Source organism: Zalophus californianus, chromosome 10 (assembly GCF_009762305.2).
Source record: "Zalophus californianus isolate mZalCal1 chromosome 10, mZalCal1.pri.v2, whole genome shotgun sequence".
NCBI classification, from domain to species: Eukaryota; Metazoa; Chordata; class Mammalia; order Carnivora; family Otariidae; genus Zalophus; species Zalophus californianus.
In genome coordinates, this window is record NC_045604.1 from 13,135,787 (window position 1) to 13,424,144 (window position 288,358).

The window sequence follows — 288,358 nt, forward strand, 5'->3', positions numbered from 1 at the left end:
ATTTGATGAAAACTATAAACCCACAATCTAAAAAGCAGAAACTCAACAAACACCTGGCATAAGAAAAATGGAGAAAACAACACCAAAGCACATCATAATATCAAACTGCTTAAAACTAAAGATAGAGAAAATTGTAAGCACAGTCAGAGGAAGAAAAAAAAAAAAAGATTAGAAAAGCAGCAGAAAAAAATGCAAACTAGAAGACAGTAGTGTAAGATCTTAAAAGTAATGAAAGGAAAAAAAATACCCTGGCAACCTAGAATTCTATGTATCTTTTAAAAATGAAGGCAAAATAAGACTTTTTCAGACATACGAAAGTTGAAAGAATTTAAGAGCGGCAGACCCGCACTATCATAAATGTGAAAGTATTTCAGGCAGAAGGAAAATGATATCATGTGGAAATCTGAAACTACATTAAGGAATGAAGAGCACTGGAAAAACTAGATATAAAAGAATTAAAAAAATTAAACTTCAAAGGATAACTTAGTGTAGCTTCCAGCCATTGAGGTAATAAGGAAATGAATTTATTCTTTCATCTGAAACAACAACAAAGAAGGCAAAATCCTGGAAACAGAGTTTTTCAAAGTACTGGACATCAGGCAATAAAGGTCAGTGGTCTCTGACAGAAGGGGAAGGAAACAAGGTGAGCCTTATGACCGCCCCAGCTTATTGCCATTTCGAGAACTCCCCGGCCACAGAGCTGAGAGGAGCACTTCATGCAGAGCTTGGAGAACTCCTGTGTCGGGAAGCAGAGCTAAGAATCCGAGTAGATGGGGTGGCTACAGTTTGTAGGATGGCGTACCAGAGAAGAACGAGCTGCACAGAAGGAGAGCTCCAGACACCAGACATGGTCGACCTGGATTATTCAGCAGAGTCCCTATGCCACACGTGTGCGAGTAGACTACCCGAAACCCGAGGAAGAACCACCCAAGATGAGTGGAAACCACAAGGATAAGAAACATGAATCCCCAGACCAATATGTATCATAATCAAATTGCTCAAAATCAGTGATAAACTCTTAAAAACATCAAGAGTAAAAACAAAACAAAACAAAATACATTAGATACAGAAAAACAAAGATAATAACAACAGATATACTGTATGAAATAAAGTTAGCAAGAAGAGAGTGGAATGCCATGTTTAAAATACTCAAGAGGGGGCGCCTGGGTGGCTCAGTCGTTAAGCGTCTGCCTTCGGCTCAGGTCATGGTCCCAGGGTCCTGGGATCGAGCCCCGCATCGGGCTCCCTGCTCCGCGGGAAGCCTGCTTCTCCCTCTCCCTCTCCCCCTGCTTGTGTTCCCTCTCTCGCTGTGTCTCTCTCTGTCAAAAAATAAAATGTTTAAAAAAAAAATACTGAAGAAAAAAATGTTAATCCAGAATTTTATACTCAGTGAAAAGTACCTTTTCAAAACAAATGTAAAACACAGGCTTCCTCAGACATATAAGCTGAATGAAGTCATTAACAGCACATTTACAGTGGAATTATTTAAATGATGTCCCTCAGGCAGAATGAAAAGGATACCAGAAACATATCAGCACAAAAATAACTGAAGAGCACAGCAGGTGGTAACCACACGGGTAGATGTATAAGATGTTTTCCTCATTATTTAAGTTGATTTAAAGGAAAACGGACTTGAAATAAAATAGTGGTAATATGTTGTGAGATTTATGGTACATGCTATTTATAGCATATTTACAAGTGGGAAAAAAAGCATTAAGACCAGGAAGGGAGAAATGGAAGGTCCTTATACTAAGTGTGAGGTGGTATAATGAACTTGAAGGTCGAATGTGATGAGCTAAAAGGGTACAGTATACAGAAATCTCCAGGCCCACATGGTTTCACTAGAGAATTCCAATAAACATTTAAAGAAAAAATTAATACCAATTTTATACAATTTCTTCCAGGAAACAGAAGAGAAGAAAACACCTCCCAATTCATTTTATGGGGTCAAAAAAACTACAGACCAACATCCTTCATGAACACAGACAAAATAGTAACACAGAGTATGCTCTCTGACCACAATGGATTTAAATTAGAAATTGGTAACAAACATACCTAAAATATTCCCAAATATTTGGGAACAAAATAGGACACTTAAATAAAATGCCATATTAAGCCTCTTCATGTCTTCTCACTGCCCTTACTTAAACTCACTTTACATTATTTTTTAAATTTAAATATTTAATTACTCAAAAGATCTCCAATTATTTACAAATGTATCTGAAAAACAATCCACAGATGGTTGTCTAAATTAATATTTACCATTAATAAGAATGATGCTACTTCTGTGGTATTAAGCATTTCAATAACTACTAAATAAATCAGTATACTTCACATTTATTAATATTTCAATTATCATTTATCAAATTGTAATTTGGCAGTAAAAACCACTTTTCGCAGAGGCATGACATGCAGATTAACAAATCAATCTTGATTCATTCACTTTGCCTTTCCATTTCTCCTGGAAGCTTTGTAAGAATCCATGACTTCAGTTTTTCTAGCTCAGGTTTGCTTAGCTCATGGTAAATATCCGGGAAACTATGAAACTTTGTGCTCACTCCTAGGGATTTTAACATTGAGTTTGTCTCTTCACCCCAAGAATGAAGAACTAACTCATCTGCAGCACCATGGCACTGAAATAATTCAGGGAGCACACCATCACTTTCCCGAACAGCCTAGAGAACAGGATATAGAAATGGGAATGTTTAAGAAATTAGTTTAAGAACATCATTCTGGGAAATCACACAGGGCAGAAAAATTGCAATTTTACCCAAGCTTCAATATTCCAAGGGAGAAAATAGGCAGTCGTGGTGCAGTCTAAGGTATAACCTGGTGGTCCTGGCTGGGGGCTCAGCTGGTTGCAGCACCACGTGAGCTACAGTTAGTTGTATGTGACCAGCAGTGACTCCATAGAGGACTGTCTCAAACATGGTCAGAGGGCTTCCTGAAGAGACTGTGAGACTCGGTCAGACAGACTTCTTCACGCAGGGTGGAAGGACGGAGGAAGGCAGGGACAATCAAGGGAAAAATTACATTCTAGTTTTCATTTCTGTACCTGCTGCTTCTACTTCAGGTATGAAGTTACAAAGCTATAAGGTACCGTATTCATATATTAGCATGTTGCTATGAAACAGGTACCGGGAATGTGAGTCTTTGTTTTGATCACATTTGTGACATAATAAACAAACCTTACTATAATCACCCATATTTTTATTATGTGTAAGGGATACATATGTATCTTAGATTCTTTTTATCCTTTCCCCTTTGACACTGTGCTTAACAATACTCTTTGTATGGCATTTCCTGAACATTAATGACCAGCTGGAATTAATATTTAACATTAACTCATTGGGGATGGATCTCCAGCAGTGCTCTGTGCACCAATTGTTATTGCTTAATTACCAATTTTTAGTTTCAATGTGTGAATATATCATGCCTGCTTCTTCTGTTTTGTTTTTAAAAACTTACCTGGTAAACAGCAGATGTTTTATTCAGAAAACTAGAAAGAGCAAATACTCCTGCCACATCTTGATGATTTCGATATGCTAAATGCATTGCCATGCACCCTCCCATAGAAAATCCTCCTAAAAGAAGCAAAAATTCACTTATCAGAAAAAGCAGAATATATGGGACAATAATTTAGAACAAGATACATCTGTGTCAGGCTTCCACGCATGTTTTAAAATATTTGGAGACCTTTAGAGAGATACAGTGCTAAAAAGCAACTTAGTCTACTTTCCAGCTCATTAAAAAAATACTTGCAATGAGTAAGTAACACCTGTTCATCTATGTCATCACTGGTAAAGAGACTTGTTATAAAAACAGCTGGGAATTAAACAAAGAAATCATACTTACTGACTAAAATATTTATCATAATTCCAAAATATAAGTCATAGCACGTTAAACTTCTAATGTCTACTTATATCTTGCTTATACTTGTATTATAGGAATCCTCACACTGCCACCAGAATTAATAACATGCATCTTTTTTGTCTTACTTGCCAAGCTCCAAGACCCATGAGGAGTTACATTTCTAGGGCCTGCCATAAAATAGATGTTTAGTGATCTTTTAGGGAAGATGATCAAAAATTTGATGAGCTAGTTAAAATATCTCTGAATTACAATATTGTTTTGGAAACCGACTTACGATGGTGTAATTAAAACATAATAAAACATACCTTTACAAACTTTTTCAGAGGAGCCAAAAAATAATTTACTCATTTAACAAATTTTTATTGTCTTTTATGTGCCTGAACACTGTACTAGCCACTGGAGATATGCAGACTAAAATGCATGGTCCCCATGCTCCCTTCAGCAGCACATATACATGGGCCTTTGTCCTCGAGGGGAGCACCAGAGACATCACAGAATATGGAGATAGGTATATGATGCGGTGGCCCAGCTGCAGGCTAGAGACCTGGAATGCTATTCCTCCGCTGGAGTGAGAGTTAAAAGGTGTCCTATTTACATTTTGTGAGAAATCAGTATAGAAAGTAAATCACACAGCCACACACTTGTGGAAATATAAAAATATACATTGGTGTAGAATCCAGATCTCATTTCCAGATTCCTGTTTTATTTCACTTAACAAAGTGTAAAGCTGAGTCCTTAGAGATGATAAATTTGAATTTACTACAATCTCCTTTTACGGATGAAGTGAACCAAGGCCCAAGATTAGGTGATCTCCTTAAGGATGCGCCCCTAATTGTAGCTGTAAAGCTAGGACTTTTGGAATCCAGATTGCTTGCAACAGACCTTAATGTACTCTCTACTATCCTCCAGTATTTATTAAAATAGAACTGCTTTTAAATTTTTTTATTTTTTTTATTTTTAGGGGAGAGGAACCATGAGAGACGATGGACTCTGAAAAACAAACTGAGGGTTCTAGAGGGGAGGAGGGTAGGGGGATGGGTTAGCCTGGTGATGGGTATTAAAGAGGGCACGTTCTGCATGGAGCACTGGGTGTTATGCACAAACAATGAATCATGGAACACTACATCGAAAACTAATGATGTAATATATGGTGATTAACACAATAAAAAAATTAAAAAATTTTTTATTTTTATATTTTATTTATTTATTTAATAATGTCTAATAATATTACTGGGCAGGCCGATATTATTTTGGACCCAGGATACAATGTATGAATGAAGATTACTAGGCTTGTGAAGTTTAGATTTTTAAGAAGTACATAAGATGTAAATAATGACAGTACATGATAAATATTACATCTGTGGTTTTCAACACACTAGAAAGAAATAATAGGGTCTCATCAGTAGCAGAAGTTCACCATGGATGAGAACCACTTGAAAGTCTCTTTCAAAATAACCCCCCACACGAGCCACAGACACAGATATGTCTGATGAGAGATCATGAATGTGCTTGGCAGGGGAGGAGGCAGCATACACATCTTAAAATTGAGTGTGTGAAAGTTGCATATGTGCATCAGATTCCCAAAAAGTTTAAAACCACTGGACTACATTACCTGTTAATGTGTACACTGATCAACAGGACATGCCCCATTAGGATACGCAGAGCTTGCTGCAGATGATGAGTGTTTCTGGTAAACTCTCATTGTAAGTAAACAGAATGAGAAACTTACTGGGTTTTGCTACAGTTCTAGTTATAGACTCCTCTTTTTCTTCTCAAGTTTTTCTATGTGATACGGTACGTGGGTTATAAAGCAAACACTCTGAAACAGAATTCCTATCAAGTTTTAATTTAGCAACTGTAAGTTAGTTCTCTAGATTTTGAAATCCTTGAGGGTAAGAAACAGTTCTTTCTTCCATCAGCACACTGTGGTTGCAGGCTTATGAGGAGCTCAGCAAAGTGTCCCCACTCTCTGGTGCGCATGTGCTGAGGAGTTGGCTTCCTCATCTTCTGTGCCCAGTGGTGAGTACACTTGCTAGTACACGGTGGCAATTCAATAAAAGTCTGTTTAGCTGAATTCTTAGAAACCATGTATTATAGGATGAAAGTAATACAAAGTTTTACATCATCTCCTAAATTTATCATATTTAAAGGCACACAAAACATTTTCTAATTTAAAGTCTGGTGGAAAGAGGACCACAGTGAAATAAAGGGAAACTGAGTTTTAATCCTACCAGTGATACTCTAGCGGTTGCCTTGAGGTAAATTATTTAAAACCCAGGATCTCATTTCCTGTAAGATTAGATAGTTGGACTAGACGATCTTTAGGGTTTCCACCAAGTTGTTGTTAAGATTTTGAGAGAGAAAGAGAGAAAGAGGGAGAGGGAGCATAAGCAGGGGGAGCGGCAGAGGGAGAGGGAGAAACAGACTCCCCATTGAGCAGGGAGGTGGTGTGGGGCTTGATCCAGGACCCGGGGATCATGACCTGAGCCGAAGGCAGACACTTAACCAAATGAGCCACCCAGATGCCCCAGGGTTTCCACCAAGTTTTTAAATCTATTATATACAAATGCTTTAATAATCACTTGTAAAAGTCAAAGAGCAAGGACTTTCAAAGTTTACGGAGTTACTGTAAATACAGAAGCCTACTTTCAGTTTAAGAATAAGAATCCCTATCTCCCAGAATACAATTGCAGCCTTCCTTCAAGTTCACAGAACCAATCTTAGCAAATGCTTACTTCCTTCATCGCTTTAGATCTCCCCTCTTTTTCCAATTTACTCACAAAATGAATTCTAGGTTGCTTATATCCAAACACACTGTTCACAATAAAACTACATCTCTAAAATGAGGGGAAAATGTGAGGGAGGGAGAGATGGGGTTGCTGGAAGAACGAGAGATCAGGAACGAAAGAGAGACACAGACCATAATATGAGGCGGCAGCAGCAATTAGGGGTGCGGCTGGTCTTCTAACTGCTTCCCTGTAGCAAGACAACATTCTTTAACAGAAGGAATCAGGCCAAATCCTACTAGAAGCTTCTACCAGCATTGAATTCCTGGGTGGAATTTATCAAGGAGATCTTTATTAAACATAAAACTCAAAACCAGACATTTTTACATACAGCATCTTCTGTTCTTGACTCTTTTATGTAAGTCTGGGACAGAAAGACAACGTTCAGTAGTCTATAAGGTTCATGCAAACAGGAATTTTTGTCTGTTTTATTCACTGAGGTACCGTCCCCATGCTTAGAACAGTGCCTGGCATATAGCAGGCACTTAGTAAGTATTTTATCGAATAAATGAATAAACATTGGTTGTGGTTCTGTAAGAATATTTCTGCAAGGGGACAAATTTATATCATCAGGGAACGTGGCTCTTTGGTGATCTGACTGGATATAACAGTAAAGTTTAGAAAAAGCAGGAGTGAATGGTTAGTGTGCCCCAGGCTAATGATTCCTAAATCGGGCTCCTTAAAAAAAAAAAAAGAAAAAGAAAAAGAAAAAAGAAAACAAAAAATAAGGTCAGCCCCAGACCCTTTAACACAATCTCAAAGTATATGTCTAATTTTTAAAAGCTCTTCTACCTATAAATCAAATGTATGAGAATCATAGTCTTAGAAAAGTATCAATAGCTGCAAGGCAGACAATTCAGGATTAGGTAAAATGGGTAAGAACAGAAAGTGAAAATATGGTCATGATTTAAAAGAAATCCATGTGTTATAGATACCAAGGCTGTAGGAACAATGTTTTTATTTTTTGGAGAAATTCAAGAGCTTGAATTATATTTTTGCCAAATGTACCTAAGGAATATATTAAATATGACCAGTGTGACTAAGGAACTAAATGTTTAATTTTATTTAATTTTAGCTAGTTTAAATTTAAGTTTAAATAGTCACATGTGCTAAGGACTATCATATTGGACAATGAAGTTCTAGGTAATCTAAGCTGCACCAATAATTGAAAAAAGCTTCACAATTCATAAATGGAGCAAAATGAAAACATTTCATAAAGAGATGTTGAGGCGAGGATCATTAAATGTGATCTTTTAATATGATAGAGATTTAAAGATCACAAGATAAAAGGTGAACGAAACAGATTAGCAAGCACAAATAACTTAAAAAATTATTTTAAAACCATCCATATTGAGAAAATTTTACAGATTAAATCTTCCCCTTCAACATTTCATTTTTATTGACCAGGGTAACCTAATAACTTGGTGTGGTTTCAGAGCCCCCTGAATGAAACCAGCCTAACAAGAACAAAACCAAAAGTAAGAAAGAAAACATTTTCCCACATCTGAGATGTCATTACGAACAAACATAAATGCATCCTGCAGACATTGACCCTCATGTTCAATACTCATAATTTACAGTGAAAATAAATGTACTCATTGAAATCTTATTATTTGAAGATTAAATATAAGTCCCTTACCCAATTATAATCTTGTGAGGTAATGCAACTTCTCACCAGTCAACTTTGATAATACAATCACCTTTAGCATCACAACTTACTATGAAAAGGGACTTTGTATAATTTTTTTCTAATAGAAGGAAATTTAACACAAAAGACTAGTTATTTGAATTCAATTTCCATCTAAATGTCTAAAATGCAATATAAAATATACTGTTCAGTAAGTAAATACCAAAGAGTAAACTCATTGTAGGTAATGGTTATAATGTATATTTATAGTTGCTGGCAAAGTATTAAAACGTCAAGAGTTAACATTTCAACATATATTTAAGATTAACAAGCTGAATAAAACATGTTAAAAAAATAATAAACCTAGCTTTTATGAACTCTTTAAATAAAATAAAACAGAAACAATGTATAAAAAAACTATGTACTGGGAAAACTAATCTATCTGAAAGCAAAATCCAGAGGAAAAAAATACTTACAAATTCAAGTCTACATCAGGATTTTTAGAATGTAATAAAATCTACCCTCCCTTCAAATTTCAACAGTTCTTCCATTTAACTTATGTTTTATAGTTATTGAGACTGAACTGTGATAAAGTCTCAAAAGGTTTGGGAATATATCTTTATTTGTCTATTTTCTCTGATATTTACAGGGTAAACAAAATACTTATCATATTCCAGAAAAAGCTGTTGGAACAGGAGTTCCAAGCCTTTAAAGTTCTAATTGCTGTTGAAGAAACACAAGTTGTTTAATGAAGGCGTACATATGTGAAAAGAAAGTAGGAATCTGCTATCATTCTCAAGTTTTAGGCCAAGAAAGAGCTTCAGAAGAAACTTGTATAAGGTCAGGACAAAGGGAGCCTGGAAATTTTGGTGCTAATCTTCATCTTGGTCATTCCAATTATCTCTTCATTTTTATTTTAAATATAAAATTAATACACTGATATATATCCAGTGTATTAAGTGTTTTCACCATAGACAGAAATAAAACGAGTCATCCAAAATTTCACTACTCATACATAATTCTGACATGTTTTTAAATGTTCATTTTAATAGTTAAACACTCAACATGTATAATTTTTGTACCTTACTTTTTCTTCAATATCATACTGAATAAAGTCTTTCAACAGAATTACAAAATCCATAATTTTATTCATCGAACACACACTCACAAAGTTCCTTATATGTGTACATACAGTATTTGATCGTTACATAACATTCAATTGTATTAATAGACCATAATAATTCCCTTAACTATCTCTCTCATGATGGGTATTTAGAACATCAGGTGTAATTCCAGGAGTACTTGATTCTTCCTGCTTCAAAATTCTGACAAAATGCTCATATTATCAAAATTCTTATAATCTGGTTATATCATTTGTCAGGTTCTATACGTCCTAGATCAAAGTTAAACCCTAAATTTTATCAGTTTTGTCTTAACAAATTGTCACCATCTAGTGGCCGAAAAAGGAATCCCATCCTGGTAGAAAGGTGACTAAGTCAAAGGATCTGGGTTCTAGTCCCAACTCGATTTTATGGTAGCTAGAATCTCTTTGAATTTTAGTTTTGTTTTTTTTTAATATCTGAAATGAGAATAATAATTTCTTCTTTTACCTATTACAAGGCTCAAAAGAGATATTGTGCATGAAAACAACCTTATAATTTAAACACTATCTGAAAATAAAACATTATGATGTATTAATAATGGCAATTTTTAAAAACTGTCAAGTGTAATATAAATGCCAACTATTTTAGTAGTATTACTACTCTATGTACTTTTGAAGCACAACAGTACAAATGGGAAAAATTATATCTTTCTCCATTATGATTTCTCACATTATACAGAAATATACCAGAAGGAAATGAGTTTCAAGACTGACATTAACAGAGAAACAGAATGTAGTACTATGAATTTGCTTACATTCTGCATGATAGACACTCCCCACGTGTTAATAAAACAAGAAGACAGGATAATCTAGCATTATTAATAATGTTTTCAGGATACAAGATTTGAACCAACGGTTTATTACAGTAACTATATTGTCAACAATCAGAAACTGATTTAAAGTTACTATTTTACTGCCCACATTTCCCCTAACTTTTCTCATACACTCTGTAGAATCATGTGTGGTATAAATACATAAAATTAAATAAGGAAACTTTCTTATGCCTGAGAGTCTTACTGTACAGAGTGAGGATTCACAGATGTCCCCAAGGCCACCCCACTGTATCTGACCCCAACAGTAGGATGGGTAGTGAACTTTTTGTCTAGTCCTTCCTATCCAACCAAAGTTAATTTATTTTTTCCATGAAGAAGGCAATCTATTTCCACTGATGCCTGGAAAACCAACAATTTGTTTTCACAGCTAACGCTTGCAGTTGATTATCATGTCCTTCAGTATAAACTTTATTCATCTTTGTGTTCCCTAAATCTGGAAACAGTGTGTGTGTCAATCGCCATCATTCTCTTGGATCTATTTAGCCACCTTGTGTTCTCCTGGCCTTCAGACTGGCCTGCCCTCCACCGCGTTATCAGCATAAGCTTTCTGAAATGCACATTCGATCATGTTATTCTCTGTATCTAATTCAATAATCCTCGGGAATTGTAGTGCATACTAAACTAGTATATCCTGAGAGATTCTGATGTGCCCTTCCTTTCTTCCATGAATGTGTTTATCAGTCATATTTTTACTCATTCTTTAAAACTCGGTTGGAGAGGGGCGCCTGGGTGCCTCAGCCATTAAGCGCCTGCCTTCGGCTCAGGTCATGATCTCAGGGTCCTGGGATCGAGCCCCACATCGGGCTCCTTGCTCCATGAGAAACCTGCTTCTCCCTCTCCCTCTGTCCCTGCTTGTGTTCCTCTCTTGCTGTCTCTCTATCAAATAAATACAAAATCTTAAAAAAAAAAAACCTCAGTTGGAGAGTTCTCTCTTCTAAGAAGCAGTCCCTAACTCCCCCAAAGATTTACTTGTCTTTCCTCACTGCTCACATTGTACCTTGTATACACTTCCACAATACATTGTATTAGAGCACCTTATTTCTGTATCTCCCTCATTAGGCTGTAAAATTTTTGATAGTTTTCTTGATACTCCAAGATTTAACATTTTTATTAATAATTTGGAGATCAGATTTGGTATGAGAAGTACCATCTTTGACTTGATCAAGCTAGGTACACTATCCAAAAACAGTCTGGAAAACATATATTATTAAAACAATTGTTTTTTAAAACTAAGTTTAATAAAATAAAATACCACTCATCAAAATAAAACCACAATGAATAGCTTCCCACCTACCCAAATATAGAGAATAGTGTTGTTTTACAAAGCTATGCTGGTTGCATATAACCTCAGAGATAAGGGTTCCATCAACATATATTGTATGATATTAAATCAGAAATTTTATCACATATTAAACAAAATCAATAAGGATTAACAATTTTTGTACCTATTATCTCCATGTTTTTCCTTTCTGATCCTAAAATTATCTAGTTTTTCCTTTTACAATTATTTTTTTAAAAATAACCCAACCTCACTGTGGTGCATATGTGTGTATGTAATAAAAATTGTTCAGAATCTTAAATGCATTTTTCTTTGACTTCCCACTGAATCCCTCCTTCTTTAAAATGTTAGGAATAGCACTTAAATCTTACTTCACCTCAAATGTACTATATATATATAGAGAGAGAGAGAGAGAGAAAGAGAGAGACACACACAAAAGTACAAAAACCAGTAGAAAAACATTAAGCAGTATGTTTAATGTTAAGTTTAAATAATCTATGAAAAAGAAAGAGGAAAACACAGCATGTCCACCACTGAGCAAAAAATGAAGACAGCTGGTAGGGAAGAAGCAGTGAGCTACCTGAGTCTCCCAGGGGCAGGCCTGGCCCAGTAGGGCCTTTCTGCTGTTTGGAGTGACCATGGCGTAAGGAGTATAAAGACTATTTAATAACAGCAAGAAACCTGTCTTATGCCAGACACACTTCTAAGTACTTCATATGAATTGACTAATTCAATCATCACAACTCTGTAAGACAGGTACTATTATTATCATCAAGCACAGAGGCTAAGGGGATTCTATACCTACAAAGTAGTGAGTCTAAGGTTGGAAATCTGCAGGCCGAGTCCAGAGCCCTGGTTCTTGCCTGTGTTCTACTGCCATCAGCTGCATCAGCGCATTTGCAATTATGATATGCATAATGCAGGGAATTCATGTACACGTATTTGAACACAGTGACACTGCTTCTTGTGCCACAATTTTCAAATAAATGGGTGGTTCAGTTAGGTCAGTAAGATGAGCAAATAACAACCACAACAAAAAAAATCCCCACAGGACAGGAATGCTACTTCCTCTCTGCATTAAGAGTTAACCTATGTAAAGAATCCCATACACAAAAAAGGAGGTAATATTGGGCGCCTGGGTGGCTCAGTTGGTTAAGCGACTGCCTTTGGCTCAGGTCATGATCCTGGAGTCCCAGGATTGAGTCCTGCATTGGGCTCCCTGCTCAGCAGGGAGTCTGCTTCTCCCTCTGACCCTCTTCCCTCTCGTGCTATCTCTATCTCATTCTCTCTCTCTCTCAAATAAATAAATAAAATCTTAAAAAAAAAAAAGGAGGTAATATAACTAATGTTTTGTCATAGTATAAGAGGTCAAGGATCATGTGTAGTTTGGGGTACATGTTTAATGCTACAGAACTGTTCCTGAAGATTTATGTTCATTGACTAGTTAAATAACTAACAATACAGGTAACAAGAACAAACTACCTTGCATCTGCACTTTCTTTCACATCTCAAATGAGGAAAGAGGCTTTCTTATAGAAGTTAGCTCAACTCACAAATTCTAAAAAAATACCTTCTTTCCTAGCTTTTTATATTCATAAAATAATATAATATGTAAATATTTTAATATTTTAACATGGCTTTGTCATAAATTTCAAGTTTTATCATTTTATAATGTAATCATCTACAAAGCTACTAAAAAGAAATTTTGTTGTTATAAATTCAATGGAGTTTTGATAAAATACTGAGTATATTACTGAATGCTTTATAAATAAGACGATGTTTTAACAAGGTTCTCTTGGTACTTCAGAAAATAATACTTCCATGACATGGTAAAAAGAAAGCAAAATAAATTCCAGATGAACCAAAAATTACATGTAAAAAAAAAATAAATCACATTATAGAAAACCAGTAGAAAATCTATTTGAATATTTACCCAAGTTTTAGAGACTTTCTTAAACTGAGACCTTATTTGGAAAAGAAAAATTCTAAGAAGAAAGACCAATAGACAACTAAGAAAAGCTTTCCTGTGTTAAAATATAACAAAATTAGAAGGAAAATAACAAATTAAGTACAAATTATTTACTTTATTTTTAGCAAATTTTTTTTCAAGACAATATTATTCAGTGAGGATTTAATAAGATGGACAGTGTAATAGGGGTGGTAGAAGTATCAATAGGTACAATTTTTTCGTGAAAGGAATCTGACAATATGTATTAGAAGTCTTAAAATTGTTTGGTTAACTGAATGGGACAATCATGGGCTTTGAAATCCAGAATGAGCCATGTATTTCACAAACATCGCCTCCCAGTAAAACAGACTTTGTACTGTTATTCCTACTTTTTTTTGTTGTTGTTGTTCTCCATTTAATGTTGAAACAGAGGACCGGAAAGGGGATGTTGCTGGGCTTGAGTGCACACTGCTTTTAACTAACAAAAGTAGAAGTTGAAGGCAAGGCAGAAGAGAATGGATTTTATTCAATGTATTATTATACTGCCTCTCAACTGAATGACTAGTTCAGTACTTCAATAAACACAAAGGAAGCTTATTAATTTACCCAAATCTTGTCTATACGAGATCTCAATGTGCATTTTAATGTTATTTAGAGTATGATAGAGATAGCTAATTTGCTTTATAATTTCATCATTAAATACAACTCATTATAAATTGAATAGTTGTATTTGAAAATAAAACTCCTTCACCAAAATATGTCCTGTACCATTCACATCCTACCCAGCCAATCTCATTTTCCTATGTATTATAGAAATAGAGATTTTAATAGTTTATGTATTTAATGATTACAGAGAAAGAAAAGGGCATTAAGTAGAATAAACAGCTTATCTAAGGTACTTTATATTTTCTTGGAAACAGGAATTGCTGAAGGTATGTTTAAAAGGAGTTTATAAATGCCCTACTCCTGTGATACTAAGTCTGAAGAGTTTACTTTTCATGGATTTTATATTACATTTTGACTGCGTATACTACCATAATCATGGCAATAGTTTAAACATATTTATAAAACTTAAGCTAACTAAAATAAAGTATTTTAAAAACTGAAGTGAAAAATCTCTTAATTGAAATTTGAGCATGGAATTCTCAAATTATGTTACTATCAGAAAGAAAATAAATTAAGGTTTCATGAGCTGTTGTTTAACATTTTTGAAACCCTTATTATGTAAACTCTTATTTGAAACTATGAACACGTCAAGTGATATACAAGTGTTTCTAAATAATATTCCAAGTAAAGTTCAATGTATTGAAATAGACGAAATTGAAAGAAACTTAAATTACCAACATTTAAAGGTCTTACCTACTAATATTCTATTCTTCTTGATCCCACTTTTTACTTCATCATCAATCAAATCGGTAAGCACCTGACACATTACATTGATTGATTCAAGGTGTTCTGGGCAGTCATTAGATATTTTAAGTCGGTCAAACCATACACTGGAGATTCCTCCTTTCATAGGAGTATATGGCCTGTTCAAAACCAAAACAAACAAACAAAACCAAAAAGAAAACAAAGGAAAAGGGAATGTTATTAAAATGGATGTTTCAATTTCTAAAACACTACTGTGTTGAATAATCTCAATTTCCTCCAAGTTTTATAAATTAAAGAGTTCATATTGAAAGCAGCCTCATGCATATTGCATTAACTTACTTGCCTATACTTACACTGATCCCATTAACATTTCCTAATGCCAACTCATCTTTCCCTATTCTCTCCATCTTTTCAGATTCATAAATTCTCCAGAGAATTCCCATGAAAAAGGAATTATATATGTATAACATATAATTATATAATTAATATACATAGTGTACACGTGTTTATTTTTTTCTGCTCAATTTAAATGACTGATCAGGTCTACCATTTTTTTTTCAATTTCTGTTTTGATTTACGTTAGTCCCTTCCCCCCCTTAATGTAGGATCAATATTTTAGTATTCATAACCAACTGAATAATGTTTGTTCCCGCAAAAAGTTTAATATCTCAAGAGTGGAAAAAAATGATTCACCAAAATGCTTTTAAAAGGTGGTTAATTTGTAGCACTTAAGTATGAAAAGATGAGTTAATATTTTAAGAGCTTTCTTAATCACATCCAGATGATCCTTAGAATGAGGGCTCAATTTTTTTTTTTAATCAAGAGTTAGAACTTCTATTTTTTTTTTTTTTGTTTGTTTTTGGTCTTCTCAGGGACCTTGAAATGAGAATTTAATGGGGTACAAATAATCTTTGGAAGCACTCATCAAACAGCTATCCATACTGTTTGCATCATTTCGGTCTCAAACTGGGTGCCTCGTTGGACTTACGTTTTATGTGATAAGATGCTCTGAACTGGGTGCTCTGTTGAACAAAACTGATCTTACAAGATGCTTTATATTTACATATGAGGTGAGATGGTTATAGTATTAGTGAATCTTCACCCATTCACTGTATAGTCCTACTCTGGAATGCTCTGTTAAAGTGAGTGAGTGTGTGTATATGGCAAGGTATTCCAAATGTTCTGTTTTAACCAATTACAATGGGGTTAAGGGTTCCTGTGTTCATGTCCGATGTTGGTAAAGGTTAATGAAGGGGAATGAAAACAACCTTAGACATTCCTGTAAACAAACATAGAGGTATAGCAGGATACAGAAGATAAACATAGAGAAGGTTTCCCAAAGATGAGGGATAAGAGGGTTCAATCAAAAAAACTGTTTTCCACGTGGCAAAGTATGCTTTCCCTTTACATGACAGTGAAAACAGGATTTATGTCCTGTGTAAGAAAGCCCTGGAAAACACAACCAGTGCTAAAAGTACCCATCATAATTTCAAAGAAATCTAAACCAGGGATGATCACAGATGCAGAATTCCTCCTATATTTACCACTTGGACCATCTCAGAGTTAGTTGTATACTCTCACCCTCCAGAGTCAGTGAAATAAAAGTATAAAATGTACAGGTAGAAGGGAAAAAAAAGAGGGCTGAACGACACCAACTGAGACCTGACAGTGCCTTCCTATATGTGCTCTAGGGAAAACCAAATGTTCTCCACCTGGAACAACCAACTGGAACTTCAGCACACCCCAAGAGCTAGAAATATTCAATTCTTATTCTCTCATGCACTGTTATCAAAAGACTCCACAATCTGTGCAGATCTGCCCTTGAGTAGCATCCACTCTATGGGACCAAAGGAGTGATACTGGAGAGAGCAGAACTAATCTTTCTGCATTGATCATACCACTCCAACATAAATGGACATCCACTTTTGGTGCCTGGAAATCAAGAGGACTGTATTTGGAAAGTTTCTTAGAGAAACTGAAAGCAATCTGAAAATAAGAGCTCATCTACAGAGGATCTTGTTTATTTACTAAAATAGAAGAATGTTATAAACATTACTTTGCAACATCTTTCTAAAATTTGAATGTATATTTTGAATATCCCCTGTAAGACAGGACATAAAAACCTAACTTTTCTTCTGGTTTATGAAGATATATGATATTCTGCAAAGATGGGAAATTATATGTGTGTTGTTTTGATGTTTTTCAGATAAATCGTATTCTGTGCACCACTCCTCCTCTCCATTGCTCCTCTCTTCTCCCACTCCCCCATCCTGCCTTTCACACTAGGTAAGCTGTGTTTAGGATCTGGAATATATCCTTGAATTTTTTTGTTTTTTTGTGTTTTTTTTGCACATACATTAAAACATGCATCTTTATAGGATTTTTTTTAGAGCACTATTTCCTTTTAAAAACCGAAATAGCCTATTTGCTTTCCTTATATGCCTCATGTTTTTCTCCCTTAACAGTAACTTATGGATATTCTTCCTGATACAGATTGAACCCATCCTTTTAAATGGTTATATAATACCATATGATAAATATGTCCCACAGTTTTATCAGCCATTCCCCTACTAATGGACATTTATTTGGTACACAGGTTTTAGCCACTAAGAATGGTGCTGCATTAAACATATTTGCATACATGTTTTTATGTACTGGGACTTTTATTCCTATGGAACAGTCTAAGAAACAGGACTACTGGACAGAAAGATATTAATTTTTATCTTATTAGATGTTTCAAAGTTGCTACCATTAAGGCTATAAAAATTCACTTTTGTGCAAGAAAAGAGAACATCCTTTTGTCCACAGCCCTAACAGCAATAGGTGCTAACATCCTTTTAAAATATTAGCATTTAAGGGTATCAACTATAGTTTTAAATCAACTTTCTTGAAGCATACATACATAAAAGTACACATTTAAATATATAGGTCCAAGACCTGCCAATATAATGATCTCCACAATGACACAGAACATTCCCTTTACTTCAGAAAATTCCACCCTGCCCCTTTGCAGGCAATTCCCATTCACTATCCTAGGCAACCATGGAGTGATTTTTATCACTATAGAAAGTGTTTCCTGTTCTAGAGCTCTACATGAACAGAATTACCTACTTGTATCATTTTCTATTTTTTTCTATTGTGGTTTTGTTTTCCCATTAGTTTAGAAGAGCACGTGGTCTATAATTGACACTTAAATAGTTGTCATTTGTATTTCAAGTATTCTTTAACATCTATTTTTACATATTGACATTATGTATTTATGGTGTCTTTTCAAAAAATTAGAGAAAAGACATTGCATTTGATATAATTTGTCCTTAAAAGAAAAAGCAACTAAAATTTCTAGGTCTACTGATTTAAGATGCTCTTCCTAATCCATACATTTTTACATGTGGAACTCAAAAATTTCTAAGATTTTTGCTTTCATTTTTAGATTTAAGTCATGAAATTTCCTGGAATTTTTTCCATACATGAAGTGCCATAAGGGTTCAAGTTCATCTTCTCCCATATGGATAATCAATTGTGTTCATACTATTATTACTAAAAGAAAAAAAAATCTTTCACAAAGGTGAAATTCCATCTTCACCCTATATTTAATTTTATAGTTCTGAGTTAATCTAGTCTCTCTCAACCTAGATTCTGTGAAAGAATGAAGCCCTAATGCCTAACACATACACTATATACAATAAATGGACTTCTCTCCAATGCATCTAGAATGGTACTAGTTCTATATTATCCTTGGGGAAATCAAGAAAACAACGAAATCATTTCCTGAGCTCCCTGAGCTCTGTGATTCAGGTGAAGAACTCTGGCTGACAAAGGTTCTATTTTGTTCTACTTAGGTATTTATCTATCCTTATGTTAGGATGATACTGATGATACTGAAGTGGCTTTAAAGTGTGTTCTAAAGTTGAGTAATGTTAGTTACTCTCTAACATCATCAAAACCAATCTATTTTTCAGACTCGTCCTCCCTATTCTCAGGCATCCATTAGTTTTTATCTAAGAAATTAATTGCATATTTAGTAATTTAAAAATAATTTCAAAGAATTCTCCTTAAAAGTCCTTGTGGAATTTTAACTAATATTGCATTATTGTTTGGGAATTAACATTTTATGACATAAAACTGAGAGGAAGGAAGATTTTTGCAGACTGAGCTCTTCCTAGGATCTGCCACATTCATATGGGGCCTCTCTTGCATTGTTTTCCAGGCTTTCAAAGGGTACAGAGGAGATAAAATTCTGCATCAGATTTCTACTAGGACTCCACAGAACCTACTTTCTCCCTCATTCCTGAGGGCCTTCTGACCTCAGAAGCTGCTTGGCTCAAGAGAGGTAAATAAATTGGAATCAGAAGGGGAGAGAACACAGAAAGCATTCAAGCCTCCCATCTCCCAGAATCCCTTTCTCAGGATTAACTTTCTTAAAGTACTCTGAAAATGAAAGCAGGTGCTTTCTACTGGTATTAATGTCAGTGTCAGACAAAATGAAATCCCAAACTGCATTTGTCAACGAAATCTCAATGTTCTGAATGAAAACTGAATATACAGCATTCACTTTAAAGCCTGAATTAGACTGTTACTCTTTTGAGTTATTTCTACTTCCCTCTTGATTTTATTCTGCTATTTCTGTAAGTATTTATTTGCCTGTCTAAACACTTAAATAAGGATGATATCATAGGCTAAAATCTGAATCATTCTGGGAACTCAGCCATTAATAGAAAAAAATGACACTCACTTAACTTTTTGTCTTTGACAGTGCCTTACTTAATCAGACATAGATGCTCCATGGAGGTGGATTCCCGAAGTAAATTTCACAAATATAGATAGATAGAGGAGTTTTTTGTTCTCTCAATTCTCTAAGAGAATTACAATTTGTTCAAAAGAGATAACTGGGAAAATTTAATGAGACAAAGAATAATTTAGAACTTGCTAAGAAAACATAATCAAGAATGCATAATTCTCTTAGTATGTTAGAATAACCTTTAAAGAAAGCATAAAAATAAGACTTTTCTAAAACAGCTAAACAAACTGGCACACATGTTATACTCATTCACCTTTTCCCTCAAATAAATCACTTTATTAGCTAGTATAAAACAGCTCAGACATTACCACAATAAATAAATATGCTTGGTAAAGAACATCTGTGTGGCTCCTAAGTCAATCAATCAATCAAACACACTGGTAAAATATTAAGCTGGAATAAAATGTCCAAGGCTAAAAAACAAAAGAGTTGACATTCAGCTTGATACCAAGTTCTGTTTTGATCTGTGTTCTCTGAAAGTCATAAAATCAAAAGGTCATTCATAACCTTTAAGATAACATCACGTGGCTCCAGTCTACCTCTGTGTCATTTCATAGAACCTCCCCAGCAATCACCAGGTCCAGGCACATTTCCCTCTTGTTTTTCTTCAAACAGGACAGCCTCATTATTGATGTAGGGGCTTTGCATCTGATATTCTCTCTACCTGGAATGCTCTGTGTCACACTTCTGCATGGTGGGGCTTCCATCGATCATTTAGGTCTCAGCTCAAATGTTCCCTCCTTAGGGAGGTCTTCTTTGACCCTACAATTTAAAGTGTATCTCCCCTCCACCCTAAAACACACACACACACACACACACACACACTCTCTCTCTCTCTTTCTATTCCATTATTCTACTTACCTGTCTTAACAGAATGTATCACTATTTGAAATGAATATATTTAGTTGCTCTTATATTTTCCATTGATTCTTTTCCACAGCAATACCCTCAGTGCCAAGAACAAGTATTTGTTGAATGATGAATGTCAATAATCATTTGTCTCACTGGGAATAATTTGGGTCAGCTGGAAATAAGAGAATTATCTAATATTGGTCTATTTTGCTCTGAATATCTTTTGACTTTAATTTGTGTAAAATCCATATCGCAATTTCTAGGAAAAGGTCAAATTTTTTTGTTGCTTAAAAAAAATGTTTCTAAGAAAAGTTTTTACATACAAATAGGTATTTAACTGTGCTATTTAAAATAATTACCAAATAAGTAAAACTATTTCTTCAAAATAGCTGTTTTTAGTACGTTCCTTACCAGTGAAGCGTACTTGAAGTACAGATCTATTGGTATCAGGAGAGTGATCTCCTAATATTGTGCTTCAGATAGGAATCGAATTTCAAGTGACAGAGTAAAAATGAATCTATTATTATCTACACCTAAATCTAAAATACCTAACCCTGTTCTGGAATACATTTAATAAAAAATATAAACATACACTTCCCTGGAAAAACAGTAATCAAAAAGTAGAGGCACTATGCAAATCTTATGACTGCTAGAATTTTTCAAAACAATGAGAGCAATTTATATCATCATATAAGTTATTAATTGGCTTGTTAAAAAATTGCTATTATTTTTAAAATGGAAATTCTAATAGTAAGCCCAAACCAAGAAAACCTCTAATTACAAATACAACTAAAGTATGCTTTAGAAACAAAAATCTTTATTGAGCACTTCAATTAAATAGAGTTCAAATTAATAATGAAAAAAATGAAGCAATATTTTCCATTTAAATCAACACAGCAAGTTAACTGCCGACTTTTACTTAATATACCCCTAACTTAGCTGATTAAAAACATCTATTAAATAGGGTTGAGGAAAAGGAATACCTTATAGTCAAAATGGCAATTTACAATTTAATCAAAACATACTGACATGCCGTAATAGACCACAACTTGGTAAATATAACAGACTATTGTTCTCTTCTTAAGCTCTTCAAAATATGTATGACTATTGAAAACAAAAATTGTAACTGTGTTTTGACAGGGTTTTCAATATATGTAAATGAAATACATATGACAAGCATAACGGGGGGGGAGATAAAGGTAACTATATGGTTGTGTGCTTCCTACATTTCATGTCAAGTAAAAATCTAACTAGGTGGAAGGTTTGATATATATCTTGTAATTCCTAGAACAATTGGGAAAAAATAAAAATACACAGTTGAAATGGAATATTAACAAAATTCAAATTATCCATAAAGAAGACAGCACAGGGAGAAAGAGGAAGAAAAAGCTGTAGACTTAAAGTCAAACATTATCACTGACTACATTAAATGTAAATGGTCTAAACAAATCATTTAAAAGAAACCACCACATTGGTTAAAGAGAAAAAACAAAGCTCAAATACATGATGTCTTTAAGAAACCCACTTTAAATATAATGATATAGATTGGCTAAAAGCAAAAAGATGAAAAAAAGACATACTATACTATTATTTGTTGTAAGTACATAAAAATGCATTTTAGCATCTTGTTCTTGCATCCTGTTGTCTTCCTAAATTCACTATTTCTAGTAGTTATTTAGTAGATTCCTTATGATCTTTGTGTAAACAGTCATATCATCTGGGAATAAAGGCACTGTTACATTCTCCTCTTCAACCTTTATTCTTTTTATTTCATCATCTTGCCTTATTGTGCTTGTTTGAACTTCCATACATTGTTGAACAGAATCAAGGACCTCCTCTGGCCCAGCGTCAGGGCTCCCAGCTCAGCAGGGAATCTGCTTCTCCCTCTGCCCCTCACCCCACTCGCGCTTTCTCTCTCTCAAATAAAAAAAAACCTTAAAAAAAAGGACCTCCTTCTCTGTAATCTTTGAGGGGAAGTATTCAGTATTTCACCATTTAAATATGATGTTATACAAGTTTTTATCTATGCACCTTTTATTATGTTGAGAAAATTTCATTCTTTACCTAATTAGTGGAGAGTTTTCTTTATGAACTGGTTAAATACTTTTTCTGTATCCTTTGAAATAAACATGTTTTTTAATCTTTCGTTTTGTTAACACAGTGATTACATTGATGGATTTTCAAATGTTAAGCTAACTTTTCATTCCTGGGATAAACTCCATCTGGTCATAATGTATTATCCATTTTATATGTAGCTGAATTTGATTTGCTAGTGTTCTGTGAAGGAATTTTACATGTATGTTTATGAGGGTATTGATTTGTAGTTTTCTTGAATGTCTTTGTAAAGTTTTGTTATCAGGGTTATACTGGTCTCTTAATATGTGTTAGGAAATGCTCCTATTTCCTGAGTTTGTGTTGTTTCTTACTTCAATGTTCAATAAAATTTACTAGTGGAATTAACTGGACCTGAAGGTTGCTTGTGTGAAGGTTCTGATAATGAATTCAATTTCTTTTATAATGAGGGTATTCTGATTTTTATTGTATTTTTATGTCAGTTTTGGTCATTTGTGTTTCTCACGGAATTTGTATCTTTTCTCTAATTGTTCAACTTTATTAGCATAAAGTTGTTCATGATAGTTCCCTTTACTGCCTTTAGGATTTGTGCTGATATTCTTTAATTTCATATTTAGAAATATGTTGTTAATTTCCAAATTATTTGGGAGTATTCTAGATATCTTATTGCCATTGATTTCTAATTTCATTCCATTCTTGTCACAGAAAATATTCTGTACAATCTCAGTCTTTTGATACTCACTGGTACTTATAGTATGGTCTTCCTTCTATATAATCTCTTGGTGACTGTCCTACAAGCTTTTTTTGTATAGAGTTCTATAAATATCAATGTTCAAGACACTAATCAAATTTTATATCTGCTTAGCCATTCTTTTTCTAAATTGTCCTATGAGATCCTGAAGAATGAGTATTAAAATCTTCAACTATGATTGTAGATCAGTCTACTTCTCCCTCTAGTTCTGTCAGTTTTCTCTGCATGTGCTTATAAGCAGTATTATAAAGTCTTCTTCTTTAATATCTACTTTTAGCTTATAACTGTTCATTTTTATCTCTGGTAATACCCTGAAGTATACTTTATTTAATAATAATATAGTATGTCAGCTTTCCTATGTTTACTGTTTATATAGGATATCTTTTCCCCTCCTTTTGCTTTTTGATTAGTATCTTTTTCCAAACTTAAAATTACTATCTCTAATAATCTAAAGCATGTAAATAATAAAGACATTTAAAAAGTTATCTCCAATAATACATTATGTTAACTGAATTTAAATAAAAATTAAAAAAAATTAAAATAGAAAGTTACCTCCTGCAAAAATGTTTTTATATATAAAACCCCATTTCAAATTAACCTATATTTTCCAAAGTAAGAGCTCTCAAATTTTGATGCAGAAAATGCAAGGAGCCAGATCACATCCAAAATCTGCTTCCATTTTCAGAGGTGGGAAGGAAGATTCTGTAATTTTTTTAATATAAATATGCTGGTATACTTGAGTACAAATGGTTGACAGATACTTTAATCTACCTACATGAGAAGTGGTGCTCCTTAAATTGCAAATTATGAGCTCTATCTCATACTTACTCAATCAGAATCTAAGAGATTGTAACCTAAAAATCCACATTTTAATTATATCCCAGATGATTCTTATTGGGAACAGTGTATTTTAAAAACAATTATCTTCCAGTTTAAAATTCCAATTTTCCAATTAACTGTAAAGCTAAAAAAAAAAAAAAAAAAAAATCCTTCCAATTGGGTGCTGACTCATGAACATTGGGCCAGTATATTAAATTTAAAATGCCCCAAACAAAACACATTGCATGTTCAATCACTGCATGTACAATATTGTCATAGATTCCCTACCTTAACATCACCACCTTTTCCTTTCCTCTAATTTTCAATTCTTCCCAGTCTCTGCTGTGTGAATCTCTCTTGAATTGAATGCTTGTATTACATTTCCACCACAGTGACCTAGTTCAGACTTTTATGATTGCTAGACCAGTGGATCTCACCTCTGGCTGCCTATGAGAATCAGAAATGAAGCTTTTAAAAATCTTTCTGCCTTGGCCACATCCCAAGCCAATTAAATCAAACTCTCTGGGGGTAACAACCAGATGCAGTTGCAGATAAAATACAGGACACCGGTTAAATTTTAATTTCAGATAAACAATAAATACTTTTTTTTAGTATAAATATGTTCCAGATATTGTTTCTTTACTTGCTAAATAAAGCTGGCAACCCTATACTCTAGCATCGGTAATACTTTAATCACTGAAATGTATGTACAGGATCAGCAAGTAAAATATATAGCCCATTGTGAGCTGGAGTTTAAAAATTCTGAAAGCTACTGCGTTAGACCAGGGGTCAGCAAACGTTTTCTGTAAAAGCCACAGAGTAAATATTTTAGGCTCTGTGGACCATATAGTCTCTTTGGCAACTACTGAACTCCGTTTTGTAGCACAAAAGCAACCACAGATAATATGTAAATGATAGAGTGTGGCTGTATTCCAATAAAACTTTATTTGTAAGAATAGGTGGTTGGCCATATTTAACCCACAGGCTGTAGTTTGCTGACCCTACTCTAGATGATCAGATCATTTCAGACTTCCATTTTGTTATTCAATATATTCATTATTTTTCCCAGCTTTACATCGTCTGGAAATTTGAACAGTGTGAAAATAAAACTCATGTATATGAAAATAAAACTGCTAGCCCAAATATTCCTTGGAAATACAACCCACACACATAGGTCTGGGAAATTTCTTCAAGGATTATCAGCAATTAATTCTCTGGATAGTATTCCTACATCTGCCCACAAGGATATCACAGATTACTATTAATAACTAACAGTTATTCAGTGCTTATTTTATGTCAGTCATCATGCTGAGGAATTTACATATATATTCAATAACATCATATATTCTCATGACAACTCTTTGAAGTAGATACAATTATTACTTCCAGTTTGCACTTCAGGAAATTGGGACACCAATAGAGAGGGGAAATACCTTGCTCAAGATCTTACAGCACTTAAGCAGAGAAATCTAGATTCAAACCCAGGCCTGCCTAATCCAAAGATATTCTTAACCACTGTACCACAATAATTCTATCTATCTTCAATAGCCTACTGAACAATATGATATCTTGGATATTTCCCTGACCTATTGGTCCAACAGTGTGGCAAAAAAAGAAGAGTATTACATTACTGGTTCTTATTTATACTCCATAAAATCTGAAGGGACCTAAAATTCAAAAAGTTAATGACTAAAGGATTTTGGAAATCTAGTCCCATCTGTTCATTTTAGACATGTGAAAATTAAGACCCAGAACTGATAAAGTCTTCATTAATGGCCTTCACAATTTTATTTTAAATAAGAATTAGATGACATACTTCTAAAAGTCTTCACTTTTCCTCCTTAACTGAAGTACTGGTTTCTCAAAGATTGCACATTGTATAGCACATATCAGATTGCTGATTCAAAGTAATCAGAAGGAATAACAAGTGAATTTATTGCTTATATATTACTATATTTGTCACTCTGGATACGTATCACATAACTTTTACTTTTATTAACATATAATACACTTAAATATAAATGGCACGAAAATGAATAAAACATAAATGTAACTATACATATTTCCAAAGCTTATATCCATTAACTAAACTTAGAAATAATCCAACAAATTAGTACTCTGTTCCTGTTTTGATACTTTGTATTTTTCTTCTCAGTCTGTTATCTTTTAGAGGCTGTTAAATTATAAAGTAGATCTCATTGTAAAGGCAACGATTTTGTGATGAAGAAAAAATATTTAAAGAATTCTGAGTGTACAAGGAAAAAAATCATCTATCTATGTTTACCTAAACACATTAGATTAGTAAACTGCTAGGGTGAATTAGTTATACTGAAAACATTGTTTGTTTGATAACTGATAGATAACCCTTAGAGAGCCTCAGGAATAAAATGAGAAACTTTTAAAAATAAATTAATGCTAGTAAGTGTTCAGTGAAATGGGTATCCTGATACACTGCTAGTAATAATGCAAACTGTCCATTCTTAGAAAACAATTTACAAGAGCTAATCCCCTAAACAAAAAGGAACTGACTACAAGGCCTCTGAGTACTTTCTAGGAATTTTTCCTGAAGGAAAATCAGAAATAGGGTAAATAGATAGATATATAGGGATAAACTGAGGATAAAAACTAAAACAGTCTACAAGAGAATAAATTTTAGAAGAATATTCTATAGCTATTAAAAGTTTTCTATATTTCAATGAGAAATTGTTATAGAAAGAAATCATCAAATACAGTATTAAGTGAAAAAAAGGCAGAATTTATAATTGTATGTTTAGTATGAACTCACATTTGCAAAACTAAATAAACAAATAAGATATTAAAGATAGGATGATAGTTTTAACAGTGGCCATCTACTTTTTATGATACTTGTGGTTTACTCAAGTTTTTACTTTTAGTTAGAAAAATGCAAAAGATTTCCAAAATGTTGTTCCTCTAGGACAAATTTTTATTAACTATATTTATATAAAATCACCACTAATAGTTCTAAAATCTGAGGGCATTAGGGCTGGATAGTCTGATTGAATAGTCTGGAAAAGGCATACTGAAGAGGCCAGAGGGTGAACAAGAGTCATAATACATAACTACCAAACATAATTTAATGGGAAAAAACTAAGAAATGATCATTTGTGGGACAGAAAATTAGGTCTAAAAATATGAAAACCCTTAAAATGTATCACATTTAATTTGCCACGAAATTAAGGAAGTATCATCACCAATTTCAATAGGACAAGAGAATAAAATTTTTTTTTCAAAGATTTTATTTATTTATTTGACAGAGATAGAGATAGGGAGAACAGGAACATAAGCAGCGGGAGTGGGAGAGGGAGAAGCAGGCCTACCCCTGAGAAGGGAGCCCGATGTGGGACTCGATCCCAGGATCCTGGGATCATGACCTGAGCCGAAGGCAGACGCTCAACGACTGAGCCACCCAGGCACCCGAGAATAAAATATTATTGAATTGTAAACACTATCTAGTGTCTTCAATTCAATGCCTTGAATGCCCATGTGCTTAAGTAAAAATAATCTGGAAATACATTAAAACAGAAAGGAAAGAGCATATACCAAAACTACAATGAGATGTAAGATGAACTAAGACGGAAAAAATCCTCAGTCAATAGAGATATGGTTCATATTTGAATGAAAATAGTTCAGATCTTGTAATTTTAAATTACATATTAAATACAGTTTCTAATTGTTCTGAAGAGTCAAAGACATCTGGAAGTAAGACTTGCTGATTTCTGCACTATTCATGGAACAAAAGAAAAATGATTTCACAGTAATGTTGAAATAGATTTTCTAATATAATAAAACGCTGAACCAGTTCTTGCTTGTTATACTTGCCTGTTATAAGATCCCTTCTGACATTTAGAAGATCATAAAATCCAAAGGTCTGGAGCCATTGGTAATCCTTGGTCAGTGACATTTGATTTCCAATGTGCAAAAGGACCAATGAAATACAGCAGAGCTACAGAATGTACAACTTGCTGCATAAGTGACACAAAATAACTTTGCTAGGTCAGTTGAGGGCTCTGGTACTTATGTTTGAAAACAATAAACATTTTACAAACTTACTTGAATTGTTATGTTGACAGAAAATTAACTGGCATTATTATCCTTAATTACATGCATTTCATTTCACTCTCTTATTTGATGCCTCTAATCAAAGATAGAGGTCTGAGATGTAATATCCCATGACGCAGATCTGTAGATCTTACTTATAGTAAAAACACATGTATACACCGTTTCTGAAAATTTTTGAAAAGCCCTTGAGTTCTTGAATGGGAAACTGCAAAGTTTATTCAATTGTGAGGTTTTTATTTCTTCATTTTAGGAATCTTAGAACCAGTGAAAACTGGGAAGCAAAGCTTCACAATCCCATGCTCTCAAGAGTAAATTCTGAAGGAAAGTGGACTTTTGTATTTAATGTTTCTGACCTAGAGTAATTAAATCTAAAAATAAAGAAAGCCTAGTACATAAAGACCTGTTCTTAGGTGCAATCTCAACTTCTTTTTGTATCGATTCAAAGACAATGATGCTATTCATACTTTAATTACCTCAGATATTTGTTTTTCTAAAATATAAACAGCTGACCACACTGTAACATTTTTTTTTCCTAACAGAGAACCAAGATACTAATCATCTGGTATGTGTGGGAATAGAGGTGTAATTTTAAAGCAGGGTTTCCCAGCCTAGGCACCACTGTGCTTTGGGGCTGGATAACGGTCTGTTGTGGGGGCTGTCCTGAGCAGTGTAGGATGCTGAGCAGCATCCCAGGCTTCTACCCACTAGCTGCTGGGAGCCTCTTATGCTGCTTCCCCAGCCCGCTGTGACAAACAAAAATGTCTCCCAACATTGCAAATGTTCTCAGAGGAAGAATCATCCTTGCTTGAGAACTAACCATTTAAATCGTCTCATCATTTAAAAAAAAATCTTACAAGTTCAAGCACTAAAACCCATGTGAAATCTAAGTAAAAATGATTTGATCTAGGATAATCATCCCTGACATACTATAAATGTATGGGACCTCCTTTTAAAAGTCTAAAATTACACAGCCCAAAATGGTAACTCCTAGCCACGTGGAGCTATAGAGCATTTTAAAAATGTACCTAGTTTAACCAGGTACTTAACTTTTACTTTTATTTAATGTCATTTTTTTATTGAAGTATAAGTAACATACAGTGTTATATTAGTTTCGGGTATACAACATGCTTCAACAATTCTATACATTACCCAGTGCTCACCACTGATAAATGTAGTCACCATCTGTCAAATGTTGTTAACATTATTGACTATATTCCTTATGCTCTACTCTTCATCTCTGTGGCTTATTTTATTACTGTAAATTTGTACCTCTTAATCCCATTTATCTGCTTCACCCATCCCCCACCCACCTCCCCTCTGGCAACCATCAGTTTGTTCTTTGTATTTTAGAATCTGTTTTTTGGTTTCTTTGTTTGTTCGTTGTTTTACATTCCACATATAAGTGAGATCACGTGGTATTTGTCTTTCTCTGACTTACTTCACTTAGCATAATACCTCTAGGTCCATCCACCTTGTTGCACATGGCAAGATCTCATTCTTTTTTATGGCTGAGTAATACTCCTGTGTGTGTGTGTGTGTGTGTGTGTGTGTGTACACACACACACACACGCGTGCACCACATCTTTATCTGTTCATTTATTGATGGCACTTCGGTTGCTTCCATATTTTGGTTATTGTGAATAACACTGCAATAATAAACAGAGGAGTGCATCTATCTTTTCAAATTAGTGTTTTTGTTTTCTTTGAGGAAATAATTATTTATTTAATATAAATTTAATTGATCAATCAGCATCCAAATGGAGATATGCTGCACATGTGAAATATATACCAGATTTCAAATTCAGAATGAATAAAAGAATGTAATTATCACTTTAATAATTTTATATTGATTTTATACTGATTCAACATTACATGTTGAAATGATAATATTTTGGATATAATGGGTTAAATAAAATATATTATTAAAATTAATTTACTTGTTTGTTTTTCCTTTTTTTTTAATGTGGTGTCAAGAACACTTAACTTTACATATGTGGCTCATATTATATTCATTGGTTAGCATGGTCTAAAATGTTTGATGGTGTGTTCAAATAGGTATTGATGATGAAAATATATAATACCAAAAAGTTACCATGAATTCAGTGAAATATTTCAGTGATTTTATATTTTACTTAAACACAACAGCACCCACAAATAATACTGAGTGCACATGGAGATTTTTGGATTCTCAGGGCCTAAAGTTTGAGATTCACTGGTCTGGAACACATATCAAAACTGGCAATGTACTGAATGGAGCACTGGGTGTTATATGCAAACAATCATGGAGCACTACATCAAAAACTAATGATGTAATGTATGGTGATTAACATAATTAAAAAAACCGGCGATGATATAAAATTCATAAGCTGAAAGCATTAATTCTAGAATCTATTTCCAATGATCTTCCATTCAATTTAGTCAGACAATTATGATTATATTTAGGCTGAAATGAACTTATCTTTCCCATCTCCATAGGAATACCACTGTCTTTCTCCTTCCAAACTTCACTTACCCTAAAAACCAACAGCGATGACAAGCTCTTTTGACATTTCAAAGACATTCAACTTACAACACAAAATTAACCCCTTGGTCAGTAGGTCTTTTATTTGCACTACCAAACTACTAAACTCCTCTAAAATTATGTAAAAATAATAACTTTTTTGAATCTTAAATTTTACAACAAAATTATCATTTTATTGTTCTACCTCTTTCAATTCTATCAATTGCAGTAAGTAAAATCTTAATTATACATAAAAAGGTCCTTGAAGTTCTGGTTCTGATTCTCCTTAACACTAAGTTAATAGAAAAATAAAAACAAAATGCCTTTGCATAAGCACACAGTATAATTAATAAGAATAAATCAAGAACAGATCATGGGAAATCAGAGTGGGATGCATAGCTCAGAACATAATTTTGGTTACCCAAAAAAGTATTTGCAAACCCCAGTTTAAGCATGTGCTCAGGATAAAAGCCTATGCAGATGCTAACTAAATAATTACAAAAAGCAGTATGACTTCAAAACTATACCAATCTCATGATTGTGCATTTTGTTAAACACATCTACCGGTTGTATAATCTAAATATTTATTAAGTAGCCAATTCCATATTCCTATTATGGTTTACTGATTCAAAAAGCTTAACATTGTTTCTAAATCTTTTTAAGTGTAGAAAGCATGCCACAAAATCCTTTGCCAGAGATTTTGAACTCTGGCATAACTAAATTAGAAAGCTTATACTTGTTGAGAGCTATTAGTTTCTTTTTGGGGTAAACAAAGGGAAAAGAGAATTTGAAAGATGAGCAATCTGCAGGGCCACAGGAAGCAGAGTTCTGTAGGTGTGCTTAGGACAAAGTTTAAGTTAAGAGCTTCAGGGAATGCTTTACAAAGAGGGAAGAAATTATCTGCCTCGCAAAACTTGGCCCAATTGCGGAATTGGGGGAAAAAAAAGGTTCTAGAAGAAAAGGTACCCCAATTCAAAATACTTTAAATACAGAATTAAGTTTAAAGAACATTTAGCTAGTACATCTATTTATATAATTTTATGCCACAGTTATACTGAGCAGTGAGATAAATTATTACCGCATACCTGGGAGGAGCTGTTGGATAAATAATTTTTATGTGTTGGAATGTTAACTCTTGATTTAAAACCTGCTTGATCCATGTTCTCAATCCTTGTCCAGAATCACCTGATGGATCACAAAATGTAGATTAAGATAAAACATTTTGACAACACAGTGTATTTAAAAGCAAGTCTGTAACTTCCATTATCATACAGAGGCTGGAACAAGGAATACAAAAAAAATCTCCATATATAAAAATAACTGCATAGAAACCAATTTATCAACATGAATTAATTGATCAGGCATCAATAACTAAAAACAATTTAGATAGTTTTACTCCTAACTTCACCACTGATCACTTTAAAGACCTTGTTTGAGTTTTAAGTTTCCTTGTTTGTTTAAAGGGTATAACAGGCACAAATACATGAAGTAAATTATTTTTTCCGAAAAAAATTCTTTCTGTATCTGATTTTAAACTGTCATTTCTGATCTTACTCTTAAAAATAGTAAATTTCTGAAGTGAATATAAACTTTTGTAGTTGGAACAACCTAAAACAATTTTTTTGGTTAAAATAACAAGATCTTTCAAAAGGGGTATTTAGCAAACCTTATTTTTAACTTGAAGAAATCTAAATTTAATTTTGATAACAGGTTTACATGATGTAAAATAATGATTATACATTCCAAGGCTGAAAAATAATCAAAATCCATGCAAGAATTAATGTATGGATATTTCCATTAAAAAAATGGAAGGAAATATAGGTCCATGTTATGTAGTTATGAAGAGGAAATTTTAAAGGTAACAACTTTTAATTGTTTAAATCAGCTCATTAAGACATCAACTCAAAGTCTATCTACTGAATACCTATTACTGTGTCACGCACTGTGCTCACTGCTAGAGGCAGTGATGGCAAGATGAGGAAGAGTCCTACGCTCACTGAGGATACAGTTTATTGTGAGGAACACACATAAGTCAAACAGTCATACATAAACATGAAAGACAAATGTAACCACTGCAGAGATGAGACACTTGGTGCTGCCAGGGTTTATTATATTCAGAACGAACCCAGCTAAGGAGGTCAGGGGTAACATTACTAGAATATAAGCTCTACAAAGCGAAGTTCATTTTGTATTTTATCCAGTGTCATTTTTTTATTTAATGCCTAGATCACAAATGACACAAACTGACAGCTTTCAGATCTACAGGATGGTGAAAAGTGAAGCGCACAAGGAAAGAGCAACTCGGACAGAATATGGCAAATGCTGAGATCCTGTGAAGGAGGAGGAGGACATCTAGGAATGAGAGAGAGAGCAGTGAGTGCAAGATGAGGCCAGAGAAACTATAGGGATGTGGCAAATCCTAAGAGCACGGAGCTACTTTTTGGCAGAAAGGTGGCCATCTTCTAAGGGTCACTCTGGCAGCTGTGTGAAGGAAGACAGGAGCGGGGAACAAAAGTAGGTGTGGGGAGATCAATTAGGACGCTACTGTTCAGGTGACAGATGCTTAAATTAGGGGTCTAGCAATGGCATGTACGGGAATAGGTACAAGGATACTTAGGAGATAAAATAAATAGGGATTGGTAAAGGATTAGTTATGGGGGGTCAATGGTGGAAGGTTTCAAAGATGACGGTGAGGTTTCTGGCCAGGATAACGGAGTGAACAATGGAACTACCCACTGAGACAGGAAACACCTGAAATCAGCGGGGCTACACTCGCTACACTGCCTACAAGGTCCTCTACCTCTATAACCAGCCGCAAGACAAACGCTGTAAGCTATGAATGGTGCTTACATTTTTTTAAGAGTTGCTAAAAAAAAAAAAAAATAAAGAAAAAGGAGAAAAGGGAAGAGAGGCAGAAAAGAAAAATGTCCAAGAAACCATATCTGGCTCACAAAACCTGAAATGGTTGCTGAATGCTGTTCCCATGAATGTCGGGGAACCTACCTCAGGGCCTCTGTCCCAGGTTCTCCCTTGTCCGCAACATTCTAACCCAACCTCCACATAATTCACTCACTCGAGGCCAGCTGCCTAAGGACCACATTCATAGTGAGGCCTACTCTGAACACCTTATCTAAAACTATCACCCCGACACCTTCCATCCTCCTTGCCTTGCTCTTTCCCTTTTTTCCACAGAACTTACTACTACCCACTATATAATATCTCCTCCACTGGAATGTAAGTTCCACAAGAAGAGGGATTTTTGGGGCACCTGGGTGGCTTAGTCGTTAAGCGTCTGCCTTCCGCTCAGGTCCTGACTCCAGGGTCCTGGGATCGAGCCCCGCGTCGGGCTCCCTGCTCCGCGGGAAGCCTGCTGCTCCCTCTCCCACTCCCCCTGCTTGTGTTCCCTCTCTCACTGTGTCTCTCTCTGTCAAATAAATAAATAAATACAAGAACAGGGATTTTTGTTTGTTTCGTTCATCAATATATGCCTGGAGCCTAGAACAGTGCCTTGCACAGTGGCCATATAATAGATATTTCTTGAATGGATTAATAAATGAACACTTATTAGGCAGTGGGAAAAACTTGTCCAGAACTTGAAGGAAAATTAAAATAGAGACACAAATTTATGTCACCACATAGAGGAAAAGACAGAATACTCAGGCATATATGCACATTAGCCTGGAGAGAAAAATGCAAAATGAAAAAAGAGGTCATAGGACCAAATTCTGAGGAGCCCCAACATTAATGGACAGATAGAACAGGATGAGTGTGCAAAAATCAATGAAAAGGAGTAAACAGGTAGAAAGAACCAAGAAAGTGTTTCGAGAACACTGAATGTTGTGGACAGTTCAAATAAGAGGATGACTGAAAAATGTTCCCCACATTTAGCAACACAGAAGTTACTAGTAACTTTATTAAGAGCCAACTCAGTTTGCTGAGACTTACTGCATGAAGAGAAAGCAAGATATGCATGATTTGGATCTGTGTGAACCTTACAGCACAGTGTGGAATACAGACATTAAATCTGGTAATTACAAATATGAGTACCATTAAAAGAAGTACCACAGTGTTCTAAAGGAGCATACAACAGAGTGAATTAATCTAAGCTGGGAAGCTGAACAAAGCTAATTAAACTATTGTTTGTTTTTAGCATCCTGAAAAAAGGTACTTCTTTGGTATTTTAGCAGTAGGAAAGGCTCAAGTTAAGTTGGCTATATCTTACATTCCCGTATGTCCTTCTACGGCTCCATATTCTAGAAGAGAACTTCAGCCCTTTAAGATTAAAAACAAAACAAAACAAAAAAATTGCCTCTAAATACACTTTTCCAACCTTGAATAGCAAAACTAAATGCTACAAAGTAACATCCGTTCAGCCATTCACAAGGCCCACTTTTTAAAAAGCCAGCACTTTATTCTAAGAGCGTGGTAAAACTATTAAAATTGGTTTGGCCGTATTTGGATTAACCAGAACCCAAACACCTATAACATAACCACATATAATAAAGTCTAATGTAAAACCATACTTCCAGTAAGGGTTTTAATTTACTACAACAGAGCTCTAATTATATGGGAATTGCATTTCATTTGCATAATTAGCAGAATTCTTTGGATGAATTCTTTGTTCCAAAGTTCAAAGGGAAAAATATATATTTTGGGTTTACAATTTATAAAAATATCAGTAATTTGGAATTGAAAAAAGTAAGGATGGTACTTTAAGCAAAGTGGCCCAAGGAAAAAAGAAAAGTCTAGGAGTATTTCCTAAAGATATTATGAAAAAATTAAATTATTTATTACAAAGACTATGGTATCCAGGAATTTCTGGATGCTTATAAATGAGCATCCTTGGAGCCCCAAATAGTGCCAGGAAGTCTCTTAATTGTAAAGCTTTGGTGTCCTCTTCGACACCTCACTTCACCATTCTAAATATATTAGCCAAGTCTTTCCCTTTAAACATCTTTGGCCCATTTCTTCCCTATTTCCAAAATGATACAGCCTAGTTCAGAGTTTTTCCACCTTACCCCTTCTGGAGTCGGAGAGATCTGGGTGCGAATCCTAATTCCACTACCACTCATGGCAACAGCCACGTGACCTTGGGCAAGCTGTTCAGCTTATCAGGGCTCATTTTTTAAAATGAGAATACTTCCCACAACTGCCCATTTCCAGGTCTCCACCTTGTACCTTTCCAATTCCCTCCATTATCCAACCACCATCCTCTTTAAGCCTACAAAAGTCTCAGCTCAAAGCCCACGTTCTCGGTCAAATTGGTAAAATCTGACAAACTCTTCGTCTTACAAATGCCTTAATATGCCTAACCACAGTTTTTTCCTTACAATTCTCTTGGCAGTAAATCATGTACCATCTTGTGATCTCCCATCCACTGCTGACTCAAACTAATTGAACTGTTTTTGTTTTTAACTTTAGGTAGGCGCCCTGAGGACACCGGCTGCATCTCATTTCTTTAAAAAATATTTCCCAAGAACTTACCCTAGGCCAAGCACTAGGGATGAAAAGAATAAAACAAGGGTCCTTAATCTTGAGGAAGGGAAAGTGAAGTGGGAAAGACAGGTTTACGTAATTACAGATGAGTGTAAGGAATGCTATACAAAATTAAGCACACACACCACTAAGGGCGAGAAGTGGAAGGAGAGTAATCTGCCCTTGGGATTGACAGTGGACCCTGTGCTGTAACTCGGGGGCTTAAGGATAAGAAGGGGAAAGAGAAAAAAGAAGGAAGTAGCAGGAAAGGGAGGAAAGGGAGAAAGTACTCCAGCCCTGGCACAGTGCCTCCTTTTATAAATATTAACTGTCTCAATAGTCTACAGCAGTACGAGAGACTGGAAAAAGAAAATGGCAAATAATCCAAGGCGGTTGAAAGCCCCAATCACTAACAGCTGACCCGGGAAAGTACTAAATGATTTGTCTCTAGCAGAAAACTTACCTTACTAACTTGCTCTGTTTAAACTTGAGGGAGAACAATGAGGGGGTCGGGGTGGTAGCAAGGGTTGCAATGGATGGAGAGAATGGTGTGGATGGAGGGATGGCCCAGTGGTGGGACACAAGGGCCATCACCGAGGACGATGGGTCAATGATCGAAAAAGAGAAGACACGGTGGGGAAGGCCGTGTGTCCACAGCCGCGGGGTTAGAAAGGGGAGGGTCGTCCTCTCCGAGACCACTGAGCCCCACCGAGGCCCAGCGACTCCTCCACTAGGGCAACACTAGGGGACCGAAGGGGAGGACGATTCCCAAGCAGAAAACTAGGACGTAAAACTGTAATCCACCTGAGCCGTGCAGGAAGATCAGAGAGGCGCTGTGCCTCCCAGCCGGCGACACTACGCAACGCTGCAACCGAACTGAACCCGACGTAGCCGCCATCGCTGCCGCCCGAGGAGTTCCGTGGGTCCCGCCCCTCCGCCGCCCCGCGGGCCCGCGCACGTAGGCACGCAGGGGCGGGGGCGCGCGCCTGGAGACGCGCATGCGCGGTGGGGCCGGTGCGGTCCTGACTCGGGGTCAAGTCTGAGGCAGTTCTTGTTGCCTTGAGAGTTTGGTTTTGCAGAGGGTGGTTTTGTGCAGGTGACAGCTTCGGTAAGCCTAATGGGTATATTTATTTGCTGTATGATTTTTAACTGCAACCCTGAAATTAAGGATTGCCTTTTTATTTCGAGTAATATTGGTGTTATTATGTTCAAAATTTAGCAGGTATAATCATATTTTACCTTCCACTTTGGGCCTTGAACCGGATGTTTGTAGCTTTTTATATACAAAATAAGACAACTATATAATAACTCTGTAGTTTTAAAAAATAGTTTACACAGCAGATCTAAGGAGGTGCCATTTCCCACCCATTAAGATGGTTATTATTTGAAAAACAAAATAAATGTTGGTGATAATGTGGAGAAATTGGAACCCTTGTGCACTGCCAATGAGAATGTAAAATGGCGCAGCAGCTGTGGAAGCAGTTTAGTTGTTCCTCAAAAAGTTAAATGATTACCATATGATGTAGCGATTCTACTTTTAGTTAGTTATATATGAAGAAATGAAAGCAGGAACTCGAACAGATATTTGTACACCAGTGTTCATTATTCACAACAGCCAAAAGGTAGAAGCAGCCCAACCGGCTGTCAGTGGATGGATGGAAAACAAGTATGTGTGCGTACAATGGAGTATTATTCAGCCTTAAAAAGGAATGAAATTCTGATACATGCTACAGCATATATGAACACTGAAGACAGTATGCCAAGTGGAATACGCCAGACACGGAAGGATAAATATTGTATGATTTCACTTAGATGAGTTACGTAGGATAGGCAAATTCCTAAGGACATAACGTAAGGTAGCAATTACCAAAAGCAAAGGGGAAGGGGGAATGAGGAGATGGTGTTTAATGGGCATAGGGTTTCTGTTTGGGATGATGAAATATTTCTGGAAATAGTGATGATGATGGTCATACAGCATTGCAAATATACGTATTGTTACTGAACTCACACTTAAAACTGGTTAAAATGGTACATTTTATGTTATGTACATTTTATCACAATTTTTAAATTACTAAAAACAAATGGAATCACCTTCTATATAAAGACCTAGCCATAGACATCTTTTAATGCTGAGGGCTGGAGACCCAAAAAATGGCTCTTTCCTTATGTAAAATTCATCAAACAACCGAGTAGAACTTTAAGTGCCATTAAACACCAGTCTTCCATTCATTGTAGTTTGCATCATGTTTAAGCAATTCCAACTTATCTTTTATTTGTTCATGGTACTCACCCTACTCCCAAGTGACTAAGTTGCTTAACATCATGGGTTAGTTGCCAAGATAAGCTCTATGCTATCACAGTGTTGGACCAATGCTGTCCATGGGAATGGGCCTACATGCCTTTGGTTCACTAGATCCAAAAGGAACTCTGAGTCATTTCACTAAAGCCTCTAGATCTTCAGCTGAGAGTCCTGAGAATGAAGTCATTTGAGAGGACAGAGTGGGGTGGACTGACCTCTGATAACCAATTCTTAATACTTCTATCTTTAGGCCTGCCTTCCACACATGAATTCTTGATAACTTTCCAGAGCCAGGTGAAAAGAGGCCAATGTTATACTAGGCGAAACCACTTGGAGATATGCCAGGTAAGTCTTCAAGTTCTGCTCTTAGAACTCCATTACTGCCAGACAACCTGGCTGCACATCATCCCATGCTTTGAGATAGCAGAAAATCAGAAACATAATTATTTGCTAATGTATTGTAGCTAATATATATTATTAATAGGGATACTACACAGCTGAAATTCATTGGGACTTAGTAAGTGCCAAGTGTTGTCATAAGTAAATTCCCATAAAACTCTGTACTATTGCTTTCTGTTTTTGCCAGTTTAGCTCAAAGAGGTAAGGAACTTGGCCGAAGAGCATCCTGCCAGTCGTTTGTAGAGCCTGGGCTCACATATTGGGCCTGACTCCAAAGTCCAGGTCCTTAACTCTTACACATTTACACATGAGCTCACAAAAATAAGACAGGGCATGCCCCAACTATTTCATTTCAAAAGCAAAACAAAACAAAAACCCCCAAACTCCGAAATACTTCTGGGATTTGGACTGTAGCCCTTTAGAGTCTCTACTGATTAGGAGTTCTTACTAATCAGTTACTTCAGATTTCCCCAAGTCTCCTGGTATTAGCTCCTGGTTTGTTTCTCTACCTGAATGAAAACCATTTTAAGCAGATAGAAGAGCAGTGCCGGAAGGTTGGGATTCTGAGTTTCACCTAGAACTTGAGTCTTCCCAGATTCAGGATCCTTATTAGAATAAACCCAGATTTTCCCGAACCTAATCAAAGTGCTCTTTTATTTCCAGTGATTTAAGTGCTTAGCTATTATTGCTATTCCTTTCATCTTATTTATAGAACAAACAGAAGGTTTTAGATTACTATATTTAGAAGTGCCATCTGGTAGGCAAACTATTGAACAAAAATGTTTTGTTCCTTTCATGTAACTACATTACTTTGAAATGTAATTAAGTCTCAGAATGGTTGTTTGCTTCTTTTATGGTGGATCTTTTGCCCTATTGAACTGGGGGAAAAATTCTTCCTGGTAGATTTTATTCATGCATTCTTTTACTCTTTGTGTCTCTTAATTTTTTTGTTGTTACTCATTTGCTTTTAGACAGTCTATTTGCCCATTATTGATGTACTCCACTTTTGGTAACTTCAGTGTCTAAACTAAAAAAAAGCTAGTAGACAAAATAAAAGTAAAAAAAACACAAAACTCCATTTTTGTAGGGTTTTGATATCTACTGAAATCTAAAGATACAAAGGCAAGGTCATTATCTAGTTTGCTGTTACACTCTGTGTTTAGAAACTCTTGTTGGCTTAAAAAAATGATTGAAAGACTAGTCATTGACAGTAGTATGTTTGGTACTTTAAAATGATTTCAGTTAAGTGAAGTTTCATTCACCGTACAGACAGTGTGCAGTTATGCATCTTGTTTTCCTGGTTCTTGAGCATCAAATTGTATCCTCTCCATTGGTTTGTTTTCATCTGTTGAGTTACTTAAAAGAACAGAGAAACACATGAATGTAAATAATACATACACTTCAGACACAATGTCTCAGCATTAGGTAATTTTAAAAATATTATAAATTAACAAAGTAAAGTCCTTTATATCTTCCCCTTATACATTTATGAAAGAAAAACTAGAAAACACTTTAAGGTCCTGAATTCTTAGGAAACAGTAAAACTGAACTCCAGAAAGGAACAGTCGTTTTGAGTTTATAAACTGTAATACAGCCATTGCTTCAGTTCTAGGGAGCTTAAACTTGTGTTTGTTATTCTAGACACAGTCTTTCTAGGTACAGATGAGAGGAGTCCCCCTACTTCTACTAAATCTGCAAGGCATAGTTGGGGCCTTTTTAGAGCAGATAGGTTGGTTACCTGGGGCATTGTGAGCTGGGCTAAGGCAGTACGGGGGAGGTGGGGACATGAGACTTTCAAATAATGACTAAATACAGTTTTGGAACATGGGTACTTATCACTTCTGCTGCGCTGTTAACAAAGTGATTTCCACCAATAGAGTGTGCAGGCCCTGGATGAAGACTGCAGAAGTTCCTCCTTTGAACGTAGGCTGGGTGGTCAGCATCCATACCTGGACGCCCACCCGTGTTCTCTGTATTGTCATGGGACTCTTTAGGAAAGGGATTGTCTTCCTTTTGAGCACCTCCCATGACCGGTTCTCATATTACCAAGCTACTCTCTTATTCCATTTTCTCTAAGTCCTCGTAGTAGTCTTGGGGTCCCTCCATTGGTCTTCATATTGCTTAGGTACTTTAGAATTCATTCTTTGCTCTCCTACCACAGACCTTGATAGATCTTCAAATTCAGAGCAATAACTACTGGCAACTCCTCACGAGATCTTGTTTCCTTGAGGGAAGTGAAGGTTAAATCTTCAAACCCTCCCATTTGCTGAGGGGACTCTGTTGCATTCCATACATCTATTACAAAGAAAAGGAAGAAAAGCAAAAAGAATAATTTCCCTATCAATATAGTCTGAACGTCTGTATCCTGCTACATTCAGTTAAGAGGAGATGAAATATATATGTAATTGTAATAGTATGCAGTAAGAAGAATTTTTAAATGATAATAAGGAGTTCCTTCCTGTTCCAGCTTCAGGAATTACAAGGTGACATTAGACGGGCCATTTGTCTCTTGAACGTGTTTCTCCAACTGTGAAATAAAGGAGTAGGGCTTGATAAGCTTACAAGTTCTATGATTCTAGGATCATGAAAGTCTAAATATGGAACACTTGGTATTTTTATAAATGCACCTCTGATATTTAATTCTCCTCACAAAATTATGGCTCAACGCTCTTAATTATTCTGCACAAACTCCTGTTTGGTAGTATCAGAAAGATCAGCCATTATGATTGTCCTCCCTCATGTGACTGACTTTAGCGCCCTCCCTCTCTCTTACTTACCCTGTTGGTTAGTAAAAGCCAGTGGGCACAAAAGAGTTGAAAAGGGAATTTCAAAAAAATGACTAGATAATACAAATCAATCTTTGCAATTTAAAAAGTAAGTGTAATTTATTCCAAAGTGGATTCTTTCAGAATATATATGTGTAAATGCAAGTGTGTATATCTATCTGTCTCTTTCCCTATATCATTGACCAATAGGAAATATTTTATGTAAAGTATGACAGCAGATTTCCTATTGTCATATCTGTATTTTATTAAGAAAATAAAAGAGCTTTGTAAAATTCTCCTTAATTTACATTCTAAAAGCAAATAGCATTCCTTTGTATTATTATACTTTCAGAAAATTTACTTTCTTATAAAATGCTGGCAAAATGTCAGTCTTTAAGAGCAAATTTTCTTTATATAGGTTAAAAATGGATGCAAGTGTATATATACAAAATAACTGAAAGCAGGGTCTTGAAGAGATATTTGCACATCCCTGTTTATAGTAGTGTTACTTATAATAGCCAAGTAATAGAAGCAACCCAAATTCCATCAAGAGTTGAGTGGACAGATAGACAAGTGTGGTATATACATACAATGGAATATATCCAGCTTTAAAAAGCAAGGAAATTTTGCCACGTGCTAAAACATGAAGGAACCTTGAGAACATTATGCTAAGTAAAATAAGCTAGTCGTAAAAGGACAGATATTGCATGATTCTGCTTGTATGACATATCTAGAGTAGTCAAGTTTATAGAAAGAGAAAGTAGAAGGGTGGTTACCAGGGGAAAGGGAAGGAGTTATTTAATGGGTACAGAGTTTCAGATAGAGTTTCATATTTAAGAGATGAAAATGTTCTGTTTTACAACAATGTGACTATACTTAACACTGCCGAATGGTACACTCACAAATGGTTAAGATGGAAAATTTTGTTGTTAAATGCTTTCTATCCCAATAGGTAAATGGATGCAAGTGACAAAATAGGAGTTTCAAGGAGTGGATTATTCAGAATGTTAATTTAGCATTTTTTATACATTTTCATTTGTATACATTAGTTTCATTTGCCTTTACAGAGGTTAACAGAGTAAAAGAATGTAAGCGAAGATAAAGATCTTTATTAAACCGTGTTGAAAATCTGAAATTCCACAAACAATTCCAATCTAATTATAGACAAAATTGTCAGTCTTCTGGGGTGACAGGTGCAGTGGATAGGAAGTAGGGAACCTAAGTGTGAATACTTATTCTGCTGGCCCTGTGATCTCATAAGCTGCACTTTCTTAAGGGCAAGAACTATTTTACTTATCTTTGTATTCTCTTGAAATACCTACCAGAATTATAAATATTACTTGTTGGAATTAAAGTATGCTTTTAATTGAGTTATATTTTGAAGAAAAGGGGTGAATGAAGAGTGAAACTCTACACTCCTTTAGTCACCTGCTTGTCATTGGCCATATTGGCAGTAGCTAGAGGTGGACAGGCCAAGACTTGGAGTAAACCAGACAGGGCCAGCGTCAGGATCACAATATTAGGACTGGTTTCCACCTTCACTTGCGAGGCAGAATTCTTTGAAAAACACAAAGCCTATTCTCAAGAAATCTTGTGGTGGGAATCAGACAAAACTAGGACATGATACTGAGTGAAAAGAAGGAGTAGGTAATAAAGGACAAGGAAAAGAAACAGCCTTAATCCAGGAAGGCCAGTTGCTTAAAATGTGGCATGTGTGATTGGAGGACTGAAATCAGCCAGCGCATGAAGAGAGGATGTTGTCCTATGGCAAGTCTATTGATTTGATGGTAGTGAGGGTGGTGAGGGCATGTTCATGGTGTCCTTTAAGATTCAGCTTAAAGTTATGGACCATCTTAAAAGAAAGGGACAGACACCAACACACACACAGACACACACACACACCATTTTGAACATACTTTAGAGGTATTGTGAACCCACCAAAGGACGCCCTAGAAATGTGTGGATCGCAGGCATGACCCTGCTTCAGTCTTCTGTATTTTTGAAAGCAACAACACATACAATTACTGGCCACAGGTTCACTCCAGTTCCCAACAAGCAAGACTTTTAGTGGACCCTTTGCCTTAAACCCTCAGCCAAACCAAAGCAATGCTATTTACCTGGTCTATCTACCGTGTCATCCAGTTCAGTTGGTAGGAGAAAAATAATTAACTTCTATAGTGATTGTCTCCAAAATTTTTCCACTATATGCCCCATCAGTAAATTGTTTTTTATCAAATTTCTTATATGTGCATATTTATTTATTTGTTTTATGAATGCACTATTTAGTGATATATTCTGTACATACAAAACAAATTTAAAGTAGAAATTTAAAAGCATGGGATAAAAATAAGATATCAAGAAGTTTCAATATTTTCTTTCCACATTCCAAAAGATTGTCTTATCTTGTACACTCTTGAGGTAAAATTACCCTGTTTAGAAAATACTATTCTTTAGGATAATTCTTGCAAATCCACACATGGAAACAACACGCAAATGGGGTTATTTTTATAGTAATGCCTCATTTTAAGAAAGTATGATATTCGTGTCAAAGTCTAAATTTACAAGATAAATTAAATATGGTATAATTTATATTTCAGTGAGTGTTTATTTCTTTGACCTTCTTGAAGGCAAATTGGATTTTTTTCATCTTTATATTCCCCGTACCTAGACTATATAAAAGGATTCTTCACAGAGTTATTTTTTAAAGATTTTTTTAAATATCTAATAATAAGGTTTGATTTTACAAAACCAGCTTTCAAAAAACTCTTCAGTTCCCTGTTTATTTCCAGAGACAGCTAGTCTCCTATTCTTTTCTTTTTTGGGGGGGGGGGGGCGCTTTTTAAAATTTTTTTTCTTTTTTTATTGAAGTATAATAAACATACAATGTTAGTTTCAGGTATATGATATAATGATTCAACAATTCTATACATTTTTCAGTGCTCAAGGCAAGTGCATTCTCAATCTGTCTATTTTCCCCCATCACCCCTGGCAACCACCACCAGCCTGTTCTCTTTAAGTGTCTGTTTTTTTGTTTGTCTCTGTGTTTGTTTGTTCGTTAGTCCTATTCTATTCTTTCATCATGTTGAACTCGAAGAATTCTTCATATGTGCTGTGCTGCCCCTGTGCCTTTGGCCATTCTGATCTCTTGGCCAGGAGTAGCTCTCCGCTACCCCATCCCTTACTTGCCTACTTGTCCTTCAAAACTGAAGTCTATCTTCTCTTCCTCTGATTGTCTTCATTGAGCCCAAATGCCTTTTATACCTGCTTCTACAGTAAGCTCAGCCACCAGTAACCTAGCATTTGCACACCTGACCCTTTACTTTTCTATCTTTCCCACTTCCCATTCCTAAACTGTGGCCCTAAAAAATAGTATTAACAAAAATAAAGAGCTTCCATTTAATGTTGCCACTAGGCTACGTTGTTTGCAATTATTCTCTCACTTGAAGGCAGGCTGTAGGGCTGTGTGTGTGTGTGTGTGTGTGTGTGTGTGTGTGTGTGTGTGTTTGCAGAAAGAATTTTCACTTAATTTTTTCCCCATATTCTCCACTAGTTTATATTTACATGGTCATTATAGAATGCATAATAGACAAAGGAGGTTCAAAAATCTCATTAACTACAGCTGTGTCAATAGGGAACGTAGGAGATGAATAAGCAATCTACTTGATACTTTACATTTAAAAAAACACATTAAATATCAGCGTTTGAAACTTTTTAACTGAAAATCTCGACTGCTTGCTTCAATTTGCACCAATGATGGTCTTTGAAAAACTGTTTATCAGGGTAGTTTACTTCTCTCTTCTAACAATTTGTGTATTCTTCTTCCTAACATTGAAGTCTAAATGGAAAAATATTAATAATATTTTGTTTATGAAGACAAGTGGGTTGACTCTAATAAAAATATTGATTCATGTCTTGCTTCTCAGTGAGAAATGCCACCCATGAAGCCTGCTGGTACTTAACTTTTAATAATATAATTTCAAGAAAGCCAGAAAAAGTACATATTTCAATTGCAAAAGTGCGAATTATTTATTTTTCTTCACACAAAAGAAATGTGAAGTGCATCAGTGTTCAACGTTAGCTGAAAACAATTTAACAGCAAATTTTTACTTAGATGATGTAAAACGTTAAAAGGGCTTGCGGTATCTTAACAGACTGTAAGAACGTATCTCCCTCTCTATAAAGCATGAAAAGCTAAAAAAAAAGTAAAGCATTAAAAAATAAATAATAATCAGCTTTCATTTAGTCGGCTATTTCTTCTTTTAAAAAAATGAGTAGATTCCCGTATGCTATACAAATTTAAATCTTCCTCTTCCCCCCCCCCCCAAAAAGTATCCTATTTATGTTTATGTAGGTTTTTTACTTCGTGCAGGTGGAGCTTATAGACAAAAAAGTGTGTTTCATCGTTAGTAAAATCATTGCATAGACTAAGTTTCCCTCTCTTGCCAGTCTCATCAGAGAGGAGCTCTGTTTAGTCACATGGTTAACATCTGGAAGCCCCTCGGGGTAAAACCTACCACCAATTTGTTGCCAATTCAGAGAAGGCATACCAGGAATGGAGGTAGAGAAGGCAAATCCTATGTTTCCTTTGACACACACACATAGACTCCAATCTCATTATTGTCTGAAGTCATTCAGTAGACCAATATGAAAACTGAAGTATCAATAAATACGTTCTTTGTCTTAAACTTCCAGAAAACATAAGAATGCACAGCAAATGAAATCTCTTGATTATTTCAGTTTACACAGGACACGATTTTGATTTTGACCTGGGACCCAGCCGTAAACACAAGGTGCATGCATTTTTTTCCAAGTTGTGCTTTTTGGAAAGCACCAAGTTTCTCTCATTAAGGGGATTTGTTCAGGGGCACGTGGGTGGCTCAGTCAGTTAGGCATCTGCCTTCAGCTCATTCTCTTCCTTTTGTTCGCTCTCTCTCAAATAAATAAATAAAATCCTTAAAAAGGGGAGACTTGTTCATTTTTGAGTAAGGAGAAAAGAAGGAGAAGGAAAATACAGAGTGTAATAATAAAAGTTCAGCCGTGCTCTTTTGTACTCAACAACAACCATTTCTTAACTATGTTCTGCAGATCTCTGAGATATTTCCAATAGGGTCAACTGAAGAAACTTCTCTAAGGACTTCATTTAAAAGATTCATATGAGCTCCAAACAAACAAACAAACAAACAAACAAAAAACCTAAGAACAGAACCCAAAAAACAGCACAGAAATACTGTAAAGAATCAAATCCTTTTTTTCTTTTAATTATATCAGCATTCTTTACATTCAAAGGTTTTGCTAATCATGGCAATTATTTTGGGATCTGAAGCTTAAAATGAAGCCCTTTGAAGAGCAAACTTTAATTTGTGGCTTTGGCAGTTCTCAGAGGTTGTCATTGTTTATAATTATTGTCTTGTTTGACCTGTGGTTGACTAAATCCTTTCCTCGAAAGATGTCCCCACATTCCACATTACTACATTCCAAGTTGTTCTGCTGAAGTTTCTTTCCCACCTCCCACGTTGTTTGAAGAAGTGTTTCTGTCAGGCCCTGCTGATTGTGGTTGACTCACTTTAAGCTCACGTAAGCCTTTTGGGTATTTTGTGCCTAGCCTGGTGACGTATCGTGATGACCATCATTTGAATTCAAGTGGATGAAAAAAATCTCATTGTAAGTGACACAAAATCGGCGATTTCTCACATATCCAGACGTTTCGTGTTCATGTAACATTGTCCAAAATTCACCACGTTCCAAATTTGAACAGTCGAATCTTAAAAAAACAAAACAAAACTATAATAATCCTCTCTTCCAGAGTGAAGTCAGGAATTAGTGCCCTTCCTAGATACGTGATGTGGAGATATGGTGAACTGCCTTCACGTTTCTAGTAGTCATCCTGAGAGTTCGACCAGATACCAAAACTTTAGTAACTATTACCTGAGGATTGGTAGTAGAAACTTTCCTTAAACTTAACCAAATTAGGTAAAATGTTAATGGCACCGATAGATTGACAAATCTGTATTCTTAAAGACCTTATGTTTTCCTTTTTGTAGCTCAGAGTATATAGCAGCAAGATAATGAGAAAAAAGATACATATTATGGCCATCTGCTTAATTGTTAGAATCTATTACAATTAACCAAAATCCTTCTTGTTCTTTCCATTTTGATGTATGTAGTTGTAAACTGAGTAGTAACTCAGTAGTAATAGTGACAGGGGAATAGATTCATTCTTGAAAACCATCTGCCGTTTGCAGAATTTGCCTTTGTTTGCAAGGAAAATACTTCAGTGATGCCTTTTATTGAATTATGGAACATAAAAATGGTAAAATGACTCGGCTCATGTAATTGTAGGCTTCAATTTATCCTATAAAATGTACTCAAATACTTTCGGGAATTTGAAGGTCACTTTTCAGTGGCTTTTTCATGTAATTACACATTTTAAAAGCTATAATCAGAATTCTCTCATTTCATCCTATTATTTATTAATCAGCATATGATTTAGACTACTCACATGGTACTTTCCCCAAATGTTAGGCATGCTTTTTAGTTTTCTCAGTTAGTACTTTTTGTCTTTACTTACGACTACAATAAGTATCATTTGATGCTATAGTATTTAATTATATAGAATATAATGACATACATAAGACATTACGACAGATACATAAGACGTCCTACCCTTAAGAAGTTTACATTTAGTAGAGAGACAGAAGGTGTACATATTTATAAGGTAAATACTAATGACTGCAATAAAAAGGTTGTAGGTAAAATTTTAGCAAGCTCAGAGGAGAAAGAATGTGTTTCTAGGTGTGGAAAATCAGGAAAGCATAGGTAGAATAGAAAACCATAGTTCTCTAGATATAATCAGAAATTCCCAGCCACTGGACTCTTAACAACACGTAGAAGCCTGAGGATAGGGCCTTGAGGTGCCCTCTCCTCCCTTTTTCACTGAAGTTCAATATATGTTTCTGCAAGGAAGGAATGTTCCTGACAAGGTACCCTCTTGCCTCTCTTTTTTTGCTTGCCTTGTTGTTCTGGCTCTACCAGGTTGATTTCTAGTCCTTGAATAAACGGATTTCTTCTCAGGATGAGAAGGATGTCTGTTGTAATGGCAGAGTTCCCGTGATTTAGTAGGCCTATATGACTTGGAAATGGTAAATCTACAATAGATGTTTGCTGACTGAGTGCCGAATGAATGGCTAGTGAGGGACGAGTGAGTAAGTGAATGGCCATCAGCTAGGAAACAAACCACCCAAGAAAAACAACTCGATCCTGATTATATTATTTAATGTAAGTTACACAAGCGCCCTTAGCCTCACCCTCTGAACTTTATTATAGTTACTCAATAAATATTTGTTGAATGCGATGTTCCTCAGAATGCTCATTTTGTGCATTCGTATTATGGTATTTATACTGTTGGGGAAAGCTCCTTGTAGGAGGGATAATCCTGTTTCACTACTGGATAAATAGATCATTATGCAGTGTTTCCAACAGCTTTCCTAGAAATGACCCCTTTGAGGTTCAAAAAGGAACAAAAAGTGATTAGATTTTATAAATGTTATGCCACTTCTTATTACATATAGTATTCAATAAAAAGAAAATCCCACAAGACAACTCTGTTTGCCCCATGGGTCTAATACCATAAAGTCTCATTCTTAGAGCATCTACATTTTGGCATTTGTTTGTCGAAAATGGGGTGGAGGGAAAAGTAATCTTTTTGCCAGTTTATGTGATGCCATAAAGCAGCATTTTTCATTTTTCAACACTTATTAGCTCAGCTCCCCAGCTGTGTAGCACCACGCCCTGGTGTGAAATTGAGAGGGAGAACTCTGACAAGTTTATATTGGCCTAAATTTATAGCTTTTCTTTAGCATGGGGGAAGGGTGTCTTTTTTTTTTTTTTTAAAGAGAACATCATAGTTGTATGATTTTGTATCCCAAAACTTCTAGAACATGGAATAATGGCTTATGAAAATGATTATCAGTATATCATGTTTGGCTCTCTTAAATGTTGACAGCTGTGTCAGCGGACAAGTGAAACAGAAAGTTCGTTAAAAGTTAGTTAATCAATTAGTTAATGAACTGATAGAGCGTTTTTATATCCTGCAAAATATAGATAGCTAGGGCCTTGCATGACAAATATGCTCGAAATTGTGAGTCAATAGAGAAAAACACAAGCTCAAACTCTACCTAAATAGTGGGATTTTGATGTAATTATTCATATGATCACTTCAAATCTTTATTTCCCTTGTTTTCTGGGGAGCAGCTTCAAAAAGACAAAGTAAGTTGATTTCACAGAAAGTTTGGTATGACTGGCACAAATGGGTTAAAACAATTACTGGGGTATGATGTAGCACATTAAAACAAAATGATTGACTGCAAGCTAAAAATTTTAAGATCAACAACCTTAATCCTCGGCTGCTTCTTTCCTGCTCTCACACACGCCCTAACACATGACAAACCAGGGGGAGATCCTTAAGGCATTTTTTAAGATCCATCTTGAGTAAGACAGTGCAAGTAAACTCAGATAAAGCTCTTAGTATTTATGTTGTGTGAAAGGCTTAAAAGTCAACACAAAATCAGGCGTTCAGTCTTCTGCTAAGTAGGGCTTTACATTGGAAGGTTGAGTGGAAGGACAGCCTTTCCACATCTTAAGGTTTGGAAAAGAATCCTCAAATTCTCCCAGCCATGGTGGGAGGGGAGATCCATGTGTTAAGACTTGCATGATGCCCAGGCTGGCACGGACAGTGAATAAGCACCTTCCTATGCTGTCAGAGTAAACTGGAAGCAGGTTTAATTGGCTTGCTGGTTTTGTTTGCACATGTAAAATGCAAAGTAACAATTGTAAATCTTCGAAAATAAGCCTGCAAATCCAGGACCGTCTTCAGTTAGGTGAGTTCCTTTAATCCTGGTCATCCTCTTCCAGCTGGAAAGCCAGGCACTAGATTTGCAGCAGGCATTTTAATAGTGACATTAATTTTATGGCCAAGTGAAAACACTTTTCCTGTAGAAATAAATATAACATCTTTAAGAGAGCTCACGGAAGCCCAAATGCCAACCTTTGACCATGGCCATGAGATACAACCGTGCCCCCACAGCAGGCAAATGAGGCAGGTATGTAACCACTGATGAGGAGAGACCCTTTTTGGAGTAGAGGGAATTGCATCCGGAAAGAGGAAGAAATGGTTTCACAGATGGCACCTGCTACTTGGAACAACAGAAGAAAATAGGAACCATCTCTCAAATACAAAGCACGTGGGCAAACGTTATACACTGGTCTTCTCAACCAGCCTTGAGAAGACTGAAGAAAAATATTTTACCTTGGGAAGATAAAAGACAGGCTAGCTTTTAGAAACATCTCTCAGATCAAAGTTGATTTTCTTAAATAAAATGTGACATGATCATGTATGTAACAAGGTAGCTCTAGCAACACAAAAACTTTAGGGCTGGCATATTGAGTAGATTGAAAGAGGGAGGCACTCTTTTGAAGGAGGGACTCATTAGATGTCTTTTTCAATAGACGAGAGAGATTCAGGAATTACCTGAATTTAGGTTTTCAGGATGGGGGTGAGGGTGGATTGGAAAGGTAGAATGGGTTAAGACTTGGTTACCCACTGGACTTGGAGGTATGGAATAGGAAATAGTCTCAAATGACTATCTCCAAGTATTCTGGTGAAGCTATTAACAAAGATAAAGAATACAGAGGAAGGAGCAAGCGTCAAGTGCAAACAATGAGTTCACTTTCTGTAGGCTATGGAGATGTCAGGAGCAATTTGGTGACTGCTAGAAATATGGGTCTAAAGTTTAGATTGGGGATGGAAGTAAATCTTGAGAGTAGTCGGCGCATAAGAATCAGATAAAACCATAGGAATCAAAGAAATCATTTCATAGGAAGAAAGAGAACCTAGGAATAATTTTTTCAAAGACCCACATTTAAAGGCTAGGCCAAGGAAGAGAAATCAGTGAAAAACTCTCAGGAGGAATCATGAAGGTAGAAGGAAATATGGAAGTATGTCATGAAAGCGAAGATGTAGGCAAACAACTGTGGAGTGCTATATGAGGATGGAATGAGGCCATTGGATTTGGCGGGTTAGGAGGGGGGTGACTAGCAATGTTTTAAGTGTTTTTTTCTTTTAGTGTTATTGCGATATAATTGACATACAAATCTGTGTAAGTTTAAGGTGTACAGCACGATGACTTGACTTAACATATATTGTGAAATGATTGCCCCAGTAAGTTTTGTTCATCCATCATCTCATATAGGTACAACCTGCCCCCCCCCTTTTTTGTGATGAGAACTTTAAGGATTTACTCTCTTAGCAGCTTTTAAATATACCATATAGTCATCATGTTGTACATTCCATCCCTACTACTTATTTATCTTACAACTGGAAGTTTGTACCTTTTGATCACTTCATCTAATTCCCCCATCCTCCTCCTCTGGTAATCACAAAGCTAATCTCCTTTTCTATGAGTTTGTTGTTGTTAGATTCCACATGTAAGTGAGATCATGTAGTATTTGTCTTTCTCTGGCTGACTGCTTTCACTTAGCATAATGCCCTCAGGGTCCATCCATGTTGTTGCAAATAGCAGGATTTCTTTCCTTTTTTATGGCTTAATAGCACTCCATTGTGTATATATGTATGTTTTTGGGAGTCGTTTCAGTGGAATAGTGGGGTAGGAGTCAGATTGCAGTGGCTCAGGTTGGGAATCAAGAGTAAAAAAGTGAACATGGCTATTCCTTTAACAAGTTTACTTGTAAAACCAAGAAGGAGATGGGGACATTTTAAAATATGAGGATGCTGGAGTACCTGGGTGGCTCAGTTGGTTAAGAGTCTGGTTCTTGATTTCAGCTCAGGTCATGATCTCATGGGTCATGAGACTGAGCTCCATGTGAGACGCCATGCTCAGCACAGAATCTGCTTGAGTTCCTCTCTCTCCCTCTGCCCCTCCCCCCACATGCTCTCTCTCTGTCTCTCTAAAATCAGTAAATCTATCTTTAAAAAACATAAAATATGGGGATGCTTTGAGCCTGTTATAAATTGGCAAGAGAAGCCAAGGGAGAGGGTGGATCAAAACAATGGAACCCAGAGAAGATGGAAAGGGAAGGGAGTGGCAGCCGTGGAGAGTAGGGGCACTCTTCCTCGAAGACTAGGAAGAAATATAGGCAAATCTGAATGTGACAATAGTGACACTGAACAAGATTATACCTTCTGATGGCCATTTGCTAAGAATGAAAGGAAAAAGGAATAGGTTAGGCACTTAAGAAACCCTATAAAGACTTAAAAGAAAAGGAAGCTGAATAAGAGTGGGAAAGATTTGTTAAATAGACAGAAATGCATACAGAAAATTTAAAGGAGCTAATCTACATTGTCCTCAGATTTGTACTAGTAGCTACTGAAAAGAAACAGAAGAAATAAACAATTCATTAATCAGTATTGGAGATAGCAAGGCTGAAGGTCAAGGTGAGGTGGGACTATGGATCAGATTGATGAGAATGGGATACCGTATAGGCTGAACAAGGAAAGAATTAAGCCAAGAAAGGTCAGATAAACTGGAAAAATAATGAGGGGATAAAACCTACAGGTCTTCAACCAGGTGTCTGAGCATGAGGGAATGTGAGAGAGGAAGGACAGGAAGACACATATAAAAAAAAAGACAGGGGTTAATTATTTCAGAGGTGGAAAATTATTATTTAGAGTAGTGTGAGAAGACTCCCTGAGGAAGTATGACTGAGCAGGGTCTTAAAGAGTTGGTAGTTTTGATGGTGGGTAAGAGGAAGGACATTCTCTACCCAAAGTTAAAGAGGAACCTGGGACAGGCTGAAAGAGTAATCATGAGACCTGGAGAAGGAGGAGGTGCAGCTGGAAAGGAAGCAGCGTGGACACTGACCTGTCTGGAACAGTAGCTGTGTTAGAGTTTACAAGAAAAAGAAAGATGGACATACAAATTGAGCAACACTGTAGCGGGATCTGAAAACCCATTGTGAGATTAGTGCTTTTATCTAGTGGACAGTTGGGAACCAGAACAAAATATTAAGCAAGGGAATGCCATGAAGAAGGTAATGTTTTAGGCATTATTTGCCTAGAAGGAGATTGTGGGAGGGATTCCAGCAGGGAGAAGTCTGCCTGCCCAAGGTTGTCATGGAGAAGACTCAGGTGACAGGAAATAGGAGATCTGAGAGCTGGAGCCGTGACACACATGGGCACAGCTTCAGTTAAGGGATGTTTTGACGACAAATTAGATGCAGGGGACACACAGAAGGAAGCACAAAAGTGATTCTGAAGTTTTCAGGCCAGGCCACCAGAACACAGTCCTACTACTGAGGGACATGGGGAGACGGGAAGGGAGGGACAGAGTGGAGATGGGAGAGAGAGAGGTGTGTACAGAGGAGAGAAATCTACCCCAGGGCTTCCTGTTTGTGCTATGAAAATGAAATTTCTTATGGAGCCACAGGATGTCAAAAGCTTATAAATAGAGTTATTTTTATATTATTTCTTTTATTAAAACTGACATAGGTACACTGTTGAGATGTCAGTAGCAGGCATCAGCCTGGCAAGAAGAAGTCAGAAGTTGGGTGGCTCCTTTCGTCACTTGGAGCAAAGACTTCTGGTGAACAGGCTCTGTTAATGATGGCTGTGTTCCAATTAAAAAACCTTTAAGGGAGGATAATATGAAAAAGACTCTTTAATCACACCTTGATTTTTTCATTCACAGCTGCACATGGGTAGCAGGCACCGTGCTGGGAGCACTACCTTTGATTGCAAAGCATAAAATTTTTACAGGCTTTTTTTCCCCTAATAAGTGAAAATTTGGGGTCTCGTCTATGTTTCATTTGGGTAATAATCCAGGACAAAATAGTCCAAAATGCATAAATGGACCCAGTTAAAATATGTTTAAAAAAATCATCTTTGATGGTTCTTAGTTATTTAGGTTGTGGAAAAATGTGGATTAGTGAATATTTTAAATGAACTTTAGTGTGTAATAGATTTAAAACTGGGCTAGATAGATCACTTGTAACCAAAAGTAATGAAAATATGTCTTGAAATGGTTGTTTGATTGCAGAAATATGACAATATTTTATTGTATTCTTGGAATTAAGTTTTTTCTAAATTATTTCCTTTAAGTTTATTTTTCTAGGACATTTTTTTTTAAGAGTATGCTATGTGATAATTATGTAGAAGTATGCTACACAAGGGAAAAAAGTCTCTTGACTGTAAATAGATTTTGTTCTCATTATTGGACCATCAAAAGTGAAAATAAATGTTGCCAGTAATGGCTTGTGTTTTCTGTATGTGAAATATGATTAACATAATTTTTTTCCCAGGCGTAGTATGATTTACAGAATTTTTAACTGACTCCTGTATTTAGAATCTCTGATTCTTTGGTGAACTCTAAAGTCATTGAAATACCTTGTGTAATTCTCTGTAGAATAAGTAGTAGGAGTGGTACATTAATTCCTCAGGGCTGCTGTAACAAATTACCACAAACTGGGTTACTTAAAAAGATAGTTTATTCTTCAGAGATTTGAAGGCCGGAAGTCTGAAACCAAAGTGGGAGCCATCCTCCCTCCCAAGGGCCTAGGGAAGAATTCTTCCAAGATTCCTCCAGCTTCTGGTGGCTTCTGGTGGCTCCTGGCAATCCTTAGTATTTCTTGGTTTGTTCTGCATCAGTCCAATCTCTGCCTCCATCTTCCCATGGCATTCTTTCCTATATCTCTGTCTCCTCTGTACCCGGGTGTCTCTGTGCCCAAATCTCCCTGTCCTTTCTTTGATAAGGACCCGCATCATTGGGTTTCATGCCCACCCTAAATCTAGGATAATTTTATCTCAAAATTTTTAATAAATTACATCTGTACAGATCCTATTTCCAAATAAAGTAACATACTGAGAGGACAACACTTGACCCACTACAAGTGGTCATGATAATAGCTCAAGCTTGAGTTATTTCATGCCTTAAAAGTTGTCAGCCGGACCAGTTGTAGAGGGGAGGGCCTACTGGGGTGATTGGCTAAAAATGTGGAGACATCAGGATATGGCACAGGAAGTGATCTGGCATTGGAGCCATTCCTTGGACCTTGCATGACATGGCAGAATCATTGGATGGATCCACAGCAGTCTTATGGCCTTGCATGTCTTACAGCATCTCCTGACTCTTATATGCATGGGAACAGAATCAGCAAGTTCTACCTTGATATCAAAACCAAATCACCACCTGCTAGACTAGACCACAGAAGGGGTAAAGCAAGAGTGGAACAAACCAGTCTAGTTGTTAATTTGAGGCATTTGTTTCTTAACAGATACTGCAAATAGCCCATTACACCTGTACAAAATGTATTTTCTCACTGAACTTCACACAGTCATTGAGGTAGGTGGGCAAAGTGGGGTTCAGAAACATGTGAAAGAACATGCTGCTCATCAGTGAGTTGGCAAGTGTTTCATGAACGCATGTTTGGTTCTAGGTTCTGGCTAGGAGGTCCCTGAAACCAGAAACAGAGTGAAGGTTTGCTGACTACTGGTCTGGTTCTAGTAATTATATCATACGCTTTATGTAATAGTAACCATGCAGTGGGGCCTTTAGGCCTAGAATCTCACTTCCCCTATTGGCCTCTCTGAGCCTCAGACATTTGTATGCAGAATGGGAATAATAATAGCAACTCTTTCATTGGCTTGTGATAAAGATTAAATCAGGTTACACAAGTTTAGAACAGTGCCTCATGCATAGCAGGCATTTAATAATGTTGAGTTATTATTAGTACTATAACAAGATATTTCAGTTGAACAAGTGTTTATATAATCTTTAACCTCAGGAAGATGATTATTATTATTAATACTAACATACTTGCATGGTGCTTGTAATTTTTGAGACTCTTCTTACAGCCCTTTCAAAACCTCTTCAATTTAGTCAGTATAGTTACGCTAGAAAAAAAAAATGGATTTAAGAGAACTTAGGGGATTTATCTGGGTACACAGAATTAATGGCAGAGTTGTGCACTCAAATCTGGGTTACTTGACCTATAGGCTACACCTTATACATTAAAGGAGGGTGGGGGAGGTTGGTCGATAGGAGCTTTATACCAAGCTTCAGTGATTGGAAAACTGAACTGAGAAGCATCCTGTGTAATAGAAAACAGACTGATTTAAAAGTCAGAAGACCTGTGTTTTAGCCTCTTCTCTGCCATTTGAGCTGGAAAATGATGTCCATGCTTTTGCAAAGTATACTGACTCTTTTTTTTCTTTAAATTTTTTAATTATTATGTTAATCACCATACATTACATCATTAGTTTTTGATGTAGGGTTCCATGATTCATTGTTTGTGCATAACACCCAGTGCTCCACGCTGGGTGCCCTCTTTAGTACCCATCACCAGGCTAACCCATCCCCCCACGCCCCTCCCCTCTAGAACCCTCAGTTTGTTTTTCAGAGTCCATCGTCTCTCATGGTTCATCTCCCCCTCCGACTTACTCCCCTTCATTCTTCCCCTCCTGCTATCTTCTTCTTTTTTTTTTTTTCTTAACATATATTGCATTATTTGTTTCAGAGATACAGATCTGTGATTCAACAGTCTTGCACAGTTGACAGTGCTCACCATAGCACATACCCTCCCCAATGTCTATCACCGAGCCACCCCTTCTCTCCCACCCCCCACCACTCCAGCAACACTCAGTTTGTTTCCTGAGATTAAGAATTCCTCATATCAGTGAGGTCATATGATACATGTCTTTCTCTGATTGACTTATTTCACTCAGCATGACTCTTTTTTTTTTTTAAAGATTTTATTTATTTATTTGAGAGAGAGAGAATGAAAGACAGACCACAAGAGGGAAGAGGGTCAGAGGGAGAAGCAGACTCCCCGCCGAGCAGGGAGCCCGATATGGGACTCGATCCCGGGACTCCAGGATCATGACCTGAGCCGAAGGCAGTCGCTCAACCAACTGAGCCACCCAGGCGCCCCTCAGCATGACTCTTAATGAGATGAATCCTAACTCCTGAAATCCATGTGATGTATTTCAAGTGGTAGAGCGCTGAGTTGTAACATGCAAATCCCTTCTTCATTTGCTGAGTTTGTATTTTCTGGAAAACTACAGTTCTGGCTTGTGGAGCAAACGTGTTTGTATAATGTGTTGGTTGCCATGTGTTCAGGAGATGTTCCCATGTGCTGTTGTTGATGCAGCGGGAATGGGGCTTTTAAATGTTGATACTATGAAAATGGGATTGGACTTGGACAGGTGCCTGAACCAGACCACCCATCATATTTATTTTGCTGCCAAATAGGTCAAACAAATTCAGTTGGAGGGCTTCGAACTTTCTTGATAGTGAATAATTCACATTTCATTTTGAATGCATGCTGAGTTATATTGAAATATTCATGCTGAAAGCATATTTTTTCAAAGACCTTTCCCCTTTGTCAAGTTTATGTTTAGTATTTGCTTTTAAAAAATCATCCTACCTTGTTGAGGGAAAGAGAACACAACTTTTCTTCTCTCTCTTTTTTTTTAAACCTTACCATGGGACTTTAATCTGGTTAAGGGCATCCCTCAGAAGAATGATCTACTTTATGTGTCTTCCTGTGTTTGTTCACCAGATCTAGTGACCAGAATCTGGCTTATTCCCATTACTTCTTGCCCTATTAGATACTTTTCTGTGTGATTTGCGGGAAATTCTCCCACTGGAGACCAGCATTACGCCTGGCATATAGCAGGCATTCAGAAAACTTGATGACTAGAAGTGTGTGTCCATCTCAATGCCACAGGTAATTCTGGTTCTTAGTTCTCTTCTAAACCTGTTCCCCTTGACTACTAAGATCAAAGTTCCTCATATCTTATTGAAAGTAAGCAAAGCATCAGGAAGCTGCCTCAGAAGGACATATTTGACATTATATCCCTCTTGTTGATGACAATTTGGTATCACAACTAGACAGTAAAGAAAGTGAATGGATCTCAGCGCTTCCTATTCAGAGAGGACTGAAGTGTGAAGTGCCTATCAGCACCTTCTCTGGCCTAACTACCCTAAACTCAAGTCAGTGACTTTTCCCAACTCCCTGGAAACTGCATTCTGTTCAGGCTGGTGAGAATGACTTAGTCTGGAGTCGCTATTTCCATATTCCTTTCATTTTGATAAATCTCGTATAACATGGGCCAGCATCAAGGCACTCTTAAGAAGTTCCTTGCTCCCACTTTGTAATGTGTCCACAGTGAAGAATATATTATGTTTTGTTAAGATTACATTTTTATTTGTGCTCTATATGGAATCTTTAATTCCACTTAGGTGTCTTGTCTTTTGTCTAAACTTTCCTGTAACTCTTAAACTTTCCCCCTCACTAAGAACCCAGATTTCCTGGGTGACAGCTCATACTAAGGTCAGCCAGAGCCATCAACTCCAAGAATGACATTTGTGATTGGGGCGTAGTGGGTGTATGAGCAGCTGGGCAACTGCTGTTCAGGCAAAGGCTATCAAATCATATCTTCACAATGGCTTTTAATAGCTCACAGTCACCAAAGCACATCATTACTTTTTTCTCAGTGAGAAGTCTTCTTTTTATGGCAGCACAGTGATCTCTTTCTCCCTTGAACTCCTTAGAACTTTGTTCTTTCCCACCTTCTCTTGTCAGGCAGTTTAACCTAGTGGTTAAGTGTGTGTACTTTAGAACCACATTGCCTGGGTTTGAATCCGGGCTCTACCATTTACTAATTATGTGACCATGGACAAATTACTTACCCTTTTTTGTGCCTGTGTTTTCTTGAAATGGACCTACTAACAGTACTTTATAAATAGAGGTCAATATGAAGATTAAATAAATAAACCTATATAAAACATGCTTAAAACAAAGCCTGGCATGTCATAAATACTCAATCATTGTAGCCATTATTACAGTCTACTTTCAATTGGCCCCATACCCCTGCACCATTACAATAAGATGCCTACTGTCAATTTACCTCATTGACATTGCTCTTGGTCAGTGGTTCCAAATGTTGCATGCTCAGAATCTCTTGGTGAGCTTATTACTGAGGGACTCAATAGGTTTGAAGTGGAGCCCAATCAAGCACATTTACACAAGGTCTCAAAAGAGAGAATGATTCAGATGGTCCACAGATTACATTTTGGGAAAGTTCTAGATTTTGGAAAGATACTGCTCTCCTCTTGCACATTCATTCACTCATTCAGTATATGTGTTGAGTGCCTGCTCTGTGAAAAATATCATGCTTGGTGCTTTGGAGGATCCAAAGTGAATTAAACACTGACTTTTCTTTTCAAGAAATCAAAGATATAATAAGGGAAATATGTCACATATATATCTTTGAATTTTAAAAGGCAATGAGTGAAATGTACTTCATGTAATTCATAGTTGATCAGTGTAATTTAAAGAGTAGACCTTGATCAGCTGAGTGAACATAAGAACTGACTTTCTGAACTCACAAAGGATACATCCAGGAATCTCAATTTAAGAACATGAATTGTAAGAATTTAAGAAAATGGTTTTGAATAAACCATAAAGTCCAAAAAGTTCTCTACAATAGAAATATGAGGATGCAAATAATGAAGATCTAGAAGAATACTTACCAAAGCTGGCTCCAAATTTTGTTACCTATTTTCTTTCTTCATCTTTAACAGGTGAGCCTTCATTTTTTCCTGATTTATGACAATTAAGAGTTTTCCCTATGCTGTGTGCATAAGCTATGTCCATAAACTCACCACCAGGAAACTCCTGAGACAGATACTGTGTTGTATCCAACATGCAACCATCTAGTACAGTAGAATGGAGCTGTTGCTGGTGGCCTCATTATAAAGGCTAGAATAGAAGATTTTTAATTTTTTTCTACTGTTATACTCCCAGCTCTTTGATGACTGTCTTGTTCACCTCTACAATCTGTTCAGTTGCAAGTCACTCTGAGTTTCAAGTTACTGGTTCTAACAAGCATGTGTATAACACGTGACTAGCATTTTGCCAATAGGGACCTTAGGCAGTATCTAATTTAATGTTGGAATTTCACATGGAGATTTGGAGAGACCTAAGAGTTGTCCAGGGGAAAGCAGCTAAGTGGTAACAGGTCTGGACCTATGCTTCAGATCCAGAATGACCAGTCCAAGATTTGTTTTTATGTCAGTCAGCTCCAGGCATAGTTTTGATTATGCCTCCCTCTTAGTCGAACAAAACAAAACAAAGAGCATTTTGATCCTGTTCTTTCAATATCTGTGTATTTACCTGTAAAATGTATGTATGTACTACACAACTAGTGCATTCTTCATATTATACAATATATCTTAAAAGAAAGTTTTAGAAGATGGATTTAAAAATAAAATATGTATTATATATATGTGTAAACATATATGTATAATATAAATATACATATTATATTAATATATACAAAATATATTAAAATTATATAGTTTTATATATATTAAACATATTATATATATATATATATATAATATATAGTTCCAGACTAACTGGGATCTGACAGCTCTTGGAAGAATATATGATATATATAATTTATTATATATACATATATATATATAATATGTAATAGTACATATTATATATATATGTACTAGGAATTTCTTCCTCTTCCCAACTGGAAAGTGAGGCCATTCAGACTTTTTGTCTTCACAGGGCAGAATGATCTATGGAAATAGGGGAATAAAAAGTCCTTAATGATTATAGGTGATGGGCAACACATTTCCATCTAATGCCTTGTTTTCTACAATACCTTGGGCCAGAAATATTTCTAAATGAGTGGCTCAGGACCCATTTCTCCACAGTTTTCTTTCACTGTATTTTTTTTCCTGATAAGTTAAACCACTCTAGTTTGATAAACGATCAGGACCTTTGCTTATGAAATTTAGAAGGTAGATTTTATGTTCCGTGTTGAAAAGCACTCTTTTTTCTGCAAATACCACACATATCTGTTTCATCTATCTCTAATTCCAAAGTGAGCTGATGAAAGGGAGCTATTTTTCTCCTTAGGCATTTCCTTCGGATTATTCTGACTTCAGTATGCTAATCCTCTGTTTTTAAGTTTCTTCTACAGAAATTACATATATCTCATAGCCAGAGGATTTTTTTTTTTCTAATTTGCAATGAGTAGCATAAGGAAAGGAATGCCTATAGACCTAAGATCTTGTTTCCCAAAGAGTCCTTAGAAGTAACAGGGAAGGTGTGGGGTTGGGTAATGGAGTAGTGGGGGTGGGTAGAGGGAAAGTAGACATTGGTATAAGCAGATTATCTCTAATGTTTTACAGAGTGTTAAGCTCTTTATAAATACAAACCACAGGGTAACTGGGATCTGACAGCTCTTGGAGGAATGCCCATAAAGAAGGAGGAATAGGAGGTGTGGTTGCTAATTTTCAAAAAACAAGATGTCAGCCATTTCAATGAGAAAAATAAACCCCCATGGGGTGATAGACTAATGGCAGAGAGCAACTAGCCAGAATGCTGGGACTAACCATTTTTCATTAAATACTCATAGACCTTTTGTGTATGCTTTCCCAAGCTGGGAGAGAAAGGAAATTGTTGTGTCCCTATGCTTTATCAAAGATGCTGGTGTTAGTCTAGAAAACCAAGGAATAATTAGCTTGATAACAATAGTCATTAAATAGATGATTTTATACTTGTTCCCTCACATCCTGGGGAGTCAGGTAAAAATTTCTCTTTCTCTCCCTACATAAATAAACAAATTGTAGTGGGTGGATCCTGAGAGATTACAGAATTACACTGCTTGCTACTCTTAATTTTCCACCGAGAGAGAAAAAGCCTTCCTTTCTTCAGACTCCCTTCATGAGCAGGGCACTTACAGCACTTACCTAGACCTACATAAACAGACGCAGCTGATGGGGTGTCATCTGGCCCCGAACTCAAACACGTTTTGCACCATCAAAGGCTTATATTCTCTAAAATAAAAGTGACAAGAAATAGAGTTAACTATCAAAATAATTCCTCCCAGCTGCAAGATTTGGAGCAAGGCGCCGTCAAAGGCCAAGTGTGCCTGATCCTTTGAGTTAAGAACTCCCTCATTCTTTATGGAATTTGAGTATTACATGAAGCCCCAAGATTTCTGGGTTCAGATTCCAGTTGTTTACTAACTAAAATAAAAGAGCCCACAAAAACTGTTCGTGGGGCTTTGTGCTTCAAATCATTTTTACCAAACATGTTGATGAGTTAAGTATAAATGAATCAGAAACATACGGTTCACATTTCTGTGGAAATCCGCAGGGTATATTAAGGGAATTAAAGGGAAATGTGTTAGGCCAAACATATTTAAGAATTTAACAAAACCAAAATCCACCAAAAAAGTTTAACATTTTCTAGTGCGTCTGTTCCAATTTATTCTCCTTTAATAGTATATTTTCTCTGTTACTTTAAACTTACCTTTTTATGGGATGTGATAGATCCATAAATAAATGTATTACAATGAATTTACCAATCTCACTTGTTATATTAATACCAAGTAATGAAATTTATCTCAGCTAATGATACCAAAGTTAGACATAATTCAAATGTATTAAAAACTATAGGCAATTTGGTCCAATTACAAAGAAGCTTAAATTGTGACATGGTGAAGTTGAAGTTATATTGAATTTAAATCCTTTCAAGTACATGAACTCTTTTTAGTTTATTCATCAATATTTAGTATCGTTTAAAGTAGTGTCCCTAGGTGTTTGGGGGCAGGCAAATGTAAAAAAAAATAAATAAAGTGGACATGGATCATGCTCTCATGGAGTATACAAGACTTCAACTTAGCCTATGTTAAATTATCATAAACTCAGAGGTTTGGTATTCCTTACTACACAGCTTAAAGCAATTTTATAGGATTTCTTCATAAAGCGACTCTTCTAAAGTGGAGAGGAGTCTATTACCCCCCCCAAAGCATGTGCAGAAGTGACATAATTTCCTAACTCTCTCTCTCTCCCAACACGCACTTAGATATGCCTTCCTTTGCCCTCAAACCATGCTTTTCATGCAGTTTGGTCAATCTCAAAACTAATTGTCCAGTTCTGTTTATTTGGGACATCAGCTATGCACTAGAACATTAAACATTAACTCCTTTTCTTAAGAGGAATTTCTAAGGCATTTCAGGAAACCTAGTTCATTGAAAATATGATTCATTTTCTAAGAAGTAAAGAAAAAGGACCCCAGTGATTTTAAGTATGGGAGGGCTAATAGAAAAATTTTAAAAGTTAGCAGCCTAATCCATTTTAATAATACTGAGTGACTTCATTATATTGTGGTCTGTATTTGTATTCATATTTATTTCATTAAAGATTCTGTTAGAAAATAGACCATAATATGGTATTTTTTAAATGCTCAAGTAACTTAAAAACAGAGAGTATAAGAGCAGACATGCTAATGGAAACAGAGAACTGTGTTTACTAGGAAGATAGAATATTCCTAAGGCTGGCTTACACAGAGAGAACATAGAAGAAACCTGAATTTTTGAATTCTCTGTCTCTGTGCAGTTTAGACTGGTCGAACATTTTATCTTTTTGCTTTTTGGTAAAATCAAAATATTTGGAATTTGAAGTGGTTAGCCATCCTAAAGAAGTTTAATCTACCTCCAGCACACTAATCAGTTATAATCACTTAGAGTTAATATGTAAGTCTGCCTCACTTGAAGGGGATACATTTTTGGCTTCAGGTTAAGGAGAATATATTTTGAATATGAAAACTCATTTTGGAGCACATTTGCAAAAAAAAAAAATAGTGAATATACATGTTTCTGTTTGTGTACTGGTGACATTTAAGTATTTGTAATCTCCCTTTCCCCAAAATACATGCTCTCTCAGACCATGTTTGCAAGAAATGTCATTCTCCAACTTACTACCTAAGTGATTTCCTACTTGACTTTCAGACTTTCCTAACCCTGCCTCCCTCCTACCACACAGTAAGCTATGCCTTCCTTTGCCCTCATACCATGGTTTTCATACTTTTAACAGAGAGATCCCTATTTATTTGATAGCTGCATAACAGTGGGTAGGGGACCATGGACATGAGACAACCTAGATTCAAATCAAAGCTACAGGCTCTGTGATTTTGGGCAAATTAGATTCAGTCTAATCTTGGAACCTTTGTGTTCTCACTTATAAGATGGGGATGATAATAGAATTTACTTTAGAGGATTTTTGTAAGGAATAAATACGTTAATACACATGGAAAGGGTTTAGGTTTGTAAGTATTTTCCCTTATTGTATCCACAGAACTTAATATATAATATTTGTATAATATGTATTTATTTTATAATTTATTGTTGCAAATATTGCTGAAAAAATCCTGTTATATTCATAAAGCACAAAGTGGAAACTTGGCAATACATAGTTAATATTATAGAAAGATAATTTTTTTAAAGATTTTATTTATTTATTTGAATTCACTCGAATTCAAGCGAGCGAGAGAGGGAACACAAGCAGGGGGAGTGGGAGAGGGAGAAACAGGCTTCCTGCAGGGCAGGGAGCCTGATGCGGGTCTTGATCCCAGGACCCTGGGATCATGACCTGAGCCGAAGGCAGACGCTTAATGACTGAGCCACCCAGGTGCCCCTAGAAAGATAATTTTTAATAGTACAAGTTAAAAAAAAAAAAGATTTAGAGGCTATCCACGTTAAACAAATTAACCAGAAAACTGCCAGATCTTCAGTACCTGTTGCCTGGGCTCCTCTGATTTTGGATTCCCAATCTTTAGAAAAATAATGTTTACTTCTGTTTTGAATTTTTACTAATCTAACCTGGCAAAAGAGACCTAAACAGGCTTAAATCTTAACTAATTTTTTCTTCATTTCCTCTAAAACATATGGAATATGTTTGCTTTATTGTTTTAAAGAGTTGTTTTATTGATCCTTTTATATGATCCCTTTACAACAAAAGGTTTTGATATAGTGGAAGAATATGCTATCAATCTAATAATAATAATGATACATTATTAAGACCTGGTGTATATTTTGCCTTATCAGTTTCCTGCCTTTTCACTGCAGTTTTTATTTCTACTATCTCGCCTTAAAACATTTTCCCAGTAATTCCAGGAAATGGGTTCCCAGTGCTGGCCAGCTCCCCTTCTCTTGGTATTCCTTCTCAAGGAAGTAATCACTGGGGTTACTACTATTCATGTCATTTCTTCCTCCCCTGTCTTCAATTCCTCATTATATTTTGTCAGGAGAACAGCTTTTACCTTTGCTCCTTTATTCTGAAAATATACTTCAAGAGCCCATTATTTTCCACTAAAATATTTTCCCGTGGTTTGGCATATTATCTTTTCAGTCATTGCTAAAGCTAAAATCTCTGGCCTTGCTTCTACTTATTTTTACATATGGCACCTCCAAGCCCCTTGTACTAGATTTCTATATATATTTTTGAAGGCTTTCTGCATATAAAAGTTTTATATCCCTTTCCCCACTTTACTGTAGTGGCCTGTATTATTATTCTTACTCTGGTTGGTTTTAACTTGAAACATTTTCAATTGCTGGATCTTTAGCAGTTTCTTAAATATACTTCATCTCTTATAGTAAGCTTTCCAGAGCCCCAGAAAACCAGGTCAGGGTGCTTTAGTCTTTCCAGCTCCCTAATTATTCCTATTGTATTCTGAGCTGGCTATTGAACTCATAATTACTCATCTTATGTATATTTTCCTAAAAGTGGATAAAATATGTTTCTTTCCCTTTTTCTTTGTGGTTTCTTGGTCTCAAATACTTTCTACTTAATATAAAAGTGGGTCTTTGAAACCAGGAATCTTGCATTTTCTCAATCTATTTGTCACCATGGCATTCTGAACTGCTTTTTTATTAAAAAGAAATATGTGGGCTCATCTCTTATCCCAGAGGTATTTTAAAATGGAGAGAAAAAAGCACCACAAGCTAAAATAAAGCATTGTGTTCCTGTGAGGGGATTGGGAAAATAGGGACTACTGAAAATTTCCCAAATAATATGGGGGATCAGATTAAGGCTTAGAGAGAACAGAAAGCCAAGAAAGAGTATAATTAAAGCACTTAAAAATATAGAAAAGATTTTTGTACTTTGACAAAAAGATCTCTGAAGTTAAAAACAAACCAACCAACCACCAAAAAACCCCTCTGTTTCTTTATGAAAGTCGTCATCCTGATACTTCACTGGTCCTATAGGTTACTCTACCTCAGTATGTTTACTCCTGCAAAAATCACATGGCATAAATCACATAAATCACATGTTTACCCCTGCAAAAATCACATGGCATAAATCACATAAATCACGTTTACTCCTGCAAAAATCACATGGCATAAATCACATGTTTACTCCTGCAAAAATCACATGGCACAAATTCTCCCCTCCTTTTCCTTTCCTCTTTCTCCACTGCCATTTTTTTTAAAAGATTGTATTTACCTATTTGAGAGAGAGAGAGAGAGAACAGGGGGGAGGGGCAGAAGGAGAGGGAGATGCAGATTCCCCACTGAGCAGGGAGCCCTACTCCAAAGGTCTCAGTCCCAGGACCCTGATACAAAGGCAGACACTTAACCAGCTGAGCCACCCAGACACACCTCTCCACTGCCATTTTAGTATCGATTATATAGGCATCTTACGCACATCATTTCATTATAATCTTCACTATAATCTTCAAATTAGATATTCTTATCCAGTGTTACAAATGAGGAAATTGAGACTTCAAAGATTAATTTCTCAAACTGATTCAGTTACAAACTGGTTTGGGACAATTACTGAGAAATAGATATCAACACATACCCTCTATCCTCTCTTCTGCTTCAACAACCAACATTCTTAAATGGAGAATTTTTCAAAAGTCAGAGAAATGAAAGCCCTAAACTTGTTAATTTTGGCCTTTCTGACTTGCAGGTATTGGCTGTAGTTTAGTATTAAAAGGGCCTCTTAATGGTCAAGGGTTTGGTACTCAGGGAGTTACTTTTTTGAACCTGTGTGAACAAAGACACACATACTACCACCAAAAAGGATATCAAGTATGGTACGAGTCACCAAGCAATGACTCCTCAGCTATTATGAGGAACTGCACTCCAGAGATTACATTTCAACTTTGTCTTCTCCACCTTAGCATATTATCTGATGCTACCCAATAGGTCCTTGATAAAAGCTACATGAATTAATGAGTGAATACAACAAGGTGAGCAAAAAAAAAGAAGGGCTAATGATTGTCATGGAATGAAACAGACAAGGATACTGAGAACACCCAACAGCTGGCCTCGTGCCTGGCACATAAGTGCCGTTGAGTGACTCTACAGCTCTGTGGGCTTCCTTTTAGCTAGACCTTGGGATCGACATCCACACATTAACCTGTGACTTTTTTGGCCACTGGAATGGGAATTCAGCAGTTTACAATGGCTCATTAGTTCCTCCAGTGCTTTCACAGCCTTTCAGAAGAGTGGGTAGGGGAAACTTAGAGGAAGCAGGGACTCCAGCAGCATCAGCACTGGTCCTGATTCTACCCTCATGGTGCCATGGGGTGCACTTGTGACCCCCAGGCACTGGGAAGAGAGGAAATCTCCAAGTTCCCTGCATGCATTAGAGGAATGCTTATTGTACTCCTAGAGGAAAACCAGCAGAGAAAACCACTCAGTTGTTTGCCAGGCCAGGAGATGTGCATATAGCTGTAGTAGGATCTGCTGAGATGTAGTTGAGGAAGAGTAGTTACAAGCATGGAATTTGGGGTGCCTGGGTGGCTCAGTCAGTTGAGTGTCTCTGCCTTTGGCTCGGGTTGTGGTCTTGGGGTTCTGGGATTGAGCCCCCATGTGGAGAGCTCCCTGCTTGGCGGGGAGTCTACTTCTCCCTCTCCCTCTGCCCCTCCACCTGCCTGTGCTCGCTCTCTCTCTCTCTCACTCTCTTAAGAAAAAAAAGAAAAAAAAAAAAAAAAGCATGGACTTTGCAGCCAGATCATGGGGCCTTGTGTTCCTACTTGTGAGCAGCATGACCTTGGGCAAGTTACTTAATGGTACTTCTGTTCTCTTATCTATAAAAGATGGCCAATAATAGTGTCTATTGCATAGTACTTGAATGAGGATCAAATGAGCTAATATATATATAATATGTATATTGTGGCTAAAACAGTACCTGGCTCTTATTAAGCACTGATACGCTGGCTATTATACAAGGCAACTACTTATATAATGGGGAGCAGGAAACAAATGGGATTTAGGGCCTATGACCCATAAGCGATAGAAAAGAGGTATTAGAGAGAGTGTAATGTAGTCAGATGTGTAGAGGTACCATTGTTCCTGACACTGCTTTGCATTGCCTTAGTGTCTTGCCCTTGTATCTGTCCCAAAGTAGAGCCAGGTAGAGGAGTGCACAGCTTGTGCAGGGGAGGGGAAGGGGAGAAATTCAAGAGCAGGGAGAAGGGTGATTACTCACAATTGCTGCTTGGCACTGACTTTCGTAAATAGGCCTACTCAGCAGTTGAATAGGAAAAAAGGCTGGTGAGCTTCCAGATGCATGTCAGGAGGAGGAGGAAGGAAAGTAATGACCTAACAACCTGTGTTAGGATCATGACAGGGACATGAACTGTGATAAAAAGCTGAAAGAGCCCACAAAATAATAATAAACACTCCAGCACCATTTGTCCTCAACCCTGGATTGCAAACCACATTTCTGTTTAAACAAGTCATTAGGAGAAGAGCTGACAATTAAAAACTCCATGGCCAATGTAATTCCATTAGGATTTTTAAAAGCTACCTTTCTACAATTGAACTGTTATCTATACAGCACAAATAAGGGAGAAATTTTGCAATTATCCAGTTTGCTTGATCAATTTCGACAGCCAAACTGGACTACTCATTTTTGTATGATTACTTGAGCCAAAAAATCCACTTGGAAGCTTGAATTATCTAGTTTAGCTGTCTCAATTGATTGGATTAACCAAATTCCAATGAAGTTTTGGTTTGAATTTCATCCGGTTCTGATTTCTATATTCAATTATTTTCCACATCTGTAGCTGAAAATAACAGTACAATCAAAAGGAATTAAAACAATCTGATTTAATTTAGTGATAGCATAATGCATTTTAGTCTTTATTCTGCTATTACAAAAAAAAAAAGTCAATGATTATATTTGAAATATAACCAGATAGTCTGTTCTACCTAGATGCACAAAGTTTGTCAAATCGGTGTAGGCAGAAGTCTTTTTCTCCCTGCTCAACCATATTCTTGCTTGCCCTCCATCAGATGTTGGCTGCTGGGACCATGAGTGCCACTGAAAAGCGGTTGGAGCAATTGCTTGTGACACTGTTAGAATAGTGTCCCTGCTCCTCTTTCTTTTCCTCTTGAAGCTTTTCCTTCCCTTCTGTCTCCTCTTTCTATTCCTTTTCTCTGGATTTCTTCTTTGTTTTTCTCTTCAGTTCTCTCTCTTTTTACTCCTTCTCTGATTACTTTGGTAAGAACTCCTAGTGATGGACCTAATTATACTCTCCCAGAGGCATTAAGCTGGAGTTGAGAGGGAGTGCTAACTGCCAAAAATTGGGGAAAAACCCAGTGGCTTAATAGTTATTGCTGTCACACAGTCCCTAGAAAAAAACTACAAAGTGGTCAATTTCTCTCTTTTTAAAAAATTTTTAAAAGATTTTATTATTGGGCGCCTGGGTGGCTCAGATGGTTAAGCATCTTCCTTCGGCTCAGGTCATGATCCCAGGGTCCTGGGATCGAGTCCCGCATCGGGCTCCCTGCTCCTTGGGAGCCTGCTTCTCCCTCTGCCTCTCTCTCTGTCTCTCATGAATAAATAAATAAAATCTTTAAAAAAAAAAGATTTTATTATTTATTTGACAGAGAGACAGAGAGATAGAGAGAGAGAGCATGAGCAGGGAGAGGGGCAGAGGGAGGAGGAGAAGCCAAGTCCCCACTGAGCAGGGAGCCCGACATGGAGCTCCATCCCAGGACCCTGGGTTCATGACCTGAGCTGAAGGCAGATGCTTAACTGACTGAGCCACCCAGGTGCCCCTGTCAATTTCTGTTTGAAGTGCTCCTACCTTTCTGTATCCATTTTTCCCTTCTAGGTGCTCCTTTTTGTGTCTTTTAGGCAGCCTGGGATTTTTTTTGCCCTATGTCCACACATTCCTTCCTTTCAGATACTTCATAGAAAACACCCATTCCCTCAATGTAAATATTTCTTCTAAGAGGAAAACAAATAGATTAAAAAAATTCTCTGTCTACTTTCAAAATATATCCACTTCACTGCATGTCCTTTTACCTAGACAAGCATCATCTCCTTCATGGATTATTTCAGTAACCTCCTTACTGGTCTCCTTGCTCCTTATTTTGCTTCCCTGATCTATTCTCTACATGGCCACCAGAGTGATTTTCTAAAACATAAGTCATGTCATTCTTTTACTCAGAATCCTTCTTGGCTCTTCAGTTTACTCAGAATAAAAGCCAACATCCTTACCTAAAATGGCCAAGTCTCCTGCTCAGGCTCCTTGCTGACTCTTTCAACCACCCTTCTGCTTGCCCTCCTTGCTCTCTATGGACACACCAGGTCAGTCCTGGGTACTCCCTCCTTCCTTTCTGGACACTGTTCCTTGGCTCTCTAAATGACTCATCCCTCACATCTTTCAAGTCTTCTCAAACACCTTCATAGTGAGACTTTCCTGAAAACCTTAATTAAAATTGCAGCTGCCTCAACCCTTCCTCTCCCCCTCATGTTTCATTTTTCTCTGCACTCTTTACCACCACCAAGAGACCATGTTTTATACTTAAATATGTCTGGGTGCCTAGCTGGCTCAGTCGGTAGAGCATATAACTCTTGATTTCGGGCTTGTGAGTTCGAGCACCACATTGTGTGAAGAGATTACTTAAAAATAAAATCTTAAAAAAAGACATACACACGCACACATAAGCTTAGATATGTCCTTCACTTTTATCACTCCCTACTTGAATGGAAGCCCCTGACGACAGAGATTTTGTCTTTGCCTTTTTTCCTGCTTATATTCCCAGTACACAAATAGTATTTGGCATTTCTTAGGTATTTAATAAATATTTATTGAATAAGCAGTTATTTAATAAAAGTAGTTTACAGGTGCATTGTCATGTAGACAACTGTGTATATGGGAATTTTGAAAGAGGTGTTTATTACTAATTTGAGGATATATTTTCTAGACATGTTTAAAAATAAGCACCTTAAAAATAATGAATACTCATCAAATGGAAGAATGAATGGCCACTTCTCCTTCTGAATTTCATTCATCTTCTTTTTCCCCTGGCTGGGCCTGCCAGGGGAAAGGGTTGCAGTCTGCTCTCTTAGTTCTAAGTGGTTACTCATTCCACTTTTTGTCATGGGATGCAAAGTCAATCTGGTCACTATCTGTATCTTATACTTATATTCTTATATCTTGAGTCTTTTATAGACATATACCCATCATGGATGCATTCCTAGAAATATGTAAACTACCAAAACTGAAACAGGAAGAAATAGAAAACCTGAACAGACCCATAACCAGCAAAGAAATTGAAGCAGTAATCAAAACTCTCCCAACAAACAAGAGTCCAGGACCAAATGGCCTCCCAGTGGAATTCTACCAAATATTTAAAAAGAATTAATACCTATCCTTCTGAAGCTGTTTCAAAAAAATAGAAATGAAAGGAAAACTTCCAAACTCATTCTATGAGGCCAGCATTACTTTGATCCCAAAACCAGACAAAGACCCCACCAAAAAGGAGAATTGCAGACCAATATCCCTGAAGAACATGGATTCAAAAATTCTCACTAAGATACTAGCCAATAAGATACAAAAGTGATTAAAAGGTACATTATTCACCATGACCAAGTGGGATTTATTCCTGGGCTGCAAGTTTAACATCTGCAAATCAATCAGTGTGATACACCACATTAATAGAAGAAAGGACAAGAACCATATGGTCCTCTCAATAGATGCAAAAAAGCATTTGACAAAATACAGCATTCTTTCTTGATTAAAACTCTCTGTAGTGTATGGATAGAGGGAACATATGTCAATATCATAAAAGCTATATATGAAAAGCATACAGCGAGTATCATTCTCAGTGGGGAAAAACTGAGAGCTTTTCCCCTAAGGTCAGGAACAGGAAAGGAATGTCCACTGTTGTTCAACATAGTACTAGAAGTCCTAGACTCAGCAGTCAACCAAAAGACCTTATAAAAGGCATCCAAATTAGCAAAGAAGTCAAACTTTCAGTGTTCACAGATGACATGATACTCTATGTTGAAAACCCAGAAGAACTCATATAGGGATTCAGCAAAGTGACAGGATATAAAATCAATGCACAGAAATCAGTTGCATTTCTATACACTAACAATGAGACAGAAGAAAGAGAAATTAAGGAGTTGATCCCGTTTACCATTGCACCAAAAACCAGAAGATAACTAGGAATAAACCTAACCAAAGAGGTAAAGGATCTGTACTCTGAAAACTATAGAACACTTATGGAAGAAGTTGATGAAGATACAAAGAAATGGAAAAACATTCCATGCCCATTGATTGGAAGAACAAATATTCTTACAATGTCTATGCTACCCAGAGCAATCTACACAACATTTTTCACAGAGCTGGAAAAAATAATCCTAAAATTTGTGTGGAGCCAGAAAAGACCCCAAATAGACAAAGGAATGTTGACAAAGAAAACCAAAGTTGGTGGCATTACAATTCTGGACTTCAAGTTGTATTACAAAGCTGTAGTCATCAAGATAGTGTGGTACTGACAGACACATAGATCAATGGAACAGAATAGAGTACCCAGAAATAGACCATCAACTCTATGGGCAACTAATCTTTGACAAAGCAGGAAAGGATATCCAATGGAAAAAAGACAGTCTTTTCAACAAATGGTGTTGGGAAAAGTGGACAGCCACATGCAGAAGAATGAAACTAGACCATTTTCTTACACCATATACAAAAATAAACTCAAAATGGATGAAAGATCTAAATGTGTGACAGGAATCCATCAAAATCCTAGAGGAGAACGCAGGTAGTAACCTCTGTGACCTCAGCTGCAGCAATTTCTTTCTAGACACATCTTCCAAGGCAAGGGAAACAAAAGCAAAAATGAACTATTGGGACTTCATCAATAGAAAAAGCTTTTGCACAGCAAAGGAAACAGTCAAAAAAAATCAAAAGACAACCTGCTGAATGAGAGAAGATATTTGCAAATGTCTTATCAGATAATGGGCTAGTAGCCAAAATCTATAAAGAACTTAGCAAACTCCACACCCAAAAAAACAATCCAGTCAAGAAATGGGCAGAAGACATGGACAGACGTTTTTCCAAAGACAGACAAATGGCTAACGGACACATTGAACAAATGCTCAACATCACTCAGCATCAGGGAAATACAAATCAAAACCTCAGTGAGATACCACCTCACACCAGTCAGAAAGGCTAAAATTAACAAGTTAGGAAACAACAGATGTTGGTGAGGATGCGGAGAAAGGAGAACCCTCCTACGCTGCTGGTGGAAATGTAAGCTGGTACAACCCCTCTGCAAACAGTATGGAGGTTCCTTAGAAAGTTGAAAATAGAGCTACCCTATGACCCAGCAATTGCACTACTAGGGATTTACCCAAAGGATACAAACGTAGTGATCTGAAGGGGCACCTGCACCCCAATGTTTATAGCAGAAATGTCCACAATAGCCAAACTATGGAAAAAGCCCAGATATCCGTCGACAGATGAATGGATAAAGAAGATGTGGTATATTGGGATATTACTCAGCCATCAGAAAAAAAAATGAAATCTTACCATTTGCGATGACATGGTTGGAACTAGAGGGTATTATGCTAAGTGAAATAAGTCAATCAGAGAAAGACAATTATCATCTGATTTCACTCATATGTGGAATTTAAAAAACAAAGCAGAGGATCATAGGGGAAGGGAGGGAAAATAAAATAAGACAAAATCAGAGAGGGAGACAAAGAGACTCTTGACTCTGGGAAACAAGCAGGGTTGCTGGAGGGGAGGTGGGTGAGGGGATGGGGTAACTGGGTGATGGACATTAAGGAGGGTACTTGATGTAATGAGCACTGAGTGTTGTATGCAACTGATGAATCACTGAACTCTACCTCTGAAACTAATGATACACTATATGTGAATTAATTAAATTTAAATAAAAGTAAGAAAAAAATAAACTGCTACATTGTATGCATGTAACACAGTGTATTCAACCAATTTCCTATGTTTGAACATTTAGGTAGTTTCCAGTATTTTGCAATTACAAATAATGAAGTGTGAATAATCTCTTCATGTATGTTCATGTCATTTAGTGTAAATTCCAGAAAGTGGAATTACTGCATTAAAAGACAACTACATATAGAATTTTGTTAAATACTGCTAAATCCCGCCCCCCCCACATCAAGAGTTGTGACATTTTGCCTTAACATCAGCAATATGTGAGCAGGTCTTGCCAACTATGTATTATAAGCTTTTGAGGTTTTGTTGTCAGTACAATGGATGAAAGCAATTATCTCAGTGAAGTTTAATGTGCATTTCTATTCCTTTGAGTAAAATGGAGCATCTTTTCATGTATTTAAGGGTTTTGGTCAACTATATTTTATAGTTGCGCTCATTTCCCATAGCATTTATAAAAACTTTTTTTCTCAGTTTTTCAAAGCTTTTTATATATGAGGGATATTAATATTTTACTCTGATATTTGTTGCAAATAATATTTCTTCTGATATTTTTCTGTCATTTGTCTTTGATTTGGTTATGATGATACTTTGATTTGCCATTCAAAAAATTGTTTAAAATTTTTATATAGTCAAATTTATCAGTTTTATTGCATCTGAATTTGGTAGATAGAAAGTTTTCCTTTATCCCAAGGTTAATAAAGAGGAATTCACTCATGTTTTCTTCTAGTACTTGTATGGTTTCATTTATTACATTTACATTACTGATACATTTGGAGTTTATTCTTGATTATGGCATAAGGAATAAATCTAGCTTTTCCTTTTACTAAGTGACTATCCAGTTTCAGCATCATTTTTTACGAAGTTCTTTTCCCCATTGATTTGAGATGATGCCTTTCACATAGCAAATTTTCATATATATATATGAAATATTATATTTATATTATGTGAGAATCTATTTCTAGACATGATATTCCACTTAACTGGTCTGTTTATTTATGCACCAGTACCATTCTTTTTTTTTTTTAGATTTTGTTTATTTGAGAGACAGAGCATTAGCAGGGGGAGGGGCAGAGGGAGAGGGAGAAGTGGGCTCCCGCTCCCTGCCGAGCAGGGAGCCCGATGTTGGGCTCAGTCCCAGGACCCTGAGATCATGACTGAGCCCCCTAGGCATCCCACAGTACAATTCTTACTCAACTATAAAGCTATCCTTATTTAATACAGTAGTCAGCCACATATGGCTATTTAAATTTAGTATAATTAAATAAAATTAAAAATCCAGTTCTTCAATTGCATTAGCTATATTTTAAGTTCATTTAGCCCCATGTGGCTAGTGGCTACCATACTGGACAGTGTGGATATAGAAAATTTCCATTTAGTCACATATGGCTAATGACTACTATATTGGACAGTGCTGTTAAAGAGGCTTTGTAGTATGTTCTAAGGTCTGATACAGCTAGTTCTCCCTCTTCTCTCTTCCTTTTTAATGTTTTCCTGGCTATTGTGTGTTTATTTTTAAAATGAATTTTAATATCAACTAAATCACCTATTTCCTAGCTCAAGGAAAAAATTTATTGGTATTTTATTGGGATTGTATTTAATTTATGAATTAACTTTGAGATAACTGATATAATTGATGATGTTGAGATGTACTATTTAAGAACAAGGGAGATCCTTCTATTTGTTCATGTCTACTTTTGGTTTTCCAGTAGTGTTTTATAGGATTCTTCATGTTAGTTTGCACATTTCTTCTAAGTTCATTCCTGACTATTCTATTCATTTTAATGAAAATGTTGGAAGTGGAATTTTCTGTTTCATTATATCTTCTACCTGGTTGTTATTCATGTACAATAAAGCATTTTTACTTTTTACTGTTTGTGTGTTTATTTTATATTTTACTATGTACCTGGATTCTTTTATTGTTTTACCTAGTTTTATTATTCATTTTCTACATTTACTAGCTATAGTCTGTTATCTCCAAATAGTTTTTCTTTAAGTTTTATGACTCTAGTTATTTTTCTTATCTAATTGCATTGGTTAATAATTCTAGTTCAACTGTTAAATAGTAGTGGAGCTGGTGGGTATCCTCACTTTATTTCTCTCCTTAATAGTAATGCCTGTAGTCCCCCTCCACACACACACACACACATACTCCCTTTTAAGCAATATGCTGGGTTTAGGAAAGAGGCATATACATTCTTTCATATTAAGGAAGTAGACTTTAGTAGGTTTAATTAGGAATGGATATTGAATGTTATTAAATACTTTGTTAGCATTTATGTAGATAATTATATTATTTTCTCTTTATATCTATTAATGTAGTTGATTACATTATTAGATTTCTAATAATGAATAATTCTTACACTTCTGATATAAATCCCATCAATTGGTCATGTTGAATTATTTTCTTAACATGGTTTTTGAGTCTTGGTAAAAATTTCACATATTTTTATATTGATATTAATAAGTGTATTGGACTGTAATTTTCATTTTTATGCTATATTTATTAGGCTTAGGTATTGACATTACTTTTTTTGTAAAAATAACTTAGAAGTTTTCTTTCATTTTTCATGATCTGACATATTTTATATAATATTGGGACTATCTCATTGTCAACAACTATATAGGTCTGTAATTTTTCCCTATTTATAAGCCTATTCCTCTCTCATGGGTGTTAGTAGAAGACATGAAATTCTTGGGTCAGAGACAAAGAACTTTATTGGCAAAAGTAGCAGCCAGAGTTTCATTTTCCCTTTGATCCCCTATAAATCCCACAGTGTCTATGTTGGTGATCTTAGATGGTTGCCTACAATCATTACAGAGGAGGAGCACTGAAATTTGGAGAACCACTGCTTCTGTAGTAAGCAAAAACAAACCTGTTCTTTGTGTGGGAGAAGTTACTTGATCCATCAAAGCTGGTCACTGGAAACATAATCTGGAGAAATGGCTCAAGTAAAGAATGGTCAAGGTCTTGCATCCTTGGCATACCTAACAAGAATGTGCAGGAAGCTCAGGATCCTTGGCAGATACTTTCTCCCAATACTGTTCTTTCAGTGTATGGTAGAATTTACCTAGGAAGCCATCTGGTCCTGTTACATTTTTGTGGAGTCATTTTTGATCATTTTCTCTATTTCTCCTATGCAAATTGATCTTACTAAGCTTACTTTCTATCCTGGAGATAATTCTCATAAACTGTATTTTCCTAGGAAATGATCCATTTCATCTAGTTTTTCAAAATTATTTTCATAGAGATGAGAAAAATAGTTTGCCATGACTTTTAAACTTTCCTCTTTGTCAATAGTTTTTCCCAGTGTAATTTCTTACATTTTTGTGCTCTCTCCCCTTTTACTTCAATCCATTTAGCTAGTGATTTCTGTATTTTGTTGAATTGCAAAGAACCAGGATTTTGATTCATTAACTTAATCTATTTTTTCCACTTCTTTATCTCTTTAATTTCTGCTTTATCATTATCATTTCCTTCTTGAACTTTCTTTGTTTAATTTGTTTTGGCCTCCCTTTTTGAGTTAAGAGTTTATTTCACTTATTTTCATTCTTTTATTCTGTTTATAGATGTTTAAGGTGATACATTTTGCTCTCATCACTTTTTAAATTGAATCCTATAGATTCTGATACGTAGTTTTATCCTCATTGTTTTTCAGAAGCTTTCTAATTTCTGTTTGTATTTCCCCTCCTACTCAAAAGTCTTTCATAATACGTTTTAAAATTTTAAGGTGAAGGTCCTTTGATTTCGAATTTATTTCTAATTTTTTTTAATTCATTATGGTTAAAGTGTCATTAGTGATATGTTTATTTTATGAATTTATAGATGTTTTCTTTGTGATCTAATACATGTTCAATTTCTGTAAATATTCCTTATGCCATTGAGAAGGGATATTTGTATTTTTGAGGTGTAGAAGAAGATATATTCTTTATATAGCAGTAAAATCTACCTTATTAATTATGTTGTTTAAATTTCATATTTTGTGTTCATCTGACCTGTCATGTCCTAGGAGTGATGTATTAAAATCTACTATGATTTGTGTGTTTCTTTCTGTCTCTACTTGCATCTTTTGTAATTTGCTCATTGCCTTGCCTTTTGGAGTCATTTTAAGTGTTACTTTTATCTATCATAGAGTTCAGTTTTACTTGATAAGTCAAATTGAAAGCATTTTTTCTTTTAGTGAGTTTTAGTCTTGACTCCTATTGTATAGTATAATTTTACTTTAACATATATTATGCTATGTTTCTTTCTTTATGAAATGTCTCTTTTATCTCTCTTAAAAAAAATTTTTTTTAAAGGGTGCACATGTCTGGTGCCCCAAAATGAAAAGACAACCTTTGTAATGGGAGAAAATATATCTGATATAGGGTTAATACCCAAAATATATAAAGGACTCATGCAATTCCACAGCAAAAAACAAAAACAAAAACAAACAAAAAACATCAATTAAAAAATGGGTAGAGAAACTGAATGTATAAACTTTCAGCTATATGATGAATGATGTCTAAGGATCTAATGTAAAACATGTTGACTACAGTTGATAACAATTATAAATTGAAATTTGCTAAGACAGTAGAACTTAAATGTTCTCACCAAAGGGGAAAAAAAAAGATAAATATGTGAGGTGATGGATGTGTTAATTAACTAGATGAGGGGAATTCCTTCACAAGGTATAGGGATAGGTATAGGTATATCAGATCACCATGATGTACATTTTAAAAATCTTAGAATTTTATATATCAATTTTACCACAGTAAAGCTGACATTTTTAAAAAAACAAACAGAATAAATAAAAATAAAAAGGACTTATGTTTTGTTGTCCTAATGGTTCATTTTGTATCCATACCTTTTATAGTGCCTTTAATCCCCCTTTTATCATTTTCACTCTGGTTTATAGATTTTAAGTTCGATCTTTTGACTCCCACTTAGTACTTATGGAAAAATCAATGATCATGTTCTACTTTCTACTTTATTGGAACACATAACAGTTTCGTACTATTCTTGGACTCATAGACTCATCCTTGTTTTCATTCTAGATCTGCAATTACACATATTAAATGTTCACTTTCTGTCCTTTTGCCAAAGTCTCTCCAATTATCTTTTGGTTAGATGAAGTCCCTTTTCTTATAGATTTCTCAGAAAGAGTTTGTGAATATAATATTATCTTAGCTGTTACATATTTAAAACCATTTTTCTGTCTCTGTGACTAGAAGAGTTCTATTGTACATAAAAACATCCTTGGTTCATATTTTCTTTTATTTTCCTTACATAGTAAAATTTCTTTTTTTTTCTTTTTTAAAATTTTTATTTTATTATGTTATGTTAATCACCATACATCACATCATTAGTTTTTGATGTAGTGTTCCATGATTCATTGTTTGCGTATAACACCCAGTGCTCCATGCAATATGTGCCCTTTTTAGTACTAGGCAGCAACCTCTTCAACCTCCTCCGCAGCAACTTCTTCCTAGAAACAAGGCTGAAGGGAAGGGAAGCAAGGGCAAAGATGAACTATCGGGACTTCATCAAGATAAAAAGCTTTTGCATAGCAAAGGGAACAGTCAACAAAACCAAAAGACAACCGACAGAATGGGAGAAGATATTTACAAATGACCTATCAGATAAAGGGCTAGTATCCAAAATCTGTAAAGAACTTATCAAACTCAACACCCAAAGAACAAATAATCCAATCAAGAAATGGGCAGAAGACATGAACATTTTTCCAAAGAAGACATCCAAATGGCCAACAAACACATGAAAAAGTGCTCAACATCGCTCAGCATCAGGGATGCTGAACTTCAATGGTTCATATTTTCTTTTCTTGAATTTCTTAAAAATGCTGTGTCACTATTATTATGCTTTGATGTTGCTTTAGAGAAGCCTTATGCCAATCTAATTTTGTTGTCCTTGTAATTTGTTTCTGTAGCCTGAACGTCCTGAAGAATTTCTTTTTTCTTTAAAGTTGTATAGTTTTACTATATAACTATACTGTCTCAAAATTGATCATTCTAGGTCATTTTTCCTGATATGCTAATGGTTAAACCTTTCAATACATAGATTTAGGTCATCTCTTGTTTCTGGAAATTTTTCGATATTATTGCATTAATTGTTAGCTGTGTTCCATGGTTTTGTTACATGTGTGTTTAATCTTCTCTTTAATTTCAACACTTGTAAACTGAGTTATTTTTTACTTTTTACTTTATTTCATTTTCATTCTCTTGTTTTTGCTTTAGTTTTCTTCAATGCCTCTTGTTATATTTTCATTCAAATTTCATTTAGGTCTTCCTTTGTTACCTTAAAAATTATTCTAAATTTCTGAATTGGGTTTGTGTTTTAGGGTGTCAATCAATTGACACATTTCATTTTCCCTAATATTTTTGTCCATTTTGACATTAGTTTTTTTTTTAAAGATTTTATTTATTTATTTGAGAGAGAGAGAATGAGAGATAGCACGAGAGGGAAGAGGGTCAGAGGGAGAAGCAGACTCCCCGCTGAGCAGGGAGTCCCATGTGGGACCTGATCCCGTGACTCCAGGATCATGACCCGAGCTGAAGGCTGTCGCTTAACCAACTGAGCCACCCAGGTGCCTTTGACATTAGTTTTTTAAATGTCCAGTTTTTAAGTCATTAATTGTTTTCATTTATTAAATTCAGTTTGGAGTGCTTGTAATACAATAATTCATAATGTGTTTTAGAAATTTTCATTCAGCAAAATAATTTGATTCTCAACCTCTGATTTTTTTAAAATTTAACTTAATTTTATTATGTTATGTTAGTCACCATACAGTACATCATTAGTTTTTGATGTAGTGTTCCATGATTCATTGTTTACATATAACACCCAGTGCTCCATGCAATACGTGCCCTCCTTAATACCCATCACCGGGCTAACCCATTCCCCCAACCACCTCCCCTCTAAAACCCTCAGTTCCTCAGAGTCCATAGTCTCTCATGGTTTGTCTCCCCCTTTGATTTCCACCCCCTTCATGTTTTCCTTCCTTCTTCTAATGTCCTCCGTGCTATTCCTTATGTTCCACAAATAAGTGAAGCCATATGATAACTGACTTTCTCTGCTTGACTTATTTCACTTAGTATAGTCTCCCCCAGTCCCATCCATGTTGATGAAAAAGTTGGGCACTCAGCCTTTTTGATGGCTGAGTAATATTCCATTGTATATATGGACCACATCTTCTTTATCCATTCATCTGTTGAAGGGCATCTTGGCTCTTTCCACAGTTTGGCTATTACGGACATTGCTGCTATGAACATTGGGGTGCATATGGCCCTTCTTTTCACTACATCTGTGTCTTTGGGGTAAATACCCAGGAGTGCAATGGCTGGATCATAGGGTAGCTCTATTTTTTTTTTAAAGATTTTATTTATTTATTTGAGAGAGAGAGTGAGAGAGAGAGAGAGAGAACATGAGAGGGGGGAGGGTCAGAGGGAGAAGCAGACTACCCGCCGAGCAGGGAGCCCAATGCGGGACTCGATCCCGGGACTCCAGGATCATGACCTGAGCCGAAGGCAGTCACCCAACCAACTGAGCCACCCAGGCGCCCCAGGGTAGCTCTATTTTTAATTTTCTGAGGCACCTCCACACTGTTTTCCAAAGTGGCTGTACCAACTTGCATTCCCACCAACAATGTAAGAGGGTTCCCCTTTCTCCACAACCTCTCCAACATTTGATGTTTCTTGCCTTGTCCATTTTTGCCATTCTAACTGGTGTAAGATGGTATCTCAGTGTGGTTTTGTTTTGAATTTCCCTGATGGCTAATGATGATGAACATTTTTTCATGTGTCTGCTAGCCATTTGTATGTCTTCTTTTGAGAAGTATCTGTTCATGTCTTCTGCCCATTTTTTGACTTATTTGTTTTTTGGGTGTTGAGTTTGAGAAATTCTTTATAGATCTTGGATATCAGCCCTTTGTCTATAGTGTCATTTGCAAATATCTTCTCCCATTCTGTGGGTTGCCTCTTTGTTTTGTTGACTCTTTCCTTTGCTGTGCAGAAGCTTTTTATCTTGATGAAGTCCAAAATTTCATTTTTGCTTTTGTTTCACTTGCCTTTGGAGATGTGTATTGAAAGAAGCTGCTGTGGCCGATGTCAAAGAGGTTACTGCCTAAGTTCTCCTCTAGGATTTTGATGGATTCCTGTCTCACATTGAGGTCTTTCATCCATTTTGAGTTTATCTTTGTGTATGGTGTTAGAGAATGGGCGAGTTTCATTCTTCTGTATTTAGCTGCCAACCTCTGCTTTTTTCAAAAAGTAGCTTTACATGGAGTTTGACTGCCTTTTTCTACTTACAATAATATTGTAGATAGAAGTTCTAGTTTAATAGCAATCTTTCTCTCAGACCAGTGAAGCCTAATTTCTTTAATGGGTGATATTGGTGGTAGGAATGGGTAGAGGTTGGCATGTTTTGTGACTTGTTTTTGTTTTACAAGATCCTAGATTTTCCTCTTATTCTCTTCTTTTCCTCTTACTGCCACTTGTACAAAGGTAGCGACCCTCTGTCTTCGTGTCCTTATCCCCTAAAAGCCCTGCGTCTGCGGGACTGCTGCCTCTGGGTCTTGCTCGCTTTCAAGATGCCTCCCTAGAGTTGGTGCTATCCATTGCCAAATCCAGACCTGTAGTTTAATACATAGTGATCGTTATTCTTCCTATAACAATGATTTTTTTCCCCTGGATTCTAGCTTTGTCCCCAACTTCTTTCCCTCTTCTTTTCCACATTTAAAAATGAAAAACATTTTTAAAAAAATTGTTGTGATTACTCCATTCTAGATGCAGCATTGGAAGAAAAGGAAAACAACCAAATTGGCAATGAAAGAAGCAGGAAAACTTATATTCTTGTTTAATAAATACTTACTGAGTACCTACAATACACAAGGCACTGAAGATAGAGTAATCAGCTAGACAGACAAGGCCTGTGCCCTCACTGGCTTATGTTCTTCTGGGAGAATAGATACAAAATAAATATATGGTATGATGTTAAGAGATGCTGACTATGACAATGAAGCACAGTGGGGGATAAAGAGTAAAGTAGGTAGTGCAATGATATTTAGTTTAGCTAGGCTCTCTCTGATAAGATGACATTTGCCTAAGACTTGACTCGAAGTCATCTAAATATTTGATGGAAAGGATTTAAGGTAGAGAAAACAGCATATATGAAAGGCCCTGAGACTGGGACAAAACTAATGTGTCTGAGGTGTGTAAGAAGATAGAATAACTGGAGCTGAGATTATAGAAAAAAGTGCATTACAGGGTAAACTAGAGAAGCAAGCAATAGCCAGATCAAGTAGGGTTCCTGTAGCCATAACAAGTTTTGGACTTTGTTTTAGGTGTGATGGGAAGCCATTAAAGGCATTTAGCTAGGAAAGTAATGGGATCTGATTTACATTTTAAAGGGACAGCGGAGGCTTCTGTGTCTAGTATATTCTGACCAAGGAAAGAGAAAAAGATGGAAGATGAGTTTCCATGCTGCTGCCTCTATATAACACTTAATAACTGGACTTTTAACTTGCTCTTGACATGAAGTCATTATTTTGTGGCATGATTCTTATAATTGGATATTTGCCCTTCCCCCTCCCATTACTGTACACAGACATTGCTGAACTGTGCAGTTCCCCAGCCTTTCTGTATCACACCTGTGAGCTTATGGGATAATTGAAATGTACTGACTTTCCATTTTTGTTATTATGCATTAGTTGCTTTCCCAAAGATACCTCTGAAGTTCACTACCTGACTCAAATAGTAAACATTGCTGAATCAAAGGTTCTTTATTACTGTGTTCTCATCTACCAGTATCTTCTGTGATCTCAGCTCTATCTTTTGATACCAACAATTTCTTCTGGCCATGACGTCTTCTACCAGTCATCACAGTCTCTGCTCGGTGTCTCACTGGATCACTAGTCTTTGTTCTCCCCTACTTTCCCATTGTTCCTCCTCGAAAGTAAACACATCCAGTCTCTTGAGTTCCATCTGTACACATGCTGTCATTCCTCCTGTGACCAGCCACATCATACTTAAGAGATAGCAATGATTGTTGTCCATTCATTCACTCAACAAATATTTATTGAACATGAACTAAATGCCACACCCTGTACCAGATATTCTGGTATCTAGACTCACAATCCCTGTCCTAACTGTGTTTAAAGTCTAGTAAGAGTTGCAAACAAATGAAAAAGAAATGTCTTCAGTGAGAGGAGTACCATGTGCAATAAATCAAAAAGTATTCTAAGAAAAAAAAAAGGTATTTACCTGAAATCAGAAAGATGAAAATGATATAATCAGGGGAAAAAAAAAAAAACAGTAGAAGCCAGACTTTTGGAGGTGTTCATAGAAGGCTCAATAGCATGAGAAAACCATGACACATTTGAGGAACATAGATAGGTCAGTGTGAAGGGGTGGGAAGTATGAGGGATGAAGTGATGATTACAGTATTTCCATTACTAATCATACTGTGGTCTTTTTCACTGAATAAATTAATACCTGAAATGGTCTTCATTTTTACCCCATGTCACTTTGGGTTTCATCTCTGCAACCTCTAAAGCCCTTGGCTTGGCTTGAAATCGTGGGTTGTGGAGCAGATATCTTATCATCCTATTTTTTAAGACATAAATCAATAACTGTTCCTTAATGAAGGAGGAGTCTTGTTCTCTTTCATTAGGAAAAGCTTCACAGATCTCAAATATGTTGATTTATTTTGTCCAACCTCTCTGCCTGTACAAACAGGACCGATGTTAGGGTCCCCAGAGGCCAGGCTGGATACAGACTGGAGTGCTTCTGGCCAGTGGGTATAAGAGCACGTTGCTTGAGTAGATCCAAAGATGGAACCAAAATCAAAAGCCAGGAATACAGTTTAAGGGCTCAAACTTAAGGGGCAAGGCAGAGGGGCAGAATCCACCATTTATCCAAGAAGAAGGCATTTGGATATGAAGCAAGTGAGTACAAGACTAAAACAGGATTTGGACAAAAGAGTGGGAGTGTATCCTGGACATACTCCATGAAATGTTGGAGTAGCCCCAGGGACATTTTTATAGGGCACATATGGTCTCAGCTGTGAGTGAGGAAGGAGCTGTTAAGGGCTCAGCTAGTCCTTAAGGAGGTCTCAGTCTTTTTTGGGGTAAACATATGTGAGAACAAAAAAATTACAATGCAATCTGAGAAGTTCTATAATCAAGGCATATGCCAAGGGGGAGCAAGTTTTAGAGTTTTAATGAAGACTTCATAAGCATGGCATTTGAAAGATTGGTAAGTTAGTCGACTGGAAAAAGGTAAGGAAAGCCTGAGAAGAGCATGGGCCAGGACTGATGTAAAAAGAGCATCATGTTGCATTCAAGAATCAGGGGCTAGACTGTACAGCCATAACTTATATGCAATGTGCCAAAAGCATGTTGGAGCCCCTTAAGTACAAACTAGTAACGATGGAGTAATCCCAGAACAGGTAGGGCTAGGATTCAGGGAGGAAACCATACTGTTGGCTTCAGAAGGCTCATTTGGTGCTATCTGGGAAGGCAGCGATGTACTAAAGAATCTAGCCTTTTGAGCAGAACACAGCACCAAGAATCTCAAGGTGGCAGTAATAACGAAGGGTCCTGTAGGTGACCATCTAAGATGGGTCAGATCTCCAGCCAGCGGTGAAGACCCAGTCATATGGCTTTTGCCTTGGGTTTATGGGGTTCTATGGACCTATCCAAGTAAGCTGGCCTTTTGGATAAGGCTGGAGTCCTGGTGATAGAAGTGGGGGGTAAACTAGGAAATTAAAGTAGGCACAGTAATAAGAGATAAATATTGGAAGGTCAGTGAGAAGACGAATCTTGGTGGGCTTGTGCATATTGAAGGTTAAACTAGGATATACTAGTTACCAATGTTAGGGCAGCAAGATTAGTTCCTAAAGGTCTGATCCCCTGCAAAATGTATAACTGGCTCATGCAGGATTGATCCAAACCTGGTCAGGGCTGAGTCTTTGGAGTAAAAAATTCTTAGGACCTGTGGCTGAGTAGGACCTAAATAGGCTGTGATTTATATTGATCAAAGAGTTTGCTATGTCATCATAAAAAAATCTAGGCTTTATCTGTTGGGTAACTGGGAACCTTTGTAGAATTTTGAGAAGTGACCAAACATAACATTTATTTTTGAAAGATGACTCTGGAGGTGTTATGGAGGGGTTGGAAACTTAGAATTTCCTCAGGAGGCTTTTGCCTTATTATAAGCTATATAGTAATGATTTATTTGAATTAAGTCCGTGTCAATGGGAGGCAGATACAGGGAAAGGCTAATTTGTTCCTTCATTATTTATTCTTAAAAAGATGTGACTTAAAGACTTTTTAAAAAGGCAGTTGCATTACCTGTGTTCTTTTACTTACACATTCAGCTTCACATGTAAATGGAGAGATGTATTCTTTGTATATATATGATCTTTCTACTAAACCCATATTAAAATCCTTTTATGAATTGGGTGATACTCTGAACCACCATTTTTTTAAGACTTGGCTCTGTTAGTTCCTGATAAAATATTGACCCTTAAGCTGTGAATTATTTTCTTCTCAGCATGAATGAAATCAGGTAATACATTTGGAATGAGGGATAAGTAGATGTATAAAGACCTTGGTCCCATAGGCAATAGCAAAGGAGCTCGCTATGTTCCCAGATAGGGAGACTTAAGGTTACTGAGAATAAAAGTTTTGTGGCAACTTCACAATTTTGACCAGGTGATATAGCAAGGCAAGGAAACCTTCCATTAGAAAGGAAGTTTGGGCAGATTGAGTTTCATGAGATGATTTGGAAAGTTTTCATCAAGGGCGCATGCAGAGATTCCAATAGCAAGTGATAATGGACTCCTAGAAGCTCTTCACATGCATTGTATTTGTACTAGATAATTCACACAAGAGAGAGGCGATGAGCTAAGCCCAGTATTAATTTCAAGCCACCTCCCTTTTTGTTTAAAGGAAACCCATGCTGCTTTATATAGTTGTCAAGTTTGACTGAATTTTGTCTATTTCTTTAATTAGCATCCATCCCAAATGTCAGGTAGCTTTGTCTAAACTAAGGCAAATGGTCTTTTCTTTGTTTTCTTTCTTTTATTATTATTATTATGGATCATACTCGTGCTAGTGAATATAGGGTAGTGTTGATAAGCATGTCACGTTGATATATTTTTACCCTTTTTGCTGTAGGTGTGCATAATTAAAGGGCATTGGCTATTCTGTTTCCGGTACACACTGTAGGCAAATATTTTGTCCCCTACTTCTTTCCAAGAATTAAACATTTTAAAATGCTTTCAATTCACAAAGTGAGAAAAAAATTTCTATTTACTTTCAAAGGTGAAGGTATCTACATGGAGTCTCTACTCAAATATTTCCATCAAAATCTATTTTGCTACCCATACAAAACCAGAAAATAAACACAGCTCCAAGGGAGACTGAATAATCCGAGTGAAACTAAAAAAAAAAATTGCAATCATTGACTCTGAAGCAGGCATGATGCTTGGAGGAAGATCTAGGGACTTTTAAATTTTTATTTCAGGATATTGAATAAAAATTGAAAAGCATTTAAGAGTGTTTCAGAATGCAAAAATTAATCATCTTGATGACTTTCTTTGTACAGGGGCATCAGCTACCCACAAACTTGGGAATGCCATTTCTACACTTGTAGAGTTCCCTGCAGTCAATCCCACTTTCCAAGGTAGATTCCCTTTCTGCTGGGAACAAACGTTTAATTAGGTTTCTAGAAAACAGATGCATCTGGGGAAGACTTCAGTTTGGAACTGAATTATGTAGAGAAAACTAATGGATGTGATGCCTCCATTTTTCAGAGTGGACTGTGGCAGAGCTGTTAATAGCAGCTTACTGAATCTCTAGCTTCCTTATTTTGGCAGAGGCCTCAGCTTCCTGGGTGGGCCAGTTGGGAGTGTGATTCTGGGAGTCGTTCCTGGAACTTAGCCTAAAGTCTGTTTCCTTGGCCTCTCAATGATTCTGTGAGCCACCCAAATCTCATAATAAAACCCTTTCTTCTTAAAGTAACTGGAGTAGATTCTGTTATCACAACTAAGAATGTTAGTCTATCTGATAATTGCTCTTGTAGGATTGACAACACTGGCAGCCCCTTTCAACTGGGAACAAACCAAATTGTATAACAAGAACACAGGCAGGAAGGAAAATGCTTTTGAAAGAGAGAGTGATCTAACTAGTTTTGACTGTATTAATTTAATGTTGTATGGCCAACAATATTATTTGAGCCTCTAAATGATGATGTCTTCCATTAATTTCATATAAAATAAAGCCTCTATTGTGACTTGGAATACTGAGCTTGAAATATTTTAACACAGAGGTATTTTGACATTAGTCTAGCATTTTGATGGTGATACCTTATTTTCCAAAATGGTAATCTCTGACATTGTTTCTTTAACATGTTGATTAGAGCCTGAGATAGTATACATTTGTGTAGAGAATGAAACATTCCTTGGGCATAGGGAAAAAAAAAAAAAAACCCACAAAGCTACCTACACAAGTTTTTTTGTTCCACACCAGCCCTCTTGAATCTGAAATTCTGGTACTAACACCCAGACCCTGAATTTTTAACAAAATTGTAAGTTCAATTAGCATACTAGAGTACTAGGACTAGTGTTTTAGAATAGTGAGAGAAAGTTGTTTTTAGAGAACTCTAATACATTTCTTTTAAAGTTGTTAAGAATTTGTTAATAAATTTACCACCCAGTTTTCGGTCTGATGACTTTCACTCAAAAAGTTAAATACTATATATCAAAAAGATGTTCTTCCCTCAGAGATGAAATTTTAATAGTTCTTTCAATCTATCTTTTAAAATTCACAGCCAATAGCTTAAATATTCGAAACAAACAAGAATTCATCTTTTACCCAGTCTTCTTTTTGAGCCATTTTACTGGTCAGTACAGTAGGAAAAAATCATCCAGAAGAATCTGGAGCAATTTGTAATTTCCTTCTATTTAATTTAATATTTCTTGAACACTTAGCATGTGCTAGTCATTGTGCTCGACTCTGGATGTGAAATCAAGTAAAATAAAGAAGGAGGCTATAGTCTGGGAGGAGAGATGGACACACGGACAGACAGATTTGATGCAATGTGCTAAGGGCTGTGACAGGGGTCTGTTTACAGTGTTTAGGAGCACAGACCAGTACTTCTCATGCTTGGCCACGCACTAGAATCATTTGCAATGCTTTAAAAAGTACTGATGCCTGGCTTCTGCTTCCAGAATGTGTAATGTTATCACTCTGAGATATGTGGCCTGGGCATAAAAAGCTTCCCTGCTGACTCTACTGTGCAGCTAAGTGGAGAATCAAGGTTCAACCATAGGCTCGTGGAGGAGGTGATCCCTTGAGGGAAACCTTGAAGTAGATAAAGCAAGTGTCACAACCAGTCGATTGATCTACATCACAATCTAACAAACCATGCATTCAATTTACTGTTGACCAGATTAACAAAGCCAACTCAAATAAAGAAGAAAGCCATAGGACAGTTATCCCTCCTCATATTTTTACCATATACAAAGCAGTTTCACATACTTGATCTCATTTGAGTTTCTCCACAACACTGCGGGGAGTAAAAGAAAAGTAGAGGGGATGTTTACAGAAGTATGACAGTGAGGTTGCTGTGCACGTGAGGGAGTCTTGCTACCTAGATTTGACTGTGCAAGATTGGGCTTTTTTCCAGCAGCTGTTCTTATTCTTGGGATAAGTCAAGAAATCCAAGTTAAAATACTTTGGACTTGAATCAAAAAAAAAAAAAAGTAGAGACATCTGGAGAAAAGAATGATGCAAGGCTGTACACTTGGGTGGAGGTCAAAGGAAAGGCAAGGGATTCAGTGGCCAAAAAGCAAGCACATGGGGTTGATGGGCCATGCTACCATGACTCCGCAATAACAGTGAGCACTTGGGAAAATCAGCAGGTCATGTTGAAAACAACACATTCTGAGAAATGATGACAGATCCATTTATTTGCAACTTGGATTTAACTCATAAAAATGAACAAAGGAGGCTGCTGAAAGAAATTGTTCTGCAAGAAGGGCCCTCAGAAAATGCATTCTCAGATTTATCAAAGAGCACGGTCTTAAAGGTTAAAACAAACAAACAAACAAAAAACCTAAAATCCAGCTGTCAGTGCAGGCACTTTGCACAAGTCATTTAACCTATCTGTTCACAGGTAAGAAATATATTTTTTGTTCAGTAGGGTATGGGTTAGCCGTGTTTCGTATCACTTGTTTGTGTCATAAAATAATCGGGCTCCTTTAAAAAAAAATAGGCTGCAGAGTCATGCTAAGTCATTCACCCAGGGAGAGCCTGAGTTACCACCTAATTAGAAACAGATGGTGCAAGGGTGGTGCCGTTAGGGCACAGGGAGCTGCACGCCCTCCCGGATGCATATGGGGGTGAACGGGATATTAAAATTGGGACAAACCTAGATGTCAGTAAAACAAAACAACTTGGGGTAGTAGATAATTGCTTTCCATAATCATCTCTGCAGCCTGTATGGAGGGGAAAATGGAAGTTAAGAGTCTCCTTCCTTCTTTTTGACCTCGATCATTGAAATGGGTTGCTTCTCTGAAATGTTTTCCCAGACTCCCCCCTGCCCCCTCCCCATTCGCCCCATCTCCCTGGTCTTGCCAAGATCGGTTTGGTGACCCTCTTCTATATCTCCTCACTCCCCTGTGTTTGACACTCTTAGTGTTCAACTCCAAATTGTGACGGTGTTCATATCTCCTCAGCAGTTGAACTTATTCTCTATGGTAATTTGTAACAAGTACACTTTAAATAATTACTTATTAAATTCCTAGTTTAGCATTTGCACCTCCTCCTAGAAAGCTAAATGTAATCCTCAGAAAGGCAGAGACTGTTTATCTCGTTTACTGTATAGCCATGTGCCTCTTCTGACCCTGCCCATAATAGATACTTGTAATGAGTTTGACCGGTGTAAGAACAAATGAATGAACGAATGAATGAATAAACGTAACGAGCTATTTGGTCCAGAGACTGGTCTTCTTTCTCTCTTCCTTCCCAACATTTAATGATCTTCCTGGTCAGGAACTGAGAAGATCATGCTTTCAAAGGCCAGGATGGTGACATAAATGTGAGAAGCTGACCCTGTCTGCTGGCTGGATTTGCCTCTGACCCATTTGTTTTGTCCCCTTTTGTTAGCATTTACTAAATATTGGTTGAAAAGTTAAATTTTTTTTTGGCAGTTCCTATTTGTGTTATTTGCTCCAATTGTTCTTTTCCTATGCAATGCTCTTTCTTCTTAGCCTTCATTATTTTTCTTTATCACTTCTCCTGGAATATGCCTATTCTACATACCACTGCTGAAATCTACCAAAAAAAACCTGGCATCCCACAAGCTTTCTTGTGTCTGGCATGTGGGAAGTGCTATAAAATTATTTGTTAAATGAAATTTTTACAATGTAAAATCCACCGCAAGTGAGCTTGTCTGCTATCTTTTCTTCTATGTATGACTCCTGTGCACTTGTTCCTAATGGATCCTTCAGTGTGTGTTGGTCACAACACTTCAAACGTGCGGTTGCATAAAAACAATCCAACTGGAGGCAAAAAGAATGCAGATCGGTGAATTCGGAGGAAAATTTAATGGTGTCAGGAAAGATGATTCTGCTGTATTTTTTTTATCATATTTATCAACATAACATTGTACATAGCTAATCTTTATTTACTATCAAATTTACCCCTCTAAAATATGAGCTCCAAGAAGGCAGGCAGTTTGTTTTGTTCACTGTTAAAATCCCCAGTGCTACATTGGGTGCTCGAGAAATATTTCTTGACTGAGTGAATGAATAGTGAATGGAAAATGCAGCCATCGTATCTCTAGCTGAGTTTTATTTTTTAAGGATTTTATTTATTTTTTTGTTTGAGAGTGAGTGAAAGCAAGGGAGATCAAGAGGGAGAGGGAGAAGCAGACTCCCTGTTGAGCGGGGAGCCTGATGCAGGGCTTGATCCCAGGACCCTGAGATCGTGACCTGAGCCGAAGGCAGACGCTTAACCAACTGAGCCACACAGGTGCCCCTAGCTGAGTTTTGATGGTTGGATATTGGCTTGGAATTTGAAGTTATTTTCTTTGACCAATATCTGGAATGGAGCTACTTTTTCTCTTTTTTAGAGTTACTATTTTAAACAGCATCACTGAAGTATAATAAAAACTCAGTAAACTGAAGAGTTTGAAAGAGTACAATTTTATAAGGTTTGACATATGTATACACCTATGAAACCTTCACCAGAAGCAACAGTGAATATAACATATCTGTTATCCCAGATGTTGCCCTGTGCCCCTTTGTAATCTCTGTCCCACCCTCCCCAAGCAACTGCTCTGCTGCTTGTCACTATGGGTTAGTTTGCATTTACACACACACACACACACACACACACACACACACACACACAAAATCATTCAGTATCCTTTCTTCTTTCTGATGTCTTTCTCATAGCATTGTTATTTACAGATTCATCCGTGCTGTTCCATGTATTGATAACCATTATCTTTTCTTGCTGAATAATATGTAATTGTATGGGTATTCCATAATTTATTCACTTGTTAATGAACAGAGGGTTGTTTTTAGTTTTTGGTTATTATTAATAAAGCTGCTACAAATATTCTGGTACCAGTCTTTGCATGGATATATTCCTTCTTTTCTTGTGGGCATGTATTTAGGAGTGAAATGGCTAGGTCACAAGTAAGTGCATGTTTTAACTTCTTTAAGAAACTGCCAGACTGTTTTCCAAAGTGATTTTCCAGTTTCTCTTCCCACCAAGTTAGTGCATATCCTCACCAACACTTGGTACAGTTTTCTTTTTAATTCTAGCTATTTTAATAGGTGTGTGTATAGTAATATTTCATGGGGGTTTTGATTCAAATTTTCCTAATGACTAATGATGCTTAGTATATTTTTATATTTTTATTTGACAAATATACATCTTCGGTGAAATATTTGTTAAAATCTTTTGCGCATTTAAAAAACTGAGTTATTTTATTGTTACTTAATTTTGAAAGATCTCTCTGTGTTATAAGTTCCTTATCAGATATTTGATTGGCAGATATCTTCTCCTACTTTGTGGCTTGTGTTTTCAGGCACTTAATGTATCTTTTGGAGAGCAGAAATTTTAAATTTTGATGAAATCCAAATTATTATTATTTTTTCTTTTATGGATCATGCTTTTGATGTCACATCTAAATAATCTCCTATGGATTGAGGCTCATGGGAGCAAAGATGTTTAGGATCAGGGAGTACTGGTTTCAAAGAGGCAGTGGAAAGCAAGAAGTTGAGAATACAGTCCTGAGGTATGAAGGCATGAAAGGATCAATAGGCTTCATCTTCACTTTTGCAAAGGAGATCCAGGTTTCAGTTAATAGTTCTCACCTGTGGTTGCCCATTAACAATTCAGAGGGTGCTTTAATCAAATTCCAATGCCTGGGCTCCACCCCAGATAAATTATATCATAATCTCTCGGGCTAGGGCACAGGCAACAGTATTTTAAACTTTCCCAGAGAGTTCATATGTGCACTGAGGATTGAAAATTATTGCATTAAGACAAGGAGTTAAAGGGAATATTCGGAACAAAGTAGGGGATTAAGGGCCTGGACTGCCTGTGAAGCAGCAGATCTGAGAGATTTAAAGCAGAGTGGAGACATTGAGAGCAGGGTCAGTGTTAGGGTCAGGAAAGTCAGTTAAACATTGAAGAAAATGGAGATAAGAAAGGTTTCTTTTTAAAATTTAAATTCAATTTAATTAACATATAGTGTATTATTAGTTTCAGAGGTAGAATTTAGTGATTCATCAGTTGCATGCAACACCCAGTGCTCATTACATCAAGTGCCCTCCTTAATGTCCATCACCCAGTTACCCCATCCCCCCACTGACCTCCCTTCCAGCAACCCTGTTTGTTTCCTAGAGTTAAGAGTCTCTTATGGTTTGTCTCCCTCCCTGTTTTTGTCTTATTTTATTTTTCCTTCCCTTCCCCTATGTTCATCTGTTTTGTTTCTTAAATTTCACATATGGGTGAAATCACAGACTATTTGTCTTTCTCTAAGTGACCTATGCCCTTTAGCATACTACCCTCTAGTTCCATCCACATCCTTGCAAATGACAAGATTTCATTCTTTTTGATGGCTGAGTAATATTCCATTGTATATGCATACCACATATATGTAAGGAAATTTAAGATCACAACTGTTTTGTGGAGATTGAGTACCGGACCCAACCACCAAGTGAGGTAAGCATCCTGGTCTGGGATGATGTCTGATCACCTGATCCAGGCTCTGTCAGCTCTTGGAGACTGTCAGTTGGATTAGATGATTACTATGATGAGAACACTTCCACTGTTGTCACGGTCACTGCTATGACAACAGTGACAGAGATGATACCTCTTGAATCTGTTTTTTTCTATGTCCATCTCATCCTCTTCGAGGCTACTGTCCTCCCTCACCTGGAACATTGCAGTTACCCCCTGACTGATAACTAATTCTGTTCTTAACTAGCTCTAGAACAATTTGCCAAAATCAGCCAAATGCTGAATGGTTTATTTGCCAGCTCTGTTTCTTTTAACTCTGTTTCTTGCATAATATTTTCCAGCACTTAAAATTATGTTCACTTTATCTTAGCCTCAGCTCCCTGGTGCAGCTAGAGCCTGAAGAAGAGAGAGAGCACACTGAGGGTGCACAGGAAGAATTTGTTATAAGAATTTTGTTTGATTATGAAACATTTGTACTGGATAATGTAGCTTAATTTAGAGAAATCATGATGGGGGTTTTTAAATCAGAACTTGAATACAGCTGAGTCTCTTTTATAGCACTTGTGCTTTCCCAGCATTCCCTGTGAATTTTGTATTTATCCTTCCTTCTACAAAATGGCTTTATCACATAAGCATGTATGCCTAAACTATCTGTTTTTTTGTTTGTTTGTTTAGCCGGTTTCACATTTTACAAGCAAGCTCTCATATTGTGTGTAGTCTTCTGGGCCTTGCTTTGTAATCCAATATTATGCTTCTAGGATTCATCTATGTTATTGCATGTAGTTTTAGTTCCTTCATTTTTACTATTTTATGATATCAATTATGTGACTGTATCACAGTTTTGTATCTTTTTCTTTTGGACACTGGGTGACTTTCAGTGTTCTGATACTATAAAGAAGACTGCTATAAACACATTGCCTATCTTACAGTCATCGGGGACTTATGAACAAGAGTTTCTCTGAGGTGTATACCCAGGAGTAAAATCTCTGGGTTGTAGAGTACGCAGTGCTCAACTTTGGGAGGTGAAGCTAAACAGGGCACCAAAGTGGTTGTGCCAGTCTACACTCCCAAAAGCAGTGTGGGGGAATAGCCTCACTAGCACTTGATATGGTCTGACTTCCTAATTTTTGCCAATCGATTGCACATTAAATTTTTTGTTATTTCTTTGGTTGCTAATGAAGTTAAACATCTTTTCATATATTTAGCCATTCCCAGTCTGTGAAGTGTATGATCATATCAGTTTTTCTCCTGACTTGCTAGTTGTGTGTTTTTATTATTAGTTTGTAGGGGTTTCTTGATGGATTTTGGACTTTCCTTGACAATTTTTTGTCAAGGAAAGAGTCTATGTTACATATATTTTCTCTCAGCTCATGGCTAGTTTTTTTTCTTTTCTGCTCTGTGACTTATTCTGATGAACACATATTCTTTATTTTAATGTAGTTAATTTTTATCATATATTTTTTCTTTTAGGATTAGTGATTCTGTGTTTTACGTAAAAAGCCTTCCTTAACCAAAGGTCAGAAAAATATTCTCCTGTGTTTTCAACTAAATGCTTTGCTTTTCACATTGAATTTCTTGACCTACCTAGAATTAGTTTCCATGTTTCCCCTTTATGGATAATGAGTTGTCATGGTACCACTTACTGAAGACTCCCACCTTTCTCTGCTCACCTGCAGTATATGTATCTCATATATCAATGTTTCATAAGTTCAAGCATACCTTAAAGATACTGCAGGTTTGGTTCCAGATCACCACAATAAAGGGAATATCCCAATAAAGTGAGTCAAATGAATTTATTGATTTTCTAGTGCACACAAAAGTTATGTGTACACTATGCTGTAGTCTATTAAGTGTGCAATAGCATTATGTCTAAAAAAACAATGTACATACCTTAACTTAAAAATACTGCTAAAAACACATACCAACCATCATCTGAGCTTTCAGCAAGTCATCATTTTTTTGCTGGTGGAGGGTCTTCCCTTGATGTTGATGGTTGCTGACTGATCAGGGTGATAGTTGCTGAAGACTGGGGTGTGGGGGCAGTTTCTTAAAATAAGACAGCAATGAAGTGTGCCACATAGATTGACTCTGCCTTTCACAAATGATTTCTCTTAGCATACCATGCTGTTTGTTGGCATTTTACCCATAGTAGAACTTCTTTCAAAATTGGAGTCGATCTTCTCAAACCCTCACACTGCTTTACAACTAAATTTGTGTGATATTCTAAATCCTTCATTGTCATTTCAACAGTCTTCATAGTCTCTTCACCAGGAGTAGATTCCATCTCAGGAAACTACTTTCTTTGTTCATCCATAAGAAGCAACTCCTCATCTGTGAAAGTTTTATCATGAGATTGCCTAATTCAGTCCCATATTCAGACTCCACTTCTAATTCTGGTTCTCTTGCTGTTTCCACCACATCTGCAGGTACTTCCTCCACTGAAGTCTTGAACCTCTCAAAGTCAGGGTTTCAACCAACTTCTTCCAGACTCCTGTTCATGTTGATATTTTGATCTCTTCCCATGAATCACAAATGTTCTTGGCTCTAGAATGGTGAGTCCTTTTTAGAAGGTTTTCAATTTATTTCACCCAGATCTATCAGAGGAATCGCTATCTGTGGCAGCTACAACCTTACAAAAATGTATTTCTTAAGTTATAAGACTTGAAAGTCTGAATTACTCCCCAGTCCATGAGCTTCAGAATGGATGTAGTGTTAGCAAGCATGAAAACACATTGATCTCATTGTACATCTCCATCAGAGTTCTTTAGGGACCAGGGGCATTGTCAATGAGAGGTAATATTTTAAAAGTTATTGTTTTTTTTTCTAAGCAGTAAGTTTCAACAGTAGGCTTAAACTATTCAGTAAACCATGTTATGAACAGATGTGCTGTCACCCAGGCTTTGTTGTTCCATTTATAGAGCACAGAGTAGATTTAGCATAATTCTTAAGGGCCCTAGGATTTTCAGAATGGTAAATGAGCATTGGCTCCAACTGCAAGTCACCAGCTGTATTAGTCCCTAACAAGAGAGTCAGCCTGTCCTTTGAAGCTGTGAAACGAGGCATTGACTTCTCCTCTCCAGCTGTGAAAGTCCTAGATGGCATCTTCTTTTTTTTTTCCTTTAAATTTCTTTATTGTTATGTTAATCACCATACATTACATCATTAGTTTTGGATGTAGTGTTCCATGATTCATTGTTGGTGCATAACACCCAGTGCTCCACGCAGAACGTGCCCTCTTTAATACCCATCACCAGGCTAACCCAGCCCCCCACCCCCCTCCCCTCTAGAACCCTCAGTATGTTTTTCAGAGTCTAGATGGCATTTTCTTCCAGTAGAAGGCTGTTTTGTCTATATTGAAAAACTGTTGCTTAGTGGGGCCACCTTCATTATCTTAGTTAGGTTTTCTGGATAACTTGCTGCAGCTTTTCCATCAGCACTCACTGCTTTACCTTGAACTCTTATGTTACAAAGATGGCTTCTTTTCTCAAACCTCATAAGCCAACCTCTTCTAGTTTCGAACTTTTCTTCTGCAGCTCCTTCACCTCTCTCAGACTTCACAGAATCCAAGGAATTTAAGGCCTTGCTCTTAGGTTTTGACTTAAGGGAATGTTGTGGCTTAACTTCTGGATAGAAGTTGATCTTTCCAGACCACTCAAACTTTCCCTGTATCAGCAATAAGGCTGTTTCACTTTCTTATCATTTGCATGTCCACTGAAGTAGCACTTTTAACTTCCTTCAAGGACTTTTCCTTTGTACTCACAACTTGGCTAATCGTTTGGTGCGAGAGAACTAGCCTTTGGCCTGTCTTGGCTTTCAATATGCCTTCCTCACTAAGCTTAATCATTTCTAGCATTTGATTAAAAGTGAGAGACATGTGACTCTTCCTTTCATTTAAACACTTAGAGACGATTGTAGGGTTCCTAGTTGGCCTAATTTCAATATTGTGTCCCAGGGAATAGGGAGGGTGAAGGAGAGGGAGATAGGTGAAGGAACGTGGTTCTGTCCTTAACTTCTTAACAACTGGACAGTTTGGTCACTGATTTAGACTATTTCTTTCTAAAGTAAGCATTAAGACTATAAATTTCTCTCAAAATATTTTCTGTGTCCTATGTTTTGATATTTTTATTCTCATCCATTTCTAAGTATTTAATAATTTCCACTATAATTTCTTTTTTTGGCTGAATCATTTTCAAATGCACTTTAAACAATTTACAGATATATAGAGTTTTAAAAAATGTATCCTTTATTAACAAGTTCTAATTTATTGGAATTGGAATTGTGGTCAGAGAATACATTCTGTTTGATATTGATCCTTTGAAATGTAATCAGTCTTATTTTACAACCTAGTGGTGTGTTCTATGTCCCATTCTATTCCTACATGGAGGAATTTTTAAGATGGGGAGACAGGCCCTATCTCCCACTATAGAAACAGAAGGGGCCCTTATTTACTCTTTGGTAAAATAAGGATATATGTGTTAAGCTTAGCTAACAATATTCCCTTGTCTTTGGCTTTGAGTTATGTGGGAATGGGGTCAGTTCGAGATTTTTCCCAGCCAATATGGAGGAGTTGGGAGCCCAATGGTATGACAGCAAGAATCCAATGGTAGCAATATCAGTTCCTGTCCTCTGCTCTTATAACTGCGTCCCTTGGTTTTCTGAGAGAGATTCATTCTCCACTCTTCCAGTTGATTCTCTGAGTTATTGATATCTTGTCAATTCCTTCCTTTTCTGTTTAATTAAAGAGGTAATACTTCTGAGGCAATTATAGTATATGGATTTTTGTTTTATTTCACTTAGTTGGCATTATTTATTTTCCTCATATAACAGATGAAGAGACTCAGGCTTTAGCAGTTTAAATAGCTTGTCCAGTGCCACGCAGCTTGTCAGTGGTAGAGCCAGGGTGCAAGCCAGCTCTGCCCGATTCTTGAACCACTACACTTAGCCCTTCCATTCATTCATATTTATTTATTATTCATTCAATAGGTGACTTGTAAGGTTTTTTTTTTTCCCTGACTCTAACGTTCTATAAGCTGAAAGCATCAAATAGATTGCCAAGTGTAGTCAAGGAGTAGCTTAGGTACTGAGAGGTCAAAGAGTAGATGTTACAAATATTCATACCTTCTTACATTTTAATGGGAAAAAGTACTTCTTTCAAGCTTTTTATTTAATACATGCCGTGAGATGAATTTTTAGAAACTGACCTTCTCCTTCCCACTTATTTCCCTCTCTCTCCCCCAACTCTGCAAATTTGCCACACGTGCCTTGGCAGCATAAACAAGCATCACACAGAGGGACTGGTGACTTAACATACTTCATCATCTCCTTGGCCTAACAGAGGGGTCCTTTTAGGTCATGGGCCCCTTTTCCTCCTGTAGGTTTATTGACAGTTTGTGTGTTCATGCTCATTAAGTAACTTCTAGCAACCTTGGCTAAATAAATTGGTAAAAGGCTGAACTCATAGTCAACATTGCTTCATAACACACACATGCAGAGCTCATAATATATGTGACAGTTGACTCACTTAAATCACCCAATTAATTTTTTGTAGTCTTGTATAAATATAATAAAGTAGCTATAGAAATGAAAGATGTTTTAAAGTTAAATTTGACTCCACTGAACTCATAGAATCAGAGTTAACTTTTATTTTAGGTGATTTTACAGAAAGTTGTTTTAAAGGCAAAATATTCTTGAAAGATTGAAGTTATTTCTGCCCCCATTTTTTTAAGTTGCTTTCATGAAAAGCCTACTGATTTTATAATCTATTAATTTGCAGTGGAAAACTACTCTTTTGTTGATGTAGAAAGTTTACTCTACCAATAATGCACATATATGTATATAACTCTTAACCTCATCTTAAATATGTTTGGTGTCAAATCACCCATTACCAGCATTTAAAGTTATTTCTTGGCTTTTCCCACTAGCAGAATACTTTAGTGCCTTAAGTGGTACATTCACAAGTGGAGTAGAGCTGTGAGGACCCTTTGGCAAGAAGTAACATAGGTAAGTGCTAATTGTTAGTATTTGTCTCTCTTCTTGCCAATGGAGATGAGACATTGTGCCACAGCAATTCAAATTCTATTATAAGAGAGAAATTAATAGGGTCCCACAAATGGTGGCCAGGTGCACAAATCAAATTAAACTCTTCTCTGTCAACAGGGATTGTTGTTGTTTTTTCTTTTTTTTGTTTTTGTTTTTGTTTTTTTAAGAGTAGAAGGAGAATATAGGGCTAAGGGCCAACTGTTAATTTCAGCTGTCACATACCAGTTGAATTATTCTGGTAAAAATAATAGTGTTTTTCACGTGACTTAAAAAGCCATGAAAATTAGGCACACAGAATATAAATCTGTACAAATACGAGAAGTGTCACAGAAGTGACCTAGGGAAATCCATTTTGGGATGAAAACCAAGAATTCCTCATCCTCAGTATTTCTGTTGTTATTTTCTGAGACTAAAGAGATAATTTGTGGGACTTGTCTCTAGCATGGCTTATGTATCTTAAATGTGTAGGAAATTAAGTAGAAAAAGATGGGGAGTGGATATGCAAAAAAGGGATCTCGATCATCCTTTAATTTTTTTTCATTAGATATGGCCTCCGAAGGGAATCTGATTGCTTATTCATTGTTTCACTCTGGCTCAGACTCTGTTTATGGCAGACAAATGAAATAATAGATTGGCCATTCGTTGGCTGATGTCAGCAGCCAAATTAATCAAACTGAAGGAGGAGTAGCAAAGATTGCTGATATAGTTATATGGAAATAACTGAAGAAGAAAAGAAAGGTGCAATTGTCCACCTAACTTGTTTCATGGTTCAAGCTGAGTACATTGACATATTTATAGCTAAAATCCCCAAATTAAACCAATGGTGGACCTACATCTCCAATGTTCTCTCCATGTTCCATTTTCTTTCCATCATATGCCACTGATAATCCATGTGACTGAGTTGGGTGACTTGATTAGCAAAATGTGCCTCTTGTCTGAGTTTTTTTTAACTTTCTCAAAAACCTACCATTTCTTTAAAATTTCTGTTTCCTAGTTAATGGTAAATAAAAGTAATGCTCTCTGAGCAATCAGGAATTTAAAAATAACTTTATCTCTACATTTTCCTCCTTCCGTCTGCTGCTATTTATTATTATTTAAGTTTTACTGTTTTGGCAGTAAACTGGTTATTTCAAAAGCATTTCTCTCTAAGATTTAATCATAACTCATAGTTGAAATATATATTAAGGCATGATAATATCTGTTTTCCTCAACCATTAATGCTTTACATAAACAGACTATTTAAAATCCTGATATTCATTTGTTTTCTTTTTCTGAGTCATAAACAGCATGGACTAGTTTATCAGAATATTTCCTGCATTAACATTCTCTTTCTCTAGATTCTCTTCCCTGGGATGATACTGAGCTCATTGCCCTCAAACCCAGTCTTCCATATTCTAAGAGGACACTAGCAATGACTCAGATAGTGAGATTCTGTTGGGGCTCTTTGTGCTTCCTGTATGGATTAGATGAAGATGGAAGGTTCTTTGGAGAAATTACTTGAGAAGTAAGAGCACTTTTCCTCCATTACTATTTAACTTAGGATTTTTTATCCCTAAGTCCATACTTTTGGATCAGACAATGAGCTGATAGATCTCCCTCTGTCACTGTGTCTGTCTCTGTCTCTCTCTGTGTGTGTGTGTGTGTGTGTGTATGTCTATACACACATATATATTAAAATCTACAATATATATTAATATAACCTTAATATATTAAATACATAGAATAAATAAAATATGTTTATATATCAAATATATATTCTAATACAGATATGAGTGTGTGTTATTCTTCAAATAATATCCATAAACAAATTTTGTTTACATACATCTGTTTTTTTCACTTTTGAAAAAGTGTAAATTATGGTATTCCTTTAGTGTTTCAGGTTAAATCTTTTATATGCTAGGCAATTTTCTAGGCACTAGGGATACAGCAGCAGCAGTAACAACAAAAATCCCAAAACTAAAAACCAAGCAAGCAAAAAAAAACCCCAAAAAACAAAACAAAAAACCTAAACTTGTCCTCCCAGAATCTATGGATATTCTATGAGAAGAGAACAGACAATAAACAAATAACCAGGCACATGGATACTGTGTCAGTTGCTGATAAGTGCTGTGAAAGGGGGAAAAAAACAGGGTATGGGGAATGAGAGGTGTGTGTTGATTTCTATTTTATGTTGGGTTGCATGAGAGGTAGCTTTTGACCAGAGTACTGAGGAAAGTTAGGGAGTAAATGGTTTCTTCAATAGGTTCAAAATACAATGACGAGCGGGTGTGAAGTCTCTGAGATTAGATCTTGCTTAGCATATAGAGGAAAAATAAGCAACTAGTATGACTGGTGTGAAGTGAGCTAAGGGGACTGTAGAAGGGGATGAGGATAAAGAAGTATCAAGGGATAGATTCACAGGCCTTTTTAGGCTCATAGAACTGAGTTAATTTTTTTATGCTTAATGAGATGGGAACCAGTGAGTGACATGATGTGACTTAAATTTTAAGACATACTGGCTGGCAGTCGTGGGGGAAAAGTAGTGGTATCATTATCGAGGTTCTCAATTTGAGAGACCATGGTCCATAAAAATACTCTCTGAGGTCTATATCTCTTTTATGTGTGCAAGAAAGCAAGAACAAAAGTTTTAGGTATGATATAGAAGTTAAGTAGTTTTTTGTTCTCATTTGGACTTCTCTTGCTGATTTCTTACTATAGGGTGAAGATGAAACATGTTGGTTCATAAATGAGGCTTGAATATGGATTGAATCAGGATTGAATAACTGAAGTTTATGTATGTCTTCATAGTTTGTCACCATACAGAGTTAGGCACTCTAGAAAATGTGTCCAAAAGTACAAAATCAGGGAGTGAAATAGTTGTCCAAGCCATTCCCCCTATTTAATTTTCTAGTCTAAACTACTACTAAGCACAAACTGAATTTAATTTTGCATGAATCCTTTTTCATGATCACTCTTAAACTATAAACACAGAAAAAAATACTAGATATAATACCATATAAACTAAGAAAACACATAGCCAAACACAGAGAAAAGGAAATCTCTAAATCCAAATGCCAGAAACTAACAGATAACTCAAATCCAGAAGGAACCTTGAAGTGATGCTCAGAGGACTATCATATATAGCCTAGAGTCCCTTGAGGACAGGCCATTAGAAGAGAAATCCCTGCAGACAGACCTAGGCAAGAACAACAACAACAAAAAATGTTGCTGATTTGTTCTGGACAAAATTATAAATAATTTCATGAGAGAAAAATCAAGAACCTAAGTCTGCACCAAAAGCAAGTATGTGGTCAAAATTTATAGTCAATGCATAAAGTAGGAATAACAAGCTTTGAAATTAATTTTAAAAACTTATCTGAGACCAGAAGAATACACTGGACTGTCAGGCTTAAGGAAACAAACAAAAAAGCTCAGTCACTCTATAAGAATAATTCTATAGCCCTGGATACATGGGACAAAGGAAAGAAATAAATTACTCACTAAAGATGAGAGAATGAGAGAATATGATTATAAGATACTAAGAAATAATGTTAATAGAATAATTTGAAAGATATTAATAAGTAAGTTTATAAAATAAATTACTCACTAAAGATGAGAGAATGAGAGAATATGATTATAAGATACTAAGAAATAATGTTAATAGAATAATTTGAAAGATATTAATAAGTAAGTTTATAGTTTTTTAAGTATAATCTTGTTAAAGTAATTGAAGAAATAATTTGATATAATGACGAATCATAAATGCTAATGAAACAAGAATAGTTGAAAAATAAAATAAAACTACTTGAAGTAAAAATGTAGTCATTGAAAAAACAAAACCCTCCATGGATGTATAAATTGAATATAAGTGAAGAGAGAATTAATAACCATAGTTCCGAGGAAATCACTTGGAATGAAACATAGATATACATAAATTTAAATTATGAAGAAGTCAAGAGACATGGGAAATAGCATGATAAGGTTCAAGATACTTTTACTAAGAAAGACTTTCATGGAATGAGATAAAAAGAATTTGATGAGTGACAGTCTTCAAGAAATAGAGACAGAATTATTTGGAATTGAAGAAAGACTTGAATTCTCAGATTGCAGAAGCATACTATTTCCCAAGTAGGATAAAGAAAACAAATTCACATAGAGACACAGCATAGATGAATTTGGTGCAGAATATCAACTTCAAAGAGAAAATCTTAAAAAGCAGCAAAAAAGGAAAATAAAGTTGCCAATTAGCATGATGACAATTTACTTCTCATAAGTAATTAGAGGAGCAAAAAAGACAGTGGAAAGATATTTTAAAAATTCTGAGGAAAACAAAATATTAACTTGGAGCTCTATATCCAGTTAAACAATTATTCATGAGTGAAAGGTAATAAAATAGGAAAATTCTCAGATAAAGAATGAATAAGCTTGCAACTCACAGAGCTTTGTTGAAAGATCTTCTCCGTTAAGACCCTCAATAAGATTAAGCCCAAAGAAAAGAATGCAATATAAGAAGCAGTGGTGAGCTTAAAAGTTTGTAAACAAGTGGGTGAATATAAATACACTTCACTGTAAAACAGTTAAAATTACAGTGATTATTTTAAGAGGGTTTTAAAAACAGAAAAGGATTTGACAAAATTCAACACCCTTTTATGATAAAAACATTCAACAAAGAGGAATAGAAATGAACTTCCTCAACCCAATAAAGGGTGTCAATGAAAACCTCAGCTAACATTATGCTTGATGGTGAAACTCTGAAAGCTTTCCCCTAGAGATCAGTAATAAGACAAGGATGTCCAGCCTCACTTCTATTTAGCACTGTGCTGGAGGTTCTAGCCATGGCAAGTAGGAAAGAAAAATAAATATAGGCATCCAGATGGGAAAGGAAGAATTAAAACTGTCTCTATTTGCAGATGACATTATCTTGTATATAGAAAACACTCCCAAAATCCAGAAAATACTATTAGAGTTAATAAAGTTCAGAAAAACTGCAGGGTTCAAGATCAATATACAAAAATCAATTTGTATTTTTATACAGTAGAAATGAGCAATCCAAATATGAAATTTAAAAACATTTTATTTGCAGTATAACCAAAAAGCATAAAGTAAACAAAAGAAGTATAAACATATTCAGAAAACTACAACATATTGTTAAAAGAAGTTAAGAAATACCTAAATAAATGGTAAGACATCCCATGTTCATGGATTGCAGGACAATATTATTATGATAACAATACTTTCAAAATGATCTATGTATAGCTGAATGTAATCCCAGTCAAACTCCCATCTGGGTTCTTTGCAAAAATTGTCAAGTTGTCCTAAAATTCATATGGAAATTCAAGGGACCCAGAATAGTGAAAACAGTCTTGAAAAAGAACAACATAGTAGGAGGACTCACACTTCCCAGTTTCCAAATTTATTACAAAGCAATGTTAATCAAGAGAGTGTGGCACTGGGGCACCTAGGTGGCTCAGTCAGTTAAGCCTCTGCCTTAAGCTCAGGTAATGATCCCAGGGTCCTGGGATTGAGCCCCACATTGGGCTCCCTGCTCAGTGGGGAGTCTGCTTCTCCTTTCCCTCTTCCCCTCCTTCCGCTCATGATCTCTCTCTCTCTCTTTCAAATGAATAAAATCTTAAAAAAAAAAAGAGAGAGTGTGGTATTAACATAAAGATAGACATATAGATCAATGGAATAGAGGGCAGAATAAAATAAAACCATGTATTTATGGTCAACTAATTTCCAACTAGGATGTCAAGACCATTCAATGAGTTAAAAGTCTTTTCAACACATGGTGAGAACTGGATAGCCACAGGCAAAAGAATGAATTTGGACCCTTACCTCACATTATACATATAAATGAATTCAAAATAGATCAAAGATCTAAATGTAGAAGCTAAAACTATAAAATTCATAGAAGAAAATATAGGGATAAATCTTATATTCATATTTGACAATGGAAGCTGAGATATGACACAAAAACACAAGAGACAAAATTAAAAATAGATGAATTGGATTTCATCAAAATTAAAAATCTTTTGTGTTTCAAGGATACTACCAAGAAAGTGAGAAACCAACCCACATTATGGGAGAAAACATTCACAAATCATAGATTTAATGAAGACCTTGTATCTAGAATTTATACAGAAAATTTGCAACTAAATTATAGAAAGAAAAATAATTAAAAATAGGCAAAGGATCTAACTAGAGATTTCTCCAAAGAAGATATACAAATGACTAATAAGTACCCGAAAAAATGCTCAAAATGATTAGTTATCTGGGAAATGCAAATCAAAACCAAAATGAGATACTACCGCACATCTATTAGGGAGACTATAATCAAAATGACAAGATAATTTCAAGTGTTAGAATGTGGTGGGAATGCAACCTGCTAGTTTGTAAAAGGTGATATAAAAGTAAATGTAAATTGAGGATGTAAAATACTTTGGCTGCCCTTGAGGATATTCTGTCAGTTCTTCAAAAGGCTAAATATAGAATTATATGTGATCCAGCAATTCCATTCCTACCTATGCGTATACCTAGGAGAAGTGAAAATATATATCCTCACAGAAACGTGTATGTGTTCAAAGCAGCATTCTTCATAATAGCTAAAAGTGGAAATGACTTATATGTCCATCAACTGATGGATGGTATATAAAATGTGATATATCCATACAATGGAATATTCAAGCAAAATAGAGAAATGAAGTTCTAATACATGCTGCCACCTGGGTAAACTTGAAAACATCTTGCTAAGTGAAAGTCAGACACAAAGGAACACATGTTGTATGATTCATTTTTTTTTAAATGTGCAGAGTAGGCAAATCTATAGAGAGAAATTAGATTAGCAGTATCCCAGGGCCAGGGGTTGGACTTATTTTAAGCGATGCTGAATATCTTTTTAGAGGGGATGAAAATGTTCTAGAATTTTTTGTGGTGATGGTTGCAGAGCTCTGTGAATATATTAAAAGGCTGTGAATTGTATACCATATTAATTAATTAATTAATTTGAGTTTTTATTTAAATTCCAGTTAGCTAATATACAGGGTAATATTAATTTCAGGTGTACAATATAGTGATTCACACTTCCATACAACACTCAGGGCTCATCACAAGTGCACTCCTTAATCCCCATTACCTATTTCACCCATCACCCCATGGACCTCCCCCTCTGGTAACCATCAGTGTGTTCTCTGTAGTTAAGGGTCTGTTTCTTGGTTTGCCTCCCTCTCTTTTCCCCATTTGCTCATTTGTTTTGTTTCTTAAATTCCACATATGAGTGAAATCATATTGTATTTGTCTTTCTCTGACTGACTTACTTCGTTTAGCATAATATTCTCTAGTTCCATCCATGTCATTGCAAATGCCAAGATTTCATTCTTTTTTATGGCTGAGTAATATTCCATTTTATGTGTGTATATGTGTATGCTTGTGTGTGTGCGTAAATATTTACCACATCTTTCTTATCCATTCATCACTCAACAGACACTTCTGATGTTTTCCAGGAATGGGAGAAGATATTTGCAAATGTGTATCTGATAAAGGGTTAGTATCCAAAATATATAAACTACTTATAAAATCCAACACCCCAAAAATGAATCCAATTAAAGAATGGGCAGAAGACACGAATAGACATTTTTCCAAAGAAGACATACAGATGGCCAACAGACATGAAAAGAACCTTAACATCACTCGGCATCAGGGAGGTACAAATCAAAACCACAATGAAATATCACCTCACACCTGTCAGAATGGCTAAAATCAACAACACAAGAAACAAGTGTGGCGAGGATGTGGAGAAAGGGGAACCTTCTTACACTGTTGGTGGGAATGCAAGCTGGTGCAGCCACTCTGGAAACCAGTATGGGGTTCCCTCAAAAATTTAAAAATAGAACTACCTTATGATCCAGCAATTACACAGCTAAATATTTACCCAAAGGATACAGAGAACTAATTCAAAGGAATACATGCACCCTAATAATTTATAGCAGCATTATCTACAATGGCCAAATTATGGATTTCTGTACTTCAAATGGGTGCATTTTATGATATGTGAATTATATCTCCATAAAGCTGTGGAAAAAGTTAGTAATTAAGTACTAGGCATAAACATGGAAGGTTTTGGGAGAAATGTTTTATTAAAAAAATTTGTTTTTTATGTTGCTCAAGAAAATTAATATTGGTAATTAGGCTGTTAATTTAAGCCTATATGTTAAAATTTTTAGAGCAACAACTAAAGAATAGAAAAAAGATATTTAACATAAACCTGTAGCAGGAGGAAAGGAAATGACTAGATCTGAATTAGTAGAAGGTAGAAAAGAGAAAACAAAAAGCAATGAAAAACAACATAAATCCCAAAATATAAGTAATTACAAAACATGTAAATCATCTAAACTTGCCTTTTAAAAATTTTGATATTGAATGAATAAGAAAGAATATTTTCTAGAAGAGACATTTCTAAAGCATACTGTAGGTGCAGAGAAGCTGAAGGTGGAAGGGTACAAAAGAAATCTCTCAGGTAATTGTTCATTAAAAAAAAAACCTGGGGTAGCAATATTAATATCAGACAAGGTATATTCAAGGCTTAAAGCATTCTCACTTTCATTACTTAGGGATAAAAGTGATGTTTTTCTAGGAAAATAGGGTAATTTTCAATATCTAGAAAATAGTTGAAAAAAGTGTCCGTAAATAATAGGTAAAACCATTAAAAATAATATGGTAAGAGATTTGAACTCAACTTTCTCAGAAACTGATAAACCAAATAAAAATTAGTAAAGTTAGAACATATTTGAACAACCACTTCAATCTAATGAGCATATAGAGAACCATGTATAATTTGGCAATGCACAGTCTTTTACAGCACCCCTGGGACATTAAAATAAAAATTAAAACAACGAAACATATATTGGAACACAAGGGAAGTCTCCACACATACCAGTCAGTATCTAAGTAGCTGATGTATATTGATCACAATGAAATAAACACAGAAATGAATAAGACACATAGCTCTACTCCCTCACCTATGTTTCAACACCAGAAGACACAAGTCTAAATAACTTATGGGTGAAAATAAATCATAAGGGCGATTGTACAGCATTTAATACCAAATGCCAGTGAAAACGCTGTATGCCCAAACGCTACCGCTAAAGCAAGGTATTGGTGGCCAGTTATATCCTTAGGTATTTAAGTTAGAAAAGAAGATATACTGAAAAGAAGTTACGATTCACTTCACGTATAAACAACAAGAATTAAAATGAAAAAGGAGTAAATTCTCATAAAGTAGAAGGAAGGTGAAGTAACTTCATTTGATTAGATTATTGGCATCAATAGTCCCTCAGATAATTCAGGAAATAACACAACATATACACAGGACCTTGGGCATTCTCCATTTCTTCTCAATCTTATCACCCACAGGAAAAAAAATCATACTTTATGGCTGATATTACATGTAGAAAAATAAAAGAGGCCTAAAAAGACCAAATTATTCCCAAAGTCAAGAAGGTAGTACCAGAAATCGATGCTATTACTGCTATCAGTACCATTGCAATTACTTCTTTAAAAAATGGGCTTGGAAAAAAAAATATTGGGCTTGGGAACCTCCGTGGCTCAGTCAGTTAAGCATCCGACTCTTGATTTCAGCTCAGGTCATGATCTCAGGGTCCTAGGATCAAGCCCCAAGTCGGGCTCCATACTGGACATGGAGCCTGCTTGAGATTCTCTCTCTCCCTCTGCCCCTTCTCCCCCTCAAAAAACAAACAAATAAATAAAATAAAACTTGGACTTAATATTGATAAATTGATTTTTAAAGATCAGTTTCTTTAATGCATTATAATGAACAATATTTGAAATAGTATAAATAATAATTACATTGAGAAAAAACAAACATCATGCTGTGAGGCAGAGCTCAATGCAGCCTGTAATAAGCTTTGTTTAGCGTTATAAAATCTATGAAAATTTTTACATAGGATATATAAAATTGTTTGAGTAATTCTTAAATTTTTTGAGCTTGGTAATTGAAGGCAATAATAAAGGCCTGGTTCAAATTATTCTTTCTCTTTTACTGACCGTATTTAACTTATTATCCATTTACATTTTAGTTTATCGTACACATCATGTTTATCAGTAATAAAACTGCTTTAAAATACTGCAATTTGGACTTTTTCCCCCCTTTTTGGTACTTTTTCACAAACACACTTTGTGACATATGAGTGAGAATTTGCTATGCTTTAAATAACTCTTAGCTCTTCAAATAAATATAACATTGCATCCTTTATTCTGAAAGATAGCTGATACATTTTAAAAAATTATTTGGCTATTTCCTATATGTTATGCTCTGCTAAAGATCGTGGGATTTGGGTTTAGAAGCCTTGTGTCCTAGCTCAATCACTAACTAGCTCTGTAACCCCAAAAAAGAAAAATCTGTGAACCATTGTTTTTGAGCTATAAAACAGAACATGTACCTCACAGGATTATAATAGGAATTAAATTAGATAATATATGTGAAAGTCACCTGTGAACTCCCAAGCTGTTGGTAATGCTGTCACCATTATCTAGGTATTTGATAGGCTTACTTGGTTTTCATCTGCATATTCACTGAGTAAAGACACAGCATTTTATTGTCACTGGTTCTAAAAACCAAAATGATATGGAAATCCCAGAACAGAAAGTTAAAGCAGCAACTTAGGGTTTTGCTCCCCTTACTTCATCCTGTGATTCCCAAGATGATTTGAGGGAAAATGCCAGAAACAGATCCATAAACTGCCCAGGAGACACACTATAAACACGAAACAAAACCAGACTTCTGTCAGAGCAGGTGATCAAAACATTGGACAAGTTCAGGATTGAAAACTGCAATCCCAGATGGTCTCCATCTAAGGAGCATTGTGTACAGGGTGATAAGTGACTTGGGGAAACCTGTGGCCTACATGTGCAAGTCATCTCTGAGAACCAAGGACGCGCAGGTGGCTGGTTCTGGACTGCACACTGTACCTGTCTTTGTAATAATGCCTGCAGCTCTGCACTGCCTTTCATCAGGGTTTCTTGACAAGCTTTGCAGACACCACTGCAGCTTTTAGAGGAGATGTTAAACCCATTCTGGAGAGAGAAATCTTGGAATCTCCTAATGAAGTAAATGTTTGAGAGTTGCACAGTGGGTTGGAATAGAACAAAGACATTCTGATAGTCCTCTCTGAGTGAATATGGTGTATGGCTTGTTTTTTATTTTTATTAAAACCAATCTCTGTTTAAATTTGGCTTAGAAATTAAACAAACATTTACAAAGCACTTACTATGTGTGGGACACTATGCAAGGCCCGAGGAATACACTTAGTACAGAAATGAGTACAGACTAGTTCCCCCATAAAAGGAATTTGTATGTAAGGGATACAAAGGCATCCATTCATAACTTGCAAAAAATGTAAGCATTGTAATAGTGGCATAAATAAATGTTAAGTGAGCATAAGAGACAAAGTAATTTTGGCAGAATATTTGTGGAAAACTTCATGGAATAAATGGCAATAGAACAGTTAATTGGAATTTTAGAGAAACCTAAGAAGAAAGTGCAGATAGAAGAATAGTGTAAGTAAATGTTCATTTATGTGAAAATTTATGACAAAGTTGTAAATTAGCCAATCGTTTGGAATTAGTAAATAGTCTGAAGTGACTAGATTATAAAGCATAAAGACTAAGAAACAAGAATGATTATGGAAAGTAAGTAACGTAGGAAGGGTAGGTGGGGGTCAGATTGTGAAGACCTTGAAACTGAAAAGGAATTAGTTTTCCATTCCATGGAAAATGGGGCAGGGATGGGAGACAGGTGATGAATGTGAGTGTGATCATTCTGGTGCAAATGTAGTCTGTGGATTAAGAAAGGAGGGACAGAAACAGAGAGGGCAGTTGAATGGCTGCTATAATGAATCAACTGAGAGATGGGGCTTGAAATATGGAATCAGGCATTTTAGGCATAAGATATATCTTCTCTCTGATTAAATCCTGAGGTTTGGAGAAGAGGAAAGTTGAACATAACTTCAAGACCTTTGGCTGGTAACTGAGTGGATCATGATTCTATTAACTAAGAAAAGACATGAACATGGACAAGCAGGTCTAAGATGTGAAGGAAAATATTAACTTAGCTTTTGATATTTTAAGTCGCATGTGCACCTTTAAAAAGAAGACAAGTATGAAGTCACAAATTAATCTTGATTTAAATAGAAAAATCCCTTATTTTCCTGTAAGATTGGTAGGTCCTTGGGTAAGAGTGAAATTGGAGGATTACATTCCATATGTTAAATATTTAAAAGTTATAAATCAAGGAGTGCCTGGGTGGCTCAGTCAATTAAGCAAGCAGCCAACTCTTAATTTCGGCTCAGGTCACAATGATCTCAGGGTCTCGTGGAGCCTGCTCATGATTCTCACTCTCCCTCTCCCCCTGCTCCTCCCCCTTGCTCATGCTCTGTCTCTCAAATAAATAAACAAAATTTTAAATAAATAAATAAATGTTATAAATCAAGCCACAAACTGTTAAATATAGTTTAACCTCCTATTGTGACCAAATTGCCTTCATATCAACCTTGATGGCTAGGTTTGAATTAAAATTCTGTACTAAAATGTGATGACAGTAGCTTCGGAAGAGCCTTCCATCCCTGTTGGTTCTTATCTTGGCCCTATCTACGCAGCATGGGCCTCAGGTGCCCTTTTGGGAGGTTCCAGCTTGCAGGCTTAAGCCCTGTCCACACCCTCACTGCCTACATCCCCCCTTGTCACAGACAACCACTCGTTGGCCATCCCTAGTACCTTGGGATACATTGCACACATCAGAGGGTAGTTTAGATGGAAGGGTGTAGGCCTAAGGTGAGCACATCCTATTGCGCCTGCAGACTACTCACCCTGTGGAGTATCTAAAGCCTGGAGTCCAGAAGAGGGCTCCTCTTGCCCTGGTCTAAAGGCAGTGATGAGAAGACACTCCTAGAAAAGTAGATTTGGAGTCTCACACACTCGGGGGAGCGAATGAAATAGACTACATAGAGGAAGAAAAGAGATGGAGCCATAGAACCTCATGGAAGAGGTAAATAGTATAGAATCTAAAGATGGAGCTCAGAGGAGAGGATCGAAAGGTAACACATACAGTGTACCCTTTCAAGAAGTTTATCACAAGAAACGAGCTGGAAGAAAAGCTTACAAAGGATGAAGAACTGAGTAAAGTTTTTAATTATTTTAAAAATTAAAATTTTTTAATAAGAGTAGCGGTCAGTTTTTCTTGTTAAAGTATCTTGTTTCAAGTGTAAAAGATCACCAAAATGAGACTTGAGGTAAAAAATATAGTGCCATTTAGAACAAGTTTAATTGATTAAACCCAAGATTCGTAAACCCAATGACAGTAAAAATAGAAACGAGGCCAGAAATATCCATTATTTTTTTATGAAAAGAGGCTGTACCGAATACAATTTATGCCAACTTTAATGAGTAAAGTTTGGAAATAGAAGAGAGAGTTTCTGTAAAGGATGGAGTTTAGGGTACTTCAGTTAATACCCTAATGTTGATTTCTCAATGTTATTTTATCCAACTTTATAAATGAAGCGGGAATGCCCATGCTTCTGGGAAGGAAAGACGGAGCAAGTAGACTTTCTGAAACAACAGCTCTGCTAAGAGAAACACAGAAGAGTATAAATTACACCCCAGCATGGGGCAGCTGGAGCCTCACTCAATGCATTGGACAGACAAGACACAAATATGCAACTAACACAAGAAGCCATTGAATCATCCATAGGGAATTTGAAGTATTTTAGTGATAAAGACAATAGATCAGTGTAGCTAGGCCGGGAGTCCATGGGTCCTAGGATTTAGCCTGATTTTGCCCCTCGGCTGTTTGTAAACCAGGATAAGACATTTAACTTACAGCCCCAGTTTCTTCATTACCATGTTGGGCTATGGGTTTTCCCGTCCCCAAAGCAATCTGTTGTTCATGCAATTTCTTTCTTGGAAAGGTAAAACAATTAAAATGCTGAAAGCAGGGCCGGATGGGAGGGTGAGAGCCCTAAGACTCAGCTGCCCATTTACACTTCTCTTCCCATTTCTGATGCTTTTTCAAAAGGCTCCTAAATGTCTCTATGTTGCACAGTTGGAAAATATTTGAGCTAGATAATCTCCAAGATCCATTCCAAATATAAATCCTATGACTCTACTAAGTCAGGTACAACTTTGCAGATGAGGTGGGGCTTGAGTGGGCCTTTGAAGCTGGGCCGTATATTTGGATTAGTGGGTAGGAAGAGTGAAGATATTTAAAACAGGAAGAGGAGCATAATAAAAGAAATAGTGAAAGGAATAATACTGGTTTCCTTGGCAGAGGATGTGTGGAATAATAAAGAGATTTTTCTAACTAAACTGTGGGGATTGTAAGGTAGATCAGTGGGAAATAAAATTTAAGTACAGGGCACTTGCATTTCATATGAGAGAAATGTTATTCCTGGAGACTTTGTACAACTGGAAAACTCAAATAATTCAAAACGAATTTTCCCAAAGGGGGGATGCAGTTTTGGAACTTATAAATTTATAATTATTTTAGTGTATATTTTCTTTGAAGTTACTTTTTACATGACTGAGGGCTCTTTTCTAAATTAATGTTGGTGGTTTTTTTTTTTTTTTTTTTTTTTTTTTCCTCTCTGTGGTGCTTTATCCTATCTTACTTCCACTCTAAAGTTCTTGAATTTGGGTTTTTTTCAGCGTTAGCTTTAGCAGCACCATTTAATGAACTTGGATAACACTGTGAAAAGATACAGAAAATGAGATTTGAAATGATAATAACAGTGCTTGCTTAGGTTATGGAACCAAAAGTCACTTTTAGAAATTCTGATGCAAGTAATCAAGAGTGGTTCTCATAATACTGACAAAGGAGTGTTTGTTTCTTTTCACTGGTCTCGTAGGTGATGGCAGTAACATAAACACAGGTTGCAATTAACTCAGTTTTCAAATTATGCAACTCTGCAAGAATTAAATAAATTGGAGTTTCTTCTCAGTTCAAAATTGGTATAAACATTACTTTAATCCCAGTTTCAATTATTTCATAAGTTAGAATCTCAACTGTATGTATTGTGAAACTGGTCTGAGGGCAGGGGATGCATGCTCTTTATCCCTAACACATCTTAGCAGTAGCCTTTGAAGAAATAGACATTCAAGTCAGCATTGCCTAAATGAAGTGGAATTGTTCCATATAGTTCATGCTGGGAGGAGGTAAGATTGCAGAGTGAAATTTCATAATTTGGATGCTCAGGACCTGCTTGCATGCTAAACATAAAGGCAACACTTAATCAATGCTCGTCAATTGCTGAGTTGGGGGCAGGCATTTCGTTTCATACCAGTTTTACGCACTGCTATCTCCTGTGAAGCTATCCAGGCGTAATTAGACACATAGTGACTTGTGACTATGAATCCCTGTGCAGGATTCAAGGAAGAAGTATGTCTTGGACAGGGAGCAGAGTGAGGTTTGGTGCTCAGTTGGGCTGGGATGACATATGGGAAAAAAAGCATATTGAGGCTGGGATGAGTGTAGCCAAGAAGAAAGGTGAAGCAGAGTGTAGTGCAAAGCATGCAGCTGGAAGCGAGTTGGGGACAAAAGCCCAATGTGAGATAGCTTTGTCTAGGCATGCCAAAAGCCTAGGTGAAGAGTGGAAAAATCAAATCAATCATTGGGATGATTCAAAACAGCCAGATGTGTGTTGTCATCAGGGTCATCACGGGGTGGGGGTGGGGGCAGAGTGAAGGCAAATATCAGTCTTCCCACACTCCCTTCAAATACTTCTGTTCAGTTGAAATCATACTGAAATGGAATTTTAAATAGAAATAAGTCGTAGGAGAGCTCTGCATGATCAGCCTATAAGGAGCTTATGGAAAGGTGGGGAGCAGTTACCACTCTTTATCTTAGTGGCCCTTAGAGCAATATCAGGGGCTTTGACTTGTTTGATTCTAGTGAGATAATTGTATGTTAGAAATTATTGAAGGGTTAATTTTCTAAAAGTAAATTTCATGTTGTTTACTTTTAATCCTATTTTCTGAAAGACAACTAAATGAGTTCTATGTAATACGTAATGGCAGGAAAAATATAAAAATGCAGCTATAAATGAACCAAATGATCTGGAATAATTCAACATAGGCCTATACAATGTGACAGTTAAAAATAAAGTCTAAAAATAAAGTCTAAGGGTTTCTGGGTGGCTCATTCGGTTGGGCGTCTGGCTCTTGGTTTCAGCTGGGGTCATGATCTTGGGATTCTGGGATCAAGCCCCATGTCTGGCTCTGTGCTCGATAGAGAGTCTGGTTGAGGATTCTCACCCTCTGTCCCTCCCCCACTCTCTCTCAAATAGATAAATAAATCTTTACAAAAATAAAAATAAAGTCTAAGTTAAAACTTAGGGCAAAACAAGTGTACCATCAAAATGAAGCCACAGAGTGTTCTTTTGTTTGTTTTTTTTGTTTGTTTTTGTTTTCTTTTTTTTGAGAAACTCTCTGTGACAAGTTTAGCTTCTTCTTAAGGCCAAAGGCTGACTTACATACCCCTTAAACTTCATAATAGAATGTTTTGTTTGGCCAAAATATGATTTTGTATTCTTTTGTTGTTGTTGTTGTTTTTCCACAATATGATTTTGAATGCGTAGTAGTAGAGAGGAGTGGAAATGAGTAGTAGAAATGAGAAACGAGTAGAAACGAGTAGTAGAAATGAGTAGTAGAAACGAGAAACGAGAACATAGTAAAGAAACGAGTAGCAGAAACCAAACCTTTGGCCTTTTGGTTTGACCACAAGAACAGTAGTAGTCAGAATTCATTTCCAAGTCAGACCTCAGATTCCCAAGCCAAACTATCAAGCAAATAGTTCAATTAGGAATAGAAGTTAGGTTTTTAAACTAGGTTCAGAAACACTTGAAGGGATCTTTGAGTGAAACAGATACAGAAAGCAGAAGATGAAGACGGGGATGCTGACATTTGGAGCCCTTGGGACCAGGGGTGCCTAAGAGCTCAGTGGTGAGGTCCACAAGGATATGGGCATATAACATGAGAAAGGTAAGGTGTAGGCTTGAGGGAGGACTTGATGTTTTTGACTGCAAGTACTGGATGCTGCTACCATTTTTATTCTTCCTCATCTGATGGGGGGAGAAAACTTACTCCAATTTTCTCACTCAACGAACATTTCTTCAGTGCCTGCCTTGCTCTGTGCCAAGCATTGTTCCGAGTGATAGGGATACAACAGGGAACAAAACTAACTTCCTGGTTTATGGGGCTTACATTCTAGAGTGGAGGATAGGCAATAAGCAACAAACAAAAAATGGATACATGATTTGTCTCATTTTTATAAATCCTTTGAAGAAAAATCAAGGAGAGTAAGTGAGGGGAGGGTGTTGGGATGGGTTTCCAGAAAAGCGAGCACTGAATTAGGAAAAGGTAGTTGAGTACATTGGTATGTACCATTCAGATTGTTTTCTATAACCTCTTTCTAGGAACCTACAGCCTATTTGCCTTTTTAGGTATCTGAGGCATTTCTAGACACAGCAAGAAAACAAGATATCGCGTAATTAAAACCCTATTTTGCACTGAATCAGTGTGAGAGGAAAGGGGAATTATTAGCTTTGGTGTAGGTAGGTTGAAACAGGAATGGTAACTAATACTTTTTCTTTAATACTTAAAAAAAAATCGAGATATAATTCACCCACCATAAATTTAATCTTTTTAAAGGTGTTCATTTCACTGGTTTTTAGCATATTCACAAGGTTGTACAAGCATCACCACTGCCTACTTCCAGAACATTTTCATTACCCCCAAAAGAAACTGTATACCCATTAGCAGCCACACCACATTATCTCTTCCTTTCAGCCCCTGGAAACTAGTAATGTACTTTCTGTCATTGTGGATTCACCTGTTCTGGACACTTCACAAAGATGGAATATACATTGTGTGGCCTCCCATGTAGGCTTGCTTTCACCTAGCATGTTTTAAAGTTCGTCCATGTTGTGGCATGTAACAATCCTTCATTTCCTTTTATGGATTTTATTCCTTCATATCATCGTGTCATATTTTGTTTATCCATTCATCAGTTCGTGTATATCTGAGTTGTTTCCACTTTTTAGTTATTATGGATAATGGTGCTATGAAAATTTGTGTACAAGTTTTTGTTGGACATACGTTTTCAGTTCTCTTGTACGTCTACCTAGGAGTGGAAATGCTGGGACATAAGGTAACTTTATGTTTACCTTTTTGAGAAACAGCCAAACAGTTTTTTAAAGCAATTGCAACATTTGCATTTCCACCAGCAAGGTACAAAAACTGCAATTTCTCCACATCATCTTCAACACTTGCTGTTGTGTGTCTCTTGATTATAGACTTCCTGGGTGGGTGTCAAGTGGGCACCTCATTGTGGTTTTGATTTGCATATTCTTTCTGAATGACTGATAATGTTGAATATCTTTTCAAGTGCTTATTTGTCATTTGTATGTCTTTTTTTGAGAAATGTCTATTCAAATCCTTTGCCCATTTTTTAATTAGATTAATTGTTTGGTTTTTTTATTGTTGAATTATAAGTTTCCTTTATATATTTGGATACTAGACTCTTATCAAATACATAAAATACATAATCTCCCATTTTCTGGACACAGCTTGTAAATTTGGTGCTTATTCTGGTTGGGAGATCTTTGTGCCCTGTTAGAGTAGAGCATTACCAATCCATTCTGATTAGTTGACTTTGGTTAGGTTCATTCTTAGCCTATTCCTCCACTGTGTGTCAGATGGGTTTGTCTTCTGTGTGTTTTTACCTCTGGCTGCTGGAGTTAGGTTATATCCTGTTATTAGGCTTAAGTATGAGGAACCTTCGGAGGATACCAAATTTAAATAAGAATGGTGGCATTAAACAGCAGACTCCCTGAAGAGGTAAGGTGGAATACTGAGGGGCCAAGGAGAGGGGAGAATCTGGAGGAGGGAGAAAGGAGCAATAAAGACAAACACATTTCCCTCACAATTTTCCTTAGGATCCAGCTTTGACCATTAGTGAGATGAACTACTCACCACTTTGTAGGCAAGATTACTTCCATGCCGTACTTACAATACATGGTATAGTGATTATGCTAGAGGTGTCTTTTTTTTTTTTTTAAGGGAACTACAAGATGTAATAATTTATTTAGTTGGTGAAGAAAGGTTATTTTTCTATAGGTGCAGAGAGAGCCATCTCTCCTTCCCGTTTTCTCATTTCAGATTGATAAAAGGCTATGTATCTCAAAGTAAAGGATATCTATAATTAAATTTTCAGAGGACAATCATTGGGTTCCTTAAGACAACTTTGTCTAAAGCATCATAGTTGAAAACCAAGTATAACAAAGATGAGGAAAAAAAGACATTTCTTGACCACTTCTAAAGTGCCTAGGTGTGTTTATCCAATAAAAGCGACTCTCACCCTATATACTGCAGTTTAATCTGTATCCCTATATTGTCAAACAAATCACCACCTCAATCCACTAAATAAAGTAGTCAAGGTGATGGTTAACTTGGTGCAAATAATACAGCTTCTGTTTGACTGAATCATACTATTTTTAAACCAAATCCATTCTTAAGAGATCATTGTATCCATAATAGGTACTCCAAAAACATAGGGAATGTTGTTAGTAGGTAAAATGCTACGTTAAAGAAGTGGTATTATTGAGGGGGAAAAAACTGTCCTCAATCAGAACGTTCTTTTTTGAGGATAATGACAAGATTATACTGATTTCATAAAATGGATGAAAAAAATCAAGGTGAAAAATGAAGGCTCTATAGACTTAACACAACAGAGACCTTCTTGATTCCTCTTGTTTGATAATGTCCCATAGCCAAGTACACTTTTCCAAAATGAACAAATCATTAGCCAGTTAGAAAAACATGAACTTTGGCACTTGGGGAAATTCATGGGAGGGAGGAGGGGACACGATGGTTTTATTCTGTGGCTGGGTGCAGTGGCCCAGTTCACAATTGGAAGGTGCTTTCTTTCAGATTATCGGCATGTAGCTTGAGAGCCCCTGAGAGGGGAGCTTTGTCATCTCTCTGTCCTATCCTGGGCCTAACATTCTTTTGGCTCTCTCTAAATCTGTGAATAATGTCTGCCTATACAACTGAGAGAAATTTGTCATCTTCTCAATGGTGATATGTCATCACATTCATCCCATACCTACAGCACATCCTAGCCATCGGGGGCTTGAATGAAAGTGCACTTGTGTTTGTCAAACTGTCTACAAGAATAGACATGGGGTTTAGAGGTAACCCCTTTCCCATCTCTCAAAAGAACAGCACAGAGACAAGAGTTCTACAGTTATTTATTGAACTTGGATTTTCAATCATTTGCGAGGCACAATAATGCCTTCTCTTGGTTGCTTTTTTTTTTTTCTTTTAGCATTACAGTACTTCATTATTGCCACAGGGGGAACTGTTGGCTTAATTTTGCTTTGGAGACACTGCTGCTGAAATTATTAAGCTAATGATTTATGCCCCCTGTGATACAGCAATCTCTTGTGCTTAAAATGGTTACTATGTTTTGTTTACTGTTTATAACTACCAGCGGTTATGCCACAAAACCCCCCTGCAGTTTGCAGGGTTTATTTATCCCTGTGGATCTTTAGAAACCACTGATTAATATAGAAAAAATTAGGATGGCTTATATTTTAAAAATCTCATAAGCTATGAATTAAACCACTGTGCTCTGCTATATAGGAAGAAAAGTTCAGTGAGAATGAACAATGGTTGTCAAAACCTACTGACTCTTGTATTTGCTTCTGGTTTTATCAAAATGGAAACTATGAGTGCTTTTCAGGAATACAGTGCTGTGACTCCATCAGTTTTGGGCTATGAGATCACCAGCATTTCCCCTTGGGTGCCACACATTTTACCATATTAAGGAACCACTTTGCTTAGAGAAATGTTGCACATGTTTAAAGGCTGTTAAGTTTGATGGCTGGCAGAACTCTCATTTAACCCTGAGGCTGGGCCTTGGTGAAAGAAGGCTTTACAACTGGTCTGCATTTGGGGTTCTGAAGTGCTTTTTGTAACCGAAGGATTACACAGGGCAGATGAACCTTGGGGTAGGGAGGGATATGATTTGAGAGTGTTGATTTGTTTAAAATGGCAAAATGGTTCTTATACAATGTTTAGGCCTTGACCCTGTTGCCTCCCCAAGAGAAATAAAGAAAACATCACTGTTGTTTCAGGCAGCGTAGCCCAATTCCACACCATCAATCTTAGGTATCACTTGCTTGTACTTCGGTTACACCTTCCTGCTGCCTCCTGAACCCTATCAGTCCATTTGGCTTTGTTTCCACTACAAAATAGTTCACCCGTCTCTCTCTTGGACAGCTCCACATCTTAGCTCTTCCTCTGATGAGCCAATTCTGGTTGTTCACTGGGCTCATTTTCTCTGTGGTCTGATGTGGTCCATTTAAACAACGAACGCCCTTCCCTAAGTGGACCTCTGGCATTCCATATGCCAAGCCAGGCCAAGGTACAAGACAAGTCTGGCATTTTGCAGTAGGGTTGGGTGCAATGACAAAGCATTTCTCAGTCTGGGGTCTAGAAATGTGATGAATGTAGACAACATTGCTCAAAAGGCAGGACTTGAACAAAGTAGTGTGCAAGTAGGAAAGTGAGGAAGAGACCATGAGTATGGGAACCAAACTACACTTAAAATGTGAACATCTTTGTACAGCTTTAGCCTTATGTATTCCCTTGGTACAGAACTTTCTTTACCAAAATGCAGCCAAATATTTAAGAGGAAGAGATAGATTGATCCCTGAAACACCAAACCGGGGAGTAATAAGATCTGTTTTATTTCTCTTCATAACTCATTATTTTTCTTCATGAAGATGGAAAATTTGGGCATAAAAATATTTACAGTATTATAATGTGTGGGAATATGGAAAACATATTATCCAAGTAGCAATTTGAAGTGGAAATACGTAATTTCATAAGTAAGTGTTTTCATTCGGTATGTATTTTCAGTTAGTTTTAGAATTACTCCCCTTCTTGTATTAGAAAGTGACAGAAATAGAAATTCTAATGTTATATGCTCTCATTCTTTTAATGAATTCTATGTTTAATTTTTATTTTAACAGTTTTTAAGAAACTGAATTATATATAGCCTATCCTTTGTAGTCTTGCAGATCACTTTTTATTAACTCAAAATGTGATTTAATTACAGATTATTTTCAAATCACAGAAAATCCAAACACCAGTATAGTATGTGATTTGAAATTTTATACAAACACAAAAACAGATTAAATATAATGCTTAAGAAGCATGACAGGAAAAAATGTCTGTAATATGGAGGATTTTCTAGCATGAAAATTCCAGGCTTTAGTAGACAGATACTGAGATTAGACTTCTCAGCTAATCAACAGAATAAATTTCATGTATCCTCAGTGAAAATAACTTAAAGTTAAGTGCTTTTTCAGGGAAACCAATGACCAATAATTAGGTATGTCAACAAAGAAACACTTGATACTACTTTTTAAAACATTATTTGGGATGATACATTTTCAGTCTACAAGTATTACAACATTTCCTTGCAACATTCATCTTGTAACATTACTCTAGACAATAATAATTATATTAGGTATTGAGTGTCTCTTTGTATCCTAACAGCTCCTCTTGTTTCCCTAAGGCCACAGGAATTTGAAGATAGGATGTGTAATCTAAAGATGTCAGAGACACCTTAAGATTTCTCAACATCAAAACATCAAGAACTTTATTACTGAAGAAGAAGAGAATCCAGAGGATTCCTCTCACTTGTTACTTTTGGGGATATAAAAATAAATAGGAGATGATGAGGCTATGGCATTACTCTGATTTTTTAACTTAATTAGCTTTTATTGGCATGTAATATACATACAAAAAATGTACCAACTTTAAGAGTATGATTTGATGAGTTTTGACACATGCAGTTGTGTAACCACCACCATCATCAGGATATAATACATTTTCATCATCCCCAAATTTTCCTCATGTTCTGAGTCAATCTCCAAACCTCTCCAAATCTCCAAACCTAGACATTCATCTCCTTTATTATTCCAATTTTGTCATTTTTTAAAAATTTCATATAAATAGCATCATACAGCTCATGTAGTATGTCAGTATAAAGACATAGCATAATACTTTTGAGATTCATTTATCAGGAGTTCAACCTTTTTTTAGTAATGAATAATAATCTATTATATACGTATAATAAAATATGTGTATCTGTGCACCATGCGATGGACATTTTAGTTGTTTGCAGTTTGGGGCTATATTAAGAGTAAACCTTTATGAACATTTAACTACAAAGTTTTGGTTTGTTTTGTTTTTTATTTTGTGGAGATATATATATCTTTTTTTTTTCCTCAAGTAACACCTAGGAGTAGAATTGCTGGGACATAAATTGTTTTTTAAAGTGGATGTGATGGGCACCTGAGTGGCTCAGATGGTTAAGCGTCTGCCTTCGGCTCAGGTCATGATCCCAGGGTCCTGGGATCAAGTCCCGCATCGGGCTCCCTGCTCCTTGGGAGCCTGCTTCTCCCTTTGCCTCTCTCTCTCTCTCTTTCATGAATAAATAAATAAAATCTTTAAAAAAATAAAAAAATAAAAAATAATAAAGTGGATGTGATATTTTGCATTTCCACTAACAATACATGTATGTAATTTTTAGTTGCTTTATCTCCTCTTCTGCACTTGAAATTGTGTTTTTTTTTTAAATTTCAGCTATTTTAGTGGGTGTGTAGAGGTATGTCACTGTGTTTTTAATTTCCATTTGCCCAGTCATTATTGATGTTTAGTGTCTTTATGTATGCTTATTTTCCATTTGCATATCTCCTTTGAAGAATTTGTCCAAATCTTTCCCCATTTTTTAACTGTAATTTATTTTTTTTAAATTACAGAGTTACAAGTGTTGTTTGTGTATGCCACATGCAACCCCTTTATCAGATACATATTTTGAAAATACTATCAGTATGTAACCTTCCCTTTTATTTTTTTTAAATGCTATGTCTGAGGAGCAATTTTTAAAATTTTTGATGAAGTCTAACTTAGCATTGTTTATTACTTATGCTGCTTATTTCTATCTGAGAAATCTTTCTTTAACTCAAGGTCATAAGAATTTTCTGCTTCATTCTAGTAGTTTTAAAATTTTAGTTCTATTATTTAGATGTAGCATGAATTTAGAATTTAGCTTTTCTGCATTATATGAAATAAGGAAGGTTTGTTTGTTAGTTTTGCATATGAATATCCAGTTGTGGCATTTGTGGAAAAGACTATCCTTTCCTCTTTGAATTACCCTGACATCTCTGTTGAAAACCAGTTAGCCATGTATGTGTTTATATCTGTTCTTTTGATTCTGGCCCATAGATCTGTATGTCTATCTTTATACAAGTAAAGTAAATCTTGAATCAGATAGCTTGTCTTCCAAATTTGTCCTTCATCAAAATTATTTTTATTTATTTATTTTTTAAAATGTTTTATTTATTCATGAGAGTCAGAGAGAGAGAGAGAGAGGCAGAGGCAGAAGGAGAAGCAGGCTCCCCGCCTTGCAGGGAGCCCGATGCAGGACTTGATCCCAGGACCCTGGGATCATGACCTGAGCCGAAGGCAGTTGCTTAACCATCTGAGCCACCCAGGCACCCCATCAAAATTATTTTTAATTATTCAAGATTCTTTGAATTTCTGCATATATTTAGAATTAACTTGTCAATTTCAATGACTAAACCTATTAGAATTTGAATTAAGGGGGGAGGACAAGATGGTGGAGGAGTAGGAGACCTAAATTTCGTCTGGTCCCAGGAATTCAGCTAGATAGGGATCAAACCATTCTTAACACCTACGAACTCAACAGGAGATCGAAGAAAAGAATAGCAACTCTCTGAATAGAAAAGCGACCACTTTCTGGAAGGTAGGACGTGTGGACAAATGAATCCGAGGCGATATTCGGGAAGATAGATGGTGGGGTAGGGGGCCTCCGTCAGCCACTACCGGCAAGTGATAGAGCAGCAGAGCCCAAAATCGGAACTTTTACAAGTCTGCTCTGCTGAGGGACATTGCTCCAGTGGCTAAGCAGGGGGTGGAACACTTGCTGGGACAGTATGGCCTCAGGACCCTCAGGGTCACAGAAAGACTGGGGTTGCCTGAATGCAGTAGAGCTCCCAGTTATTGGAGCAGGGAAGGTGGCTGCCTAGACGGAGCCGAGGAGTGGGCTCTCAGCTCTGGGTTGCCATAAACTGTGATCTGTGGCACAGTCGGGCCACTGCTCCTCCAGCAGGGACCCAAGAAGTGGCAGATCCAGGGAGACTCCCCTTCATCCCCCAGGAGGAGTGGCACGGGAGTGCACTGCAGGGATCTGCTGGGTTTGGAGACTCCACACGGGGTCGTGTGCCAGAGATAGAAATGCTTGGTCCCAGGCCAGGTGAGCACGGAGTGCAGCCAGAGACCAGGGAGATGGGAGTGATTGACTGCTTTTCTCTGAGGGTGTACTGAGGAGCGGGGCCCCGGGTTCTCAGCTCCTCCGGGGTGGAGATTGGGAGGCCGCCATTTTCACTCTCATCCTCCAAAGCTGTACAGGAAAGTTTGCAGGGAACAAAAGTTCCTGAAAGCAAACCCGAGCAGGTTACTTAGCCTGGACCCAGCAAGGGTGGGGCAATTCCGCCTCTGGGGAAGATATTTGAGAACCACAGCAACAGACCCCTCCCCCAGAAGATCAGCAAGCACAGCCAGCCAAGACCAAGTTTACCAATTAATGAGAATGGCAGAACGCCAGCACTAGGGGAATACAGCACATAGAATTCATGGCTTTTTTACAATGATTCATTAGTCTTTCAAACTTAATTTTTTAATTTTCTTTTTCTTTTTTTTTTGAATTTTTCTTTTTCCCTTTTTCAACCAACATCTTATCAATCCCTTTATTAAAAATATTTTTTATTTTTCATTTTTAGAGTCATATTCTATCCCTTCATAGTAGTTAACCATATTTTTGGTATATATATATGTGTATATATATATATATATATATATATATATTCTCTCTTTAAAATTTTGGTATATAGTTTCTTCTAACAGACCAAAATATACCCTAAATCTCTAGTGTATGGCTTTGTTCTAGTGTCCTGACTGATCACATTCTCTCCCTTTTTTTTTTAATTTCTCTTTCCTTTTTCAACCAACTTCTTATCAATTCCTTTTATAAAATCTTTTATAATTTTCATCTTTACAGTCATATTCCATCCCTTCATTGTATTTACCCTTATTTTTGTACATATATAAGCTTTTCTTTCTTTAAAATTTTGGGAGGCAGTTTCTTCTAACAGACCAAAATATGCCCAAAATCTAATGTGTGGCACTGATCTATTCACCAGCCTGATCATATTTGATCATATTCTTTTTCTTTATCTTTTTCTTTCTTTTTTCTTTCTTTCCCTTTCTTTTCCCCCAGTTTCAGGTCTCTTCTGATTTGTTTAGTCTGTATTTTTCTGGGGTCGGTGTTACTCTGTTAGCATTTTGTTCTCTCATTCCTCTATTCTCCTCTGAACAAAATGACAAGGCAGAAAAAAATCACCTCCAATAAAAAAAAAGAACAAGAGGCAGTACCGACTGCCAGGAACCTAATTAATATGGACATTAGTAAGATGTCGGGACTAGAGTTCAGAATGATGATTAAAAAGATACTAGCTGGGCTTGAAAAAAACATGGAAAATATTAGAGAAACCCTTTCTGGAGAAATAAAAGAACTAAAATCTAACCAAATCATAATCAAAAAGGCTATTAATGAGGTGCAATAAAAAATGAAGGCTCTAACTGCTAAGATAAGTGAGGCAGAAGAGAGAATTAGTGATATAGAAGACCAAATGATGGAAAATAAAGAAGCTGAGAAAAAGAGAGATAAACAACTACTGGATCACGAGGGCAGAATTCGAGAGATAAGCGATACCATAAGACAAAACAATATTAGAATAATTGGGATCCCAGAAGAAGAAGAAAGAGAGAGAGGGGCAGAAGGTTTACTGGAGCAAATTATAGCAGAGAACTTCCCTAATTTGGGGAAGGAAACAGGCATCAAAACCCAGGAGGCACAGAGAATCCCCCTCAAAATCAATAAAAATAGGTCAACACCCCGACATCTAATAGTAAAACTTATGAGTCTCAGAGACAAAGAGAAAATCCTGAAAGCAGCTTGGGATAAGAGATATGTAACCTACAGTGGTAGAAACATTAGATTGGCAACAGACCTATTCACAGAGACCTGGCAGGCCAGAAAGGACTGGTATGATATCTTCAGAGCACTTAACGAGAAACATATGCAGCCAAGAATACTATATCCAGCTAGGCTGTCATTGAAAATAGAAGGAGAGATAAAAAGCTTCCAGGACAAACAAAAACTAAAGGAATTTGCAAACACGAAACCAGCCCTACAAGAAATCTTGAAAGGGGTCCTCTAAGCAAAGAGAGAGCCTAAAAGCAGCATAGATCAGAAAGGAACACATCCTCTAAGCAAAGAGAGAGCCTAAAAGCAGCATAGATCAGACTCATCTATGCTGCTTTTAGGCTCTCTCTTTGCTTAGAGGACCTTACAGGCAATACAATGGCACTAAATTCATATCTTTCAATAGTTACCCTGAATGTAAATGGGCTAAATGCCCCAGTCAAAAGACACAAGCTATCAGATTGTATAAAAAAACAAGACCCATCAATATGCAGTCCGCAAGACACTCATTTTAGACCCAGGGACACCCCCGGATTGAAAGTGAGGGGGTGGAAAATGATTTACCGTGGAATGGACACCAAAAGAAAGCAGGGATGGCAATCCTTATATCAGACAAATTAGATTTTAAAACAAAGACTATAATAAGAGATGAGGAAGGGCACTATATCATACTTAAAGGGTCTCTCCAACAAGAAGATCTAACAATTGTAAATATCTATGCTCCCCATGGGAGCAGCCAATTATATAAGGCAATTAATAACAAAAGCAAAGAAACACATTGACAACAATACAATAATACTGGGGGACTTTAACACCCCCCTCACTGAAATGAACAAATCATCTAAGCAAAAGATCAACAAGGAAATAAAGACTTTAAATGACACACTGGACCAAATGGACTTCACAGATATATATTGAACATTCCATCCCAAAGCAACAGAATACACATTCTTCTCTAGTGCCCATGGAACATTCTCCAGAATAGATCACATCCTAGGTCACAAATCAGGTCTCAATGGGTACCAAAAGATTGGGATCATTCCCTGCATATTTTCAGACCACATGCTTTGAAACTAGAACTCAATCACAAGAGGAAAGTCGGAAAGAACTCAAATACATGGAGGCTAAAGAGCATCCTACTAAAGAATGAATGGGTCAACCAGGAAATTAAAGAAGAATTTTAAAAAAATCATGGAAACCAAAGAAAATGAAAACACAACTGTTCAAAATCTTTGGGATGCAGCAAAGGCAGTCCTAAGAGGAAAATATATAGCAAACAAGCCTTTCTCAAGAAACAAGAAAGGTCTCAAATACACAACCTAACCCTACACCTAAAGGAGCTGGAGAAAGAACAGCAAATAAAGCCTAAACCCAGCAGGAGAAGAGAAATAATAAAGATCAGAGCAGAAATCAATGAAATAGAAACCAAAAGAACAGTAGAACAGATCAATGAAACTAGGAGCTGGTTCTTTGAAAGAATTAACAAGATTGATAAACCCCTGGCCAGACATATCAAAAAGAAAAGAGAAATGACCCAAATAAATAAAATCATGAATGAAAGAGGAGAGATCACAACCAACACCAAAGAAATACAAACAAATAAAGAACATAGTATGAGCAACCATATGCCAGCAAATTAGATAATCTGGCAGAAATGGATGTATTCCTAGAGGTATCAACTACCAAAACTGAATCAGGAAGAAATAGAAAACCTGAACAGACCTATAACCACTAAAGATATTGAAGCAGTAATCAAAAATCTCCCAACAAACAAGAGCCCAGGACTAGATGGCTTCCCAGGGGAGTTCTACCAAACATTTGAAGAAGAATTGATACCTGTTCTGAAACTGTTCCAAAAAATAGAAATGGAAGGAAAACTTCCAAACTCATTTTATGAGGCCACCATTACCTTGATCCCAACACCAGATGAAGAGCCCATCAAAAAGAATTACAGACCAATATCCCTGAACATGGATGCAAAAATTCTCACCAAAATACTAGCAAATAAGATCCAACAGTACATTAAAACGATTATTCACCATGACCAAGTGGGATTTATTCCTGGGCTGCAAGGTTGGTTCAACATCCACAAATCAATCAATGTGATACAATACATTAATAAAAGAAAGAACAAGAACCACATGGCAGAAAAAGCATTTGACAAAGTACAGCATCTTTTCTTGATCAAAACTCTTCAAAGTATAGGGATAGAGGTTACATACCTCAATATCATAAAAGCCATCTATGAAAAACCCACAGTGAATATCATCCTCAATGGGGAAAAACTGAGAGCTTTCCCCCTAAGGTCGGGAATACGGCAGGGATGTCCACTATCACCACAGCTATTCAACATAGTATTAGAAGTCCTAGCCACAGCAATCAGGCAACAAAAAGAAATAAAAGGCATCCGAATCGGCAAAGAAGAAGTGAAGCTCTCATTCTTTGCAGATGATATGATACTTTATGTGGAAAACCCAAAAGACTCCACCCGACAACTGCTGGAACTCATACAGGAATTCAGTCAAGTGGCAGGATATAAAATCAATGCACAGAAATCAGTGGCATTCCTATACACCAACAGCAAGACAGAAGGAAGAGAAATTAAGGAGTCGATCCCATTTACAATTGCACCCAAAACCATAAGATACCTAGGAGTAAATCTAACAAAGAGGCAAATAATCTGTACTCAGAAAACTATAAAATAGTCATGAAAGAAATTGAGGAAGACACAAAGAAATGGAAAAAGTTTCCATGCTTATGGATTGGAAGAACAAATATTGTGAAGATGTCAGTGCTTCCTAGAGCAATCTACACATTTAATGCAATTCCTATCAAAATACCATCCACTTTGTTCAAAGAAATGGAACAAATATTCCTCAAATTTTTATGGAAGCAGAAGAGAACCCAAATAGCCAGAAGAATGTTGAAAAAGAAAAGCAAAGCTGGTGGCATCACAATTCCAGACTTCACGCTCTATTACAAAGCTGTCATCATCAAGACAGTATGGTACTGGCACAAAAACAGACATAGATCAATGGAATAGAATAGAGAGCTCAACTCTATGGTCAACTAATCTTCGACAAAGCAGGAAAGAATGTCCAGTGGAAAAAAGACAGTCTCTTCAACAAATGGTGTTGGGAAAATTGGACAGCCACATGCAGAAGAATGAAACTGGACCATTTCCTTACACCATACACAAAAATAGACTCAAAATGGTTGAAAGACATAAATGTGAGACAGGAGTCCATCAAAATCCTAAAGGAGAACACAGGCAGCAACCTCTTTGACCTCAGCCACAGCAACTTCTTCCTAGAAACATCGCCATGTGTTTGTGTGTGTGTGTGTTTTGTTTGTTTTGTTTTTCACTATTGCTCTATAGCCTTTAATCTTGATAATTCACATATTAATTCTAGTAAATTTTTGGTAGGTTATTTAGGATTTTCAACATAGACAATTATGGCATCTGTTAATAAAGAAATTTTTAGTTTCCCCTTTCCAATCTAATTGTTTTGTTTTTTATTCTTACCTTTGGCTCTGGCTAGAACTACCAGTATAATGTAAGAATTGATGAGAGCAGTCATTCTTGCCTTGTTTATGGTCATTTACTCTTTTACCATTAAGTATAAGGTCAACACTAGGATTTTTGTAGAAGTTCTTTTCAGAATGACAGTTTCTTTCAATTTTTAGTTTGCTGAGGGTTTTTATCATGAATGGGTACTGATCTTTGAGAGAAAACCCTCAGTTTTTCATCAATAAGTATTAAATTAGCTCTAGTAAAAAACAAAATAAATGTTCTCTTTTAAATTGAGGAAATTTTTTTCTACTTTTAGTTTGCTGAGAGTTTTTGTTAATGAATAAGTGTTGAAATTTGTCAAATGTTTTCTCTGCATCTACTGGTAGGTCATAGTGTTTTTTTGTTCTTATAAACAGTGAGTTAGTTACATGGATTGATTTTCTTTCTTTTTCTTTCTTTCTTTCTTTCTTTCTTTCTTTCTTTCTTTCTTTCTTTCTTTCTTTCTTTCTTTCTTTCTTCTTTCTTTCTTTCTTTTTTTCTTTCTTTCTTTCTTTTCTTTCTTTCAAGATTTTATTTATTTATTTATTTGACAGACAGAGAAAGACAGCAAGAGAGGGAACACAAGCAGGGGGATTGGGAGAGGGAGAAGCAGGCTTCCCGCGGAGCAGGGAGCCCAATGCGGGGCTTGATCCCAGGACCCTGGGATCATGAACTGAACCAAGGCAGAAGCTCAATGACTGAGCTACCCAGGCACCACCCCATGTATTGATTTGCAGATGTAAAACTAATCTTGCATTTCTGGATTAAAGCCAGTTGATTGTGATGTAATATCCTTTTTATGTATTTCTTAATTTAATTTTCTTAAATTAACAGTTGTGTCTATGTTCAGGGAGAGATATTGGGGTTTGGTTTTTTGTAATGTATTTGATACTTTTTGATATCAAGTTACTGATTACCTCATAAATGAGTTGGGAAGTGTTCCCTTTTCCATTTTCTGAACATTAGTGCAGAATTCTTAAGTCATTTTTCTACTTAAATATGTTTTTTTTTAATTCACCAATGAAAACATCTAGCCCTAGAGTTTTCTTGGTGCAAAGATTTTTAAATTATGAATTACACTTCATTATAGTATAGGACTATATTTAGAACATTTTCTTATTATCTTTTTAATTTCTGTAGGATATGTAGTGATGCTCCTTCTTTTATTCCTGATACTCTTTTGTGTTAAGTCTGGCTGATTTGTCAATTATATTGGTCCTTTCAAGGAACCAATTTTTGGTTTCATCAGTTTTCCCATTGTTTTTCTATTTGCTGTAATTCATTAATTTCTATGCTTATTTTTAATTTTTCCCCCTTTTTGTGCTTACTTTGGTTTAATTTCCTCATTTTTAATATGGAAGCTTATATCACTGATTTGAAACCTTGCTCTCTTTTCTAGTATATGCTCTTTTTTGTTATAAAGATCTTTTTAAACCCTGCTTTTTGTTGTCGTCCACAAATTTTGATATATTATGCTGTTTATTAATTTATTGCTTCTCATCTTGTATCTACCCTTCTTTGTTTTACTTTAGGAAACAGAAGATGAACCCTGTAAAAATTTCCCTTTGATGAGTGACATGTTGTTAGCTTTGTCAATAGTGGATTCTAGTGGAACACTAAAAGAAAAGAAATAGTCTTCATTTTCCTTTTTCCTCTTTAGCAACCAGAGATGTGAGGGAGGCCTGACAATGCTTAGTTATCAGTGAATTTCTTCACCACTCATGTGGGCTGTTTCTAGTGGAACAGCTCCATACAGCCAGCACCCAATGGGGGCCTACTGCAAAAAAGATGATACACTCCATGGCCCCAGTGAACTTTTCTTGGTCTGCTGATAGTGGATCAACTCTGGCCCATTGGTACTCTACAATAAATTTCTTGGCCATCATATAGGCTCTTTTTTTTGACCAGCCCTGACCAGCCAGCACTATTTGGCTCATTTTATTATCTTTATGCAGCTAATCTCGATAGGACAGCTCCAGTCTGTCTGCACCCTCAACTGAGTTTCTTGAACACTTAGTGGCTTCTCTTACTGACTAGTTTTTTATTCAACCTCTTGCAAATTTGTCTGCCATAGGCAGGTTGCAGTTTCCTTGGCATCATATTCTCTCCAATAAGGTCTTAAATTTAGACTAGTATTAGCAGAGGTGGATTTCTTCCCAATTTTAAGCTTTTTCCTTGTGGATTCTCCCTTAGCTTAGAGATAGGAAAAGGTTTCTGCATTGGCTATTCCTATATTCTATAGTTAAACACCTTTTACTCGTTAATAATTCTTTACATTGAATTTTGTTTATTCAGTATATTTCTGTGATCTCTAGCTATTGATTGGAACTGGATTGAATACACTTGTATTTTGATTTTCTTTCAGTTTGAAATATTTTCTAATTTCCCCTGTAGTTTTTTCTTTGACAAAAAGGGTATTAAAAAGTATGTTGTTTTACTTGCATGTATTTGGGGATTTTTAGGATAACTTCATGTTATTGAATTCTAGTTTAATTTTGTTGTGTGTCAAAGATCATATTTTATATGGTTTCAATCTTTTTTATTGTGGTGAAAACATATAACATGATATCTAACTTATTAACAAATTTGTAAGTGTATAGTACAGTATTGTTAACTCGATGCACATTTTTATAGAGCAGATCTCTAGGACTTTTTCATCTTGCATGACTGAAACTCTATATCCGTTATATAGTAATTGCTCCTATCCCCCTGCCATCCAGGCCCTGGTGACCACCATACTACTTTCTTTTCCATGAATTTAACTACTTCAGATACCTTGTATAAATGAAATCATGCAGTATTTGTCTTATGTGACTGGCTTATTTCACATAACATAATGTCCTCCAGGCTCAGCCATGTTGTCACATCAGCAAGATTTCCTTTTTTAATGGCTGAATAACATTCTATTGTACCTGTATACCACATTTCCACATTTTCTTTATTCATTCATCTGTTGACAGACACTTAGGTTCTGTCTATATCTTGACTATTATGAACAATGCTTGAAGGAACAGGGAGCAGAAGTATCTCTTCAAAATCCTGTGTTTAAGTCTTTCAGATAAGTCCCAAAAGTAGGGTTGCTGGATCATATAGTAGTTCTATTTTTCTACTTTTTAGAGGAGCTTCCATACTGTTTTATGTAGCAGCTACCCATTTTACAATCCTACAGATAGTGCACAAGGACTCTAATTTCACCACATCCTCACGAAAACATGTTATTCTCTGTTTTTTTTTTTTTTTATGATCATCTTAATAGGTAGTGGTGGGGTGCTTTCTCATTATAGTTTTGGTTTGCATTTCCTTGAGATTAGTGATATTGAGCATCTTTTCTTATACAAATTGACCATTTTATGTCTACTTTAGAGAAATGTCTATTCAAATTCTTTGCCCATTATTTAATTGATAGATGTTCCATATGCATTTTGCATATTAAACCCTTATCAAATATATGGTTTGCAAATACTTTCTCCCTTTCTGTATGTTGTCTCTACACAGAAGACTTTTTAGTTTGATATAGTCCCACTTGTCTATTTTGTTTTTATTGCCCATGCTTTGGCATCATATCCAGGAAATCAGTGGTAAGATCAATGTTATGGAGAGTTTCCTTTTTGTTTTCTTCTAAGAGTTTGATAGTTTTAGATATATGTTCAAGTCTTTAATACATTTTTAGTTGATTTTTGTATACAATATAAGATAAGTTCAATTACATTTTTGCATGTAGATATACAATTTTTTTAAAAGATTTTATTTCTTTATTTGACAGAGAGAGAGAGAGAGACAGTGAGAGAGGGAACACAAGCAAGGGGGAGTGGGAAAAGGAGATGCAGGCTTCCTGCAGAACAGGGAGCCTGACGTGGGGCTCAATCCCAGGACCCTGGGATCATGACCTGAGCCAAAGGCAGACACTTAATGATTGAGCCACCCAAGCACCCCTAGATATACAGTTTTACCAATACAATTTGTTGAAAAGACTGTCCTTTCCCCACTGAGTAGTCTTGGCATTCTTGTTCAAGAGTATTTGACAGTATATGCATGGATTTATTTCTGGGCTCTCTATTCTGTTCTATTGGTCAATATGTGTATCTTTATGCAGCACCATACTGTTTTGATTACTGCAGGTTTGTAATGTTTTTAAATCACAAACTGTGAAGCCTCCAGTTTTGTTCTTCTTTCTCAAGATTGTTTTGTTCACTTTTCTCAAGATAGTTTGGCTTGGAAACTTTGTGTTTGCATATGAATTTTCAATAGTTTTTCTGTTTCTGAAAAAAAAATTGTAATTTTGGTAGAGATTACATTGAATCCACTGGTAGTATGGACATTTTAATAATATTAAGTCTTCTAATTCATGAATACAGGCTGTCCTTCCATTCATTTGTGTCTTCTTTAATTTCTTTGAGCAATGATTTGTAGTTTTCAATGCATTAGTCCTTCATCTCTTTGGTTAAGTTTAGTCACAAGTATTTTATTCTTTCTGATGCTATTGTAAATGGGTATCATATTCTTGGTTTCCTGGTTAAGTTGTTCATTGTTAGTGTATAGAAAGGTAACTGATTTTTGAGTGTTGATTTTGTATCCTAAAATGATGCTGAATTTGATTGTTCTAACAGAGTGTTTTTGTTTTCGGTTTTGGGGGGAGGTTCTTGTTGTTGTTGTTTTGGTGAAATCTTTAGGGTTTTCTCTGTATAAGATTATGCCATCTATGAAGAGAGATAATTTTATTTCTTCCTTTCCAATTTGGATGGCTTTTATTTATTTTTCTTGCTTAATTGCTCCATCTAGGACTTCCAGTACAACATTGAGTAGATGAGGTGAATGGGAACCCTTGTCTTTTTCCTAATCTTAGAGGAAAGTGTTTGCCTTTTCATCATTGAGTGTGATGTTAACCATGGGCTTTACATATGTGGTCTTTATTTTGTTGAGGTAATTACCTTCTATTCCTAGTTTGTTGACCAGTTTTGTTTTGTTTTTTAATCACATAAGGGTGTTGAATTTTGTCAAATGCTTTCTCTGCATCTATTGAGATGATAATGTGATTCTTATTTTTTGTTACATAATATGGTGTATCACATTGATTGATTTTCATATGTTGAATCATCCTGGCATCCGAGGGATAAATCCCACTGAGTCATGGCTTATGAGCCTTTTAATGTGCCACTGAATTTCGTTTGCTAATATTTTGTTAAGTATTCATGCATTTATTTTCATCAAGGATATTGGTTTATAATTTTCTTATATGTCTTTGTCTAGCTTTGTTATCAGGATAATGCTTGCCTCACAAAATGAGTTTGGAAGCATTCCTTCTATTTTTTTGGAAGAGTTTGAGAGGGATTGATGTTAATTCTAAGTAAATGTTTCATGGAATTCTCTAGTAAAGCCATTTGGTCCTGGGCTTTTCTTTGTTGGGAGGATTTTTATTAATGATTCAATCTCCTTATTAGTTATAAGTTTGTTTAGATTTTTCTTTCTTCATGATTCAGTCTTGGTAGATGTTATGTGTCTAGGAATTTATCCATTTTTTGGCATTTAGTTGTTCACAGTAGTCTCTTATAATTCTTTTTAAATTTTTGGCATCAGTTGCAATGTCTCATCTTTTATTTCTGATTTTATTTATTTAAAATTTCTCTTTTTTCTCAAACTATATGGGGCTTGCCAATTCTGTTTATCTTTTTAAAAAACTAAGTTTTTTTATTTTTTTTATTGCTTTTCTTTTTCATTTATTTATGTTCTCATATTTATTATTTTTTCCTTCTGATAATTTTTGGGACTCATTTGTTCTTCTTTTTCTAGTTCCTTGAGGTGTAAACTTAGTTTGTTTATTTGGGATCTTTCTTCTTTTCATTCTTTTTGGACTCATTGGTTGTTCGGGATTGCATTGTTTCATTTCCACATATTTGTGGAAGTTTCCATATATTTGTGTAGTTTCATTTCATGTGGTCAGAAAAAAAAAACTTGGCATCATTTCAATTTTCTTAAATTTGTTGACTTGTTTTGTGACCCTAACATACCTTTGAAAATATTCTGAGTGCACTTGAGAAGAATGTGAATTCTGTTGCCTTTGGGTGAAATGTTTTAAATGTGTCTTTTGGTTCCATTTGTTCTGTAGTGTTGTTCCAGTCTTCTAAAACTTCCTTATTTATCTTCTGTCTAGTTGTTCTATTATTGAAAAGGTATTGCAATCTACTAGTATTGTGTTGCTGTCTATTTCTACCTTCAATTCCGTCAATTTTTGTTTCATATATTTGGGGTTTTTATATGTTTACAGTTGTTATATCTTTTTAGTAAGTTGACCCTTTTATTACTAGGTAATTCCCTTCTATGTCTCCTGTTAAAGTTTTTGACTTAAAGATTATTTTGTCTAGTATAAATATGGCCACTCCTGCTCTCTTTTATTTATCATTTGCATGGATTATTTTACTCCATACCTCACATTCAGCCTATGTGTGTTTTCAAATCTAAAGAGGGTTTCTTGGGCCACCTGGGTGGCTCAGTTGGTTAAGCGTCTGACTCTTGATTTCAGCTCAGGTCATGATCTCAGGATCTGGGAATTGAGCCCCATGTTGGGCTCCATCCTCAGCTGGAGACTGCTTCTCTCCCTATCCTTCTGCCCCTCCCCCTGCTCTCTTCCTCTCTCTCTCTCAAATAAGTAAATAAAATCTAAAAAATAAATGAATAAAATGCATCTCTTATAGGCCATGTACAGTTGGATCTTGGTTTTGCCTTTTTTTTTTTTAAGTCCATTCAGTCACTCTTGATTGAAGAATTTAATCCATTCACATTTAAATAAATTACTGATGGTAAAGGACTTAATATTGCAATTTTGTTGTTTTCTGTCTTGTAACTTTTTTGTCCTTCTTTCCTTGCTCTTTTTCTTGTTGTCTTCCTTTGTGTTTCACTGATTTTTTTTTTTTTTTTTTGTAGTAACATGCTTTGATTTCTTTCTTATTTTGTGTATCTCCTAAAGGTATTTTCTTTGTGGTTACCCTGGGGTTTACATAAAGCATTTTATATTTATAATAATATATATTCAGCTGACAATAAGTTAAATTCAATGAAATACAAGAACTCTACTCTTTTATTCTCTCCCTGTACTTTATGTTATTGATGCCACAAATTACATCTCTTTCTATTGTGCATCCATTAAAATATTTTTATAGTTATAATTATTTTTTATAATTTTGTTATTTTAATTCTATACTAGAGTTAAAAGTGATTTACTCACCACCATTACAGTATTACAGTATTCTATATTTGTTTCTATATTTACCTTTACCACCAAACTTTATACTTACATATATTTTCATGTTGCTATCTAATCACTTTTCATTTCAATTTGAAGGACTCCCTTTAGCATTTCTTGAAAGGCAGATCTAGTGGTGATGACTCCCTCAGCTTTTGTTTTTCTGGGAAAGACTTTATTTTTCCTTCAGTTTTGAAGGGAAGTTTTGTTAGATATAGTATTTTCTTGTGGGTAGTTTTTGTTTTAGCACTTTGAATATATCATCCCACTCTCTTCTGTCCTGCATGGTTTCTGTTGAAAAGTCTGCTTATAGTCTTTTTTTTTTTAAGATTTATTTATTTACTTATTTTTTGAGTGAGAGACAGAGAGTGTTAGGGGGAGAGGCATAGAGAGAGGGAGAGAGAAACCCAAGCAGATCCTGTGCTGAGCATGGAACCTGATGCAGGGCTCGATCTCATGACCCTGAGATCATCCCTGAGCTGAAACCAAGAGTCTGACACTTACCCAACTGGGCCACCCAGGTGCCCCAATCTGCTTATAGTCTTAGGCTGCCTTATACATGACAAGTTCCTTTTTTCATGCTTCCTTCAAAATCCTCTCTTTGTTTTTGACGTTTAACAATTTGATTGTAATGTGTTTCAGTGTAGTCTTCTCTGAATTCATCCTATTTGGGATCTATTGGCCTTTCGGATCTAGTTGTTAATTTCCTTACCCAGTTTAGGAAGTTTTTTTGCGCCATTATATCTGCAAATAAGCTTTCTTCCCCTTTCTCTCTCTTCTCCTTCTTGGACTCCCATAATTACTATATTGCTCTGGCTAGTGCTGTTCCATAAGTCTCTTAGACTGTCTTAACTTTTATTCATTCTTTTATCTTTTTACTCCTCTGATTAGATAATCTAAAATGATCTGTTTTTGAGTTCACTGATTCTTTCTTCTGTTTGATCAAGTCTGTTGTTGAACCCCTGTGCCAATTTTTCAATTCATATATTGTATTATCACTTCTAAAATATCCTTGATTTTTAAAAATATTTTCTCTTTGTTAATATTCCAGTTTTGTTCATGTATTGTTTCCCTGAGCTCATAGAGCATCTTTATGACCATTATTTTTAATTCTTTGTCATATCATTCCTATATCTATGTTTATTTAGATTCAGTTTCTGGAGATATATTTTGTTTGGGCCATGTTTTACTGTTTCTTTGTCTGCCTTATTACTTTGTATTAGGATCAACCACCTCTCCAAGTCTCTACAGACTCTCTTAGTACAGGGAAAGGTCTTCACCAATCAGCCCAGCTAGGGATTCTGGGCACTTCTCAAAGCTTTTCTATGGATATATCCTCTCTGGACTTGTGTGTGTATTCCCAGTTAAAGAGGTTTTACAAGCTTCTTTTTCTTGGAGTTTATAAATCCTCACTCCTTCTGTTATCTCTTTGTAGTACTGCATGTTCTCTGGAGCTGCTATAGGTTGCCCAGCTGTTTTTTTGTTCTCAGCAGTCCCCAGATGTCTAGAGTACCCTGAGTCCTGTCAGCACTATGAGTTGGAAAAATTAGAAACTAATCCCTCAGACGGCACCCCTAAAAACCAGAATATTAGAAAAACATTCCCCTCTTCCCTTTTTCCCCTGAGAATAAAGCAGCTGAGCTGTGTTCTCCTCTGTGTGCTGTACAAGGTGCTCTTTGGAGTAGCAGTAAGCCACCTAGTGGTCCCTAGGCATTTATACCAGTTCAGTGTTCTGAAACATGTGAGAGAGAAACCAGTTCTTTGGGTAGCACTCCCACCCCAAGCTGGAATATTGGATGAATGCTTCAACTCTTTTCTTCCCTAGGGAAAATCCAGAGTTGGGGTTTTCTCCCACTCATTCCACACTGAGCCTTGGATAAGGACTATGGCAAGGAATTATGTGCTAATTCATACTATCACTTTTTTTTTCTCAGTGGCCCCTGACCTGGAGCCTTTTTCTGTCAGCACTTAGATTCAGGCAAAGCAGGTACTAGCCCCTCAGGTAGCCCCCTGAAAAGTCTAAACATTAGAGGTATGTTTCAGTCTTCTCTTTCTCTTCCCAAGGAGAAGCCAGGAGTTGGGAGTTTCCCCTCAATCACCATGCTGTGCTAATGGGAGGAGCTCTGGTGAATGAGTGACACACATTTTTTGAGCAGTTTTGTGTGGCTGGTTTCACACTCCTCTGGAATGCAGGAGCCTCTTAACTAGCTTTTGGATTTCTCATAAAGGGAATTGGCCTATGTAGTGTTGTTGAATTGGTATCTCCATGGAGGAAAAATAGTCTGGTGCTTCCTATGCTGCCATCTTGTTGATGTCCTCTGATTTTGATCTTTTTAAAATTACTTAAAAACAGTTTATGCCCTAGATTATGGATTATGGATTATGCCCTAGACTAAATTGTATGCTTTGTGAAATTAATGGCATTGTACTGTCTTTGGATACCATGTTCTATAAATATCAATTAGATCAAGTTGTTAGATAGTAATGCTTAGGTTTTCTATATGCTTGCTGATTTGCTGTCTATTCTTTCTACCAGTTATTAGACAATAGTGTTGAAATTTGTAGTTATAATTGTGGAGTTTTCTACTTTTAGTTCTTGAGGTTTTGGAGTTATTTTGTAGTTATATATAGACACATTTAGGATTATTATGCATTCTTATTGAATTGACTCATTTTTTATTTTGAAATGAATGGCCCTTCTTTTTGACTCTTTCTTTCTTTATTTTTTTTTATTTTTGAGGGAGAGAGAGAGGTTGGGGGGAAGGTGCAAAGGGAGAGGGAGAGAGAAAATCTTAAGCAAGATCCATGCCAAGCTCAGAGCCCACGACGGGGCTCAATCTCACAACCCTGAGATCATGACCTGATCAGAAATCAAGAGTCAGATTCTTAACCGATTGAGCCACCCAGGCCCCTCGTTTTTGCTCTTTTAATCAGCATGTTCAGATAAATTATATTTAATGTAATTTTTGATGTGGTGAAGTTTAAAGCTGCCATCCTGCTATTTGTTTTCTATTTATTGCATCTGATATTTGCTTCTTTATTCCTCTTTCCAAGTCTTTAGGATAATTGAGTTTCTTTTATGATTAAGTTTTATCTTTACTTTTGTCTTATTAGCTACAACTCTGCTTTTTTTTCTGTTTTTTTCAGTGGTTGCTCTAGGATTTACAATATAAATCTTCAAATTTTTTAGTGTATCTTCAAACAGTATTATACCATTTCATATATAGTGTAAGAAACTTCCAACAGTTTACTTCTATTTTCCTTCCCCTTTCTGGTGTGCTATTTTTATCATATATTTTCCTTCTATATATTTTAAATTACACATTCCTTTTTTTATTTTTTGCATTAAATAGTTACTTGTATTTTAAAGAGATTAAAACATGAGAAAAATGTCTTCTGTATTTACCCATGTATTTTATCATTTCTGGCACTCTTCTTTCCTTTGTTTAGATTGAAAGTTATCATCTGTTATAATCTCCTTCCACTTGAAGAAATTCATTCACATTTCTTTTTTTTAAAGATTTATTTATTTTAGAGAGAAAGCCCACATGTATGCCTCAGTCAGGGGAGGGGAAGAGGTAGGGAATCTTTAAGCAGATTCCCCACTGAGCGCAGAGCCTGATGTGGGGCTCAATCCTACAACCCATGAGATCACGACCTGAGCTGAAATAATAGTGGCTGCTCACCCAACTGAGCTGGCCAGGTGCCCTTCACTGTCATTTCTTATAGTGCAGGTCTGCAGGTGGTGAACCTTAGCTTTTTAATGCCTGAAAAATTCTTTATTTTATCTTTTATTTAGAAAGGTATTTGCTGGGTATGGAATTCTAGGTTGACATTTTTCTTCTTAATACTTTTTTATGGGTTGTATTATTTATGAGACATATGCTGTCATTCTTAATTTTGTTATTCTGTACATAATGTGGTTTACTTCTCTGTCTGCTTTTTATATTTACTGTCTATTACTACTTTTAGCAGTTTGATCATGATATTCTCTGGGGGGGGTGTGTGTGTGTGTGTGTGTGTGTATTTTCTTTTTTTCATTATGCTTCTTATTCACTGAGCTTTGTAGCCATTATTGTTAGGTGCTAACAGTCTCTGGTTTGTTATTGTTGTCATTTTCTAAATATTTCCCATTGTGTTTCGATTTTGTCCTTGATGTAAGAGTTCTTAAGAGAAAACTAAATTTCAAAGCAATTTGAATTTCATTATTGTCCTGTCATGTTATTTATTTAGATATCTTCAAGCAAAGTTAAATCTTAGCCCTTGCAAATAAAATCAGAATTTAGTTGCTATAGACACACACACACACACACTCACACACACACACACACACACACACACACACACACACCAGTTGCTTAGGTAAATCTTTGATAGTGAATTTGGGATGCCTATCCCTGTGTCTCGTGGCCTTTTGGGGTAGAAAAGCTAAGTATGTACTGGGTGTATTTAAGGTGAATTAGAAGGTCTGAATATATTTGCATAATTTTTCTCTACCCCATCTTGTTCTTTCTTTCTCTCCTCTTTCTCTGTCTCCTTTGTCCTTCTTGTAAACTTATTGTTCTTTTTTACTGTTCTCTTTGGCTTAAGTTACTGTTCCTTTAAAAACAAAAATTCAGATGGGAGAAATACTTTTAAAATACCTATAACTCATTCATACTTACGAGAGTGTGAGTAAAGTATGTGCATCTAAAGATTAAAATGCTGTGCCAGTTGTGACTGGAGACTTTGTTGGTAGCAAATGAGAAGAAAAATTACATCTGTGTTTGCCTAGCATTATGCCTGTTGATCCAAGTTCAAAACTGATATACTTTAGCAAATAACACAGCACTTGACACAGTCCATGTTTAATAAATGTCTGTTGAATGAAAAAATTATATCTCTTAACTGTAGGATTTTTCTTCCATTTCTGACATATTCAGCCACTCCATTCATTCTGTCTAATTTCCTAAAGATTTTAATAAAAATCTTTCAGGTCCCACCTTTGGAATATTCCTTTGATTGGCATTCTGCAGCTTTTCAAGATAGCATGCACCTAAGTTCCATGATTCTCTAATATGTTTACATTTTTCCTTCAACTAATACTAGAGAGACTAGACTTCTAACTTCGTGTCTTACCCCCTCCACCTTTTTTTCATTATCAAAGAAATGCATAGAAGGAAAAGTACATGCTGTGAAGATGAACATTTAGTTGATTTGTTTTGTTTTGTTTTGTTTTGTCTTGTTTTGGCTTTCAATTCCATGTCCTAAGAGCATCTTTTAAGGATCTGTTCTCATGTGACTGTGGATAAGGCCCATTTCCAAGAGTGCTAAACAGAGTTAGATTATCTTCAAGGAGTTTATATTCTGATGGTTCATCAGATATTTTTACTAGAAACTTCTTTCCTTATCATTTTCCTCAGTGGTTTGGATAGAAGCAAAACAAAGAAATGTTCCCCATAGTTAGAAGAAAGCATAATTCAAGGCACCTTGTGAAAAGACCCCATGACAGTTTTTAAATCACAGATGGTTTTGGCTGTCTTGCTTTTCTTATAAAAATATAATAATGTTATTGACAGGCTGCTGGGCATGATTCATAATTTTCTGAATTGTCCTACTAATATATTCCCCTCAAAGGGTGGATCAAGATAACCTTTCTGTACCTTTGTACTTAGTCCCATATTGGTCAGGATTTCCCAGAGAAACAGAACCAAAAGGAGATGGGTGTATGTGTGGTGTGTGTGTGTGTGTGTGTGTGTGTGTGTGTGTGTGTGTGTATGGTATATGTAGATTTATTATAAGGAATTGGCTGGTATTGGCTGGTATGATTATGGAGGCTAGCAGGTTGAGTGGAAGGCTGTGGACCCAGGATAGCTGAGTCTGCAGTTCTGATCTGAGGGTAGATGCTATAGAATTCTCTCTCGCTCAGGGAAGGACAGTCTTTTTGTTCTATTCAAGGCCTTCAACTGACTGGATAAGGCCCACACACATTATGGAGGGCAATCTGCTTTAAGCAAAGTCTACCAATGTAAGTGTTAATTTCATCCAAAAACACCCTCACAGAAAGGTTCAGAATCACGTTGGATGAAATAGCACTCCATGGCCCAGCTGATTTGGCACAGAAAATTAACCGTCAGAGTGCCCAAGCAAGCTCCAGGATAATTTCCTTCCCTGGATTCACGTATAGAAGACAAATCAAATGTGAAACAAATTACTGATTTTGCAAAGGATGTCCTACTATAGACGGTCCTGGGGGATTACCAAGAATAAGAAATTCCTAAACAGAGAGAACTTACGAGTAAAGTAAGCCTGATGAAAAAGTCACAGTGCTTAGAATATCCCCAAAGAGCTATAATTTCCTGTAACTTACATCCTCTGAGGTAAAATAAAAAGAAGCTATGTCAGCAGGAAAACTAGATAATTTATACCAGCAACAAAAATTCCTTTATCCTAAGTTTTGTGGTGGCTCACCACACAGGTATCTCTTGTCTAGGTAACAGCTGAACTTAGTTCTATAATTCATTTTACAAAGTATGGTAAAAATGTTTTAGACTAAATTGTGTTAATATTTTAGGTGAAAATAGTTATTATAAAGACAAAATTAGCTGCATAATCACTCAATTCCCCCACTTCCTTTTGCTAATCTATTTCTCAGTATTTCACCAAAGCAAAGTTAATTAAAAACAAAGAAATAAAGCAAACACTTCTTTTTACACATTTTTAAAGATTATTGTTGTTCAGGTAGAAAAGAACTATAAGAATTCTCTAGTGACATATTTTCCTATTTCATTTAAGCAGGATGAATACTTGAGAACAGCACAGAACGGTGTTTTTATCATTCAAAATACATTACTCTTTTAAAGTATTTTTTGTCCTTTTTATTTCTGTTTATAAAATTCACAATTTTACATGAATAATGATGACTGTACCTTGGGCCTTTCACTAAAATACCAAAAACCAGGGCCCTTGGCTGCCTGGGTCCTATTTAGTATATAAATAACTTTGCAAATATGGCTTTTAAAGTTTTTAATTGACTAGAGTCATAAAAATAAACCTGGCACCAGAGACTCTTTTTAAAAAATTTGATCTTGAACACTAAAAACACCTTATCCAATGAAGCTTTCAAGATAATTCCTTTTATATTTGTCCTCCCCCTAGAAAAGTTCCTGTACTGTAGATTATAGGACCACTGTAGTCCCTAAGGCAAATCTCTGATCTATCAATGTCTGCCCTTAAAAACCTCAGGACGTACAAATCAACCTCCATGTCATCATTATAGCATTAGTCCTTGACTTCTCATTTTCCAGCCCACGGTTTTGTTTTTAAATATGTGCTCAGCCTCTTGGGTAGGGCACGGGAAATCTTTGGTCTTTTTGAGATAACTTTGTATTTGTATTTTATCATGCATGACTTTTTAGAACTCCAAAGAGCAAGATATCCTTATAGAACTTTTCAAATGAAGTTAACCATTTAGCTTTATCACAGTACATCCATCTTTTCAGTAAACATAAATCCCCTAGTAACTGAAATAAACATATGACATAATAGGATACTGTCTTTCCTAATGATTACACAAAGAAGAAATATAGAGATAAATGTTAGCCAGTGAGGCCACCCTAAGGGGAAGAGAGTGTCCCTGAGAGATGCAAGAGCTATCCTTCTGCATTACTATTCCACCTTAACTCCAGCTAACATCCTGAATGGTTTTTTTGTGTACTGCATTCCCCAATGAGGGAATCAGAAATTCACTAGTTGTTTTTGTGTTTAGATACTGAGCTCCAGAAAACATTCCAGAGAGTGAAGGCCATAGTAAATATGGCCCTTAGATTTGAAATAAAGAATGCCAAGTTGGATATAAAATAAGGTACTATGGATCAGAATTGGCCACTGCCAGCCTGGAAAATTAAGAAGAGAAAGAGGCTTTGAATCTTCTCTAATTGAGATAGCAGACTTCCTTGGACATTATTAAGGGATTGGAATAATGTTGTTTTGTTTTGTTTTGTTTTGTTTTGAATTCCTTTACTAGGAAGCTTTGCATCACTTTGACCACTGTGGTAATGAGGATTATGCTCAGCAATGTTATGGTAACAAACAAACTATACATTTTCAGTGGTTTAAAATACAAAGGTTTATTTCTCATTCATGCAAAGTGTGATGCACGTTGGGATGCTGTCCTTCATCTGAAAACTCCACCATCTAGAGTACATGGCCTCTAAGCGTGCTGTGGCTGAGAAAGAAGGAGCTGGAGCTTTTATGGGTAGGCCTGATAGGGGCATCTATCACTTTCTCCTGGGCATTGGCCACATAATAGCTGTATGCTCCCAGTTAACTGCAAGGGAGGCTGGCAAATGTAAGGACTACATTTGGTCGGTTGTATGGACTCCTTTTAAAGACTAAATGTCTCAGTACAGTCACAGACTAGAATTAGATAGTAGGATAATGTTGTACGTTTATAGGGGTACAATGGAAGCAGATTCATTAATTCGTAATTAATGTTTGCTTGTTTACTGATATTTGTTCTTCGACCAGCTACATGGCATAAGTTAATCATAATAGTAGCTATGACTTACTGAGAATTTACTAAATTCCAGGTACCATTGTAAGCACTATACCTTTATTATCTTATTTAACCCTTCTCTATGCTCTTATGGTAGGCGTTACTATTACCTCCATTGTATAGGTGGGGGAACTGTAGCAGGAAAAGTTAAATGACTTGTCCAAAGCTACACACTGAATAAGTGGGAGAGCCAATTTTGAATCCAGGAGGTCTTGCTCCAGAGCTGCGCGCTTTGCTTTTTGTGTTTTAAAGTGAAGGGCAATATAAAGCCATGGAAAAGGGAAGTCAGCCCAGGTCAGTGGGTTAATTCTCACTAAAAGCTTGCATTTCTGCAGTTAACAGCATCTCCTGGAAACAGTAGCAAATCAGTGGAAAGATTTGTGTGCGTGGTGACTAGATAAGGAACAGAGAATATTAAAGATGTTTCTACCATTAACTGCCATCTCTCCAGAGTGTGAATTCAATAGGGAATACAAAAATAATTTTTTGAAATTAGAATAAACTTTCGTACTTTACCTCTATGCATTGTACCTTAAATGTCTATTAATGTCACCAGGAATAGAAAATTCAGTATTGAAAATTGCATCTTGGCATTCTCTCAAAGTTATTCTTCAATAGAACGAACTGAAAAATAAAATTACAAACCTCTCCCCTTTGTCTTCTGCATTTCACTTCTTATTAACTTTTCTCTCTCTCTTCATTTCTGCAAACACCCTCTGTTTCCTAGCTGCCTGCCAAATTTTAATCTATTTTAATAGTCCAGTCTTAGTTACACATAGTTTCTAACTTTTAAGTCAAACGTTTTATGCTTTTTTTTACCAGTAAATTTCACATAATGAGTTTCTGTAGTTAATGCTTTTTTCTTCAAAGGGAATAGAAAATGTAATTAAGGGTACTATTATCTGTTAAGGATTCTTTCTTTTAAAAGCAATGGAGTTCTGTCATCATGTTATTTAACTTAAACCCTTCCTAAAACAATGTATTTTCTCTCAACATGCCATAAGAAAGTCTGCTAAGTAGAATAATAGTAAATAAAGCTTTTCTATGAATATGAGAGTTTCTGGTTTTCTTTGGATCATTTAAGTCTATGCTTTGATTTGAGCCTTGTTTCACTTGCATTGCTTTGTCCAATCTATAATGTTTACATTTATTCCTTAGTATCTTACTACATCATGTTTAAATGTAAACAATTGAGATTTGTTTCCCTCCATTGGAATTCCTAAATAACAGTTCTACATATTACAACTTTAAAGATGTGTCACGGCAGCTGCAAATAACTTTTAAAAAGAAACTTTGTGCAGCAAACTATCATATTTCATCTACACTCTGGCAAATGGTGCTTGCTTTTTGGCCCCAATTCAGCCTTCATTTTGCAAACCAACTTCCTGCAGCATGAGAATATACATTTTCCTGGGCCAAATATTCCAAAGTGGACACCAATTTAAGACTCTTAGCATTTTCTAGTTTTCCAGCTTTTGGACATATGAGCATTGAAAATGCCAGATTTCTGCTATTCGTGCCAAACATTTAGGCTTTGGAAGCTGAAAAGTCAAGAGTCTCAATTTTAGCATATAATGCCAGAAGCAAGCTGTCCTTTTGAAACAATTACTTGCTGGCAGTGGGTCAGCCCACGGTACCACCTTTCCATGCAACCTCAATGTCATCTGCTCAACAACCCTGGAATAGTCCCTTACTTCTAGCTCTGGAAGGGAAATTCGATAATATGAAGGGGGAGGCGGGGAGGCTAATGAACATGGGCAGTATGGATATTTGATAAAAGGGAAGCTAACTTTTTTATTTTTAATTTTTTTTTCTGTTTTTTCTTTTTTACCTAATGTGTGATCTCCTTTCTCTACTTCTGCATCTTTGGAGGGTGGAGAAGTAGTTACTCCTCTAGTCTGCCATCGTTCTTATTCTAAGTGCTTTAAAAACATAACAGTGTAATGGAATAGAGAGGGACAGAAGGTTTTGGGGTACAGCTTCAGACAGGGTAATCAGAAAGAGTCTCTTTGAGGGATTGACATTTGGACACTGACATTCTTAGCAGTGGGAATAGTTCATTCGAAGGCCTTAAAGAAGGACTTATTTTGGTACATTCACGCAACAGAAAGGCCAGTGTGGTAGAGATTATTTGGCTCACCCAGGAGGCAATTCCTTTTTTCCCTGCCTCTTCCCAATACAGGGGTTCAAAAGTTAGATAAGAGCTTTCCCTGTATCTCTTATTGCCAGTGTTGCTCATTAACCTACTTGGAAGCAATGAGACTTGCAGAGAAGTCTGTTTCTGGGTAATGAGACATAAGGGGAAATTTGGGGAAAGCTTTTACTTTCCTAATAAAAAGACAGATACATATTCTCTCCTTTCCCCTTTCTTCCTGACTAGAATGCAGATGTGAAGAACAGCATGGCAGCAACCACATTGTCACCATGAGGCAGGAAGCAGAAGGACTAAAATCCAACATGCTAGGGATGGTAGAATATAAACTTAAAATTAGCCTGGGTCCTTTTACATTGACTTTTGGGCTAATTCTGAGTTCACCTACTTCTGGGCTTTTGGGTAAGCTAATTATAATTGTCCTTGTGGTTTAAGCTATAGTTTCTCAGATATTCTACTGCTTGCAGCTAAAAGAATTCCTAACCATTTCTAACAATAGAATAGTTGAGCTAACATGAGGCCAGAAAAATAGGAAGGGGCCAGATCATGTAGGGATTTGTAAATCATGGTAAGGGATTTGGATTTTATTCTCATAGGGAGATTTTAAGCAGAAAATTCTTGTTATCAGAATTATGTTTTAAAGAAAATAATTGGTATATGAAGAGCAAACTATAGGGAGACAAAAGAAAATCAGAGAAACAAATTGTGAAGCTGTCGAGGTAGTCTAGAGAAAAGATGTAGGTGGATTGACATGATAATGGCAATGGGGACTGGGAAGACTTTATGTTTAGTAAATATTGCACAGTTAAGCTAAGTGGGTTTTCTCTGACATTACACATGCGAAGTGTGGGAAGGAGAGTGATCAAGGGCTACTCCTAAATATTTTACCTAAGAAATTTGGAACACAGTGATGCCACTCACTGAGATGAAGGAAAAGGGAAGAGAAGCAAGGAGTTTTTTTGGGGGGCGGGGAGAGTGGCAAGGGGAATAGAGGGTTATGTCTGACATATTAACTGAAATACTTAGTAGACATAAGAGTGAGTTTAGGAGAGTGGTTGTGGGTAGCTATATGAACTGGGGAATTTGTAATTCCTTTATTTGAAGGAGAAAATCAGAAAAAAATTATTTCTAAATATTTTTATGACCATAAATTTTAATAAATTCCTTAATAATACTTAAAAAAAGAAATGTGGTTTAAATTTTCCCAGGGCTTTCCTAACCTTTCAGCAATCCCCTTTTTCCTTAGCAAGTTTTTGGTAATTGCATTTTGATATTGGGGGAGGGGGTAGGTTCTTTTTGGGCTACTCTCCATTTATCTATTGCTCTTGTCTTTAAGTTCTTAAGTAGAATCATCTGATATGATTTCTTAGTTGATATAGATATTTAATCAGTCACTCAAATCCTCTTGTTTTCATTTTTTCTATTATTTCTTTAATCTTTCTGTGATTGTATATTTTGGGACATTCTTTTTTAATTTTTTTTATACTCCTTTTTTTAATTATTATGTTATGTTAATCACCATACATTACATCATTAGTTTTTGATGTAGTGTTCCACGATTCATTGTCTGCATATAACACCCAGTGCTCCATGCAGAACGTGCCCTTCTTAATACCCATCACCAGGCTAACCCATCCCCCCACCCCCCTCCCCTCTAGAACCCTCAGTTTGTTTTTCAGAGTCCATTGTCTCTCATGGTTCATCTCCCCCTCTGATTTACCCCCTTCATTCTTCCCCTCCTGCTATCTTCTTCCTTTTTTTTTATTTAACGTTTAATGTATTATTTTTTTCAGAGGTACAGGTCTGTGATTCAACAGTCTTACACAATTCACAGCGCTCACCATAGCACATACCCTCCCCAATGTCTATTACCCAGCCACCCCATCCCTCCCACCCCCCACAACTCCAGCAACCCTCAATTTGTTTCCTGAGATTAAGAATTTCTCATATCAGTGCGATCATATGATACATGGCTTTCTCTGATTGACTTATTTCGCTCAGCATAATACCCTCCAGTTCCATCCACATCATTGCAAATGGCAAAATTTCATTCCTTTTGATGGCTGCATAATATTTCACTGTATATATACCACATCTTCTTTATCCATTCATCTATCAATGGACATCTTGGCTCTTTCCACAGTTTGGCTATTGTGGATATTGCTGCTATAAACATTGGGGTGCATGTACCTCTCTGGATCTCTACATTTGTATCTTTGTGGTAAATACCCAGTAGTTGCAATTGCTGGATCATATGGTAGCTCTATTTTCAACTTTTTGAAGAAACTCCGTACTGTTTTTATTTTGGGGCATTCTGAAACATTCTCCAGTATAGTAAAACTGTTTGAAGAAGTTGTTCATTTTCTACAGTGAACTTCAGATCATATGCTTCTTTGCTCAAAGGTAAAAACTGACAGGATTTATCATTATCTCTGGATTAGAAAATGTAGAATTTTATCTTCTACCTGGCAGAAAATCTCTTTTCCTCTATAACCAATATTGTAGTTGTATTCTCCATTTTTAAACTCTATTGAAAATAAGGATTCAAAATGTCTAAAGTTATAATCAATTCCAATTTACTTATTTTAAAAGAGCAGGAGGTTTAGGTGGAGACAATTGAGGTTATTTGTCTATGATCACACACCTAGTTAGGGTCTCCTTTTGTCTTGTCCAGCATGCATTGTATTTTGCTGATTTTCTTGGAACAGTCTGTATTTTATTTAGAAGTTACAAGGGAATTGTTTTCTACATGTCAAAATGCAAGAATGTCTTTTCTCAATTGTTCCTGATTATTTATAATTTTTATATTTTAGAAGAATAACTCTGAAAGAAAAGAGCCCAGGGATGGAAGGGTGAGCACACGGAGACAGGGCACTTGTTGGGAGACCGTTACTATAATCTGATGACATGCTTAGACTGTAGCAGTGGAGATGTAGACAAAAATAAAGAAAAAAATCAGTAGGCAGTAATGCACTGATCAATCTTACCATCACAGCCTGTAGCACAGAGGCTAGCACAAAGCAGTCCCTCATTAATTCGTGTGAAATGGAAAAGCAAATTAGATGTGGACAAAAAGGGAAAAGGATGAACTTACAAGGACTCCTAGGCTTCCGCCTTTGACCACTAAGTGGGTATTAGTAACATAAGGAGAGACATGCAGGGGGCACTCTATGTTTCAGAGGGAAGAAGCACATTAGGTTTGGGGATATATTGGGTTTCAAATGCTTAGAAGACACTCAGGTGGAGATGTCCAGCTGGACGTTAGAGATACAGCACTCATAATAGAGATCCAGATTTGGGAGTGATGTACATACTTGTTGATAACTTAGTCCATGGGCACGGACAACATGTAGAGTGAGAAGTAAAGTAAGACAAATGGCACACCAGGTATATGCCAGTCTCCATGCTTTTTCAGTGGCTATTCCCTTTGCCTGGAATGGTCTTTTTCCAGATAGCCCATCATCACACCCTTACCACCTTCAGGGTTTGTGCAAATGTCAGCTTTCCTTTGGGATTTTCTATGACAACCCTATTTACACCCTGACCCCTCCCAAGGCTTTCTCCTGTCCTTCTGCTTTATTTTTTTCTCCATAGTACTTAGAACCATCAAATATATTATATATTTTAATATTTTTTTTGTTTCACTCATTCCTTGGGGCGCCTGGGTGGCTCAGTCGTTAAGCGTCTGCCTTCGGCTCAGGTCACGATCTCAGGGTCCTGGGATCGAGCCCAGCATCGGGCTCTCTGCTCAGCAGGAGGCCTGCTTCTCCCTCTCCCACTCCTCCTGCTTGTGTTCCCACTCTCACTGTCTCTCTGTCAAATAAATAAATAAAATCTTAAAAAAAAAAGTTACGTTCCTTGAGAGCAGGATTTTGTCTCTTCCTGCTTTGTTAATTGCTATAACCCAGTGCATATAACCATGTTAGGCACAAAGACAGGGTTCACTGTACATTTATTGTGTTAATTAAGAGCCTGGAAAATACCGAACAATGAAGGTGTATTCAGATTAGGTAAAAGTCAGAGCAGAAACTGAGAAGGTGTGATGAGAAAAAATAGATGAAACATCAAGAGGAACTAATGCTATGGAGGATTAAGGAGGAAGGAGTTTCAAGATGAAAATAGTGGTGGAAGCTAACAAGAACCTCATGGAGATACAGTAGTCTCCCCTTATCCACAGGGCATATGTTCCAAGATCCTCCAGCAGTTACCTGAAACCCCACATGGTACTGAGCCCTATCTATATTATGGGTTTTTTTTCTATATATGCCTACCTATGATGAAGCTTAATTTATAAATTAGACATAGTAAGAGATTAATAACAATAATAAAATAGAATAATTATAACAATATATTATAATAAAAACTATGTGAATGTGGTCTCTCTCTTTTTCTCAAAAATATCTTATTATATTGTACTTACCCTTCTGTTTTTGATGATGTGAGATGATAAAATGCCTATGTGATGAGATGAAGTGAGGGGAATGATGTAGGCTTTGTGACCTAGGGTTAGATTACTATTGACTTTTTGATGGTAAGTTGGAAGGAGGATCCTCTGCTTGCAGACTGTGGTTGACTACAGGTAACTGACCATGGAGAGCAAAGCCACAGATTTGGTGTGGGGGAGGGCTCCTGCATTAAGAAAGATAGGAACTGAAATTTTAACTGGATAAAAGCAATAACAAATTTTAATTCGAATGGGAAAAAAGTCCCCTGGCATCGTGCATTCAGAATTCTTATGCATTTAAGAATTTCTTTGGAAATCTAGTTCTCACAATGAAGCAGGAAGTAAGGGAAAGCTACAAGAGCATCTGTTCTCATGAGATTTTCAGACTTGAATCACAAACTAAAGGAAGTTTGGATAGTTCGGATAAAGTTCAGATACTTATCTGAACTTTGGGGGTGGTTATTTAAACCAAACCGAATACAATATACTACAGTTCATCTTCTAAAGACTAAAAATTTATTTGAGAACACTGGCCATAATGGTATTCACACCAAACATTTAGTTACTAACCTTTCATATCTGCTGTACATAATAAAGTTGAAATGAGGAATATACATAGGTTTTCTGCTATCATTATATTAGTTAGAGCCAAAACTAAATAAACTATGTTAATCTGTGTTTGTCTGGTGTTTAATAAACCAACATATTCATGTGCATCTTAGTTTTATGGTGATATGCCAGTGACATTTGAAAATAAGATCAAAGACATTAAGGCAGCATTGAAAATAACTTTAAATTTCTCCCAGGTACAGATCAATGGGTGTTTTGATTATAATACAAAACAATAGCTCATTGATTTTTATGTAGTTAAAAGACATTTGATTTTGACCTACATCAAAAACCAAGGCCAACAAAATGTAGTATAAATTATATGTTGGGTTGTACTTCAGTTTGATGCAGGAGAACAGAATAATTCTCTTCCATTTGTGTAGTGTTTTGCTGAACTTGCTCTATACTTTAAAGCAATCAACAGATAATGCACACCCTGGGAAGCAACCCAATGGGAAGTGGGCTTAAATACATGGTATAAATCAGAATTGGGTGAATTTAACTGCATTTTTGGCTTGGCTAAAACTTTAAATCAGTCTTCAAATACCTAGACTCAGTAAAATTCAAAATACAAATTGTACAGCTTAATTCTCTCCTCCTTTTAAAACTGATGTGCATTTAATAGGATATCAACTCTGTAAAACCTTATGCTTTTATGGCTAACTCATCGTATACTTCATAAAAAACTGCAATGTCCAGAGAGTCAACAAGTCCAATATATCGTCCTAAAAAGCAGCATTTCTAAGGAACACCCAGAACAGAAACCTGAAGCTTTAAATTTATGGAATATTCAAGTCTAAATTGATTACTAGGGCATTAGGTTTGAAGAAACACTCTCTTCTATGTTGAATTGAGTTACATTACAAAAGGAAGGAACCTCTGGCAGCAATCCAAACCCAGAAGAGATGTCCTTCAAAACAGGGCTGCTCTCTTTTCTTCATGAGTCTCTAGGAAACTTTTTATCTTGGTTCTCAAAAGCCTGGCATCCCAGAAAATTTTGTTACAGACAAATTAAGCAATTAGGATTACAGGCAATGGCATTCTTCTGTTCTAACGGAAGAGAAGAGCCTTTAGTACAGTTTAGTTTTTTTCCTGAGAGGTCAGGGAGGGGCTAATGCTCTACTTCCTCGCTGCTCTAGTCAACGTTCCATTTCAAAGGATCTTAGGGAAAAAGGGCTAATAGGAAAAGTTAAAGGAAGGCCTGGAAAAGAAGAGGATTGCAGAGAGGAGGCTGTGTAAATCAACTAGGAAAAGAAAACAAAGCTGGGGATTCTAATTAAAGACGTGTTTCTAGGATTCTTTTTTTAAGGACTTATTAGGAAATGAGGGTTTAGAAAGTGTGGAAGCTTTAGAGATTCAGTAAAGGGATTTAGAACATTACAAATAATTAATTTGTAACCTTTTGTATTAAGGTCTTAAAATATCTTTGAGTGATGACAAGAAGATTGCTATTAAACCTATGCTTTGGGTGGTTATACAGCTGTATTTAATCAAGGCATGGATCTGTGATTTTACTAAGCATGTATCTCTGAGGATTTGGGATTGGGAGAATGTCACTAATGTAAATGCAGAAAAGAACTTCAGGGTTAGCAGAAGGCCTGAGCTTCATGTTTCTCCTAAAGTATTCAAAATACTCTGATAGCTTTGTTTCATCACTAGATAATACAGCAATAATCAACAGCCAAGTTTAGTTGTTACCGATAATGTTTGTGAGAATATTTAAATATAATTTTCATATCCTCCTGACTCTTCCTTTAAATAACTCGAATCCACTTAATTGTTCTTTCTGGAATGTGATCTGTCACATACAATGTGAAAAATCCTGCAGAAAACTTCAAAGGACAAAGGAGACTAACTCTTTAAAAAAAAAGAATAAGAAATGATGGGACGTTAGGTGGTCTACAAAATTTGAGGAGACCAATAGGGATCACTTGAAGGAAAGATAATAATTGAGAAAATAGTTGAAACAGAGCAAAAAACAAAAACTAGCTGCTCGATATTTGGATTTTCAATATGAGGATGGACTCAGGTCATTTTTCAATTCACTTCTGAAAAATTCTCAGATATCTTGCTTCATCTTTTAGTTGTGGTAATTATTGACTATTGGGTATGTGTATTTTATTGTTTTAATTTGTATCTTTGTTTTATTTTATATATATTTTTTAAAGATTTTATTTATTTATAAATAAATAAATTCCCTCCCTCAAGAGAGGGAACACAAGCAGGGGGAGTGGGAGAGGGAGAAGCAGGCTTCCCACTGAACAGGGAGCCCGATGCGGGGGCTCCATCCTAGGATCCTGGGATTATGACCTGAGCCTAAGGCAGATGCTAAGGACTGAGCCACCCAGGCACCCTGTGTATCTTTGTTTTAAAAAGAAAAAAACAAAACATTTTTATCAGGTATGCATTCACATAGTGTAAAAGATCGAATAATTGTTCTGCCAAGTTTGTTAAAAAAAAAAAAGAAAAAGAGCAGTCATCCACATTCACTCTCCATGCCCCATTTTTCTCTTTCACATCGTTTAGATAAATCTTCTTGTCATGTAGTTATATATGTTATACATATATATTTTCTTGATTTTAAATTATTTAATCATTATCTACAGTGATCCCATGATGTAAAAAATTAAAAATCAAGAGGGTGGATTTGGGTTACTAGAGCAAAACCTGACATAATGTTTACAAGAATATTTAACCTAAAAAAATTCTCAGATATCTTGCTTCATCTTTTAGTTGTGGTTTTGCTACAATAATGCTGCATAACAAAGAACTCTCAAATTTAAATTGATACAGAATTGAAAGTTTATTTCTCAACTGTACATCTTCACATTCTCACCAACATTTATTATTTTCCATTCAAAAATTATAGCCATCTTAGTGTATGTGAAATAGTATCTCATTGTGGCTTTGATTTTCATTTCTCTAATGAATAATGATATTGAGCATCTTTCCATGTCCTTATTTGCCATTTTAAATCTTTTTTAGAGAAACATCTATCCAGGTCCTTTGCATGTTTTTTAACTGGTTTGTCTTTTTTATTATTGAGTTATATAGAAGCTTTTAAATATGTTCTGGATTGTAACTCTTATTAGACACATGATTTGCAAATATTTTCTCTCATTCTGTAGGTTTTGTTCTTTTGTGATAATGTCCTTTGAAGCATAAAAGTTTTGGATTTTTAGTTCAATTTATCTATTTCCTTTTGTTGGCTATACTTTTGTATCATATCCATGAAATAATTGCCAAATCCAATATCATAAAGACTTTCTCCATTGTTTTCTTCTGAGTGTATTGTAGTTTTAGCTATTAAACTCAAGATTGGTCTATTTTGAGTTATTTTTTGTGTATGGTGTGAGGTATGGTTCCAAATTCATTCTTTTGCATGTGGATATATCTTTAATCACTTTAAATGTCAGTGGTTTAAATGCACTAATTAAAAGATAGACAGTGTCAGAGTGGATCAAAAAACAAGGCTCACTTAAATGTTCTCTACCAGAAACTCACTTGAAATATAAAAACAAATATAGATTAATGTTAAAAGGATGGTGAAAGGCATACCATAGTAAGACTAATCAAAGGAAAGATGAAAGATGATAACTTCAGACAGAGCAGGCTTCAGATTAAAGAAAAGTAACAAAGATAAGGAGGAGTACTACATAATGAAAAAGGGGACAATTTTACAAGAAGATATAGCAATCTTTAATATGTATGGCTCTAACAGCAGAGTCAGAATACATGAAGAAACCTCATAGAAATGCAAAGAGAAATATATGAATCCACTCTCATAATTGGAGACTTCATTACCACTCTATTAGAAAGGGGCAGATCTGGCAGGCAGAAAATCAAGAAGGGCATAGTTAAACTCAGCAGTACCATCAAACAGTTGGCTGTAATGGACATCTATAGACTACTTCCCTCAACAGCAGAATTACACATCCCTTTCAAGCTCACATGGAACGTTCTCCAAGTTAGACCACATTCTGGACCATAAAGTACACCTTAACAAATTCAAAAGAGGAAAAATCATCCCAAGTATGTTCACAGACCACAGTGGAAAAAAACAACATGGAGATTAACCAAAATACATCTAAACAATACATGGTTCATAGAAGAAATTGCAGAGTAAATTAATTTTTTTAACTAAATGAAAGTAAGAATACAATTTAACATTTGTGGGATGCAGTGAAAACAGTGCTTAAAAGGAAAATTATAGTACTGAATGCATATATTGCAAAGGAAGAACTTTGAGCACCAATAATTTAAGCTTCTACCTTTGTGAACTAGAAAAAGAAGGGCACATTAAATCTGAAGTATGAACAAGAAAAGAAGTAATAAAAATTTCAGTTGAAATAAATAAATTTTAAAAAAGTCAATAGAGAAAGTCAACAAAACAAAAGCCTAGTTTTTTTTTTAAAGATGAATAAAAGCTATTAGCCTCTAGTCAAGATAATTAAGAAAAAAAGAGAGAAAACACAAATTACTAATATCAGAAATAAAAAGAACATCATTATAGATCTCATGAACATTAAAAGGATAATAATGGAAGACTATGAATAATTCTGTATCCATAAATTGATAATTTAGATCAAATGGACCAATTCCTTGAAGACATAATCTGACAAAAATACAAGAAGGAATAGATTAGGGGCGCCTGGGTGGCTCAGTCGTTAAGCGTCTGCCTTCGGCTCAGGTCATGGTCCCAGGGTCCTGGGATCGAGCCCCACATCGGGCTCTCTGCTCAGCAGGAAGCCTGCTTCTCCCTCTCCCATTCCCCCTGCTTGTGTTCCCTCTCTTGCTGTGTCTCTCTCTGTCAAATAAATAAAATCTTTAAAAAAAAAAAAAGAAGGAATAGATTATCTGAATAGGCTTATAGCTATTATAGAAATTGAATAAACTAATGATGTAATGTATGGTGATTAACATAACATAATAAAAAAAAAAGAAGTTGAATAAAAAACTCTAGTAACCTTCCAAAGTAGAAAGCACCAGGCCCAGATGGGTTCACTGGCTGGTTCTGTGAAACATTTAAGACATTATACCAGTTCTCTACAATAGCTTCCAGGAGGCAAAAGCAAAAAGAGTATTTCCTAACTAATTTGTGAGACCAGCATCGCCTGAATACAAGATCAGATAAAGACATTACAAGAAAAGAAAACTATAGATCTTTGTATCTCATTAACATGACACAAAAATTTTCAATAAAATATTAGCAATTTGAATTAAACAATACATAGAATGAATTATACATCATGAGTGATTGAGATTTATTGTAGATATACAGAACTGGTTCAACGTTCCAAAATTAATATAATCCTCCAAAGAAAAAAGACTATAATATCAATATTGCAATATATAAAATCATATCAATAAATGCAGAGAAGCTTGGCAAAATTCAACTCCCATTCATGATAAACTCTCAGCAAACTAGGAATAGAGAGGAACTTGATAAAGAATACCTACAAAAATCCCTGTGACTAATATCATTCTTAATGGTGAGAAACTTGAAATTCTCCCATGAAGATTATGAGCAAGGCAAGAATGTTCCATCTCACCACTCCTTTCCAACAACGTACTATAAGTTCTAGTTAATGCAATAAGACAAGAAATGGAAATAAAAGGTGTGCAAGTCGGGAATGAAGATATGAAACTTTTTTTGGATATGACATGATTTTCTATATGCAAAATCTAAAAGACACAACAACAAACACTCCTAGAACAAATAAGCAGTTATAACCAAGTTGAAGGATACAAATTTCATATACAAAAGTTATTTTCCTACATATCAACAATGAACAAATGACAATTGTGCCTTGCACATAGACTTTTGAAACTTCTTTACTTCACAAAGTTAAATTCTCAGTCATCACTTCCAAACTACCGACCTGGAGTCCATAATTTATGTGGCTTTACCCAAACTCACCAGCATTTCTATCCATGAAGATGTTTATCTTTCCTTTGAGCCACGCTGTGTTTTTTTCCTCCTATTTTTTTTCCTGATTTATTAACTTTTGCTTTGTATTTGGGTTGAAGGAAGTGAGTCAAAACATGAATTCAATACACCATCTTTACAAGACATCCTTTGACTAGCCATTTAACAGATTGTTTTAATAATTAACCCCTAGCTCATCAAGCTTTTCCATCTTTTTAATGTTTCTTAATGCCTTGAACATGTCAAGCTCTTTCTGACCCTAAAATCTGAATAAACAGTTTCTTCTACTGAGGCAGTCTTGTTCAAGCTTTTCACATGGCTAATGTTCATCTTCCAGGTCATAGCTTTGGTCACCTCACTAGAGAGAAAGTCCTTGTTTAGTCAACATAAGTAGGTCCTCCTCCTTTTCCCATGATTTTTTTTTTTTACTTCAGGATCCTGTTAGGTGCCCCCAGAGCATTCCTTAAGATGAATTATTAATTGAGCTGCCATATGATCCAACAATTGCACTACTGGGTATTTACCCCAAAGATACAAATGTAGGGATCTGAAGGGGTATGTGCACCCCAATGTTTATAGCAGCAATGTCCACAATAGCCAAACTGTGGAAAGAGCCAAGATGTCCATCGACAGATGAATGGATAAAGAAGATGTGGTACATATAGACAATGGAATATTATGCAGCCATCAAAAGGAATGGGATCTTGCCATTTGCAACGACATGGATGGAACTGGAGGGTATTATGCTGAGCGAAATAAGTCAATCAGAGAAAGACATGTATCATATGACCTCACTGATATGAGGAATTCTTAATCTCAGGAAACAAACTGAGGGTTGCTGGAGTTGGTGGGGGAGGGATGGGGTGGCTGGGTGATAGACATTGGGGAGGGTATGTGCTATGGTGAGTGCTGTGAATTGTGCAAGACTGTTGAATCACAGATCTGTACTTCTGAAACAAATAATGCAATATATGTTAAGAAAAAAAAAAAGAAGAAGATAGCAGGAGGGGAAGAATGAAGGGGGGTAAATCGGAGAGGGAGATGAACCATGAGAGATGATGGACTCTGAAAAACAAACTGAGGGTTCTAGAGGGGAGGGTGGTGAGAGGATGGGTTAGCCTGGTGACGGGTATTGGAGAGGGCATGTTCTGCGTGGAGCACTGGGTATTATGCACAAACAATGAATCATGGAACACTACATCAAAGACTAATGATGTAATGTATGGTGATTAACATAACAATACAAAATTTTTAAAAAGATGAATTATTAATTATTTATCGGTTAATTGCCTGGGTGTATGACCTTAAACCCCTGTCAGAAGGAAAGTTCTATACAGCACATTTCTATGAAAGTTATGTAGTTCAACCATTGGTGGGCATTTGTTGAATGAATGTACAAAATTTGTCTTTTTATGAAAGATGTATATCATTGCTGAAGAGGAATCAACTTTACATACACAAAATTTGTAAGAGTCTGGATTGTTAAGATTACATCTTTTTCCCCCTTCATAAATATAATGGTGGACTAAACTCTTAATCTGTAAAGTATATAGATAGGATGTGGTAAAGAGATCAACATTTTTAGGTTACAAATCAGGCCCAGTTATTGAAAAATTATTTAGAATTATCATAAGAAACCAGTCTTTGCATCCAAAGATAATCCCTTGAGTTATTTATGCTGCAGTTCTCTGTGTTTGCTTTAGGTTTACAAAAACACTTTTATTTTCTCAACTCAAAGACTGTAAAATTTGAGAGCTCGTGATGGAAAATTATTGTAAGATTTACTTGAGCTCAGAAGCAAAGTTTTAGATACTTGTTCAAGACTTATCTTATTCACTGAAGCATAACACCTTGACATGATTAAAAGCCTCCAATGACTAATTCCCACATGAATTTTCTAAGTCATTCTTTTATTTCAGAAATATTTTGGAACCTGTTAAAGGTGTAGACTGGGACCAAACAAAATGAATAATTACTTAGAACTTCAGTTTCTAAAAGCTTCAGTAGAATGAGTTAGATTTTCAGATTCAGATAAGTAAACACTTTATTATTCAATTGCATCTTTTTCTGTTGACAGATGCAATTGATGGAAACTATGCTTGTAGATCATGTTTTCTACTTTCTTACCAAAATAAGTGAATTATAACTGGAATTCTATGGTTTGGAACAAACAGGAATTTGGATTAGGAAATTTAATTAAATATGGAGCAGTGGGGAAATTGTATATGAGGAGTAAAGGGAACCAAAACTCTTACACTCTTGTAGTGTGTGCAGTGTTTACAAAAACCTGCCAAATTTTTAATCCCCGTATACCATGGGCTAAAGCACAATATGAAAATTCAGCTTCTGTCTTAGTCATCTATTCATATACACTATATTAGCTTGGGACGTTAAAGAAATATTTTAGTAACACCGCAAGAATTGCAGCCAACAATCTTTTCCGGGTTATGTGCAAAGTAAACAGTGACTAGGAAGGAAACTTATTGAGTAAGAGAACTTTAAATTTTTATAACTATAACTTTTGGTATGGGAGAGGAAATGAAATTAAATTGCTGGGCTGTTAATGAATTCTGGCTTTATTTAGGTATAGTATCTTTTCACCACAAGTATATGTTGCATATCCTTTTAGGATGGTAAGATCCCAGAAAAATTAATAAGGGCTATTCTAATTTGGACACAAACACTAAAAGAACTATTTGTGGGCTGGAAAATGGAATAGTTGCAAACCAAGAGAGGGAATCCTTTGAAGACAAGGAGGTTTCAACTCCTTTCTACTATGAAGAGGAGCCAATGGACGGATCCTGCACCAAGAGATGTTGCAACAGAAGAACTGGGACTTTTAATATTCAGTCCTATTTTGTGTATATTTTTTGAGATAATTGTATGTCTTCGTGCCCTCTCATAGTTTATCTGTGCCACTGCTGTTTCAGGCAGAGTCGAGCCTTCATTCAATTCTCTTAGTAAAGCACCTACGGTTGTTGCCAAATGAATCATGAATAAATACTTTTAAAAATACCTAAAGATGTAAGAGGATCATTGGATTCTTTATATGTCCATATTATTTTCTTGAATTTTTCAAAATGTTGCTTATATTTTATCCTCCTCTTCTACTGTCGTGGACCCATCTTGCAGACAACATCCATTGTCACTCTAACCGCACCCTCTGCTCTCAAGCTTTTGGGTTCTGTTAGAGCCACCGTCGCCATTTCCCTAGGGGTCTGCATACAATATAAAGAAACCCGATCAGAAGCCCTGCTTATTTTATTTCTTCAGCTTTTCCACTCAGTATTTAATATTTTATTTTCCTTTTCATCGAGATAGGCATCATTGTGATAATTTTACAGATTTAGGCAAAAAAAAAAAAGTTAGATCCTAAATAGCCTAACTGATGGTAGATGATTTTTGTCCCTGTACAGGCCTCTGACATTCTGACCTTTGGGACTGTGATTTTGTAATGCTATGATCCCCATTGCTTTTACCTTCACAACTCACCCCATGTCTAGGCATGTTTGTTTCCAATGAGAAGGGCTGGGAGGGAGTCCAGAAAATATTTACCTCATAACCAAGGAGGAAATTGGCTTACACCCCGAAAACATATCACACCAGGGCCCAGAGATAGAGTCAAACACACTAATGGGATCATTTTATTTAAAAAAAAAAATAGCAGTATTCATTCAACCTTGCTTCCCCAAACTAGAAGATAGCACACAATGTAGTTGAGGGCCCAGCTCTGGACTGTTCTGACAACGGAGATTTTAATTCTATCCCCACCACTTTCTATCTAGCTAACATTAGATTTATTCATTAGTTTTAAAAATATGACAATCTACAGTCCTGACAAAATATCATCCCTCTTGATTAATAATCTCCATCTCTCTACATCCGTATAAACTGAGCCTTCACCCCCATGCACTTTAACTTCACACCTCTTTTTTTTTTCCTTTACTAGGGTTAAAAGGAAACACACGTAAACACACAAGTAGAAACAAAACAAAAACAATAAAAATAAAATAAAAAACTTAAAAGTAGATTATGAAAGAAAATCCTGGTATATAGGAAAAACCAAGTAAGAACTAAAACATAATTTGATACATGAAAAATTTTAAAGTCTTACTTTTTTTTATAAGATTTTATTTATTTATTTGAGAGAGAGAGAATGAGAGATAGAGAGCATGAGAGGGAAGAGGGTCAGAGGGAGAAGCAGACTCCCTGCTGAGCAGGGAGCCCGATGTGGGACTCGATCGCGGGACTCCAGGATCATGACCTGAGCTGAAGGCAGTCGCTTAACCAACTGAGCCACCCAGGCATGCTTCAAGTCTTTTAAAAACCAAACCAGGAAAATGGAAAGACTGAAGAATCCCATTCAAGAGAAAACTATGAGATATAGTCTATGTGTTATAACTGGATTCTAAAGGAGAAAATCAGGAGGAAAAAAGAAGAAAGATGGGGAATATAGTTATATGGTTGAATATTGAGCTTGTCTTACATTTAAATATGGTGATTGCAGATGCATAAGGGATAAAGAAAGATTCGCATTCAAAAACTCAGCCATATTTTGTCAGTAAATTATCATATTACCTTGAGAAAATCTCATAGCCTTAAGATCTTAAATTGGAAGTATTTGTTATCTCTTTGCCTGAACATTAACTTGATTATTGAATAAATATTGATAAATAAGTGATCCTGGAAATAACATAAATGCTTGAAACTGAGGTTCCCATTTTGATAATAGGTGATGCCCCTCATAACTAATTATGTTTTCTGAAAAGCTCAGCAAAATTAATAAATGAATGCTTTTTGAAGAATGTATGTAAATTGTGAATAATTTCTTTGAGGGCAACAAAAATAGTTGAATTTACTCATACCTTAAAAATATTTTTTTGGAGTCAGAGCATGGAAATAATTATAAGAAATTAAAAATGAAAAGAAATCAAAACAGCGAGTTTTACCCAATTAGACCAAATAAGTTATGAAATCACAGATGTGAGAATAATAAATCTTATTCAGAAACTTCAGATATTTTTACTGATATTGTCAGCTGTTCTCAGTTCAAGATAGTTATATAATAAGTGGGTTTTCATGCTGCGTGCTTTGGTTTGACCATCTGTGTGCTTTACTCCCCTTCTTACAGTGTGTCCTAAATAATTAAATTCTCAAAACAAAGCCAGAGCCTAGAAATTAGGATGTATTATTTAAGCAATGGGAAAATAGTCAAAAGTACAGAAAATTTGAGTTTCATTTTTTTTCTCATTGATGAGAGTAAACAGTTGACTCAGCATGTGTTTTTCTCATCCAGTGATCAGAATTTTAATATTGAGTTACTTAGATTTATGAGAAGAAAAATGTATCCTGACACCTCCTCCTTTTTTTTTTTTTTTAATGTGTGATTTTCTTGCTAAACTGCTTAATCTGGGACTATGCGTTCACAAGCTAAACATCTTCCTAGAAATGACTTTAATACCAAATTCTAGGTTCCAGAGAAAGAACCATGAGAGATGATGGACTCTGAAAAACAAACTGAGGGTCCTGGAGGGGAGGAGGGTAGGGGGATGGGTTAGCCTGGTGATGGGTATTAAAGAGGGCACATTCTGCATGGAGCACTGGGTGTTATGAACAAACAATGAATCGTGGAACACTACATCAAAAACTAATGATGTAATATATGGTGATTAACATAACAATAAAAAATTAGTATCTTAGTTTGTGCTCACATCTTTGACAATAGGTATGACAAGGGTTGTACTATTCTAATTTCATAGATGCAATAATCAACACACAAGCTAGCCAAAAGTTCCTCGTCCTCAGGGCTTTTCCTACTAACCCAAAGAGAAAAAAGATACCCATTCTTATTTATCCAGGTTACTAGAAAATGCAGAGTCATAATCCCGATCCAGCCTCAGTAGACAATAAAGGTGTCAAAGAGGAATAAGTCAGAAGGCAAATACCACTGACACTGATTCCTACCCAAGTTCCCCACTGGACCAAGCCATTTTCTTTCACCAGCAGATACTGTTCAGAATGAAAAGAGAAAGTTTACAGGATACATAGTCAACTGGCAGTCCCCAGCTCAACCTCCCCAGATTTCCGCTAAAATACACAAACTGTAAAAAATAAGAAAATTCCTTAACATCAAACACTTGAAGTGAGCATCAACTTATTTCTAAGATCTGAGAGAAATGTCCACTTGCTGGAAGACTCCTTTCACCATCTTTTGCTAGGAGCAATTTTCATTGTCATGCATGAAAGTTTCTCCAAAGGGATAATTTTTTCTCTCCAAACATACACCTGCTGCCATCTTATTTTCTCTTGATAGAATTTTGTCTTTCAGGATATCATGTCTTCTTTAATCCCACTGATGGTGGTGAATGTTATTATTTAAATTTTCTTCCTTTTTCTAATAAATGATGTTTATATATATTCTTTCTATGAGATTCTGAGATGATATTCTTTTTGCATGGTTTCTCCACAAGGGACCTGAAGTCTGTACCAAACAGAAAAGGGGACAGCAGTTGCTCTTTTGAGGTCCTAGTTTTTCTCTGCCTCTCTGCCTCACCTGTCAGAGAACAACTGGGAAGACTCTGACTTGAGCAATCCTATTCTGAGGGACATGTTGAGGACAGGGAAAACAGTTCATAAGTAAAATATTTTGGAAGAAAGCAGAAATTCAGGTAGCAATAAAGATTGTTCATATATATTTCCATAGTTTTGCCACTAAATATGAGGAAGATGATAAAACATGGATTTTCAGATTAACAGATAAACGCATATGTAATTTGCTAAATATGCCAAATCGCCCCCATCTCAGGAGATGTATCCCTTAACATTTATACCAGTATACAGCCTCACAAAGTATTTTGTCATATATTTAGATTTGTTTCCAGTTAAGTGAGAAATGGTAACACAGGATAGTTTTAATTTACATTTCTCTGATTTTGAAAGAGATTAGTCACCTTTTCTTATTATTAAGAGCTAGTTACATATCCTTTTTTTCCTCCTGTGAATTGTCTGCCTGGCTAGCTAATTTATTCTGTAGAGCAGTGAGAATTTTTTCTTTTCTATTCTCAAAACTTCTTTATATACTAGGATTATAAACCCTTTGATATAATTTATAAATATTTTTCTCATTTATTATGTTATTTTTACTTGATTATGGCAAGACATTTTATATACAAAACAGTAATCAAATTTACATAATTATCCTTATTGCTTCCAGATTTTGACTCATAGTCAAAATATATTCCTAGTCAATATTATTCCTAGTCTAAAGTTACAGAAAAATTCACCAATCATTATTTCAAAATAATGGTTTTACTTTTTACATAAAAATTTCTATTTCATTTTGAATTATTCTTGTATATGGTATAAAAAAATGAATCTGACTTTTGGTTTTAGCTCTAACATATAAAGAACTTGGAGGTCATCACTCCCATCCTTATAACAAAAAAAGCTACACATACTGAAAATCAATGACTTTTTTGGGACCCATCGGAGAACTGAAGTTGCAGAGCAAACTGCCACTGGACATCTAGAGAGACAGGAATTCCAGAGAGTCACACCTGAATTCTGCTTATTTGGAGAAGAGCCACTAGAGCCATAAACTGATAGGAACACTTATTAAATAGTAATGTTGATGAATTGTTAAATTCCTCAGTGTTGTGGCTTATACCTCCAGGAACCCATATGACATCTTCACGTTAAAGATTTGAGAAAGATCCTCTCATGGCCCTGGTAGAGTAAGGGAAAGAGTAACTATTGTCAAATGTGCCCAAAGAGTTCTCCATGAGAAAGGGCTAAGTTTTCAGAGGACAGGACTTTTGTAGAATCTTATTCCACCTTGTTGAAGGGCATTCCTCCCAATCAGACTTGAAGTCATCTGTCTCTCACCTAAATGGAAAAAGAAAAAAAACCTATATCATTAAAGTAACATTTGTGCAGAATTTTATCACAGTCTGCCCCTATAAATCTACCAATAGACTGAGACTTAATCATAAAACTAGGTAATGCTTTCGCTACCCCACATCTTACCACTAGCCCAACAGAACTGCGGTAAAATACAGTCAGTTATAGCTGAAATGGCTGCAAGATACAGACTCTCTCCGAAGAGGAGTATTTGGGGAAGCCTAAAATCAAGAGAGAGGACGACAAGAAAAATATGAAGCCTCTGGAAGCTTCAGCAAACACTAAACAGAGCTCAACTCCTACACAGATTAACATAAACCCTCATACTAAGGGCCTGTTAGCCACAGTCCCTATTATTTTATACAATATGTCCAGCTCTCAAAAAATATATATAATTACTAAAAGGGGAAAATAATCAATCTGAAGAGAAAGCAAGCATCATAACCATACCTAGATATGAAACAGATGTTGCAGTTTTCAAGAACATAATAAAATAATATGATTAATATGTTAAAGGATCTAATGGAAAAAGTTGATAATATGCAACAGATAAGCAATTAAGCAGGAAGGTGGAAGCAGGAAGGAAACAAATCAAAAGGAAATGCAAGAAATCAGAACATTTTAACAGAAATGAATGCCTTTGATGAGCTCATAAATAGACTGCACACAATCATAGAATCAGTGACCTTGAAGATAGGCCTATAGATAATTTCTAAATTAAAAAGCCAAGAAAGAAAATAAAAAGGGAAAGAAAGGAATAAAAGAACATCCAAGAACAGTGGGACAGTTTCAAAAGGCATTACCTGTGTAACTGAAATACCAAAAGAAGAGAGAAAGAACAACCACCACAAAATATTTGACATGATAATGACTGAAAACTTTTCAAAATTAATGACCTGGGTGAAATGTAGGGCTTCTTCTAGGGCAGTGGATTCAAATTTTCAGAGAATTTTTTGATAGGTTGGAGGAATCTGACAAGGGCATGAAGAATGTTCATACACAATCTAACTGTATTATAAATGTATAAACCTAACTTACGGAAGTGGGTGGGGAAAAAAGGTATTGACCTAAGTAACTTTGGAGATGAATGGAGTCCATAAGAATGGGGCAAAAGAAACTCTATATAAACCACTGTACTCTAGCTAATAAAGTTGTATTCCATGGAGGTAAAATTGAATAGTTCTAATACATGTTAAACATGTATACTTGTGATTGAATAGTTTATCAGCTGGATGGCAGATGATAGGAGCTAGATTTTTCACTATTGGAATATGACTGTAAAAATAAACAAAGGAATGAGGTTAGAATCATCCATGTGGCAATGGATTAAAGTTGGAAATGTCGTATGAAGTTATATTAGCTTAATATAGATACAAACGCTTACCCATGGAAGTTTTTATAGGTGTGTGTGTGTGTGTGTATACACATATATATATTCGTATACACGCACATATATTTTCTTACAGTGTCAGCAGTGATAGCCTAGAAATGATGAGACCTCAGTAGCCAGTAGGACCCCACCTAGCACTCATGTATTGTTCTGTAATAGCATTCTCCAGTAAAAGCGACCAGAGTTCCATGGTGAAATGACTGATTTTAAAACTGGGGCAGGAAATATACACGATAAGCCTGGAGCATCTTATAGGGCCAAAAAATAAGGAAGTGTTAAAAAAAAATCCTACCATGACAGGAGTGTGTCAAAGGACCACAGTTAATTGGGCTCCCAATGGCCAAAGCTGGAACCATTTAAGCAACATAATACATAAGGTAGTATTGAATTATAATCCAAAGTATAAGCCAGATACCTGTATTGATTGAAGAAACACAAAATTGGAGAGACTAAATGAATTTCCCACATACAGTATTCTAAATAATTTATCTAGGTACTTCGACCTCGAAGAAGTGGAATTTAATTCCTCACTCCTTAAGTGTGGGTTGCACCTACAGACTTTTCCCCAAAAGGACAGAATGAAAAGGAGGGAAAAAGAGTAACTGGAGTAAAGAAACCTCACACACTTTACCTCATCTAGGTGGTCAAAGTTAATATCAACAGTGACAAGTTATATTAATAGTATGTATCCTTGATATGCGGTAATGAACATGACACTTCACCTCTGTGGTCTTCCTCCCCAAACCACATAGCCTCAGTCTAAGCGTGAGGAAACCATCAGACAAATCCTGATTGAGAGACATTCTCCAAATACCTGACCAGTATGCCTCAAAATTGTCAAGGTCATAAAAACCAAGTCTCAGAAGTCTCAGAAACTCCAAAAGTCTAAAGAGATATGACAACTCAAAATAATATAGTAGCCTAGGATCCTGGAATAGAAAGGAGCACATTACACAAAACAAAGGAAAGATGAATCATGTATAGATTTCAGTTAATAATAATGCGTTAGTATCAGTTCAGTTATTGTAACAAATGTACAACAGCATAAAATGTTAATAATAAACAAAACAGGTAGTATACTATTTTTGGAATTCTTCTGTAAATCTAAATCTGTAATAAAATTTAAAAAAAGTTTATTTAAAAATCAAACTAAAAAAATCATGAGGGGATCTAAGTAAATTGATTTTTCAAAAAATAAAGGAAAACACATTTATGTTGTGCTAATCCATCAGGAGTCATATACACATTCGGGTATTTCAGAGGAACTAGAACCCAACAGCAGTACTGCCATTTATGGATCACAATACTAGAATTTTGCAAGCATCAGTTACTTAAATATCAAAAAATCCTGCAATATAAAGACTCTCATCCTGAAGAACCCACGTCCAGTCCTTTTGACTCTAACTTCAAGGTGTAATGGCAGTCCGGCAACTTCCGATTCCCTGTATCCTACACCGCTTTCAACTGGATCAATGTAGTACTCTCCTTTTTGTTTTCTTTTATCCTCTCTTTACCCCACGTACTGGCCAGAATCATCTTAGAGGACCTATTGTGCATCTGAGAAACATTTAAAGCCTTTACGGCTTCTAAGGTCGACAGTAATATTCCTTAACCCAATTAAACTTTTGTTCACTACAAATAAAATGTTTTTCCTTCTTTTAAAAAAAAGAATCTAATTTTATCTTTCCCATATAACTATCCATTTATCCCAACACAGTTTACAATAAAATAATATATCTTACAGTCGGTGATTTGCAATGCTAATTTTATCATATAATAATTTGGTATGTACAGTTGGACCAATGTATTGTTCTTTCTGTTCCATGGTCTGTGTATTCAGGCACCTATACCACACTATTTTCACTATAGAGGTTTTATGGTATACTTTCTTATTTGATTGGGCTAGTCTTCATTTCTTGCTTTTTTTTTTTTCAGGGTTTTCCTAGCTATTCTTGCTTTTTTATTCTTTCTAATGAAATTTCTATTTTATTTTTCCAGCCCCGATGAGGGGGGAAAAAACTTGACAGTATGTTTATTAAAATTGTGTTAAATTTATAAATTTAGGAAGAATTTTTATCTTTATGCTGTTGAGTATTAGGATTCAAGACGATGTTTAACACTTCCATTTCTTCAAGGCTAGTTTATGTTCTTCATAGTATTTTATAGTATATTAACTGTATAAAATTTGAATGTTTCTTGTTACCTTGATGCCCAAGTATCTCATTTTTTTAATTTTTACTATTGAAAATGGGGCTTCTCTTCCTTTGTATCTTCTTTCATGGTTATGTTTTAATCGATGAAGGCCATTGATTTTTCTAACTTTATAACTCTCCGACTTACTGTATTATTTTGTTTGCATTAGTTGTTTTTAATTTTATTTCTTATTATGTTATGTTAATCACCATACATTACATCATTAGTTTTTGATGTAGTGTTCCATGATTCATTGTTTGCGTATGTTTGCAATCGTTTTCAAGCGATTCAGGTTTTCCAGATATGTAGTCATGTCACCTAGAAGCAGAAATAATTTTGTCTCTTCTTGTCTAGTCCTTATGCTTTGAACTACCTTTTTTTGGCTATTTGCATTGCCCATTACATCTACACAGTATTAAATATAAATCAATGTAATAGACATCCTTATCTTTTCCTCAGTTTCTTGGTAAAGGCTCTACTGTTTCTAGATAAATAAGATGATGATCTTTGGGCTGAAATACATGCCCACACATACACACACAAATGAACTCATTCATGTTAAATTTATGTATCTTCCATTTATATGTGTATAGTCTATATGTTGCATTTATGTATATAATTGAATGTTTTTTTAACATAAATGAGTGTTCATTATGAATCTTGCATTGATACATAGAGAAATAATGGAATATTTTTAACATGAATGAGTACTGAATTTTTGTGAAATGCCTTTTCTTCACTGAAGGATGGGATCTCTATCTCTACTGGTATAACAGATTACATTAATGGATTTTCTTATTTCAAATCACCCTTGCTTTCCGAGAGTGAACCCTTCTAGAATATGATCTGTTACTTCTGAGGTACTACCTGTTGCAGTTTGCTGATATTTTTGTTAGTTTTTTGCATTGATATTCACATATGATATTGGTTTTTCATTTTCTTTTTTTAATGCAATCTTTGTCATATTTTTGAAATCAATGTTCTTTTCATTTTATAAAATGAATTTAGAAGTTTTTCCTCTTTTTCTGTCCTCTGGAATAGTTTAAGTAGAATTGAAATTTTCTGTTCTTTAAAAGTTAGATTGAATTTCCTTGTAAGTCCTTCTGGGCCTGTTCTTCTTTACTCCTTGTTCATCTCTCATGATTGTTTAATATTATCTAAACTTTCTGTTTCAACTGGAGACCATTTGGGCAAGGTATGATTTTCAAAACAAAAAATTCATTTCATCTAACAGTCTCCTCCACTAAACTGGAAACTCTCCAAAGGCAATTTTTTGATACTGATTTGATATCCAACAAATCAGTTCAATTCTAAAAATAATACTATATTGTAAGGCTACCTGGAGTTAGCACAGACCCCACATGTTAAGGGGCTCAGTCCTATAAGACTGTCCCCATTTGAGATGCCAGCTACAAGATCTGGGTCCTCAGGCTACATGTAATTCTGACCAATTGTCTTGACTACAAATTCAGAGGCACCCATGACCCCTTTTCTGGTCTGATAATTCTCTAGAACCATTCACAGAACTCACCTAAAGTTCTATACTTATGATCACAGTTTTATTATAAAAGATACAGCCAAGTGGAAAATGGAGCTGGGTAGAGAGCTTCTTTGCCTTCTCCAGATGTGCTACCCTTCTGGCACATTTGTGTGCCCACTATCTCAGAGGCTCCGGGAGCCTTATTATTTCACTTCTTATCCAGCCTCGATTCAGGTGCTTGTTATCATTTCTAAGGTGGCCAGCCCCTCCCTGGAAACTATTTAAGAGCCCACCATGAGTCACCTTCAGCATAAACTCAGGTATAATAAAAAGGAGCTCATGATGAATAACAAAAGATACTCCTATATCTCAGGAAATTCCAAGGTTTTTAGGAGCTCTGTGCCAAGAACTGGGGACAATGACCAAATGTATTTTTTATTATACCACAGGGAACATACTCTGTATTTCTTTAGTGCCTAGCTAGTATTGTGCTTAGCACCCGTAGTTAAGTGTACAATAATTATATATTAAAGTAATGAATGCAAGAATGAATGAGCTATGCAAGTGCCAATTAGTAAGGCTGTATTTTATTGCAGGAAGGAACTTGAAGTAGCCTTTGTACTTGATATGTGATAATGCTAATTCACTGAATTCCCTTATGATCTCCCAAAAGTGCAGGTCACTCCAAACCCTGCAGCCTATGGACCTGAAATCTTGATTTAAGAATCACCAATGTGATCTTTTGATCAAAACTTTCTTTATGAATTACCAAGCCGACAATTGCATGAAAGCATGAATCCTGCGTTGACCCAAGTGAGAAAACATCTGGGATAAGATCCAAACATCATTTTCTTTATTACTTTATTAATAACACAGGTACATTTTGAGAATTTTTAATTGTATTTTCCCTAAAGATTTTAAAATCTAGATACAAATGTGTGATACAAATGTGTGTGTGTGTGTGTGTTTGTGTGAACTTTCATATAGTTCGATAGGAAAAGTTCAGTGTACAGATAGGGACGCTTGAGAATAGGAACCAATTCAAGTTGACAGTCATACCTGATACTCAGTTAATCCTCAACATTTTAATCATCTGGATTTTGTAATTCTGTTGTGTTTTGTAGGAAAAGCATCTGTGTTATGTGAGAGATGAAACTTTGTAGTTTTCTCATGTTTTGTTTTTTCAAGTCTGTCTTAGAATTTTTCCAGCTGGATGACTAATGCAGAGGGATTTTTCTCTTCCATTGCTATCATCCTTACGTGAATTATTAATGTATGTTTTTATTTATAATTCATTACCTTTAAAAAAGAGTCATGGATGAGCAAGACCCAGCTGCACTTGGGCTCATCAAATGTCCCCAACTATTTTTCAAAGTTTGAGCATATTCCCAAACATGTTTCCATGAACATTTTCCCTTTATTTACAATCCCTTGTGTGTTTAAGGGAAATGTAAGCCTTATGTTTCTTTTTCATTTATACTTAACTCATCAAAATGTTTTGTAAAGCAATTTAAATATCCAAGAAGATTTTTATTACTGATTTTCTTAGAAACAGAAAGTCCTATTTTGCCAATAGCAGGAGAGAAAAAACCATATAAGCCCAATGACCAAAGTTTAGTTTAGAACTTGAAACCAACAAAATTTGAGTGGTTCTAAATTTGGCAAATCTTGCCCTAAATCACTTGTAGGAAATCTTCATTTGCTAACTACAGATAAGCAGTTACATTTTAGAACTGGTAATTATAAGCCTTACTGCCCAGTTTCCTTCTGCTCATATCTAACTGTGGGCCAAACTATAATATTTCAGAAAAAGTAAAAGAGAGGGACAAACTATGTGGGCCTATTATAGAAATGCATTTATCAACTAAACTGGGATGGAGAAGATTTAATTTCTGCTTTGTGAAGAAACATTAAGAAACTGATTTATTCTGTATCTTTATAGAGTTTTCCCTGGTAATTAATTAATAGGATTGAGGTGAGTTTTAGAGATGTTTCATTTATTTAAATTTTGGAATGCTTTTAAAATCTTTTAGCAGCTTTTATGTAGGCAATCATAATAGCAACTCAGATTAATTTAGACTAGTCATTAAAGTAAGCAAATTAAGACTTCAGTTTGGCTACAATGTTAATAGATCAAAAGAGTATACTGGGGAGTAAAACAGAGACACACCCTGAGCTTCTAGGGGGGAAAATGATACTTTTTATGAAACACTCTTGATTTACCCTTTAGTTTATTCAAATTGGTGGAAATGATTTTGATTTATTAAACAAGGTACTTAAACAAGTAGGTCTATTTCATAAATTTTGAGATTTGGGTTTGTGGTAAGGCTGAGACTTATGACATCATAGAAAGAAAGAAAAAATATATATATATGTGATTTCAAATCCTGGCTCATTTGTTTAACCACTTTCTCTGACTTTCCCATCTGTAAATGGGGAAAAAAAACATCACCTTTGCAGGGTTGTTGTGTAACGGGTCTAGAATAATACCTGAAAATTGGCAGGTGCTCAGCAAATGCAAGTTCTCTGACAGCATGAGAGCTGCCACCACAAATGGTGGCATTCAAGCCTCAGTGAGACCCTTACCTGGTGGAAGTATTGTAAAAATGGGCCTCAGCATCACCTGGGTTGGCTGGGGACTTGATGATTTCAAGCCTTCTTTCAACAGCAGTCTTTTTTTTTTTTTTCTCACTCTTCTTCATCCAGGGATGTGTCCATAACTTTTCTAAGTTGATGCGTCCTAGACCCACATACCATCATTTTGACAATATGATCTATTATCTCACAACCCTTTACACAGCTGCTAAAGTCAATTGAGAAACTGCAGTTGGCTCTTTGACACAGGTGAACACTCCAAGTAAAGGAGTTTGTATTTTAATAAAACCTGAAAGGAATTCATAAGGAGGCTTAATGAAGTGGGTTCCTCTCTAAAAGGCACAGTTTGCTTATTGCAGTGCTGGTAGGAGATGATTCTAGCTTCCTGAGAAGTTTGTTTGTTTGGTTGGCTTTGTCTAGGATTTTTAAAAGCATGAGTCCATTTGAAATAAAACAAAACAACTTTCTTTATAAAGTCATAGAAATAGAACAGACCCTCAGGGGAACCAATACCAGGGTATCCATTCTGCACACACATTACTCCTTTACTCACACCCCCAGACAGGCTTTACAAGTCAGCCAGTCACAGTCCTTTGCCCCATTGAGCTCTTGCTAAAAGCCTCTAAGTACTTATACTAAGCACCTCATTCCATGAAGCTACTGAAAATCTATGGGTACTCACAAATAGACTTTGTTTTTTGTTTTGTTTTAGTTTGGGTTTTTTGGACTTTTGTTTTTAATCTAGGCTATTCTTCGACTCACAGTCTGTTCTAAGTCACATATTTATCAGCTTCATCCCCAGGATTATCAGAAAAATAAATTTATATCACTAGCTCTTTTTATATAAAAATTCTCAAAAGAGAAATTCTGCAAAGAAATGAATCTCTGGCAGTTGGCATAATTTACTCATATTGGCTGCTGTGATGCGTCTATAGCATGAAGATAGGTGATCAGAGAAATTCTGGATCAGTCTTGGCAAGTATCTACTTATTAACAAAAATATATACATTCTTGTTTATATTAAAATGAGAATTTCTTCATTGTTACACTTGTTACAGGGGATAGAAATCAACATGGCACTGACTTATTGTGGTGATTGTTTTTGACAAGTGGCTAAAAAAGTTTGATGAAAAACACCACCTAAACATTAAACATGAAAAATAACAAGAAACCAGGAAGGAAAAAATGGAAGGTTTTAACTGCCTGAAAATTTAAAACTCAGTACCTCAAAAAAGACCAAAATCAAAGTTTAAAGACAAAAAGTACAGAAAGAAATATTTATATTTAATTCAAAAAATAGAAATATTCTTTTAAAATAGATCTTACCAATCAATAAGATAAAACATAATGCCCCCCCTCCGTGGGCCAAAAACATGAATGAACAATTCACAAAATAATTGATAGAAATGGATTTCCAAGTCATTTGAAATGTTCAGCTTCTTTAATAAAATAACTTCCAATTGAATGAACAGTGAGATTCATTTTCTCACATATTCAATCGATAACAATTTTGAAAATATGATGGTAACCAGTGTTGGTAAATGTGTCATTAACCAGAGACAGCCACGCCCTGCCTGGAGGGAGGGAGGGGAGCCTCGCAAACTTCTGAGAGTCAGTGGGGAGACTATGTGCCAAGGAGCTTTAAAAGTTCAGTCCTTTTGACTCAGTCTTTAAAAATCTAAACAAGTCTCCTTAGAAATAATCAGAGATAATAACAAATGGAGTTCACAACAGTACTCTTCACAATGGTGAAAAATTGGAAGCTATCTCCATGCCCAGTAATAAGGGAATTCTGCAACATAGTATACCCACGTGATAGGAGATCATAGAGCTATGTAAAGTGAGGTTTTGATACTTTAGTTACAGAGACAATGATAAGTTTAAATGGGAAAAAATAGGTTAAAAAGACTTACTCACTGACATTTATTGAATACTTATTACATGCCATATACTTACTTATCTCTTTAATTTCCAAAATTGCCTCAAGAAGTATGTGCTATTTTTAGTTCTATTGTGCAGCTAAGGAAACTGAGGCTCACAAAGGTTGAGTAACTTGCCCCAAGGCACACATATAGAAAGAGGCACAGGCAGGATTCTGTCCCAGGCAGCCTGGCTGTAGGAGAGCTTGCATGCTTGTATCAACTCTCAGCCCTGTCTCTGGTCAATTTTCTAGCTACCAACAAAACTACATGTGTATGTTTACTAAAAATAAATGTAAATATAGAGAGGAGAGTGAAAGGAAACACACAGGACTGTTAATAGTGGTTATCTCCTGTGGCAAAATTTTTAACTTCTTTTTATACCTTTTATATTTTTCAGAAATTCTGATATAAATATGTACTACTTTTATATTTAAGAAAAAATCTTAATATTAAATATATAGAGAAAAATGTATTCCAGTATAACATGGTTGGATATGTGTATAGTTGTGAATACCACATGCTCATTCTTCTTCTTTAATTTTAGAGTGGGGAAAAAACAGTTTTTCCACTTCCCTGCACAGAATTGAGTCAGGTTGACAGCAGGATTGCAGAAGGTGGGCAGACGGGGGCGAAGCAGGCAGGGTTTTAAATCACTGCTATCTGTTTGTCATTACGAATTGTTTTTCTTTCCCCCTAAGACCTAAATGTCTTTTAATTATAGGTCAACTGATTCTGTAACTGAAAAGTTGAGTAGCAGATTAAATGCAGCCTGCTGTTACTGTAATGAGGACTGATTAGGATCTGAAACCGTTTTCTCCCTTGCATGGAAAAAAAGCACCAATTAGTATTAATGAATCACTGCTTGTAGGAGGCAGCCAGGTTTCTATTTTTCCCAAAATATGAGAATGACTTAATTTTGGCCAAGGTATTTTGTTTCCTTCTTCTTACTTTATTTGTATTATTTTTTAATAGTCTTTGTGTATAAGGAGTATCTGAAGTTTTTAGGGATGCTCCTTAGAAATGATGATTAAGAGGGGGTTTGCATTTCTCACATTGGATACAAATGTACTGTGGCTGGAAACTAAGAGGTTTTTGGTTGGTTGGTTGGTTGGGTTTTTTTGGTTACACATCTGGAATAGCCTGTGTACTTTTATTCTGCTGGCTTGGTCAAAGGTGAATTTCATCTTAATCAATGAAAGGAAGATACGTTTGTCAGGGAGTGTCGAAATGGTCCTGCTTGTTTATTTGTAGTGTGTGACATAAATTCTATAAGTCTTTCGGAAGGTAATTTGGTATTTTTGTCAAAAAAAACCCTTAAAAATGTTCACACTGTTTATGCAATGAAGGCGTTTCTAGAAATAGATCCTAAGTAAATAATTATAAACACACAAAGATTTATAGTTACAATGTGGAAAGTTGGAGACAACCTAAAATGTACAATTAGAGATTCCTGTTACAGAGGTAGGAATTGTTTCCGTCTTGCTCACTGTAATATTGGAAGTGCAAGGAACAATGCCTGTTACATAATAGATGCTCAATAAATATTTGTTGGATGAATGAAAAATAATATGCAATTAGTAAAAGTCATTTTTTCTGAAAATATTTAAGAGAAATCTTAAACACTAAGTGAAAAGGCAGGAAAAATTGTACGGACCATATGATACTAAGCTTATTTAGAAGTGACTATATTTGTACCACTTGCATGCTTCTGTATGCCAGGGAACATTGTGTGAGCCACAGAACCAAGTACAAACAATGGTTGCCTCTGGGAAACAGGAATGGAGGTGTGGGACAGGAAAAAAGGTTAACTTTCATTGTATTACTTCTTGTATTGTTGGTAATCGATCTGGGCATATTCCTTTTAATTTTAAAAAGCTAACTAAAAGTGTATGTGTATTTTTCTCTACATATAATATTTGCAGGTTAAAAGCCAAATTCGAAAGCCCCACACCAAAATTTAAAAAATATTAATTTGTAGTTTTCTGCTTTGTAGAATTTTTTTCCTCATTATACTTTCCAACTTTCTCAATGAGCATTATTACATTATAGTAAGACTTAAAATATATACAATAAATAAAAAGACAAAATAAATGGAGACAAGTTATCTTTCCTACAGAGCAATTTACCTGAGCTGTGAATTATAATTCAGTGTGGAAGGGGTGCATGGGAGAAGGAGGAGATTTTTATCCTTGACTCTTATATCTTGACAACTAAAATTAATAGGGAAATTTTTTTAAAACAAGAAGTTGTAAGAAATCTCTAGGAGCTATATTGGAGCATGGAGAGGTAATGTGCAGAAGAGGTTGGGGGAAAAAGTTGTATAGCTTGATTTGGATTGGTACCTCTGCATCTCTGGTGGATCAGCAGCTTCTTAGGAACTCTGAGTCCTGTGCTGAATGCTGGAACAAACCTGATAGAGTCAGGAAATCTGGCAAAGAGATGGGAGTGAAAAGTGGAAATAGGGAGATAGAATGAGAGCAACAGAATGCCCTTTGGAGGCCATGACTCTAGGGGACCTGATACAGTGTTAGTCCATTTTTACATAAAGTGGTTTGCAAAATAGTCTCTATTGGTGTTTTTCTAAAACTTTAGGTACTGCATTTGAAACACACCATTGTGCTTCTCTGCTCTAATCATAGCTGTAGGTTTAACATGATATCCAGGCTGGAGTTTGTATGCATGGATGGACCTGGGGAAATGGGCAGCTTCATTCCATTGTGGGCAGCACTGCGGTTATGCCCCTATGCAAACACTTTCCTGGAAGTGAAAATATTCAGTGTTTGGAGTTATGATGATACATCAGGGAAGATGTGATGGGCTTTGGCGGAGGCAGACAGAAGAACTTTACTGTCTTCTCTTCCTTGCCTCCCTCTCTCGGAGCTGCCCAATGCACTCGGGCTTCTGCAAACATCAGGAGCTGTCGATGCTGTCACATCTATTTGTCAATTTGGGGAAATGACAGCTTTCATCTGTCTCTTACTTGATCACTCTGAGGCACATGCACCATTGATCACTTTCTCTTTCATGAACTTTTCTTTTTTGCCTTCCATAATAGAGGTATTCTTGAGTGGTCCCACACTGGTTCTTTCCCATTCTAAATGCTTACTCTGGGTCATCTCAAACATTGAACTATAACTACCATATAGGCTCACAAGTCTGCATCCCAGTCCTCATGGCTCTTCTCAGTTCAATGTTCACAGTTCTAGATGCATACTCACACTGTGACCCAAATGCCTTAAGACATTCAAACTTAACCCTCTAAGATTGGACCAATTATCTTCCAGCAAATATGCTCCTCTATCTTTATTTCTCTTCATTAATGTAGAAAACATCCAACCAGTCTTCTAATCTAGAATGCTGGAGTCTTCTTTCTCTCTCTAATGGTTTTCACCCGCTGCCTTGCTTCAACCCCACCACCCCAGCATATCACCGTCCGGATCATGGTCTGACCTCATGCCACATTACAGCTTCTTCCCCATGGCCTCTCTACAGAGTTTATGCTGCAGTCCACTGGACCTCCCTCTGGCCCCTGAAAATATCATATTATGCAATGACACCATAAGTAGATTCATTCTTCTGCCTAAGCTAACCTCTGCTCCTTTACTCAACTGACGAAGATTTACTTATCCTTCCTATCTCTGCCACTTGTGCCTCCTTTCTGAAGCCTTCCCAGACTTGCACTTTAGGAGGAATTAAATATCCCCACAGTTCTGGTTCCTCTTGGTGTTAGACAGAGTTCCATCTCAGTTCACATTACGTTGTACTATCTGTGCTCCTGTTGTGTCTTTGTTTTCCATAGTTCCATGAAAACAGGGATCAAATCAACATGAGAGGCTTTCCAAAAATAGAAAGGAAAAGGAAAAACAGTTAAAGTGATGAAAGTATATGAAAGAAATGAAAGAGAGCAGGCATCTAATGTAAGGATTATGGGTATCCCATGACAAGAAATCAAAATAATTGGAAAAAAAGGAACAGCATAATTAAAGAAAATTTTGTGGAGCTAAAGCATGTTTGCTTATAAAATTCAAAATACCCCAACATATTCTTGGCAAAATTAATTTAAAAAAAGAATTTGCATGTTATTTGGGTAAAAATACAAGACAACATGAAGAAACAAAAAAATCAGTCTGGTTTTTAACTTCTCTGCCATGTTTACAATTTTCGAAGGGGAAATTTTGTGATAGAAACCTTTCATTCACAGCCAGTGGATCTTTCATATGTGAAAGCAATCGAAACATATTATCAGATATACAAGGGTTTGAAAAGAAATTGCTCATGAACATTTTCAGAATTTTCCTTAAGATATCTTAACGCTGCTGTAAGTGAAAATGAGTGCTCAAAACTGGGTTGGGGGTGATATTATAAGAGGTCTGGCAGATCAACCTAGGAGACTATCACCAGCCATAACATATTGTCATCTCAGGAGCTATAATGCTAGTTTGTGCTTCAGCATCACAAATGACTGAACTGACCCAAAAGAGAGTATACAGCATGCTAATGCCTTTTACTGTTGTACATGAACAAAGATTAAACTAAAGCAATTTTGTTGCATGCTCTTTTTCTTGTTATGGAAATGAACTGGTGATTTGACGTGTTTACCACCAGTGTGACAAGAACCTCTCTCAGACAGAATTTATCTTTGGATTTATAGTCCTATTAAATAATATTACAATTATTTTTGAATCCTGTGGCAGAGCCCGTTTTGCTCCCCAAATCTACGTTATTGTCTTTTTAGTCACACAGCCAGACTATGGTTTCCAGATTCCCTGGCATTAGGTGCAGCCACATGACCGGGTTCCAGCTGCTGAATAAGAGAAGAGGTGATTTATAACAGTTTGGAGTCTGGTCCATATAAAACATGCACTCTTCACTTTCCTTGCTCACTCACTGGCTGAGTGAGGAGAAATCCAAGAGTATAGAAGCGGACAGACCCTCAGGATGTAAGGAAATTTTGTCCCTGAATAACTGTATGCAACAGAGTGTCTCATTAAATTGTTACTGAGTTAAGCCAATACCTGCAAAACAAACAGGGGTAAGATACCAAACTGTCATTATGGTTGTGTTTTTTGGCTCACAAGTTTTTTCATTCCACTTGTTACTCATATTCCTCTTGTTAGTATAATTTAAATGAAAAAATGCTTGGGTCCGCCATTTGATAATAAGTAATATTGGCCTTATAGTATTTTAAATGTTCCACACTTGAGCTACTTGACATGGATATTCTCCATTCTTCAGGGCTCTTATCATAGAGCTCAGCCTGTGAGAGTTTATGACATTCATGTATCTTACAGTTGTCCATATGGAAGATTTATATTTTTCTGGAGCTAGGTATTGAAAGAGTAGATCCCAATCTTCCAAGAGAGACCTAGCCTTACTTCACACATGTAACACCAAATGTTGAGTGCTTTCTGTGGGAAAACACAGTCGTGGTTAGAGGTATGGTAGGAAACAAAAGAAAGTTTATTCTGTCAAGACGCTTATGTGCAACCAACAGGGAGACAGACGAGGAACAAACACATATACACATAACCTAATCTCAGGGAATAATAACTTCTATGGGCAAAAAATAAAGCAGAGTTAAGAAGGACTCATTTTGTGAGGGAAGGGGATTGTTTTAGGCAAAAGTTATCTGAGCAGAGACTGGAGGAATATAAAGGAGTTTGTCCTGTGAATGCTGGTGGAAGAATGGCCTGGGGGCAAACGGAGCAGCCTTGTTAAAGTTCTTGAGGCAGAAAGGAGCTTGGAATGTTCAAAGAGTTGAATGAGTTCCAGCATCAATTATAAAAACAATGGGAGGAGATGGTTATCAGAGAGCCAGTGACTCATGGGCCCCAGCAATGAGTTTGGACTTTATACTACATGACATGTTCTTTACGCATAAGGCTTCATTTCATTGTCACAACAAACCTGAAAGGTGTTAGTGTATTTGTAGTTTCAAGTGGGGAGAAATAGGCTGGAAGCATTTAAGGAACATACCCTGAAGTACAAAATAGTAAGAGTCAGAATCCAGATGAGATCCACAAGCTGGTTGTGTCCAAATCGTGTTGTTCAGGGAACCACTGGGGAAACTCTGTTTCCAGAATTTTGTCAAGCCCTTTGCTGTGCTTAAATGTATGTTATGCATAATGTGTTCAGGATAGCAACCACTTCTGTCTTCCTGAAACAGTCCCTGGTATTCTAGAGCATTCGCTCCTCCCTGAAGAAAATTAGAAGTGGAGGAAATTGTTTGTGAATCATTGATACCCAATTTCTTTGCTTTTATCACTGAGAGTATTCTTAGGATTTGGGGAATTCTCTATAAAAACTTGTAAATTTTACATTTTTGTTTGAGTGCTATTTTTTTTTTTTCTCCATATCCCGGATTGTCTGATCTCCTTGTGAATTCAGTGCCTACCTTGGCATTTATGTTTAGGATTATTAAGGCACTCAAGCCAAGCAGGGTTGTTTTATTGTTGAGCTAACAGAGGTGGGGGAATGAAGGCAACCAGCACTCAAATGATGGTTACTAGCAAATGAAGGCTAAACGATATTAAGGTAACCTGTAGGAAGGGACATTTTCAGTACTTCAAGCTGGAAGAGTTGGGTGAGGGGAGAACAGAGCCATCCCAGGACACTCACAGCCTTCCAGTTATGCTTACTAGAAGGTAACCTGTACCGTGGAATTTAATTTCAGCAAAGCAGCACTATTTGGCAGATTAAATAAACGATTCATTTGAATTGTGCAGGTCCTAAAGTTTTACTGATATCAGTTTGTTCTGATTTTATAGCTGTAGAGTACTATAGCACTAGTAATTTATATCTGCTTTATGTTTGTATGTATTAAGGAAGCCCTTGATAAAAATAGCTTAAATCCACATTGGGCTCTGCAGAAATGTTTTCTTCTGAAAGAGATTCACACATTTCTTAAATTTAAGGAACATTGATTTAAAATGTCTATCACATGGGGAGGAGAGAAATATTAATTTTCTTTGGAGGCTTTGTTAGCATCAGGACTATACCACCAACATTTATACGATTAATGTAGCTTATTCGAGATGACTTCTTCTGATTGAACTACAAGGCTTTCATAGTGGTGCTTTTTAGGATGGTGACTATTAGAAACAATTTAAACTTTTATCATTACAGGACGAATTAAATAGATGAGAAGCACTATACAATTGAATATGTTTCACACTTTGAAATGACATTGTAGATACATTTTTATTGGCTTGGAGAAGGGCTCACCCATATCTTAAGTAAAAAAGACCAAATAACAAAAATGTATATATAATTTCATCCTGTTTTTGTAAAAATATGTGTTCATGTGTGTGATGCATCCATGAAAATCTGTGCATGTGAAAAGACCTGAAAAAATATATACCATGGATTTGTGATCCTCTCTGGGCTCTGGGTTTATGAAATTCAGTCTTTTCCTCTTTTGATTTACCTGTATTTTCTAATTTTCCCACACTGAATAGGAACTGTTTTTGCAGTTAAAAATAATTTAAATTTAAACATGTACTTTAAATGTTCTAAAAAATTATTCAAAATAACCATATCATTTTGGAAAGAGGCACCCAAGAGAACTTTCATTGCATGACATATGAAACATTGAAGACTGGGTGAAGCAAAAGATGGTTCACAGATTTTGATAATTCTTTGAGAAATATGAAATAATACCAGAAGTATTCATTGGAAATAACATGATAGGACATCACAGAACCACACCTGGGAATAACTTACTTAAACACTTTAAAATGTGAATAATTTCTTACAGTCTGGGATATAATTCTACTCTTTTATCTTCCCTAAATGAAAATAACAGGAACTAGTAGAGTCAGGTTGCAATTTTCTACCAAGGAGCTGAAGACATTTTTTTGGAAGAGTGAAATTTTAGCAATTATTTCCTGATAACCTGTGGTTTTAAAAAGAAATCCTAATCATTTATCTATTGCATCATTTTGAGAAATAAAATGGCATGTATAAATCCACGAAGTTATACTTAAAATGACTGTCCACTTCCCCTAATTATTCCTGTACAAAATTTATGAAGTATAGAAAGTTTTAAAATATAAGCCAACACATTTATATTTTTACCACCCAGGGAAAATTACTATTGATATTTTAATATATATGCTTTTGCTCATTTTCATCCTTACATACATTTTAAAAATATTTGGATCTAAGAAACATGCTGCTTTAAATGAAACCAATTTTTCATTTAAAAGATGCCCAGAGCATTTTTCTGTATCAGCATTCTTGAGAAAACAAAAATCTTATTTTCCAGTAATCTTTTATTAGATAATTTTCAGGCTGTTGTATGGTATTTTAGTTTAAAATTTTACTATTACAAACAATACTGAGAGGGTTGTGTCTGTACATGAAACTTTGAATATCTCATTAATTAAATTTCTTAGCATAAATTCCAGAATTAGAGTTACAGGGTCAATATGTAGGCAGTTTAGAGGCATTTCCACATATTAACCACTTTCGTTTTCCTCCTGGAAGACTATATCTGCTAATACACCCATCCTTGTTGAATACATCACAATTTTCCATGTCCATGCTAAGTACTTTGAAGGAAAAAACCCTGGAGATAGTGCTTTTATCTCTAAGTACCTCTAGGCTTCGCATTCAGACCTAGAGAGGAAATAGAAGAACTCTAATAATTATAAGTTCTTACAGAGTTTCATCACTGTCCAGAAAGAATGATTGAAATACTACGAAGGAAAAACCTTCCCACCTCAGTTTTGCAGATGGCAGAAATCAAGTTTGACAGTTACCAGAGCTGACAACTCCTTCATGATACAATTTCTGAAGCAAATGGAACTCAGGGCAGGGATCTCCTATCCCTTTGCATTTGACAGAGTCATTTTCCGGAGTACAATAACCATCTCAGGATATGCTCTTGAACTAAATTAGAAATAAAAACCCCAAGGCCTGGAAACCATTTAATTGCTATTCAAGCATTGCTGGACATGCTTGGAGACCCTCAGAGGGAGGAAAATTCCCTGATGCACAAGATGAGGGAATTGCTAGTAACAGAGGGTAGGAGGGAGACCATTTTTAAAGGTAAGAATTGCCTTTGGGATGCCAGGATTAAGACATTCAACATGTTAGGTCAACCTTTGTATTAAATTATATGTATTTATAATTTCCTTTTCAGAAGCAAAAATAGTTTTATACTTGTTTGTTTCTTTATTTTTAATGTGGAATAAAAGAAAAAGTACTCTATTCTCTGACCCTGGTCCTGTCCCCACGTCTGTGGGTGTTCTACTGTGTAAATAGTACATGTTCACACTGAACTATGTCTTCTATGTCATGTCCACCCCAAAAAGATTGGATTTCAGCCTTGCTAGCCCATGTCTCTGCCACAGGGTTTGGTGAGGAGTGAGAATGTATGTGTACCCTGCTCTGCAACTGTACGTAAAGCCTTCAAGTGCTTTGACTGTTTGGTACCTATCCCTGTTTGTAATGTGCTCCCCACAGACCTGGAGTTCCATGGGATCTGGGTCTGCCTGTCTTGGTCACTGTTGTATCTGCTACGTAGAAATACTGTTGAACTGGCAGTGTATAAGAGGGCCTGTTTCCCATAATCTAACCATCGCAGCAAATTCATTTTGGTTTTTAACCTTTGCCAATTTGATAGCCAAAAATGGAACTCATTGTGTGATGCTGGTAAAGTTGAACATAAACTCATATGTTTATTTTTCTTTTGTAATTTGCCTCTTTGTGTCCTTTGCCTATTTTTTCAATTAAGTACTCCTCTTTTTCCTGTTGATGTAAAAGAACTTTTCTTTAAATGATTTAAGGATAGTAACCCTTTGTCTACCATATATATTGCAAATATTGCATCCTCGGTATATTATTTAGAGTGTTTTAAGTATAGAGAGAACTGTAACTTTTTCTTTCAAATATATTGTTTTCCTTTATGGTTTTTGCTTTATGCTTAGGAAGCACTTCTCTACTACATATCAATTCTTTTCTTTTTTCCTTTTGTGGCTTAATTTTTAAAATGAATCCCACTCACACCATTCAACTAAACATTGTTTTAAGAACTTTAATTTTTTGCCTTCAAATAATTCAATTTGTGCACTTGAATTTTTATATTTTCAAGCTTGCTAACCTCCAAATGTCATGATGACAAGGAGACTATACTGGGATGTCTTTTTTTTAGCCCCCAGTGCTAAGAGGAATAACTCTAATAAATATTTCTGAGTCCCCACATGACTTCCTCCTTGCGAGTAGTCACTTCAAAGAAGCCTTGAAAAATCATGCTGTTTTTGTCCTCTAGTTTTTCTTAAAGGCTATAAGGCAGGGATTTACTCTGAACAGCATGAGGGAAGCGTCCTAGAAATACTCTCTGGCTATTTTTTCCCTTTCCCTAAATTTCATACTCATAGTAGCAGCTAAAAACATCTATCACAGTTCTTGTTCAAAGAGTCCCCTCTGCTTACTATTTCATATTTGTCCTATCCCTGCTCCTCTGAGTCTAGGTGCCAGAAAATAAAATTTCCATTCTGGTTCCCACTGACTATCTGGAGAATCAACCTGTCATCCAGATTGTATGTGACAAAAAGTAGAAAAGATGACACAGCTATCCAGAATCCTTCCCTTTTAAAAAGTGGATGCAGAATTCCAGTTTCTAGTTCTGCATATAAGAAGCTTGGAAGTCACCACTCCATCCTATTAGTAAGTAAAAAGCTGAACAGACTGAAAGTTGACAACTCTTCTTGATTTATAAGGGGCGGGGGGATACGAGGCAAACCACTGTCCCCAAGGTTGGAGAAACAGAGGGGCAAATACAGAGAGTCTTGGCTTCTCAGAGCAGAAATTCACAAGGAGAAACCACTTGGGGACCTAAACCCTAAATGGTCATTGACAAATTGCTGGAGGCTTGGTGTGGACAATTTTGAGAGTTAAAAACTGCAGGGGCATCTGGTCACAGGGGCAGCCCACAATGTTGTAAGCTTTACCTCCAGGAGCTCTACCAGATACCCACAATAAATGCAACAGAAAAATCTCCTAGTACATCCAGCAGGTGGAGGGGAAAAGAACCATTCTGAAATACACCCGAATACTCTGTTCTTCTTAAGAAGGCCTGCCCTCAAGGGAAACTTGTTAACCAGAGCCTAACCTGCTGGGGTACTATCAGAGCCTAACTGACCTGGGAATGGGAATTACCTAACTCTAGACATACTGTGCCACCGAAGGGGTAAGAAAAAAAATCGAGAAACACTTGCAAAGTTCATAGCCCAGAGGCAGGGGTGCACTAGAAGACTGAGACCTATTATAGGACTAGAACACCTTCCCTCCCACCCCCACACCAAGTTACTAATGCCTATTTATAGCAGTTCCTCTGCCCAGTATCAAGAAAAAATTACAAGGCATAGCAGAAGGCAAAAGCATCACTTGAAGAGGGAGAGCAAGCACCAGAACCAGGTATGGCAGGAATGTTGGAAATATCAGAAGGGGTATTTAAAACAAACTATGATCAATATGCTAGGGGCTCTATTGGACAAAGTAGACAGCAGGCAAGAACAGATGGGCAATGTAAGCAGAGAGATATAAGTGAAGGGAGGAAGTCGAGAAGGAGGAAATCCAAAGATACTGACTCAGTAATAATTCTTGGTGCTATCCCAAAGTAAAAGCTACTGTTCTTACACAGCAGGTAAAGTAATTTAATGCCATCTTTGGTGAAAAATGGTAATGCTCATAAACTCTGCCTACTAAATCATTAGATAATGTCTCTTTAACTCTCTGATTCTCTTACAATGCCCCTTATTACCCCTTTCCTAAAGGAAGATTTTGGCAATACATTTGTTGGCTTGATTTCAGAGGTAAGTTTGCTGATGGCCAAGCCCCCAGCTGGCTCACCTAACACCTTTGGTCTAATTTAAAATATGTGCCCTTCTTCCAGGTGGATGCAAGGTGAAGTCCTTGAGTTCAGGCCAGATTTCAGCCTGTAAGCCAGGCCCTTTTATGTAGGGCCCAACCTACACAATGATACAGAGTGGCAGGGATCTTGATGCCTTCTACGTCTATGTAGAACATGACACTGAAAAGTGGCAATGTGGAGGGCAGCCATCGTCTTCATCCAGGAAGTCTCTATGCCAGTTTATTGAGCTGGATGAACCATGGCTCTGATGAACAATTTTGGGTATTCTTATATGGAAGGCTGATACTTTGAATAAATGAAATCATCATTAAAAAACAAGCTATGCCGTTAGGGCTTCCTTTTCTCCAAACACATATTTTTTTTAAAAAACCCAAAAGTTTCTGATTAGTATAGTATAACTTTTGTTTCAGCATGCCTATGTCAAAACAATTTTTGATATGATTTTATATTGGGAGACTGAAAAATCTATATTTATTTTTAATTACTGTGATATGAATTGGAGCTCTATTCATATTAAAAAGTGTAAAACGAAACTCAGTAAAAATGTTCATATTCTTGCTCTCTAAGGGAGATGCATGGAACACTGTGATTACACAAGTATCTATGGAGAGGATGCTTCTGAGACTGGTAGACAATACCTAGCTCACCTGAACCTCGGGTCTAGCTACTGAGTTCCCTTAATTTAGAATGAATTTCCTTGACTCCTGACTCCTATCATATCTGTTTTACTTGTGATTTGGATAGACTTTGTTCTTCAGGATCATATAGTCCAAAATACTTGGTAAGTCGTCATGGAAACAAGATAGTCTACATCCCTCCAATTTCCTCTTCCATATCTTTGGGCATGTTGTGGGGCAGAGAGAACATGCAGTCTGGGGGGCCAAACACAAAGGAAAAGTGTGGGGCACAGGCCAATGGGGCAGTGGGGGAGGAGATGGCAGTGGAATGCACTGCATGTTTCATGATCTCAGTGATGAGGAGCAAGCTAAAGGGCTTTCTTACTTGATTATGGTAGGACTCAAGTTGATGTGTGTGTGCCATGATGAGAGCTATTTCTGTGCCTCTATCCAAATAACCTTTCCCCTGGGCCTCACTTTTGGTCTTCACCTTATTCTGCTCACTGATGTCTTCATGGCTGTCTGTGGGTCCTTTTAGGCAACTCACAGTTCTTTGAACACTGGCTGGTGGTTATGACAGAACTACTGGTTAGCAGTGCCTGATTAGCTCTGTTCCCTATTCATCAGTAAAGATGAACTCATCCCCATTCAAGGTCGAAAGGACCATTTCAAACTTTCAGTTATACTAGAAAATAGTCCATAAAAGAAACTGTATGTTCTCAAGGCATTTATTAATATAATTGAAATTATCAATCATTTTCTGTATTTTTCTCACTCTCATTCTCAAGTGGGTCAACACTTTGAGAGGGTTTGCATCAGTTTCATTTAAGGACAGGTATTGTCTTTGAATATCTATGCTAGTTTAAATAGTCACACAGAAACAAATATCAGAGAATAATTCATTAGAAAGAATATTGGACTAGGTATCAAAGGACATTAAGCTCTGATTCTGGCTGAGTCTCTAATGAATCTTGAGGAAGACTTTCGACTTCTCTGTTTCAGTTGCTCTATATATGCAAGGAGGAAATAATGCTTGCCTTACCCACTTCAGAGGCTCATCCTGAGAATCTTAAATGTGAAAGTACATTTGCAAACTATAAAGCCTTCCTTAAATGCATGGTTTTCTTATTAAGAGGCCCTTCTACCTCCCTACCTGAGGGAACCTTTAACAGACCCTCCCCTCCCCCACCCATCACGGGCACTTCTGCTGCTCTGTTTAGAGAAACATATTTTATGGCGGCACAGATACAGACATGGATCACGGGGTCACTGCTGTGTTTCCATTACAAACACACAGGCTTCAGGCTTCAGCCCTTTCCACATGCTGAACTTCATCGGAGTCCCATGTGTTGAGAGCCTTCTGGAAGAGACCCAACAATTACAGAGGAGTGCACCATACAGACTTGGCCTGAATGTAATTTCAGCCTGAACTTTCTGGGGATTGTAATGGGGTCCCATCCTGCAGTCTTTCAACATGAGAAACTCTCCTGGGCATAGAAGGTTTGGAAAATCTTCAGGATTGAAGAGTACCGCCTCTAGGATTGAACATCAGGGAGGACCCTGTAACCAGAATGGACCTTAAATCTCATTTCATGAGCCCGCTGCTTTTCTGTGTCTGTGTGGCCTTCTACTTGAAATAAATAAGCAAAGGATATAGTTTTAAGTACAGTGGTTTTCACACTCCTAGACCTGATTTTTTTCCTTTGCCTCCCCAGGTTGATGTAGTAAAAGAAATGGATCCAAATAGATTTTGCAAAGGTAGTCAAAAAGTCATGCCAGCTTGGCTTCTTTTGTACAGTAAGTACAGTATAAGGTAGCTGCCAGATAGAGAAGAGAGGACCCCAAATCAATTATTGATTGCCTTACCTCCTCCTTGGGGTTAGCCAACCACACCTGCACGTGTTCCAGCACCCAGAATGTGACCATGGAGAATTAGGGTCACAGTACCCAATATTCTGTCAAAACAGGGATGTCAGCCCTAGCATAGAATGTATAGTGGAACCAGGGCTCTAATGTACAAGTCAGGCTTCCACAAACCTATCTCTTTTGTCACATTGTTGTCTGGTGTCTTTTTGTGGTGACATTATAGCATAGACTCACTGACCCAGCGAAAGACTGGAAATGAAAATGAAGTCAGTGATATGTATGTATTATCTTCGGGTGACCCCAGTGCTGTCAGCATGTAGAGGCTGACACCAGGGCCCCTGCTCCATCCTCCACCTTATGCTATCATCCATGCATCTTTTCAAGGAGCTTACTGTTCCTTGTAAAGTGTCTCTGCACGTTCTAGGCATTCTTTTTTCTTCCTTTTTAATAAAGTCAGGTTCTCCTTTTAAAAAAAAAAAGCAGCAAGCCAATAATTTCCATGGAAAAAACGAAGCAATTACATTAAAACATAATCTTATTCCACAATAGCCAAACTATGGAAAGAGCCAAGATGTCCATCGACAGATGAATAGATAAAGAAGAGTGGTATATATATATATATATATATATATATATATATATATATATATATATATATATATATGATGGAATATTATGCAGCCATCAAAAGGAATACAGTCTTGCCATTTGCAACGATGTGGATGAAACTGGAGGGTATTATGCTGAGCGAAATAAGTCACTCAGAGAAAGACATGTATCATATGATCTCACTGATATGAGGAATTCTTAATCTCAGGAAACAAACTGAGGGTTGCTGGAGTGGTGGGGGGTGGGAGGGATGGGGTGGCTGGGTGATAGACATTGGGGAGGGTATGTGCTATGGTGAGCGCTGTGAATTGTGTAAGACTGTTGAATCACAGACCTGTACCTCTGAAACAAATAATACATTATATGTTAAAAAAAGAGAAGAAGATAGTAGGAAGGGAAAAATGAAGGGGGAGAATCAGAGGAGGAGATGAACCATGAGAGACAATGGACTCTGAGAAGCAAACTGAGGGTTCTAGAGGGGAGGGGTTAGGGGATGGGTTAGCCTGGTGATGGGTATTAAAGAGGGCACGTATTGAATGGAGCACTGGGTGTTATACGCAAACAATGAATCATGGAATGCTACATCAAAAACTAATGATGTAATATATGGAGATTAACATACAGAATTAAAAAAAAACAAAAACATCTTCAAAGAAGTACATGACACCTGAATTAGGGAGTTTATCGGGAGAACTTCTGTTCAGGCAGGAGTAAAGAGGTAACTCAATTCCAGAGGCCAGACTTTGGCCTCTGGAATTTCTGTACCAGACCAGGGTAAGACAGTAACTATTTTCGGCTTTGCGGGCCATAATGGGTCTCTGCAGTAAATGCCTACCTCTCCACTGTAGCACAAAAGCAGCACAAACAATGCTTAAACAAATGGGCATGGCCGTGTCCCAATAAAACTTTATTTACAGAAATAGACAGAGGGCCGGATTTGGCCCACAAGCCATAGTTTACAGACTCCTGTTATAAATAACTCTGCACAGTAATACATATGTGGACCATAGAAAATTCAGCAGACAATAATTAGTGAATATTGTGTGTTACAGTAGGTATAAAAATGAATTAAGACCCAATTTTGTGCGCATATATTCTCTTTTCCTGGCATCTGGCAGGGTGCAATTGGGTCATCTCTATGGCAGTGTGTCTCCGCAGCATGCTGGCCGTTCATCACTGCCCATCTCCAGTGCCCGTGTCCCATACTACATTCACTCTCTGTGCCTTGAGTGCAGAAAATGGTGGTTTCATTCCTATAACAGATAACAGATTTATATTTAGCTTCAGCTCACACTGTGTAAGGCATTCCCACATGCCTTGTCTTTAATCTTCAAAGCAATCCAATGAAGTTAGCTCCATTATTTCTACTTTACCAACAAGACGCTATAGACTCAGAGAAGTTCAGTCCTATCCCCTGTGAATTCTACACTGGTTGGTACTGGAGCTAGGGTCCAACCCAGACTGCAAGAACATTACCACAGATGTCCTACATGACAGAGTTTCTTGAGCATAAATAGTTTATTTTGAACAAGAGGAAAAAGGATAGAAAACATCTTGAATCCAAAAATGGGAGCTGAGAAGAGGACAACTGGGTGTCCAAGACCACTTTTAGGGTGGGTTTTTGTTTTGTTTTGTTTTGCTTTGCTTTGTTTTAACATTAACATTGTGGCTATGTGCTGGAATAGGACATGCATTCTTCATTCTTTTTTCATTACATGAGAATTGTTGCAATCATTATGCAAAACCAATAAAGGGAAAACTTTTAAAAAAAATGTCATTTGGCAGGCAATGCCTGGTTGAGGAACAGCACAGGTCTCACGGGAGAACAATATGCATTTTGTAAAATTTCTTAAGAGACAATTTATGGTTTTGAGAAAACAAAACAGGAAATTGAATTAAAAGGAGAAACATATTTAAATAATGCTCAAGTGATGACATAACTAACCAAAGCCCAACAATCACAACTAGAGTCAGGCATTGTTAGCTGCAAGACTCTTCTGGCATTGGTTGGTAGGGTCCTTAGTTGAAGAGAGATGTTCTACTGTTTAATTGGTCCTGCATCACAACTTTTGAAAAGATGAAAGCTCATTTCTTAAATTGGAAATTTGGCCCTCACTACAAGGCTTCTGTCATATCTTTACTGAAAACAATGAACTATGACCTTCCTCCTTACATCATAAATTTTGATGCCTATCTCTGGATTGGCAGAGTTTTACCCTGGAGTGAATTTGGGGTAGGTCAAGTAGACGTTCTTTTTTTCTTTAACCCCAAATGCTCAATACTTCTTGGGATGTTAGGGATTAAAAACAAACAAACAAAAAACATCGATCACAAAGAAGCAGAGTTTCTAAGAGAAAGAAAGAATATCAGGAGTGATTTGCTACCAACAGTATTAAATACACACACACACACACACACACACACACACACACACTTTTTTTTTTCTAGTAGAGAAAGTTGATTCCTAATTCAAACCTGTATGCTACATCTACAACCTTCTATTAATTTCTGTTTGGTTTTCCAAGATCCTTGATGAGCAGAGGGTAAAGGGGAGAAACTGTGGACACTTATATGAGTTTAAATTATGAGTCTTTACTCAACCATTTCTGAAGGAAGGTCCTTTCCTTTATTAATTATAAAATAATACTGTTATATATGAAGATATAGGTTTTTACACTTTGTGTCTTATGTTCTCTATTCTATAATTTAGTTAATTGTATGATTTAGATTACAGTGTAGCCTCAATTTTACAGGGAGGATATTATATTATTATTGTTGGTATTATTATTTTTGCATAGCTAAGTTCTTAACCACTACCCTAATCTGCCTCAAATGGGGATCAAAAACCTGTACAGTCATTTAAGTATGATGACAATGTAATTGACTCAGTCTCAGCAAAAAAATATTTCATGACTTGCTTGATTCCATTATTTTGTTGTAATGAGGTTGGGTTTATAAACAACACATGTAAACTCTCTTGCTTAGTCCATTTTGTGCTGAATGGCACACATCTCTGGAATGCCTGACCAGGTTCAGTGGTTCAGCTGAATACAGCTAACCACATCACATGGTCACCAAGCCACTCACCATCCAGCAAGTCCGCTAACTTCCTTTCTTCACTGGGAGAAATGAAATTCCTTAGAGCAAGATTTTATATATATATATATATATATATATATATATATATATATATATATATACACCCTTTTGTATGACCAGCACCTGGCATACAGTAAATAGTTAAAAAAAAAAAGTCAGCTAAACAAATCAGGACAATGAATAGAAATCAAACATAGCTCAATTTGTTCTTACAAAGGTTTATGTGGTATGGTAGATTATTTGCAACAAGGCTGCTGTAATTCCTCTCTGTGTATGTGTGACTCTGGTCTTGGCCACGTGACCTTCCTTGACCAACAGAATGAAGCAGAAGCGATGGCATGTGAACCTAACTTGAGAGGTCTTGCAGCTTCTGGTCTTGCAGTCTTGGAAGCTAGCCACCAGCTCAGACTATCCAGCTGGAGACATGTGGCCCAGTCAGGAGTGACCACCAATCTCCAGAGAAGGCAGAGAGGCTGACTTAGCCGGTAAAGCCCCAGGTTAGCCACTGCATGACTGCGGCGAACATAAGCCAAAGAGTTTCCCAGCTGAGCCCAGCCCAGACAGCTGACCCATAGAATAATGAGCATATAAAATGGCTGCTCCTTTAAGTTGCTAAGTTTGGGGGTACTATTTATACAGCAACAGATAACTGATATCTGTGACCTTTGGAAAGCTGAATATTTTCAACTAGCACCTTTTAAAGTGAATAAAACCAGACAATTTAATAAGAAGCCAACTAAAAACATCCATTGGAAAAACCTCTTACAGTGGAACATCTCATCACATGAGGGAGGTTCTTCAAAGGTAATCAGTAGGGACATTCCGTCCTTATTTTGTTTCTTTTTCTTAGAGGAGTTAGTGATATGAAACCAAATTTGCAGGTCAGTCCTCGGGCATTTCTTTACAGATTGAGGTCACGTATTTGGTTAAACTTACATTTTATATTGTTCGATAATATATTAAGTGAAAAGATATCTACTGATCTTGTTTTTCTTTGGAATTTGATTTACAACAAAAATAGTTCCATGGTATATACACTTGGATTTGAGGAGTGGTCATTAGGGTAGAGTGAAAATGAAATAAAACATTGGGACAAAGTTCTGCCCGCAAAGGTATTGAGCACTCCCACCACTGAGGGTTGTGTGGGTATAAGAGGAAAGAAGGTTGAACTTACTTAAATAGGAATAGCATATAGACTGGGTGTTGGAAGAGGTCTTGAGTAGTAACCATGTGCTAAAAGGCTGAGGGTCTTGTCCTGGGGGAAGGACAAAGGGGTTTCCACATTTTACAAGGCTTATAGTTTTTCTTAGCCAGGTTGCTAAAACCAGCAGAAAATCACTCTCTTATTATAAAAATTTTGCCAATTTAATATGAAATACAGTGCAATTACCATATCCTTGGCAGTGAGTGAAACACTTTATACACATAGTCTCAATTTCACAACAATTTTATGATGGGAGAAATACTGCCACTATATTATAGATAAGGAGACTGAGGCTCAGTTCCGGTTGAGAAACTTGCAAATGTCACAGTTGGTGATGGATTGATTGAGGATGCAGGTCCAGGCTGTCCTACCCCAGGGCCCCTTCACTTACCCACAATGCCAGAGTGTTACTGTCCTAGAAACTGAATGTGATGAGACACCCAAGGAAGAAAACCACCCAAAGAACTGTGACATCAATCCATTATGGAATTGTAAGCCATTTTAACTAAAAGGTTATTCTGACCATCTAAAAGGTTATTTTGACCTCTAAAAGGTTATCTTTGCCATCATGGCACCTAACTCATTTCAGATGAAAATGTAACTTCTTTTGAGGAAGACACTAATTCTCTCTAGTGTCCATTTTTTTTCCTTCAGAACATCAAGTGGAAGGTTTTACTTGAAAAATCTTTTTTTTCAAACTAAAACAATATTATTTTCAATTAGGATTTGCCATTGTGTAGAAATATGTTTTGTTCATTGTGTAGACTGTAATCAAGATTGAAACAAATTCAAAAATCTGTCCCAGGGATATTGTTGGAAAGTACTGTTGTAAATTCTCTAATAATGCAGTACTACTGTTAGCTATGTTTTCTATTTCCAGGAAAATTAAGAGGACTTTATATCTGAGAAAGCAAATTAAGAAAATAAGTCCCTTAACTAAACCATCTCCACTAAGAAAACTCTCCTTGTCATACCATACATGTATGATTCTTTTTATAATTCAACTGCAAGGCCCAGTATTCTAGTAGGAACCTCTGGAATATAGAATCACATAAATATGGAGTAAATGGGGCATTATTACAGATGGCAAATGAAATCAGCTGAGTGGAAAAGCTTTCTGAACTTGTGTTTATATATCAAATCAGTTTAAGGGCTTATAAATGAGAGTATGTGGGTAACACTGGGAGGTTTTCACCTACAAATTTCTTTTTGTATTTCTTTTTTATTGCCTGCAAAGATAGTCAACGTTCCTAATCCCCAAATGGCTACTGATCGAGGTACTCATGCTGTATCCTGAAGCAAATCTCTATTACAATAGATCCTAAGATATATGAAGTGTAGGATCTATGCTATTAATTAATCAGTTCAGGAGGCCCTTCTGGCATGCTTTTGACATCTACCATCTTTGTTTTTCTTTTAATTGTCTGCTTGGTGCAGATAGACACCCTAGGGACAGGAAAAAAGGACAGAGTGCAAGTGGGGCAATTTGAAAAGCTTGCATTATGTAACGAAGTAACATCTATGCAATAGAAATGAACCAGACAGCTACTTGTGCTGTGACTTCAGGTTATCTTAACACAATGAGATCATCACAGAGGGGGCCCCCCTGAGTACCAGGTGTACTACCGCCCTACCTGGGAGGGCCTGGCTGACCCAGCTTAGCTTCCCAGTTACTATCCCAGCTGGCTTTTCAATGATTTGTTTCTCAAATTTTGTTTCAGTTTGAGTAATCCTTGATCATTTTGAATGTAAAAGTTAATATTCTTATCAGATAGGAAAACACGTTTTGGTCAGATCTTTGCCACATCTCTTTCTCTTCGGTGATTTTTGGTGAGGAGGACAGTGAGCAATGTGAAAATGGACTCACTGTGTTCCAGGTGGAGGGAGTGTGCGGTGTGGGAGAAAGAAGATGAAAGGTTAAGACGATGGGTTTGCTCGCCAGCGTGGGTGCTGAAATGTACAGAACACGTTGTTTACAGCGTCTCTGGGCTGGAAATCAGCCATGATTGCAGCTGGCTGGGGCAGAGCCCAAAGGGCAGCCGCACCAAAACCCAACTGACTTTTTTTTTTTTTTTTTGAAAACACAAGTCCTTTTCACTGCCTGTGGACGAAATTACTGGCTGACATGCTAAACCTATTAAATATGTATTTTGCAAATTTTGAAATGAGGAAAAATGCTATGTAAAAATTTTTACAGATGCTGAATGATTGTAAATGTGGTTAAAGATGTGGGACTTGCTCCAACTTTGTTCTTTCGTGGATTGCTATTAGCTTACATTTGAAACCTCTGTTGGCCACGTATTTCACATTGTTCTTCCAAATGTAATCATTTCTCTCTTTTATCTGATCTCCTACAGTCTCTCTGTTTTCATCAATATCTGACAGCAATTCCCAAAGATCCAATATAGTCCACTCTAATATCCTTATGTGTACTCTCTTCTCTCTTTGAAATCTAATACCTTAGCAGTGAAATAATTTATTGTGCTTTATTTAGACTTTTATTTTTTGCATGTGTTTTGATACTATCCTTTTGAAAAGAGTTATTTGGAAATTTAAACCAACTGTTCACCAAAAGTTATGAAAGCATGATTAAGAAATTTTCTCTCTTTTTAAATCCCTTTTTAAGCCTTCATTTTTTAATGTGCTATGGCAAATGCCACAAAGTCCATGGGTCTGGCAATAATGAGGAAATGAAGATGAATACTTCTTGGAGCCCAGCTAACGGGTAAGCCATACAGAAGATCAAATGAGCCAGAAAACTCAGTGACAGTCCTATTTTTTCTCAAAAATCCTTCGATTATGTGGTTGTCAAAACCTGGAGATGTTTAATTCATTGAGCTTGACCTTCTGGCGCAACAATGGCGGCAGCAACGTACTCGCCTAATACAGAAGTGGCAGCTACTTGGTTCCAAATTGCATATCCTGTATTTCTATTCATCTTGAGTCCTAAAGGAATGCATTTTGTAAGCATTATCTGAGAAGAAGGTTTTATGGGCACATTACAGCCTAATATGTGCATTGTTAAATTAAAGGGAAAACTTGTTCCAGTGAAGTAGTTGGCAGAAAACTATAAATCTTAATGGATAGGAAAATATGCCTTTCCATAAAAAGGAAGGAAAGAAACAGACACACAAAGCAAGCGCACAAGAAACCCTGCTTGTGGACTCCTCAAAAAAAAAAAAAAAAAAAAAAAAATCAGGCCTCTGAGCAGCAACGAGCAGCATTCATCCCTTTCTGATGTTTAGGATCACTCCATTTGCACATCGCCATTCTCTTTGCTCTTCCCTTATACTTGAGAAAAATTGTCCCATGGCAGTGCCAAAAATTTGCGGCAAGAATGAAAAATGTTTTGCTTTATTCTAACCTGTGAAAATGCATTTTTTTGCCAGTGTTGTGGTGGTTGGGACTTTTCTTTTTTTTCCTTTCTCACATGGCCCTAATCCAGGCTGGATAGATCTTGACGTGTAAATAAAATTCCATCCTAAATAAGTAAACTATGTTTCTTGGTTGGAGTCTGAAACACTCCTTATTCTTCTGCTCACGCAAGATTGAAAACTCAAAAGTTCTTTCCACAAGGATCGGGATATCTTTTATAGCATGTGATCTGCAGCTGTGGAGAGCTCGTCCCGATCATGTGTGGGTTAGGTGCCCCTTCTTTCATGCACCTCAGGCAGGTCCTGTTCTGGTGCTCCTCATATGGAATTGTGATCGCATACTTTGATGTCAGCATCTCCTACGGAACGGAACACAATGAGGGAGCCGGTGTTATGAAATATTTGATTCAGGCCGTGCACATAGTAGGTATTCAGTTTGAACATTGACTCCCAGCACAGGTTATGGCCAAATGTTTAATGATCTTTCAATTGACCTTCATATCAGTTTCCTTAACCCTGAGGATGGACTCCCAGATTATTATGACAGGAAATGGGTACTAGACTTTAAAAAATTCTATTAAGGCATAAAAGTAAAAAAAAAAAAAATGTTTTATTGTGGCCAAGTATAGGATTTTTTTCTTTTTTAACCAGAAAAGTGCTTAATCTTAAAAATGCATACTTTCGTTGGCTCTGATTCATCTTCATGCTGCGCAGACTTGCCACTTGAAGGGCCTCATGAAGTTATCTTAAAATTGGGACATCAAGGAATAAATGTGAGATGTTTGCCACATTTGAGGCAAAGATAATGTACCAAACATTGGCAGGGAGGAAATGCCATCTCTGGTCACCTTATAAACTGCTAACCTCCCAAGATATGTCCAAGGATAAAAATCAAAACATTTTTCAACAGGGTTCTATTTAGTAGTCACATTCTTGAATATTTCATCTTGCCACTATTTTACCCCCAGTCAGATGTAGAAAGTGGCCTCAAAACTTTTCTTTGTTTTTCTTCCTGTGGGATGGAGGTGGCAGAACTATTTTTGTGCAAGTTGGAGTGGTGCAACTTACTTTTTCCATAAACTTTTTGATAAGTTAAAAAAAATTGTTTTCAGCCCAGAATGTCTTTACCTCCCCCAATAAAAATAGTAAAAGGAAGAATAAGTAACAGTTTGTGCATTTAATAAATATTTATGGAAACAAATGTATTGTGCACCTACTATGTGTGAGAGAACAGGAGTAATTGTCAAACAAAAAAAGCAAGTGCAGAATGAGCTCAAGGGGGTTTTCCTTAGAGGTCTGCAATCTAATGGAGATGTTAGACATACAAACAAGTAATTATATTATAATTCATTTAGTCCATAAATATTTATTTAGCATCTACTACATCCTAGACATGCAGATAGGCACCAGCAGTTTAAAAGTGAATAAGCCTCAGATTCCTGCCTTCATGGAGCTGATGTTCAAGTTGTGGAAACAGACAATAAATGAAGGCATACAAAAAATGACAAAGTGCGTATGATAATAAAGAAGATGATTAACTCTAGGAAGAAAATGAAGAGGGCCCTTCATGAGAATGGTAGAGTTAATCTTTACGTGGTCATGAAGATTCCTGTGATTGGGTAACACTTAGACTACTAACTCAAGCATAGTCATCAGAATAGTCCTCAGTAGTGCAAAGGAAGAGTAGGGGAAAGGATGCTGCAGGCAGAAAGATTTGCTAATACCAAGGGAGAGAGGTGTGACTCAGTTCAAATGGCACATCCTTGTATTCAAACTTTTCTGAAACCCTCCAGGCAAAGTAGCAGAATTAGTGCTCCTTTCCGGATACTTCATTATGTTGTAAATCATGCTGCCCTGATCTGTTCCACATTATGCTAAAATTACTTGTGTATATGCCTGACTTCCCACTAGGCTGTTTTCATCCCGGTTGATCTGCTGTCTCTACTGCAATACCTGGTGTATGTGTCACATGTTTTTGTCTTTCTTTCCTCCTCCTTTCTTCTATCAGGTTTGAACATGTACTAGGTGAGAATATGAGAAGGGTGCAGACTCCCTTGTTTAATGCCAGTGGAATAATTAATCTAGGCGGTGTGAAAAACTTTTCTCACTGATCCCACACCCTGAAGGCAGAATAGATTTCTTTCCTACTCTTCTCTTAAAAAAAAAAGAAAAAAAAAGAACCTATAATGACCTGTGCCATTGCAGTAGGGAGCCCTGGGGAGCAGAACTAGAACCAGGGAGGAAAGGTGGGACCACAGGGCTGGGAAACCAAAAGGATATAGAGTAAATGAAAGAATGGAAGAAGAGATAAGAGATAAGTGGGAGCAAAGCTTCTCTGTTTATCTCAAATGCCAGGAAGATATTTAAGAATGGAGAACTGAGGTTCTGAATCTATAAGAATCTGGGCAATTACCCTAATCCCTATCTGTCTAGAGCATTTTTTTTATAAGTTAAAGTAAATGATCCCAGTGTGTAAAGTTGGAGAATGTTATATAATTTTCTAGACACTGTGTGTGTTATCTACTAACAGTTTGAATATGTGAACCACAGGTAGCCCTACCCTTGCCTATCAAATATAGGAGTAAAAGCATGGATTTGTAAATGGTAGGGGCTCAATAATTTATCAGTGAATGTTAAATAATTAAAAGTTCAAAGCAAAGCTATTTCATTACTATTCTAATTCTATTGGATTGTTTGAAATAAAATCAGCCTTATCAGTCTAGGCTCCTCCAATTGGAAGGGATATACATAGATTATAGAAAGGGAAAAGCAGCTAGGCACTGTTCTATAATGAAACAAACCACTTACCCAAAGAATGAATTGATTTGGTTAAAAGTTTTAAGTATCATAGAAAATGGGAAATACAAAATGTCTAGAAAAATTTAAATTGTGAGAAAAAATTTAGGGTGTCTCAAGGGGTTCTTAATGGATAGGAAGGTATCATACTAATATTAGGAAAATCAATTTTGAATAAAATAACCTTTCATACTTTGCAGGGGTTACTTTTCTGAAAATATTAAATTTTTTTTAATTTTTAAAAAAATTTGTAAAAGAATGAACAAAGTCTTAGGGATTGGTGGGACAATTTCACAAAATCTCGTATATAAGTAATTGTAATCCCAAAAGAAGAAATAGATTTTTTAAAAATATTTTATTTTCCAAATCAATGTCCCACAGAAAATTTATGGAAGCCAATAAAAATGACATTATATTTTTAAGCACCTTAAATATAAAAGCTCAAGAAGCTCTGCTTCTATTTTAAAATAACCTAAACTCGAGTATTTTAAAATCAAAACAAAAATACTACAGTTGGTACCTTGTATTAATCAAGATAGCCTAAATCATGCTGTATTACAAATCACTTCCTAATACCAGTGGGTAACCACACAAAGTTTATCCCTCACTGATGGTAGGTTTTACTTATCATAATACCCAAATAGCTCCTATTGGACTAACCCAATAGCAGGTAATACTTGTAAGCTCCGGACAAAATATAAATAGCAAATACCTGAAGGCCCCTGAACGTGACCAAACCAGGGAAATACTGGAGAGAAGTCAACACTTAGAAGAAGGAACAACACTGGGTGGTTTCTAAATGTTTAAGGAATCTTAGCCTAATGGCAAGTCCCAGTCTAAGCTCTATAGGGCTAAAACTCAGATAGAAAATCATCAGACTTGGTGGTTTCCATGCAGCATAGCAAAGGCCAAGAGAAGGGAACTGAGATTGTACTGTTGTCAAGTACAGGGGAGAGAGAATTTGTAGTTTGAGTTCTAGCCAGTTTAACCATCTGCCATAAAATGATTAATACCCCTTGAAAGAAATAACAGAACCTTGAGTCTCCACAACAGAACATTCACAATATCCTGGAAGAAAAAAACAAAAAAAGAAAACTATGTTCATAATCAGTGAAAAGATGTGAAATCCTAACAGAGAAGTACAAACTATTTTAAAGAACAGTATAAATTCTAGAACTGAGGAATAAAATATTTGGAAAGGAAAAAGTACTGGATGGGCCTAGTAATTGGAAATGATAGAACAAAAAAGATAATAAACATGAAAATAGATTAAATAAAATTATCCAATCTAAAAAGCAGAGGGAAAAAAATTGTAAAAGAATGAACAAAGTCTTAGGGATTGGTGGGACAATTTCACAAGATCTCATATATATGTAATTGTAGTCCCTAAAGAAGAAATAGATTTTTTTTAAATTGAGGAAACAATTGCTAAAATTACTTTAATTAATAAAAATGAAAAAAATAGTTTTAGATTCAAAAAGTTCTATGAATGAGAAAGATATAAAGACAATCAATTTTGCACATCATAGCAAAATTCTCAAAAGAAGATAAAAGAGAAAATCTTGAAAGCAGGCAGAGGAAAAAGACATTATGTACAGAACAATGATTTGATTAAAACTATGTGTGACTTTTCATTAGTCACAATGGAGGCCAGAAAAATAATGGAACAATATTTTTAAGGTCTAAATAGAAAAAAACTCTCAACACAGAATTTTATATTGAGTAAAAATATTCTTCAAAGATGAATTATACTTCAATAAAGACAGAGAAAAAAAGAATAAAATCAAAACAAGAACATTTTCAGTTAAGAAGCAAGTTGGAGAATTTGTCACCAGCAAACCTACACTATAAAAAGTGCTAAGGGAAGGTCTTTAGGCTGAAGAAAAATAATGTCAGATGGAAATTCAGATCTTCAGGAAGGCATTAAGAGCCCTGGCTGGAATCATAAATATAAGGGCAAATTTAAAAGATATTTTCCTCTTAAATAAAAAATAAATATTATTTTTAAGTAAAAATAATAATTTATTATGGAGTTTTATAATAAATGTAGATGTGATACATGTGTCAAATTCAGCATAAATGACAAAGAAAGGGGTAAATGGCTGTATATAGTTGCAAACTTCTTTTTTTTTAAGATTTTTTTTTTTTTTACTCATTTGACAGAGAGAGAGAGAGCACACAAGCAGGGGAAATGGCAGGCAGAGAGAGAAGCAGGCTCCCCACTGAGCAAGGAGCCCAGTGCAGTGCTTGATCTCAGGACCCCAAGATCATGACTTGAGCTGAAGGCAGTCGCTTAACCGACTTAGCCACCCAGGCACCCCTAGTTGCAAGCTTCTTATCTTTTATGGAAAGTAATGCAATACTAACACTAAATAGACCCTAAAAAGTCAAGGATATATATCATAATTTCTTAACCAGTAAAAATTAATGTAAGGAGGTATTACTTAAAAACCCATAGATAAAATTGAGTTCTAAAAATACTGTTAATCTAAAAGAAGGCAGGGAAGAAGGAACTGAGGAACAAAAATTGAGGGGACAACCAAAAAATGATAGACCTAAATTCAGCTGTCTCAAAACTGATAATAAGTGTAGGTACTCTAAGCACTCCAATTAAAAGGAATTGCCACACTGGATTCTTAGAAAGCAAGACCCAACTACATTTTATCTGTAAAATAGGTACTTTAAATATAAAGACGCAAGTAAGTTGAAAGCAAATAAGAAGGCTAGAGTGTCTGTATCAATATTGGACAAAGAATATGTCAAGACAAAGAGATTCCCAGATATATTTGGGGATACAGAAGGTATGTTTTGTAATAGTAAAAGGGTCAAGGCATCAGGAAAGCATACGCATGTACCTAGTAACAGAACTTCAAAATACATGAAATGAAAACTGACAGAATTAAAAGGAGAAATAAAATAATCCACAGCTATAGTTGAAGCTTTTAGCACTCTTCTCTAAGCAATGGATAGAACAACTTGAGAAAAAAATATTAAAGATTTAGAGGATTTCAATGAACAATGCCATCAACCAACTTGACCTAATTAGTATTCATAAAATACTACAGCTAACACCTGGAGAATGCACTTTTTCTCAAGTGTACATGGAACGTTAAATGCTTATATTTAAGAAAGAAGGGTCTAATATCAACGAGCAAGAAATCCTTAAGGCCTTTTCTACTTAGAAAGCTGGAGGAAAAAAATACAAATCCAAAATAAGTAGAAAGAAGGAAATAAATATAAAAATTAAAAAAAAATCAATAAAACACGAAAAGACCAAAAATAGAGAAAAATGGACAAACTTGATGTATAAATATGGTGGTAAGTGCATGACTTAAGACGTTGAAACAGAGTAGAGGTAAAGATAGACAATGGAGTGCTGACATACACATTGGAATGTCAGTGATACTTTAATTTCAAGATACCTCTACCCTTATTAGAGAAACTAAGTTCATTATTAAAACTTCTTCCACAAAGAAAACATCAGGCTCAAATAATTTTCCTGGTGAATTACGTTTACCCCCGTGAAATAGGCTAGAGGTTCAGATAACTCACCAGGGTAATGGTTTCCATGGCTCAGCAATGCAGCCTATTTTATGTCTCTGCCATCTCAATGTAAGGCTTCCTTGATCATGGAGGTAGGGAGGTAGACAACTGAATTTCCTCTGCAGAGCCTCATCCTGAAAGTGACTCTCACCACACTATTCACAATTGGTTGGCTAGAACACATCATACGTCTTCACCTATCTTCAAGCAGTTGGAAAACAGGGTTTTTTTTATATTTCCAGGAATGAGGAATATGAAATGGGATATACTGAGCATTTAACATATCTCTGACTCAGAACTCTTTTCTGTAATCATCTTTGACAATTGATCAGAAAGTATCATAAGAAGTTAAGCAAAATTTTCCACAAATATTGGTCATTCAAACTGAATTTGGAAATTTACATATTAAATTTTCCAATTAGCTTTCTTACTTTTTTCATTTTTATGAATCTTTACAAAATTCCTGATTTTTTTTCTAATGATCATATTACTTAAGGGCAATTTTTCCTGAGTTTGACCTTCTAGTCTTTTATCCATATCCTGAAAGGATGAGGCATAAAAAAATATTGACTCTTGTACTCCCAGGGATCTACTTATGGGCTCAGTGATGGAGAAGGAAAGGGTCCTTTTGTATAAGGGAATGAAATGAAATCAAATTTTGGCATGTATATGTATTTATTTGTTAATTTTCAAAATACAGGTGGCAAGTGAGTACTGTGTTAAGAAAATTGAACAGGTGCCTTAGTTGAGAATTTGTGCAGCCACTCTGCTCTGAAAAGGCTATGGGGAAACCATTGTTTGCCTTAAATACAAACACACTAAAGAAAGCATTGTAATGAAACATGTGGGTGCGTAAGCCTGGGTTGCCTTTTCTGGTTTCATAGCTTCAAATCTTTACTCTGAGAAAAATAAAGCTGTTAGATGGCAACACATGTACAGCACTAACAGAAATGTAGTTACGCACTATGGGGAGGGGAGTCATTGACAGTGTGAGGTAGACAGTATCAGCCAGAGAGTGGACGTACAGCAGGAGAAAAACAGTATGTCAGACAGTCAGCCCTGGGTTCGGATCTTGCTTCTTCCTATTGGTACCATTGTTACCTGGGGCCAGTTATTCCACTCTTATAAGCTCAGTTTCCTCCAAAATGGTGATAACCACGCTTTCTTGGTAGGGCTATTCTGGGGATTAAATATGTCTGCGTCTGGGACATAGGAAATGCTGAATAAACCTAGTAATGGTTATTGGGGAGTACTCTGAGATAATCAGTGCTTTCGTAGGTGAATTCAGAAAGCTTTTGCCTAAAAAGTATTTTGAGATTGCGGGGATCTAATGATGGCCACAATTTGCTTTATTTCAGAGAATATGAATGTGCAGAGCCAGAAGCAAATGAAGTAGATTAAATTATGCTTTTTGTAGTTTTTCACAGTCATGATTAATTCACTATTTTAAGGTACACATACACACACACATAACCACACACATCTTCATATTTTTTCCCTTCTCTGTGGTGGTTAGCGCATGACTGAATGGAGACTCGTTGAGACAAGTGAGGTGGAAAGTGAAGTCCTGAAATAAACAGCGTGAACATCAGTAATATTTTAATTTCCATGTTTCATGGTTATGCAAGCCCACTGCTTTGGAATTTCAACATAACCTTGAACCATCACCAACTTTAATTTTCCTCGCACTTCCACCCGTAGTAATTGGGCCCTCCCTCCTGCTGCTGCTAGTGTTTTTGTTATTGCTTTTCCTTTGCTTTCATTCACTTTGTTTAATTCTTTCTGGCAGCTGCAAGAGCTGGATGCCAAACTCCTGTGTTTGTCACATCACGACTCTTTATTTTTGCAGCTCGGCGGGTGGCGGGCGGAAGTAGGCCCTCTGACCATTAAAGACAGTTGCCCCAGCGTGCCATCTCTGGGCTCAGTGAGAGCTTCCTCCCAAGCTGACATTAAGAGCAGGGGCTTTGGGGTATGTACAACTGGATTCAAATCCTGGCTCTTCTTCTCATTATTGAAGCAATACTGGCCAATTTACTTGATCTATGGGAAGCTCAGCTTTCTCTTTTCTAAAATAAGGATAAAAATAGGATTTTTTTCTCAAAGGGTTGTTTAGGATTAAATGACCTAGTGTAGGTAATGTGTGCCCTCCATACATGTTAGTTACTACTATTTCTACTTCTCATGGTGAACCAGTTGGCCCCTTCAGCTCACCTCTAGTTATAGTGCTTTGGCATCCCTGTTCATGGTGGATCTAGAGAAGCCTGGGGACATTCTACACATGGTGTGGTGGTTCATTCCCACACACATAGTGTATGAGTTTGCATAACAAAGTACCACAAACTGGGTGGCTTAGAACAACAAATTTATTCTCATAGTTTAGGAATCTAGAAGTCTGAAATCAAGGTGTTGTCGAGCTCCTGCTGAAACCTGTAGAATCCTTCCTTGCCTCTTCCTAACTTCTGGTATTTACCGGAAATCCTTAGTGTTCTTGGGTTTGTAGATGCATCACTCCAGTATCTGTGTCCATTGTCACGTGTGTGTCTGGGTCTGCACATGACACTCCTCTCCGTGTGTCTCCCTTCTCCTCTCCTTATAAGGACAGTAGTCATACTGGATTAAAGACTGCCCTGTACACACATACACATACTCCAGTGTGACCTTATCTTAACTAGACATATGCAATGATCCTATTTCCAAATAAGTTCACATTCTGAGGTTCTCAGGGTTAGGACGTATCTTTAGGTGGGGGATAGAGTCCAACCCATATGATGTGGACTCCTTTGGTTTTTACCAGTTCCAATTATTGCTTGTTATTGCTGTTTGTGCCTCATGGTAGGTAAGTACTGTCAGGATCTGGTCATGGGAGGCAGATGGAGAGGACTTTTGATTGGCTTAACCAGAAAGGACTGTGAATGACTGGGTTAGGACCAGACAGTAGTTCTCAAACTTGGGTAGACATTGGGATTAGCTGGGGAGTTTCAGAAATGAGGATGCCTAAGTCCTGCCCCCAGTTATTCTGATTAAGTTGGCCTAGGGTATAGCCCAGGCATGAGGATTTTTGAAAGCTCCCCAGGTGATTATAATGTGCAGGCAGGTCTAAGAACCACTGAACTAGAAGAACTCAAAGCTAGTGGTGGCAGGTTTTCTTCTTGATCTGGATTAACCCTAATTGAAAGAATAGGCCTTTATTTTCTTTTCCAAAATCCTTGGAGCCAGATGTATTTGGGAATTCATATTTAGGATTTTTTTTTCAGAATTTAAAAAAGTAATAGGGTGCATAAACAGTATATAACATAAAACTCCCAGTGTTAAGAAGTGTCTGGACAGGACCCCTTAACCAAATTCAATCTTTTTTTCAGTGAAGCATATAAATATTCACATTATAAAGAGGCCTATGTCTGTTCAGGTCAGGTTTTGCTACTGGAAGAGAACTAGTATCAAACTTAGAATAAAAATTTTGGTTTTCACTTCTTTATAGATTCTAGAATAATCTGTAAGGGTTAAGGGATTATGAATATAATAATAAAACCCTGTGTTAATAGAGCTCAAGAATTATATATCAACATGTATACCTGGCCGACGAGGTCTTAGATAGAAGTGTAATATGCAAAGAGATAGTTCTGATGTATAGTCAGAAAAAGCAACTCTAATCATCCAGTTCTTTCCACCAGAGCCTAATACTAAAGCCTTTACAGAGTTAACTCAGTTTTTCTCACACTTGCCCTTAAGCAACAGAGGAATGGCAGTTGTTGATTTCTAGGAGCTGCCTCATAGGGAATCTGTGCAGGGCTGAATAGTGGGCCCCCCAAATTCATGTCCTTCCCAGAATCTCAGAATATGACCTTTTTTGAAAATAAAGTAATTGCAGATGTAATATGTTAGGTAAAATGAGGTCGTAGTAGAGGAGATTGGGCCCTTAAGCCAGTATGATTGGCATCCTTATAAGAGGAGGGGAAGACACACAGTGACAGATACTGTGAAGAAACAGGGAGGTAGTCCTGTGACCACAGAGGCAGAGATTGGAGTTATGCAACTACAAGCCAAGGAAGGCCAAGGATTTCTGGCAATATCAGAAGCTAAGAGAAGGGCATGGAACAGATTTTTCCATAGAGCCTTGAGAGAGCAAGACTCTGCCAACACCTTGATTTTGGACTTCTGGTCTCCAGAAGTGTAAGGGGATAAAATTCTGTTGTTTTAAGCTGTACAATTTGGGGTACTTGGTAATAGTTGTCCTAGGAAATGAAATAGAACTGTAAGGTTGGCACTCATGAGAAACAGAAACTGTGTCCTGTATTGTGTTAGATAAGATTCTTCTTCACTATTCTTTGCTGAGCTGTTTGAATTGCACTATGAGAGTGGTCTCACTGATCATTACACAACCAATATTATCTGCTGTGGAAGTATATCCAAGCGTAAAATGAGAGAGAGAGAGAGAGAGAGAATGAGACAGTGGTGATATTTTTACTCTAAGGAATTAAAAAAACAAAAAGGTAGTATTTCTTTTAGCTTTCAATTGTAGTGCAACAAGGAAGAAGATGAGAAAAATGTTCAGGTACCCCAAGAAATGAATTGATTTCACAGATATTTGCTGAACTGATCACTATGGGCAAGTCATAGAGACAGATGATAACCAATGCAGAATGTGTGAAAGGGGGACTAGATAAATAAATCAGAGGGGAAGATAACAGCTTCCCCCATGGTTATGATTATATAGCTCAGAAAAGTTGGCCAAGTAAATTGATTAACAGAAAGAGAGGGATAGAATAATGGTATGGAAAGGAAGCCTGGTAATAGTTTTATTTGAAGAGACATAAACCAAAGCTACATTAAGTTAGGTCTGCCAGAGCTTCCCCCTTCTTCAATCCATGCCTCCCCCAACCCATACGCACCTCACCTCACATCCTGGAACTCCTCAGCAGCACCCAGAAATCAGGGGCTTTGTGCAGTTCTGCTCTGCCTTTTCTCTCCAAGGTACAGAGGATGTACTAATCAGATAAAATAAATATGGGAATGTGAGCAGAGTGAAATAGAGAGGGGTTGTTCCATCAAGCAGAAGATGAATTCTGGGAGCAAGTAGCCCCAAAAGAATAATAGACCTAATTTCCACCATGAGGAGCTTGCCATCCATTTTCAACCAAATAATATCTGTACTAAAAGGTGACTTCAGAATGCTTACAAAATAACATAATACCATGCATTTAAATAGTACTTGGCAGTTGTGCCAGCATTTTCCATGTGTTATTGAATTTGATGCTGATAAGGAAGGTAAAGCTAATATCATTAAAATCCATTTTACATGTGAGGAAAGGTAGATGACGTGCCGGCAAATGTCACAGAGGCCAGAGGCTTGGGACTAGGACTGGTGACTCTGGGTGCAGGGTTCTTACCACTGTTCACCAGTAATTCCTTGCAGCCACTGCAGCGTGAGCGGGCAATGAGCTCTGTATGCTAACTTTAAAGAGCTTGGACTTCGGAACCCAATGCACTGGACCTGGGTTTGCAAAATACCTGTCTCTTAACTACCTGGGTAACTTCAAGCACATTCTTTAATTGATTGCAGCCTGTGTTTTCTCAGCTGCAAAATGAAGTTTCTCCTAACTACCCCAGGACACTGGTGATGACTAATGGGCTAATATCCACAAAGGCCCTGACTTAAGGGTAAGAAGATGGTATTCATAATTGGAAAATAACACAAAAGCTTCAGAGGCACTGAGAGTATCCAAAGTAACAAAATAATCTCACAACCAGGTGAAATATTCTGGGTCAAGAACCCTATGTTCCTTGGGGCACCTGGGTGGCTCAGTCGTTAAGCATCTGCGTTCGGCTCAGGTCATGATCCCGGGGTCCTGGGATCGAGCCCCACATCGGGCTCCCTGCTTGGCGGGGAGCCTGCTTCTCTCTCTCCCACTCCCCCTGCTTGTGTTTCCTCTCTCGCTGTCTGTCAGATAAATAAATAAAATCTTTAAAAAAAAAAAAAAAAGAACCCTATGTTCCTCCTTGTATAGCATCTGCTACCTGGTAGATATTTGCTTTTATAGGTTCTTATAGGTTTTATATGTTGCACATATCTTCTCTTGCCTGCTTTACCATCCAGTTTGATTTGGAATGAAAGATACAAGCATAGGCATCTCTATATAGGTGTTGTACCATTGTTACTGTGTTTGTGAGCATTGTTATCGTGTGCAGAGGCCCAGTTGGTTGGTAATAGTCTGCCAGTGGAGAGCGAGGGTGGATCCCCGCCCTGATCCCCACAATTTATCCGACTAATTTTGTGACCAGTAACTCTGTCTGAAACTTTGTTTTGATGAAGGCTACTTTCTAATTCCTGATTGTGTAAGTTACCTTGGGATATGCCATTTGCTCATAGGAAATAATAAATAACCATAGCCGTGAAGAATGATTTCCTGGATCATGAATGGCAAAGAAGAAATTGTCCAGTGAAAGGAAGTGGTCTACTCAAAGAAGAGGAGTGTTCCTGACCTAATAGATACAATAATTAACCTGGACTTTCAGAAAGTATGGTGCCTATCTCTAGGAGGTAGAGGAAGGCATTCTGTGGATACCTTCAAGGCAGAGACCTCTATTTTTGTGCAAACAAAATTAATTATCAGGGGATTTCCATGGGCAGTTAGCTGATCCAGGCTGGGGCAGAAAAAAAAGGTGAAAATAACTGGAGAAGTAAGATTCAAAAGTACAGATATTACATAGTTGATAAATATGCAAAAGAAGTTTTTTTTGAAAAAAATTGTTTTCAAAATTTTTTTTCAAACAGAGACAATTAGCAGAACTTCGTATGTCTGTGTGGTAACCAGTCTTCATGCCCTTAGTCATGTGTATGTTGCTTTGGGATCCTTGTTGTTTGGTCATGAAAAGACAGCTGAATTGCTCTAAGGACAAATAAGAAAAGAGAGTATTTAAGTGTTCAGGAGTATATTTACCTTAATCTTGGTATTCTTTGTATTTTACAAATGCAAAAAGGGAAGTTCTAAAAAGTTCATTGACAAATGCCACATGTTTATTTAACCTACAAACATATTTCAAGTACCTGCTGTGTGCCAGGCCCTAGGGATTCCACCCTCATACTTTATGGAGGAATGGGGAGGGGGGGTCAATGAAAAAGTAAACAAGTATATGATCTAAAGTTAGCATAAATGCTAAAAAGAAGGAAATTAAGGGCTCAGGAGATGGAACATGAGTAAGGAGTGTCCATTCTAATTTAGGGCAATTCAACTGCTAACGACTTTCATAGTGGAGATTAAAGTTAAGCCCAAATAATCATGTTATGTGGGAGAATCCTAAATTAAATTATAGGCAATAAAAAACTGGTAAAACAGCATGCCACGCAGAAACAATCATCAAGTACAAATGCCCCGAAATGAAAAGAGATTATTGTGTTAAGGGAAGAATAAGAAAGCCATGATGGCTGGAGCTTTAAGAAACAAGGGAATGTTTTTCCATCTTCTTGTGTCTTTCTCAATTTCCTTCGTAAGTGTTCTGTAGTTTCTAGAGTATAGATCTTTTACCTCTTCGGTTAGGTTTATTCCTAGGTATCTTATGGTTTTTGGTGCTATTGTAAATGGAATTGGTTCCTTAATTTCTCTTTTTCTGTCTCACTGTTAGTGTACTTGAAATGCAACTGATTTCTGTGCATTGATTTTGTATCCTGCCATGTTGCTGAATTGCTGTATGAGTTCTAGTAATTTGGGGGTGGAGTCTTTTGGGTTTTCCACATAAAGTATCATGTCATCTGCAAAGAGAGAGAGTTTGACTACTTCTTTGCCAATTTGAATGCATTTTATTTCTTTTTGTGGTCTGATTGCTGAGGCTAGGACTTCTAGTACTATGTTGAACAAAAGTGATGAGAGTGGACATCCCTGTCGTGTTCCTGACCTTAAGGGAAAAGCTCTCAGTTTTTCCCCATTGAGAATGATACTCACTGTGGGTTTTTCATAGATGGCTTTTGTGGAACATAAGGAATAGTGCGGAGGACCACAGGGGAAGGGAGGGAAAACTGAACAGGAAGAAATCAGAGAGGGAGACAAACCATGAGAGACTCTGGACTCCAGGAACCAAACTGAGGGTTACAGAAGGGAGGGGGATAGGAGGAATGGGGTAACTGGGTGTTGGGTATTAAGGAGGGCACGTGTGGTGCTGAGCACTGGGTGTTATATGCAACTAATGAATCATTGAACACTACATCAAAAACTAATGATGTACTATATACTGGCTAATTCAACATAATAATAAAAAAATAATATATTAAGAAACTGAACAATTTGCTCTTAGTTTTGTGAAAGTTTATTAGCCTCTGTATTTATTAATTTTTAAAATATAAATTAATCTTTATGGAGAATGGTTAAAATAATAAATGTAATCATTTATAACAACATTAAAAAAAAAAAGAAAGAAGGGAGAGCATGATAGGAGAGGAAGACAGAGAAGTAGGTACCAGAAAGACCACAGAGGACTTGTCAACTATGCTAAAGGGTTTGAAGAAGTTGCCACTAGATGGGTTAAAATTCGGAACTGACATAATTTGTCTTATGTTTTGGACGATCATGGTGATTTTGTGAAGAATTAGAATGTACAGTGGCAAGCATGGAAATAGTAAAACAATAAGACACTAAGAGGCTATTCTGTTGTCCAGATGAGAGATAATGACAGTATCAGAGGGGGTGAGAAATTGTTGGATTCAATATATATTTTGAAAATAGAGTGGATAGATTGCTGGGTATGTGGGAGAGAGAAAAATCAAAGATGACTCCTGGATTTTGAGCTCAAGGCATTAGACGAATGGTGGTGCCATTTTCTGAGATGAGGAAAATTACAGAAACAGGTGTGGGGTGGGGGAAAGTCCAGTTTTGTGTACTTTAAGCACGGGATGCTTATCAGATATCCAAGTTGAGTGTTGAAAAGGCATTTAGGAAATTTATTCCAGAGCTCAAGGGAGAGATCAAATCTGGGAGTCATTGGCATATGTGTAACATAAAGAAGAAAGCAGCCCTTAAGACTCAGAATTTAACCAAAGCAGGAAATTGGACACAAGATGACTAGGAGAGGTGGCTAGTGGAAATATAACCTCCCATTCCATCCCACCTGTTTCCTTTCTTCAAGAATCCTTGGAGGTATCAGGAGGGACATTATATGGCATGAGACTTTCAGCCTTTTCCCTGCTTTGATTATCAAAGAATTTCCGATGTCTGGAGGTTTGGGGGCATTCAGGTTGCAAACACTTGGATTATGATTATAAAAGCCACTTTAAAGCATCTGTAGCCACATACTTAGACTTCTTATGAATACACTTTTTATAAAAGGAACATTGCCTGAATGTTTCACCTAAGGTGTTTTGGACAAGGTTCATCTAGGTAGGCAAGGGCACATGGATTAAAATATCGGCTAATTGGGAATATGAGTCTGAATCTCAGAAGAGGAATCAGGGTCAGAATGTGAATTTGGAAACTATTTATGTAGAAGTGAAAGCTGAGATTCAGGGAGCTATTAAGACAAGGGTAGATAAAGAAAAGAAAAAAAAAAACGAATGTCCTTTGGGGGATACATGTGACGAGGGTCTGGAAACAGCAAGAATGTCGAGAAAACATCAAAGAAGATAAACAGTAAGAATGAAGAATTTAGTTTCAGTAAAGGTAAGAGAGAAGAGATTTAACATTCTACAACAATGGCTTCAGTATGATAAATATTTTCTGCCGTGGAGCCCTGAATGATCTTGAACTATCTAAGGTTTTATTATGCTCATTTTTCTGTGTTTGCTGGCAGAGTGTAGTGTAAGGCTACACCTTTAGATAATGTTTTCACAGTAGGGTCTAAAGCACTTTTTCTAGTTAAGCTTTAGCATAGGACTTGCTGAGGTGGAAAGAGAAGCAAGATGCCAAATCCCATTTCTGGTGACCTTCATAAAAGTGTAGAAATGGCATCCGCCCTAATGATTCCATTCAAGTGATCTAAAATAGAAACTCAGAAAGTCAGCAACTCACAGCCAACCTCCACCCTTTTCTCATTTTCCTTTGTTTTCATTTGCTCGTTCCTGGGAGCCCCTGATCTAAGGAGGGTTCCCATCCTTCCTGGCCAACCCCTGAACTCTGGCATCCTGCCCAGTGCTGAATTAGTAGTTCAGAATCCCTTCACCAGAGAGGTGAACAGAATATGGAGGGGACAAAACAGACTGCTCTTTGGTATCCGTGGTTCATCTCTTGTAAATAAAGCCAGCATTGGATACAAATGGAATCATTTGCTCAAAATCAGTACTAATGTACTGAAACTCTCCAGAGTTTTCTGCTTAAATAAATCTCCAAAGTTTCTGCTTTTTGATGAAAATTTCTATGTGTCTAAATTAAAAAAAAAAATGAGTAAAAGGAAGCCATATTTTTGATTTAGAAAAAAAATGTTTTCCAAATCATAAATAACTTCCAACACAATTTTTAGCTGTTTTGGACTTATGTAAGTCAGTACATTCTTCACTGTTAAGGTGAATTGAATTGTTAATAATATTACTTGATAATCTCTCACTGAAAATTTCTATTTTTTTCACCACCCACACCCCATCCGTGCCAAAAGAAGCTTGATAAATAATAAAATGAGACGATGCTGGTGCAGGAGAGTAGTAAAAAATAGAACATGGCTGACTTCAGAATACATTAACTTGATACTTTCCCATTTCCTTTTTTTGGGCTCATTTGTAAACTTCCACTTTTGACATAGTCCTAGGACCACCACCATGTTCCTTTTAGTGACTCAAAGTCCCACATATAGATATCCAATCCTTCAAGTACCTCTATAGGCAACTCATAATTGATCAGATGAAATGAATGGTTCTCCTCTTTCTTTGCCTTCAGTTCCTGGCTCTCTTATACAGCTACATTAATTTAATTAGATTAATTTCTACCTCCACTTCAAAGCATACTACCGGGGTGGTTCATAGACACATATCAAATCATTAAAACAACGCATATTGTTTCCCCTTCTTTTTCTCAACCACTTTTAAAATAATTTTTTTCTTAGCATGCTGCCATGAGCTTTAAAAAGTAAAGATCTTAAGGTAAAGTGAAGAATGTTATTGAATATAGTATTTGTGAGGACAATGATTCATGCAGTTCTTGGGGAAAAATACACTAGAATGCCATTCTGTGACTATTCTTTGATTATTTCCTCCTTATTGATTTAGAAACATTTGACTAACTACAAAAAAAGGTTAGTATTTTAATTGTGGTCTTAGAATATTTAAAAATTAACTCAAGGAGAATTGCATCTTTTTGATGTTAAATTTTCTTAAGCAAGACCCTGGTATGGTTTTTCATTAATTCAAGTCAATTTTTGTGTCTATCTATACAGCTCAAAGTTTTTATTATACAGTTTTTAAGATTCCTTGTTATATTTATTCCTAGATATTTTTTTGTTACTATTACAAATGGGAAATTCTACTCAATTATATTTTGTAATTTACTATCGTTTTTATATAGCAGACACACTGATTACTCTAGTTAAATTTATATCCTACTTTTCTTATTATTTTTAGAAGTTTTTCCATTGGTATTTAAAGCCAAAACTTGGGTACTGGATGCTTGTTGCTAATAGTATGTCATTGCTTGTCAGCACTATCAGAACAGAAGTAGTAAAATTACATAATTGTGCAGATACACATACATCCCTCTATGTATTTCCCTAATATCTGATGTGATAGAGGAAATTGAATCAGTCTTTGGCAGTGGACTTCCATTTCTGACCATGGTAGTTAACAGAAACCCTACATGCCTTCCCATCGTAAACAACTATAAAATTAGTCAGAATATCTGAGGAAATTGTTTTTAGGCACCGAACAGCCAGCAGCCTGGGCACTGTGATCCTTGGAGAAAGTAAACACATATGGCAAACCCCACCATTTCGCTTGCTAACTGCCTAAGAGCACTCAGGTGAAGGAAGCCCAGAGATTTTGCAGTCATGCTGAGTGGAGGAAGCAGAGATAAAAATTCCTGCTGACATAAGGACTGACATTCCCAGGGCAGATGAACATGGAGGAGAGATGTGCAAGGGGTGAGTGGAGGGAGGGGAGCAAAGAAGCTTAAACGTTGACTCACCTCGGATCCTTGGCCAAGACCTACACTGCATACATCACAGCAAAGTACTGAAAATCAAAGAAAGGAACTCTGAAAGAAGCCACAGAAAAAAGACCCCTTAAAGTCAGTGGAAAAACTATAGAGACAACAGGTAACCTATCATCAGAAACAATGCATCACAGACTACAATGGAACAATATCTTTAAAGTGACGAAAGAGAAAAAAAAAAGGCAACCAGGAATTCTATGGCTAGTGAGAATAATCTTCAAAATAAGTATAAAAGTGGAGATAATTCATTGCCATGAGAACTGAACCACAAGAAATGATCAAGGAAGTACAAAAGAAATGGGAGAGGACAGGACATATGTTTTGTTTTTAATTTTTATTTATTTTCCTAATTTCTTTTAAAGGCAACCTACTACTTGATGATGATGATAATAATAAGATAGCTTTTTAATGTGTGAGCGCCTAAACTATATGACAATATTAGCAAAAAGTAACAGGAGGGATATGGAATTTCACTACTGTAAGCTTTTTGTATTATTGAAATTTTGAAGTGTAAAGCATGAAGTAGTGCAATATTTATTTTAAGTAGACTGTGATCATTTAAAAATACATATTTTAATTTCTAGAGCAACCACTAAAAAATGAATAAGAGATAAATCTAGAAAAATGTCAGTAGGAGTAAAAGTAAATACTAAAAATATTCAATTAACCCAAAGTATAATTATAGATACAGATAATTTGAAAGTAAAAGGATGGAAAAAGGCATGTCAGCAGTAAGCACAAGAAAGCTGGAATATAGTATATTTAAAACGGAAATAGTGAATTTCAAAACAAGAAATATAAGCAGAAATGAGGAGGGACATTTCAGAATGATAAAAGCATTAGTCGATCGCAATAAATATTGTAACAATCCTAAATATGCCTGTACTTAGTAACAGACATACAGAAATACATGAAGCAAAATTACAGAATAAAAGAGAGAAACAGATGAATTCATAATCTCAGTTGGAGATTTTAACACCTCTCTCAAGCAATTCATGGAAAATCTAAAAAATTTGAGTAGCCTCAATTCTATTAAATAAATTGTCTTTGTAATAAGGAAAAGAAAAAGTTTTCACCAAGAAAATTCTAAGTGCATATATGTTCACCTGTGAATTATATTAAATTAGGAAATAATGCCAACTTACTCAAATACTTAAAAAAAACAACAACTGAACATTCTCAATCAAACTGACCTAGTAAACATTTATAGAATATTACACCCAACAATAACAAAATACACATTCTTTTAAGTGCACATGGTACATTCACCAAGATGCATCATTGAAATTCCATTAAAATCTTATTGACAGTACTTTGTGATCATGATAAAATTAAATTATAAATCAATACTAATGAGCTATTTAGAAATTTCCCAGATATTTGGAAATTCAAAAACACAAGTTAAAGGGGAACTCAAAAGGGGAATCAGAAAAAAAATATCAAACCAAATGGTAATGAAAATGTAACATATACAACTTTGTGGTGTGCACTCAAGGAAGTACTTTAGAAGAAATTTATAGAAAAAATAGCTTTATTGAAAAGGAAAGAATGACTTAATATCAGTCACCTAATTTTCTAGCTTAAGAAATTGGAAAAATCTAGAAAAAAATTATTATGATTTCTATAATTTTATAATTATATATTTGAATATTTGTATATGAATCATGCCCAAACTAAGTGGCATGATGGAAATAATAAAAAAATTAAAATATCAGTGAAATAGGAAACAAAAGCCAGTAGAGAAAATCAAGGAAGCAAACATTACTCTTTTGAAGACAAATGAAATTAATAAATCCTTATGCAGAATGACTAAGAAAAAGAGAAGACACATGGGGTGCTTGGATGGCTCAGTCAGTTGAGTGTCCGACTCTTGATTTCAGCTCAGGGTTATGAGATCGAGCCCCACATCGGGCTCCGTGCTGAGTGTAAAGCCTGTTTAAGGTTCTCTCCCTCTCTCCCCCTTCCTCTACCCCCCTCCACTTGTGCACACACACATGCACACTTTCTTTCTCTCTAAAAAAGAAAAAAAGACACAAATTACCACTATCAAAAATGAAAAAGGCAATATTATTACAGATCCAACAGATATTCAAAATATAATGGAATGTTATAAACTTTTTGCCAATAAATTAATTGACTTTAATGAAATAGATGAATTCTTTGAAAAACACCTGTGCCAAACCTAGTTGAAGATGTTATAAAAAATCTGAATAGCCTCAACTCTACTGAGTACATTGTATTTGTAATCAAGGAAACTTCCCACCAAGAAAATTCCAGGCCCAAAGGTTTCACTGGTGACTTTTATGAAAAATTTGAAGAGAGAATAACAGCACCCTACCCAAACTCTTTAAAAATATAGAGGGTGAGGAGGTATCATTTTCCAATGAATTTTTAAGACCAGCATAACTCTGGTTGCAAAGTGTGACAAGTTAAAGAAAAGAATACTATAGAATAATGTCCCCTATGAACATAGATACAAAAAATTAGCAAAATATTAGCAAACCAAATCCAGTAATACATTTTAAAAAGATAACATATCATGACTAAATGTGGCTTATTCCATGAATCCAAGGTTGTTCCAACATTCAAGTGTACTATATCACAAGGAATAGTGGAGAAATGCCATGTAATTTTCTCAATAAGTATGCAAAAGGATCCGACAAAATCCAATACCTAGTCATGATAAATTTTACTATTCAAAAGACACTGTTATGAAAATGAGAAGGCAAACCACAGACTATGAGAAAATATTTGCAATATATCTGACAAAAGACCTCTACTCAGCTTATAAAAAAATCTCAGCCGTAAGAATACAGCCATCTCCATTTAAAATATGGGCAAAATATTTGAACTGACACTTCACAGTTATGGTAGCAGCCAATAAGTGCATGAGAAGATGTTCAACATTCAACAGTGACTCAGCATTGTTGAGTCCATAGTCGTTAGGGAAACACAAATTAAAAACATACTGAGGGCACCTGAGTGTCTCAGTCTCTTAAGCCATGGACTCTTGATTTCAGCTCAGGTCATGATCTCAGGGTTGTGAAATCGAGCCCTTGTCGGGCTCCATGCTGGGTGTAGAGCCTGGATCAGATTCTCTCACTCTGCCCCTCCCCCACCTCTCCCTCTCTAAAACAAAATAAAACACTGAGATACTATTTCACATTTATTGAAATGATTTTATTTTTTTTTTATTTTTTAAAAAAGATTTTATTTATTTGACAGAGTTACAGCAGGAGAGGGAACACCAGCATGGGGAGTGGGAGAGAGAGAAGCAGGCTTCCCACCAAGCAGGGACCCCGATGCAGGGCTCCACCCCAGGACTCTGGGATCATGACCTGAGCCGAAGGCAGACACTTAATGACTGAGCCACCCAGGTGCCCCTGAAATGACTTTTAAAAAGACTAGTAAGTGGAGATGGTGTGGAGCAACTGGAACTCTCATACACTGCCAAAGGGAGTTACAAATAGTAAAGCCTTTGGAAAATAATTTCTTATAACGTTAAAACTGTATCATATGGCTAGTAATTTCATTTCCAAGGGGAAATGAAATCATATATACCATGCGACCCAGTAATTTATTCTGCTATGAATGTTCATAGCAGTGTTATTCATAAAATTTCAAAAAGTAATCCAAATGCCCACAAACAGGTTAATGAATAAACAAATTGTGGTATAGTTCTACAACAGAATATAGTCCGGCAATAAAAATGCATCACCTGCTGATACCTGCAACAATAAGGATTAATTTCACCAACGTTATGTTGAGCAAAAGAAACCAAATCTAAACCAGAAAACATTAATCTATGGTGCTATAGATAGGCCATCCTTCTGACATGTGGATTAATTGCAAGGGGCACAGTGGAAATTTATAGAATGTTGGGGATGTTCTGTATCTTAGCTAGGTTGTTGATTATTTATATGTATTTGTTAAAATTCATGGAACTGTGTACTTAAAATGGTCTGTTTTATCCTAGGAAAATTATACTTCAATAAAGTTGATTTAAAAAAAAAAAATCAGACCACTTTCTTACCAGTGAAGCCTGAGTTAATTTCCACACTTTTCTGGGGAAAAATATACATATGGGAGCAACTCTCTACTGTTCTTTGTCTACTTCATATTACCAAAAGGACAGAAAGCATAGCTTGTTTGACAAATACAATCAATATCTGGAGGTTTTGGAGATGCAATTTATTGGTGTATCTTAAAGATATTTCATTCTGAATATAAATGCATTGTCTTTTGATGAGATTATTGCAATCTAATTGAAATAAATGGGAAATAAAAGATCCTCATATCTTTGGGGCAATTAATTTGTTCCACTAAATATATCAGGAGTACCTTAAGGACAGGAAATGAACCTGCTGCCTCATTTAGTTCTCTGTAGAGCAACAGAGCTAATAAGAGAGGAGGAGAATAAGCATTTACTAAGCACCAAACATGTGTCTAGTCCTTACATATATGATTTCATAACAGTTCTAGAAGTTCAGAGTCATTATGTCATCCACTTCAAAGAGGAGGAAACCAAGCTTGAGTCCAATATGAATTGTAAGAAGCAGACCTATATCATGACTCAGACTGTGCTCTTGATCTACCCAGTGAGTCTTAGAATTTGATCAAAAGAATGCCTGCATCAGAAGAGTCCAGGGTGTTGATTAACATGTAGATATATTGGCCTTAACTCAGACCTACCAATAGAATTTCTAGGGATAAGGATCTGAACTTTCGGCAAATTCTCCAGGTAATTTCTAATTAGCTCCAATGTTTAAGAACCGTAGTTGCCCTCGAGGCATAGTCAACACTCAGCAAATGCCCAGTACTTAGCGACTGACTTCACACGTTCACATGTTTTTCATCTGAACTTTGCATGGGAAGTAATTACTCCTCTTACAGTCCAACTTTATATATCTAGGACTTCTCAATGGACTCAGAAGTTCTGTGCTTTGGTTTGTATTCTTTATTTACAACAATTAAATAGCAAAGATTTTTGTAAGTCATGAAACAAGCTCCTAGCACATTAAGTCCAAATGACCTTCATAATCTAACACTTCTAAAAGAGACAAATCATAAACTCTAAGGAGTTTCTATTGTTCACTGACTTTTATTGTTGTGAATTTTGTTTTATTTTCATAGTTTGGTTTCAGATTTTGTCCCAGTTCATAACCAGAAAGGTCATTTCTGGGTTTGTATTTTTTTTTAATCTAGGATTTCCTCAGTCTGTTTCCACATGAAAGAGAGCAGAAGAGCAAGTGAACATTGGATTCCAAATATTTTTGCCCAACCTTACCTAATAAAATAGTTTGTATGTTTCTTAAACATAATCTGATCCTATTTTTCTTAGTTTTGCTGATAGTAAATTCACTGGCCCTCTACCTTTTTATCATGCTCATCCAACTTGAAAAGTTATTTGGTCCATCATTCTGTCTCCTCTGCCCCAAAGCACCATATCCACTAAGAGCCACAGAGCTAAATGGCAAACATTTGAACATGTGTACTTTTCCCCAATTTCGATCTCATTCTCACCACACATGTCCTCTCTTCTGTTGCCAAGGATGTTCTAAATGTATTCCATGTAAATCATTTGCTTGTCTATTTTGCCGCTGAATCTGGAGTGAAATGAAAAGAGATTTAATGTACAAGCCATACAGTATACCAATTGACTTTTTACTTTCAACAACTAATTCCTCTGTGTGTATGTATGTGTGTTTAAAAATAAAAACAGCCATAATGCCTCAAACAAGGGTATTTGTAAATGCCATGGACCTAAATACTTACTAGGGTGGGAAGTTTATACCCAGAGAAGATAATAATCAGTCCAGTTTTAAATGTCCTTTATCTAAGAGGCCAAAGCATTGGAGGTTTATGTTGCAGTCAGTTTTAAAGTTTCCTCTGCCAAATGGAATGGGCATTAGGTAATTCTACTGTAATTCCAAAATTTCTCCAGTTGACTTTAAATTTTTACCCAAGTCCTGTAAGTATTTGTTTCAGGTTCATCAGTTCTACTTGACTCTGTTCAGGAAACTGTGTTCATAGTCTATTACATGGCTTTTGAAATGGGTTCAGGAGATTCCCATTCTCCTCTCTAGATTCTTCCATTTATGCTTTATGTATCAACTTCCAGATTTCTTCATATGTAAAGTGAACATACTGATAGTTGTTGTAGTCTTCCTAGGAATTTGTGAAGGTTAATTTGTTAATTAGATGAAGCACTTCAAGATCTTAGAGGAAGGAAGTTTCATAAAGTATAAAGATATCATTATAATTTGTGTGAGGTTCTGCTTTATGGGTGGGATGACCCCCTCTTCAAAAGGTCACAGAAATGGCCCAAAGGCATGTGGAATGACAACAATCTAATCTTCCCTACTGCACAGCTCCCTCTCCTGATACCATTGTCCCATGTTTCCTGGCTCTCCACCGGCAGAAGCCTTAAACATTGAGCAACCTTTTGGCTTGGAGAAAAACTAAGTGCATACTTGCCTATATTCCAAAACCAAGATGACGTATACTTCCAATTGAACAGATGTGGTCAGCCGTTGATTAGACCCAGAAGAGTAGGAATTAAAAGCATCCAACAGTAAGTAGGAAATAGGGGTGAACAAAGGTGAGAAGATGCACAATGCCTCTCCTTTCTTGTCATTGTGTTTTCTTTCCTCTTACTCCCCTTTTTCTCAGTAAGGAGATTTTCCAAGTCTTTTCCTCTCCTTGGCTTTCTTTGCTTGGTCATAAGGATGGGTGTGTCCAGAGTAGCAAATCTTTCCCATTACCTTCCAAGCACTCACAATTGAGCAGGAATTTTGAATGGTGCTTAATAAATATCGCAATTTCCATAATTCAAGGACTTATATACCCATTAAGAGGCTCTCCAGGCCCCGTGGCTTTTCTTGTTCTGCTTCCAGGTGCCCCCTGTCAGCGATTTCATTGAAAATCACCAACAATATTCACAGAATCATGGAATCATTGAGTTGGAAGAGGATGGGAGGTTCTCTGCCCAAACTTCATCTTTCTTTCACCCCGTATAAAAATTCCCTCCCTGATATCTCTGCAGAATTTCATTCAGCCTCAGCTCAGACAACTCCAAGCCCGGGGTGCTCACACCCTCGGAGGACGTGTTTGTCCAGCTCTAGAGATTCAAGTGTTCTCATCCTGAGCCAGAATTTGCCTTCTCACTTCTACCCTTCATTCTTAGTTTTTCCACTAGAGCACCCTGGAATCAATATAATCCCCCTTCCAACTCAATTTCTCCTAATTCATCCTGCATCTGGTTAAGCAGCCTCAGTTCTCCAGTGTCCTCTGTGTGACTGTGTTGTCCACATGACTATATACTGAACTTGTGGTCAACCATAAGGCTGTCATCATTTCCAGATACATTACTGTGGGCCACTGCTCCCTCCTGGTACACTTTATCCAGGTGATTTTTTTGAGGCTAGGTGGGAGGGCTTTATATTTACTTCCTTCAGATTTCATTCTGTTAGTTTGAACCTATCATCCAAGCTTTTCTCTAGTCTTGATCTAACTTACTTGCTATTCCTCCTACCTTTTTGAGTCATCCACAGATTTAATGTCTGCTTTCTTTATTGTCTTCAAATGGCTGGCGAGGATGCTGAAGCAAATAGGTCCCAGGCATTGGGAGAGAAGATCTCCTTTGGGGGACTGGAGCAGCTTCTGTCAGGAGTCAGCCCACATCCCCCAAATCCCTGCACACTGGCCTCAGGTGCACTTTCCACTTCTCAACCAACAACCATCTTTTGACTGGTGGGCTACTCAGGCTTCCAGAGCCCATGTCATCTATGCTCATGGAGAGAGAGACTTTCTGGGAAGCAATAGTCTTCCTGGAGGCAGCCCTCAACCAACAACAATTGAATACACTGGAGTATAAGTACCCAGCTGTCTTGTAACTAATTCAACCACTTCTGAGGTGTGACTTCTTTTGTTATCAGAGCATCTCTATAGGACTAAGTCAAAGCAGCCTCCATGGGGCGTTGTCAGATAACATGCCCTTGTTGGCTTTCCAGTGTGTGTGCTTTTGTGTGAGTGCATGTGTGTGTAAATTATATATAAAATCAACATCCCTAATTTAATAATCTATTCTTTTACCATTCACGTTCAATGGTTCTTTTATCACATGTATTTTTGTCTTTTAGAATAATCTATTTCTTCTGTTGATTGATCTGTTTATTCTGTCAGTTAATACTTACAGAAGAATATGTGGAAGAGAAAGTTCTTTCTTTTAACCACAATGATATGAATGCCTTTTTAATTTGAAGACTATTCTCCTGAATAGAGAATATAGGGCAAAGTGGAATTTAGAAATGCTACCTTGTTATTGTCTCTTAATGTTATATGTATATGTCCCTTGTATTAAGGCTCCTTAATCTTTTCTTTTGTTCTGAAAGTAATTTTTAAAGGTGTTTTCAGTATTGGTACCATACATTTGTTACAAACTGAAGTCATTCTGGAATATATCTGTTCTGGTTTTTTGTTGTTGTTGCTTTTACTGTGTGATAGGCAAAAAGTCCATCAAGACAAAAATCAAAGAGGTTTTAGGAGTTTATCAGGATGAGGTGTCAGAAATATATATATAGCTATTTGAAATTCTCCATTTCTACTTTGCACGTGCTTTGTATTAAGAAAACATGTCCCTTATCTTCCTTCTGATTGACAAGCTTATAGACTACTTTGATGGAAATAACTTCTGTATTACTATAGTAAATGCTTTGTATTATCATATCATGTATGTTTTACTTTTCCACGGTGCTTATATCTTTAGGCTTAAGGGTTTCCAAGCAGTAAAAGATAGTGCTAGTCCTTCAGCCTTCTGGGAGATATTTCTGAATTGACCTAGGTAGTCTGTTCCATTGTCATATGCTAGCTCTGGGCCAATTACTTCTGTTATTATCCTTGACACTAATAGATTAAATTTGAATACTCGTATTTGGTCCCCAGATATTGTTTTCTGTTATTTTATTCAGTGAACCTGAGTATGTCCTCCCTTACTATTCTTATTTCTAGATCATGTCACTTCAATGTTTTTAAAATTTTAGTTTTATCTTGTTGGCTCAAAGTGAGCTACCTCATTTTTTTACAATGTGAAGGTATAAATATACACATAAACAAATATACACATACATGGATAGATAAGTCATATACCTGTGATCTCTATTGTGTCCAGATTCATTATTTTCATCTTTCTTAATCAAATTTTAATTTTATAGGGTAATAGAATTTTGAGCATCAAAGTCCTTCATATAAAATCTAACCCAATCCCATAATACTTTTGTTGATGCAGAAATAGAGAATAAGAATTTTTGTAGCTTATTCAAGTTAATGGTTATATTGACTGGTCTGACCTTAGAATTCTAGTTTTCTGTTAAAAAGATATTCTTCTTAATTTACCATATTGCCCATCCCACCCATCACTTTAGGAAGTAGTAGGTGACATGAGAAGGGAAAATAAAGGAAAATAAAATTGATTATTTTATCTTCCTGGTTAAGTAGCATAGAAATACTGGGATGTGGCACTATCTGAAAAGAAACATTTTAACTGAATTTGGGAATTGCCTTTTGGGGATTTTTAGTAATAATGCAAACCTTGTCCTTCATTAGGTAAAATGATAAATTGCAAAAGGGCCATATATCTAGAAACAAAACACTTGCATTTCATAGACGTGAGCAGCACCGCAGAGTAGCAACATTATGGTTGCAGGAACACTAGGTGAGAGCATGCATGTGTTTACTGTGTTCCCTATTTCTCTTTGCTTTTTTCTTGTCTAGGGAAATTAACCAACTAGCAGAGAAGCAACAGATCTGAATGCATGGGGAAACCCAGTTGTTCAAGCTTGTCAAAATGCATATTGAAAAATTTTCATCAACTCACTTTGAAAAATACTCTATAAACTAAACCCAGTGTCAGTGAGTTGCAGCAGGTGTTCCAGATGGTAGTTTAAGAATGTCTGTGGGAGACATGGAAGTAATTCAAACAGAAGAGGGACCTTTTTTTTTTTTCTTTCAGTTGGAAGAGGGGATGATGGATCCATTTCAGGCAGAGGCAACATTTGTGTTGAGTTTGAACTATAGAGGGGATGGACATTTAGTGTTCATGCCCAGGTTTGGGGTGGGCCCCAGAGACCTGACTGGACCAGAGGCAGTTCACTGAATTCAAACACCACATTAGGCTGAGAAAAATCCAAGAGGAATATACTTTTTTCCCCCAGGTGACCTGAGATACTATGTATGCTTGAGTTTCCTAATGTATGTCTTTTGTTTACAACTGATAAGTGGAATAACCTGATAACACTAAAGTTGAGAATTTTCTCACGTATCCACTGAATATTTTTCTAAAAACTCTGCACATATTTCTTTTCATCGAATGTATTTACCACACGTAATAGAGTGTTTTTCCATCTAAAAAACATAGTGACTCCTTTTGCTAATCAATATTAATTCATGTGGGTATACTTTAGATAAATATGAATTTTTCAGTGTACAGTTGGTTTGAAGTAGAAAAAGGATTTTTTTTGCCCATTCAGATATTGCTAAGGGAGTAAGGAAAAACGGGAGCATAGATATAAGTAAATGGTGGAGAACAAGTATGATCCCTGCCCTTAGAGAAATAAACGTCTAATAATGTGTGAACAGATTTCAACTGATATTAGAATGGTTGTGAACAACATTGGTTTTGTTTCATCCTTTGAGGGAAAGAATAAGAGGAGAGAGAATAATGTCCTTTTTTTTCCTACTTGGTTGCGAGACTGTCATCAACATTAGCTTTAATCCTGGATAATCAACTTTTCTAGCAACTGAATACAAGGAAGGAGGGTTTGTTAGTGATTTGAACAGTTTTCAAACTAGAATCAACTTAGTTTCTTCTACTTCCTGACATATTGGCAAATCATTTTTATGAGCCCTTATGTGATTCATTGAGCCATTTGGGGAGGGTCAGAGGGCAAGGGTGCCATTTACCAGAGCAGGTTTAAGCTGGGGAAGATGAGGTCAGAGGGGAAGAGAGACCCTCATTACTCTGGGAGGATTCCAGGGGCCAGCTCTGAGCCTGCCCGACTGTGTTAGGCTCACACTGGGTGTTTGTTAGCACAAAGCACCGAACTGCAGGTGTTCTGCACTCTACAGAGTCTTCAAAGATCAGCCTCGAATGTTTCTGTTACTATAAAGAGGATTAAAAGGATTTAAAAACATAGCAGGCCTGACCAACTGCTAGCATATTTGCCAACATTTGCCAAGAGGGAGGAAAACAGGGTAGGCTATATCAGCTATAAGTCCTGGTAGTTGGGGGAGACATACTTTTCTTTCTTTTTTCCCCCCTTTTCTCCTTTTTTAATAGCCCGAACGTGGAACTGTAGCACTTTCAACTGGAACTCATTAAGAGTTCATGGGGCAGAAAATGTAAGGGGTTCTGGAAACAGGGACTTTGAAAGGCCAGAAGTGAGCTATAAATAAACTGCTGCTGATATTCATTTTTTTCTGGTGGTTAAATACACTTATTACACTGGAATGCTCACGTGGAGTAAACCAGGTGATTTTTGACCTGAAAACCCAGTTTACATTGAGGGGCACGTTGACATTTATGGACTTACTTACCACATATAGGTATCATAACAGCCATTATACATTCTCAAAAAGCACTTTTGCTATCCTGTATGGGTTGCCCATATTGACAGCCACCACCTGCAGGTGAAAGTATAGAGGTCCAGGCATCTGGAATCGTTGTTAAGGCACCAATGTTACTACTTATCGTTAATGGTTTTTAACATCAAATTCCAATTTCCTTGCTTTCAGCTTTGCCCTGGTTCAATAACCTACCTTTAGTTGTTCTGGTTCCTCTATACAGCACACTGATTTTTCAGCAAGGTCCAGTAGAGAGGCTGAGAACTGAGTTAGCTGTGGGACCTTGGGTAAATCAGATAACCCCTCTGAGCTTAGCTTTCTCATTGATCAAGTTGGAGTAATACTACACTACTCTAATCCTTCTTATAAGACTCGGCATTTTTTTAAATAGGGATGAGGCTGAAGCTAAAGACTTCCTTGCACGTGTTATAGATAATATGTAAAGGTATGTGCACACATACACACACATACACAAACACACATAGCCATGTCTCCCATTCACATAATATAAGTCTCCCAATTTCTAGGGTAATTTTGTAAGAGTGTGCTTATATAATGGGTGTTGATTTTGGAGTGCACTGCAGAAACCCATTATTTGAATATGTCATATCATGTAATGTTTGGTACAGGAATTCCTAACCTGGGTCCATGGACACTGCACACTCAAAGATGGGCCTTAGAGGTCCGTGCTCCAGAAAGTGAATGCAAGCAGTTAGTCTGCAATGCATGCATTTTTCTGGAAAAAAGTTTCATCACTTATTTGGTTCTCAAAGGAGTCTACAAGCCTCAGAAGTATTTAAGAACCACTATTCTGTAAGCTCTAGGAGTATAAGGCAATGGGTGACAGACTAGTCTGCCTTTCCAAAGACATAGACAACTCTTGTGTTTATTTCTCATGGCTCTTCCTTTTTTCTTTCCTCCATTTCATCATCTGTAAAGAAGGTGTAAAATAATAATTTGAAATTAAACTAAATAATGCGCTTTTCACACAGTGTTCAGTAATGCTCAATAAGTGTTAGCTGTGGTTTTAATATTTTAATATCATATAGTATCTTGATAGATGAGAGAGCCATGCAGGAGATATTGCCCTTGATTAACATGCCTTGGAAGAGTTTTTGAGGGGATCAGATGCATTAGTATGTATCAAATAACAATGAGATTATGTGGGAAGATTTCAAAGAAAGGATACAGAGAATTTTGCATGTGTTCAGACTGAAGAGCTATAGGAAGGCCAGCTGAAATAGGAAGAGCAGATGAACAGAAGTTAGCCACTCTATTGGGAGATTGAGGGAGGAATGAGTTGGCTTCCAGCTGAGAAACATCCAGGGCTAAGTTTACCCAGACAGGTTGAAGGAAGATTGTGGAGAATCCAGAATGGCATGCTGTGGAGTTCAGATTTGACCCGGAGGTAATGGGAGCTTTACATGATTTTGAGCAGGAAAATCACATGATGAAAACAATATATTCAGGGGCGCCTGGGTGGCTCAGTCGTTAAACATCTGCCTTCAGCTCAGATCATGATCCCAGGGTCCTGGGATCGAGCTCCACTTCAGGCTCCCTGCTCAGTGGGAAGCCCGCTTCTCCCTCTCCCACTCCCCCTGCTTGTGTTCCCTCTCTCGCTGTCTCTCTCTCTGTCAAATAAATAAATAAAATCTTTAAAAAAAAACAATATATTCAAGGCATTAATTTGGCATATGTGGGCAGGATGGAGCCATGTGAGGAGGGACTGGAGTCAGGGAGGGAGCTGGGAGCTATGGCAATAATCAAGGTGTGAGGTGATGAGGGCCTGCTCCAGGATGGGAATGTTTGTGGAAGGTGCTGGGGATGGGGGTGGTGGGGCATATACCCACCTTAATTGCTTATTTGCTACAATTTCTGCTTCCAAGTGCAGTTTACCTTGGCTACTAAACCTTCCTGACCCTGAAATATTCACTCCAGTCTTCCAGCAGCGGAAGGAAGGAGGGAAAGAAGGGAAGGAAGGAGAGAGGGAGGAAGGCGATTGTTAGAGAAGTCAGACTGGGGCTTCTAGTGTGAAGATTGGATTTTAATCAACGACATAGTCTCAGGGAAAGAAGGGGGAAAAGGGTAAGGATGTTCATTTGGACTTACTCAATTTAAGAAAAACTCCCTTGCAAAGAACCAATATGACTGCAGAATGAGTGACTTTCTTTTCCTATTTATACCAGAAGGGGCCATAAGATGAGGAGCAAGAGAGGCATTTGCTTTTCTAATTGAGCTTCAGGTTCACCTAAAGTGGTGGTTTTCAAACTTTTTTGACCAACACTCCACAATAAAAAATAAATTTACATGGCAGTCGAACACACACACACACACACACACACACACACAAATATGAACAAACATAATTGAAGTGAATGTTTTGTAGAACATTCCTACTCATACTATCTGTGATGCATTCTGGTATTTTTTTCTAATCTATTTATGTTTTTATATATGCATGTATTTTTACAAAGGATGATTGTGTCTCAGTAAATTGATTTTTTTGATCAACTAATGGGTCACAACCTGCTCATTATAAACCATAGACTTCTAAGGACCTGGACTTTAGCACCAAGATCAGGAAATTCATGTATTTCCAGGCAAAACTGGAATGCTTTAGTCTGCTTCTGTTTCCTACCCACCTGCCTCACCCAAGCCTTTGTTGTCTCTGGAGTTTCAAAAACTGAGAATAGATGGAGGCCCTTGCTCCATTAAGTTTAGAACTCAGTTCAGAACCTCATCTCAGATTCAGTGCCTGGAGCCAAGCCTTCTAGAAGTGCCATCCAATTCACTAGCTTGATAGTCCTCACTTGGGACATGAAGCCCACACACAAAGATCCATCAACAAGGTTTGTTCCCTAATGAGACCTGAACCCAGACACAATGGCCACAATTGGTACAGACATTTTAATGTCTTGGGCTGGTTTCTTATATTATCCTTGGCTCTAGTGGACCAACACACACATAGTAACATTCTTTACCTGAAGTTAGCTGTAATTTCAAACTAGGTGGAATTCTTTCCTACCTTTGAAACCACAAAATAAAATCAAAGAAATAGGATCTTTTGCAGACTGTGGCTTTACATTGACGAGAAGGAGTGGAAGGCAAGCACATGGCCTCAGGTTGGAAATAACTTTTAAAATGTCTGATTTTGATCATAAGGCCAAATTATCTGGGCACACGGTGGTCATTAAAGCCTCCTGTCTGTAAGCCCCTCATGTGTGTATATGCATACCTGTAATTTAGCATTCTGGTTCAAAAGTAAGTAGAACATCAAAGCAGAGAAGGAAAAGTGAACCAAGGCAATGAAAATCAATCTGATTTAAGGGAATTGGGTCTGCCTATGAACTCAGCTAGTTATCAATATCCTGGAAAGAAAAATGTAGAGGACCAATTCTAGGAGCCCTAAATCAAAATGAGGGTGCAATTATTTCCACTTATGTGCTCCTGTTTTTAACAAGACTGAAGTTGTGAGGATAACTTTGGTGGGAATGAACTCTAGTATTTTGCAGTGGTCATTCTTCTTTTATGAACAGTGGTCTACTTGTACCTTGGCTTTGACCATTTCCCTGGAAATTTGAGTATATATTGGAGACAGTGTTGAATGTTTTGGTGGGCCCCTGGTTTCCTTTTAGTCTAAGGATTGGGTAGACATGTCATCTGCTCAATTTCCAAGTAAAGCCCCAAGTCATATGGTTCTAGGACTATGGTACTTTAATCCCCAGAAGGAAGTCAGTAGATGAGTTTTGAAATTATATGGAAAATTTTGTGTATATGTATGAGAATGAATTTTTCTAGGACGAAGGCCATAGCTTTCATCAGTCTGCCAAAAAGATCTGCAAGAAGTTTAAGAATCACTGCAGCAGAATATCAGTAGCATCTAAAGGTGTCAAAGTAATGTAATCACCAGGCTCAGTCTTTGGGGACCACTCAAATCATGGGTTGGAAAGTGAAAACACCAAAGGCAACCACAAGCCATTTGACCAAATGGCAAATGGCTTCAGTCAGAGTAGAGGGCTGGGGTAGTCTGGGACATAGTTTGGATTCCTGTGTAAGGCAGTTCCCTTCTGCTGCATGGCTATCCACTGCATGACAACCAACTCATAATATCAAGGACCAATTGTAAAAAGGGGGCTATTATGAGAAAGACAGTATAAATCCATCTCTGACACTAGGAAAATCAATTCAAAGCTCATGTCCAGCTGACAACAGCCCATACCCATGAGATAATACCAGAGTTTTGGTATTGGAAGAGACCCGTGGACATCTAGATGGATCTCCATTCAATACAGTAATCCTTCAAAACTATTTGGAGCTCATTTCTCTATTTGGCCCTCATCATTCTGTTGTTAGACTGCTGTAGTTCCTGCAAAGTCTCTTATGATTTTATGTGAAAAACAATTCTCCTAGTTTCTATTCATTGGTCTTAATTCTGCTTTCTAGAGATTCTTATGAGAAGTCTACGTCTGCCATGTGAAAACTAAACAGAATGTCTTAATAGCATCAAACCTTTAGACAATAGCCAAATTAATTTGGCAGTATTTTTTTTATTTAACATGTTAACCAAACTTTATGGTTCATAAAATATTTTTAGGTACATTATCTTATTTAATTTTTAAAACCCAGCAGGAATTATCGTACCCATTTTTCTTTCTTTCTTTCTTTCTTTCTTTCTTTCTTTCTTTCTTTCTTTCTTTCTTTCTTTCTTTCTTTCTTTCTTTCTTTCTTTCTTCTTTCTTTCTTTCTTTCTTTCTTTCTTTCTTTCTTTCTTTCTTTCTTTCTTTCTTTCTTTCTTTCTTTCTTTCTTTCTTTCTTTCTTTCTTTGTGAAAAGTTGAGACTCATCAAGATTAAGTGATTTATACAAAACTCTACAACAAATAAACGGCAAACCCAGGATCAGACCTTGTATCTTTAATTCCAGGTCAAATGTTCCTTCCATTTCCTTACACTGTCATGATTATTCTTTCAGTCATTCAGACATTTTGTATGTGAGTGCTAGTCTCTCACCAAGTTGTTTTTTCCAGGCCCAATACCCCAGCTTTCTTGATTCAACTCTCAAAATTGACATTTGCAACCCCTCTAATATCATAACTCCTACTCCTGGGAACACTCTCCACTTTGTCAATGCCCCATTAAAGTACTTGTCTCCTAGACCATATTTCAGATGTGAAGGGCAACAAGGGCTAGCTATTTACCACTTTCTCCTTCCTTCTAAGGAAGACGGAGACTAAGAAGGATCTATGGTTTATAGTATCTAATAGCACATGTGGTTCTCCTGATACTGAGCCATTTACCTCTGAAACCCTGAAATCTACAGTGACAGCTGTCCTTTAAGATAGCCCTGAGGATTTTTTGTTCTTCCTATTCATTCCCTTGTGTAGTTCCCTGATACATTAGAAAGTACTGATCTGTTTAACTAATAGAATATCATGGAAATTATGGGGTATAATTCCAAGGCAAGGTTGTAAAAGTCATTTCATTATTTTTTCTGCCTTTCTATCTTTTGGATAACCTATTCTGGAAGAAGCAAGCCACCATGTTGTGAGGAAACACAAACAGCCCTATATTGAGGTCCCTGTAGCAAGGAACTGAGGCTTTCTGCCAATAGCCAGTGCTTCATGACCAGTCATGTGAGTGACTCCCATCATGGGAGTGAATTCTTTAGCCTTCATCAAGCCTTCAGATGCCTTGACCATGACCAACTTCTTGACTGAATTGTTTTGAAAGACTGTGAGTCACATCCATTCAGTGAAGCCACTCTTAAACTCCTCATTTTTAAAGATAGTCTGTTGTGCAGCCACAGATAACTCACACATCTGTTTAATAAAATAAGTGAAACCTAACTCCATCATGTGCTTCAGATTCACATTCAGACAAAAATACTGATCATCTAATATAATGTCATGTATTTTGTGAACTGTTTCAAAATAAATTCTTTTGTTCACTTTTTATGGTAACTCTATTACAGATGCATAATTTTTTCTTTTTTTACATAGTAGAAAGCTAAGGCTCAAAGAGGTAAAGCAACACAATCATGGTCTCATATCCAGAAAGTGAAGAAGTTAGAACATGTACCCAGTTCTCACTGACCAGAGATCCCATGTTCTACCTGCCAGGGTTTAGTTTCAAAGGATGTATGAAACCAGAAGAGCCATAGTAGAAGGTTATGGTGCTCAGTTGAGATAACACGAGATCTTTACGTTCCTATACTGGTACAACCAACTATTTTATACCTTGATTAAAAAACATGACATTGCTGCCTAATCTATTTTCTTTCGTGTTTCATTTAATTTTTCCAGAATTCTTTTTAGGACAAAATATCAATGAAAAAATATTGATTATGAGGGAGTAGGATTTGTGGAAATCAGTATAAAAGCTATAATTATGTGTTTTATTTGGGTATGTAGACAGAGATACAATCTTCATCTCTTCACATGATCATAAAGTCACACTTAAAAGACCTTGCAGACATCTATATACTTGACCACAGTATTACATAAAAACAAAATCCACATTAGGGCGTATGTTATGTTTTATGTTCACCACTATACCCCAATGCCTAACTCCATAGATGTGGTAGATACGCAACAAAGTAGATGTTGGCTATTAAAACATATGATGGATAGGCAGCTTTATAAAATGAACTTTTACTTCCAAACCAAGATAAAAACCATCACTATAATTTTTACATATATATTTTCTACTATATAAAAAGAAATGCAAGAATCTGAAACAAGTAATTCAAACATGAACACATTTCTTCATGGGAATTATTCACATTTTATACAATAGTACTAGTGAATGGCACCCAAAGTCTGAACCCTATTATTTTTATTCATATTAAAGAAAAAACTTTGAAAGGTAGAACAGTGAGGTGTTACTCTGTCTTTTTTATGCCATTGCTACATGGCATTTTTTTTCATACCTCCTCCTAGATGAACTTACTTGCTTTTCTCATTTATTCTCTGTTAATATTTAGCAGTCCTGGGTAGCATTATCATCTTGATAAGATAAATATTTCATGTAGAAGTATGTACAGGCAGTATTTAAGCAAGTTAAGTTATAGTCCACATAAAAGTTATATTTGTTTGTTGTGTGAACACTTGAAAAGTACATAGTTACCAATACAAGCTTCAATGTTTCTATCGGGTTAAAGTAAAGAAATTAGGAGATTTTCTGTTGCATGTTTAAGTGTTTTAATTATTCTAATTGCTCTTCCACTCTTTTCCACTATAGTTTGTCATGACTCAAATTCTATTTGGAATACAGGGATTTTTCTGTTGAGAAGAAAATAAAACAGATTTGTTTAACTTAATGTTTTATTTCACATGACTAATAATGGTATCACTGTGTGTGATAACGATGAAATGATTCTGCTCTCTCTTTTGAGGAATTTCAGCTCACACAATTTCCTGCAGAACCTGGATCTATAAAGAGGATCCCTTTCACTGAGAAATAAGTAAACAGGAAACTTTAACAAGACAACCAGTGTTTTATGCTTAAACAGATTAGTAGGAAGACAATAAAGCAGTTTTGTGTGATGATTGCTTGATTTCTGGTCTTTCAGGAAAAAAAAAACAAAATCTGCCAAATAGTTTTTCTATGTAGGTTAGACAGAGGGTCTGAAAGAGTTCACATTGCCCAAGTTAGGTCACTTAGTTTTCTTTGATTTTGTGGAGGAAAACTTGAAGTCAAGCTGCCTGAGTTAAGATTTTGGTTCTGCTACTCACTAGCTGTGGAATTTTGAGCGAGCTGCCTAGCTTCTCTGTGCCTATGTTCTTATCGCTAAAATGAGGTTAATGAGGGGGCGTCAGTCAGTAAAGCATACGACTCTTGATCTCGGGATTGTAAGTTCGAGCCCCATATTGGGTGTAGAGATTAGTTAAAAATACATTCTTTAAAATGAAGTTAATGATAGTATTTATCCCATAGGGTCATGGTGAGGCTTCAATAAGAACACATGCAAAATGCTTAGACTAGAAACTGACACAAAGTAAGCACTATAAAATTTAGCTACCATTCATTTATTCAACCATAACCTTATTGTCATTGTTTAATAATTCTGTAACTCAGGGAATTAATAGCAGGATCACTTTCACAGAAGGTATCTTCTTGCACTCAATATGGCCACATGAGGGCTTCAAATTGCCATAAAAGTTACCATAGCAAAAGAAAATTCTGGTAGATTCCCATAGAATTTCTCAAGAGGTAATGGGAAAATTCTTCCCAGCCCCATGGGGTTGATAGGAGCTTATTTCTCTTCTCTGCAGCATCTGTACATATGGCTAAATAGCATTCACGTGTGTTGGAAGAGAAACTCTCTCTGTGTCAGGAGCAGAGAGGTGTCGGAGAGAAAGTTTTGTGCACTCCTTCCATGTGGTAGAATCTCTACTAATGTGATACTCCTGGCCTCTCTCTACCCTCACTCACTTGAAAGTGAAATGATTGGATTTGTAGAGTGAAATAGACACACACATTATTTTGCATGTTATTTACATTACACTTGATGTTTGAATCTGCTGTAAACTCATTGCCTCTTTAGTGTGCCAGTTTTGCTTAGTAAACAGGCAGTAGGAAGGTCAAATCAAAGATCCACAGTAGGATTATTTCATTTCACAGATGGAAAAATGACAAAGACCAAGGCCCATGGAAGGCAAGTAATTTTCTTGAGACCAAAAAACACATGCTGGGCACCTGGGTGGCTCAGATGGTTAAGCGTCTACCTTCGGCTCAGGTCATGATCCCGGGGTCCTGGGATGGAGTCCCACATAAGGATCCCTGCTCAGCGGGGAGCCTGCTTCTCCCTCTGCCTCTCTCTCTGTCTCTTATGAATAAATAAATAAAACCTTAAAAAAAACACACATGCATTAGTAATACATTAAAACTGCATTCAGTCTCTTCTGATTTTAAGCATATTCTCCAGAATGACAAATTATTTTATTCATACGTGGGGGGAACCCTCCAACCATTCTTTTAACTAATTCTCTACCAGTCTCTATTTTCATATCTGTGAAGTGGGGATATTCATAGGAAATATTAAATCAAAAGATATAATCTATGTGAAGTAATTAACAGTACTAGATAATGTTCAGTTAATATTTGTTATTATTATTTTATTATCATTATTAATAGCATGCCAATCAGAGAAAATATCATTTGCAAAGGAACATTGCTATTAAAGAACATAGCTCCAAAGAACAGAAAATTATTGGGTGTACTGCCCTATTGTGTCCACACCTTATGGTGTCAGGAAGTGGAGCTATAATCTGAAACTGGAGCATGTTGAGTTTTTTAAAATGTTAAACTTCATTGTATAAACAAAGGGAAGCCACTGATTTTTTTTTAACGATTTTATTTATTTGAGAGAGAGAGAATGAGAGATAGAGAGCATGAGAGGGAAGAGGGTCAGAGGGAGAAGCAGACTCCCTGCCGAGCAGGGAGCCCAACGCGGGACTCGATCCCGGGACTCCAGGATCATGACCCGAGCTGAAGGCAGTCGCTTAACCAACTGAGCCACCCAGGCGCCCTGCCACTGTTATTTTGATGTTAAAATGTGAGAGTTTGGTTTTAGAAAGATAACCTGGCAGCAGGGCAGAGATTATACTGAAACTAATTGTCTGGAGGCACTGGGCATTGAGGTCCAAAAGATCAAAAACCTAATGCTTTTTTTTTTTAAGATTTTATATTTAAGTAATTTCTACACCCAATGTGGGGCTTGAACTCACAACTCCAAGATCAAGAGTCTCATGCTCCACCAACTGAGCCAGCCAGGTGCCCCCCAAAGACCTAATTCTAATCAATAAGATACAATACATAAAAGTCTTGAAGTCTCTGGAAAAATGGTAAAAAGCCGTAACAATTTATTCTACAAAGAAAAGCTTATTTTTTGCACTAAAATATTGAATTGTTTTAAAATCGGAGTAATTAGATTCAGCCTAGTCCCCTCCCCCTTTTTTCTTAGACATAGAGGGCAATACATAACCAATTACACATGAGTTATTCCTTCCAAGGCCCTGGTATGTTGATCTTCACCCATATTTCTTTGTTACCTTTGGGTGGCAGATCCTGGCATGTGAAACTCATCAAATTGAGAAGCAAATCTCTGATTGCAGCTTCAAACCTGTCAAGCAAACTATTAACATACTCTTCTTTTTTTTTAAATATTTTGTTGTTATGTTAATCACCATACATTACATCATTAGTTCTTGAACATACTTTTCTTTCTTAACAAGATGTTGCAAGAGTCAGAAGCTATGATTTTTATCAAGTTTTTAAGCTGAGCGGGTTATCATCATCATCATCATCATCATCACCATTATATATACTTTGAGGGAATGTCATGTTTGTTTTTACATTTGTGTTTCGTTTGGTTTGGCTTTATTTTGTAAATCTCTCCTCAGCATCTGAGTTCAACACCTTGAATAATGTCAAGTCCACAGATTGAACTGTATATGTTTCAGGCTACACTATTAAGATGTTTGTAAATTTTCTGTATTTTTGTTTTTATTGGAGTATAGTTGACATAAAATATTATGTTAGTTTCAGGTACAACATAGTGATTCAACCTTTGTATATGTTATGAAGTGATCGCCACAATAAATCTAGCTACCATGTCACCATACAAGGTTGTTACGTTTTTCTAACTATATTCCCTATGTTGTACATAGTATTCCCATGTCTTATTTTATAAATGAAATTTTTACCTTTTAATCCTCTTCCCCTATTTCACCCAGTCAACCTGCCCCCCATTTCCTCTGGCAACTGTCATATTGTTCTCTGTATCTATGTTCTCTGTTTCTGTTTTGTTCATTTGTTTTGTTTTTTAGATCCCACATATAAGTGAAATCACAGTATTTGTCTCTCTCTGACTTATTTCATTTAGCATAATACCCTCTAGGTCCATCCATGTTGTCACAAGTGGCAAGATTTCAAGCTATTTGTGTGGGTAATATTCCATTATGTGTGTGTGTGTGTGTGTAAACACACTGAATCTTATTTATCTATTTATCTATTGATGGACACTTAGGTTGCTTTAATTTCTTGGCTGTTATAAATAATGCTTCAGTGAACATAAGGGTGCCTATATCTTTTCAGATTAGTGTTTTTTTTTTCCTTTGGGTAAATAACCAGAAGTGGAATGCCCTTTGTCTCTTATTACAGTCTTTGTTTTAAAGTTTATTTGGTCTGATATAAGAATTGCTACCCCAGCTTTCTTTTGGTTTCCATTTGCACGGAATATCTTGACTTTCAGTATGTGTGTTTTTAGATCTGAAGCGAGTAGGCAGCATGTATATGGGTCTTGTTTTTTTGTTTTTTCTTAATCCATTCAACCACCCTGTGTCATTTGGTTGAAGCATTTTGTCCATTTTCATTTAAAGTAATTATTGATATATATGTATTAATGGTCATTTTGCTGATCGTTTTCAGGTTGTTTTGTAGTTCTTCTCTGTTCCTTTCTTCTTTTGCTCTCTTTGCTTGTGATTTGGTGACTTTCCTTAGTGTCATATCTGTCTTCTTTTCCCCTTATTTTTTGTGCATCTACTATAAGTATTTGGTTTGTGGTTACCATGAGGTTCATCTATAACATACTATGAATACAGCAGTCTATTTTAAGTTGATGGTAGCTTAAGCTGAAGTGCATTCTAAAAGCACTACATTTAGGGCTCCTGGGTGTCTCAGATGGTTAAGTGTCTGCCTTCAGATCAGGTCATGATCCCAGGGTCCTGGGATCAAGTCCCGCATCGGGCTCCCTGCTCAGCAGGGAGCCTGCTTCTCCCTCTCCCTCTGCCTCTCTCTCTCTCTCTGACTCTCATGAATAAATAAATAAAACTTTAAAAAAATACTTAAAAAAATAAAATAAAAGCACTACATTTTTACTCCCCACACAAACATTTTATATTGTTGACCATCCTATTTTACATGTTATTATTTTATGTACTCCTGGATTAATTATTGTAGGTCTAGATGATTTTACTACTTTTGTCTTTTAACTTTCATACTAGCTATGTAGGTGGTTTATCCACTATATTTACTATATGTTCACTATATGAGATTTTTTTCTTTCATAATTTTCTTATTTCTAATTGTGGGTTTTCTTTCCCAATGAAATTCCCTATAACATTTCTTGTAAAGCTAGTTTGGTGTTTATGAACTCCTGTCTCTTTTGCTTATCTGGGAAACTCTTTATCTCTCCTTTAATTTTGAGTGGTAACCTTGCTGGGTAGAGTATTCTTAATTGTAAGTTTTCTTCCTTTCAGCACTTTGAATATATTGTGCCACTTTCTTCTGGCCTGTGAAGTTTCTGCTGAAAAATCAGCTGATAAGAATGAGGGTTCCCTTGTATGTAACTGGTTGTTTTTCTTCCTACTCCTAAGATTTTCTTTTTGTCTTTAATTGTTGACACTTTGATTAAAATGAGTCTTTTTTTTAAGATTTTATTTATTTATTTGACAGTGAGAGAGATAGCGAGAGCAGGAACACAAGCAGCGGGAGTGGGAGAGGGAAGAGCAGGCTTCCCACCAAGCAGGGAGCCCAGTGAGGGGCTTGATCCCAGGACCCTGGGATCATGACCTGGACCGAAGGCAGACGCTTAACGACTGAGCCTCCCAGGCGCCCCTAAAATGAGTCTTGGTGTGGTCTCTTAGGGTTTCATATTGTTTGGAACTCTGTGTTTCCTGGACTTGGATATCTGTTTCCTTTACCAGGTTAGGGAAATTTTCAGCCATTATTTCTTCAAATAGGTTTTCTGCCCCTTTCTCTCTCTTTCTAACATATGTTAATATACTTGATGTTGTCTTGTTCTTTCATTTGGAACATATTCCTCTGTCTCTTCATTTTGCCTCTATGTTTGTTTCTATATACTAGGTAGATCAGTTACACTTCCTGGTCTTGAAGGCAAGGCTTTATGCAGAAGGTGTCCTGTGGGGCCCAGTGTGCAACCCCTCTGATTACCCAAGCCAGGTGCCCCAGGAGGATCCCCTCTGTAGGCTGTGTGCACCCTCCTGTGTGGCTGGTTTGTGATTTATGCAGACTGTCTAGTGTGCAGGGCTGTTTCCCAGTGTGGCTGTTTGTAAGGCCTGGCTGTGACTGCTATGTGTGTGCTGGTGAATGGGGCTGGCCCCTGGCCCATCTGGCTGAGTGGCTGGCCATGACTGTTTCAGACTCACTAGTGGGTGGGACAGGCCTCTGGCGTGACTTATTGCAGGTCTGGCTGCGATTGTTATAGGCATTCTAGTAGATAGGGTTGGCCCCCCCAGGGCAGGGGTACTTGGGAGGAGCTCTGGTGCTGGCTGAGGGTGCCTGCTAGGAGTGATGGGGCAGGGAGCTGCTTGTCAGGGTCTCTGGGCTGGGCAAGTAGATTGCACAGGGCAAGTCCACAGGGAAATACCAGGGAGGGATGAGTAGTGCTGCCATAGTAGAGGTAGAGTGCCAGAAATGTCCCTTAGCCAGATAGTTAGAAGGGGAGTGGGAGAAGAGAGGAGAGGAGAGGAGAGGAGAGGAGAGGAGAGGAGAGGAGAGGAGAGAAGAGAAGAGAAGAGAAGAGAAGAGAAGAGAAGAGAAGAGAAATGAAACAAAAAACGAAAAAAGAAAAAGAAAAGAAAAGAGGTGCCACCAGGGCTTCTGTCCTCAGAGAACATTCCAACAGATCCTGGCCCCTCCCCCACATGCCTTAGTCATGTGGATCTTCTTCATGTGTCAGGGGATCTTCTTCATGTACCACCCAGGCACTTTTCACTTTTCAAACTGCTGCCTCCGCTCTGGGAGTCCAAGCAAGTGAGATTGCGTGGATGACCTTTAAAAGCAGAATCTCAGTTTACTACTACCCTCCGACATTCCCAGACATAAGCCCCATTGGTTTTCAAAGCCAGGCATTATGGGAGCTCCTCTTCCCCAGGCAGGACCCCAGTGTGGGGCTTGGGCCTCTTGTTTATCAGGACGGCCTGTATGGTGTGATATCCCTCCTACATGTGAGTGCTCATGCTGGGCATGTGGGTCCTGACTAGACTATGTCTTTGTCCCTCCATCTCATCTCAATGTAGCTTTTACTTTATATCCTTAGTTGTATATGATCTCCTCTGCTAGTCTTCAGTTTGTTTCTCAGAGATATTTGTTCTATAGGTACGTGTAGATTTTGGTGTGTCCTGGGGGAGGTGAGCTTGGATCTTCCTACTCTTCCATCTTGACCCAACCTTAAGACACATGTTAGTTTTGGGAAGTCATAAACATTCATTGAAAATCATTACCACCTTAAAATATTGATAATTATCTTTTTTCTCCTTTAAATTTTCTTTATTTTAAAAAAATTCTATAAATTATTGGAGAGAGCACATTTCTGTGATTGGATACCATTTCTTTTTCCCTGTTGACCATGAGATGGAGGCTCCCAAGGAAGATTTGAATTAGAGAAAACCACAGAAATTAGTTTTCTTTGCACATCTAAAAGTAATGGGAGTGATTCTTTTTTTTACCTCACTATAATTGTATGCAAGTGTGCTCCATAGAATATATATGTTCCTCAATGTCAGTAATTGATCTATAGCATTTATAAAATCTCAAGGTAAAGAATTGATCAGATAGTATTTTATCTTTTAGTTGGTTCTCCTTAAATGTTTTTTATCAAGATTCTGATGCCTAGAAGAAGAAAAACCAGATGAGTGGCACTTGCTAATAGAATGCTCTCTTATCTAGGTTTACTTCAAATTGCTAAGATCATAAACAAAAGTTTTAGTGACCCCTCCTATATCCTACCCACTAGATATTTCTTTGTCTAGCTATGTCTTTCTTTCAGAAATTTCCAAGGCCCAAAGGAGCTGTTTAGTGGTTACCGTGATTGTGGCTATCAGGATTAAGTTATTAATATTTTCATTCTTTAAAAAACATTTAAAATATTACAGCTCTTTTTAGACAGTTAATATAGTGTGTGCTGATGTTTACAACATGTTGTAAGTCGAACCACAACTAAAAGTTCATTGTATCCCTACCAAAAATCAATCAAAGGAAGGATAATTGAGTTAGCCTCCTCGTGACTTAACATGGCATGTCCATATTAACAAATTTGCCTTAATAGTGTAGTCATGCATTGTCCCCAGGACATGGGGTAATGATTTAATAAAATGAAGCAGACAGAATAAGATCAATGACTAACATATGAATAGTTGTTTATGCCAATTGTTTGGTGTCGCGAAAAAGAGCCTGGAACTTAGAGTCAGATAATCTGGATTTCAGTCCTTGCATTTCCAGTTTTTTATTTGTGTGGCTTGGGTAAGTCACTTATTCTCTCTGAACTTCAATTTGCTCATTTGGACAAGGGAAATCATAGCTCACAGGACTGATGAAACAATGTACACCACGACTGGAGAGCAGAGGCTCTGTGCAGTACTTTAAAACACTTCCTGAAATATCCATGTGATCATGCTCATCACACCCTTCCATCAAAGGGGAAGTGGTTCCTTTGTCCAAAGTGAGGCAGAAAGCTCTCTTCATTTCTATAGAACATTGATGAACACTTCTTAATGGGCTTTAAAAATTATTAAAGTGGCATTATTCAAATGCCACTTTTTGCTGTAAAGCCACATTTTGTTTTCATGACTCATGCATTATTTCAAAAAAGGCATGACCATATAGTGAAATTGTTAAATACCCAACCCCTTTTCTTCACCAATCATTGGGAAAGGGTCTACTTATCAGAATATAGGAGAATGGGAAGAAATTTTAAAATGATGAAAAAATACAGAGGAAACTGTTGTTTTTCTCTTTGAGTTGGAAAATATGAGGCCATCTGGATTCCACAAGACTATTTTATTTTTACCAGACCTGGTTCTTCAAACATCTTACAGGCAATACCCTCTTCCCTGGTGCCTGACACACATTCTCGAGCCCATCTTCCACAATATTTTAATCACCTAATTTTCTTTCTTAAATCCCCCAAAGGGTTTCCACTTCCCTCTTGAATCAAGTTAAAATCTTCTGATTATTCACAATGAATATTGCCCTCTTAGCTCCCAAGTCGCTCTGATTTCCTTTTAAAGATTGATTTACCCTCCTTGGGAAAGTCACTCAAACATTCTGCTTTATGTGTCATACCTCCTTCCATCTCTCAGACAATCTAAATGCTGTTTTCACTGCCCGGAATGACTGTTCTCATCCTCTATCGACTAAACTCTGCTCGAAGATTATCATCTCCAAAACCTTCTTCAGATTACCCTCCTCATTCACTCGGGTCTCTTCACCCCTCTATACGTGGATGCATCTGGTTATATATTTCTTTATTCCTGTATTTATTCCTGTATTACCTGTGGTATTCTGTGGATTTTCCCACTTAGATTACATATGAGACGCTCGGAGACAGGGAACAAAGTAGAAGAAGCTCCTGCTCCCTGAAGTTCACACAAGTTTCCGTGAGAGAAAAAATCAGCTTTAAAAATCTTCTAGGTGCCAAGAGTGAGTGGACAGCTATCTCCACATAATGCTAGTTTGTGAGGTCTGTCCTGCCCAGCCCACCCACAACCTCCACTCCTTTGCCAGAGGGGCCAAACGTGGGGGAAGGGGAGCAGGGAGAGATTGGAAGGGGCATACTTGAGCTCCCTGTGGATGAGCACAGGGAGCTTACCCACAGAAGTCCAGCTGAAGGAGAGGAGAACATTTAGATTTAAGTCAAATTCGAAGTTTTGACTATCACAAGGGACTATTACTGGATAACTAATAATGGAATAACAGTAGCTAATTACTAATTGCTGAACTGAGATTGTGTTTTTCCCTTTTTTATATTTCCTAAGGGTGACCAGGAAATCATAAGGCTGCTCAAGTTTTTATACTAAAGACTGGAGAAGGAATATCCCCCTCTGAGCCAGTTTAAAGATTCTGTGGGAGAAAGAAATAAAGTATCTTTTATGGCCAAGTCCTCATAAGTCCTGCTCGTATAACATGACATGATTTTTCCACTTTCAGTAGGATTTATCTTTATGGTATAGGGTAAAGAAATGCACTGAAACTTTCCATTCTCTCCTACCTTATTCTTCTTGTGCCTGGAAGTGTCTCTGTATGAGATATCTGACTTAAGGTTAGAAGCTGAGAATTGAACCATTTTCAGCTATAACATCAATTCATACTCAAAGTTGGAATGAATTTCTGATTAAATGAACCCTGAACTGAACTGAGCATCATTTACAAAGAAGTAATGCCAACATTTTTGTTTGTTTGTTTTAAAACCCAGTGAGAACTTCTGAACAGAAACCAACCCTATATTTTGAAAACCACTGAACCAGAATAAAACTAGAGCATCAGAATAGTTTCTGAAATAAACTTGAACCAAATTGATATTTTATTAGATCCAAGTCCCTGGTTAAGATAAAGTGTGTGGTCATGTAACAGAACAAAGTTAAATAGCCCACCCAGAGATTAACAATGTGGCCTTTCACTCATTAGTACCATATTTTAAAACTAAAAGAACTGAGATGGTTTTCCACAAACCACTACAATATACACGAATAGAGAGTTAAAGACCATTTCTTTAGGAAGGAAGATTTGAGTCTAAAAAGATCCAGTGATTTACCCAACACCATGTAGAATGTCAAAGAGGTGGGATGTTTCAAACACAGTTTTCCTTTGGGTTTTGCCTAAGAAGGAACAGGCAGGCTCAAAGCTATAATCTAATTCATATAAAACTCATTAACTTTGGGAATACTTCAAGTTATTGACATTGATGGTTACCAGTGGTAGAGGCTGTCAAAAAGAGAATTTTCATTCTCTTTACCAAATGAATAAAACCGTTAAGGAAAGCTCTAGTGATTCTTACTTAAACATAGTTTAATCAATGAGGGTTCTTTTTCTCTTAAGAACAACTCAAAAAATGAGTAGCGATTCTTCTCCCAAATTAGTCAATTGGTATTATCTCCACCAGAAAATTAAATGTTTCCACAGTGGACTGACCTGCACATGTCAGAATGTGTGACTTTATTCTTGCTGCCTGTGATTCAGGGAACTGGAACCATGGCCAGGTTTAACTAGAGGGAATGTTAAACCCCAGGTTTAACTAGGGTCTAAGGTGTGCCATTGGCTTGGACACATGATCCCAGCCCTGACACAGCCTTGGAAGGATTCTGTGTGACTGTGAATTACATTTGCCATTGTTTTGTTTATTAAAGGTAAAAAAGTGTTACCTACATGTCCAAGGCAAGTGACTATTTTTATCATACTTCTTAGAAGCTGCCATTTTGGGACCTTTAAATATAAGAGATTTATTCAGTTCTTTTCTTCTCATGTTACATAAAAGCAAAGATTGTTTTAAAAAAGTATTCCATTCATGAAAAACAGTGGCCCAGTTCGCTAATTAACAATGTGTGTGTGTGTGTGTGTGTGTGTGTGTGTGTGTGTGTGTGTTTTCCCTCTAGAACATTTCAGTGTGTAATATCAAAAGGATGACTCCCTATTAAGTAATAAATCCCTTGAAATTATAACCGTTTGCAAGTAGTGGTTAATTATTTTAAATGGATAGGAAGTAAGCATCTATGTGCCATTTTCACTTTAAAAACTGGTAATTAGGGGTGCCTGGGTGGCTCAGTTGGTTAAACATCTGCCTTCAGCTCAGGTCATGATCTCGGGGTCATGGGATGGAGCCCTATGTCTGGCTCCCTGCTCAGTTGGGAGTCTGTTTGTCCCTCCCCCTATGCTCTTCACCTCACTCATGCTCACTTTCTCTCTCCATCTTCTATAAAATCTTTAAAAAAATAAAAGAAATAAATAAAACCTGGTAATTGTTGAACCATTTTGCAGAAGTTGATTTAAGAGGTTTCAGTGTGTCTATGAATTCCTATAAAAAAGCTGCTACTCTTTGATAATGGAAAATGAACATTATCTAATCCTGAATGTTTGTATTAATGTGATTATTAGTAAATTCACTGAACATTTTTACTTTATTGTCCCAGTAGATTACAAATCTAGGTAATAGTACTATAGAATTTATGATTTTTTTCTTCTGATGCTCAAGTGGTATACATTCCTAATCCTATAAGTTGCTTTAGCAGCAATGCTTTCCATGTTCATCTCCTGAGCCATCATCCTGTACCTATAATCAACTCACATGCGGGGCAACTTTACATGTAGCTCAGGTATGCACCCACCTGAGTGCTGTGACTTCAGGGGTTCCTAAATAGAGTCAACAGCACAAAATGCCTCTCTTTCCTTTCCATTTCCTACACTGTATGTCTACAGCTAATAATTATCCGACCAATGGGTAGTGGATTTTCTTCTTGCTTATGAAGGGAGGTCCACTTTCCATCAATTTGGGAGCCTGCCTGTTAAATGCATTTTGTGCTCATCCAGTTCTCCTCTACCTGCCTTTGCAGCTCAACCATGGACTCAGGGATCAGTTTGTCACCAAGTAGAAAGAAGATAAGGAGACTTGGATCAAGAAAATGTAACATCCAGGGCGCCTGGGTGGCTCAGTTGGTTAAGCGGCTGCCTTCAGCTCAGGTCATGATCCCAGAGTCCTGGGATCAAGTCCCACATCGGGCTCCCTGCTCAACGGAGAGCCTGCTTCTCCCTCTCCCTCTGCCTTCCTCTCTGCCTACTTGTGCTCTCTCTCTCTGTCAAATAAATAAATAAAATCTTAAAAAAAAAGAAAATGTAACATCCATTTTCTCTACCTTATAGTCCCTTATTCCATCTGTGGACTTGAAGCCCGCCATTCTTGGGACATAGTTTCTATCCTAACAGGAAACATAAAAGCTAAAGCAAATTACAGGCTATGGAGAATATTGGCTCAGATAAAGGGATTTCTTGGAACTGTGTTTTACTCATATGGGGTAGACTCTCTGCCTGGGTTCCAATTTTCTGTTGCCTCATTTCTAATATTGTAATGCCCCAAATCACAGAATGGCATAGTTACTACTTACTCTTAATCTTCAAAGTTGACCTTGTCCTTCCCAATGTGCTAACATCCCATAAAATTTCAATCTAGTCTCCACCACCCCTTATAATTCCTATGATTATTACCTACATGAGTCTCACCTATTTCTGACACTTAACACTGCTTTCATGTTAGATTTATGGATGTACATTCACACTAGAGGGTTTGCATAGGTCCAAACATCTGCATCCATCCATCCATCCATCCATCCATCCACTGTTTCTGACAGCTGCCATTGATTCGGTACCCCCTCACATCCAGCCTCCTTAGCCTTACCCTTCATCTCTAGACTCCAAGCTCCTTATACTAAGTTAATCACAAGTTTTTGGAGTAGTCAGTTCAAAGAAGAAAACATTCAGTTATAACAACACATACTAAATGAATAAGACATAACTCTTATTGTAATATTTACCTTTTAGAAGAGTACACTTACTAACATAAATATATCTGTACATGATAGAATTTCAGGTACTGTGACCCAGAAAAGTGTGAAAAATTTGGATCTCCATAAAGAATGAACTTGGGGTCAGGGGACTGAGTCTTTCCTAAAGCTCTGTGCCTTATCCCAGCTTTCAGATCAGGCCATGGCCATCAGCACTATTCACATGGTGCCCTGTGCCAGAAAAACAAGCATGGGATCCTGTGTAAGCTGTGTGTGCAGGGTAGTCAGGCTTTGATTCTTACTAAAGTACAAATATTCTTGGGCAAAGTGACCACTTAAACTTATATTAACTATTTAATCCTTTTGGGTAGAGTTTCTATTTTTGTTCTGATAGCCAGGGGAAGAATAAATAGATTTAACACTTGGGATCAGTGGAGAGATAGGGGTTTAGAAAGAAGCAGCTGAGGCAACTAACGGTAAGCTTAACCTATTTTAAAGTCTTGCAGAGGATTGGTTTGAGTTGCAGGAATAAATTATTTGGACATAGCTAACCAAGTACTATTCTGAATCTACATGAGTCCGTGGTTGAGGGAAGAAGACTTCCAGGGAATCATAAGCATTGCAGGGAAAACTATTTTCTGGTCCTCACTGCAGTCATGGCAATAAGAAATAGCTTGAAACTATTTTTTTTTAAATCTATCAATCAATTAATTCAATTTAAGGGTATTCATTTCAGCTGCATCTGGATTAATTCTGGAAAGTAATTTCTGAGGCGTAACATTGGTATTTTTAATTTGGTTGTCAACTTGAGATATTTAATAGTTAAAGCACTAGGAATTGTTTTCCTCATTGTTTGGCTTTTTAATAGGGTATCCTATGTGACTAGTCTTTTCAATGCCAACCGACCATTTATTTACCCTGCTTCTTTGGATAATCCCAATCTGGTGGCTAACTGACTTTTATTTCTTCTTGTTACCATTTAGGTTTTTACTGATTCATAAGCACTGGATCATGTTATTAACTCCATTTTTGTCAAAAGGTTACCATTCTTCAGCAATACTGCCTCCTCTCTCTCTCTCTCTCTCTCTTTCTTTATCACACGCACACAAACACACAAATTGTGAAATCAATGACTGACTGCCACTAATCCTATGGTTAATACAGCCTGACAGTGCAACTGTGTTAATAACCTTATGCACTCTCACCACCAATTCCCACAAGACAGATTGTTACATTTTGTGTTGTAGCATGTGGCTTAACATCTTGAGACGATTGTTATTATAAAAATAATAAATTATATTGGTATGGTTATTTTCAGTTTATGGAATATTTTGCATCATCTTATTCATTCTCACTGTAACCCAGTGATATACACAGTGCAAACATTATTGTTCACATGCATGTATGTGTGTTCATGCATGTGCACACATACATGTACAGAATATTTTGCCCAAGTTTATGCAATTAGATAATGGCAGTGCAGGGACTCCAGTCAAGTTTCCTAACTTCCATTCCAATAATGTATCTATCCAATTTTCAGCAAGATTTTTATTGTGGGTATAATCCAATAGATATACAGGTATAATATGCTCCATAAAAATATATATATACAGAGGCACCTGGGTGGTGCAGTGAGTTGAGCATTTGACTCTTGGTTTCAGTTCAGGTCATGATCTCAGTGTCGTGAGATGAGCCTGGTGTTGGGTTCCATGTCCAGTGCGGAGTCTGTTTGAGTTTCTTTCTCTCCCTCTCTCCCTCTTCCCTGTGCATTCTCTCTCATGCTCTTTCTCAAATTAAAAAAAAATTATAAAACTTTATAAAACTAATTTATTCTGAAATATATTTGCTGAACTTAATATAATGGTTTCTTTTTAAATGTGAAAAATTTCTCCCTAATTTATTTTTTGCAACAAAAACAAAAAAAAAATGTTTTTTATGCAAGAATTTTAAAAGTAGGAGTAACTCATTTATTTTCTGCTTGAATTTCACATACATTTGATACCAAAAATGAGTTGCAGGCTAATATAATCATAGAAATATTTTAAGACACATAAACAAAGTGTATTCTTGATTTTCTACTTGACCTTACCTACCATACTTAACCTTTCTGTTGGAACTTCCTCCATCTGCAAAAAATTCTGCATAATTATACCATCTTATTATCTCATCAGTATGCAGGAATTCTAAGTTCTTTTGGAAATAAGAGAATACCACAAACACCAAGACTCACTACACCCCAAATCAGAGTGGTAAGATTCTTCATGATTGTCTAGGGGTGGCAAAAACCTGACATTATTGGCAATAATTCAAGATGGCAGCATATGAAGATTCTTAACTCACCACCGTTGATGGATAACAAATCTACAGCTTCAGAGGGAAGTAATTTCCTCTGAAAAAGACCTGAAAACTAGCCAAACAGCTCTTCCACAGCAAAGGACAAAAGGGCCACACCGAGAAAGATAGGAGAGGCAGAGATGCGGTCTTGCCGTAAACCCCACCCCCAGCATGGTGACCCACAGTTGGGAGGAATCTCATAAATACAGGTTCTCCCTGAGGAGCAAGGGGTTTGTGCCCCACATCTGGCACCTCAACCCTTGGGATCTGCACTAGAGAGATGGGCCCTCAAAACATCTGGCTTTGGGAAAAACAATGGGGCTTATGTCCAGGAGAGCCATAGGGCTATAGGGAATGGAGATTCCACTCTTAAACGGCTCACTGGAAGACCCACTTGCCCCAGAGCCCAGCTCAAAAGCAGCAGTTTGAAAAGCACCTAGAACATATGTGAATGAATCTTAAAGCATCTGCTGGAGGGGCAGGAGCCTGTTAGCACTGAGGACTGGGGTGCTGACAGGTGTCATTTTTGTGTTCTCCCTTTACCTTGGTAGGGCCAGCAGTGATGTGCACCCCTCCAACATGCTAGTGTCAGTGGGTTGCCTTTGGGTTGCCCCTGTGGCCCCAGCGAAGCTGGCAGGTGATGTGTACAATTCACATGCATGTGATGTAGCTCACACCTGTTGGAATGTCCATTATCAGAAGGACAAGAAAAAACAAGTGTTAGCAAGGATATGGGGAAAAGGAAACCCATATGTTCTGGTGGTATAAACTGGGGCAGTCACTATGGAGAGCAGTATGGAGATTCCTCAGAAAATTAAAAATAGAACTACCATGTGATCCAGCAATTCCACTTCTGCATATTTATTCCATGAAAATAAAAACACCAATTCGAAAAGATACATGCACCCCTATGTTCATTGCAGCGTTATTCACAATAGCCAAGATAGGGAAGCAACCTAAGTATCCACTGATGAATGAATGAAGAAAGAAGATGTGTTATATATACAATGGGATATTATTCAACCATAAAAAGGAAGGAAATCTTGCCATCTGCCATTACATGGATGGACTTGAGGGCATTATGTTAAGTGAAGTAAGTCAGACAGAGTAAGACAAATACCCTGTGATTTCACTTATATGTGAACACTAAAAAACAAAACCAACCAACAAACAAAACAAGACTGATAGATACAGAGAGCATATTGGTGGTTGCCAGAGGGGAGGACAGTTGAGGTGTGCAAAATGAGTGAAGGGGATCAAGAGGTATAAACTTTCAGTTATAAAATAAGGCTCGGGGAAGTCATGTACAGCGTGGTGGCTATAGTCAGCAACATTGCATTACAAATTTGAAAGATGCTAAGAAAATAAACCTTCAAAGTTCCCATCACAAGAAAAAAAATGTAACTTTGTATGGTGACAGATGGTAACTAGCCTTCTTGTGGTGATCAGTTTGCATTGTATACAAATGGTGAATTGTACACCGGAAATTATTATAAGATTGTGTGTCAGTTATCCTTTTTTAAAATTTATTTATTTATTTGAGAGAGAGAGAGAGAGAACGAGCAGTGGGGAGGGGCAGAGGGATAGAGAGAGAGAGAGGGAGAGAGAAGCAGACTCCCTGCTGAACAGGAAGCCTAATGCAGGGCTCAATTCCAGGACCTTGAGATCATGACCTGAGCCGAAGGCCAACGCTCAACCGACTGAGCCACCCAGGTGCCCCCCTGATTCAGAATTTTTATTAAACAAGATTCCTAGGTAGTCCGGAAGTGCTTTAAGTTTTGAGAAGCATTCTGTATATGAAATATGTGTTCTATTCTTAAACCCTTCCATGGCTGGGCCCTCTGAGAAATCTGTTGGCAAGGATTTGTGAATGCCATCTTCCGATTGGGAGCTATTTATTGCACACAAGTTGGAGGTAATCCTCAAGACCTCCATGGTCTCTCTATTTAATTTTGATAGAAAAGAAAATGGCAAAAGGGACCCTTGCTCCTGGTCCCTCCTGGAACGTTGCAACCTTCTGAGACTGTTGCCGGTATGGGGTAACTGACAGGTCTCACTCTCTTTGCTGCAGAAGAAAATACTTGAACTCGACACAGTTTTGGCTGCCTCTGTTATGTACAGAAACACTAATGGTTAAATCACACACATCTTTTAAAAAATTTAATTCTGTTGCAAGATGAATTAGGATCTAAACTTAGCTCCAAATGGAATTAAAATGGGGGTGTTTCTTTTCAAACCGTCAGTTTGTTTATGCAGTGGCTTCGGCTCTGAGTAGTATCACCTTCAAAGAGAAAAGCAATTCTAGCTTAGAGCTGCCAGTTCCCATGAAGCAACCCTAGGGGCCAGGATGGTCCAGGTCCTGATTTGTTTGTGTGGTGTAAACTTATATTTATACAGTAACACATACATAATACATACCTGACATCTTCCATTAACTTAAAAAGTCAAATGGGTTAACAACTTTTCCAAGAGCCATTCCCTCTCCTAACCAAATTTCCAATTCTTTCTAAAATTACTTGTTGGGCCTCGTGGTACATTTTTAGTTATTCTGGAAGTTTTCTGATTAAAGTGTGAGAATGTTCAGGGCCTAGGAGATGTTTCTGGGCTCTCTTCACCATCATTCTGGAATGATTTCACTTATCACAGTGGATCTCTGTCTAAATAATTAGGCAGCAAACAAAATTCGTTGAGCCTAATTTCATTTGAAGTAGCTTAAGTGCAGGTGTTAGTGGAAGAAATATTTATTTTCTGCTGCAAAAGAAATGACCCTTTTGCATTTAAAAAGTGTCTTTTTGGCATCGCTTCTGCATTGTATCTATTGTGTGGCATCTTCGGAAATTATAGTACAGGTGTTTCCAGGATTATTTAACAGTCAGGGCAGCAACATCAACCCTTAGAAAGAGTTTTAAAGGAAGCTTCTGAATAAGGGTTGCAATGTGGGGAGCAAGTGTTGAGGATATCACTCTCCATTACAACCTGGTTGGACCTGGTGTGCTTTTAACCCAGAGAAAACACTAGAAGCCTATAGAGGGTGAGACCAGACTCTTCAGTATCCTTCTCCACATATACACCTTGGGATCATTAAATGTTTCTGATACAGGAGAATGGATACGGATGTTCCCAAAATTCTTTCTTTTCACACCTGTAGCAGGGGCAAACATACAAAATCAAAACAGCTCCTTAGCTGGCCTTATTGTAAATTTTAGGACATTTGAGTACATCTGATTGAGGACATCTGATTACAAAGTGATATTCATGGCCAAATCCCTTCTTTGAACAATTCCTTTGCGCCACTAGAATATCATGATGTGGATAAGAAGCATGTGTTAACTGACCCAAAAACTTTTTTTTGGCTTGGTTTGATTTGGAGAATGAGAGCCTTGTAACCCCATGTTTCATTAAAAACAGTTATATTTGAAATGCAAATTGGTTAAGGTTCAACTTGTTCAACTAACAATCAAGAGAGGAAAATGTGGTTAGATGCTTAATTTTCATGATGCTGTGCTGACCAGTTTGCAGATTTTTTTTTCAAAGCATTTTCGGATTATAGAACAATGACAGTAAATAACGTGTTCTTTCTTTTAATGTTGGAAAGTAAAGAACAAAAGCCCATTGTGCTGGTAATTTATCTCAGGTATTTTGCCTAGGAACAAAATTCCTGAAAAAGTTACAAAGCAAATCTTCATTTTGGGGTTTGGATTATTTCTTTGGACACTTGATATTTTTAGCCATATGTGTGGGGTTTGGAGAGGGGTGGGGTGGCAATCATTTTTAAATATTACTCCATTTAGAGTAACTCACCAGTCTGTAAGCTTCACAGTAGTGGAAATCTCATCTTTGGTGTTCGTTCCCTAACCCTCAGTACTTAGCACAATTTCTGACATAATACTATATTCTCAACTAAGATCTAATGAATGAATCAATGAATAATGATCGATTAATAAATGCCTAGGTCCAAGCTGATGGCTTACCATAGGAATCAGCAAACATTTTCTGTTAAGGGCCAAAAAATAAATATTTTTGGCTTTATAGCTCATATGCTCCCTTGTCACAATGACTCAGCTCTGCCATTGTAGCAAAAGTATCCATGGACAATATATAAATGAATGTGCATGGAGTGTTCCAATAAAACTTTACTCACAAAAACAGCCATTGGACTGTATTTGGCCCATGGACCATTGTTTGCCAACTTGTGGTTTCTAGGATGCAATGTCCTCCAACTTTGGGGCCAGTTATCTTGTCCTTTACTTTGTTTCCTTTCCCTTGACCTTCATACATTATACGTATGTACTCATAAATGTCTTCATATTTATTGAGTACAACACAGTCCTAGAGCTGTGGACAATACCTAAATCCATAAAATATGCTTTCCGAATTCAAGGAACTTTCAGTAGAAAAGCTCCTCTTCCAAGCTCATTAATCAGACCAGTCACTCCTCCTCCTCACCCCAGTCAGGGTAAGAAAATGTCAGAGTTACACCCACCACTTATCAATTGATAAGAAACTATCAGGTATGAGGATGTATTTACCTCCTAAAATATCTTTTAACATGTTTTCTTTCCTTTTTTTTAAGTGGACTTTCTGTTGAAGTATAAAATCCATAGAGAAGTAGGTTGTAGTCATAAGTATGGTTTGGAAGAGTTTCCAACCTGTAAACAGCACCTAAGTCAAGAAAGACAACATTAGTAGAATCCCCAAAGCCCTCATACCCTATGCCAGACGTTGCACTGCAACCCTCCCGCTCCCCGCCAATTTAGCCATTATTGTGACCTTGACTACATAACCTTATGTAGTTATGACATGAATCTTTTAAGATGCTACCAGAGAATCTAGGTGATATAAAGTTCGTTTTTGGAATCTAACCCCATCCTTCTTTAGTGCATGTACTTCAGTTGAGAATGACTCCATTCTCATGGAACCCAGTAGATTTTGCAACATAAACCAAAGCATTCAATGTGTCTTCATTTCAGGCTGTGTGTGTTTCAGAACAAACAGGGAAGTGGCTTCTCTCTGGTTGGACTGGGAATAATGGGGATGTGATTCTGAGGCTCCCAGGGGTCACCACACAGTCTCAGGATACAGTCAACACCAAGGGTCTCTACATTTAGCTGTGCTTTAAATGAACTCTGCTTCTGTAGGGTTTAGTTTAATGAGTCAATAAATACTCCCCTCCTGCTTTTTTTTAGGCTTAGAATAGCTTAGGTTGAGAGTAAAATTTCTGAGACAGAGGACCAGGTTGAAGTGTATGCTTATTATGGTATAACCTGAAAAAAAAAATTGAACAGAGATATGACGTGTAAGAATAAGAATAAACAGATAGAAGAAAGTGGGGGGAACAAAGACCTAGGAAAGAAAAAAACAAAACACTTGTATTCAGAGACTTAGGCAGAAAACCAGAGAAGTGTGGTGACGCGGATGCTCAAGGACCAAATTTAAGTCTTCTTCAAGGGTGGCAAATGTTTCAGAGAGGTAAAATATACCACAGAATTCGTTTATTTATTCATTCGCTCATTAATATCTCTTGCACACTGCTGTGTGTCAGACATTCTAATAAGTGCTGGAGATGCACCAAGAAATAAAAGAAACAAAGATCTTGCCCTTGTGGGGCTTATATTTTAGTCAGATCTGAAAAAATCCTTAGATCTGATCTTATGGAACAATCCTATAGAGAACTATTTCATTAAGCAAAATACACATTTCCAAGAACCCTGGAAGCAAATGAAAGTCAGCTAGGCAGGGGAGACAGCACATCGCTTGCTGTCCGGGCTTACTACGCTGCTCACTGATTATCCTGTCACCATTTTTTATGGTAGTTATCTTTAATCGTACTTGTTTCCTCTTACATGACACCATGGAAGAGCAAATATTTATTATTTTGGCTATTTCGCTTTTGAAAGCCTTTAATTCCGATGGATCTATCATCATGTTGACTTTATTTAGTAGCATTGTGTGGGAAGATCTCCTGTCTTTCCCACTGCCCTTTATCCAGGGCCCACAGCAGCCAACATGAAGACCAGATGGTTCTCCCGCCCTGCTTCATGGGAATAGCACTACTGACATGAATCGTGCTCTCAAGTTGTAGCTTTTAAAATAGTGCTCAAGTGTGATGAACACACAGGAGATGACTCTCATAATTCTAAATCTCTTCTCAGATTTCCAGAAGGCTGGGAAGGCTCTTGTTTTTGTGAGGGTTGAGGTGAGTGGGAGGAAAGAGCATGCATACGTTTCTGTTGTTCGTCCCAGGAGGTAAAAAGATCAGAACTGTCATTGACAATTCCATGCAGGTCAATCTTCAGTTGCATCATAAACATTTTGGCAGACAACATTTTAGTTTCCTATTTGTCCAGGTGTTCTCTGGTTGCTGTTACTGACCGCCTCCATTTTATAAGTGGATGCCTAAGCAGTGAGCAAGAGCCAGGTGAATAGATTTTATTATTCACAACATATCTACCCTCCAGTTCAAAAGCGCATTTGAGATAGGTTAAGGAGACCACAGAAGAGCTTCTGCTATATTTTATGGGTGGTGTCTGTGTTATTCAAATAGATCATTTGAGGGCACCTGGGTGGCTCAGTCAGTTAAGCGTCTGCCTTTGGCTCAGGTCATGGTCCCCAGGGTCCTGGGATCAAGCCCCGCGTCGGGCTCCCTGCTCCGCGAGGAGCCTGCTTCTCCCTCTCCCTCTGCCTGCTCCCCCTGCTTGTTCTCTCTCTCTCTCTTCAAATGAATAAATAAAAATCTTTAAAAAAATATATCATTTAATACCCAAGTACCATATAAAAGATATATGAATTATCAATTCCTAAGGAAGCAAAGTGTGATAAATATACATTAAAACTGAGCTAAACCTGATTTACTCATTGATGATTCAGAAGTGACTCAAAGATCCAAAGTTACTAAATTAGGAGCTATTGAATGGTGAGGTATCTTTATTTTGAACTTCATTTAACTTATACTCTATAGTTGAGTAGAAGTGATTATTCTCTATATGATGGAATGCCAGATAATCCAACATTTGCTATGGATCTTGAAGTGTATACGTCCAGCTACATCATGAAGACAATATTCCACAATACCAATGAGCTTTTTGGAAGTAATCAACCTCTGATGACTCATATAAGCTGATTTTAAAGAAAGAAATGCAGATAAGTTTAGTTAACTAGAAATTTCCAACTCATCTAGTTCACTAGAAATTTCCAACTCATCTAGCTTAGTATGCTATTTGACTAGAAACAAAATATTATATTACCAGTCAATATGAATTAACAGAGATTGTATACCCTAATTAAGACAGGCTGAAAACAAAAAAAGCAAAACAACACAAAACAAAATTTGTATGTTAGATGATTGTTGATCTTAGCTTGTCCTATTCTCTTATTGTAGGTTATATAGATTTTGCATATGTAGATTATTGCCCCATTTTTGTTTTTGTTTTTGTTTTTGTTTTGTTCATTGTTTTTCTTGGTTCTCTTTTGCAAGTAGATCAGATTAAAATATTCTCAATGTACAACTAATACACACGGAGTTGGGGTCTAGGCTTGAACCCAAAATCTGTGACCTTAATCTGTCTGGAGGCCTATTAACATAGCTTTCCACAAGTCTATTTGTATGAGAACCTAAGGGATCCCTACAAGAGATATACCCAGAGAAAAGGTGCCTCAGTGGAGGGGTAGACTGAGTCCACAGTGAGTACTGAGCACAGTGACTGTCATTTACTTTTTTTTTTTTCTGAAGATTTCTTTATTTATTTTAGGGGGAGGCACAAGAGGGAGGGGCAGAGAGAGAAGGTGGAAGACTCTCAAGCAGACTCCACATTAAGTGCAAAGCCCAAGGTAGGGCTTGATCTCATGACCCTAAGATCATGACCTGAGCCAAAACCAAAAGTCGGATGCTTAACCAACTGAGCCACCCAGGTGCCCCCACTGTCATTTGCTCTTTACACAACAAAGCCCCAGGAAGTCCTAGGCAAAAATGAAGACTGAACAGAATGAAGGGAACTGCTTTCACTCAAATCTCCGTGAGTTATTGGGAATGCAAGGCAGCCTTCTTTTTGCAGCATGAAAAGGGAAAGCAGGATTCATCACATTTGGGGATCTATATCAGCTCAATTGTGCTATTTTCTGACCTCCAGAGGTAGGAGTGGTGCCCAATACCCACCATGTCAGACCCCAGCAGCAATGACATTGAAAAGGTTGCACTGAGGCCCCATCACAACACAGTGGCTTTGGAATCACAAAACAATTTGACACCAAAGACAGTGGACAGTGTTGGATGCAAAAGACCCAGACTTCACTCAGCAGGTAACAGAGTTTAGATTAGGTGGAAAGGTTAGTGACTTCTGCCACATGAGGCTCTCAGAAATAATAGGCTTGGGGCACGTGGCAGTACCGTTTTGGTCTCAAAACAGAGGACAAGGATGAGCCAAAGAAATTTTATTTTGTTGGTAATGCAATTTAATTTTATATATCTCGGAGCCTCCACAGCTTCATCCAAATTAGACTCCTAACATGCACCTATAAAGTTAAAGATCAGAGAGAAGAGCAACATGATTTCTTAAGTGGTCCATTTTCCAAGAAAATACAAGGCTATCTCTCCTTAATGATTTGTAATTAAAATCATTCAGGTAATTATATTTAATGAATAATATCTCTCTTCATCTCAAGGCATCCTGAATGAGTCAGAAGATAAATATACTTGCATCTCTGTGTGTGCACACCCTTCTCTCCCCACCTTTCCCTTTGTCTCCTACCCCTCCACCCTTTCAAGGAACAAGAGATTCCATTATTGGAAGCAGATGAGTCAAAGCCCCTGGGTGGATAGACAGAGGTGCAGTTAAGGGGGCCCTTGTCTGGTACATTAGACAGCCTCCAGTTCTGTGTTTATGAGATTGCTTTCCCTCACATGACTGTTAGACAAGCATATTCACCTGTTAACCTCTATACTCTGTGCCTTAAAGCTCACTGTCAAAACTCACCAGTCGGCACTTGATGTGTGGAACGAGATTTGCCCTAGCTCCTCCTGTAAGAGTCTTCGCGCATGCCTTTTCCAGCTTGCCCCCCCACTTCCTTTGTCTTTGCTTAAGACACCAGCATTCAGCAGCCTACCAGACAGGCATTTTCCCTAAGAAACCACATAGAAAGAGAACAGAAAAGAAATGCAAAGTGTATTCTGGTCCCCTGAGTCCACCAAATGATTTCATGAGCCCCTTGTAGATTTGTTTAGGCCCACATTGATCTTTCTGGGACCTGAAGCTCTAAGCCAATGCCTCTGGCCAATGGGTACTGCAAAATCCTTTTTAAGTGTGTGCGCACTCCATTGTAGAAAGAGCCTTTCTAAAGGGATCTGAACTATTACTTTTCAAACCTTTGAGACCCACATGTTTTCATGGGCCAAGAGCTGTTCTCTGAATTCAAAGGAGAGCTGGTGCTTTTACGGAGCTGAGTAGTGGCAGATGTCCAGCACGACTCATGTGGTGAGTTCACTGTATTGTGATTTATAAAATGTCCCCAATAAAACTAAAAAAAAAAAAAAAATTAATAAATAAATAAGAAATGCGAAATCTGTTCCTTATTTACCCTACAGTGGAAAAAAAAGCACTATAATGCATTTCTAAGAATGCTTAATTTTATGTGTGTGATCATAATCATTTAAACTCTTGCTAGCATTTTTCCAGAAGCCTTTTCTCTCTTAGAAGAGCCAAAACATTTTCCCCACCCTGATTGTGACAAGCAAAAAGTAATAAATAATTTTTTCTATTAGAAGCCTGAAGGGCATTTAACTACGTGGCATACATTTTAAGGGAAATTTGAAAGATGATTTTTTTTTTTATTCAGACTTTCCAAGAAAAGATGAAAGTGGATCACATTTAAATTAATATTGGAAGTCAGCACACTTGGGGAGAAAAGTCAAAGCAAATTCCAGTTTACCTTTCTCCCAGTTTTTACATACAAATTACTGTATATGTTTTTAAAAGAATAAGTATTCATTCATGATTTAGCAAAATTTTTTTTTATTTAGCAAATATTTTTAGATTGCTAAGAGAAACTAGCTTTCCTTGGGCTATCCAAAAACAATAACATGAACCTGATAGAGACAGAGACTTTGGGTCAGGGTAGAGGCAGAAACAAGAAGGACAGGAAGGAAGAAAGAACAGATACCCCATTGGCTCTTTTCTGAAAGCAACTCAGTTCCCTTGGGGAACCCTGGCTATAAAAGAGAATGACCAACCACTGAGCAATGAAATGTTAACTTATCATCAGGCTAAAGTAAACTGAAGGCTTGGAAATTTTCAGGAAAAAAAAAAAAATTGTAACAGCAAGGCACTCTTGTAGACTTTACTTAACCAATATCAGATCTTGGTATTTTAATTTCAAATGTGATATCTTTACTTCAGTTTTTTTGGATACTCAAAGTGTTCCACCCTTTTTTGGGATGTGGAACAATTTGGAAACAAAAACAAATCTAATTAATGCTGATATGTGGGATAGATAAAAGGAGGCCATTTACGGCTATTGTGAAAATTCTTAAGATATATCTAAGACAGTGGTTCTCAACAGAGGAGTTCTTGCCCCATGGAGGATATTTGGTAATGTCTGGAGATATTTTTGATTGTCACAATTTGGGGCTGCCACTAGCATCTAGTAGGTAGGGGCTAGGGGAGCTGTTAAACTTCATACAATACACAGGACAGCCCCTCGCAACAAAGAAACATCTGACCCAACATATCACTCATGCCACTGCTGAGAAACCCTGGTGTAGGAGGAAAAAATGTTCATTAGCACAATAACGTCAAGGTGCAAGGTCAAAGTCACATTAAGCAGTCCTTTTCTGAAATAAGCCAGAATGCTAACTATCAAGACAAATAAGGGATTCTCACCTTGGCAAATGTGCGTGCTACTTCTTCGGTAAACTAGAAGAAATCAGCTACAGCTCTCCATGATGGAGAGACTAACCTGGTATCAGAGTGCCCACTGTCATCAACTGCCCATGGGACAAGAACCTACCCCTTGCCCTTAAGAATGAGCAGTGTTCAGGCCAAAGAGTATTTTGAGTAGTATCTAGGCAAAGGCCACAGTGCTCGGTTGGCAGAATTCAAAAAAGGACAGGAGAAAGATCCTTAGGAATTTCTTGATGGGGGAGGAGTGGGGATGATATAAGACTACATCCTTCATAGGTCTTCGGGAAGGTGAGGGGAGGATGATAGAGAGACATCTGGGTACAGCGCACATCACTTGGGACCTTCCCTTTGGAGTCACTCTTTTTTGAAGGCCTAGGTTTCTAAGCCTTCCTTCCTTGTATGGTAGTAAAGAACAATTTATGTGAAATTGCAAACTCTGTTCATCCTACTTTGTGCCGGTTTCGAGATATAACACTCTTTCAGTAAAAGCACTTCTTCACATCCAGGATTGGGGAGAATCAGCAAGGCAGGGAAGTCCTTGAGGATGGACTGTGGCCATTTGCCTATGTCACTGCAAAGGCCCCCATCCCAGCCCCTTGAGCAATGACTGTAGGTTCTTGGCACAGATGGTAAGACCTACAGAACAAGAACAGCAGACAATGATCCTTCTGGAGAGGCGGTGTGACCCATTTCCCTCAGTTCTAATTGCTCTCCCCCAAAATACTTTAGCAAGAGAAAAGCAAGTAAGCTCTGCCTGAGTAGCAAGGGACTAATTTGTCTAAATTGATCATTCAAGAAATTCTGGACATGGTCACAAAAATCACAAACTCCCAAAGCAGCCTGCAGATGAATTTTTATGGCAGTTAAACACTCTGTATTAACATCTTTCTGACCTTCGTCTTATTATTGATTACTTAGTTCTTTTTCCTTGAAAACCTGTTTCAGTCTGGGCGTCTGGGTGGCTCAGTGGGTTAAGCACTGGACTCTTGATTTCAGCTCAGGTCATGACCTCAAGGTTGTGAGATCAAGCCCCACATTGGGTTCAGTGCCGGGCATGGAGACTGCTTGAGATTCTCTCTCTCCTTCCCCCACACTCCACCCGTGTGTTCTCATTCTCTCTAAAAAAAAGAGAAAGAAAAGAAAAGGAAAACTGTTACAGTCAACTTGGTCGGTTATATCCAAAAAGTCCAAGCCCTTAATATGAAACCAATTTCTTTATTTTCCCAATAGTCCGTTTGGAATCATACTATTTAAAGCCAAAAGCAGGGAGCCTGGGTGGTTCAATCAGTTAAGTGACAGACTCTTGGTTTCGTTACAGATCATGATCTCAGGGTTGTGAGATCGAGCCCTTCATTGGGCTCCACTCAGTGGGGAGATGCTTGTCCCTCTCCCTGTATTCCTGACCCTCACTCTCTGTCTGCCTCTCAAATAAATAAGTAAATAAAATCCTAAAAAGAATAAAGCCAGAAGGGAGTTTGAAGACTGTATGATAACAGAAAAAGGAGGTTATGAAGACCCTGAAAGTCAAGTGTCACCCAAGAAAATGCTGAGTTCTGCTTTTTAGCTCCTGACTTTCTAATCTGTGTGTTCATTTTCCCACCTAGGAGTGAATCTCTCAGGAGAGAGTGATATAATCCGCTTAGGTTTCAGATCAGGGAAACCATCGTTGTCCTTACATATTCTTCCGTGCCGAAACATTTAATTTAATTATACTTGTTGTGGTAAACACAAACTATATTTCATCATTTGCTGATCCCTTAAAAATGAATGAACGGAACCCAGCCCATCAAGTTCAGCAAGCACATTAGGTTTCTTACTCTTCTCTAGGCATTCCTACCTAAGTTATTTTTCTCTTGAACAGATTTACACATTTAGCCTTCAAATCACAGGGAATTACATTTAATAGAATTCAGAGCTACTTTAAAAACATCTCAAAGTGTTTCAAAGCAGACCTACCACTAACCTACATTAAATACTATCAGCTATCCAACAACTGAGAAAAGAGAAACGCTACCAAGAAATCTGCAAATTGGAAGGAAAAAACTGCCAACAGAGGTCATTGTTTTGGAAACTGATAGAACCAGAAGAAAGTTGGATAATTCACTTAGCCCATCCTCATGACTTTAGTGCCCTAAATAGTCTGTACAAAATGTTCAACTTTTTCCTAGGCAGACTATTTCAACGAACAGCATTTGGCTCCAATTCCAGAGAATGACCGTTTTTAATACTTACTATGGCTCGCATACTTGACACATTTAGCATTCCAAACAATTTTATAAAGGATACCTGCAAACCATATATAACAAAAACAGCAAGACAAGATCACCAACAAACTATTGGAATGCCATCATTTATCAACTTTGAAATCATGTATACCACTCAGTTTAGGATTTGTGCGTGTGCTGTACACAGAACAATGGCTCATTGGAAATAGTCACAGTTTGCAAACAGACTGATGGGTGCATAAATTATTTAGGACCATTAAAAATCTTTAGGACATTTAGGTCAAATTGCTCAAAAGTTTTCAAAGCAAAGCAGCAACTAAATGTCTCAATACTCCATCTATTATGGTTATTATGTAATTTATTGTCCAGATAACTTAATGTCTTTATTTCCAACAAACTTGTTCTCAAATATGTTGATATTTTAATTAGTGCTGAATGGTTTTAGTAACTTTGATATATCTTTATATCATAAATGATCATATAATTTGCAGATAGATGCACTGCTTTTGAATACAAATCATTGTACAGTTGTGTATTCTGGTCATTGGGGAGGGCGTTAAAACATTACAGAAGAATTAGGTAGGTTGCTTTTTAAAATTTTCTTTTATTGATTTAAAAAAGGAAGTCTAAACATGATTATTGAGCCCATCCTGTTTTCCTTAAAGTCATTTGCTTTTATACTCACTTAAGAAATGAATTTTATATGTTGTCTGAGATAAACTGGTTTTAACATTCTAAATAAAGCTCTTTTTGTATCTGATTTTTGGTAAAGTACATTTGTAATGGGCTGATTCTTGCACCTGTCCTCAGTGATAAATAATCACATGAAGGTCAGAGAGAAGAAAATATGAGAATAGTACTGTAGGAATTTTGAAGTGATTGACGCTAACATGAAATCCACCCTAATGCTATGCAGAGGTAATGGGAATACTTATGTCTCAATTAAGTTTCAATTCTAAATTTTAAAAACAGAATTTGAGTCATGCTAATCAAAAGAACTAATGAAGGACCCATCTGACTTTAAGAAAAAGACCACATTTGCTTGGTTTTCTGACTCAACTTGTCTTTATCTCATTTATATTTGACTATTAACAAGTCCATATTTTATCTGTCAGCTTACTAATCAGATATTGCCACTTCAAGCAAGGAAGATAAAAATAGTTAATGTAGTAAATATATTTGCTACATTGTAGATGTATCATAAATATAATGACTGTGTTTTAACATTCACTTCCCTCAACTCCATATTGATGTATCTTAATGGCAATGACAGATGATAAAATTGTGTCTGTCTACCACTTAAGATTAAGTTTTTATTGCTTTTTTCCAGAGCTTTTAATAGAGCCAAACACACTAATACATGGTGCTTGGCTCAACTATTAAGAGTGATCTCACATTATATTGATATTAAACCCAAAGATAGATTTCAGCATCATTCAACAACTAATAAGATAATTACTTTACCTTGTAGTAATCTAAGGTATAATCCAAATTACATTTTGTTTTCCTATTTTTGAAAAGCTGACACTATCAGGCAGCATATAAATCTGTCTTCTAGATTCCTAAGCTAAGCTTTCCAGGGAGTTTTCGCAGTATCTCCCTCCAAATCCTCACTGTTTATCCTTCATTATCCTCTCATGAACCCCTAGTCGGCTTAGACACATGACAGCTAAGGAGAGAAAGCTAAGAACATCAAGCCCAGCATAAATTAAAGGTAAAAACTATTATTGCACGTGGAATTTTCCAGAAGCTGCAAGAAAGATCCACTGTCTTTTCAATTTTGAGTAGGTGTATCTATAAGACTACTGGAAATAGCAAGATAAACTAAATTTTATGAGATTATTCATATGCAGCAAGTCAAACTAAGATGTGGCTAAAACCCAATTCTCATCTTTTTTAAGCTTAATTAAACACATAGTTAAAGGGTAGAATGTGTGTGTGTGTGTGTGTAGGTGCGTTTGTGTTTGTGTGTGTACATATGTGGTTTGTGTAACCACTTCTTTTCATCTCCGTGGCCCCTACCCTAAGCACCTGTCCCTCCACCTGCCACTGTACCTGACCTTGCTCCTCCCTTCTTTCCTCCTCCTTCCTGCCTCTCTTCCTACCAATAAATTCTTTCCATCTCATTTCCAAGTCCTGAAACATTGACTCTGCAGGATTGGGTGAAATTGATTTTGTCATCATCCATTTAATTGTGTTAATATAGATATCCACTATTTATACTGGATATGTGAGGTCCTTAAATTAATTTGGAACTGTTTGTATCAGGTAAATTAGCTAATCTTCAACTTTTTAATTTATCTAGAGTTTCCTATGACTGTGCTGCCTAAATGGAATTCCAGTTGTGCTTTAGTCTTTCTCATATAGCATTAGGGAGTGAAATATTTTAATATTTTACCTTGCTGATAGAGGGTTTTCCATGTGAAAATAACTTTTTCTACCTAGAGACAAGATTACTTCTTATTATTTTCAACTGTGAAGATTTAGCGATACTTTGGCTTTTAAAATAGGAGGAAAGAACATGAATATTTATTGTGGGCTTAGTGTGGTCTAGAGATAGGTGATCTGCACACACTATGCTATTTGGCCCTTGTAACAACTCTGTGAGGCTGCTATTAGTACTTTTTGCAGATGAGTGGGCTGAAGATGAGAGAGAGGACCAATTGGCAGAGCAAATTCAAGCCTATCTTTCCAAGCCCAGTGTGTACTATCAACGTTCAAGCCTGTAGATTCTACATCAGGGTTCCTTTCCTTTCATGCAGTCAGTAATTCCATTGCTTTTTGGAATTATTTTACTTTACAGTGCTTTTTTGTACTTCAGGTGAAATTGACAAAAACAAATTTTTACCCATGCATTATTTTTCAAAACATGTTTATTGTTTCATATCTATGATATGCCTAGCACTGTGTTAGATGTTGAGGGGCTGAAGTAAATAGCCTCGTTTCTACCTGTAATTCACCTGCATTCTGGTAAGAGAAGCCGGGCGGGTACCAGATCAGGGTGGGCAAGCGCCTGCGCAGAAGCTCGCACCTTGGCAAGTTGGAGCATCAGGGCTTCAAGTACCCATCTGTATTAGATTACTGACTTTCTGAGAGTGCCCCTGGATACCCCTGAACCTCAGATCTGGGCTCTTTCTTCCATAATTCATTATAGCTCTACAAACTTCACTTCCTTTCCCAAGGAACGACATGAATAAGCCAACTTTGTGGCTAGGAATCAGTCTCTCTTTTCCTAACTTTTATTTCCTGTTTAACTTCAGGCTGCCCACTTAACCTTTCTTTACTTTGGTTAATTATTTGCACAATACAGGTAATAGCTACCTTAGGAACTGCTGTAGGGCTTAATTAATTAATGTTTATAACATCTTTGAAAATGTAGCATTAAAGCTCCCAAGTAAGTGCAAATTATTACCATTATTGACATCATCATCATCATCATCATCATCATCGCCAATCTCTTTCACATATAGCCAAAGTCAGACTCCAAGAGGTGAATCATGATGGTGCTCTTCAGGTCTGGCTCCATCTTCTGAGCTTGATTGCTTGATCTGAGAATCCAAACCTACTTGCAGCCAGAACAGTTGTAGGATGTTCTTTCTGTCTAGAAAAGAGAAATCATCCCCTGATCTCACTTCCTTGACTCTGTTTCTGCTGCTAGTTGCTAACCATTCTGCTGAGCCTCACTGGATCATATCTACGTATATATAAAATATGTAGAAATTCTTAGCCAACTGACCATTACCTGGACCCCCTGGACAACCATGACATCTCATCTTTATAATTGTGTAGACCAAGAATAGTGGATTGTAGATTTGAACCCAAAGTGTGGATGAACCCATCTTTGGTTTAGCAATTGAGGCTGTATCTGTATGAGTAAGCCTGTCTAGAAAGAGAAAAATTATCTTAAGCCATATAAACATCACTTTGCATATAATTATTAAGCAGCTGGTTACTACATAGTTAACAGACATTTAAGTCTGTGGTTTCTAAAAGAGTGCTAATTATGACCAAAAAAAAGTAGTTATTTTAAACAGTGGAAAAAGTTTCATGTTTACTGATGCATTTCCCTGTGCCTAAAAAATAAAAAAAAATTCAAAAAATTTTCTTTTATCTTTTTTTTTCCTGGACAACTCATATATTCTTCATGGTCACCTAAAATTCTTCCTCATTTAGGAAACCTCCCTACATCATTCAAGCCTATGAATTCACTCCTCCTACCCTAATATATGATACTTTGTCTACATCACTTACTAGGTAATGATTTGCTGCTCTGTGACATCTCCCATTATTTTCTTTTATGATTTTTCAACTGTTTGTATCTTCTTTTTCCAATTACATTATGCAGCCCTTGTGGGTAGCAAGAAAGGGGTGTTCACCTTTGTAGCCTCTGCCTAGGTTAGATCCTTGGAGATGGGACTCAATGGACATTTGTTTATTTATTTTTTCTTTCCAATTTATTTGAGAAAACAGCTCCAGACTTTATAGCCCAAAGACTTATTTGACACTCCCGCTGAATTTTATGGCAAGATTGCTATACCCTTTCCTTTTTCTCCTGAGCACATGACTAGACTACACTTCCAAGTCTGTCTTGCAATTATAGGCCATGTGACTGAGGTTGGCCAATATGATATGGTAGACATGATGTCATTGCCTGAACAGGCCTATCTTCTTTCCCAAATCTCCCTACTTGCTCCTTCTGTCTTTATTCATTAGCAGACTGATTGGAAAAAACCCTAAGGACCTAGAAAAAGGTAGAGCCAGAAGATAGAAAAATGGGTCCCCAAGCCACCAGGTGGAAAAGAGCCTGTTAGAAGAGTTATATGGCCAGGAAGATACATGGTGGTCTGCTCTATAAATGAGAAATAAACTTTTGATAAATCAGGAAATTTGAGGATTGTTTGCTACAGAAGCCTAAATTTCCTCATAATCATATCTCATAATCCTCTCATTCTTAATATATTACAAATGGAACTCTTATTTCCTTTCTCCTTTATTCCCTAAATCCACTGCTTCAGCAAGTCTTATCCAAATGTATATTACATATCCATAGATTTGCTGCAAATTATATCTTTTAAAATATATCTCAAAACGCATCGGATGGGTCCATATCCTCTCCATTTTTCTCCATCACCTCCATGGTCTTACACAAAGCTCTCATTATTTCTTGAACTCCATCACAGCCTCTAAACAGCTACTGTGGCTCCTGTTCTTACCTTTCTCTTTTCTTCAATCCACAGCAACCAAACTCATATTTCTAAAACACAACTTCAACCACACCACTCCCTTATTTTAAATCTTTCAACAGCTTACCACCGCACCAAGAGTCAAATCCAACTCTTAACCTTGACCTGCAAGACCCTGCACGTTCGGGCCCCTGCTAGCTCACTAAGTTCATCTTAGGATAGTTTCCAATTACCGACAAAGTCTAGTCACCTGGAATTCTTTCAGTTTCTCTAGCAGCTTTTTATCTCCTCTGAAATCTTCACCCCTGCAGTCTGCCTTGCTTTGAAGGTGTTTCTCCTTGCCCTTCACAGGACCAGTTCATATCACTGTTTAAATATCCTTTCCTCAGAGAAGTTTTCTCTGATCACTGGATCTAAGAAAATTACTGACCCTTGCTTGTCCTTTAGTGCACTGTCTTGCTCTTTTCTATTCTAGCAATAACCAGAATTTTTAATTATATATTCATATAGCAAATAAGAACCTCGGGTCACAAGTTACAAAATACAAGAATTGTAGCTCCATTTTACATAAATGGATGTAATTTCTTTTTCTATTCTATTTCTAGATCCCATTTCATTTATATCTTGATTAAGATATAGATTCTGGATACTAAAACAGTGGCTAAGCTGCCTTTAAACTTAGTGAGTCTTGAATATGAGAATTTTATTTCTCTCTCTTTTATCAGTCTGAGGGTCAGCAGTCAAGGCTGATAGGGCAGTTTTGAAATGTCAAGGATCCTGGCTCTTTTGGTATTGTTATTCTGCATTCCTCAGTAGGAGGCCCCCATACCTGGGTACAAAATGTAAGATTAACCGTAATTTGGTGTGGTAGGTAAGAGCAGTTCTTGGTTGAGGGAAGGACTAGGTGGAAAACAGCTCTGGGATGCCAATTCCTCTGGCCAGTGAATGCTCTTATGTGAACAAGGTCTTTAAAGGTTTGTAAAGGAGGTGAGATTTTGAGAGGAGATACACAAATTGGTAAAAGGTGTGGATGAGGAATAAGAAAAGGAAAGTTGACTAAATGTAATGGCAGCATTTGAAAATCCACACTTTGTTTCTTCCCCTCTCAGTTTGGATGTATAGTATAAATACTAAAAATGCTAGGGAAAAGTGCATGATTACAGCAGAATGAAATTAGATGTGATTAAAAACACAGGAAGCAGTAAGATTCAGAATATATGTGGAATATGGGGGCATCTGGGTGGATCAGTAGGTTAAGCATCTGCCTTCGGCTCAGGTCATGATCTTAGGGTCCTGGAATCGAGCCCCACATCAGGCTCCCTGCTCTGGAAGAGCCTGCTTCTCCCTCTCCCTCTGCCTGCTTCTCCCTCGGCTTGTGTTCTCTCTGTCAAATAAATAAATAAAATCTTTAAAAAAAAAGAATATATGTGGAATATGGAAAGAATCTTTTGGCAAGAAGAAATGGTTTGAGCAAAAAAGAATAATTTATACAACCTGGAAAAAGAGTTGGGGCCTTTCGAGTCAGCAATTATGCAGAATGAAAGACAGAGATTGTGGCTGAAAGTTAAGTTTTTTGTGTCTGACTAGAAGATCAGCACTGAAGTCAGAGATCCAATATTAACTGAAGAAAAGGCTTGGACTGTGCTTGAGAATTTTGGATCCTTGGTGAAAGTGCTTTGGTAGAAACTTGCATCACAAAAGGTAACACATTTAAGGAGGGTCACTTTGAATCTGCACAATTGGCAAGATACTTCATCTCTTGAGAGGAGTTTTTGGTTGTGTTTTCTGTGCTGTGTTATCTTTAATTAACCCTTGAGAGCTCTCCAATCGTATCACCTGAAAATCATTTTACCCATTGCTTTGTTTGGCCACCAGTCTGTTTCTCTCTTCAGTAATAGTGAAGTGGACACCTTTCCTTGGTTAAGAGAAATCCATGGTTTGTTGTGTTTTCCAATAACAAACACATTGAAAACCAGATCAGCAAAGCTGTTGCCATTAGCATCTTTTACATCAACCACATCCAAAGAGCCATGATGTCTATGTTGGTGGCTAGTTCAATTTCTTCCAGGTTAGCACCTCCAATCACCATACCCAGATTACCAGGGTCGAACTTTATGAAATTGATAATCTTACCAGTCTCTAAATTAATCTGAATGTTGTAATTCACTTTGACGAGGGGATGACGGTAGAAGATAATGGGAGTGTCATGGATCATCAGATGGGGGATTCCTTTTGTGCTCACAAAGATCTTCCATACTCTGCACAACTGTACTTGGCTCCTCAGGCATAGTACAATGAACAGCAAAGAGACTCTTCATGTCCTAGATCAGATGGTGATACTCTCTGGTCTTGTCAATACTGATAAAATCCATGATACCAGAAGGGTCGGTTATATCAGTTTAGACCTTGCCATCAATTTTTTTTTTTTCCTAGCACAGGATTATATATAGACAGGTAGATATATACTTAAATCTATACCTATATATGCACCACTAAAGATGTATAAATACAGGTATATCACAAACTCAAAGCTCTCATATACTAAGGTAATAGGTATAATGTGGCAACTTAGATTCAGCAAAACTATTTTAATTTTCACATTAAATTAATATGGTAAATTTGAATTCTATTGCTTTTTAGTGTTTAAGACAGAATCTGTAAGTTTGATTTGGCCTTACTATTATATAAAATGTATAAGCTTAAGGAGCCTACACTTAGTTTTATGTACAGTATGATTCACATGTGAGTATTCCTTTCTTCTGACCTCAGTCCCAAAAGGGAAGACTCCAGATGAAGTCTGGTTCTGAGCAAACAACTGGAAAAAACAACCCCATGGTGGTATAACCCAGCTGACTTGGCCCACCAATCTTCCTGAAATACTACATGCAGATCTTCACTTTATTTCCTATCAGGGCGTACTTAAGTCTGTTGATTTTGACAGGGAGCCATTCTCTCAGCTTGTGGGGACTGGTGGGTAGACAAGGAGCAAGCACACTCCTCAGTTTGTCCAGCATCCAGTGCCTTGGGGCTACTACATGCCTCAGATGCTCTTTGGGACCCCAAGCCACAGCTCTGCTAGGCACAGAATATACTTGAGGAGTTTCAGATGACCTTTGGAGAAATCATCAAAGAAGAAATAATCTACCTCCATGATTTCCAAAGTTGACAAAAGGTTTATTTTAGAAAAAGTTACACAGCAGATGATATGTTAACAAGGAGGAAAGGAGTATGGTGGGTTTAAAAAGCTTTAAACTATTGATGTTCCAAATGGAAGAAGTAAAGTAATCTTAGTCTCTTTGGCTTTGAGGGCAAGAGGGGCCTCTCTTGTTGGGTGGAAGAGCATCTCAGTTTGGTGTGACTGGAGCATCAGGCATTTGTTGGGGATAGCAGAGGAAGAAGGCAGGAGTTAGTGAGGAAGCTAGGTCAAGAGGGACCAATATTCAATCTTGGGCAGCCGTAAAACTTTTGCTAAATCTTCGTGTGACAGTTTGTGTGAATGGAATATCCACCAGGTATCTATCACTAAATATTTATTTATAATCTCTTGAGTTTCCTTTTTAAATTTCCTCCATTATTCCCATGTGGCATGCTTTTTTTTTTTTAAAGAAACTATTTTTTTTTCAGAGGAAGGACTCCATTTTCTTGTCAATAAAAAGAAGATTCTTCTTATACCTTCTCCATACAATTTCATTAATGGTGAAATACCGAATAATATGTTAACTGGCCATCTATTTTTTTTTCATGTTCAGGGACCAAATTGCTAATTGTGCCTAAGTATGGCAACACTTAACTACCAGGATTATTAGTTTGTTCGTGGGATAAATCTTCTAGTACTTATCAGATCTCAGAATCGTTTACTGCCATCTACCACAAAATGCTAACTATAGCATTTCCTTCCTTCTATAGGAAAAAGTGATAAATGTTTTTTAGACCACACAGAAAGAAGAGTTTGCTGTGGCCTTTAGGTATATTCCCACATTTAATGATAAAAACAGAAAGCAATTTAAGACAGTTTCCATGTGTGTCCAAATGTAAAACACAACATCCTTTTTATAAAAAAGCCAGTGGTTATTGATGTCTCAGGTAAGCAGTTAATTCATATCTGTGTATAGAGGGGCTTGCATGTGTCCATGCACACACACACACACACACACACACACACACACACACAAACACACACACGCGCACTCAGTGAGCATACCAGAAATTCAACATTGTTTTTATTTGTGCAGTTTTCAAAATGCATTCCCATAGGAAGACATGCTTTCCCCAATGTTTTCTGCATACACATTACATCAAAGCAGCCATTTGATTCCTCCCAAAGGACGCAAAGAAAATGACCAAACAACATAGGTGCCTAAAATCATGGGACTTCTCCAGCACTGTGTGGAACATAGGAAAAAACTGAGAAGTTATTACATCAGCATTTTCCCAATTCTGCAAACAGAACTCACAAAATGGGAAATATCTGTGTGAGATTTGATATGTCTTCAGAGCGTCAGAGGCAGTTATTTCTATGGGTGGTTATTGGTGATCTCTCTATTTTTTCTCAAAACAAAACAAAACAAAATAAGCCACATTATTTTTAAGGCTAAGTTTACACATTTTGACTGCTAATTCAGTGGCTACTTTCAAAACAATCACTTTTTGGGGGGCGGGGGTGACAAGAATTTCAATTTCCTCAATTTCAATTTCCCTCTTCGACTCTACTTTGGTCCACTACTATCACCCTAGCGAACAAAGCTAGACAGTAGAGATGTTTTGGGAGTGTTCCATCTTTTGACAAGGTAAAGTAAAACATCACATGATTATGTATCATGAGTGAGGTTTTGATTGTGGCTACACAACTCAAAGATGAAATGACTTGTTCTGTTTTTGCTCTAAGTCTCTTATTTATATTGGCCTCCCCTCCCCCAAGGCACAAATATGACAGTGAAAAGAACAAACACGTTCCCTGGAGGATTTTTCTTTCAACCAAAGACCCAATGATAATAGTAGAAACTGGGTTCAAAAGAAACAAATAAGGGAGAAATGGTAGAATGTTCTGGAAAAACAATTAAGGACTGTGATCAAATAAAGGCTACACCGAAGAGCGGTTATAAGGCGGAGAAGTAGCTCACATTTTGTAAGGGAGCAAATAAATGTTTTGCAAACAGGTGTCATTCATTGGCAGGTTCAGGAAGCTCCAGGGCTGATTGGAGATGGTTTAGGCATTAGGCCACTTTTCCACAAAATGATTCTAGCAGCTTTCAAGATGTGAGAGATGATCTATTATTTTTGTATAGAAGCAAACTGATTTATTAGGGAGAGTATAGGTTGGGAAAGTGACCACCCATGTTTCCTTTTTTATCTCTTTTTCCAGATGTATTTTGTATTTGTGTTCTGTTGCTCTAGTGAATTGGGCTATAATTTTGCAAATATTTTCACCCGTAATAACACACAATGTTTATACAAAACTTTTCCTCTAAAACCCTAAAGCACCTTTCAGACCTTAGATGACAAATTTGCATCAAAAATCTAGTTAGGAAGGAAGAGTCATTGTCAGTAAGAACTCATTGAATTCTTTCTAGGAGAATGTTTTGTTTTTGCTGGGCCTTCCCCTGCTTATTAGTGTAGAGAATTTTAAGTTTCATTCTTAATTGCAGAAAGTTAAACAGTCACAGACATGCTAAGTAAGTTCAAGTAAGGCCAAGATGGATCTGAAGTTCGGTCAGTTTAATTTTTGGCGATTCTTCAATTTAGTTTAAACCACAGTTATCACTGATCCGTTCAGTTGCATAACTCATTCAACTGAAGAATGTTCGTTTCTCCATGCCACACAAGTAGAGCTGGCTGAACTTTCTCAGAAACGGGGATGCCGAGAACAGCAACATGGGCAGGAGAGGGTAGGGTAACACGCCGCTACCAAGAAATGTGCCATAAGCGCAAAGATAGAAACCTTCTGAACTGTTTTTTGGAATTGTTTTCCTTAAGATATAATTACTATTTTTTCAAATAGGTACATTAGATAAATACTGTAGATACATAGTCTCCTACATGAAAAAAAGAATTGAATTTTTTATTTTGGTCAAGATTGATAATCTCCCAAATATTCTACAAAGAACTCTTTGGAATTCCGGTGCTCAGAAGTGAGAAAAAATATCTAAACTCTAACTTTCACATATATTTAGAACAGTTAGGGGAGAAGAGAAGGAGTCAGTCTCATTTTATTTTATTTTTTTTTAAAGATTTTATTTATTTATTTGACAGAGAGAGACACAGCGAGAGAGGAGGCACAAGCAGGGGGAGTGGGAGAGGGAGAAGCAGGCCTCCCGCCGAGCAGGGAGCCCGATGCAGGGCTCGATCCCAGGACCCCGGGATCATGACTGAGCTAAAGGCAGACGCTTAACGACTGAGCCACCCAGGTGCCCCAGGGGTCAGTCTCATTTTTAAACTGTTCTTCAATTAAGTTGACATCATTAGAGTATCATTGAATTTGCATTCTTTCAGCATAGATGGGGAAGTGAGGTGAGGCAGGAGTTCAGGATAAATTATTCCTTCCTTTGAACAATAAGTAAAGCTTTGTTAACACAGAATAAAGTTCTGGTACATTTGTAACTCACTTAAAGATTCTAACAAACAAGATGTCAAAGCTATATAATATTCTCATGGCACAAAAAGGTAGATGTTAATGATGTGTTGTTTTATGTTTTCAGTGGATTTTTCCATAGTAATTGCGCTGTGTGAGTAGCTCTGTTTGAAAAAGGTAAATTAGCATTGAATGGAGGGCAAGCCTTTTTCCTATGCCTGTCATCCCAGTAAGTGAACCAGACCTTGCTACACAGCCGGGTCTGCAAATTTTATCCCCTCTGAGACTTTACCCTTGACTTTTTGCACTTATGGTATTAGATTCTAAGCTCCAAAAGGCACCTGAAACATGTTGAGTGTCACTTCTGTATGCCTAGTACCTACCCAAGTGCTTGTCATATGGGGAATTCCCAGAATAGTTATAGAAAGAAAGGGCGAGGGGAGGAAATGAGGAAAAGAAGAGGGGGGAGGAGGGAGGGTTCTCTATTATGTGCACACTGTGACCACATTGGACACTGTTCGTAGCTCAAATAGTCATAGATCTCTTTTCTGCGTTGCATGTCATTTGACTTATCCTGTTCTTAAGGTGACTATAACTAAGAAGCCTGCCATCATTTTAAATATTGGATCCCAACGAATATCTACTTGTCTGATTTGGTAGATGATGCTTTATAAAATTCAGTGTTCAGAACATTTGAACTTTCCTACCTCAGGCCATTTTTTAATTTTTTACTAAATTTCCTTAAAAAGGAGTGCATCTTTCCTGACTACAAACACAAGGTAACACTGCATGCTTTCTGTGTTCAGAGTGGTTTCATGTCAAAATCCTGGATTCAGCAAGAGCAATACTTACGTCATGTTGCTGACACACATATGCACTGAAAGGAAATAGGCAAAAAATCTAGTTGTGAAAAAATTAGATAACTGTGGAGGAGAGGGACTGTCGGATGTGAGCCTCCCACTCTCTACTCTCTTGGTGCACCTGCTGCAGTGGTCGGCAGGGTTCTTATTCCCACCGCAGGAAGCCCTGCTATGTTTCTGTCAGCATGCAAGGTTAGGCGAGAACTTGTGGCACTCTGAGTTATCATGTATTACTTGGGCATGCACAGTAAGTGCCCGCTGGGCTAGTCTCCTCACTGTGGAAGTTTCAGTTGGCTCAGGCTACCTTCCTAGTGTTGCCGGGGAAGATCAGCTGGCTCACTGCTGAGTGGTCTCTAGTATGCATTTCCTGTAGTGAATTCGTTGTCAAGCAACTGGTCCATGAACCATCAATTTCAGAAAAGTTACCTTGCTACTATTTCATGGTTTACTGGACTTAGGGGATATTGACACACGCTAACAAAACTTAACACAAAGGCAATATATTAAATATTACCAATTATTAAACACAACCTGTAATACGACTATCCCATGAGCCAAAGGATCAGAATACATGCTGTGACGTAATGGCACCTTCTGTCCCTATAATCAAACCACACAGGAAGCCAAACTTGTGGTCAGAATAGTGTTTGATTAACATGGAATCAGAAAATGGCAAATTAGCTTACATGATTCAGAGGGCTAATACTTTCCATCTGGTAGTATTCAACATACCTGTTTCTACAATATATCATATCTAGATGGATGGATAGACAGATACACATACATAGATACAGATATACACACACATATATTATATACATACATATATTACATATTCACATACATGGAAAAGTACTGGCAACTGGTAGTGCACTGGAACCTGGGAAAGTGCGGTTGGTTTGCCCTTGGCCCTCAATTTAAAAGACCCCACTCAGAACCTCTTATCTATACTCATAGGGCTAAGAGTCTGTGGGGCCACCAGGGGCTTGTGCCCATTCCCACTTTTTGAGACAATGTCCAGGTATTCAAAACTCCAACATTTCTTGCCTGCTTGGCCCTGATCCTTCTTCCAGGACCCGCAAGGGCCTCTTGCCTAGGTCTCTCCTCCTGAGGATGGTCTCTGCCACTGTTACACACACCACTAGATTCCAAAGTGGTCGAGGGGTAAATGGAGCTTAGAGGTGTGGATGGAGGGATGGGGGATTGGGGTAATTGGGTGATGGGCATTAAGGAGGCACTTGATGTTATGAGCACTGGATGTTATATGCAATTGGTGAATCACTAAATTCTACCTCTGGAACTAATACTACATTATAAGTTATACTACATTATAAGTTAATTAAATTGAATTCAAATTTTAAAAAAAGAAGAAAGAAATGTGCACTGAGGCATGCACAAGGCCCTTTTTTGGTATAGTGGAATCAAGTGTGGGAAGAGAAGAGTGGGGGGTGGGGTTTGTTGCCATGGGCTTAGGACTAGGAAGATGGAGCCAGATCTCTCTGTGCTGCCAGGTTCCAGCATGGAGCCCTAAGGAGTTCTAGAAGTACTAAAATTCTAAATTCAAACCTTCCCTTCCAGGTCCTAATGGAAGCATATTTTGTCAGGATAGAAAGTACAACATATTTAAGCATGTGTTAACTTGGTTTATCTTGCCCAGGGTCCTAAGGATATAGTCCTAAGACATCTTGAGCCCCATCCCTCTCTTCTTTCCTCCCTCAGCACTTTTTCCTGTAGCTATATTAATATCTAATTCTTGCTGTCTGTTTTATTTACTGTTGCATCTCCAGTTTCTGGAATAGTGTCTGGCACATGATTAAATGCTGAATAAATATTTATTGATTAAATTAATGAATAAATGATAATATAATAAATTCAGTTCAGGGCTAAGAAATAATTATATCATTTCAAGGAGACTTGGTTATTATGATTGAACTATAGTTTAACTTGTATGTTGGAAAATTATTCATGACATTGGCATTTTACAAATAGATGTAAGATATTAGGTGTCATATTGATCTGCTCCCAGGTTAGTTTGAAATTGTTGGGGTCTTTCTTTCAAGAGGGGGGGGGAGATTTTTTTTTCCTTAAGTTTGATAAACTTGAAGAAGATCCTATGAGAAGTGCCAGACCCCAGATGGAAACTGAGGGAAGGAGGCAGATTCCTTATCTCACCCAGGTGAAGTACTTTAGGCCGTTTAAGGTTAGTCAGGAAAGTTCCAAGTGCTTCTGTCAGTAGCTCCCTGTATAAAATGATGGACAGGCAAACAGTGAAAGGCTGTTCTGAAGGAACACTGGACAATGTGAATGATTGGTAGTGCATAACCAGATCTTGAAAGTAGAGATAGAGATGTAATTCATGAGGAATTGAGAAACAAACAATATTCACATCACTTACTAAAAGAAGTTAGGTAACAGGGAGATTATCTGAATCAAATAACCTCTAGAGATGGACAGAATTATATTTATTTCTCTCTCTCTTATAAGTCATTGTCTGTCTTTCTTGGATTTTATTTGGAGTTGAAGTAGGAAAAGTCTAGTGGATAAAAAAGAGCCATAGAGTTACAGTTTTGTGTAACTTAACAGTTCCTTTACATATTTCTTATGTGACGTGGTGAGTAGGCTGTCAGTGGATACATTCTAAATGAACTTTTACCCATTAAATATTTTACTGTGATATTAAACATGCTGTAGATTAACTTAATTATAAATAGTTCATGACAATCATATCAATAGTATGAAAGCAAGATTATATTTGTTCTTTAAATTTGGTCAAAAAGCTAGGCTCAGACATCCACTCAAGCACAAAAAATCTTTAAAAAATCAGAGGTGTCAAAATATTGAAATATTCAAAATATTGAATAACCTTTGTTAGAAACAGCTCACTCATCTCATTCAACTATGGGAATATATTATAATTTATTTGTCCATTCTACAGTGGATGGACATGTCAGGGTTTTTTTCAGTTTTGGGCTATTATGAACAGTGATGCTATGGATATTCTTAAGTATGACTTTTAGTGCACATATGTACACATTCGGGTTTGTTATATGCCCATGTTTATCTTCAGTAGATAATGCCAAACAGTTTTCCAAAATGTCTGTAGCATATTCCCTCTTACAAACAGTATATGAGGATGAAAGGAGCCAGGCAAACTATATAAAATTTAAAGCCAGGCAGACTAATTGATGGTGACAGATAATGGATAATGGTTACTTCTAGGACTAAGTGACTGGGAGGGGACCTAAAGGGAATTTCTAGGATGCTGTTAATGATTTATTTCTTCATAGTTAAAAGGGGATCTCATTGCAATTGCATCAAAAAGAATAAAACATTTAGGAGTAAATTTAACCAAGGAGGTGAAAGATCTATACACTGAAAACTATAAGAGCTTAAGAAAGAAACTGAAGACACAAATAAATGGAAAGATATTCCATGCTCATAGACTGGAAGAATTGATACTGTTAAAATGTCCATACTACCTAACACAATATATAGATTCAATACAATCCCTATCAATACTCCAATGACATTTTTCACAGAAATGAGAAAACAATTCTAAAATTTGTATGGAACCACAAAAGACCCCCAGTGGCCAAAGCAATCATCAGAAAGAAGAGCAAAGCTGGAGACATCATATTCCCTGATTTCAAATTATATTACTAAGCTATAGTAATCAAAGCAGTATGGTACTGGCATAAAAACAGATATAGATCAATGGAACCTAATAGAGAGCCTAGAAATAGACCCACACATATATGGTCAATTAATTTAGACAAAGGAGCAAAGAATATACAATGGGGAACAGTCTCTTCAATAAATGGTTTTGGGAAAACTAAACAGCCATATGCAAAAGAATGAAACGCAGCTATTATCTTACACCCTACACAAGATACCATTTCAAAACGGATTTACGACTTGAATGTAAGACACGAAACTACAAACTCCTAGAAGGGAACATAGGTGGTAAGCTCCTTGACATCTGTCTTGATGATGATTTTTTTTTTTTTTGGATTTAACACCAAAAGCAAAGTCAATAAAAGCAAAATAAACAAGTGGGACAACATCAAACCAAAAAAACTTCTGCATGACAAAGGAAATCAAAGTCAACCTACTAAATGGGAAAAAAATATTGGCAAATTATACATCTCGTAAGGGCTTAATATCCAGGAAATATAAGAAGATCATAGAACTCAATAACAAAACAACAAACAATCCAAGTAAAAGATGGGAAGAAGGACTGAATAGACATTTTTCCAAAAATATGCTGATGGGCAACAGACAAATGAAAAGGTGTTCCACATCACTCATCATCAGGGAAATGTAAATCAAAACCACAATGAGATATTACTTCACACCCATTAATTAGAATGGCTATTATCAAAAAAGACAAGACATAACAAGTGTTGGCGAGGATGTGGAGAAAAGGGTGCCCTTGTGCACCATTGCTGGGATGTAAATTGGTAGAGCCACTATGGAAAAAAGTATAGAGGTTCCTCAAAAAATTAAAAAATAGAACTACCATAATTGTTCCAGCAATTTCACTTTTGGGTATTTATCTGAAGGGAATGAAAACACTAACTCAAAAAGATACCCACACTCCCATGTTCACTGTAGCATTATTTACAATAGCCAAGATATGGAAACAACCTGCGTTTGCACTGATGGATGAATGAATAAAGAAATGTGATGTATATCATATATATGATGGAATATTACTCAGCCATTAAAAAAGAAGGAAATCCTGCCATTTGTGACAACATGGATGGACCCTAAGGGCATTATGCTAAGTGAAATAAGTCAGACAGAGAAAGACAAATACCGTTTGATTTCACTTATGTATGGCATCTTAAAAACAAAAACAAAACTCATGAATACAGAGTACATATTGATGGTTGCCAGAGGTGGGGGGGGGTGGGGGCAAAGTGGGTAATGCAGGTCAAAACATACAAACTTCCAGTTATAAAATAAATGTCCTGGGGATATGATGTACAGCCTGGTGACTATAGTTAATAATAACATATTGTATATTTGAAAGTAGTTAGGAGAGTGGATCATAAAAGTTTTCATCACAAGAAAAAAAATGATGTATGTTAACTACACTTATCATTTGGTGGTGATCATTTCACAATATATACAAATATTGAATCATTCTGTTGTACATCTGGAACTAATATGTTATATGTCCATTATACCTTAATAAATTTTTAAAAAAATAAATCAAATAGATGGATGGCCCTCAAGAACAAACAAACAAACAAAAAGTTGGGGGTGAGTTCACATTCTGAACATTTATCAAGCTATACATTTATGATTTGTGAAAATTTCTACATGTGTGATACTTCAGTAAAACCTATTTTAAAATATTTCTATTAAATATGCTGCTTTGCAGTGAGAGGGAACTTACCCTTATTAGAGATATTTTTGGCACAGGATGGACAAACATTTGGTAGAAAATTTACACGTTTTATAGTAGATTGGAAGAAATGGCTTTCAGGTTCCTTTTCCCTTTGATTTTATAATTTTCTGATGCTAGGGAAAGTTTTCCAGTATCTTTAGTTCATTCTTCATGTAATTTGGTTTCCTATCTGTCTACCACCATTGACCAATTTCTTCCGAAGTCAAACAGTTCTCCAGGAATGGAGCTTTTGGCTTTTTTGTTCTAATTACCATGCTGTGTCCTCAGATTGTATGAAATTTTATTGAAGTGTTTTGGTACATCTGCTGTGGGTCTTTTGTCAGACAGTTCTCAGTAGCAAAAAAACGACAGCCCATTCACCCTTGGTGTGCATGCTCCTTTTCCTCACTTCCCGGGCTCTGCCCACTGTTCAAGGGTGTCGGGAGTGCTGTTGACATGTTTGCTATTTCAGTCCTTTTGGTTTTGTGCATGTGAAGGGAATACTAATAGAAATGGAAAACAAATGAAAAGTAAAAAGGAAAGAAGATGAAGTATAAATGTAAGCAGAAAAAATCCTTTTCTTATAAAGTGAAGCTAGAAGTAATTTGATGGAGTAAGCCACAGTATAGGATCCAAAGAGCTATGTCATTGAGTGAGTCTAAAGTGAGAACAAACTGTGACAGAGGGTCATTCAAAATTCTCGAGAGGCCATGATAAACTAAACTATGGAGTACCACTACATTTTAAAATCTTCCTTGGAAGCTACTAAGAAAACCTAAAATGTAAACAGTGTATATCAAAAACAAAGAGTTCAGGAATCATCCTGAAGATTTACCTACAAAAAAAAAAAAAGGAATTTACACCTTTATGTGTGAGTTGGGGCTTAAAAGATGTCATGCATTTTACCAGCTATTAGTCGTATCTGGAACACAGCTCTTGTTTATAAATACTGCTACTTCTGTCTTGTCTTCTATGAGAGCTTCCTATGTCTATACAGTTCGAACTTCCCTCCTCTCTGCCCCTCCCCCTTTTTTTCTGGCTTAAATGGATTTCTGTCACTTGCAACCAAAAGAGTACTAGTACTCAAATTGGCAAGTGTGTGACAAAACAAACTTGGAGAAAATATGGAACTGACTCATGAGGTTGGGAATACAGAGCATTTTCCCATTCCAGAATGAAAGGCTGTAAATCTTTGGAAGCAATAACCTGATCTTTCTCTTGGAACCAGATATACTGTGCTCTTTGGGGATGAAAGTGTAAGAATTTTGTGGTAAATTGTTAGATTAGCATACATTACTGAATATTTCTGATGGCCTCCATTGACATATTTCAAAAGGGCAAGAAGTTCCTGTCCAAAGTTACTTTGCTGAAAAACAGAACCAGAAGCAATAGGATAAGTATATAACTTTGTTATAAGGGAGATCTGAAACTGCTTAAGAGCAGATAATTATTGATCTTTCTGAGCTGCAATGTTAGTATAGTGTTTTCTAAGGGACCCTGCTTCTAATGCTAAGGATATAACATAGGATTGTGGTTTGAAATGTGAATATACAGAGAAAGAAGAGGTGAATCAGAGAACCCCAATTTCATATTCTCTTGCTCCTCCTACCTCACAAAGCTCATCTTGCTAATTGCTATAGTATATGGTTCTGGTTGGAAATTAACCTTGATATAGGATCATTCTAGAGATGTGCTAATATGGTAGCCATTAGCCACTTAGAGCTATGTAGATTTAAATTAGTTAAAATTAAATAAAATTAAAAATTCAGCTCCTTGCTGATACTATTATCACTTGTCAAGTGCTCAGTAGCCACATGTGTGTGGTGCCTACCATATTGGACAGCACAAAATTAAGAACATTTCTTTCACTGTAGGAACTTGTATCGAACAGCTCTGATCCAGAAAAATTAATTTATGAGGAAAAATTTTTAGCTGCCCTAAGTCAGTCTATCATGTTTTATTTGTGCTCCAAGGCTGATAACTTTAAGCAGAAATTAGGATTTTGGACATAGTCACTTGGGTTTGTAGTTCAGCCTAGATTAGACTACAAAATTTCCTATATTGCTAATTAGCTAAGAGTGTCTACAGCAATGATAGTAAGAAGTTGTCACTTAAATTCTTAGGGTAGTATATGATTACAAAGCTTCTCAAGACTGAAAAAAAATGACTGTGTTTTCCAGCCTCATAAGTAATTTATAGTCACCAAAATTACCACCAAGAGAATTGAACAACTAAGTTAGGACAACCCAAGGGAGTACTACAATGCCTCTTTTATAGCTGGTTCTGAAAAATGCAGGGGACATCTTCCCGGGAGGCTGATTTTCAAAGATGTTAGTCACTCATCCAATATTCATTTTGCTATTGCCATCTATAAGTGTCCAAGGTTTGATGTGTTCCCCTTTCTAATTTTTTAAGTGGGAGCATTTACTACTGCTATCTTTCTCCCCCCTCCACCACCATTATATATTGGTCTGCACTGGGGAAGGATGCAAAGTCCATATATTTTGTGCTCTTCAAGAACCATGTCTGGGTATGACTGAGTCATCTAGAGAAGGAATCCTGAGTTGCTGAACTTAAAATGATCATATCACTTCTGTAATTAACAGAATGCTGTCTTGAGGTGTCTCATTTTTAGTTGGGTTGAGTAGATTTGGGATTCTATATGAACAGGTGAATCATGTTAAGCAAGGGCTCATTAGGAATTGAGTATGAAAAAGAGGAAATGCATGTGTTAAAGGCAGCCATAGAGTGGAATAGATAGTGGAAAATGTTTCAGTTGTGGGAAATTCCAGATTTGGTTCTAACATCTCTCCATGATCTGATATATTCTTGTTTTATTTTTATAACATAAGCCCAATTCCTGGCTCTAGTAGATTGGCTAAGCAAGTGCTTATCCTACAGCTTTTCCCAGACTCTACCATGTAGCCAGAGATGATCAGTCTAAGGATCAACACCTGAACTGGGCATGATGAAATGAAATATAAAAGTCAAGAATATGATCATGACAGTCCACTAGGGAAAAGAATATTGGATTAGGAGCAAGGAAACCCAAGTTTTAGTCATAACTCTGTCAGTATATTCAGCATGGGACAAGTCACTTTATCTCCCTGGTCCTACGTTTCTTCATATGTAAAAAAGGGAGTTTGGTACTAAAAATACCATTATTTCCTAGTGTGTTTTCTATGGAATGTTAATGAGCACCATACAAAGAAAAAAAAACTGTGTTGGTCAGATCTATGTTTCCCAAAGTTTCTTTGCAATAAGACTTCTCACAATGTTTACTTATAATAATGTGCATTGTGAGTCTTCTAGAAAGACCTAAATATGCAATTTCTTTGGTATCATACCATTTTTCCCCATGGAGCCTTCATGGGGTAGTGTTTCTCTTTTGAGAAATGTAGGTTAAGATATTTTCTGAGATCCTTCTGCTTCAAGATACTATGGATTTCATGATCAACTTTCACTAGATTATGGCACAGCCCAGTGGGGAAGAGAGCATTTAATGTCCGGCCTACATAGTTTGAAAACAGCCCCTTACTTCAGTCAGAAATCTTGTAAGGCACCCAGATGTGTTGCTTGCACGCTGCCAAACAGGCAGCTTGACTGGATTTTTGTTCAAATCAGGCGAGCCTGTTGGCATTGAGTAGACACAGAGAGAGTGTGCATTCCTGGGCTCCTTTTCCATTAGCCACGCAGCAGCTGAAGCTCATGGCTAAACTGTTCTTCA

At 36.7% G+C, this 288,358-nt stretch overlaps 1 protein-coding gene and 1 long non-coding RNA gene across 2 annotated transcripts; one reads left to right on the forward strand and one right to left on the reverse strand.

The window, feature by feature from the left end:
* Positions 1 to 2,321: 2,321 nt before the first annotated feature.
* LYPLAL1 (lysophospholipase like 1) lies at positions 2,322 to 37,125 on the reverse strand. Its single transcript, XM_027612983.1, has 5 exons — positions 37,032 to 37,125; positions 31,838 to 31,937; positions 14,868 to 15,037; positions 3,469 to 3,584; positions 2,322 to 2,675 (listed from the first exon to the last, which is right to left on the reverse strand). The coding sequence occupies exons 1-5, from the start codon at positions 37,123 to 37,125 to the stop codon at positions 2,436 to 2,438; spliced, it is 720 nt and encodes a 239-aa protein (XP_027468784.1). The 3' UTR covers positions 2,322 to 2,435.
* Positions 37,126 to 37,220: 95 nt separating this feature from the next.
* LOC113933015 lies at positions 37,221 to 123,895 on the forward strand. Its single transcript, XR_003523211.1, has 6 exons — positions 37,221 to 37,335; positions 38,777 to 38,871; positions 97,429 to 97,554; positions 100,927 to 101,002; positions 102,379 to 102,545; positions 123,669 to 123,895. It is a non-coding gene; the product is annotated as an uncharacterized LOC113933015 (long non-coding RNA).
* Positions 123,896 to 288,358: the final 164,463 nt, after the last annotated feature.

Bases quoted from the DNA above. Each gene is read 5' to 3' on its own strand.
- LYPLAL1 (XM_027612983.1), bottom strand. From the start codon at position 37,125: ATGGCGGCTACGTCGGGTTCAGTTCGGTTGCAGCGTTGCGTAGTGTCG. The intron at 31,938-37,031 runs GTGGATTACAGT...GTGATCCATCAG, and splicing joins GATCTTCCTGCACGGCTCAG to GTGATTCTGGACAAGGATTG. The intron at 2,676-3,468 runs GTAAGTTTTTAA...CCTGTTCTCTAG, and splicing joins AAACATCTGCTGTTTACCAG to GCTGTTCGGGAAAGTGATGG.